The sequence below is a fragment of the Scyliorhinus canicula genome, chromosome 5 (genome assembly GCF_902713615.1).
Source record: "Scyliorhinus canicula chromosome 5, sScyCan1.1, whole genome shotgun sequence".
NCBI classification, from domain to species: Eukaryota; Metazoa; Chordata; class Chondrichthyes; order Carcharhiniformes; family Scyliorhinidae; genus Scyliorhinus; species Scyliorhinus canicula.
In genome coordinates this window covers 189,334,175-189,622,532 of record NC_052150.1, presented here as the reverse complement: position 1 = coordinate 189,622,532, position 288,358 = coordinate 189,334,175, and the positions used below count along the sequence as shown (strand labels likewise).

General features: G+C 46.6%; 1 protein-coding gene across 3 annotated transcripts; it reads left to right on the top strand.

The window, feature by feature from the left end:
- The first annotated feature begins 132,431 nt into the window (after positions 1-132,431).
- Positions 132,432-263,092, top strand: LOC119966494 (integrin beta-1-like). Of its 3 annotated transcripts, XM_038798273.1 has the most exons (17): positions 132,517-132,724; positions 186,378-186,447; positions 189,045-189,130; positions 193,655-193,868; positions 203,938-204,108; positions 204,201-204,439; positions 204,856-205,014; positions 205,202-205,297; positions 206,773-206,862; positions 206,969-207,106; positions 222,947-223,149; positions 229,819-230,057; positions 235,323-235,545; positions 246,102-246,328; positions 247,575-247,741; positions 249,764-249,845; positions 261,881-263,092. In XM_038798273.1, exons 2-16 carry the CDS (start codon positions 186,378-186,380, stop codon positions 249,839-249,841), a joined length of 2,400 nt encoding a protein of 799 aa, XP_038654201.1. In that variant the 5' UTR covers positions 132,517-132,724; the 3' UTR covers positions 249,842-249,845; positions 261,881-263,092. The 3 variants fall into 3 exon arrangements, with proteins under 3 accessions (XP_038654202.1, XP_038654201.1, XP_038654203.1); XM_038798274.1 differs by lacking the exon at positions 261,881-263,092 and having other exon boundaries at positions 132,432-132,523; positions 249,764-249,841; XM_038798275.1 differs by lacking the exon at positions 249,764-249,845.
- The last annotated feature ends 25,266 nt before the right edge of the window (positions 263,093-288,358 follow it).

The window sequence follows — 288,358 nt, the reverse complement described above, 5'->3', positions numbered from 1 at the left end:
CAGGCCTTCCGTGTTGGCCCAAGCTGGCGGCGCCCAGGATCCGCACGTGGCATCCGGGCCCAAGATGGCGCGCCCGTGGGAACCTCGTGGCAGCTGGGGGCAGTGTCAGCGGCGTCTGCGGCCGGTCGGGGCAGCTGGGAGCGGGGTCGAGGACCGTGGGGCCGTTGCGGGGGCCGGAGGCGAGCCGGAGAGGTTGGTGCGCGCTGGCCCTAGGGGGCCCGGGGGGGGGCGATCCGCGGTCTCTGCGCGGAACAGCAGCGACCGACTTGGTCTGGCAGACCACCGCTAGTGGCCCTGCTTCCCACAGCTCTTGCACAGAGCAGAGCGGGCCGGGCAGCGCGGGCGGGGGTGCATGGAGCGATCACAAAAATAGCAACGGGCCCCGCTAGTTTGTCGGAGCGACCCGCAGCGCAGGCCTGGGGGTGGTCGGGGTCCACGGAGGACGGGGGTGGCGCGTGGCCATGAAGTCCAGGGGTTTGCCGCGCGGCAGGGGGCGTATGCGCGGGCGTTAAGGTCAGCAACCTCCGGGGAGGTTGCAAGAGTCCGTGCCTCAGCTAGGCTGAGGGTGTTCTTTTCCAGCAATCGTTGGTGGATAGAAGGGGACTGCATGCCAGCAACGTAAGCGTCTCTAATTAAAAGTACCATGAGCTCAGTTGTCGAAACTTGGAGACATGGGCACGTCCTCCCTAGAGCTGTGAGGGCCTGGTAAAACACGTCGAGTGACTCACCAGGGAACTGTTGTCTGGTCGTCAGGAGATGCCGTGCGTATACTTCATTGACCGGCCAGAGAAAGTGTCCTTTGAGAATCTCCATGGCCGCATCATAATCGCTTTCGTCCTCAATCATTGAGTATACCGCTGTGCCCATGCATGAGTGGAGGATGTGGAGTTTCTGCTCCTTGGTGGGCTTGCCGGCTGCAGTTGTCAGGTACCTGTTGAAACACGCCTGCCAGTGTTTAAAGATTGAAAATTTAAAAAATTAAAATTGCTTATTGTCACGAGTAGGCTTCAAATGAAGTTACTGTGAAAAGCCCCTAGTCACCACATTCCGGCGCGTGTTCGGGGAGGCTGTTATGGGAATTGAACCATGCTGCTGGCCTGCTTGGTCTGCTTTCAAAGCCAGCGATTTAGCCCTGTGCTAAACAGCCCCTGTTGCAGACGTATTTGAAGCATGCGGGCTGGTGCGGATGCAGTCAGGCTTAATGCGTAGCTCCATTCCAAAATTCTAGCTGATTAAATTAATGTACCATCAATTGGACTCGAGACATGATTAAGATCCAAACTGTGGCTTTAATCAGCTAGTTGTTAGCCCGGTGGTCGACTACAGAGAAAGGCCGACCGCCGGGAACTCTGGGTACTTATACCCCGCCTCGGAGGTGGGGTCTACTTGCCTCTCGACCAATTGGTAAGCAGTCACATGACTAGTCCCAGCCAATCGGACGAGAGGCACATGACCAGCCAGAGCCAATGGGAAACCCATGCTCTGCACCAATGGCAGTGCTCACATTCATACCACCACATGCATTTACCATTTTCCTGTTTTTAGTAATTAATAAACTCACTGTCTTTAACTCAAGAAAACCTAGTTAAATTGGCTCCTTTTAAAACCTAACTATTGGTCTGGGAGAAAGGTAACTGCGGAAAGGGATCCTTTTTAGATTCAATTGCATTGCAACCGACAGAGGGTTGAATAAACAGGGAGCCAGTTAATCCCTCCTCACCCAGGGTTGTAATAACCTGGGGCATTCCAGCTGGATGGTGACAAATTGAGGCGTCTCGCCCAGATAAACAACTTAAAGGAACCTCACCTAGGGTGGATGGTAACACTCCATACAGGCAATTACCAAACAAGGGCATCAAGTAGGCCCTGTACTTGAGCAGTGTTCACGTGTTTATGCTTACACTAGCGCAGAAACACTCAATTACCTTTGGTTGAAGGCCACAATCCCAAGCACTGAATTTCAGACCTAGCATAAGGTGATTAGTGGTTTTTTGGGGGACAACATGTTGCAGTTAGCACTGCTGCCTCACAGCGCTAGGGACCCGGGTTCAATTCTGGCCTTGGGTGACTGTCTGTGTGGAGTCTGCATGCCCCCCCCCCCCCCCCCCCCCCCGTGTCCTCCAGGTGCTCCAGTTTCAGTCCAAAGATGTGCAGGTTAGGGGGGATTGGCCATGCTAAATTGTCCCTTACTATCCAAGTGGTGTTCTGAGGTTATGTGGGTAGGGCGGGGAATTGGGCTGAGGTAGGATGCTCTTTCAGAGGGTCGGTGCCTCGATGAGCCGAATGGCCTCCTTCTCACTGTAGGAATTCTGCGATGATTCTAAATCAATAACATGTATGGCACATGTGTGTTATGCATTTGATAAGAAAATCCCATCAGAACTCCACAAGCACCAAAGCCTAAATATAGTTTTGTTATGTCTTTGTTTTGGATAGACTAGACAAGAATGCTCATCTACTGAACTAGATTGTCAAGTTCATGTTTTCCTATGTTCCACATAAACTGATAGCTCAAATTGTAGCCATAGGTCAGATACTACTGTTTCAACCTGTACGACACATATTCCTGCAAGTGCCATAGGATCTACGTCTATCAGAGCTCCAGGCTCCTAGCAACAACAGACTTCATTATATGCACTGCTCTTTTTTAGAACTTCAGTACCAATGAGGAGCACTGAAGATTGTTGGAGCAACTAATACTTGTATTTATGTAGCACCTTGAGTGTAATAAAATGCCCCATGACACCCACAGGAGAATTATAAAACAAAATATAACACAGAGCAGAGCCATGTAAGACAATATTCGGTCAGATGACAAGAAGCTTGGTCAAAGAGGTAGGTTTTAAGGTCTTAAAGGCAAAAAGCAAGGGAGAGAAATGGTAAGATCTGAGGAGGAAATTTGAGAGCTCAAAGCCGAAGCAGTTACCAATGGTCGGGCAATTAAAATCAAGGATGCTCAAGAGGCCAGAACTAGTTGAGCATAGATAGCCAAGTGTCACTCAGCTACATAAATTGTTTACTGCAGGTACATTACTCAGTAAATTGGTAGAGAACATTTGAAGATAGTCTACTGCCTAATCTGTCCAGTTATGTGTCCTGGATCTGCCCTATATCTTATGGGGGCTAGGCAGCTGGTTTGTGGGGCAGACCAAGACCGGCAGCATGGGTTCAATTCCCATACCGGCTGACGTTACTTTGCCCCTCGCCTGGGGTGTGGTGATCCTCAGGTTAAACCACCACCAGTCGGCTCTCCCCCTCAAAAAGCAGCCTATAGTCATCTGGGACTGTGACGACTTTACCTAAGGCTTATGGTTTTAGGGTTAGGAAGCCAATAAAATGGAGAGGCTAATTTATTATCAATGAAACCATGATCTGGTTGATTAACAAAATTAACTCCAAAATCCTTTATGTCATATTCCTCCATGTTCAGCTTTCCATTCTCTGGCAGTCTCACAATGGCGGCAGCCATGTTGGGACCAGCAATGTCACTGGGGTTGGGAATGATGGTGGAGATAAGGGTAAAGCCAGCTTCAGTGACTATTGGGAAGATGACAGCATTGGAATAAGCAGAGGTTGTAAATAGCGGGTGAGGCAGAAAAGCACAGGAGTACATCAGGGCAGCAAGACAGGGTAGCTGTTTGACCACAAGTCTGCAACAGAACATTACTGCAAGTATAGCAACAAATGTCAGATTGGGATATTGGGCGGGATCCTCTCGTCTGCCAGCCACGTGTTTCTTGGCTGGACGCCGATTGATGGCGGCGGGATTCTATCTTCCCGCCACTTGTCAATGGGATTTCCCATTGTAACCATCCCAGATGGAGTTCAATCCAGGCAAATGCGAGGTGATGCATTTTGGAAGATCTAACTCAAGAGCGAGTTTAGTTCATATCTACCCCACAAATATAACATCTTTATGGTATTCAATACATTGCAATGGTGAAACAGGAAACAAGATGCCAATCTCGCCAATACAATGAGAGTGGCACAGCTCAGAAAGCATCTTTTGTGTATTGGTATTTAACCTCGCAACTGCCCCTTGCCTGAAGTTGATGAGCCATTTATGTAGCGAACACCACTGGCTCTATTGTTATTATGAAGAAATAATATTTGGGCTATTTTCTTATGAATCAACCAAGATAGAGGAGGTGGTGTGGAACTGTCAGTATTCTCTGCTCTCCTAGCTGTTGATTGACCTACAGTTTACAAAGTGAAAGCAAATTAAATTTGTATGATCCTTACCAAATGGAAGTATTGTAAAATCTCCTTTTCTCTTTCTCCTCAATTTTTGTAGTGCTTGAACATTAGCCAGATTGGCTCTCAGCGTTGGCCCAGCTAGAATGTGTGATGGATCTGTCAGCGGCGGCACTCATTGAAGGAACCACATTTTTCCTAGACCTGGACACCAATTCCAAGACAATAAGCAATTTAAACATTATGTACAAGAACATTTCCAGCCTCCCCAGTGACCAATGAGCTGTAAAATGTATCCAGTTTTCCTACATCTGTCTCCACTTCACTTGTAAAATATTGGATGCATTCCATCTGGTGCAAGTGCCTTATGAATGTATAGTGCAGCATTTAGACTTGAAATCATCACATGATGGATTACTGCTATTTCCTCCATGATCGCAAACGCATTCCTCACCACTGCAGTTTCCAGATTGGAAAACATTGATGGCATTTCAGCAAGTCTGCTTTATTACTTTGGGTGTCTGTGTGCGCGCCATTTATTACAAAATAGGTGCCTCACAAATTCAACCCTTGTGGTTGCTGGCAGATCTGGGTAAAACGTGTAGACATTGTACACAGAATATTTCCCTAATGTATCCTCTGGTTTTCTTCAGCACCTCACTAGCATGGTCGTGCAGCCTGCCAAAGAGAAGGAAATGTAACATTATTTCAAATCACAAAAGACAAAAGGAGCCACTCTTTGAATATGTTCTCCATGCAGTTGTGAAATTTGACCACTTGATGGTGTGTACCATGATCTGGTAAGGATTCCTTTTCTTTATAAATTTAGAGTACCCAATTATTTTTTTTCCAATTAAGGGGCAATTTAGAGTGGCCATTCACCTATCCTTTTGGGTTATGGGGGTGAAACCCACGCAGGCACGGGGAGAATGTGCAAACTCCACACAGGCAGTGACCCGGGGCCACGATCGAACCTGGGTTCCTGGCGCCGTGAGGCAGCAGTGCTAACTACTGCGCCACCGTGCCACCCCAGGTCAGTTTTCCTACTTTAATGTTTAGCCGGAATGCCAGCAACCATTTGTTCGCCATATCTAAAGCCACACAGTAAAATCTTAATGGAAAAGGATGTAAGGATGCAAGACTTCTTAAATGCCTTTTTGAGTTATCCTTGTTGCATAATCTCCAGTGTGCAGAGTCAAGTTAAAGTGTGCAGTTTCATAAAATGTAGTCACTCTTCTACTCATAGAAGTACTCATAGAATTTACAGTGAAGAAGGAGGCCATTCAGCCCATCGAGTCTGCACTGGCTCTTGGAAAGAGCAGCCTACCCAAGCCCACACCATCTATCCCCATACTCCAGCAACCCCACTCAACCAACACTAAGGGCAATTTTGGACACTAAGGGCAATTTAGCATAGCCAGTCCACCTAACCCGCACATCTTTGGACTGTGGGAGGAAACTGGAGCACCGGAGGAAACCCACGCAGACACGGGGAGAACGTGCAGACTCCGCACAGACAGTGACCCAGCCGGGAATCGAACCTGGGACCCTGGAGCTGTGAAGCAATTGTGCTAACCACTATGCTACCGTGCTGCCCTGACGCAGGAAACAAGACAGCCAGTTTGTGCACAAGATTCCAGAAAGGCAATGTGATAATGACCAGATAATTTGCTTTTGTGATGTTAATTCAGGGATAAATATTGGCCAGGACACCAGGGATAACTCCCTACTCTTCTTCAAAATAGTGCCAGGGGGTCTTTTGCATCCACTCGAGTAGACAATTGAGCCTCGGTTTAGCAAGTTGTCTGAAAGTCATCGCCTCCAAAGGTGAAGCACTCCCTCAGTACAGCACTCAAACATCAGCTTTGACTTTTGTGCTCAAGCCCTGGAGTGGCACTTGAACCTGAAGATTCAGAAACAGGAGTGTTACCAACGAAGGATAATTATAAAGATAACTTGGGAAATGACCTAGATGCACCGTGTTTTCCTTCCTTCTATATCATGTTATCATTATTTCTTTTTCAATTTTCCTTTTTGATCCCAATTGTTTTTTTATCGTCTCATCTTTTAAATGCCAAATGTTGCAGTCCCAACCCCTTAAGTTTTTCTTTGCTTTATTGATGGTTTATTTGCTTAATTTAACTACTTAAGCCTAACTTTTAATATGTACCCTCTATTTCCATATTTTACGAGCTAAACCCATGCTGCATTGCTCAGAAACAAACTGAACAGGATTATAACAATGGGCCTGAAGTTATAATCAGACATCAATGTAAATGTTCAATATGTGAGGCACTCATTTTACACGTCTATTTTAAATTTATTTATTTTTTTTAATAAATTTAGATTACCCAATTATTTTTTTCCAATTAAGGGGCAATTTAGCATGGCCAATCCACCTACTCTGCACATTTTTGGATTGTGGGGGCGAAACCCACGCAGACACGGGGAGAATATGCAAACTCCCCACGGACAGTGACCCAGAGCCGGGATCGAACCTGGGACCTCAGCGCCGTGAGGCGGTTGTGCTAACCACTAGGCCACCATACTGCCCTTATTTTAAATTTATTAAGTTCAGTTCCTGTTTTATGGTGCCCCATTTTACATTCTTTCACTTTAAGGTTGGTCATTTAATTCAGCTTGTGTTGTTATTTTAAATCATGAGTTTCATTTTAAAGTTGTTTCGCGCTGGTCTGACATAGGGCCATGTGACCTGATCAGCTCCATTTTGAAGGGGCCTTTCTCTCGCTCCCTGACCCTTCCTCTTGCTGCCGACCATCTGACCCAGGGCCTCTCCGGGTATCCTACCCACCCTCTCGCTGCTGACCCTTCAGTGCACGGCACTTTCTGCAAGTCTTAGCTGCCCCTCCTGCCTCTGGCCACTTATCCCCAGAGCCCTTGCTCACTGAAAGGGTTCAGGAGAGGGTAGGGGCGAGCGGGAGAATCAGAGAGCAGCATGTTCAGTGAAAGGAAGGATAGGCAAGAGAGAGGGTCAGGTAGTGGCAGATATCGAAATCCCAGAGGGTGGGGCAGCGAGAGGGTGTTTGGAGAGCGGGAGAGGCCACGGGTTGGAGGTTCGGGAGTAAGAGGCTGGTTTAGGGAGTGGGAAAGGACACGAGCTAGAGGGCGGGAAGTGAGAGGGAAGTCCAGGCAGTGGCAGAAGCCACAAACCAGATGCAAAGGAGTGAGAGGGAGGCTCAGAGAGAGGAAGATGTGATGAACAAGGGGTTTGGAAAGCAGAACTTGCAGCAAGCGGGGCATAAGTCGCAAGTTAGAATATTTCCTTTCTATTGTTAAATTTATTGTATTTAAAAAAGTTATTTAATTTGCCACTGTAGAAACATAGCCATGTAAAATATTTCAACATATAGGGCAAAATGTTTTAATGTATTTTTCATGAAGAGAAAGATCCTCCATTACCTAACTACTGGTTGTGGTGAATGTGTAGCCACTATAAATTCACACTGTACATTACTGTGTCCCTCTGGGCTCCATCTGTGAGCCATTGCGCAGCTCTGCCCACAGGGGGAGATGAGGAGCATGTACAGGGCTCCGCCCTTGATTCCGCCCCCAGCAGGAAGTATAAGTGCTGCGGTCCTCAGTTCAGTTTAGTTGCAGGCAGGCTCAGTTGTAAGCCGATTAAAGCCACAGTTTACTTCAACTCGTGTCTCTGAATGAATTGATGGTCGCATCAATTTAATCGACTTAAAAACTACGATGGAATCAGCCCTCAAACCTGACCGACTGGAACTCGATCCACAGGCTGCAGAAGCAAAATAAATTTTTTTGCATTGGCTTCGGTGCTTCAAGGCCTAGCTGGCTGCGTCGACTACCTCCTCTGTTACAGAAGGACAGAAACTCAGTCTTCTCCACGCACAGGTGAGCCATCATATTTCAACTCAACTTGATTTAACTGACTCTTATACTGAGGCCCTGGCGATACGCGACCGCCTGTACGTGCGGCCCGTGAAGTCTACGCGCGGCACATCTTTACAACTCGCCGCCAGCGCCCTGCAGACTCGCTAGAAGACTACCTACGCGACCTTAAAGCTCTAGCACGAGAATGTAACTTCCAGTCCGTGACAGCCTCCCAGCACATGGAACTCACTGTCCGAGACGTGTATGTTGTAGGGATCCAATCCAATTATGTGCGGCAGCGTCTTCTCGAGAAAGGGGCCCAGGACCTGGAGGGCACGGTAAAACTAGCGACCTCGTTAGAGGTCGCTTTCCAAAGTTTAAATGCGTTCCCGGCCGATCACGCGACCCCATCGTGGACCCCCGACCAGAGACTGCCCCAGGCCGGCGCCGCGCAGCAACCCGCCCACCATGGAGGGCTATCATGCCACTTTTGCAGCCAGCCCCAACACTCCCGGCAGCACTGCCCGGCCCACATTGCGACCTGCAGCAGCTGCGGGCGGAAAGGGCACTTTGTTAAGGTTTGCCTGGCCAAAACTAAAAACACTAACTCGAACCCTAACCCGAACACTCGCTCCTCCAACTCACAGGCTCGCAGACCCCGCAATGTGGCAGCGTGTCTGCCGCCTCCGCCTCCGCACAAAATGTGCGACTCATGGGGACCACCATCTTGGCAATCCTCCCCATGCGGCCGGCCATGTGCGATTCATGGGGGCCGCCATCTTCCTCGCCGCCCACCACGTGCGATCAACGGGGGCCGCGATCCTGGCCATCACCCGATATGCCACTCGACGACTACGACCTCCGCAGACAATCATTACGGGGCCGCTCCAGCACCGCCGACCACGCCACCGACTACCCGCAGCTCAATGCAGTCACATTCAACCGGTCGTGGTCAAAGCACCTCAAGAGCTCCATGATGTCCGTCCAAATCAACGTATACGAGACACCGTGCCTCTTCGACTCCGGGAGCACCGAGAGCTTCGTTCACTCAGATCTGGTAAGGCGCTGCTCGCTCCCGATATTTCCGACACAGCAAACTATCTCCCTCGCCTCGGGGTCGCACTCCGTTCAGATACAAGGGCGCACTATTGCGACATTAACAATAGAGGGCGCCAACTACACCAACTTCCAACTGTATGTACTCCCAGACCTCTGCGCACCCCTCCTCCTAGGACTGGATTTCCAGTGCAACCTCAGGAGCCTAACACTCAGCTTCGGCGGACCCCTTCCCCCACTCACTATATGCAGTCTAGCAACTCTGAAAATCGACCCCCCTCCTCTCTTCGTTAATCTCACCGCAAAGTGCAAACCAGTGGCCACCCGCAGCAGGAGGTACAGCCTGCAGGACAGGGTGTTTATTAAATCCGAAGTCCGGCGTCTCTTACGTGAAGGAGTCATAGAGGTCAGTAATAGCCCCTGGAGAGCACAGGTGGTGGTCGTCAAGACCGGGGAAAAGTTCCGGATGGTTGTTGATTTCAGCCAGACCATTAACTGGTTCACGCACCTCGATGCGTATCCCCTCCCCCAGATTGCGGACATGGTAAACCAGATTGCACAGTACCGCGTGTTCTCCACGGTGGATCTGAAGTCTGCATACCACCAGCTCCCAATCCGCCCGGAGGACCGCCACTACACGGCGCTCGAGGCAGACGGCCGCCTCTTCCATTTCCTCTGGGTTCCAATTTGCCGTCACGAACAGGGTTTCGGTGTTCCAACGAGCAATGGACCGAATGGTGGACCAGTACGGGCTGCAGGGCACTTTCCCGTACTTGGATAACGTCACCATCTGCGGCCATGACCAGCAGGACCACGACGCAAACCTCCACCGATTTCTCCAAACCGCCCGAAAACTCAACCTCACCTATAATAAGGAGAAATGCGTTTTCCGCACAACCAGACTAGCCATCCTCGGCTACGTCGTGGAAAACGGGGTCCTAGGACCCGACCCTAACCGTATACAACTCCATCTCCCTCACTGTTCCAGTGCCCTCACGAGGTGCCTCAGATTTTTCTCATACCTCGCCCAGTCGGTCTCCCAGTATGCGGACAAAACCCGCCCACTATTTAAGGCTACACTCTTCCCACTGTCAGCTGAGGCTCGCCAGGCCTTCAACCGCATCAAGGCGGACATCGCCAAAGCCGCCATGCGGGCGGTAGGTGAATCCGTCCCATTCCAGATGGAGAGCGACGCCTCAGAGGTCGCTCTCGCTGCCACTCTGAACCAGGCAGGTAGGCCAGTAGCATTCGTTTCCCGAACCCTCTCCGCTTCAGCACTTCGACACTCCTCAGTCGAAAAGAAGTTCAAGCCTTTGTGGAAGCCGTACGACACTGGATGCACTACCTCGCTGGTCGGAGGTTTACCCTCATCACCGACCAGAGATCGGTTGCCTTTATGTTTGATAACTCGCAGCGGGGCAAAATCAAGAATGACAAAATCTTGCGGTGGAGGATCAAACTCTCCACCTATAATTATGATATCATATACTGTCCTGGGAAGTTCAACGAGCCCCCAGATGCCCTGTCCCGCGGCACATGCGCCAGTGTGCAAGACGACCGACTACAGGCTATCCACAATGACCTCTGCCACCCGGGGGTCACCCGGCTCACCCATTACATCAAGGCCCGCAATCTGCCTTTCCCCACCGAGGAGGTTAAAGCTGTCACCAGGAATTGCCCGATCTGCGCGGAGTGCAAACCGCACTTCTATAGTCCAGACAAGGCCCACCTGCTAAAGGCATCCCAGCCCTTTAAACGACTGAGTATTGATTTCAAAGGGCCCCTCCCCTTGACCAACCCTAACATCTACTTTCTCAATATTATAGATAAATTCTCCCGCTTCCCGTTTGCCATCCCATGCCCCGATATGACCTCCCATACAGTCATCAGAGCCCTGCACAGTGTCTTCACCCTGTTCGGTTTCCCCAGCTGCGTCCACAGTGACAGGGGTTTGTCCTTCATGAGCGACGAACTGCGGCATTTCCTGCTCGGCAGGGGCATCACCTCGAGCAGGACTATCAGCTATAACCCCAGGGGGAACGAGCAGGTGGAGAGGGAGAACGCGACGGTCTGGAAGACCGTCCTACTGACCCTACGGTCCAGGAATCTCCCACTGGCAGGAAGTCCTCCCCGACGCGCTCCATGCAATGAGGTCCCTCCTTTATACGGCCACAAATCAGACTCCTCACGATCGATTATTTGTCTTCCCTACGGGAACTACCACGGGGGCCTCGCTTCCATCCTGGTTGAGGACACCGGGCCCTGTCCTCCTTTGGAAGCACATCTGGACACATAAAACAGACCCCCCCGGTAGAGAGGGTCCTGCTCCTGCACTCAAACCCCCACTACGCGTTTGTCGAACACCCCGATGGCCGACAGGACACCATTTCCCTCCGGGACCTGGCACCTGCAGGATCTACTACCACTACCACTACCACTACCGCCGAGGTACCCCCCGCACTACACCCCACCCAACCTCCCACGCCCTGCACCCTTGCACCTACTTGTTTCCCGCACCCCCTTCCACCCGTCACACCGGTCTGCAGGTACGAAGCTCTGGAAGAAACACCCCCGGAGTCCGCCCTCGGATTTGCACCGAACATCTGTCCACAGCCATCCAAAGCAGCTGCAACTCCAGTGCTCCGTCGGTCTCAACACACAATTCGCGTGCCGGACCGACTGAACTTATAGGCCCGTCACCCCCGCCGGACTTGATCTTTTTAACAGGGGGTGAATGTGCGGTGAATGTGTAACCCACTATAAATTCTCATTGTACATTACTGTGTCCCTGTGGGCTCCACCTGTGAGCCGTTGCGTGGCTCTGCCCACAGGGGGAGATGAGGAGCATGTACAGGGCTCCGCCCTTGGCTCCGCCCCCAGCAGGAAGTATAAGTGCTGCGGTCCTACGAGTCCGCCCTCAGTTCAGTTTAGTCGCAGGCAGGCTCAGTTGTAAGCCGATTAAAGCCACAGTTTACTTCAACCCGTGTCTCTGAATGAATTGATGGTCGCATCACTGGTTTTAATGGGAAAATCTGATTTGTATAAAGTTGTTTAAGTTAAAGTTGTGCTTTTCAGAAACGCAACAGCTTTAAGCTAGGACTTACTGTAAGTCACTAAATGCTTAATTAATTCGTAAATGACATCAATGGGGTCTTCAGGGATTTTTATGAGGAACTGTATCAGTCCGAGCCCCCGCAGGAGGAGGGAGGAATGGGCCCCTTTCTGGATCAACTGAGGTTCCCGAAAGTGGAGGAAGGGCTGGTGGTGGTTTGGGGGCTCCAATTGGGCTGGAGGAGCTGGCCAAAGGGATTGGGAGCATGCAGGGGGGAAGGCACTGGGGACAGATGGTTTCCCGGCCGAATTTTACAACAAGTATGTGGATTTGCTGGGCCCATTGTTGGTTAGGACCTTCAATGAGGCAAGGGAGGGTGGGGCTTTGCCCCCGACGATGTCCAGGGAACTTATTTCCCTGATCCTGAAGCGGGTCAAGGACCCCCTGCAGTGTGGGTCTTACAGGCCGATTTCGCTGTTAAATGTGGATGCTAAGGTGCTGGCGAAGGTCTTAGCCTCAAGAATTGAGAATTGTGTACCGCAGGTCATTCACGAAGCCAGACGGGGTTCGTGAAGGGGAGGCAATTGAATGCGAATATGCAGAGGCTCCTGAACGTCATTGTGATGCCGGCAAGTGAGGGGGAGGTGGAGATAGTGGCGGCGATGGACGCCGAGCAGGCCTTTGATCGGGTAGAGTGGGGGTACTTGTGGGAGGTGCTGAAGAGGTTCAGGTTTGGGGAGGGATTCATCAGGTGGATCAGGTTGTTGTATGAGGCCCCGGTGGCGCGTGTAGCCACGAACAAGAGGAGGTCTGAGTACTTTCGGCTGTATCGAGGGACGAGGCAGGGGTGTCCCCTGTCCCCCCTGCTCTTTGCACTGGCAATTGAACCCTTGGCTATGGCACTGAGGGAGTCGAAGAACTGGAGGGGGCTGGTGCGGGGCGGGGAGGAGCACAGGGTATCGCTCTGTGCAGACGACCTGCTACTTTATGTCGCGGACCCGGTGGGGGGGATGCCGGAGGTAATGAGGATCCTCAGGGAGTTCGGGTAATTTTCAGGGTATAAGCTCAACATGGGGGAAGAGCGAGCTGTTCGTGGTTCACCCAGGGTGCCAGGAGAGGGGGATTGGTGAGCTGCCACTAAAAAGGGCGGAGAGGAGCTTTAGATATTTAGGGGTCAAGGTGGCCAGGAGCTGGGGGGCCCTGCATAGACTTAATTTCACGAGGCTGGTGGAGCAGATGGAGGAGGAGTTGAAGAGGTGGGATGCGCTACCGCTGTCCTTGGTGAGTAGTGTGCAGTCAGTGAAGATGACGGTGCTCCTGAGGTTTTTGTTTCTGTTCCAGTGCCTCCCCATTTTTATCCCGAAGGCATTTTTTAGACGGGTCAATAGGAGCATAACGGGGTTTGTATGGGCACGTGGGACTCCGAAGGTGAGAAGAGTATTCCTGGAGAGGAGCAGGGATGGGGGTGGGGGTGGGGGGGGGGGGGGCTGGCACTGCCCAATCTCTGTGGATACTACTGGGCCGCTAATATGACGATGGTGTGCAAGTGGGTGCTGGAGGGGGAGGGGGAGGCATGGAAGAGGCTGGCAACGGCGTCTTGTGATGGTATGAGTCTGGAGGCGCTGGCAACGGCGCCGCTGCCGCTCCCTCCAACGAGGTATGCCAACAGCCCGGTGGTGGCAACTACCCTCAAAATCTGGGGGCAGTGGAGGCGGCACAGGGGGGAGTTGGGGGCCTCGGTGTGGACCCCGATACGGGAACACCATCAGTTTGTCCCAGGGAGGATAGATGGGGGGTTTGAGGGGTGGCACAGGGCAGAGATAAGGAGGTTGGGGGACCTATTCGTGAATGGGAAGTTTGCGAGTCTGGGTGAGCTGGAGGAAAGGTACGGGCTCCCCCTGGGGAACGCCTTTCGGTACCTACAGGTAAGGGTGTTAGGCATCAAGTGGTGGGATTTCTGCTGCTGCCGCCACGCACGGTAAAGGACAGGGTGCTCTCAGGGGTGTGGGTTGGAGAGGGGAAGATTTCGGCAATATACTAGGTGATGCAGGAGGCGGAGGAGGCCTCGGTGGAGGAGCTGAAAGCTAGGGGAGGTGATCGAGCAGGGGACTTGGGCAGATGCCCAAGGGAGAGTCAACTCTTCCTCTTTGTGTGCGAGGCTCAGCCTCATACAGTTCAAGGTGTTGCATCCCTGGTAGCCCGGCGGAGGATTCTTCTTCAGTGGAGGGATGCGAGGCCCCCAAACGTTGAGGCCTGGATCAATGACATGGCAGGGTTTATCAAATTGGAAAGGGTGAAATGTGCTTTGAGGGGGTCGGTACAGGGGTTTTTCAAGCGGTGGCAACCGTTCCTAGACTTCCTGACAGAACGGTAGACAACAATCAGTGGCAGCAGCAACCCGGGGGGGGGGGGGGGGGGGGGGGGTTTAAATTAATTCATAAATGAAATAACCAACTTAATTAATTACAGAAAGATAACTTGGAGTATTTTACAGTGAGAAAATAGGGAAGTGAAGAAATTTGGAAATTCAAGTACACAAATCATTAAACATTAATAGAGAGAAACAAAAAATAATCACAAAACCTAATGTAATGTTGGCGTTATCTCAATAAGACTGGAATACAAAGAGAGGAAGCTATGTAGCAGTTGTAGAGACCTTGGTTCAGACCCCATCTAGAGTACGATGTGCAGTTCTGAGCACTCACCTCACGAAGGCTACATTAGCCTTTGAGCTCGTGCAGTGCAGGTAACCCAGAATGATACTGGATTTTAGATACTCAGATTCCGAGAATAGGTTGCTTAGACGTAGTTTGTATTCTCTTGCGTATAGCAGATTGAGGGAATAATCAGAACTTTAAAAGGATTTACTATTTAGTTATGGATAAACTATTCTCTCTGGTGGGCAATCAAGGACAAGGGAACATAAGGCCGGATTTTTCCCTCCTACACTTTCCTGGAATTGAGTTGGCAATAGGAAAAATGAGGCCCATGGGGGTCAGAATTTCAAACCTAGCCATCCATTCCTGAGACGCACCATTATCCTCTAGTCAGGAAATGTGGCAGGCCCCGACACCCCACACATGTATCCTGTAAAATCAGGGTCACCATGATAAAGGTCTTGGGAAAATTTACATTTCTTACCCCGTTATTCTCATCACAGTTGGAGAGATTTGAAAGCCTTTGGGTTGTGCATCGGTAAGTTGGTTTGGGAACCTTGGGGAAGCCTGTTGAGTCACAACCTTTTGACAGATAAGTTTAAAATGTCTTTCCAATCCCTCCTCATATCCTCCATGTCACCTCATATTGCCGTGCCCCTTCATGACTCCTCATATCCCCTATATGCCTATGCATCCTCCATACACAGTCTTCCAGTATTCACTATGTAAAGAACTAACGAGCAATTGGCGAGTCTGGCAAGTCTTTGAAATGTTCTGGAAAGAGACAAAATAAGCAAAGAGGATTTGAAAATCTCCTTTGAGAAAACTTCTCATCTTACAACTGGTAAAAGTGTCAATCAACCCCCGCCATTCATAGTATCAATGCATAACATTTTAATCCTCTCAACATCTTTTAATGTTGTCCAATAAACATATAGGCATTGAAAAACTATCACAGAAATAATAACTTATTACAACTACATAAAGCTGATAATCAAACGAAGCTAATACTGCCCTTCAAGCTGGATCAACATTGCGTAGAGAACTGAGACAAGTAGCCATATTTGGAGCTCAGTCGAGCACTCATAGTTAGACTATCTGACAACTGTACCAACTTTGAACAGAAGGCAAGGGTAAGGGAGATGAGGGATGAAGATTAAGGGGCCTAACAACCATTTGTACAATAGTCCTCAATAACGGGGCACGATTGGTCAATGATCCAGCAAACCAAGGCAGGCCTTCTAACCAGACAGCCTAGCCACCCTCACACCTCCATTTTTGCCTCAGGCACCTGAGAAATCCATCCCACCGTCAATTCATGGAGACCAAAATCTTACGGTGAGTCCTCTGACTTTTAGAGATCATGAAAGCAACATCGGGAAATGACACAACTCATGGTGCTGACTCTGAGGGGAAAATCTGGCCTGTAATCCAAAAATTACAGCCAGGTCATTCGGGAGCACCTTTCCACACAACGGATGTTGAAAATCAATAGAATTTGTTCGATCGATATGGAGGAAAGCTAAATAAATAGAGTTGGGGTGCAGAACAACCATTGTCTAATTGAATAGTACAACAGGCTCAAGGGAGTGAATAGCTTGCTCCTGATCTTCGTCTGTTAATTAGTTGTTTTGTTTACTTAATGTGAAATTTGGGCAAATCAGCATGAGCCAATCGGTATGTTTCATATCCATTTCCTATACTGGACGTGCATCGGATTTAAACTTCTAATCGCGTAGTTGGACTCCATTTTCATATTCTCTGCGTCCTTGTTCCGTTCATTCCCCCTTTCAACATACCATATTAGGAAATATTCATGGCTTTATTTTAAGAGTGTTCTACATCTACTCCACTTTGACTCAAACTAATTAAAACTATTCATAAGCAGTTTAATTTGTTTCCTCCATCCACTCTCAATTTTCCCAATAGATACCCTATTTGCTTAAATCAGTATTATAGTCACCTTCAGCTCAGAGATCAATAGTAATCATCATTCTTAAGCCTTCAGGAGTTCACAGAGAAACAGGATTTTCATGTCTTACAAAAGCATGAGCACGCACAAATTAAAGTTGTTCTTTTTCATACAAAGCTTGTTACTTCCTGTACTAGACCCAGGATTAGAATTTTCCATATCTTTCACTCCGTTTCCTGCTAACGTTATTCCTCATCAATGTTTTTCCTTTTCATATTTCCCTGTGTCACATAGTGAGTCACAAGGAAAAAGTCTCAAGTCTTGTATTATTTTCTCCTCTGGCGTTTTGTTTCCTCGTCCGTTGAAAAATCCATTCTCATGTCCCACTTTAATGAAATTTGAATTGCACTAATTACCGTGTGATAATAATCAATTACTTTGTTATATTGCTGGAGAGAAGGCATGAATTAATCAGGCTAAAAGCATTCTATTTAAGAACACACACCGCATGTGTTATTTGAAATGTCATTTGGTTTGGTTGATAAAAGATGTTTTGCTAAGATTTGGTGTTCAGGCTATCGGAGGCAGAGGCACTTCATTTAAACATTTTCAAATTCTCATCTTCATATTTAAATCTCTTCATGGCTTCAACCCTCTGCCTTGCTGTGACCTCCTCCACCTGTACAATCCTATGGTTGTCCTGTGAGGAAAGATTGAGGAGACTGAGCCTGTATTCTCTCGATTTTAGAAGTAAGAGAAGTGATCTCACTGAAGCCTCTCTTACAGGCCTCGACAGGGTAGATTGAGGATGGATGTTTCCGCTAGGTGAGGGAGGGGTCTAGAGCCAGAGGACGCAGTCTTAGAATAAGAGGCAGGCCATTTAGAATTGAGATGAGGAGAAATTTCTTCAGTCAGAGAGTGATGAATCCTTGGCAATCTATACCCCAGAGACTGTAGAGGCTCAGTCACTTAGCATGTTCAAAGCAACATCGATAGATTTCTAGATACCAATGACAATAAAGGATATGAGGGATAGGGCTGGAAGATGGTTTTGAGATACAAGATCAGGCATGATCTAGTCAAATGACGGAGCAGGCTCGAGGGGCCAAACAGCCTACTCTTGTTCCTATTTCCTATGTTCCTATCCCTTCCACCTGAACTCTCTACCGAATTTCGACCGCTCGTGTAATACTTTCCCACATTGGTGGCTGTGCTTTCAGATCCTTATGAAGGGATAGATAAGCACTTGTACATGAAAAATATTGAAGAGGCCATGACAAGAGCAAGGTTGGAGTAAGGTTTAACAGTAATCCTCTGAAATTTCCTCAATAAATCCCATTGCCTCCCCGCTCTACTCTTCCTAAGATCCACTACTTCAATCTAGATTCTGGAGAGCATTGGAATTGTTGACAAAGAAATGGATAAGAATTTCAGTGGAAGGGCTGAGATAGGAATGGAAATGGTCAAGACTGAGGAGGTGGAATCAAGCAGCATTGATGATTGGGTTTTGAGTTCAAAATTATTGTATCAAATCTGCTGACAGTAAATATTGAGTAACTTGGGAGAAGAGTGTATTGCACAGCATTACTGTTAAACCTTACCCCGACCTTGCTCTTGTCCTGGCCTCTTCAATATGTTTCATGTACATGTGCTTATCTGATCCCTTCTTTATCTGCACCAATAACTTGCGATAATGTCTTCCATATCTGAATAACCCTCAGGGTTAAAAATTACTTCCGACCTCTGCTCTACCTGTAATGCACATCAGGCCAGCTGTGCTCCCATTCAAAAGTACAGCAGGCTCGAGTGGCTGAATGGCTGACTCTTTCTCCTAATTCATATGTTCATACATCAATGTAATTGCTAAAACAAGTGACTAGAAGAAAGCGTGCACCACGTTGCCAGGCATGACGAAGGTACTAAATGTAGCAGTTCACCATTTGAACAATAGATGGAGCCTCAGGGGTTATTTTCTTCTCAAAGACTATTTTCAAGCTAGCTTTCTCTGGAATCTTTCGATGGATAGATTCCTCGATATTAAAGGGATCATGGGATGGGGAGATAGTGCGGGGAGAATGGCGTTACGTTAGATGATTGACCACAGTCTAGTTGAAAGACAGGGGGCTCGAGGAGCCAAATGACCTATTTTTGATGTCCCTACATTTTTCCGCCTATTCATAACATCTTGTTAAAAACCACACTGGAGTTATTAGAATCATAGAGCAAAAGTCTTTTCAAATGTGATTTGAAGGGAACAGGCGATATTGGAAAAGAAAAGCAGGAAAAAGTACATTTAAATAAAACATAAAATTAGAAAATCTTACATTTCTAAACGCGCAGAGAGCTTTGCAATATGGAGGTCAAATCAGTGGGTGCAAAGCAGCAGGGATTAGCAAAAAAAAGTAGAGGATTAAAATGGAAGAATTGAAGGCATTGTTGCAGAAAAGCATTTTTGAGGAGGGTGTTGAAAGGAAGGAGGAGGCATTGTTATGGCAAAACGGAAAGGAGCTCCAGAGGGCTGCAGCATAATGGCCTAATGAGCAGCTAACTGTGGATTATACAGCGGACAAGGTCAGAGGATTGGCTGGTGCATGCTTGAACATAATAGAAGAGATCATGAAGCTAAGTCTTCTCTTTCCAAGAGCCGGTGCAGACTCGATGGGCCAAATGGCCTCCTTCTGCACTGTAAATTCTATGATTAAGTCAAGTTGAGGCCATGGAAGAATCTATAATGCCTATCACTGGAAGTGTGGCTGTAAGCAAATCTCTCTTTGGATTGGATTGGATTGGATTGGATTTGTTTATTGTCACGTGTACCGAGGTACAGTGAAAAGTATTTTTCTGCGAGCAGCTCAACAGATCATTAAGTACGTGGGATGAAGACTTCCGGTGGCGTGGGCGCGCAGGGCGGCCGCTGCTCGAAGAGCTCCCGAAGCCGGCGAAGAACCTCACGTGGGTGTCGGGCGGTGGGGGCTGAGGCGCTGGGCCCACCGCGGCGTCGGGGCCAGAGCAGTGGGGGCGGAGCTACGAGGAGGCCGAGGAGGCAGGCCCGAGTCCAAGGCACAATGTAAGTGGGGTGTCCCACATCGGATGGCTCCCACCTAGGAGGAAGAAAGAAGGCTGAAGCCTGGTCCCAGGCATGGATGAATGCAGAGGAGAAAGAAAGGAGATTTGAAGATTTAAGGAAGTTTGGTGAAGGGTTTTTTTTTCTCTTCCCCTTTTTTTTCAAAAGTAAAAAGAATAATTCAGATTGATGAAGGACAGGAGGGTGGAGGGGGGAGAGGAGAAGAGAAAGAAAGTAAAAAACAATAAGCTGCTAAAGGATGCGAAAAACGGCGTCGAAGAAAGGAGGAAACGCGGGTTCGCCGCTGAAGGAGAAGACGAATAAAAGTGTTGACAGGATGGCGGAAGCCGAAGTGCAAAGTGGGGCCGCACTACTTACGGTGGAGAAGGTGACCGAGATGATGGCGGTGGAGCTGGAAAAACAGTTTGCGAGGCACATGGAGGCCTTGAGGAAGGAGACGGCGGTCGTATTGAAGTCACTGGTGGAGGAGGCAATCGCCCCGGTGGAGGTGGAATAGGCATTGGCCGAGGTGAGAGAGCAGGGCGAGAAGATGAAGGGAGTGGAGGAAGCCGTGTCACGACACAGCGACCAGGTCACTTCGATGGGGGATAAGCTGCGGAGGGTTGTGGAGGTTAACAGAGGACTCCGAGCAAAACTTGAAGACTTGGAAAACCGCTCAAGGCGGCGCACTTTGAGAATTGTGGGCTTGCCCGAAGGGACAGAAGGCCCAAGGCCAACACAATACTTTGCTATGACGTTGGCGGAGCTGATGGGGGATGGTGAGTGTGGCGCTAACAATTGTACACAAAGACTCGAGTGAAGTACAAGATAGGCTTTATTGCGGTGAGATGCTGTTCCTCCGGCGGCAGCTGTAGAATAGTATCTCAGTGAAGCTAGCGCATATTTATACACAAGCTCCCTGTGGGCGGAGCTAGCCGGCAGGGGATTATCGGAGAAACCTGTATTACAGGCACGGTCATACATCCCCCTACTGCAAGCACACATATCTACAGTGGTTGTATCACCACAGTGAGAACCCCTCCTGGTACGAGCTCATCGGTTATTAAGGCCGAAGCCCAAAGTGAACGAGCCGCCGAGATCTGCTTCCATAAGTTTTGCATGAAGGAGAAGGTATTAAACTGGGCGACGCAGAAGCGGGAGGTGCTATGGGATGTTACTGCTGTTCGGATCTACCAGGACTTGACGGTGGAGTTGGCAAAAAGACGAGCGGTGTTTGCCCGAGTGAAGGCAACGTTGTCCAAGAAGGGTGTGCGATTTGGTATGGTGTAGCCAGCGAGGTTGAGGGTAACGTATAACGGCTAAGACTTTTATTTTGAGACAGCGGAAGCGGCTGAGGAGTTCATGAAGGCAGAAGGTTTGGGACCGACGTGAAGAGCGGAACTGGAAGAGAGACTGTGGACTGTGTTTGAACAGTTGGAAAATGATGAATGTTATATCTTTCTTTTTACGGATTTGTATTGTAATTTACTTCTCTTTGCATTATTACAGAGTTCAAGTTAATGGTGGGTTGATTGGCGTTCTGTGTTGCGACGGTCAAATGTTATGTTAGTGAATTGTCGGGATTGGATTGTTGGGTTTGTTTTGTTTCTTTCTCTGGGACTGGGTGGAAGGGGATGATATGTCTTGGCGGGGGAGCCACCCGCACTAACTAGCTAAAGTCAGATAGTGAACGGAGGTGAGGGGAGAGGAGGGCTGCGGACGTTGGAGCCTGGATAGCAGGCTTCAATGGGCCTACGAGGCGAACGAGAGGGGGGGACGGAATGGATGTTGGGGGATGTTGTTTCAGGGGGAAATGTAGGGGGGTTCTCGGGAGGGGGGGGAAGGGGTTCGATGTTAACTATGGACAGGGGCCGGTCAGCTTATGGGGCAGGGCCCGAGGGTATGATGATGGTGGATAAGAAAGGTGAGGGGTGTGCGAGACCCCCAGTTAGGATAGTCACGTGGAACGTGAGAGGGCTAGGAGGTCCGGTCAAGAGGTCAAGGGTGCTTGCGCATCTTAAAAGTTTGAAAATCGATGTGGCAATGCTGCAGGGGACTCACTTGAGGGTGAAGGACCAGGTGAGACTTAAAAAGGGCTGGGTTAGTCAGGTGTTTCACTCTGGATTTGATGGAAGGGCTCGAGGGGTAGCAGTGTTGTTCAGCAAAAGGGTACGCTTCCAGATGGAGTAGGTAGTGGCAGATCAGGGGGGTAGATATGTGATTGTGGCAGGGGCGCTGGAGGGGAGGTTAGTGGCGCTGGTAAGTGTATACGGTCCCAATTGGGATGATGTGGGATTCGCGAAGAAGGTGTTTGGGGCCATTCCTGACTTGGACACACACAAGCTGATTCTGGGGGGGGGGACTGGAGAAGCCAAGGTTGGACAGATCACGGCTGCGCTCGCTGGTCATCAGGGGGGGCGAAGGCGCTGGCTGGGCTAATGGTGGAAATGGGAGGGGTGGACCCTTGGCGGTTCCTGCCCCCAAGGGAACGGGAGTACTCGTTTTTCTCAGGAGTCCATAAGGTATACTCGGGGATCGACTTTTTTGTGGTGGGAAAGGCTTTGCTGGCTGGAGTCAAGGGGTCGGAATACTCGGCACTTGCTGTGTCAGATCACGCTCCACATTGTGTGGATATGGTACTGGAGAAGGGGATAGCGCAGAGGCCGGGATGGAAACTGGATGTGGGGCTTTGGGGAACCAAATGTTCTGTGAGAAAATTGAAAAGGTAATTAAGGAATATGTAAGATTCAACTGTACGGGTGAGGTGTCAAAGGCAGTTGTCTGGGAGGCTCTAAAGGCAGTGGTGAGGGGTGAGGTAATTTTGTTCAAGGTCAGGGTTGACAAAGAGGAGATGTTGGAGCGGCAGAGGGTAATAGATGAGATGTTGGAGGCAGATAGGAGTTATGCAGAGGATGGGGACCCAGCGAAGCTGGAAAAGAGGAAGGAACTACAGGCGAGCTTCGACCGACTATCCACCAGGAAGGCGGTGCGCCAACTGAGACAAGCAAGGGGTGCAACTTATGAACATGGAGATAAGGTGGGCGTATGTTAGCAGGTCAGCTCCGGATGGGGGCAGCGGCAAGGGAAATTCTTCAGGTAAGGGATAGAGCCGGGAAGTTGGTGGTGGCTCCGGAGCTGATTAACAAGATTTTTGAGGAGTTTTACGAGAGGTTGTACAGGTCAGAGCCACCCATGAGATGCTGGAATTTCTAGATGGGTTGGAGTACCCCAGGCTAGGGGAGGGGGACAGGGCTACATTAGAAGGAGCAATACTGGAGCAGGAGTACGGTAGCTGGAGCACGGTAGCATGGTGGTTAGCATAAATGCTTCACAGCTCCAGGGTCCCAGGTTCGATTGCCGGCTGGGTCACTGTCTGTGTGGAGTCTGCACGTCCTCCCCCTGTGTGCGTGGGTTTCCTCCGGGTGCTCCGGTTTCCTCCCACAGTCCAAAGATGTGCGGGTTAGGTGGATTGGCCATGATAAATTGCCCGTAGTGTCCTAAAAAGTAAGGTTAAGGGCGGGGGTTGTTGGGTTACGGGTATAGAGTGGATACGTGGGTTTGAGTAGGGTGATCATTGCTCGGCACAACATCGAGGGCCGAAGGGCCTGTTCTGTGCTGTACTGTTCTATGTTCTAGATGCGATTGGAGGATGCAGTCGGGGGAGGTGGCAGGGCCGGATGGGTTTCCGGTGGAATATTATAAAAAATTTAAGGATACGTTGGCAGCCCTGATGGTGGGAATGTTTGAAGAGGCGATAGGGAAGGGAGTGCTGCCGCAAACCTTGGGGCAGGCATCGATTTCACTGTTGCTTAAAATGGATAAGGGTCCAATGGAGTGTGGGTCGTATAGGCCCATATCACTTCTGAATGTGGACGCATTCGGGTGCTCCGGTTTCCTCCCACAGTCCAAAGATGTGCGGGTTAGGTGGATTGGCCATGATAAATTGCCCGTAGTGTCCTAAAATGTAAGGTTAAGGGGGGGTTGTTGGGTTACAGGTATAGGGTGGATACGTAGGTTTGAGTAGGGTGATCATTGTTTGGCACAACATCGAGGGCCGAAGGGCCTGTTCTGTGCTGTACTGTTCTATGTTCTGTGTTGCGGGGGGGGGGGGGAGGGCATGTGGTGAATGTGTAACCACTATAATTCACATTGTACATTACTGTGTCCCTGTGGGCTCCATCTGTGAGCCATTGCGCGGCTCTTCCCACAGGGGGAGATGAGGAGCTTGTACAGGGCTCCGCCCTCGGCTCCGCCCCCAGCAGAAAGTATAAGTGCTGCGGTCCTGCGAGTCCGCCTTCAGTTCAGCATAGTCGCAGGCAGGCTCAGTTGTAAGCCGATTAAAGCCACAGTTTACTCCAACTCGTGTCTCTGGATGAATTGATGGTCGCATCAATTTAATCCACTTAAAAAACTATTATGGAATCAGCCCTCAAACCTGACCGACTGGAACTCGATCCACAGGCTGCAGAGGCAAAGGAAATTTTTTTGCATTAGCTTCGGTGCTTCAAGGCCTACCTGGCTGCGTCGACGACCTCCTCTGTTACAGATGAACAGAAACTAAGTCTTCTCCACGCACGGGTGAGCCATCGTATTTCTACTCAACTTAATGAAGCTGACTCTTACACCGAGGCCCTCGCGATGCTCGACCGCCTGTACGTGCGGCCCGTGAACGAAGTCTACGCGCGACACCTCTTCACAACTCGTCGCCAGCGCCCTGGGGAGTCGCTACTATCTATGCGAACAAAGCTCTAGCACGCGACTGTAACTTCCAGGCCGTGACAGCCTCTCAGCACATGGAACTCGCCATCCGAGACGTGTACCTTGCGGGGGTCTGATCAAATTATGTGCGGCAGCGTCTTCTGGAGAAAGGGGCCCAGGACGTGGAGGACATGATAAAAGGTCGCTTTCCAAAGCCTAAAGTGTTCCCGGCCGATCACGTGACCCCATCGTGGACCCCCGACCAAAGGCTGCCCCAGGCCTGCGCCGTGCGGCCACCCACCCACCACGGAAGACTATCGTACTATTTTTGCGGCCAGCCTCAACACCCCCGACAGCGATGCCCGGCCCGCAATGTGACCTGCAGCAGCTGTGGGCGAAAAGGACACTTCGCTAAGGTCTGCCTGGCGAAATCCAAAAACTCAAACCCCAACTCGAACACTCGCTCCTCCGACTCTCAGGCTCGCAGACCCCGTAACGTGGCAGCGTGTCTGCCGACTCCACCTCTGCACAACATGTGCGACTCACGGGGACCGCCATCTTAGCCATCCTCCCCCACGCAGCCGGCCACGTGCGATCCATGGGGGCCGCCATCTTGGACGCCATCTTCCTCGCTGCCTGCCACGTGCGATCAACGGGGGCCGCTATCTTGGACGCCATCTTCCTCGCCGCCTGCCACGTGCGATCCATGGGGGCGGACATCTTGGACATCATCTTCCTCGCTGCCCGCCACGTGCGATCAACAGGGGCCGCCATCTTGGTCGTCACCCGCTGCCCAACTCGAACAGTAATCGCGGGGCCACTCCAGCACCGCCGACCACGCCGTTTACCCTCAACTCAGCGCCATCACCTTGGACCAGTTGCAGCCCAAGCACCTCAAAAGCTCCATGATGGCCGTCCGGATCAACGGCCACGAGACACCGTGCCTCTTCGACTCCGGGAGCACCGAGAGCTTCGTTCACCCGGACCTTGTAAGGTGCTGTTCGCTCCCGGTATTCCCAACGCGGCAAACAATCTCTCTACCCTCGAGGTCGCACTCAGTCCAAATACAAGGGCGCACCGCAGCAACTCTGACGATACAAGGCGCCAATTATACGAATTTCAAATTGTTCGTGCTCCCAGATCTCTGTGCCCCACTACTCCTAGGATTGGATTTCCAGTGTAACGTCAGGAGCCTCACAGCTTCGGCGGGCCCCTGCTCCCACTCACTATATGCAGCCTAGCAACCCTGAAAGTCAACCGCCCCTCACTCTTCGCTAACCTCACCGCCAACTACAAGCCAGTGGCCACTCGTAGCAGGAGGTATAGTCTGCAGGACAGGGTGTTCATCAGATCTGAAGTCCGGCGCCTGTTGCGTGAAGGAGTCATAGAGGCCAGTAACAGCCCCTGGAGAGCTCAGGTGGTGGTCGTCAAAACCGGGGAATAGTTCCGGATGGTGGTTGATTACAGCCAAACCATTAACTGGTTCACGCACCTTGATGCGTATCCCCTCCCCCGGATTGCGGACATGGTAAACCAGATCGCACAGTACCGCGTGTTCTCCACGGTGGATCTGAAGTCCGCATATCTTCAGCTCACATTCCGGCACCTGTTCGGGGAGGCTGGTACGGGAATTGAACTGTGCTGCTGGCCTGCCTTGGTCTGCTTTAAAAGCCAGCTATTTAGCCCTGCGTTAAACCAGCCCCTCTACCTTGTGCCAGCTCCTGGAACCGGACTTGCCGTCAAGGACAACATCACAACAACATGGAAATAGAAATGAAAGTGATCACCAGGCTAAATTTTCTCAACTCTTTGTCTTTCGGATCACCAGTAGTAGGTGTGATTCAGTTGGTATCACAAGTGGTACATAGAACATAGAACATAGAAAAATACAGCACAGAACAGGCCCTTTGGCCCACGATGTTGTGCCGAACTTTTGTCCTAGATTAAGAACAAATTCATCTACACTCCATTATTCTACCCTAATCCATGTACCTATCCAATAGCCGCTTGAAGGTCCCTAATGTTTCCGACTCAACTATTTCCACAGGCAGTGCATTCCATGCCCCCACTACTCTCTGGGTAAATAACCTACCTCTGACATCCCCCCTATATCTTCCACCATTCACCTTAAATCTATGTCCCCTTGTAATGGTTTGTTCCACCCGGGGAAAAAGTCTCTGACTGTCTACTCTATCTATTCGCAAGTAGTTTCACAGAAGAAACAGCTGAGCTCTTTTCCTTCACAGTGGTGAACAATAAATTCAGTACTGTTGCAGAGAGCTGATGAGGCAGTGGAATTAATGCCACCTCCTCATCAGCTCTCTGTTGCCAACCAATTCTATTTTGTCTATAAGCAGTACCCTCTCTATTATCGACAGTGTTCGCACACCTCTCACAAACAGATTGTAATACGACCACTGGTAAAATATATTGAGCGGGATTCTCCTTTGGTCGACGGCGAAATTGGGAACGGCGATCGGGCGGGGAATGGCTCCCGACGCCGAAATTGCAGCAGACGCCGGATCGTGATGCTTCGTCTCCTCAAAAACAGCGGAATTGCGACGCACACTGCGGGTAGTTACAACCCCGTTTGCATCTCATTAGCGGGCTCACCCATGATGCTGCACCTCTGATGGGCCGAATTCCCGACGGCACGGTCCATGAGGTTCTCAACAATTGTGAACCTGATGTTGTGGCTCTGAGAGAGAGAGAGAATGCGTACGGATAGTGTCCAGCACCGCCATACTTTGCTGACAGTCATGCCACTGGCCGGGGGGGCTTCTACCAGGGCTGGGTGGGGGGGGTGGGAGGGGGAGAGAGCAGTGGGGGGTGGCCAGGAGTTGGGCTGTGGGGTCGGGGTGGGCGGGTACTCAACACCATTACCGCAAAAGGCAAGGCAGCCATGCAGTTGTGCATGCTGCTGACAGCCTGCTATACGCCTAGTGCCCTGGGTCGTATACGTGACCCCCCTCGGGTGGCTCCTGGGTGCCCTATGGCCCCAGCTGACCCATCGGCTGTTTGGGCAGACCGGGGGAGTGTTTAGTCTAAGCGCGGCTGCAGCTTGTCAGCCCTGCCTGTGTCCATCACGGACCCGCCGATTCCCGCACCGTTTCTCGTATGTTCTACTGGTGTTCCACTGCCTGGCACTTCAGTTGAACCATGGAAACTGCCTACAATGACACACATTTCCAAATCACAATATAATTGAACAAAGCTTTGGCTTGTTAAAACATTTCTGACTGTTGAATCATTTTGGTCGTTCCTCCCATTAACAGGCACAGCAAATTGTAGTCTGTGGTTTGCTGCTTCATGACAGAATCCACAATTTTACCCAGAGCAGTTTGCATCATCCCACGTAATGAGGTAAATGACTTGCTTGCTGGTTGATGGTTATGAAGTATACTCATCTTTTTCATCACTCGTTCCAAGGAATCATCAAGTGACTGACCAGGCTTCAGTTTATGTTGTTCCTTTATAAAGCAACCAGCTCATTTCATTCAATGGCTCTCAATGAAGCATCGGGACCTTGCTTACTTTCCTCAGGGACTATTCAGTACAAATATGAAGAAGGACTTGAAAAATTGGGATAGTTATCCTTCAGAAAATAGATTATAGCTTAGAAGGGTTTAAAATTGTGGAAGAATGACAGAGGGCAACAGATATAAAATCAAATGTAACTGAGGGCAAAAGAAACTTCCTTATAGAGACATGTGAGGCTGTGAAACTCACTCCCAGTGTGAGTGATTGAAGTCGGGACTATGTGCCATCCATGATTCAATTGGATAGGTAGGTGAAAGATTTGAAGCTATCAAAACAGGATGGGTATTTTTTAAATAAAAACATAAATCTAATTCAATATATTCCCTTGCATGGATGATAAACATTGGCATGAATAGACTATTCCATGTTGCAACTTCAGTACAATTCTGCGTACAATGTTTGGGTTTACATGACAGAGCGGGAATCTGCTTCCTGTGATGCAGTAAGGGGAGCATAATGATCCCACAGCACTAATTTGCTTCACACGAGCTTGTGGCTTTCCTGTAATAGAGATGCATATTGTTGTCGCAATGGCAGCACATGGTATGAAGTACTGCTTTGAATCTGATGAAAGTGAAATCCATGGTAAGCGTGCATGATTACCATTACATAAACCAGAAGTGTTTTAATCACTTCAGCATCCCACAGGTCCTGTACAGCCTCTCAGCTTATCTCTGCCACACAGCGATACCTGTCAAAGGCCAAATTCTTTTGCAACAGGAATCCAATCAATGCCATGGATAAGATTGGTAACTGAAATCATGAAGACATTTCTGGAATTATACCCCAGACCTCCAAACCCCTGCCAACCTACTTTAACACATTCCAATTTCTGGTCAGGGTTTCCTGATGCTGTGGCGGCAATCCAAGCGGCGAAAGCCAGGAATTTGACAGTGGAAGTTTATATGTCACTCGGCACCCGCCACATCAGGGGGAGAGCCTACCCCAACAAGTAAAAAGGTCAATTCAAGTGGCGATGAATAATCCGTATTTTAAAGGTACGTCACTGTTGATTGTCAATCCATTAATCCTCCTCTTACCCTTTCTGAGTGTGGTATCAGCCATCACACCAGCAACAAAGCATAGTGTGTATGTTCAGCAGCCAATAACTATCATTCATCAAGGCAGGATTTACTGATTGCATGTCTATTTTTCTAAGTTTCCTTTAATTAATGAAAGCAATGTCTCAATCTATTAATATGACTGAAGTCAGCACTTCCTCGAAATTAGTTATACTTACATCCTGCACCTTTCCCCCTCTGTCGCTCAGTTGATAATATCCTTATTGCCATTCAAAAAAATTCTAATAGACAATGGGAAAAATGTAGAAGTTTGCCAAGAATAGTCGAACGATACAGCACAGAAGGAGGCCACTCGGCCCACAGTGCGTTTGTCAGCTCTTTGAAAAACAGTCCGTGGCATCCCCCTTCTCCCAAGCTCATAACAATTTGCTGTGTTAAAAACAAATCCCCCCCCCCCCCCCCCCCCCCCCCCCCCCCCCCCTCGCTCCTCTGGTTCTTTAGTTCATTATTTCACTTGCGTTCTCTGTGTACTGCCCTTCCCGCCATTGAAAGTGATCTGTCCTTGGTCTGGATTGTTTCCTCTCCAAAGCCTGGATTTTACACTCCCCACGCCCTCGGCAGCAGTCGGTTGGGGGGGGGGGGGGGGGGGGGCTTGTAAAACCCAACCTGTGGTCTTCCTACCTCCTAGCCAAATACCCTGATGTGGATTAACGTAATGAAGATTTGGGCAACATTTGCACCCTTGGGCCAGTTGAGGCCATTAGGTGACACACTTCCACTGCTATTTTATCTGTGACAGGGGGAGGTCCACACCATGTGGGCAACCAGCAGCTGGTGCGGGCAATGGCAGGGGAGTGGGGGAGGAGGAGAATGTCCTTTGGAGTCCCCTGTGCCCATTTGTGGCCCACCCACCCCAAGATCATACTTCCCTCTTTACCCTCACCACACAACCAAACTCAAATACCCCCCCTACTAACACCAGCCTGACCCTTTCTCAAAACCCTTTATCATTTTGAACACCTCTATTAGATGATAAATATTACTTTGGACTAATTGATTTTATGACATATTGGAAGTTAAGACAAAATGCAGCCTTTAGGTTAAACAAGATCAGACATTGAGGACTAGGTCCCAGGGAGGACTGTGATGATGGTGCAGTGTACGAAGGAGGGAAGGTTGAACAGGGTTGAGTGAGAGCAGGGAGGTACTGGAGATATAGAGGCCTGGGGATGCGGGGGTGAGGCAGGGGTGGGGCAAGTATAAAGATAGACTGATGGATCACCAAAAGAGGCTGGTGGGGAGGAGGAGGAAGATAGAAGTGAAAGGTGAGAAGGAGGGGGTTAAGATATAGCAGGATCAGAGCCCAGAGGGTGAGAATGGAGATGTTGGAATTTAGGAGGCGAAGGGAAGAAGGTAGAACAAAGTCAGAACATTTCAAAGAGCATCAGAGTGGAAGGGGCAGGATGAAGGGAATGTCACAGAGAAGTTGGGGAGAGACCTGAAGAAGGGGAGGTGGAGGAGAAGAAGTAAAGAGAAGGCAAGTGCAGTGGCAGAGAAGGGAAGGAAAGTGCAGTGGCAGAGAAGGATAGGGCAGTGGTAGAGAAGAGAAGGATAGGGCAGTGGCAGAGAAGGGAAGGAAAGTGCAGTGGCAGAGAAGGGAAGGAAAGTGCAGTGGCAGAGAAGGGAAGGAAAGTGCAGTGGCAGAGAAGGGAAGGAAAGTGCAGTGGCAGAGAAGGATAGGGCAGTGGCAGAGAAGGGAAGGAAAGTGCAGTGGCAGAGAAGGGAAGGAAAGTGCAGTGGCAGAGAAGGGAAGGAAAGTGCAGTGGCAGAGAAGGATAGGGCAGTGGCAGAGAAGGGAAGGATAGGGCAGTGGCAGAGAAGGGAAGGAAAGTGCAGTGGCAGAGAAGGGAAGGATAGGGCAGTGGCAGAGAAGAGAAGGATAGGGCAGTGGCAGAGAAGGATAGGACAGTGGCAGAGAAGGGAAGGATAGGGCAGGGGCAGAGAAGGGAAGGATAGGGCAGTGGCAGAGAAGGAAAGGGCAGTGGCAGAGAAGGGAAGGAAAGGGCAGTGGCAGAGAAGGGAAGGAAAGTGCAGTGGCAGAGAAGGATAGGGCAGTGGCAGAGAAGGGAAGGAAAGGGCAGTGGCAGAGAAGGGAAGGATAGGGCAGTGGCAGAGAAGGAAAGGGCAGTGGCAGAGAAGGGAAGGAAAGGGCAGTGGCAGAGAAGGGAAGGAAAGTGCAGTGGCAGAGAAGGATAGGGCAGTGGCAGAGAAGGGAAGGAAAGTGCAGTGGCAGAGAAGGGAAGGAAAGGGCAGTGGTAGAGAAGAGAAGGAAAGGGCAGTGGCAGAGAAGGATAGGGCAGTGGCAGAGAAGGGAAGGATAGGGCAGTGGCAGAGAAGGGACGGAAAGTGCAGTGGCAGAGAAGGGAAGGAAAGTGCAGTGACAGAGAACGGAAGGATAGGGCAGTGGCAGAGAAGGGAAGGATAGGGCAGTGGCAGAGAAGGGAAGGATAGGGCAGTGGCAGAGAAGGGAAGGATAGGGCAGTGGCAGAGAAGGGACGGAAAGTGCAGTGGCAGAGAAGGGAAGGAAAGGGCAGTGGCAGAGAAGGGAAGGATAGGGCAGTGGCAGAGAAGGGAAGGATAGGGCAGTGGCAGAGAAGGGAAGGATAGGGCAGTGGCAGAGAAGGGAAGGATAGGGCAGTGGCAGAGAAGGGAAGGATAGGGCAGTGGCAGAGAAGGGACGGAAAGTGCAGTGGCAGAGAAGGGAAGGAAAGGGCAGTGGCAGAGAAGGGAAGGATAGTGCAGTGGCAGAGAAGGAAAGTGCATTGGCAGAGAAGGGAAGGATAGGGCAGTGGCAGAGAAGAGAAGGATAGGGCAGTGGCAGAGAAGGATAGGACAGTGGCAGAGAAGGGAAGGATAGGGCAGTGGCAGAGAAGGGAAGGATAGGGCAGTGGCAGAGAAGGAAAGGGCAGTGGCAGAGAAGGGAAGGAAAGGGCAGTGGCAGAGAAGGGAAGGAAAGTGCAGTGGCAGAGAAGGATAGGGCAGTGGCAGAGAAGGGAAGGAAAGGGCAGTGGCAGAGAAGGGAAGGATAGGGCAGTGGCAGAGAAGGAAAGGGCAGTGGCAGAGAAGGGAAGGAAAGGGCAGTGGCAGAGAAGGGAAGGAAAGTGCAGTGGCAGAGAAGGATAGGGCAGTGGCAGAGAAGGGAAGGAAAGTGCAGTGGCAGAGAAGGGAAGGAAAGGGCAGTGGTAGAGAAGAGAAGGAAAGGGCAGTGGCAGAGAAGGATAGGGCAGTGGCAGAGAAGGGAAGGATAGGGCAATGGCAGAGAAGGGACGGAAAGTGCAGTGGCAGAGAAGGGAAGGAAAGTGCAGTGACAGAGAACGGAAGGATAGGGCAGTGGCAGAGAAGGGAAGGATAGGGCAGTGGCAGAGAAGGGAAGGATAGGGCAGTGGCAGAGAAAGGACGGAAAGTGCAGTGGCAGAGAAGGGAAGGAAAGGGCACTGGCAGAGAAGGGAAGGAAAGGGCAGTGGTAGAGAAGAGAAGGAAAGGGCAGTGGCAGAGAAGGATAGGGCAGTGGCAGAGAAGGGAAGGAAAGGGCAGTGGCAGAGAAGGGAAGGAAAGGGCAGTGGCAGAGAAGGATAGGGCAGTGGCAGAGAAGGGAAGGAAAGGGCAGTGGCAGAGAAGGGAAGGAAAGGGCAGTGGCAGAGAAGGGAAGGAAAGTGCAGTGGCAGAGAAGGATAGGGCAGTGGCAGGGAAGGGCAGGAAAGTGCAGTGGCAGAGAAGGGAAGGAAAGTGCAGTGGCAGAGAAGGGAAGGAAAGTGCAGTGGCAGAGAAGGGAAGGAAAGGGCAGTGGTAGAGAAGAGAAGGAAAGGGCAGTGGCAGAGAAGGATAGGGCAGTGGCAGAAGGGAAGGAAAGGGCAGTGGCAGAGAAGGGAAGGAAAGGGCAGTGGCAGAGAAGGATAGGGCAGTGGCAGAGAAGGGAAGGATAGGCAGTGGCAGAGAAGGGAAGGAAAGGGCAGTGGCAGAGAAGGGAAGGAAAGGGCAGTGGTAGAGAAGAGAAGGAAAGTGCAGTGGCAGAGAAGGGAAGGAAAGGGCAGTGGCAGAGAAGGGAAGGAAATGGGGGAAAGGAGAGAAGCGCAAAGTGGGAGAGGGGAAAGATGAGGAAGACTTTGCAATACTCTTTATTTTCAGGACATTGCAAAAGGCTTTCCAGCCAGTAATATTTTTGGAGTGCAATCACTAATGTGATGCAGGAAATGGTGAGCATAAATTTGTGCACAGCAAGCTCCCCCAAACAGCAAGAGATACATTAAGGTTGATTGTTTTTTAATGATCTTGGATAAAGGATAAATATTGGCCAGGACACTGGGGATAACTCTCCTGTTTTTCTTTGCATAGTGTCATGGGATATTTTACATGGAACTAAGAGGGCAGACATTAACTTTCATCTGAAAGATTGATTTATTCTCTTTTCATCTTTCTTTTCTACATTGTTGTTGCAGAGAGGAGGCTGAGGGGGAATCTGGGGACACGATGGTGGAGGCGGGATGGAGGGTCAGGCTATTGCCAGAGTGATCTGTGTTCTGTATGAAGGCTTGAAAACCAGGAGTCAAATCACATTGACAGATTTTTTATTAGATAGCACTCATGAGTAATGCAAGAAGTGGCACATCTATCCACTTATCATTCAGGAGAATCAGAAAGGGCTTGGAGCTTATCAGTTGGGATTGTTCTGAATGCTGAATTAATCTAAGTGGTTTTCATTATGTGTTTATACTTTTCTTGAAACACACCCTAATCCTTGTTTGCAACAGTCACTCATACTGACTCAGCAAATGGTCACATGACTGGTTTTGGCATGACAGTGAGAGGGATTAGGGGACCCACTGGGCATACTGTGGACATATTTTTTATTAGATTAGGGCAGCACGGTAGCACTGTGGATAGCACAATTGCTTCACAGCTCCAGGGTCCCAGGTTCGATTCCAGCTTGGGTCACTGTCTGTGCGGAGTCTGCACATCCTCCCCGTGTGTGCGTGGGTTTCCTCTGGGTGCTCCGGTTTCCTCCCACAGTCCAAAGATGTGCAGGTTAGGTGGATTGGCCATGATAAATTGCTCTTAGTGTCCAAAATTGCCCTTAGTGTTGGGTGGGGTTACTGGGTTATGGGGATAGGGTGGAGGTGTTGACCTTGGGTAGGGTGCTCTTTCCAGGAGCCGGTGCAGACTCGATGGGCCAAATGGCCTCCTTCTGCACTGTAAATTCTATGATAATCTATGATATGTGACTGCTAATCCTTCAGCATCAAAGCCATGGAGCTCCCTACCTACACTGACTTCAGTGGTTCAAGAGGGAAGCCTACAACCTTCTCAAGGGTGACTTGGGATGGGCACTAAATGTTGGCGTTGCCAGCTAAACTCACATCCCACTGTATTACACTATATATTAACTGTCCTTATTCCCATTTATCTCATCTTCTCATGTTCTGATTTTTTATAATACTCTGAACACAAACCTTTTGTTTCTAGGGCCTTGGTGAGGCCACACCTTGTGTATTATGTGCAATTTTGGTCTCTAGTTTGAGGAAGGACATTCTTGCTATTGATGGTGTCCAGTGAAGGTTCATCAGGTTAATTCCTAGGATGACAGGATTGACATATGAAGAAAGACTGGATCGACTGGGCTTGTACAAACTGAAGTTTAGAAGAATGAGAGGGGATCTCAAAGAAACATAAAATCCTGATGGGACTGGACAGGCTAGACGCGGGAAGAATGTTTGCGATGTTGGGTATGTCCAGAACTAGGGGGGAGGGGTGGCAGCCTAAGAATAAGGGGTAAGCCATTCAGGGCTGAGATGAGGAAGAACTTGTTCTCTCAGAGAGTTGTGAACTTGTGGGAGTCTCTACCACAGAAAGTTGTTGGTGCCAGTTTGTTTGATATATTCAAGAGGGAGCTGGACGTGGCCCTTGCAGCTGAAGGGATCAAGGGGTATGGAGAGAAAGCGGGAGTGGGATACTGAATTTGCATGATCGGCCATTTCATATTGAATGGTGGTGCAAGCTCAAAGGGCCGAAGGGCCGAATGGCCTATTACTGCACCTATTTTCTATGTTTCTTTGTTTCACATTAAATGCTAACGAGCCCAGTTTAGTAGTCATGGAGGAGTCCGGAAAGGAGAGTAAAAAAAATGGTATATTTCCAAAAGGAAAGTATTTACAGCTTTCATCCCAGCCGGGGCTACTCTGCAGCTTGGCTCCTACCTGGGCCGGCTTTCATGGTACTGAATTAACTAGCCCACTGATGGGCCTCCACTCCTCAGCGGGGGGAGCTCGTAATCCACAAGGCTCATGGGGAGGTTAATCAGGTCATCCCCATGGGTATTGTGGGCATTATAACACCCATCATGCTTTATACTTATGCCAACACATTTAGCCAGTCATGCTACATTATCGTATAGATTGTAGGGAAATCAGACAGTAACAAAAAAAAGTAATTAACTATTTTTTATCTGTAAGCACTGATTGCATTGCTGCTTTGAGCAATGAATAAGCAAAATACTAAGACAAGGGGACCACTCAAGAATGAAGAGGAAAATCTGATTGTGAAGGGTAAAATATGAAATAAATATTTTGCATTAGTTGTTACAAATAATCTTAGAAATGAGGTGTTGATGTACTAGATATGAAACAATAACTAGTAAAAGAATTGGTTCTGAAAAAAACTCACCAGAATTCAAGGTGGAAAGATCACAGGATCCTGAAGGCGTGAACAATACTCTTGGGTAACGACAGAACAGCATCTAATATCAGGTGTGGACAAATTCTTCAAATCCATTCTTCAAAATATATTGGAGTTACAAGGGATATTCAAGGAAAGCCAGAAACAATTTATTACGGGCAAGTTGTGGCTTTGACAAATCTGTTCGAGTTTCTACTGATTAAATGACTGATTGGACAGATATAGAGGATGCAGCATGTGCAATGATTGTGAATTTTGAGAAGCTGTTCAATAAAGGATGTGGCAACTTACGGTCACGTTTGGGAAAAATATTGTAAATACTTATCAGCCGCTGCAAAGGCTTTACGGCATTTACCCCAAACATTAGCCCGCATGTTAACATAAACAAATGACAAATTGGAATCAGGAATTACCCATAGTCACCATTGACACACACAGTCCCCCTCCCCCAAACCTCCCACCCACCCCCCAACTAATGTTCGATATTATCCAGTTCTTGAAAGTGCGTAATGAATAATGCCCATGAATTGTAGAACCCCTGCCTCCTTCCCCTCAGTTCAAACTTAACCTTCTCAAGAGTCAAGAATTCCAATAGGTCTCCCAGCCACGCCAGGGCAAAGGGTGGAGAGGTTGCTACTAATGCTCTTTAATGAAGGAAACCTGCCATTCTTACCTGGTCTGGGATACATGTGACCCCAGACCCACGGCAATGTGATTGACTCTTAACTACCCTCTGAAGCTAACCAAGAAAGCCATTCAATTCAAGGGCAGTTAGGAATGAAAAATGAAAATGAAAATCGCTTATTGTCACGAGTAGGCTTCAATAAAGTTACTGTGAAAAGCCCCTAGTCGCCACATTCCGGCGCCTGTCCGGGGAGGCTGGTACGGGAATCAAACCGTGCTGCTGGCCTGCTTGGTCTGCTTTAAAAGCCAGTGATTTAGCCCAGTGAGCTAAACCCAAATCAGGCCCACGCATTGAGAGCCTAATGTAAAAGTAATGCTGACTGACCAGGATTGCCAAGGCTCGGGTAAACCAGCAGCTAAAATGGAGAAGGGAGCAGCCAGCTCCAATGGCCAAATGCTTCCTATAGCACTGCTTGTCATCCAGGAGGAGTGCCCACCCCAGACCCTCAAATGTTCCGCCAATCGTGGCTTCTCCTCGCTGTTGCTACTGGCCACCACACCTCCCCACCATACCTCCACTGACTGCTCTAGAAGGCCAAGAGCAGTACGATTATAACATCTTTCACAATGTCCGGGTGGCCCAAATCACTTTACAGCCAATGATGTGTAGTCACCTACATTTATAGGAAAATGCGGCTGTCACAGCTCAGGTTGAAAGAACACACTTGACATCACAGATTTAACTGCAAGAACAACATCACTTAATCTGCCATACTGACTAACTCCCTGACATGTGCTATCTTATCTTCAATCCTTTGGTCAGGTGATTCCATATGCAGTAGCGTTCTTAAGGTAACTTATCAGAGTACTGAATAGTATCTAATACTCAGGTGCACGCACACCCGTGCACACACCTATCATCATCATATCCCTCTCCTATATATATGTATATAATCACTTATTGTCACAAATAGGCTTCAATGAAGTTACAGTGAAAAGCCCTAGTCGCCATGTTCTAGTGCCTGTTCGGGGAGGCTGATACGGGAATTGAACCCACACTGCTGGCATTGTTCTGAATTACAAGCCAGCTGTTTAGCCCATTGCGCTAAACCAGCCCCTATTAGGCCAAAAACATGTCCATGGTCTTCCTGCTTGCCATATGCATTAGACTCGATTCCTTTCTTAACACACTGCAATACAGTTTGCAAACAACTGAACAAATCATTATTTCCTGAAAGCAGAGTAAACGTATTCCTTGAATTATGGATATGAACATAGAACATACAGTGCAGAAGGAGGCCATTCGGCCCATTGACCCACTTAAGCCCTTACTTCCATCCTATACCCGTAACCCAAAAAAGCCTCCTAACCTTTTTAGTCACTAAGGGCAATTTATCATGGCCAATCCACCTAACCTGCACATCTTTGGACTGTGGGAGGAAACCGGAGCACCCGGAGGAAACCCACGCACACACGGGGAGAACGTGCAGACTCCGCCCAGACAGGGACCCAGTGGGGAATTGAACCTGGGGCCCTGGTGTTGTGAAGCCACAGTGCTAGCCATTTGTGCTACCATGCTGCCCAGTTAGTTATCAGGTTAGTTGAGTGCAAAACAGGCCAATCCGCTGGATTCTCTGGTTCCCCAGTCAGATATTTCTTGGCAACACGCTGATCACTGGTGGCGGGATTTTCTCTTCCTGCCGCTTGTTAATGGGATTTCCCTTTGTAGTTACCCAACGCCGGGAAACCCATAGGCGGGGTGCGCTGTAGGCAGGAATAGGGAATCCACATGGCAGAGAATTCCAGCCTCTTGGTTCTGGTCAGTATTTCACTCCCTGAACTGATATTTCTCTTTCACTATTTAACTGCGGCATCCCTTGTGACAATCATTGCTATGTAATTTGATGCTCCTCAATGATCTACTCCAACTGCTTTCTCAGGTACTTGCCAAGTACTCACAAACTGGAACTTCTAAATCACAAGAGCAGGGTTGTGTTTTGAACATAATCACAATGCATCAAACTGCAGAGCACATGCTCTGTGTCACAATTTGATGTTTTTCAACTTAAAATCATTGTTTTAAATCACAAACTATTATTGCTCCAAATTGATTTCCACTTAATGTTCCGTTGCTAAATCACACAATCTTAATTTAAAAAAAATAAATTTAGAGTACGCAATTTTTTTTACCCAATTAAGGGGCAATTTAGCGTGGTCAATCCACCGAGCCTGCACATCTTTGGGTTGTGGGGGCAAAACCCCTGCAAACATGGGGGAATGTGCAAACTCCACACGGACAGTGACCCAGAGCCGGGATCGAACCTGGGTCCTCAGCTCAAAATCTTCATATTGCTTTGGTAATCCCTACCCACACCATGGTCTGCCTGCTGTCACAGGGCTAGGAAATGTTGTTGTCCCTTCTGGAACGGATATTTTCCCTTCTGGATAGATCGCAGTCTTCCTGGTTGTGGTAGTCACCACTGTTGTATATGTCACATATGAGGTGTATTACGGTAAGGCTCCTGTACTAGAGGTATGGGGGTAGATCTCTGCCTGCTGGCTCCACCCAGTAGGCGGAGTATAAATGTGTGTGCTCACCGAGCTGCAGCCATTTCGGCAGCAGCTGCGGGAGGCTACACATCTCTGCTTAATAAAGCCTCAATTACACTCTACTCTCGTCTCATCGTAATTGATAGTGCATCACTGGTATCAGCACCGCTGGCTTGGTCCGATGGGCTGAGTTCCCGACGGCATGGTTCACTTTCCGGCGTGACGGCTACTGAGGGAGAGAGTACGGAAAGTGTCCAACATCGCCAAAGGGTGCTGGGGGGATTTCAGCCAGGGCTGGTGGGAGTTGTGGGGGATGGCCAGGAGGAGGTCTGTGGGGTCAGGGTGGACAGACATGGAGCACCATTGCCGCAGCCGACAAGGCAGCCATGCAGCTGAGCACACCACTAAAGCCCACTTTAACTTGGTGCCACAGGACACATAGGTGTCCCCCCAGGGCACCGCCCAGGTGCCCTCTGGCCCCAGCCGACCCATCAGCTTTATGGTGCACTCCACCACAACCAGTGCCATTTTCTGGCTGGGATAAGTATGTGTAGGTAGTGTAATGTGTAAGTTGTGGCTGCAGCTTGTCAGCCTCCCGAGTGTCGATCACGGACCCGGCATATCCCGTTCCATTTTTCAGTGGAATCGAGTGGGTTCCCCAAGGCGCCAGTGCTAGCCCCTCAACGGTAAAGGAATCGGTCCAGGTGCCACGCTGGATTTTTTGGGGAGCGGAGCATCGGGGGAGGGCCTTCAGATGATGTCCTGAGGCCGCCCCAACAGCGTGCAGCGTATTCACAGATGATGTCATTTTGGAGGGGGTGGAGCATCCAAAAACAGGCGCTGGCCCTGATTTTGGCATCAAAAGGGTTCACCGAATACGATTTTGGTGTCAGCAAGCGGAGAATCCCGTTCTTCATCTGAGCAGGGAGGCGAGCGGGTGGTGAAGGTTAAGGAGAAATGAGAAGCAGAGTTGGGAATGGAGATCATTGGGGAGTATGGAGTGAGGCACTGCGAAGGGTAAACGGGACCTCCTCTTGTGCAAGGATGAGCCTGATACAGTTCAAGGTGGTTCACAGGGTGCATTTGACTCAGGTGAGAATGCGTGGGTTCTTTCAGGGGGCAGCAGATGAGTGTGAGAGGTGTGGGCAGGGGCCAGCGAATCTCACGCTCATTTTTTGGGGTTGCAAATAATTGGGAAGATTCTAGGCCGGGGTGTTCGCGGTCTTAGCCAGGATAGTGGAGGAGGAGGTGGACCTGGACCCTTTGGTGGGGATATTTGGGGTCTCAGAGAAGCTGGAGCTCATGGAGAGGTGGAAGGCCGATGCCGTGGCCTTCGCCTCTCTGATTGCATGGCGGCGAATTTTGCTGAAGTGGCGGTTGGCATCGCCACCGGGGGTAGCGACTTGGTTGGGTGACCTATATGACTTCCTGTGATTAGAGAAGATAAAGTATGTGTTAAGGGGCTCTTCAGGGGGGGTTGAGGAAAGGTGACCGTGTTTGAGGGGCTGTTCGTCTCGGGGGAGGGTGGGTGAAAAAGGGGAAAAATCTGTACAGACTGTATAGTTGATTGTTGGGATGCATGTTTCCCGGGGTGTTTGTTCACTGTAACTTGTTTGATACATATTTTTAATAAAATACATTTTTTTAAAAACAGTGTGCAGCTTGGCGCAAAATTTTTTATCCATCTTATTTGGACCCTCCCATCTCAGCAGTTCTTCATCGCCCATCATCATATCAGGCTCCCTGTCAATGGTCTGCATAAAGATTTGCAGCATCCTTTTCCTCACCAACGTGATCTCGAATTTCCCGATCAACATTGATGTCCATCAGCTCTGGCATCTTGGTGCCTATATTGCTTCGAAATGTCATGAAGCCCGTTGATATTATCTGCGAGGGTATCCCAACTTGGAACACTGGTTCATGTGGGGCGTATAGCTTTGTTTTGAAATGGTGTGAGAACTCAAGTGAAACCCCAGTGAGAATAAATAGACCAGTCATTATGTATCAATTATTAAAGATTATTTACCAAATGAAAGAAACAATAAATACACATGAACAGGACCTCTCTACCAAAGACAATTAAGTATATTAGCATTTAAACACACATACAGTGTGGGCAGCACGGTAGCATAGTGGTTAGCATCAATGCTTCACAGCTCCAGGGTCCCAGGTTCGGTTCCCGGCTGGGTCACTGTCTGTGCGGAGTCTGCACGTCCTCCCCGTGTGTGCGTGGGTTTCCTCCGGGTGCTCTGGTTTCCTCCCACAGCCCAAAGATGTGTGGGTTAGGTGGATTGGCCATGCTAAATTGCCCATAGTGTCCTAAAAAGTAAGGTTAAGGGGGAGTTGTTGGGTTACGGGTATAGGGTGGATACGTGAGTTTGAGTAGGGTGATCATTGCTCGGCACAACATCGAGGGCTGAAGGGCCTGTTCTGTGCTGTACTGTTCTAAATCTAAATCTACAGTTTATGTAGAACATATTCCTTGTTTCAAAATATATCTACGGTCCTTGTACTTCTTAAAACTTCCCGTTTCCCAAACAACATCCAAACTAAATACATTTTAAGTAAAAAAACAGCTTATAGATATTATCCAATACAGGGAGGATAATCAAGTCTGGGAAACATATTGTCCTGGTCCAGCAAAGATATTTAAACAGCCTTTACAAAGGTTTTCTGCACTGCCTTAGCTCTAGGACTTAGACGCTATTAGATGTCAATCTTGACCTCCAGGCTGCTAACTAAAAACTGGCTTGTCTGCTTCTGAGGCTGCTAGACGTCAACTGGCCTGCCTTCCTTCTAGGGGTCCTGATAATTATACCTTTGTTCCCCTATGATTGGTTCCCCTATGATTGGGCCTTCTGGAGTATGTGGCTGTATGCCCCTCTCAAATTCCTTGACTTTAGACATTAGAATGTGTATACCTGTTGCTGGACAGGTCGCATCCCAATACGTCTTGTTAAATTCATGTAACCGTTGTTACTTGGCAAATCCATGCCACAAATAGCAGCTCAGCTGGGCTCCTTCCCATTGTGGTGTGTGGAATTGCTCTAGACATGGTCATATATATGACAGAAACGTCTCATTCCAATCTTTGCGCTCAGTCCACGTAATCCTCATCAGTTTCTCTAAAGATTGGTTTTATCATTCCATTTCCCATAAGACCATAAGTCATAGGAACAGCATTAGGCCACTCGGCCCATCGAGTCTGCTCCGCCATTCAATCATGGCTGATATTTTTCTTATCCCCATTCTCCTGCCTTCTCCCCATAAACCCTGATCCATTTATTAATCAAAAACCTATCTATCTCTGTATTAAATACACTCAGTGATTTGGCCTCCACAGCCTTCTGCGGCAAAGAGTGTCACACATTCACCACTGTCTGTCTGAAGAAATTCCTCCTCATCTCTGTTTTAAAGGATCGTCCCTTTAGTCTGAAATGGTGTCCTCTACTTTTAGTTTTTCCTACAAGTGGAAACATCCTCTCCAGGTCCACTCTATCCAGGCCTCGGAGTATCCTCTAAGTTTCAATAAGATTCCCCCCTCATCCTTCTAAACTCCAACGAATACAGACCAGAGTCCTCCACCGTTCCTCATACGACAAGCTGGTAATTCCAAGGATCATTCTTGTGAACTTCCTTTCCAAGGCCAGCACATCCTTCCTTAGATACGAGGCCCAAAACTGCTCACAATACTCCAAATGGGGTCTGACCCGAGCCTTAACAGCCTCAGAAGCATATCCACGGCCTTGTATTCTAGCCCTCTTGACATGAATGCTAACATTGAATTTTCCTTCTTAACTGCCGACTGAACCTCCACGTTAACCTGAAGAGAATCATGAACAATGACTCCCAAGCCCTTCTTTACTGCCGACTGAACCTCCACGTTAACCTTAAGAGAATCATGAACAAGGACTCCAAAGTCCCTTTGTGCTTCTGATTTCTGAAGCATTTCCCCATTTACAAAATATTCTATGCCTAAATTCCTCCTTCAAAAGTGCATAACCTCACACTTTTCCACATTGTAGTTCATTTCCCACTTCACTGCCCACTCTCCTAGCCTGTCCAAATCCTTCTGCAGCCCCCTTGCTTCCTCAATACTACCTGTACCTCGACAGATCTTTGTATCATCTGAAAACTTAGCAACAGTGCCTTCAGTTCCTTCTTCCAGATCATTAATGTATATTGTGAAAAGTTGTGGTCCCAGCACAGACCTCAGAGGCACACCACTAGTCACCGGCTGCCACCCTGAAAAAGACCACTCTCACTCTCTGTCTTCTGCCACTCTCTGTCTTCTGCCAGTCAGCCTATCCTCTATCCATGCCAGGATCTTACCCTTAACACCATGGGCCCTTAACTTATTTCAGAATCTCCTACGCGGCACCTCGTCAAAGGCCTTCTGGGAATCTAAATAAATCACATTCACTGGTTCTCCTTTGTCTAACTTCCTTGTTACCTCCTCAAAGAACTCTAACAGATTTGACAGGCATGACCTCCCTTTGACAAAGCCGTGCTGACTCAATCCTATTTTACCATGCACTTCCAAGTGCTCCGCGATCTCACCTTTAATAACGGATTCTAAAATCTTACCAATGACCGAAGTCAGGCTAACCGGCCTATAATTTCCTGTCTTCTGCCTCCCTCCCTTCTTAAACAGTGGTGTTACATTGGCCACTTACCAGTCCTCTGGGGCCCTTCCTGCCTCCAGTCATTCCTGAAAAATCACCACCAATGCCTCACAATCTCCTCAGTTATCTTTTTTAGAACCCTGGGGTTTAGTCCATCCGATCCAGGTGATTTATCCACCTTCAGAACTTTCAGTTTCCCCAGAACCTTCTCCTTAGTGATGGCTACTGCATTCACCTCCCCACGGAAGCCCTTCCACCAGGTTCACATTTTTCAAAAGGAGTACTAATTGCCACCAGCGTGACCACTTGCTGGGGAGGCCGGTGAATGAAAGGAGTCCGTTTGATGATGGATGGCTCTCGTTAATTGGATGGAAATGGGGCTTAAGTGCTGATAATGAAGGCACCACGGTAGCGCAGTGGTTAGCACTCTGCCTCACGGCACCGAGGTCCCAGGTTTGATCCTGGCTCTGGGTCACTGTCCGTGTGGAGTTTGCACATTCTCCCCATGCGTGGGTTTCGCTCCCACAACCCATAGATCTGCAGGGTAGGTGGATTGCCAACATTAAATTGCCCCTTAATTGGAAAAAATGAATTGGGTACTGTAAATTTATTTTTAAAAATTAAAAATAATTAAGCGCTGATAATTCGTTTCTCGCCACGATACGGCGAGATTCCTAATTCACCCATGGGAGCTGGCCGGTTGCATCACTAGCTGTTCCCGTTTTTTGGCCTCTCCCGCTATTCACCAGCCTCATTACGCTTGAGCGCGAGTCGGAAGGCCGGAAGATCACACCCAGAGTGTCTGATAGACATTGACTGGCAAATATTTCAGTCACCGCAGGGACTATTTCCTCTGCTGTAGTAGACTTCACCACAACAGTAATGGCTGTACTGGTTAATCACCACTAATATGCACTCTCCTGATGGAAGTGGGCCTAAGAAGTCTGCTGCTACATCCTCTCATGGTTTCGCTGGTAACAATATGTGCGCATTGAAGAGGGCTATTTGGGCAGCCAGTGTAATATAGATATATTTCACTGAAACCAGTTTAAAAACTTTAGTTCCTTGATACTGGGAGAAGGTACAGAGTTACACAGTTAAAAACTAACTGCTGAGTATAATAATACAAGGACACAATTTGTCCCTGAGGAGATCAGTTTCCGGGTGTGGAGTTTGCAGGTGTTAGGTATCAAGGTTTGTTGCTCAATATGGGACACAGTATAATTTGTTGTGGTTCCAATCTAGCTGCTGATAATAGTGCGGAGGATAAATGGATGGCATACAGGAACCATTAAAAACGGCAGGAGGGAAGTGATTGACTGCTACACACTAGGGGCGAGATTCTCCCAAAACGGGAGAAATCGTAAAGCTGGCGTAAAACCCGGGCGGGTTTTACGGCAGCGCGCCCCTTCCCGACGGGGGACCGATTCTGGTCCCCGGTCGGGGCTAGCAGCCCGACGCCGTAGGCTCCGGCAAGACGGGCTTAATGAAAATCGTTAAGCCCGCTTGCCGGAGTTAGCGCCGGCTGACGCGTCATATGACGTCAGCCGCGCATGCGCAGTTTGGAAGACTCAAACCCGCGCATGCGCGGGTGACGTCATCGCGTTTTGCGCGAAACCCGCGCATGCGCGGGCCGGGTTGCCCCTCAGCCGCCCCGCGAAAGGATACTGCGGGGCGGCGGAAGGACAAGTAGTGCGCGGGCATCGGGCCCGCTGCCCGCGATCGGTGCCCACCGATCGCGGGCCCATGGCACCCTTGGCACGGCCGTGGTACGGCCGTGCCAATCGGTGCCATGGTTATTAATAGCGAGTTTGTGACGCCGTTTTTAAGAACGGCAAGACCAGGTGTGTTTGCCGTTCGTAAAAACGGCGGAAAGGGCTGGGACTTCGGCCCATCTAACAGCTGAGAATCGCTGCCGGCCGTAAAAAAACGGCGGCAGCGATTCGGGTCGGGACTTCGGCGGGGAGGGGGGAGAATAGCGGGAGGGCGGCAAAAATGTCGGGAAGGCCCTCCCGCTATTCTCCCACCCGTCGTGGGGTTCGGAGAATTTCGCCCTAGATATCAGACCACCAATACCACTAATTGCAAACCAACATACATGCCTTTGTAATGATTGGATCGTTTAATTAAGTATGCAAGCCCTTAATGTGAATGGTTAATTATTCTCATATATTGGACACCATGTAACCTCAATCATGTATGGGTTCAACGACAAGGAAAATTAGTATGGGTCAACGACAAGGAAATTCAGGCGAAAAGTTAAAAGGAAATATAACTTAGGAAAGGTTACTGATCGAGGTGCTAAGATTCAAAACAGAGGTATAAAAGCCAACATAAGTGTACTTTACCTGAATGCACGTAGTATTCTAAATAAGGTAAATGAGTTGATGGCGCAAATCATCGTGAATGACTATGATTTAGTGGCTATTACAGAAACATGGTTAAAGGATGGTCATGACTGGGAGTTAAATATCCGAGGGTATCAAACTATTTGGAAGGACAGAGTGGATGGTAAGGGAGGTGGTGTTGCTCTGTTATTTAAGGATGACATCCGGACAATAGTAAGGGATGACATCGGTGCTATGGAGAATAAGGTTGAATCCATTTGGGTGGAAATCAGGAATAGTAAGGTGAAAAAGTCACTGATAGGAGTAGTCTATAGGCCACCAAATAGTAACATTATGGTGGGGCAGGCAATAAACAAAGAAATAACTAATGCATGTAGAAATGGTACAGCAGTTATCATGGGGGATTTTAATCTACATGTTGATTGGTTTAACCAGGTTGGTCAAGGCTGCCTTGAGGAGTTTATAGAATGTATCCTTGATAGTTTCCTAGAACAGTATGTAATGGCACCTACGAGGGAACAAGTGGTCCTAGATATTGTCCTGAGTAATGAGACAGGATTGATTAATAATCTCATAGTTAGGGATCCTCTCAGAAGGAGCGATCACAATATGGTGGAATTTAAAATACAGATGGAGGGTGAGAAGGTAAAATCAAACACTAGTGTTTTGTGCTTAAACAAAGGAGATTACAATGGGATGAGAGAAGAGCTAGCTAAGGTAGACTGGGAGCAAAGACTTTATGGTGAAACAGTTGAGGAACAGTGGAGAACCTTCCAAGCGATTTTTCACAGTGCTCAGCAAAACTTTATACCAACAAAAAGGAAGAACGGTAGAAAGAGCGAAAATCGACCGTGGATATCTAAGGAAATAAGGGAGAGTATCAAATTGAAGGAAAAAGCATACAAAGTGGCAAAGATTAGTGGGAGACTAGAGGACTGGGAAATCTTTAGGGGGCAACAGAATGCTACTAAAAAAGCTATAAAGAAGAGTAAGATAGATTATGAGAGTAAACTTGTTCAGAATATAAAAACAGATAGTAAAAGTTTCTACAAATATATAAAACAAAAAAGAGTGGCTAAGGTAAATATTGATCCTTTAGAGGATGAGAAGGGAAACTTAATAATGGGAGATGAGGAAATGGATGAGGAGCTGAACAGGTTATTTGGGTCGGTCTTCACAGTGGAAGACACAAATAAACATGCCAGTGACTGATAGAAATGAGGCTATGACAGGTGAGGACCTTGAGAGGATTGTTATCACTAAGGAGGTAGTGATGGGCAAGCTAATGGGGCTAAAGGTAGACAAGTCTCCTGGCCCTGATGGAATGCATCCCAGGGTGCTAAAAGAGATGGCTAGGGAAATTGCAAATACACTAGTGATAATTTACCAAAATTCACCAGACTCTGGAGTGGTCCCGGCGGATTCGAAATTAGCAAACGTGACACCACTGTTTAGAAAAGGAGGTAGGCAGAAAGCAGTAATTATAGGCCAGTGAGCTTAACTGCGATAGTAGAGAAGATGCTGGAATCTATCATCAAGGAAGAAATAGCGAGGCATTTGGATGGAAATTGTCCCATTGCGCAGACGCAGCATGGGTTCATAAAGGGCAGGTTGTGCCTAACTAATGTAAGACTACTTGTAACACTAACATTACCAGTGCGGTAGATAATGGGGAGCCAATGGATGTGGTATATCTGGATTTCCAGAAAGCCTTTGACAAGGTGCCACACAAAAGGTTGCTGCATAAGATAAAGATGCATGCCATTAAGGGTAAAGTAGCAGCATGGATAGAGGATTGGTTAATTAATAGAAAGCAAAGAGTGGGGATTGATGGGTGTTTCTCTAGTTGGCAATCAGTAGCTAGTGGTGTCCCTTGGGGATCTGTGTTGGGCCCACAATTGTTCACAATTTACATAGATGATTTGGAGTTGGGGACCAAGGGCAATGTGTCCAAGTTTGCAGACGACACTAAGATGAGTGGGAAAGCAAAAAGTGCAGAGGATACTGGAAGTCTGCAGATTTGGATAGGTTGTGAATGGGCTAGGGTCTGGCAGATGGAATACAATGTTGACAAATGTGAGGTTATCCATTTTGGTAGGAATAACAGCAAAATGAATTATTATTTAAATGGCAAAATATTAAAACATGCTGCTGTGCAGAGAGACCTGGGTGTGCTAGTGTATGAGTTGCAAAAAGTTGGTTTACAGGTGCAACAGGTGATTAAGAAGGCAAATGGAATTTTGTCCTTCATTGCTAGAGGGATGGAATTTAATACTAGGGAGGTTATGTTGCAATTGTATAAGGTGTTAGTGAGGCCACACCTGGAGTATTGTGTTCAGTTTTGGTCTCCTTACCTGAGAAAGGACGTACTGACGCTGGAGGGTGTGCAGAGGAGATTCACGAGGTTAATCCCAGAGCTGAAGGGGTTGAATTACGAGGAGAGGTTGAGTAGGCTGGGACTGTACTCGTTGGAACTTCGAAGGATATGGGGGGATCTTATAGAAACATATAAAATTATGAAGGGAATGATAGGATAGATGCGGGCAGGTTGTTTCCACTGGCGGGTGAAAGCAGAACTAGGAGGCATAGCCTCAAAATAAGGGGAAGTAGACTTAGGACTGAGTTTAGGAGGAATCTCTTCACCCAAAGGGTTGTGCATCTCTGGAATTCCTTGCCCAGTGAAGCAGTTGAGGCTCCTTCATTAAATGTTTTTAAGATAAGGATAGATAGTTTTTGAAGAATAAAGGGATTAAGGGTTATGGTGTTCGGGCCGGAAAGTGGTGCTGAGTCCACAAAAGATAAGCCATGATCTCATTGAATGGCGGAGCAGGCTCAAGGGGCCAGATGGCCTACTTCTGCTCCTAATTCTTATGTTCTTATGTTCTATCAATACTCTTGATTGGACATAGATAAAAAGTAACAAATGATTGGTACATGTTAGCACAGTGGGTAACACTGTTGCTTCACAGCACCAGGGACCCAAGTTCGATTCCCACCTTGGGGCACTGCCTGTGGGGAGTCTGCACGTTCTCCCTGTTTCTGTGTGGGTTTCCTCCGGGTGCTCTGTTTTCATAGAACATAGAACAATACAGCACAGTACAGGCCCTTCGGCCCACGATGTTGTGCCGACCATTTATCCTAATCTAAGGTCAACCTAACCTACACCCCTTCAATTTACTGCTGTCCATGTGCCTGTCCAAGAGTCGCTTAAATGTCCCCAATGACTCTGACTCCACCACGTCCGCTGGCAGTGCATTCCACGTACCCACCACTTCCTGTATAAAGAACCTACCCTTTATATCTCCCCTATACCTTCCTCCAATCACCTTAAAACAATGTCCCCTCATGACAGCCATTTCCGCCCTGGGGAAAAGTCTCTGGCTATCTACTCTACCCATGCCACCTTGTACACCTCCATCAAGTCACCTCTCTTCCTTCTTCGCTCCAGTGAGAAAATCCCTAGCTCCCTCAATCTTTCTTCATAAGACATGCCCTCCAGTCCAGGCAGCATCCTGGTAAATCTCCTCTGTACCCTCTCCAAAGCATCCACATCCTTCCTACACTGAGGCGACCAGAACTGGACACAATATTCCACGTGTGATCTAACTAGGGTTTTATAAAGCTGCAGCAAAACCCCCCGGCTCTTAACTCAATTCCCCTGTTAATGAAAGGCAACACAGCATATGCCTTCTTAACAACTCTATCGAACTGGATGGCAACTATGTATGTGGACCACAAGATCCCTCTGTTCCTCCACACTTCCAAGAATCCTGCCTTTAACCCTATATTCAGCATTCAAATCCGACTTTCCAAAATGAATCACTTCATATTTATCAGAGGTTGAACTCTCAACTGCCACTTCTCAGCCCAGCTCTGCATCCTGTCAATGTCCTGTTGTAACCTGCAACAACCCTCAACACTATCTACAACTCCCCCAACTTTCGTGTCATCGGCAAACTTACTAACCCACCCTTCCACTTCATCATCCAAGTCATTTATAAAAACCACAAAGAGCAGAGGTCCCAGAACAGATCCCTGCGGGACACTACTGGTCACCAACCTCCAGGTGGAATACTTTCCATCCACAACCACTCGCTGTCTTCTTTCGGCCAGCCAATTCTGTATCCGGACAGCCAAATTTCCCTCTATCCCATGCCTCCTAACTTTCTGAATGAGCCTACCATGGGGAACCTTATCAAATGCCTTACTGAAATCCATATACACCACATCCACTGCCCGACCTTCATCAATGTGTCTTGTCACATCCTCAAAGAATTCAATGAGGCTTGTGAGGCATGCCCTGCCCCTCACAAAACCATACTGACTATCTTTAATCAGACTATGTTTTTCTAAATAATCATAAATCCTATCTCTCAGAATCCTTTCCAATATTTTACTCACCACAGACATAAGACTGACTGGTCTGTAATTCCTAGGGATTTCCCTATTCCCTTTCTTGAACAGGGGAACAACATTCGCCTCCCTCCAATCATCCGGTACTACTCCAGTGGAGAGTGAGGACACAAAGATCATCGCCAACGGTGCAGCAATCTCCTCCCTCGCTTCCCATAGTAACCTTGGGTATATCCCATCAGGCCCAGGGGACTTATCTATCCTGATGCTTTTCAAAATTTCCAGCACATCCTCCTTCTTAATATCGACCTGTTTGAGTCTATTAACCTGGCTCACATTGTTCTCATGAGCAACAAGTTCTCTGTCTCTAGTGAATACGGAAGCACAATTTAATTTGGGCCTCCCCCATCTCCTCAGATTCTAGGCACAAGTTCCCTCCACTATCCCTGATCAGCCCTACTCCCACTCTGATCATCCTCTTATTTCTCACATAAGTGTAGAACGCCTTGGGGTTTTCCCTATCCTTCCCATCAGGGCTTTTTCTTGCCCCCTTCTTGCTCTCCCAAGTCAATTTTTGAGTTCCTTCCTGGCTCCCTTGTAACCCTCTAGAGCCGTGCCAGGCCCTTGCTTCCTCAACCTTACGTAAGCTTCCTTCTACCTTTTAAATAGAAGCTTCACTTCTCTTGTCATCCAAGGCTCCTTCACCTTACCATTCCTTCCTCGTCTCAGTGGGATAAAGCTATGTAGCACTCGCAGCACGTGCTCCTTAAACAATCCCCACATTACTGTTGTGCATTTCCCCAAGAACAATTGTCCCCACTTTATGCTCCTCAGCTCCTGTCTAATAGCAGTATAATTTCCCCTCCCCCAATTAAATACCTTCCCATACTGTCTGTTCCTATCCCTCTTCATGACTATGGTAAAGGTCAGGGAGTTATGGTCACTGTCACCGAAATGCTCTCCCACCAAAATATCTGACACCTGGCCTGGTTCGTTGCCGAGCACCAAGTCCAATATGGCCTTCCCCCTAGTCGGCCTATCTACATATTGAGTCAGGAATCCTTCCCGTGCACACCTGACAAAATCTGCTCCATCCAAACCATTTGCAGTAAGGAGATTCCAGTCAATATTAGGGAGAAGTCACCCATGATAACAACTTGTTACTTCTGCACCTTTCCAAGATCTGCCGCCCAATCTGTTTCTCCAGCTCTCTGCTGCTATTGGGGGAATCTATAGAATACTCCCAATAAAGTGACAGCTCCTTTCTTGTTTCTGACTTCCGCCCATATTGACTCAGTAGACAAACCCTCCTCAACTAACTCCTTTTCTGCAGCTGTGGTGCACTCCCTAATTAATAATGCCACTCCCCCTCCTCATCTTTTACCTCCCTCCCTATTCTTCTGAAAACATCTAAACCCCGGAACATCTATCGACCATGCCTGCCCATGTGAAATCCATGTCTCCGGCCACAACATCGTAGTTCCAAGTACTGATCCATACTCTAAGTTCATCTCCCTTATTTCTGACACTCCTTGCATTGAAACAGACACACTTTAACCCATTCCACTGAGTGCAACTTTGCCCTATCAATTGTCTATCCTTCCTCACAGACTTGCTGCATACTATTTCTGCATGTTCAACAGCGACCCTATCCTCTGATCCATAGCTCTGGTTCCTTCCACAAGTCCCAAAGATGTGCTTGTTAGGACATTCTGAATTCTCCCTCAGTGTACCCGGACAGACAGCAGAGTGTGACAACTCGGGGATTTTCGCAGTAACTTCATTGCAGTGTTAATGTAAGTCTACTTGTAACACTAATAAAGAATATTATTACATTCTAATTTCTTGTAATTGAATCTTGAAGTATAACTGTCTGTACTATCATGTAATCTGGGTTTCTCTGGTGTCCCACTTGGAATGCCAGAGGCCCTCACTATAACTTGAATAAACTGGATCCTTTACTCCAAGAGTCTTCGTCTAGTTTCTCATTTGCATGAGTGAAGTACTCCAAAGTCAAATAGCTGTACTTTTCTCCTCAGTAAGCATTGATTCTGGTGGTTGTGGTCTGCTGACAATCTGATACCCATAACATGTTTTGACAAACTGCTTTCTCCATCCCAGGTCACCTTACTATGGGCCATAGGTTTTACTTACATAGAACATACAGTGCATAAGGAGGCCATTCAGCCCATCAAGTCTGCACCGACCCACTTAAGCCCTCACTTCCACCATATCCCCGTAACCCAATAACCCCTCCTAAAGTTTTTGGACACTAAGGGCAATTTAGCATGGCCAATCCAGCTAACCTGCACGTCTTTGGACTGTGGGAGGAAACCGGAGCACCCGGAGGAAACCCACGGAGACATAGATACATAGAATTTTAGATACATAGAATTTTACGGTGCAGAAGGAGTCCATTCGGCCCATCGAGTCTGAACCGGCTCTTGGAAAGAGCACCCTACCCCCTACCCAAGGTCAACACCTCCACCCTATCCCCATAACTCAGCATAACTCAGTAACCCCACCCAACACTAAGGGCAATTTTGGACACTAAGGGCAATTTCTCATGGCCAATCCACCTAACCCGCACATCTTTGGACTGTGGGAGGAAACCGGAGCACCCGGAGGAAACCCACGCACACACGGGGAGGATGTGCAGACTCCACACAGACAGTGACCCAAGCCGGAATTGAACCTGGGACCCTGGAGCTGTGAAGCGATTGTGCAATCCACAATGCTACCGTGCTGCCCACATGGGGAGAACGTGCAGACTCCGCACAGACAGTGACCCAGCAGGGAATCAAACCTGGGACCCTGGCGTTGTGAAGCCACAGTGCTATCCACTTGTGCTACCGTGCTGCCCTTGGTACCAACTACTCCCAATGACCCTCGTGAGCTAGCATCATCAGTCTAGGCCTAGGTTTCTATGATACGACCAATCTGCTGCCTCTGAGAATACACTTCCCAATGGTACACGAGTCATACAGCAAAGTACACCTTGAATAGACAATTCTTCCAGTTTCCAGCTTGGATTCTTTCTTACGTTATCCAATTCTGGATTTGTGTCTGACTCCCTTTCAGCTTCTCTAGTTGTCATTGCTTTGGGTGTCGCATGAACTGCCACAAACCACATTTACAATTCAGCTTCCTTTTCTGCTGAGGACCCATCTGTTTGATCCTCCCTCAGTAGCCGTGACAACAATTAGTGAAGTTCATCTTTCTTCCAGAAATGTGAACCACTTTGTACTTGTCCTCCTGACATCTCAAAAAACAACATTTGATTCCGTCACATGATTTGGATCTGGGAAAATAAATCATTTTGAATGGCTTGTGATCCACCACAAATTCAAATTCAGTGCAAAACCAAATATGCATGAAACCTTTCATCTGCCCTTCCAATACTAGGGTCTCTTTCTCAGTCTGAGAATATTTCCTCTCAACACCCGTCAGAGACATGCTGACATTCTTGGGCCTTCTGTATGCACTTGCACAAGCATTGTTCCTGATTCTACTGGACTAGCATCTGTGATGACTTTCATTGGTGCATTTAGATCATTGTACCCCAGGGTTTGAACACTTGTCAAGATGTCTTTCAAAGTGGGGTGGAGATCGGGGGAGTTGGGAGGGGGCTGGCCTGGGGGGAGTCAAAGAAGAGGGGGGTAGGCCTGGTGGGAGTCGGGGAAGAGTGGGGGGGCTGGCCTGGGGAGGGGGGGTCGGGGAAGGGTGGGACTGGCCTGATGGGAGTCGGGGAAAAAGGGGGGGCTGGCCCGGGGAGAGTCAGAGAAGAGAGGGGGGCTGGCCTGGGATGGGGGGGGAGGGGGAGGGGAGTCGGGGAAGGGGGTGCTGACCTGGGGTGAGTCGGGAGGAATGGGGCTGGCCTGGGGGCAGGGAGGGCTGACAACTGCAGATATCTTTCAAAGTTTTGAAGGCAGATTTCTGCTCTTCATCAAATTTGAACCATTCATTTTTTTTGGTCAATGGATCAGCCAGGGTCGTGAAGTTTGAGATACACCTCACACAATAGTTCACAAGTTCCAGAAAAAAAAACTTTGCTGGCATTTTGTGGTTCACTGCCTTGTTGCTGTTTCTATCTTTTTTTTTTATAAATTTAGATTACCCAATTATTTTTTCCAATTAAGGGGCAATTTACCGTTGTTGGTCATTCTGGGTGAGTGTGCTTAACACTCAATTTGGCTCTGTTTCTTTTCTAAGCTCTGGAGTCACCAGTTGTCGTTAAGACACCGCCACAAGCTTCAAGGTGAAGTTCAAAGCAATAAAACCATACACCAATTAGTAAGTCCAAACAACTGAGTTTATTATAATACAATTATAATAACTACCCATGCACACGCTAAAAGGATTAAACTTACTCCTACCGCTAAATAAACTAATACTTATCTCGAAGGAACTGCTGGGTCAGGGAACAAGGCCTCTTGCTCTGCTCTGGTCTGCAGACTTCAGGTTGGTATAAGTTAAAAGGGGCCAGGAGTGCCTATCTCTGGTAGCGATCGTTGTGAGGCACTTACTTGTTGGCGGCTGCTGTTCGAACCCTCTTCTCTCTCTCGTTCAAGATCTTCTTGGCAAAAGCTGGTCCACGGAGGAGTGTTGGGCAAAGAGAGAGAAGGGCTGGAGGGCTGGATCAGAAGACTGAACCATGTGTGGGACCTGTCTTTTATAGGTCCCAGAGGATCCGCGCCCCTTTGGGCGGACTCCCTTACCTGCTTGGAATCGATTGGGTCTCTTCCCAATTGATATGTTTGAACCCCCCAATCATGGGGCAGTTCCTCAGTCACTGGGGCGGTTCTTGGGACTTATTGTTTTGGGCTTCTCTGGCACCGAAAGTCTGGCCTTCCATTCAATGTATCGATCTGTGTTTAACTTGTTTCCATTGTATCTGGGGATCGCCCGGTATCGCCTCATTAGTATGTTAACTGGTTTCTTTTCACAGTGCTGTCTGGTTTCTGCAGCAGTCAAAACTGGTTTCTGCAGCCGTCCCAATATACAAGCGCTTTGCAAGCTGCTTGCCTTACAACATGTCCATTTTCCCTGCATTCCTTGCAATCTTCCATTTTGTGTTGGGCAGTGGCCACCCCAGGTGGTTACACCGTGGTCAATCCACCTACTCTGCACATTTTTGGGTTGTCGGGGTGAAACCCACGCAGACACGGGGAGAATGTGCAAACTCCACACGGACAGTGACCCAGAGCCGGGATCGAACCTGGGACCTCAGCGCCGTGAGGCAGCTGTGCTAACCACTAGGCCACTGTGCTGCCCTTTGCTGTTTCTATCTTGTACTTTATTGTATTGATTAAGCTGCTTGTGAGTTTATGCCCATGAACATTATTTCTGCCACTCCCAGCAACCGCTGGTCTACATTTACCGTAAGTCCTACTGACTGTGATTCAGCCAATACTAATCTCAGCCTTTCATTCTGCTCCTCTCTATTGGGTTCAAGAAAAATGGTGCCATCTGGGATATTGGATGTACCTTGTATCACCTTGTGAATTTTGGTAAATCTATGGTGCCTCACTGATGCCAAACAGTATTCTCTTGTGTCGGTAAAGTCCACAAAGTGGCAAAAGTTGTCACTTTCCTTAAATCGGGGTGAGCTCTAGTCAGTAGTATCCCTACAAGTCTAATTTGCACAATGCCTTACCTCTTGCCAACTCTTGAAAGACTGTCCACAGTGGGAATGGATTGATGTTCTCTCACTACCATTTAATTCACTTGTCGCATCTCAGAGCGTGATTTCCCATTTTATTTAGACACAGTCACAACAGGGCTCACCCACAGTGTTGGTCCTTCAACGGGCGCTCTGATGCCTTGGTTCACCAGTTACTTAATCTTTGTTCTGACTTTCCCCCTCAGTCTGAAAAGTGTTCTGTGTACAGACTGGTCTACTGGCTTTATGTTCTCCTCAATGGTTAAATTCAGTTGGTGGCTGTGTAACTTCCTAATTCCTTGAAGCACTAATCTGAACTCTTGTCTAAGCTTCGCACAGGATTTCACAGAATTCACTTTCAATCCAATGTGTGGTGCCCCCTCGTCTCGGGCAGTTTCTCTGCTCAGAATTGGCCCACCATGTTCCCCAATAACTACAAATTCGGCCTCTCCATTCTCACATCTGCAAAGAAGCAGTTTGAAGTGGGGTCTTATATGTGTAAGGGTAGATTTTGTGACACATTTGAGATGTGCGCTCAATTCTCTTTGTCTTCAGTTCTTCCCACAGTGCCCCGTCGATGATATTCCTTCACTGCCTGAATTTACAATAAAACTCACTTCAACACCCAACATTCACTGGAACTTTCACATGGTCGCTGCCGTGAACTGAAAACCCATGCATGATATTCGTGTCCTCACTCTCTGCATCTTCAACTCGCCTCACAGTTGTGCTACTTTACGTAGATCTTGCTTCCATTTGTTCAGCTTGGTTTCTGCACTTCTTGGCAAAATGGTATTTCCCCCCACATTTTCTGCATAGGATCTTTCCCATGGTGCCCCAAGTTGCCACGTCTGGAACACACCCTCTCAGATGTCTGGGGCGTATTCTCCGACGCCCTTTTTCGGGCGGGGGCCAGATTCCGGCCACACCGGTCGGGGGGCGATGGCAGCGGCCCCCCGCCGCCGATTCTCCGGGCCCCGATGGGCCGAGCGGCCATCCACTTTTGGCCAGTCCCTCCAGTGTGGGTTACGCATGGTCCCACATGGAGGGACCTGGCAGGTAAGTCGGCGTGGGCGGTCCTCGGGGAGGAGCGGGGGTATCCGACCCCAGAGGGGGCTCCCATGGTGGCCTGGCCCGCGATCGGGACCAACCGAACTGCGGGCGAGCTTGTTCCGTGGGGGCGCTTCTTCCTTCTGCGTCGGCCCCTGTTGGGCCGTTGCCGGCCCAATTGCCGGCGCGGAGCACCATCACCTCAAAGTCAGCTACCATACCAACATTCTGGAAATCCTTCTTACTTGCTGTTCAAAATCCCGCAATTTCTGACCTCATTATGTCCTAAAGCACTTCACGATTTGTGCAGTATCGGTCAAAAATCAAGTAATTGTAGCATTAACTGCAGATATGATGTGGAGATGCCGGCGTTGGACTGGGGTGAGCACAGTAAGAAGTCTTACAGCACCAGGTTAAAGTCCAACAGGTTTGATTCAAACACGAGCTTTCGGAGCACTGCTCCTTCCTCAGGTGAATCTGAGGAAGGAGCTGCGCTCCGAAAGCTCGTGTTTGAATCAAACCTGTTGGACTTTAACCTGGTGTTGTAAGACTTCTAACTGCAGATAGTATAAGGAGTAGGGGTAGGGTATTTGATCCCTCGTGCCTGCTCCACCATTCAACTAAAATCATATTGCTCTATATTTGCTAGTCAGTTTTAGATAAGGGAAATGCAGTTTGGTCCAACTGGGTGGTTGTTCACATGGAAGTCGGTACCTAACTGTAACACGTTGTGACTCATCTTTCCTTTTCCTGTTTTTGTTATTGACACAAGGCAGACCCGACATGTGTCAGCAAGCCCAGCCTTCAACTGCACTGCTGCCCAGCTCAGCAGGCTGACTCTTTGCTGACGTACAGAATGCTTTAAACACTATACGATCTTGGGTTAACTTTGTAGCAGTTACTGTACACATCAGAAACCTGGTCATTTCCTGAGCCAACATACAGCACTCCTTAAGGAGAAATGCTTATCCGATGAATTCCAGATGAGTGGGAAAACTGAGGCATATATTTCACTTCAGATTACTGAGTCACAGCTTGGAGTGCTGCCAACGTGCTGTAGAATTACGTGTACTGGCAAGTACGTGTGACTAATACACAAAGGCTCTCTTCTGCTCACCAGCTTCTGCTCACAACCTACTGAGGTTTAAGGCAAGGGGTGGGATCTGTAGGCCCCTCGAGCAGTTTCTGGCACATTTGCTCGTAGAATGTGCCCATCCCTGAGATAAAATAGATGCTGCTGTTCAGTTTGGATAACTCAAATAATGTCATGATGTGTTCAAATATGCAAACATATCTCTCCCCCCCTCCCCCCCCCCCCCCTCCCCCCGCGCGTTTTGTGATTTGGACACTAAGGCAAGAGCTGCTACTGTATTGCTGCGAACGTTTCAATAGGTCAAACTGGCAGCAGAGTTATAGAACACTGGAGGTCACGGCTTGTTCTCCAACTACAGGATACAGATATAGAGAGTTAGATAAAATACAGGAACCTACAGAATAGACACATTCTTGCCGTTAAGATTTGAAACAAATTAAACACAGTGCTGGAACAGTGATAAAATGTTTGGAGCTGGATATTTCGGTGGTGTACAGGAGACGGACCGAAACTGAGCGGTCCACAATCTCCCACCCCCACCAATCTCAACTCATCACATCAAGCATCGACGGCCAATAAGAGGCTTTCCGGCGGGAAGGTGGCTTACTGGTGGAGGTGCAAAGAGAGGACCTGCCACCCATCGGGACTGTAAGCAGGGAGATCATGTGGCAGAGGGCTAATGCCATGAACAGGAAATCAGTCATGGCTGCCGGTTAAAGGCCCCGGGCTCTCTGAACGCCTCTTTAAAAATATTGAAGGTTCAAAAATTGAGTTTCAAAGCCGATAGAGGCTTCACCAACAAGATCTGTTGCTACATTCAGCCATTGTCTCAGTGACCGGTCTTTTGTCCGCACTGCCCTCCCACCCCCGCCATTGTGCTGTCTTGTCTTGCCCGCCATAAAACACTGTCAAACAGTTTCACATATGGCACCCGAAAAATACAGCAGGCAACGCAAAATTGCAGGCGATAGTGTCTGCAACAAGTTCTACATCTTGTTAATTCGTCATCTCAAAAACCAGATGGATTTTTACAACAATCAGAAATGGCTTTATGGTCGGTATAAATTAAACCAGTTTGCAATTCCAGATTTATTAATGGAATTTCAATTCTGCCAGCTGCTGCAATTGCCCTTGAACTGAGTGGCTTGCTAGTCCATTTCGGAGGGCATTTAAAAGTCAACCACATTGCTGTGGGTTAGGTGTCACCTGGAGACCAGACCAGGTAAAGATGGCAGATTTCCTTCCCTCAAAGACTAATGGACTAGATGGGCTTTTACTACAATCGAAAATGGTTTTCATGGATGTGGTAGTGACCAATACTATTATATGTATTACGGTAAGACACATATACTAGAGGTACATGGGTAAAGCCCTGCCTGCTGGCCCCGCCCAGTAGGCAGCGTATAAATGTGTGTGCTCACCGGTGCTGCAGCCAATCTGGTAGCAGCTACAGGAGGCACAACATCTTTGCTCAATAAAGCCTCGATTATTCCACCATTCTCGTCTTTGTGGTAATCGATAGTGCATCAATGGATATCATTAGACTTTTAATTCTAGATTTTTTATTGAATTCCAATTTCACCATCTGGCATGGTGGGATTCGAATCTAGGTCCCTGGAGAATTACCCCGGGTCTCTGGATTACTAGCCCAGTGACAATATCACTACTCCACTGCAATTGAAAGCAAGTCTCAGTAATGGTCACCATCAAACCATCCATTGTTGTAAAAACCCATCTGGTCACTTAGGGATGGAGATATGCCATCCTTACCTGGTTGGTCTACATCTGACTCCAGACCCACAGCAATGTGGTTGACAATGAACTGCTCTCATGGACAATTAGCAATTGGCTAGAAATGCTGCCCTTGCCACATCCCATGAGTAAATTATTAAAAATGGGTTATTAGAATGGCTGATCAAAATCGCAATCAAGATGAGGTTTGAAGGTGGTCTTACAGGAGAAGTGGGGGGGGGGGGGGGCAATTGAAAAGTTTAGGAAAAGAATTCCAGAAAGTGGGAACTAGGCAAAGGTACCGATAGTAGGACCAGGGGTGAGAGGGGTGAGGAGAAGCCAGACTACGCTGCAATGGGGCTGAATGATAGATCATTAATCTAGAGAGTGATTAAGACGCTCAAGGATTTAAACACAACAATGAGAAATTTCAATGAGAAATGTAGGGAGACTGGAGGCATTGGGCTGGATTTTCCGATTCTGCGGCTATGTCCGCAGGATCCGTCTGGTCTTCTACCCGGTGGGGGGCTAGCAGCCGGCTTTACCTGCTGATACAGACGCAGAATGGCCGGGTCCAGGGCCACGCATGCGCACGGCGGCGACGCACAGCGACCGCGCCATACATCATGGCACCGGCAGCGCGCGGACCCGGCCTGCCTAAACCTGCCCCCTTATAACCCGCCTTGCTACCCCCAGACCACCCCCTATCAGTCTCCCCAGATCCCGCTGAAGCCCCCCCTGCCAGCGGAATGGTTCCCCCTACCCCGACTGTGACGGCGCTGGACGCAGTCCACAGCCGCCACGCGAGGTTCTCAAAGGTTGTAAGGACACGAGTCCCACACTGTCGGGAACTCAGCCCATTGGGGGTGGAGCTTTGGGGAGGGCCTCGGGTGACGTGTCCAGTGTAAAAATGGTTTCGCCGGCCGATAGCCGAACGCAATTACGGCGTTGGCGAATGGAGAATCCAGCCCCCTGTCTCAGATCATTTAAATGACTCAAAGCAGCCATGGTCCAGGCCTGTCACAAGCAGGGCCAGTTTCAAGCAATGGGTGGCACAGTGGTTAGCACTGCTGCTGCCTCACAGCACCAGGAACCTGGGTTCAATTCCAACTTGGGTCACTGTCTGTGTGGAGTCTGCACGTTCTCACCGCGCCTGCATGTGTTTCCTCCGGGTGCTCCAGTTTCCTCCCATAAATCCCGAAAAACGTGCTTGTTAGGTAATTTGGACATTCTGAAATCTCCCTCAGTTACCCGAACAGGCGCCGCAGTGTGGCGACTTGGGGATTTTCACAGTAACTTCATTGCATTGTTTTCTTTTCTTTTTTTAAATTTAGAGTACCCAATTATTTTTTCTCCAATTAAGGGGCAATTTAGCGTGGCCAATCCACCTAACCTACATATCTTTGGGTTGTGGAGGTGAAACCCATGCAGACATGGGGGGAATGTGCAACCTCCACAAGGACAGTGACCCAGGGCCAGGATTCGAACCCAGGTCATCAGCGCCATGAGGCATCAGTGCTAACCACTGTGCTACGTGCCGCCCTTACTTCATTGCATTGTTAATGCAACCCTCACAAAGACAAAGCTAGCCGCCTGTTGGCACACCAACTGAGAACTGAGAAAGCATGCAGCCACCAGAGAAATTGCACAAATCAGGGATCCCAGAGGCACATTAGAAACAGAACCAGAAAAGATCAACAAAACCTTTGAAGCCTTCTACCAAGGGCTGTACACCTCAGAGCCCCCAACAGGGGAGTCCGGGATGAAACAGTTCCTTGATGGACTGGACATGCCAGTCATGCGGGAGGGCAGAAAACAGGCTTGGAAGCACCACTAGCACTGGGAGAGATCATGGACAGCATAAGCTCCATGCAGGCGGGGTAGCCACCGGGACTGGATGGATCCCGGCGGAATTCTACAAAGAATTTGCAATAGCACTGGTCCCACACCTGCGGGAGATGTTCACAGACTCGCTGGCTAGGGGTACACTGTCACCCGCGCTAGCACAGGCTTCAATCTTGCTGATACCTAAGAAAGATAAGACCCATAGGATGGTGGGTCATACAGACCCATCTCACTGCTGAACGCAGACGCCAAAATCCTAGCCAAAAGGCAAGAAGACTGAGTACCAGAGGTGGTCGCAGAGGACCTTTGTCAAAGTTATACAACTAACCTCGAACATCAGGCGCCTGCTGAACGTGATAATGACCCCTTCCGGGGAGAGAACGCCAGAGGTGGTCGTCTCCCTATTCGCAGAAAAGGCCTTTAACAGGATCGAATGGAAGTACCTGATAGAGGAACTGGAGCGGTTTGGGCTTGGAATAGGGTTTACCTCCTGGGTAAAGCTCCTATACAACGCTCCCATGGTGAGCCTATGGACAAACAACACCAACACCCGATACTTCCAGCTGCACAGGGGCACCAGACAAGGATGCCCACTGTTCCCGCTGCTGTTCGCTCTAGCGATCGAGTCACTAGCAATCGCGCTCAGAACAGCAAAAAGCTGGAGGGGGATCCGAAGGGGCGGCAGAGAGCACAGAGTCTCACTCCATGCAGCTGACCTGCTCCTCTACATCTCGGACCCACAGAGCAGCATGGACGGAATCATAGCGCTCCTGAAAGAGTTTGGAGCCTTCTCGGGCTACAAACTCAATATGAGCAAAAGCGAGATCTTCCCAGTACACCCGCAAGGGGGGGGGGGCAGCACTAACGGGACTGCCGTTTAAACAAGCCCGACACAAATTCCGCTACCTGGGAATGCAAATAGCCCATGACTAGAAAGAGATCCACAAATGGAACCTCACCAGTCTGACAAAGGAAGTCAAAAAGGACCTGCAAAGATGGAGCACACTCCCACTCTCCCTCGCTGGGAGAGTCCAGACGATCAAAAGGAACGTGCTGCCCAGGTACCTCGTCCTATTCAGATCCATCCCGATCTACATCCCCAAGGCCTTTTTCAAAGCATTAGACAAACTAATCATGGCGTTCGTTTGGGTGGGGGGTGGGGGGGGGGGGGTGGGGGGGGGGGGGATGCTAGGATCACGAAGACGGTCCTACAAAATCCGGGGGGGGGGGGGGGGGGGGGGGGGGCTAGTCCTTCCAAACCTACAATTCTACCACTGGGCGGTGTCAGCCGAGCGAGTAAGGGGATGGATCCAGGAGCCAGAGGCCGAGTGGATACGCGCGGTGGAGGCCTCCTGCGTGGGGACCTCCCTCCGGGCCCTCGCCATGGAAGCACTCCCATCCCCACCCAAAAAACACTCCAGCAGCCGGTGGTGACAGCCACCCTCCAATCCTGGAACCAACTACGGCAGCAATTTGGCCTGAACAAAATGTCAGACAAAGTCCCCATCTACAACAACCATAGGTTCACACCAGCGCTGACTGACACCACCTTTAAAAAGTGGGGACAGGACGGAAGGAAACTAACAGTCAGGGACCTATACACGGACGGCTGGATCGCAACACTGGACGAACTGACAGAGAAATTCCAGCTAGCCAGGGGGAACGAGCTGAGGTACCTGCAGCTCAAACTTCCTACGAAAGGAGACAAGGACGTACCCACAACCGCCTCGACAGACACTACTGGAAGAGTTACTGGAGGCAAACATCTTAGATAAAGGGAACTGTAGCAACTGGTAGAAAGGGCCGACACCATACTGGACGCAACAAGAAAGAAATGGGAGGAGGATCTGGGGATCGAGATAGGGTGGGGACTCTGGAGCGAAGCACTGCATAGGGTCAACTCCACCTCCACGTGCGCAAAGCTCAGCCTGACGCAACTAAAAGTGGTACATAGAGCCCACTTAACAAGAACTCAAATGAGTAGGTTCTTCCCGGAGGTGGAGGGCAGATGTGAGCGGTGCCAAGGAGGCCCGGCCAACCACGCCCACATGTTCTGGTCTTGCCCCAGACCTGATGGGTATTGGACAGCTTTCTTTGAGGCAATGTCCAAAGTGGTGGGGATGAGGGTGGAGCCGTGCCCGAAAGTGGCATTCTTCGGGGTATCAGACCAGCCACATCTATTAAGGGAGAGGAGGGCGGAAGCCCTTGCCTTTGCCTCCCTGATCGCCCGCCGTAGAATCCTGTTCGGCTGGCGGTCAGCAGCACCACCCAAAGTTGCAGACTGGCTGTCTGACCTCTCAGAAGTTCTCCGAATTAAGAAAATCAAATTCGCCATCCGAGGGTTGGACGACAGCTTCCACAGAACGTGGGAGCCATTCACCCAATTGTTCCAGCACCTGTTTGCGGCCAACGAACAAGCAGAAGAATAGTCAAGTAGCCAAGAATCAGGGGAAAGTAGCCAAGGTGTGAGATGGAGAGGAAGACCCGGGGGTGGGGGGGACACAGCTATAGAAGGGAACCAAAGAGGGAGGGGGGCGGAGGCGAGGGAATGATAGCCGGAAGGAGAGCGCGGTAAATGACTACAAACTCGGCAAATACAGTAACAGAGAGCAAGAAAACCCGGGTGGAAGACAGGACGAACGGCCGAAGCGGAGGTGAATTGCGACGATAACGGCAGCGAAAACCGTCCGGGAGCAGCAAGTAACAACACCAACACCAGATCCATTCTGGTATTGCCCTTTCTGTATGGGACATAACTAATGTAATTGTTTCTCCGCCACCCAAATGTATATGTACCTCCCCAGTTCTCTCCCCCCACCCCCCCCCTCCCCGCCCCCAACCCCCCCACCACAAACATGTATCTACTTATTTGTTAAATGGAATATTGTAGACTATACTCATTGGAATTTAGAAGAATGAGGAGGGATCTGATAGAAACATACAAAATTATGAAAGAAATAGATAGGATAGAAGCAGGGAGGTTGTTTCCACTGGTAGGTGAAACGAGCATAGCTTCAATAATAAGGGGGAGCAGATTTAGGACTGATTGAGGAGGAACTTCTTCACCCAAAGGGTTGTGAATCTGTGGAATTCCCTGTCCAGTGATGCAGTTGAGGCTACCTCGTTAAATGTTTTTAAGGCAAAGGTAGATAGAGTTTTGAACAGAAAAGGAATAAAAGGTTATGGTGTTCGGGCGGGTAAGTGGAGCTGAGTCCACAAAAAGATCAGCCATGATTTTATTGAATGGCGGAGCAGGCTCGAGGGGCCAGATGGCTTACTCCTACTCCTGGTTCTTATGTTCTTGTTGAGGGAGCATTGCCTGGTATCTAACCCCGTGCTGTATATCTCCTGGGAGTGTTTGATGGGGCCAGTGTAGAGGGAGTTTTACTCAGAATCTAACCTCATGCTGTACGTGTGGGAGTGTTTGATGGGTGCAGTGTAGAGGGAGCATTACTCAGTATCTAACCTTATGCTGTACGTGTGGGAGTGTTTGATTGGTCCAGTGTAGAGGGAGGATTGCCTGGTATCTAACCCAGTGCTGTATATATCCTGGGAGTGTTTGATGGGGCCAGTGTAGAGGGAGTTTTACTTTCTATATAGCCCAGTACAGTGCCAGCACTGGGAATGTTTGATGGGGATAGTGTAGAAGGAGATCTACTCAGTATCTGACCCCACAGTTTACCTGTCCTGGGAGTGTTTGATGTGGACAGTGTAGAGGGAGCATTATTCTCTATGTAACCCCGTGCTGTACATGTCCTGTGCGTGTTCATGGACAGTGTATAGGGACCGTTACCCTGTATCTAACACCAGGCCATACCATGGGAGGCACGATGGCACAATGGTTAATACTGCTGCCTCACAGACCCGGGTTCAATTGGGTCACTGTCTGTGTGGAGTTTGCACGTTCTCCCCGTGTCTTCATGGGTTTCCTCCGGGTGCTCCGGTTTCCTCCCACAGTCCCAAGATGTTCAGGTGTGGTGAATTGTCCATGCTAAAAGATTGCCCCTTAGTGTCAAAAAGATGTGCAGGTTGAGGGGGGGGGGGGGGGGTGCAGGTTGAGGGGGGGGGGGGGGGATGTGCAGGTTGAGGGGGGGGGATGTGCAGGTTGGGGGGGGGGACGTGATTATGGGGATAGGGAGGGGAGTGCCTAGGAAGGACCCTCTTTCAGAGGGTCGGTGCCGATACAATAGGTCGAATAGCCTCCTTCTGCACTGCAGAAACAATAAATGACATGATTCAACCTGGCCAGCTGCAGGGAAACCGAGGAAAAGAAATTCTGAGAAGTTCCTCCCATTAAGCTCCAGCGTTTCTAGATTTCCCGGTCGCTGATAGATTCCCTCCGCCCCCAACTCCCTGTCAGCTGGCCTATAGGTTTTGAAAGCTGTAATCCTTACCAGGCTAGTTGCAACATGCAAAGGCCAACCTAAAAAGGCAACACAAAATAAGATGATCCAGTAAATGGTGCAATCCTTGCTCATCTGATGTGTTAAGTGGTATCATAATGCTTTAATTATAATAACTGCTTTTCACCCTCCTAGATGTTTACAGCTTAGTTCTGATTAAACACATACACAGCACTGAACATATAATTCACTGCTTTTGGTATGCGTCATGTTTAATAAATAATACATTGAATTTCAAACCATGTGAGCTGTGAGCACTCCAGGCAGGCATGAATTAGACCACTCATATCATTTGTAATTCATCTCATTTTTCAGAACTTTCTACTGTTTTAAGTGATTCTTTTTAATGTATAATGATGCACTTCACTGCTCGGAAGAAATGGCTCACAGTGACACTAGAAATGTTACTCCCCCTCGGAGACCAATGATCTGGTGGGAGATCAGTTTATTGGTCCCACTGTTCACATCGGAAGCTCCATTAGATGACAGGTAGAAGAGAAGAGGAAGCAAAGATGAGAAAATAACATGGAGTGTGAACTGATAGATCTATTATTATGAAGCACTTTGAGAGGTTAGTAATGAGACACATCAACTCTAATCTTCCAGAATGCCTTGATCCACTGCAATTTGCATCTTGCCACAACCAGTCCACAGCAGATGCTATCTCCATGGCCCTACACTCATCCCTGGAGCATCTCGACAACAAGGATTCCTATGTCAGACTCCTATTATTGACTACAGCTCCATCTTCAACACCATAATCACAGCCAAGCTCAGTTCCAAACTCCAAAACCTCGGGCTTGGCTCCTCCCTCTGCAAATCACCATAATTCACCCATACCCACCATCACAGCTTCCAAAGTCAGATCGGCCTTCCTGAAAGTGAACCCTCGGAAGAGGACGGGCCCGGACGGGATCCCTGGTCGTGCACTCAGAGCCTGCGTGGACCAGCTGGCAGAGATGTTCGCGGACATCTTTAACCTGTCCCTACTCCACTCCGAGGTCCCCACCTGCTTCAAGAAGACCACCATCATACTGGTGCCAAAGAAGAACCAGGCAACGTGCCTCAATGACTACCGTCCGGTAGCCCTGACTTCAGTTGTAATGAAGTGCTTCGAGAGATTGATCATGAAGTGCATCACCTCCATACTCCCAGAATGCCTTGATCCACTGCAATTCCCATACCGTTGCAACCGGTCCACATCAGACGCCATTTCCCTGGCCCTACACTCATCCCTAGAGCATCTCGAAAACAAGGGCTCCTACATCAGACTCCTATTTATTGACAACAGTTCCACCTTCAACACCATAATCCCAGCCAAGCTCATATCAAAGCTCCAAAACCTCGGACTTGGCTCTCCACTCTGCAACTGGATCCTCGATTTTCTGACCGACAGACCACAATCAGTAAGAATGAACAACAACACCTCCTCCACAATAGTCCTCAATACTGGGGCCCCGCAAGGCTGCGTACTTAGCCCCCTACTCTATTCCCTGTACACACACAACTGCATGGCAAAACTTGGTTCCAGCTCCATCTGCAAGTTTGCTGACAATACGACTACAGTGGGCTGGATCTTGAATAACGATGAGTCAGAATACAGGAGGGAGATAGAGAACCTAGTGGAGTGGTGTAATGACAACAATCTCTCCCTCAATGCCAGCAAAACTAAAGCGCTGGTCGTTGACTTCAGGAAGCAAAGTACTGTACACACTCCTGTCAGCATTACAGGGAGAACGTGCAGACTCTACACCGACAGTGGCCCAAACCGGGAATTGAACCTGGGACCCTCGAGCTGTGAAGCAACAGTGCACCCACTGTGCTACTGTGCTGCCCATAACAGCACTTAACTCTGCTTGAAGTGATCCATGAGCTGTCAATCAGTGCTTGATGTTTATAAGCATTTTGGTTAGTTTCACAGCTGACCACTTCAAAGTTACTCAACCCTGAATGCAACATAGCTGACAGATGGGGGTGTGTGAAAGCTGTCAATAACAGTCTAGTAAAATCAATATCAAGGAGACACCAATGAATGGCTTGCCGATCAAAGATTTGGGAGGGTTCAACCCCAGCTGACTGGTTTTCTCTTTCCAAGATTTGATAGGTGCTGCTTCCTCTGCCTGAGCCAGCAGGTGTATTGTCCAGGTGAGTGTTAAAGCAGTGCTTTTTTTCCACTGTTTCTGTCTAGATGGCTCTCTAGCTTACTGACAGGGGTCTCTCTTCTGGGAGGGTCTATAGAGGGGTCTCTTTATTTAGGGGGTTTCATGTGGGGGTCTCATGTTTCTTTAATTAGGGGTTATATCGGAGGCCTTTTTATTTAGAGGGTCTGTGGACTGGGGGGGGGGGGGGGTTTTCAGAACAAAGAAAATTACAGCAGTGGAACAGGCCCTTCGGCCGCCCAAACCTGCACTGACCATGCAGCCCATCTGAACAGGGCAACGGAGCTCACTCAGGAATACGCCAGCTACTCAAAGGAACAAACGAGCAAAGAAAGAATCCAGGTAAACCGAGCGATACAGACAGCCATTCGGGTAGGACTCTCTGGGACACACCATTGGTGGGACATGTTCTTTCCAGGGTCAGCAGAGAACCGATTGACCAATGGGTGTGAGGTGTTTAGAATGAGAATGACCATTGGCATGGGCGTAGTACTGGCATGGGCAACCATGTGCTGTCAGCAATGCGAAAGGGACAAAGTTAACACCCCTGTACCCACTCCAGTGGCATCCCTCCATACCTGAGAAGGGGAAATATTAGTAGCTGATAATTACAGCAGGATTGTTTAGGACACTTTCCGTGATCTGGAAGGCCGGCCACCCGAAAGATCTGTCGTCAACGTAAACCAGAAGGCAGGAGAGCATTCACAAGGACCGGCGGTGAAATGTTTAGTAATAAGAAATATATGAAAAATCAAATAATATGTTAGTAGCGTTCTTGGGTGTGTCTAAAAGCCATCAGGGGGGAGTGTAGTAGGGAAAATGGAGTCTCAGAGGTACACTTCGGGCAGCAAATAAAGACCTGCCTGGAAAGGGTTAAACCGACAGGAGCAATGTATGTGAAACTGTGTATCGGCGTCACCTCTTGTACTATTTGAATAACTCATGTTAAATCACTTTGAATCACTCTGTATCGATCACCTTGTACACCTTCAATACCTTCAGTTATCTGTTCCATCACTCACTGAAAAATCTCTGATGCTGAGATAATTCCAAATGGCATCCTGTTGAAACAGGATCTACCAAATAGTATATTGAACGTACACAACTTCTTGCTGATGTCTTCCAACTGCATATGCCAAAATTGTCTGGAGGCATCCAGTTTGGAGAATAATTTAGCATTCACCATCTCACTGGTGATTTCTTCTCTCTTGAGTATAGGATAGTGCTCGCTATTAATATTTTTATTAAGATCTTTAGGACCGATGCATATCCTTAATTCCCTGGAAGGTTTTTTTACACATACCTTGGAACTGACCCAGTCAGTCGGTTCTGTAATTTTAGATATGCCTAGATTTTGCATCCTTGCAATTCAAGTTTCAATCTCTCCCGAAGCGGTGCAGGAACTCTTCTCGGCTGGTGTACCACTGGTTTGACATCTGGTTCTAACTGAATTTTATACTGGTAAGGGAGAGTACCAATGCCTCCGAAGACGTGCGGCATGCGATCTAGAATTCCTTGTATGTCATCTTGAATAGGTGCATGAGATGAACTCGCACTATAAATCCTCTGAATTAGGTGTAGATCCTTACAGGCTTGCACACATAAGAGCAAAGGTTTGTTTGAATCAACAATCTCAAATCTTAGAGATATAGCAGTGTCGTGATTGGTAACCAACAAATAGTAAGATCCCCCCCTGAGGTGATGGCATTGCCATTGTAGTCGCGCAATTGACAAGCTGATTTCTTGATCTGAGGAGTTTGCTTCAGCTGCGAAAGGCCATGCCTATTGAGCAAGCTTGCAGAAGCTCCTGTGTCAAGTTTAAAATTAATTTGAGAATCATTAACTTGAAGTACTGTGTTCCATTCCGAATCTGTGTTGATAGATCATAGATCATAGAATTTACAGTGCAGAAGGAGGCCATTCGGCCCATCGAGTCTGCACCGGCTCCTGGAAAGAGCACCCTACCCAAGGTTAACATATCCACTCTATCCCCATAACCCAGTAACCCCACCCAACACTAAGGGCAATTTTGAACTAAGGGCAATTTATCACGTCCAATCCACCTAACTTGCACATCTTTGGACCGTAGGAGGAAACCGGAGCACCCGAAGGAAACCCACGCACACACGGGGAGGATGTGCAGACTCCGCACAGACAGTGACCCAAGACAGAATCGAACCTGGGACCCTGGAGCTGTGAAGCCATTGTGCTATCCACAATGCTACCGTGAACTACCTCAAGAGGAGATCAGACATCTGTGGTTGTATCACTTTTCTCAATGCTGCCTACAAAGAATGAGTCTTCTGAAGAATAAGCATCAAAATCATTGGAAACATTTTCTTTTTGAAAAGCTTCTTCCTTTGTGTCCACACTTCTAACGTTCATTTGCTGTGAATTTAAATTTGAAGATTGAAATTTAAGAGTGGATCTGTATTGTGCAGCAAAGTGATTGTGTTTGCCACATTGTGAGCAAATCATTCCTTATGCTGGACATTTTTTTTTAGCGGCTGGGTGTGTCTACAGCGTCCACACGTCATGGCGTTCACATCGTCAAGCATACAGCTGCTTCATGCGTACGCAGATCAGTCTTCTTCCGTCTCACATCTTTTTGAAAAGTGTACATGTGTAGGCTTAGAACACGCATGCGCAAGATGGCTGCTGTCCAAAACGCACATCTTTCTGAGCTGCAACACAGCCCTAACGCATTCTACCTCGAGGTTCGTTTTCCCGCCCTTTTCTCACAGAAGAATTTCATTATATTGACTTTTGGATAATTGATGCATTCGGCACATTTTGATTGCGTTTTCAAGCTGGAGATCTTTCTGTCTCAGCAAACGTTCCCTGTGCTTATCATCAATTATTCCAAATACAATTTAATCTTTGATCACTGAATCAGTTAAAATGGAGAAATTATATGTTTAAGCTAAGGGTTTGAGATCAGTCTCGAAGCAATCAATCGATTCCCCATTATTTTGCATTCTTCTTTTGAAGACAAAACGCTCAAAAGTTTCATTAATCTGGATCTTGCAGTGAAGATTGAACTTTGCTATAACTACATCATACTTAGTCTTATCTTGATCCGCAGCAAATTGAAATGAGTTCTACAGTTGTATGGAATGTGGACCAGCCATCAGTAGGAATAGAGTTAATTTACGATCATTACTCGCATCATTTAAATCTGAAGCTAACACATATAACTGAAACTGCTGCCTGAACACTCGCCAGTTAACATCAAGTTTACCAGTGATCCGGAGTTGTCATGGAGCGTGACCTTTCTTCATAAGTCTTTGATGTCCCGCAGTAACAGGTCTGTTCTTCAAAATTCGAGTTGCGCGTTAGTTTTCCTGACTAAATCCTTACTAAACTAACTAGCTTCAGCAGTCACCTGGTACCATGTTATATTACCATTCTTGGTAATATGTGGTGGCCTGAGGAAGGAGCAGTGCTCCGAAAGCTAGTGTTTGAAACTTGGACTTTAACCTGGTGTTGTTACACTTCTTACTGTGCTCACCCCAGTCCAACGCCGGCATCTCCACATCCTGACTATATACATATCATTACACTCCCAACATCCAATCTTCAAGCTTGTTCCTAAGAACCCCCGGCATCCACCAGCACAACCCCTTAATGCCTAGGTGTGTTGCCCACACATGCCACCTTCTATAGACCCCCTGATCCATCAAGCGTGCGGCTAACAATTCCCTCTCTTTGTCCCCAGGAGATGTTGGACCATAATAAGAGGGAAAGGGTGAAGACCTTCTGGGGAATTAAGGATATGCATCGATCGTAAAGATCTTAATAAAAATATTAAGAGCGAGCACTATCCTATACCCAAGAGAGAAGAAATCACCAGTGAGATGGTGAATGCTCAATATTTTTCCAAACTGGATGGCTCCAGAGGATTTTGGCAAATGCAGTTGGAAGACACCAGTAAGAAGTTGTGCGGGATGACGGAGATCCGAGTCTCACCCACTAGGAGGAAAGGGCACTGGAAATATTGGGGTTACCCAAAGAAAGAGCAGTGAATGACAGGATGGTCAGCCTGCCCCAGAGAAGGGAGGACGATTGTCCTTTCATCTCAACCACCTGTCTCAAATGAGTTGTTGATGTCCAACAAAATTGTTCCATTTCACTGACCACATGTCCATTGTCTTGCAGGATCACCATCTGATGAGGCGGGGCCATCCGGAGACGTACCAACCCCCCCCCCCCCCCCAAGAGACCACCTCAGAGGCGAGCTCCAAGGAGGCCACCATCGACGCATCGCAGCTATCACCTACACCTTCCACCAGCACAGAGACTCACACCGTGGTGGGCGACATTAGTGGACAGGCTTCGGGGGCACAATCTGGTGAGGACCACACATCTGGTGATGCACATCAGGGGGAGGTAGGAACATTCCAAAGCAGACATCAGTCAGAGGCATGGATCCAGGACACACCTGGGTCCCAGCCAGATGTCGAGCCTCTAGATAAGGTTCTCCGTTGATGCAGATGATAGGTCACAGCCATGCCAATCAGGAGGGGGTGTCAGCAACATTTCAATGACTGCAAGTCTGATTAGAGGAACCCCAAAGCCTTCAGGTGCAGGAGACGGTGCTGACATTGCGTAGCACTGAGGCCAACACTGCTAGGGTGGCGACCGCAGTGGAAAACCTGGAGCACCATGCCCGCACCTTGAGTAGTGTTGGCATGGCAACGCCTGTGACAGCGGTACGTTGGTCAGGGTCCTCCGCTCGCAGACCCTTCAGAGGATGACGCCTAGAGCATCAAAGGCCACAAGGCACGGAAATCAGCAGGCTGCCTCCATCTCTGATGTGCATCCTGGGGACACAAATAGACATAGCTCTAGACCACGGAGGATCAAGAAGAGTGAGGATAACCGAGAGGGCACTGGTGAGGTCACTATCCATTGCAGGGAGATGAAAAGCCTCTTACTGTAATCTTCACAGTAGACCTTCCCGCACCACCACCCCCTGTTCCCCCATTCCCCCTTCCCTTGCCCCCGCCAACCCCCTTGGCACAGTGGTCCAAGATTCTGTCATGAGGGTGGGTGTGAGCACACTGCCAGCTGAAAGACAGGAGTCAGACTTCATCAGAACGTGAGGAGCACCAGAGCTTTCCTCACAGTGAGTGACTTTTATAGGGAACCCCTGAAAGTGCAATACAGGCCCAACACCCCGGAGTGGTTACGCAGCCCCTTGGAGGGGGGGGGACAGGGTAGTCGGGGAGAGGGTAATGTGTTGGGAGGGATAAGGGGGGTTTTGAGCTGATGGATGTCTCAGGAGAATCTGGAGACGATGCGATGAGGGCTTTCCTGGTCCTCCTTGCATGTCGGACCCTTGCCGCTGCCTGTCCTCCATCCTCCAGCTCCTCCTCGGGCTCGTCCCCCAGTCCCTCCTCCTCAGACGAGGCTGTGTGCTCCGTCTCCTCGTCCAGCCTGTTGCCCCGCTGCTGTGCCAGGTTTTGGAGGGCACAGCAGACCAATTAAATAAGGGAAACTACATAGGCATGAGGGAGGAGCTGGTCAGAGTTGATTGGAAAAGGGGTAAAATGGAAGGAGTTTTTGGGGGTTATTCAGGAGGCACGAGAGGAATTCATCCCAAGGAGGAGGAAACATGATAAGGGGATACTGATGAGGGAAGTCAAGGACAGCATAAAAACAAAAGAAAAAGAACACAAAGTGGTGAGGATTAGTGCGAAGCCATAGGATTGGGAAGCCTTTAAAAGCGAGAAGAGGACAACTAAAAAAGTGGAGGGGGAAGATGAAATATGAGTGCAAGCTAGCTAGTAATATAAAGGAAGGTAGGAAGAGTTTTTTCAAGATATAAAAGGTAAGAGAGAGGCAAAAATAGAAATTGGACCACTGGAAAATATGGCTGGAGAAGTAATAATCGAAAACAAAGAAATGACAGACGAACTGAACAGTGACTTTACATCAGTCCTCGCGGTGGATGACACCAGTGGGATTCCAGAGTTCCAGGAGAACCAGGGAGCAGAGTTAAGTGTAGTCACCATCACTAAGGAGAATGTTCTGGGGAAACTGAAAGGTCTGAAGGTGGATCAATGACCTGGACCGGATGGACTATACCCCAGGGTCTAAAAGAGATAGCTGAGGAGATTGTGGAGGCATTGGTGATGATCTTTCAGGAATCACTGGAGGCAGGAAGGGTCCCAGAGGACTGGAAAGTGGCTAATGTAAAACCCCTGTTTAAGAAGGGAGGGAGCAGAAGACAGAAAATAATAGGCCGGTAAGCCTGACTTTGGTCATTGGTCAGATTTTAGAGTCCATTATTAAAGATGCGATCGCAGAGTACTTGGAAGTGCATGGTAAAATACGACTGAGTCAGCACAGCTTTGTCAAAGGGAGGTCGAGTCTGACAAATCTGTTAGAGTTCTTTGAGGAGGTAACAAGGAAGTTAGACAAAGGCGAGCCAGTGGATGTGATTTATTTAGATTTCCAGAAGGCCTTTGAAAAGCTGCCGCATAGGAGACTGTTAAATAAGTTAAAAGCCCATGGTGTTAGGGGTAAGATCCTGGCATGGATAGAGGATTGGCTGACTGGCAGAAGGCAGAGAGTGGGAATAAAGGGGTCTTTTTCAGGATGGCAGCCGGTGACTAGTGATGTGCCTCAGGGATTGGTGTTGGGACCACATTTCACAATTGACAATTATAATCTGAAAGAAGGAACTGTTGCTAAATTTGCAGATGATCCAAAGATCTGTAGAGGGACAGGTAGTATTGAGGAAGCAAAGGGGGGCAGCAGAAGGACTGGGACAGGCCAGGAGAGTGAGCAATGAAGTGGCAGATGGAATACAATGTGGAAAAATGTGAGGCTATGCACTTTGGAAGGAGGAATTTAGACATAGGCTATTTTCTAAATGGGGAAATGCTTAAGAAATCAGAAGCACAAAGGGACTTGGTTAGTTCACGATTCTCTTAAAGTTAACGTGCATGTTTGGTCGGCAGTTAGGAAGGTAAATGCACTGTTAGCATTCATGTCGAGAGGGCTAGAATACAAGACCAGGGATGTACTTCTGAGACTATATAAGGCTCTGGTCAGACCCCCTTTGGAGTATTGTGAGAAGTTCTGGGCCTCGTATCTAAAGAAGGATGTGCTGGCTTTGGAAAGGGTCCAGAGGAGGTTCACAAGAATGATCCCTGGAATGAAGAGCTTGTCATATGAGGAACGGTTGAGGACTCTCGGTTTGAACCCATTGGAGTTTAGAAGGATGAGGGGGGGGGGATCTTATTGAAACTTACAGGGTACTGCAAGGTTATTGATTTGATTTATTATTGTCACATGTATTAGTATATAGTGAATATTGTTGTTTCTTGCATGCTATACAAATAATGCATATCATACATAGGGAAGGAAGGAGAGACTGCAGAATATAATGTTACAGTCATGGAACGAGAGTATAAGATAGAATTAGAGGCTATGCTGGGCCCAGCTTGCAAAAGTCGCCTCGCTCCGGCGCCATCTTGGATCTGTATGAGGTCTGGATAGAGTGGACGTGGAGAGGAAGTTTCCACTTGTAGGAAAAACCAGAAGCAGAGGACACAATCTCAAACTAAAGGGACGATCCTTTAAAACAGAGATGAGGAGGAATTTCTTCAGCCAGAGGGTGGCGAATCTGTGGAACTCTTTGCTGCAGAAAGCTGTGGAGGCCAAATCACTGAGTGTCTTTAAGACAGAGATAGAAAGGTTCTTGATTAATAAGGGGATCAGAGATTATGAGAAGCCAGGAGAATGGGGATGAGATAAATATCAGCCAAGATTGAATGGTGGAGCAGACTCGATGGGCCAAGCGGCCTAATTCTGCTCCTTGTCTTATGGGTCTCTGCCGCAGTCTCAGGCCTCAGTACCTTAGCAGGTATCGCTTGTTCCCCACAAGCCAACCCATCAACTTGGGGTGGTGCTCGAAGACACTGGAGATCTCAGAGTGCCCCAGGATGTAGCTACCATGTACACTCCCAGGAAAGACTGCACAGATGTGCATGATCCTCAGGCGATGGTTGCACATAATCCGAACATTCAGAGAGTGGAACCTCTTTCTGTTAGTATAGGGCATTCCAGTGACTCGGCGCTTGCTGGGTGACATGGATGCCATCGCTGGCCCCTGGAACCAGGGGCATTCCAGCGATGGTGGCAAATCCTGTAGCCCGGGGATTGGTGGGCTTGGTCCTGGTCGAAGGGGATATAGTTGGATGCCTGGGCATACTGAGCATCTGTCACCTCCCGGATGCATCTGTGGACTGAAGATTGTAAAATGCCACATAGGTCCTCTTTCGAGCCCTGGAATGATCCAGTGGCATAGACATTTAGTGCTGCAGTTACCTTCATGACCACTGGGAGCAGATGTCCTCCTCCTCCATGGGGTGCCGCGCCCGTGACGATACAGCACAGGTGCCACACTGTCTCTCTGTTGAGATGCAGTCCTCTGCAGCATATACTGTCCACCAACTCATTGAAGGATCAACAACTCCTGTACACACCAACATTTCACTGGCGTCCCCTTCTGGCACCCTCCTCAGCCTGTGTGCGGCTGGGGGCCCCGCATATGTGATGCTGCCTCCAGCCTGCATTGGTCTTACTGCCTTCTTCAGATTCTGCCCGCCTCGGCAGCAATAAGTATAACAAGGCAGCTTCCACGGGATCAACTCCAGCAAACATTTTTATATCTGGAAGGAATTGGAAAAGAAAGACTGACAATCAGTTAGGTCTTTTTTGTGAGTGCCACGAAGAATCCAGCACGAGTTTTCAGGATACAAAGGAATAACATTTATTTACAATAACATGTATATACAACAGCAGAAGCAACTTCCCTTGCTGCTCACTCCTCTCTCTCTGGTTCCAAACTGGCCAGCTCTATTTATGCAGGCAATCTGCTAATGATTTCTCCGCCCCCCTCATTGGGGAAGCTCATACTCCCATAGGATTGTGGGATTGTCATTAGTCCCCAGCCAATGGTAAGCAGGCAGGTTATAACATCCCTCCCCCCCCAAAGTCCAAGGAATCCACCAAAGACCCTGGCGAAGGAGGGCGTCGGACTCGTTTTGCCGCAGGCCGGACACCATTTGCACGAGGCGCTGGATCGGGCGGCGTGTAACGCGATGGAGACCGACGCTTCCGTGACGAACGGTGTAACGGTTGTACGTCCACGGCCCGTCGGCCCGAGGATTCCCCCTCTGAGGTGTCTTGTGTCTCCATCTCGGAGTCAGAGTCTGCTGCCTCCGTCACCTCGGTGTCTTTATCTCCACGCGGTTCTGTCACGACCTGCGCAGGCTTTGAGTGAGGCACCAGAGGAAGATTGTGAGGAATACTTTCCATTGTGTCTGGTCTCTGCGGCTGTAGGAATGAGCTCCTGGGGCGGGCAATCTTTGGCAGGGATAGTCTTCTGGACCGAACATGGTCTACATGTTTGCGCTGGAGACGGCCCTAGGCTTGTACCTGGTAAGAGATAGGGCCCGTTTGGCGAAAGATTACACCAGGGACCCACTGGGCACCACCAGCAAAATTCCGAACGAACACTGGGTCACCGGGCGTAAACTGCCGAATCGGCCGATGCCGAGAAAAACCAGGTCCCTGCCGTTCTTGTGTGCGGCGTACTTTCGCGCCAATGTCCGGGAAAACCATGCTAAGGCGGGTGCGAAGTCTCCGGCCCATTAGGAATTCTGCGGGAGCTACCCCAGTCACCGCATGGGGGGTGGTCCTATATGAAAACAAAAACCGAGCCAGTCTCGTGTCCATCGACCCGGAAGACTGCTTCTTTAGGCCTCGTTTGAATGTCTGCACTCCCGCCAACCCATTTGAAGCCGGGTGGTAAGGGGCAGTGCGGATATGGCGTATGCCGTTCATCTTCATGAACCTCGAAAACTCCTCACTTGTGAACGGAGTGCCATTGTCCGTGACCAGTACCTCGGGGAGGCCATGCGTACTGAAAGACAAACGCATCTTCTCGATTGTTGCGCAGGACGTTGTGCCTACCATCTTATGCACCTCTAGCCATTTAGACTGAGCGTCGATTAATAGCAGGAACATGGATCCTTGAAAAGGGCCGGCGAAATCCGCATGCAAGGGCGCCCAAGGCCGCCCTGGCCATTCCCAGTGATGTAGGGGCGCGGCCGGCGGAAGCTTCTGATGCTCCTGGCAAATGGAGCAGTTTTGGGCCACCTTCTCAATGTTGGTGTTGAGGTCTGGCCACCAGACGTAACTCCGGGCAACATTTTCATTTTGGTCACACCTGGATGCCCATTGTGCACGTCTCACAGTATCCGCTCCTGTCCTTTTTCCGGGACAATCACACGCGTCCCCCACAAAAGGATGCCGTCTTCCACACTAAAGTCTGACAGCTTGGAGGAAAATGCCCGCAACTCGCCTGGGAGCTGTCTATGCTGCCCTCCATACAGGACTATGTGCCGAACCTTTGACAGGACTGGCTCCGTCTGGGTCCACTCACAGATCTGTGATGCCGTGACAGGCAAGGTGTCCATAAAATTTAGGGTTGCAACCACCTCACCGGTCGTGGGGGTTGACATGGGGCCGGTCGATAAAGGCAATCGGCTCAGTGCGTCGGCATTCCCTATCTGGGTTCCTGGTTTGTGCTCCAGAGAATACTCGTTTGCAGCGAGCAACAAAGCCCAGCGCTGGATCCGTGCGGAAGCAATGGGCGGATTTGGCTTATCCTCTCTGAAAAGTCCCAGCAAAGGCTTATGATCAGTCACGATAGTGAAGTGGCAGCCATATACGTACTGGTGGAAACGTTTCACAGCAAAGACCACTGCCAGGCCCTCCTTCTCGATCTGCGTGTACTTTTTCCCGCTGCAGTCAGTGTGCGGGAGGCGAAAGCTATCGGCCGCTCGGCCCCGTTCTCCATCTTGTGGGACAGGACGGCCCCAATACCATACGGGGATGCATCACATGTGATGAGCAAAGGCTTTTCAGGATCATAGTGGGTTAGTAACCCAGACGACGACAATTGTTGTTTTACCCGCCGGAAAGCGGTTTCTTGAGGCTGACCCCAAACCCAGGTGTGATTCTTCTTTAGCAGAAGGTGCAATGGGGCCAGAGTAGTTGCCAGATTGGGGAGGAACTTTCCGTAATAGTTTACGAGGCCGAGAAACGAACGAAGACGCGAAGAGTCAGTCGGGGCGGGGGCCTGTTGAATCGCGCGCACCTTCTCTGCGACGGGGTGCATACCTTCGCGGTCCACCCGATAACCCAGGTAGACTACTTCCTTCGCCTGAAAAATGCACTTTGTGCGACGTAAACGGACTCCAGCCTCCGAAAAGCGTCTAAGGACAGCCTCCAAATTTTCTAAATGTTCCTGCTCCGACGTCCCTGTGATCAAAACGTCATCTAAGTAGACAGCAACACGCGGTAAACCTCTCAAAATGCCCTCCATAACGCATTGAAAAATACCTCAGGCAGAGGATACCCCAAAGGGCAAACGTGTATATTCATACAGGCCCCGGTGTGTATTAATCGTTACATATGGCCGGGAGGCAGGGTCCAGCTCCAACTGTAGGTAGGCATGACTCATATCTAATTTTGTGAACGAGAGTCCGCCTGCAAGCTTCGCGTAGAGATCCTCTATGCGAGGCATTGGGTATCGGTCGAGTCGGGAAGCCGTATTCACTGAAAGTTTATAGTCGCCACACAAGTGAACTGTGGCATCTGGCTTCATTACAGGTACAATTGGTGCTGCCCAGTCAGCGAAACAGACGGGCCTGATGATACCCAAAGTCTCCAAATGAGTGAGCTCTCCTTCTACCTTCTCGAGCGAGGCATAAGGCACCAGGCGCGCCCGGAAATAGCGCGGCGTGGCTCCTGGTTCGACTTGGATACGGGCTACGGCCCCTTTTATTTTCCCCAAACCGGCTGGAATACATCTGGGTATCATCCTAGCACCTCGGTCAACCCTCCAGAAACTGTTTGGAGGATGTGCTGCCACTGGAACCGCAAATGGCACAACCAGCCCCGACCCACCAGGCTGGGCCCATGGCCACGCACCACGATAAGTGGGGAACATCCCTCCTGGCGTCCATAAACAACAGGGGTCATCGTAGTTCCTGCAATTTCCAAAGGTTCTCCCGTGTAAGTGGCCAACCTGGCCTGTGTGTCGGTTAATGTAAGGGTCGGTATACCCTGCTTGATGTGGTCGAATGTCCTCTGGGCGATCACGGAGACCGCTGCGCCAGTGTCCATCTCCATCTCAAGCGGGTGACCATTGACCCGTACTGTCACTTTAATGGGGGCCACACAGGGAGCTGCCACACAATGCAGCTGCAGGCAGTCGTCCTCCGTCTCCACGTCCTCGGGAGTAGTCACCGCAGGTTCATCCAAATGAAAGGTACGGCCCCTGGGCTGGCCCCAGTTTCGGTCAGAAAGGCGGCGCCTCTGGCGCCCCCAGGACTGGCGTCCGCGACGAGGTCGGCGCCTACAATTCTGACAGGGACATGGCTCCTCATCCATTGGTTCTGGAGAAGGCTCCCTTCGGGGAGGAATGACTGACGGCCAATGGCATCGATCCGGACGTTGCCTTGCCCAAGGTACCGCAGGGGTACAGGGGGACGCTTTCGGATGGAAGGGGTTGCGTCCCAAGGCGTGCACCTCCATTCCCTGTAGCTCCTGCACTCCTCGTTCTGCGCTCTCTCGGGACAATACTATTTGAATGGCCTGTTGAAAAGTCAATGTTTGCTCGGCTAACAACTTTCTCTGGGTGGCCGCATTGTTAACACCGCAAACCAAACGGTCGCGTAACATTTCTGACAAGGTCTCCCCATAGTCACAGTACTCCGCAATCCTGCGTAGCCTGGATAGAAACTCGGCAAGGGATTCTCCTGGGGTCCTCTCAGTGGTATTAAACCGGTAACGTTGGGCTATCGTGGATGGGGTGGGTTAAAATGTTGCCCCACTAAGTTCACAAGTTCATCAAACGTTTTGGTGTCCGGCGCAGCTGGGTACGTAAGGCTCCTAATCACCCCAAACGTATGCGGGCCGCAGGCGGTGAGCAATATGACCACCTGGCGCTCGTTTTCGGTGATGTTGTTTGCCCAGAAATAGTAACGTATCCGTTGTGCGTACTGGTTCCAGCTTTCCAGCGCAGCATCAAAGACATCCAAACATCCATACAGAGGCATGGTGTAATAGAAAACAACTTCCAAACTGTGTCCAACAAAAATCCAGGGAGGTGGCTTCAGCAGTGTAGACAGCTATTCACTTTAACCCTCGTCGCCAGTTTTGTGAGGGCCACGAAGAATCCAGCACGAGTTTTCAGGATACAAAGGAATAACATTTAGTTACAATAACATATACAACAGCAGCAACAACTTCCTTTGCTGCCAACGCCTCTCTGTCTGGTTCCAAACTGGCCAGCTCTATTTATGCAGGGAGTCTGCTAATGATTTCTCCTGCCCCCTCATTGGGGAAGCTCATACTCCCACAGGATTGTGGGATTGTCATTAGTCCCCAGCCAATGGTAAGCAGGCAGGTTATAAGTCTTCCAACCCGGGGCCCTCATATCTCCCAAGCCTCCCCCACCTTTATCGCGACTGTCCTGCCTTCACTCAGGATTCTATCCAACAAGCCAGTTGCGCCAGCAAACCTCGCTCTGCACATTCACTCCCATCCAGATCAGGAACCCCGAGACCCCAGGCATCTGCCAGCAACATTAGGGAGACCGTGGTCATCTGCCCTCTGCTCATCCACACACTTAACCTTGGGCCGTCAGAGGATCTCCAGGGCTGAAGCCCTGCTCTTTGGTGCTTGATTGTTGACAGCTGCCTTTATGGTGCTGACACTCCTGGAGTTCAAGCACACTGTTCAGGCAACAAAGCTTGCAGGACATGCAGTGCACTAATCATTTTCTGAAACATGGAACCTGTGCCTTCGAGGAAGCATTTGAGAGTTGAGGAGCATCAAGTGCTTTCCCAACTAACAAGGCTAATTCTTCATTTGAAATAGCCTTCAGCTGTGAAGCTAGAGACTGCTCACAGTCAAAGGGGGTGAAAATGACTTTCTGTGACTTCAAGGAAAGAAGTTTTAGCAAGGCTCGGTCCTGGAAGAGTTTGGGAGGACAGACAGGCTGCAGATGTGGTTGCCCTTGATATGGGTCTCCACAATATTTAAAGATTACATTAAGGTCTCATAGATGCGAAGCAAGCTGGGGGAATTTCAAAAAACACGAGTCTCAATTTGGGCCTCTCCCATGATTCACGCGGCGCACCCGAATTGGCTCCAAGCTCACACGGTGGGAAAATCACCCCCATACTGAGTTCTTCACACAGAAAAGCACGTCTTGCTTTGTACTGTACCAGGATTTGTAAACAAACAAAATAAATTTAAAAGCATTATTGAGTTAATGTTGGATGCCCAACTATTATCAAACTGGATAGAAAAGAATAGATTTTCCTGTTATTTCCTGCCCAACGGGAGAGAACCTGTGGGAACAGCATCTGCCTGATCTGTAATCCACTATCCCTTCAAATATTTCCAGAAGCAAATATTTTTATAAATTAAAACAAACAGTGGATGGAACCTTGCCCATTGATTGTGGATATCATGTTCTGAGGTAGGATTTCATTTTACAAGGATGGGCATTGCTTTGACCAATCTGAAACACAGTGATAAAAGCAAATTACTGCGGATACTGGAATCTAAAACAAAAACTGAAAATACGAGACAATCTCAACAGGTCTGTGGAGAGAGAAGGAAGCCAACGTTTCAAGTTGGGGAGGGTTTAAACTAAAATGGCAGGGGGATAGGAACCTATGTAAGGATTCAGAGCAGGAGTAATCAAGAACAAGAGTAAAAGACAGAAAGGAGAATAAGAAAAGTGATAGGCAGAGAAATCAAGGGCCTGTATCAGATAATGACACTGCAATTGTATAGGGCATTGGTGAGGCCACACCTGGAGTATTTTGTGCAGTTTTGGTGTCCTTATCTGAGGAAGGATGTTCTTGCTATGGAGGGAGTGCAGCAAAGGTTTACCAGGCTGATTCTTGGGATGGCGGGACTGTCATATGAGGAAAGACTAAATTGGTTAGGATTATATTCATTGGAGTTCAGAAGATTGAGAGGGGATTTCATAGAAACTTATAAAATTCTAACAAGATTAGACAGGGCAGATTCAGAAAGAATGGGCGAAACTCTCCGACCCCCACGACGGGTGGGAGAATAGCGGGAGGGCCTTCCCGACATTTTTGCCGCCCTCCCGCTATTCTCCCCCCCCCCCGCCGAAGTCCCGACCCGAATCGCTGCCGCCGTTTTTTTACGGCCGGCAGCGATTCTCAGCTGTTAGATGGGCCGAAGTCCCAGCCCTTTACGCCGTTTTTACGAACGGCAAACACACCTGGTCTTGCCGTTCGTAAAAACGGCGTGACTAACTCGCTATTAATAACCATGGCACCGATTGGCACGGCAGTACCACGGCCGTGCCAAGGGTGCCATGGGCCCGCGATCGGTGGGCACCGATCACGGGCAGCGGGCCCGATGCCCGCGCACTACTTGTCCTTCCGCCGCCCCGCAGTATCCATTCGCGGAGCGGCTGAGGGGCAACCCGACCCGCGCATGCGCGGGTTTCGCGCAAAAACGCGATGACATCACCCGCGCATGCGCGGGTTGGAGTCTTCCAAACTGCGCATGCGCAGCTGACGTTATATGACGCGTCAGCCGGCGCTAACTCCGGCAAGCGGGCTTAACGATTTTCGTTAAGCCCGTCTTGCCGGAGCCTACGGCGTCGGGCTGCTAGCCCCGACCGGGGACCAGAATCGGTCCCCGGTCGGGAAGGGGCTCGCTGCCGTAAAACCCGCCCGGGTTTTACGCCAGCTTTACGATTTCTCCCGTTTTGGGAGAATCTTGCCCAATGTTCCCAATGGTGGGTGAGTCCAGAACTAGGGGTCATAGTTTGAGGACTGAGGTGAGGAGAAATTTCTTCACCCAGAGTGTGGTGAATCTGTGGAAAATCAGAAAATACAGAAAGTAGTTGAGGCCAAAACGTTGTGTAATTTCAAGAAGAAATTAGATATAGCTCTTGGGGCTAAAGGGATCAAGGGGTATGGGGGGGGGGGGGGGGGGAGGCAGGATCAGGGTATTGAACTTGATGATCAGCCATGATCATGATGAATGGTGGAGCTGGCCCGAAGGGTCTAATCGCTTCTAATTGTTTTAAAAAATAAATCAATAAAGAATACAAATCTCGGGCGAAATTCTCCGACCCCCAGCAGGGTCGGAGAATTGCCTGGGGCCGCCGAAAATCCGGCCCCTGCCGTGGCAGAGATTCTCCGCCATCCGGGAAGTGGCGGCGGCGGAATCTCGCCACTCCGATCGGCGAGGCCCCTGCGGTGATTCTCCGGCCCGGATGGGCCAAAGTCCCGCCGCTGGGAGGCCTCTCCCGCCGCCGAGGTTTGAACCACCTCTGGAACGGCGGGATCAGCGGCGCCAGCGGGCCCCCAGGGTCCTGGGGGGGCGGGGGGCGATCGAACCCCGGGGGGTGCCCCCACGGTGGCCAGGCCCGCGATCGGGGCCCCCCCGCTCAGACTCCGGGCCAGTGCCCTGGGTGCACTATTTCTCTTCCGCGGCCGCCACGGCCTCCGCCATGGCAGAAGCGGAAGAGAAACCCACATCGCACATGCGCCGGTGGTGACGTCAGTGGTAGCTGGCCGCTGACGTCACCGCCGGCGCATGCGCCGACCGGCGAAAGCCTTTCTGCCAGCCCCGCTGCCGGGGGCGCCGGTTTTTTGCGCCAGTCTTCTGGTGCCAACCGCTCCGACGCGGGGCTGGCCCCCAAAGGTGGGGAGAATTCCCCACCTTTGGGGAGGCCCGACCCCTGAGTGGTTGGCGCCACTCCCCTACGCCGGGACCCTCCAGCACGCCGGGTAGGGGAGAATCCAGCCCCAGGAGAGCACTTTGTTTCTTGGATGGGGCCATAAAATTCTCCTGCAGAAATTAGATGATAAGGTGATGGGAGGCATTTCATAGAATCCCTGCAGTGCAGAAGGAGGCCATTTGGCCCATTGAATCTTCAATGGCCCTCCAATAGAGAGCCCCACCTAGGTCCATTCCCCCGCCCACTTCGCCCCATCCCCAAAACCTAACCTGCACATCCCTGGGCACTAAGGGGCAATTTCATCATGCCCAATCCACCTAACACGCACACCTTTGGACACTAACGGGAAATTTTTAGCATGGCCAATCCATCTAACCCACAAATCCTTGGACTGTGCGTGGAAACTGGAGCACCTGGACGAAACCACACAGACACGGAGAGAATGTACAAACTCCGCACACAGTTACCAGGTGTCGGAATTGAACCTAGTTTCCTGGCGCTGTGAGGCAGCAGTGCTAACCACTGTGCCACCGTGCTGCCAGAAAATTCTGCAGGATCCCAAGAAAAACCTCCCGAAGAAAATTCAAGATGGCGGCCACCTTGTGTACCTGGGAGTTGTTACGAGCAGGTAAGAAGGGATGAACTGGCTCCACTGTATCAACCAACTTGGTTCGGTTTTTAAAATTCATTTATTCACGGGATGTGGTCATCACTCACTAAACCAGCATTTTTTACCCATCCTCAATGACCCTTGAAAATTTGGTTTTAGATTTCCTTTTCACAAGGATATCCTTTAACCAATCAGATTTCCTTGAGCTGAAGAAAGAGCAAATTTATTAATCACTGCACCAGTGAAAAATAATAAAACACAGCATCCAGCATGTCGACCCTCAGGCTGTCTTCAGGCCCACACACACAGACATCAGAGATAAAAGGAGTTCAGTCCAATTAAAAAAAGGGTAAAAGAATATGTTATTAAGGGTTCTTCGATTGTCCTTGAGGTGTGGATTTTATATGCTGCGGTCAGAGGCAGACTTTCAATGAAATGCGCAGTGCTCAGTGCTGGAGACTTACACCAGTTCAGACATGGATCTCCTGAATCTGGTGTGAAGTTTCTGAACTTTAATTGAGTAAAGGTGCAAAGTTTTCATCAGGCGAGGAGACAGCGCTGGCCAGTGGCTGTCGAGGGGAGCAGTGGGGTGACCCTCAATTTCCAGGCCAGAGCTGAGGAGGGAGGGAGGGACGCAGGCCAAACAACCAACCAACCAACCAGCCAGCCAGTCAACCAATAGAACAGAGGCCACCAGGCCAGATAGCCAGCAGCCAGGCTGCCAACCAAGATAATACACGGTCGTTGAGGCTCAAGGCCTGTCCACCTGAGCGAGAGCTGAGAAATTAGCAGAGCAGCAGTCGGGAGGTGCGAAGAAGGCCAGGCAAACACCGGCTTCATGTCTCAGGGAATCGACAGCAGTGGCCAGCGATAGCCAGCAACTCAACCAGGCAGCCCTGAGAATGAGAGGGCTGGACTAGGCAACAAACAGGCCGGGTGGCAAGGGCAAGAGAGTGCAGGGGCCAGGCCAGATAACCAGCCACAGCAGCCAGGCAGCCAACCAGGAGCACACGCAGTCATCAAGTGTCGAGACACGAGACCTGGCCATCCATGCAGGAGCTGAGAGATGAGAAGAGCAGCAATCGGGAGATGCAAAGAAGGCCAGGCAACAGCCCCAGGGAATCGGGGAGTAGCGGCCAACGGGAGTGGGGCAATTCAACCAGAGCCAAAGGCCAGCCAGGCCGCAGCACTGAGAGTGAGAGGGCTGGTAGCATGAAACTCGCCGTCGAGGGCAAGAGAGAGCAGAAGCCAGGCATGGTCATCGCGTTCGAAGCCCAGCCACCCATACAAAGTCATTGTTGATGGGGCTCTATGGCATTGGGAGCAGAGCTCAATGTAATTTGGACAGGGCTCAATGTCATTGGAGCAGGGCACAATATCATTTGGGATGGGGCTCGACATCACTGGGGGTGGGCCGCCATGTCAAAGAGGGAGAGCGCAGGCCTCCCAAAAGTGTAAGTCCTCTTCTGGCTGTGGCCAGTTCACAATTCAGGTTAGCTGGGGTCTGGGATGCAGTCATTTGTAGATGAGGCACAGTTGCACAGTAGTTAGCACTGTTGCTTCACAACACCAAGGACCCAGGTTCGCTTCCCAGCTTGGATCACTGTCTGTGTGGAGTCTGCACGTTCCCAGCGTGTCAGTGTGAATTTCCTCCGGGTGCTCCTGTTTCCTCCCACAAGTCCCAAAATACGTGCTGTTAGGTGAATTGGACATTCTGAATTCTCCCTCTGTGTACCCGAACAGGCGCCGGAATGTGGCGACTAGGGGCTTTTCACAGTAACTTCATTGCAGTGTTAATGTAAGCCAACTTGTGACACTAATAATGATTATTATTATTATGTTGTGATTCTTACAAGATCTCAGTTCACTGATACATTCCTGGAAAAAGTTGACTTTTTCCTGGGTGAAACACTGGCTTTTTCAAAGAGAGAGAGGGGAAGAGAGTGTAGCTCTTCAGCCTGTAAACTTTTCTGACACTACTTATGTCCCTTGCAATCTCTCCCTGCAGTTGCTGCATCCTCAACTTGAAATACTCCATGCATTGTGACGTTCCAAAGGGCTTTGGTGGGTCTGTCTGTCTGTGGCAACCATTGTTACAATATTCGGCACTTTGCATTTTAATGTTTCTTCCTTAGACAGCCACGAGTTTCAATAGGTGCCTGAATTATAGGAATTGTCTCTCTCTTCACAGAGTTTGAATTTGTAAGTCCACATCAGAACCTTCCGGAAGCTGGTCACTGAGAATATTGGATGGCAAGTGACTTATGGCAGCCATCCTTAGCCAGTGTAATTTATTGTCTTCAGAAAGTCCATTTTAAACTCTTCAGTATGTTTTTGGTCAACTGGTAAAATTACAGGTTGGTATCACTCACGCACAAGTCACCACACTGTGACAAAGTTGCTCTCCAGCTTTGTATTCCTTATGGATTAAAAAAAAATAAAGCTCACTAATTGGTGTGATTTCAAATTCCAAATTGGTCAAATTGTAAAACTAAATTCTGCCTTAGAACATATTATCCGCGTGCGGAGGAGGCCTCCTGCATGGGAACCTCCCTCCGGGCCCTCGCCACGACAGCACTCCCATCCCCACCCAAAAAACACTCCAGCAGCCCAGTGGTGACAGCCACCCTCCAATCCTGGAACCAACTGCGGCAGCAACTTGGCCTGACCAAAATGTCGAACAGGGCTCCCATCTGCAACAACCATAGGTTCAAACCAGCACTGACCGACGCCACCTTCAAAAGGTGGAGGCAGGACGGGGGGACACTGACAGTCAGGGACCTATACACGGACGACAAGATCGCAACACTGGACGAACTGACAGAGAAATTTCAGCTAGCTGGGGGGGAACGAGCTACGGTACCTGCAGCTCAAAAACTTCCTACGAAAGGAGACAAGGACGTACCCACAACCGCCACGACAGACACTACTGGAAGACCTACTGGACGCAAGTATCCTAGAGAAAGGGAACTGTAGTGACATGTATGACCGACTGGTAGAAAGGGACGACACCGTACTGGACGCAACAAGGAGGAAATGGGAGGACGACCTGGGGATGGAGATAGGGTGGGGACTCTGGAGCGAAGCACTGCATAGGGTCAACTCCACCTCCACGTGCGCAAGGCTCAGCCTGACGCAACTAAAAGTGGTACATAGAGCCCACTTAACAAGAACCCGTATGAGTAGGTTCTTCCCGGAGGTGGAAGACAGATGTGAACGGTGCCAAAGAGGCCCGGCCAACCACGCCCACATGTTCTGGTCTTGCCCCAGACTCGTGGAGTACTGGACAGCCTTCTTCGAGGTTATGTCCAAAGTGGTGGGAGTGAGGGTGGAGCCATGCCCGATAGTGGCGGTCTTCGGGGTTTCAGAACAGCCAGATCTATTCCTGGGGAGGAGGGCGGACGCCCTTGCCTTTGCCTCCCTGATCGCCCGCCGTAGAATCCTGTTTGGCTGGCGGTCAGCAGCACCGCCCAGAGCTGCGGACTGGCTGTCCGACCTCTCGGAATCTCTCCAAATGGAGAAAATCAAATTTGCCATCCGAGGGTCGAACGACGGCTTCCACAGAACGTGGGAGCCATTCATGCAACTGTTCCGGGACCTATTTGTGGCCAATGTACAAGAGGAAGAATAGTCGGGGGAAGGTAGCGGGAGGGGGGGGGGGGCTACAGGTCCGTTACGGGGGTTCGATGGCTAGCTAAGGCCCAAAACCAAACTAAATAAACATGTTGAGGGGGGGGGGGGGGGGAGGGGGGGCGCAGTTACTACTACGAAGATGCTTACCTGTAAATATGTATGTTAATTTTTGCGTGTTTGTTTTTTTTTTTTGTTTTTTTTTTTCTCTCTCCTAACAATTTGTAATTTGTTCAATATAAAATATGAAAACTGAATAAAAACATTTATAAAAAAAAAAGAACATATTATCCATCATCAATGGACAAGGTTCCAACCAATATTTACAGAGGAACATATTAACAGGAGTAGGCCATTCAGCCCCTGGAGCCTGCCCCACCATTCAATGAAATTATGGCTGATCTGTGACCTAACTCCATAAGCCAACCTTTGGCACATAACCCTGAAACCTTTGCTTAACAAAAATCTATCCATTTCAGATTAAAAATGAACAACTGATCCAGCTTCAACTGCTGTTTGTGGGACAGAGTTCCAAACCCCCATCGCCCTTTGAGTGAACAGTTTCGCCCTAATTTTTAGACTATGCCCCTAGTTTTAGAACCTCCAACCAGTGTAAATAGTTTCTTCATCTATCCTGTCTTTCCCTGTTAATATCTTGGATATTTCTATCAGATCACCCCTTAAATTCTAAATTTTAGTGAAAACAGGTCTAATTTGAGTCCGAAGAGAAAATGCTGGAAAATCTCAGCAGGTCTGACAGCATCTGTAGGGAGAGAAAAGAACGAACGTTTCGAGTCCAGATGACCCTTTGTCAAAGCTCTGACTTGACAAACGGTCATCTGGCCTTGAAACGTTAGCTCTTTGGTTTCAGATTCCAGCATTTGCAGTCATTTGCTTTTATCTAATTTGAGTCATCTCTCCTCGTAACTCAACCCTTATAATCCAGGTATCATTTTAGTAAACCTATGTTGCCCTCCCTCCAAGGCCAAAATATCCTTCCTAAAGTGTGGTGCCCAGAACTGCTCACAGTACTCCAAGCGGGGTCTAACCACGGTTTTGTACAGCTGCAGCATAATATAGCGATGGACCAGGAAGACAAGGCAACCCCACGGAAAATCAGTAGGAGAGCACCAGTACCATATGCCTTGGCCAGCCACAAGCTACCCTGGAAAATGTCTTTCTAGATCAACTATTGGTGAATGAAGCAATCAAAACAGTATGGAGAAGCTGTCAATTCAGAGTGTGGCATCCTTCCCCATTCATTTAAGGACTGGCATTGTGCAGAACAGATCATAGCACATTGAATCGTAAAGATAGAACCTATAAACCTCTGTTTAAATGTGCTCTACTATATAAACCTGGGCTCTCCTTATTTCTTAACAGGTAACTCACAAAAAATGCACTTTACTCCCTCATGAGGCATGCATGCCAATCCTGACATTCTAAAATAGTAGAACCTTTTTCTGCTTTTAGTTATCTATGATAAAAGATTAAATTCTTTTCTCTAGAAAATAGGGCATTGGTCACTTGCTTAGACAAATATTTGTCTTATCTTGCTCATGTCCCTAGTGGTAATCTTGCATTAGTGAGCAGAATATCTGAGACCAACAGCTTTTGTGGTTTCTTCCAATGTTATTTTGAATGCAAACAAAGATTGCTTATCGAGAAAATGTCTAAATTGAGGAGTGTTTCAGTTTGCATTTTCGCATGTACGGGCAGCACGGTAGCATTGTGGATAGCACAATCGCTTCACAGCTCCAGGGTCCCAGGTTCGATTCCGGCTTGGGTTACTGTCTGTGCGGAGTCTGCACATCCTCCCCGTGTGTGCGTGGGTTTCCTCCGGGTGCTCCGGTTTCCTCCCACAGTCCAAAGATGTACAGGTTAGGTGGATTGGCCATGATAAATTGCCCTTAGTGTCCAAAATTGCCCTTAGTGTTGGGTGGGGTTACTGGGTTATGGGGATAGGGTGGAGGTGTTGACCTTGGGTAGGGTGCTCTTTCCAGGAGCCGGTGCAGACCCGATGGGCCGAATGGCCTCCTTCTGCACTGTAAATTCTATGATAATCTATGTCCAGAGACATGGAGAGCATATCCGGGCTACTGAGCTCCTGATGATTGATGGCTCTCTCTGTTAATCAGAACAAGCCCTTTTCCTCTTCATTGGCCCTAAATTACAAACAAATCTTCTATTTTAAGATACAAGCTTATTGGTCAGAACCTTGTGCGCTCGCTGTTGCTGAGCTTGAAGTTGGGATGGTGGTGTACTATTGAATCATAGAAAAGTTACAGCACAGAACGAGGCCATTCAGGCCCATCTTGTCCATGCCAGCCCAAGGACACAGAGGTGTCCTTTCTAATCCCACCTTCCCGCACCCAATCCGTAGCCCTATAGCTTAGACCACTTAAGGTGCAGATCCAGGTACTTTTTAAAGGGGTTTAGGGTCTCTGCCTCCACCACCAACTCAGACAGAGAATTCCAGACACCCACTACCCTCTGCATAAAAAGGTTCTTCCTCACGTCCTCTTTACACCTTCTGCCACTTATCTTGAATCTATATCCCCTGGTTCTAGAATTCTCCACCAGGGGAAACAATTTTATCCTGTCCACTCTATCTCTTCCCCTCATAATTTTGTGCACCTCAATTAAGTCATGTTCAATTATGTTCCAAGGAAAATAACCCCAACCTATCCAATCTCTCCTCATAGCCACCCTTTTCTAGCCCTGGCAACATTCTTGTAAACCTCCTCTGCACTATCTCCAAAGCAGTTACGTCTTTCCTATAATGTGATGACCAAAACTGCGCACAGTATTCTAGTTGTGGCCTTACCAATGTTTTATACAATTCTAACATTATATACTTACTTTTATATTCTATACCCCAACCAATGAAGGAGACCATTCCATATGCTTTCTTAACAACCTTGTCTATCTGAACTGCTGCTTTTCGGGACCTGTGTATCTGTTCGCCAAGATCTCTCACTTCAACTAACCCCTTTAGTATATTCTTATTTATTGTGTACTCCCTACAACTGTTTGACCTCCCTAATGCATGACCTCACACTTCTGGGTTAAGTCCCATCTGCAACTTTATCGCCCACTCCACCAATCCATCTATATTGTTTTGGAGATTATAGCTATCCTCTACACTGTCCATCACTTGGCCAATCTTTGAGCCATCTGCAAATTTCCCAATAATGCTCCCCACGTTCACATACAAATCGTTAATACATAACACAAACAGTAAGGGTCCCAACAAGGGAAATTGCAGATGCACTAGTGATAATTTACCGAAATTCACTAGACTCTGGGGTGGTCCCGGTGGATTGGAAATTAGCAAACGTGACGCCACTGTTTAAAAAAGGAGGTAGGCAGAAAGCAGGAAATTATAGGCCAGTGAGTTTAACTTCGGTAATAGGGAAGATGCTGGAATCTATCATCAAGGAAGAAATTGCGAGGCATCTGGATAGAAATTGTCCCATCGGGCAGACGCAGCATGGGTTCGTTAAAGGCAGGTCATGCCTAACTAATTTAGTGGAATTTTTTGAGGACATTACCAGTGCAGTAGATAACGGGGAGCCGATGGATGTGGTATATATGGATTTCCAGAAAGCCTTTGACAAGGTGCCACACAAAAGGTTGCTGCATAAGATAAAGATGCATGGCATTAAGGGTAAAGTAGTAGCATGGATAGAGGATTGGTTAATTAATAGAAAGCAAAGAGTTGGGATAAATGGGTGTTTCTCTGGTTGGCAATCAGTAGCTAGTGGTGTCCCTCAGGGATCCGTGTTGGGCCCACAATTGTTCACAATTTACATTGATGATTTGGAGTTGGGGACCAAGGGCAATGTGTCCAAGTTTGCAGATGACACTAAAATGAGTGGTAAAGCGAAAAGTGCAGAGGATACTGGAAGTCTGCAGAGGGATTTGGATAGGTTAAGTGAATGGGCTAGGGTCTGGCAGATGGAATACAATGTTGACAAATGTGAGGTTATCCATTTTGGTAGGAATAACAGCAAACGGGATTATTATTTAAACGATAAAATATTAAAGCATGCCGCTGTTCAGAGAGACTTGGGTGTGCTAGTGCATGAGTCACAGAAGGTTGGTTTACAAGTGCAACAGGTGATTAAGAAGGCAAATGGAATTTTGTCCTTCATTGCTAGAGGGATGGAGTTTAAGACTAGGGAGGTTATGTTGCAATTGTATAAGGTGTTAGTGCGGCCACACCTGGAGTATTGTGTTCAGTTTTGGTCTCCTTACTTGAGAAAGGACGTACTGGCACTGGAGGGTGTGCAGAGGAGATTCACTAGGTTAATCCCAGAGCTGAAGGGGTTGGATTATGAGGAGAGGTTGAGTAGACTGGGACTGTACTCGTTGGAATTTAGAAGGATGAGGGGGGATCTTATAGAAACATTAAAAATTATGAAGGGAATAGATAGGATAGATGCGGGCAGGTTGTTTCCACTGGCGGGTGACAGCAGAACTAGGGGGCATAGCCTCAAAATAAGGGGAAGTAGATTTAGGACTGAGTTTAGGAGGAACTTCTTCAACCAAAGGGTTGTGAATCTATGGAATTCCTTGCCCAGTGAAGCAGTTGAGGCTCCTTCATTACATGTTTTTAAGGTAAAGATAGATAGTTTTTTGAAGAATAAAGGGATTAAGGGTTATGGTGTTCGGGCCGGAAAGTGGAGCTGAGTCCACAAAAGATCAGCCATGATCTAATTGAATGGCGGAGCAGGCTCGAGGGGCCAGATGGCCTACTCCTGCTCCTAGTTCTTATAACACTGAGCCGCGTGTTACACCACTTGAAACAACTTTCCAATTGAAAGGTCAGCCATCAACCATTAACCTTTCTTTCCTGTTACTAAGCCAACTTTTTATCCAGTTTGCCACATTGCCCTGTATACCATGGGCTTTCACTTTCCTGACAAAATCTGCCATGTGGGACTTTGTCAAATTCCTTACTGAAGTCCACGTACAGCACATCCACTACACTACCTTCATCAACCCTTCTTATCACTTCCTCAAATAATTTTATCAAGTTAGTGAGGCAAGACCTTTCTTTAACAAATCCATGCTGACTATCCCTGGCCAGTCCATGCCTTTCTATGTGACAGTTAATCCGATCTCTCAGGATTGATTCTACTAATTGGCTCACTGCTGATGTAAGACTAACAGGCCTATAATTGTTTAGCATTTCCTTTGATCCCTTTTGAAAAATGGTGCCACGTTTGCATTTCTCCAGTCCTTCGGTACCTCCCCTTAGTCTTAACCAGGATCCCTGTCACCTTATGAGTGGCACAGCAGCACAGTGGTTAGCACCATTGCTTCACACCACCAGGGTCCCAGGTTTGATTCCCAGCTTGGGTCACTGTCTGTGAGGAGTCTGCACGTTCCCCCGTGTCTGCTTTTCCTCCAAGTGCTCCAGTTTCCTCCCACAAATCCCAAAAGCAATGCTGTTACGTGAATGGGACAATCTGAATTCACCCTCAGTGCTCTTGAACAGGTGCCGAAGTGTGGCGACGAGGTAATTTTCACAGTAACTTCATTGCAGTGTTAATATAAGCCTACTTGTGACACGAAAAAAATTTATTATTATTATTCCCACACCCCTCCAGAATTAAGTTCTGGACAGGAAGGCCCATGTTTGACCTTCTAGCCCTGCTGCCAATTAATAACCACTCAAGAGCCTCATCCTGCCATAGTAGGTATTAATCTAACTGCAGCCTTGTCTGCCACCATGCAGCATGCCTGATTGGTAAAATGGTGTAGCCAGCTTGTTATCTCTAGAGATGGGGTGTCCCTTGATCAAAGGCCTCAAGGAACTGGACATCAGGAAAGTGGGGCCCACTTGAGAGCCGACTGCCTGCCTTTACTGCCAATCCTCATGCACCACTCTTCCTGTAACCTCTACCCTGCAAAACTTCCCCCATTATTTACATGTGGCCTGGGTCTCTCCATGATCCTGGGGCTCCAGTGCCTGTCACTCAGCCTCCCCAGTGGCACTGATTGGCTGGCAGCTCTCAACAGCAGAGACTTCCGCCCCCAGGGTCATGATTACAAGGAAGGTCTTTAGCTGGCCTTACCATTGCCTGATTAGCATGTGGTCGGCGGGTCTTCCCAAAAAGGCAGTGCTGGTCTCGCTTCACCTTCCAAGATGGCGCCGGAGTGTGGCGGCTCACTTTTTCATAGGTACCCATTATGTATTAAGTCAGGGATTTAAAGACAAGTATTAATTGACAATGGCGATTGTGGTGGTGGCGGGGAGGGGGGGGGGGGGGGGGGGTGAGGGAGGGAGAGGGAAAATGGGGAGTGGCAAGGGCAAGTTCATGTGAGGGCCCAAATGGATGGAGAGGGCAAGGAGAAATGACATATGAAGACCCCCTCCCAATGTTTTCAGATTCCAGGACCAGTCTCAATGTAGATGTGTCAATGCCTCAGATAATAAATCTCATAAAACCTCTGACTCACTGTGAGCAAAGCCATGGAATTTACCATCACAGTCGAGATGTCACAGTTTGTACAAAACAAAATCATTTCTAAAGTTCTGTATGCAAAACAAATAAATCCCCCTGCCTTTACTGACCTTCACACAACCTTGGGAGGTCTAAAAACACTCCGAGAGCTGTTCAGCTGCCAATCTATGGGAATCTGGAAATTATAATTAACCTCTCATTAACCTTAAGACCTTTTTAAAATAAGGGGTCGGCAGCAAATACCTAAGCACTGGCCTTAAAGGAACAAACCAGGCTTTAAGCTAAACACAACAGTCCTCTAGACCAAGAGTGCTCATGGGAAACACAAATGGAAATCAACTATTAAATAATTAAAGCCCATGTATGAAAGAACGTGAAATAGCCAGAAGCTTAAAATAACAGACATCAGGCAGCATGACAAGATATGTTAGAATACCAATGCGCTGTGTCACACAATTGCAGGATGTGGGTGCAATCTTTGACTTCTTTCAACTTACCCAACTAATTTATATTTCCATGAGGGTGGGGGTTCGGGGAGATCAATTGCAGAGTTTTTCTCAACAGTTCAGTCAGGATTTGTCTGAGGTCGTGGTGCAGGTCACCCGTGAAACCTTTCAACTGCAGAAACAAATGTGGTCTGGAGAGTACAAAGGGAAAATAGAACGAATGTACTCAGGCCAGGCGACAGCAAAGGGGTAATAGCAATATTCATTTCCACAACACCAACTGATCTGTCAGAACCACAACATAATTAGCTCTTGCCAGGTCACAGAAATAAATACTTTAAAACGGATCTTTCCTTAAAGATGGCCATTGTTATTCTATCACATGACATCAGGGGCGAGGGTTCTCCCTTCTGGGGACCAAGTTCCCACGCTGGCAGGAAAACAGACGCCAACCACTCCGCCGTCAACAGCCCCCAAAAGTGAGGAATTCTCTGAACTTTCGGGGGCTAGGTGGACACCGGAGGGGTTGGCGCCACTCCAGCCAGCGGCGAAGGGCCGGCGCAAGGTCACGCATGCGCGGAACGGCCGCCGTGATCTCACGCATGCGTGGACCGGCCAGTGTATTTCAGCGCATGCGCGGGAGTACTGTTCTCCGCGCCAGACCCCGGGCAGTATGGTGGAGCCCTACAGGGGCCCGGCACGGAAGGAAAGAAGTCCCCCCACGGAACAAACCCTCCCGCAGATCGGTAGGTGCCGACCGCGGGCCAGGCCACCGTGGGGGATCCCCCGGGTCGGATCCCCCCGCGGCTCCCCAAGGATCGCCACCGCACACTTACCTGCCAGGTCCCGTCATGCGTGAGGTGAGTAATTCACGCCGGCGGGCCTGGCCAAAACTGGATGGCCACTCGGCCCATCAGGGCCCGGTGAATCGCTGGGGGAGCCGCTGTTAACGGCCCCTTACTGGTGTGGCGGGAATCCCGCCGCCGCCCGAAAAACGGTGCTGGAGAATAGGGCAGCCGGCGGCGGGGCGGGATTCGCGCCTCACCCCGGGGATTCTCCGACCTGGCCGGGGGGGGTTGGAAAATCCCGGCCTAGGTATCAGTCATGAGGATCGTCCCTGTGCTTTATCCAGGAATTGCACATGTCACTGTTTAAAAATAAGGGGTCGCCCATTTAAAATGGAAATTAAGTGACGTTCTTTCACTCAGAAGGTCGTGAGTCTTTGGAACTCTCTTCCTGAAAAGGTGGTGGAAGGCAGGGGTGGATAGATTCTTGCGAAGCAAGGGGGTGATAAATTATCAGGGATAGGAGGGATGCAGATTATTAAATGGCGGAGCAGGTTCGAGGGGCTGAATGGCCTACTCCCGCTCCATATTCATGTTTCTCATGCACCTTGGTTAGCAATCCTGCATCCATTCCTTCAACTCATGTATCAGCCCATCAGGTGGAATGTTTATTTGTTAAAATTTAGGTATAAAGTAGGTAAAGTAAAGTTGCCATAGTCCCACCCAGATGACCATAGGCTGCTTTCCCCTTTGAGGGAGAGAGCTGACTGGTGGTGGTTTAACCCGACGATCACCACACCTCAGGCGAGGGGCAAGGTTGAGAAGGTGGGGCCTTCATGAACAACCTCAGCTGGTACTGGAATTGAACCCGTGCAGTTGGCCTTCCTCTGCATCACGAACCAGCTGTTCCAGCTCCAGCTAAACCACCCCCAAAAGCTAGGTATACCCTAGCATGGGACTTTCCAATGTCAAGCTGGAGCAGGGTGGCTGCACTGTCACCTTTTTCTGTACATTCGTACGACACTTTATCAAACACTCAAGGAGGCTGGACAAGTAGGATCAGCTCACTCTTTGTGTCCCAATCGCCACTTACTAGGTCAGAGAACTTTAAAAATGCAATACGCAGCACAGCTACAGCACGTGAAATGCATTATCTCTTCAGTCTTACCATGTACTCTGAAAAACATAAATTCACTATAAACTCTAACCTCACCGTGATATATGATAGAACAGCCTGGAGGGTTTCTATGTCACGAGTAAAAAAATAAGAATCATAGAATTTATAGTACAGAAGGAGGCTATTTGGCTCATCAAGTCTGCACCGGCCCGCTTCCGGTGGCAGCGATGACGTAGGAAGCCGCACATTTGGGCGCTCCCGTTTCAAACGGACTTTTCGGCTCTTTTTGGAGCCCAAAACGGAAATTTTTCGACGTCTCCCGGTGGGAGAAGGTGTGCTGGTCGACTTTCCCCGCAGTTCATGACTCAAACTCCTAGTGGAAAGGGGGAAAAAACGGCAGCTGCTCCCCAGAAAAAACGGGGGAAGGAATCCAAGATGGCGGCCGGCGGAGCTCCAGAGGAGTGGAAGCAGTGGGCCCTGGAGCAACAAGCTGCTCTCCTGCGCTGTTTTGCAGACTTCAAGGCTGAGGTACTGAGCTCTCTGCAGGAAACAAACAAAAGGCTCTTGGAGATACAGACGACTCAGGGTGCTGCCATCAAGGAGCGGCAGACGCAGGCCACTGAATGAGAGGAAGAGGCCGAGATCCTCGTGAGTAAGGTGGAGGGACATGAGGCGCTCCACAAGAAGTGGCAGGACCGCTTAGAGGAGCTTGATCACCGCATGAGGCGGAAAAATCTGCGGATCTTGGGCCTTGCGGAGGGGCTGGAGGGGTCGGACCTGACAACCTACGTGGCTGCGATGCTGAACTCGCTAGTGGGGGCCGGGTCTTTCCATCTGCCCTTGGAGCTGGAGGGAGCACACAGTGTACTGGCCAGGAGGCCTAAGGAGAATGAACCCCCGCGTGCGGTGCTGGTGAGGTTCCACCGGTTCAGTGATCGGGAGTGTGTGCTGCGCTGAGCCAAGAGGGTGAAGAGGAGCAACTGGGAGAATGGGGTAGTACGGATCTACCAGGATTGGAGTGCGGAGGTGGCTAAGCGGCGGTCCGGGTTTAATCGGACGAAAGAGGTGCTTTACAAGAAGAAGATTAAGTTCGGACTGTTGCAGTCTGCGCGCCTGAGGGTAACTTATTCGGACCGGCATTATTATTTTGATTCCCCGGAGGAGGCGTGGGCCTTCGTACGGACGGAGAAACTGGACTTGAACTAGGGGTTGGGGGTTGCGGGGTCGGTTGTAATACTTTATTGCTGGTTTTTGCTGTTGCTGTGTTCTCTTTTTCTGTACTTTTACAATTTTGATATAGTTATTTATGGGGGTGTTGTTCTGTTATGTTTTTTGCTGTGGGGCATTGTTTGAGTTTTGTATCTTGCGGGGAGGGTTGGGGGGGTTTGTTGTATTCTATGTCGGGTTGGGGGTATGGAGTGGGGCTGGTATTTGGGAGCTGCGTCAGAAGGGTGTGGTGGGGCAGTGCGAAAGCGCGGGCTTTCCTCTGGTTTCCCGCGTTGCGGGGCTGGGAGGAGGAGACGATGATTGGGGGAGGCAGGGCCTTAACTGGTTCTTCCCCGCACTGGAGTGGTGCCTGGAGGAGGGATAGGATGGGGGATGATCCCACTTTGGGAGGGGTCGGGTTATTGGCGGGAGTTTCCGGGGTCAGCAGAAGTTAGCTGATCCACGGAAGTACAATGGAGGATGGTTCGCGACTAGGAGGGTTCCTAGCCTGAGAGGGGGGGGGGGGAGGGGAATACCGGGTTGGTGGGGGCCGGGGGGACAGAGGTGAGGTGTTGTCGCCGTGGGGACAGGGTCGGGCAGGGGGTGCTGGCCTGGGGCGGGCAGTCGACGGGCTATGGCTAGTCGACGGGGGAGGGGGGCGTGACGCTCTCTGATCCGGTTGGTCACCTGGAATGCGAGAGGATTGAATGGGCCGGTGAAGCGGTCGAGGTTCCTTGCTCATCTGAGGGGGCTAAAGGCAGATGTGGCAATGCTTCAGGAGACCCACCTGAAGGTGGCGGACCAGGTCCGTCTGAGGAAGGGATGGGTGGGGCAGGTTTCCCACTCTGGGTTGGATGTGAAGAACCGGGGAGTGGCGATTCTGGTGGGGAAAAATGTGTCGTTTGAGGCATCGGAGGTGGTGGCGGATAAGGGGGGTAGGTATGTTATGGTTAGGGGCAGGCTACAAGGAGACACGGTGGTACTGGCTAGTGTGTATGCCCGAAATTGGGACGATGCGGGCTTTATGAGGCGTATGTTGGGACGGGTCCCGGATCTGGAGGCAGGAGGTCTGATCATGGGGGGGGGACTTCAATACGGTGTTGGATCCTTCACTGGATCGGTCCAGCTCAAGGACGGGTAGATGGCCGGCGGCGGCCAAGGTACTGAGAGGGCTTATGGACCAGATGGGAGGGGTGGATCCATGGAGGTTTGTGAGGCCGAGGGCACGGGAGTACTCTTTTTTCTCCCACGTACATAGGGTCTACTCTCGGATAGACTTCTTCGTGGTGAGTAGGGGACTGATTCTGAGAGTGGAGGAGGCCGAGTATTCGGCCATTGCAATCTCCGACCATGCTCCGCATTGGATGGAATTGGAGATGGGGGAGGTGCGGGACCAGCGCCCGTTGTGGCGGTTGGATGCGGGGTTGTTGGCGGAGGAGGAAGTGTGCAGGAGGGTCCGGGCAAGTTCACCTCGAGGTGAATGATACGGGGGATGTTCAGGTGGGGGTGGTCTGGGAAGCCCTGAAGGCAGTGATTCGCGGGGAGCTGATATCCATCCGGGCACACAGGGAGAGGAGCGAGAGGAGTGAGAGGGATAGACTGGTGGGAAAGATGCTGGAGGTAGACAGGAGGTATGCAGAGGCACCAGAGGAGGGACTGTTGGGGGAGAGACACAGCCTACAGGCTAAATTTGATTTGCTGACCACTAGAAAGGCAGAGGCACAGTGGAGGAAGGCACAAGGGGCAGTGTACGAACATGGTGAAAAGGCGAGTAGGATGCTGGCTCATCAGCTCCGCAAGCGGGATGCGGCTAGGGAAATTGCTGGAGTGAGAGACAAGAGTGGGAATGTGGTGCGGAAGGGGGTAGAGGTGAATGAGGTCTTCAAGGACTTTTACTGGGAACTGTACCGGTCGGAGCCAACGGGGGAGAGGAGGGGAATGGAGAGGTTCCTCGACGAGCTTTCTTTCACGAAGGTGCAGGAGGAGCAGGTGGAGGGGTAGGGTGCGCCGATTGAGCTGGAGGAGCTGGTTAAGGGGATCGGGCAGATGCAGTCAGGGAAGGCACCGGGGCCGGATGGGTTCCCGGTGGAATTCTATAAAAAGTTTGTGGACCTAGTGGGCCCCTTGCTGGTGCAGACACTTAACGAAGCGTGGAAGGGGGGACTTTGCCCCTGACGATGTCGCGGGCGCTGATCTCGTTAATCTTAAAGAGGGACAAGGACCCCCAGCAGTGCGGTTCATACAGGCCCATATCTCTCCTCAACGTAGATGCCAAGGTGCTGGCAAAAATCCTGGCCACCAGGATAGAGGACTGTGTGCCAGGGGTTGTACACGAGGACCAGACAGGTTTTGTTAAGGGAAGTCAGCTGAACACGAATGTGCGGAGATTGCTGAATGTCATCATGATGCCGGCGATTGAGGGGGAGGCAGAGATAGTGGTGGCGCTGGATGCGGAGAAGGCCTTTGATAGAGTGGAGTGGGGGTACCTATGGGAGGTGTTGGGGAGGTTTGGATTTGGAGAAGGGTTTATTAGACGGGTAAGGCTGCTATATGAGGCCCCGATGGCGTGCGTGGCCACGAATGGGAGGAGGTCGGAGTACTTCCGGCTTTACCGAGGGACCAGGCAGGGTTGCCCCCTGTCCCTCTTGTTGTTTGCACTGGCAATCGAGCCGCTGGCGATGGCGTTGAGGGATTCAGAGAGGTGGAGAGGTTTAGTGCTAGGTGGGGAGGAACATAGGGTGTCGTTGTATGTCGATGACCTGTTACTGTATGTGGTGGACCCGGTGGGAGGGATGCCGGGGGTGATGGAGCTGCTAGCTGAGTTTGGGACCTTTTCAGGTTATAAACTAAATTTAGGCAAGAGTGAGGTGTTTGTGGTGCACCCCGGAGACCAGGAGGAAGGAATTGGTAGGCTCCCGCTTAGGCGGGCAGGGGAGAGTTTTAGGTACCTGGGGGTGCAGGTGGCCAGGGACTGGGGGACTCTTCACAAACATAATTTCACCAGACTTGTAGATCAAATGGAGGAGGAGTTCAAGAGGTGGGACATGTTGTCATTGTCGTTGGCGGGGAGGGTGCAGTCCGTCAAAATGACGGTGCTTCCGAGGTTCTTGTTCCTCTTTCAGTGCCTGCCCATCTTTATCCCCAGGGCCTTCTTTAGGAGAGTGACTAGCAGTATCTTAAGCTTTATGTGGGCACATGGGACTCCGAGAGTGAAGAGGGTTTTCCTGGAGCGAGGGAGGAATAGAGGCGGGCTGGCGCTGCCCAACCTTTTGGGGTACTATTGGGCGGTCAATGTGTCAATGGTGCGTAAATGGGTGATGGAGGGGGGAGGGGCGGCATGTAAAAGAATGGAGATGGCGTCATGTAGAGGCACGAGCCTGGGTGCCATGGTAACGGCGCCACTGCCGCTCTCCCCTAAGAGGTTTACCACGAGCCCGGTGGTGGCGGCGACCCTAAGAATCTGGGGACAGTGAAGACGGCATAGGGGGGAAACAGGGGGCTCGATGGAGGGTCCACTGGGTGGCAATCATCGGTTCATCCCGGGGAACAAGGATGGGGGATTTAGGGGGTGGCAAAGGGTGGGCATCAGTAAATTGAGGGACCTGTTTATTGGCGGGAGGTTTGCGGGCCTGGGGGAACTGGAAGATAAATTTGGGCTTCCCCAAGGGAACATGTTCAGATACTTGCAGGTAAAGGCGTTTGCTAGGCGACAGGTAGAGGGATTCCCTTTGCTGCCCTCACGGGGGACGATGGACAGAGTGCTTTCGGGGGTGTGGGTCGGAGAGGGGAAGGTGTCTGACATCTAAAAGGTAATGCAGGAGGTGGAAGAGTCGTCAGTGGAGGAGCTGAAGGCTAAATGGGAGTGGGAACTTGGGGAGCAGATAGAGGACGGGACTTGGGCGAATGCCTTGGAGAGAGTCAACTCTTCCATTTCATGTGCGAGGCTTAGCCTCATCCAATTTAAGGTGCTGCACCGGGCCCACATGTCCGGGACTAGGATGAGTAGGTTTTTTGGGGGTGAGGACAGGTGCACCAGGTGTTCGGGGAGTCCAGCGAATCATGCCCATATGTTCTGGGCATGTCCGGCACTGGAAGAATTCTGGAAGGGGGTGGCGGGGACGGTGTCGATGGTGGTTGGATCCGGGGTCAAACCAGGGTGGGGACTCGCGATTTTTGGAGTTGCGGTGGAGCCAGGAGTGCAGGAGGCGAAAGAGGCCGGTGTCCTGGCCTTTGCGTCCCTAGTAGCCCGGCGGAGGATCTTGCTACAGTGGAAGGATGCGAGGCCCCCAAGTGTGGACACCTGGGTCAATGACATGGCGGGATTTATAAAGTTGGAAAGGGTTAAATTTGCCCTGAGAGGATCAATACAAGGGTTCTATAAACGGTGGCAGCCTTTTCTGGACTTCCTGGCTCAAAGATAGGTATCTTGGTCAATAGCAGCAGCAACCCCGGGGGGGGGGGGGGGGGGGGGGGGGGGGCCTGGCTCAAAGGTAGGTGTCTTGGACAATAGCAGCGGGGGGGGGGGGGGGGGGGGGGTGTTCCTAACTATAGTTTCTATATTGTTTTTTGCTACGGTTGTGTAACTTAACAATGGGTTAACTTAAGTTGTTGTATATGTTGGGTTGTTCATTGAGGAGGGGCAAAGGTTTATGATTGTTGTTATTACTGTTATCGTTGGTATTTTAGTATGGTTTGATGTTGTTCTGTAAATTGAAACATTTTCAATTAAAAAAAATTTTTTTTTTAAAGTCTGCTCCAGCCCTTGGAAAGGGCACCCTACTTCAGCCCACACCTACTAACCCCGTAAACCAGTAACCCCGCTTTACCTTTTTCAACACCAAGGGCAATTTAACATGGTCAATCCACCTAACCTGCACATCTTTGGACTGTGGGAGGAAACCGGAGCACCCGGAGGAAATGCACACAGACACGGGGAGACAGTGCAGACTCCACACAGACAGTGACCCAAGCCGGGAATCGAACCGGGAACCCTGGAGCTGTGAAGCAACAGTGCTAAGCACTACGCTATTGTGCCGCCCCCAAAGGAAACTAGTAGATATCAGAATGTGTATATATTTAAATCAGTTGGATAATCACAAATCATTTATAATATAATCAATGATAATTAAAGATGAGAATTGTTTTTTTTTATCCATTAGCAACGGCGGAAGTTCCAAAAGACATTCAGTTTTCAAACGGGTTAATTTGCTGGGTTTCATTTTGATGATTGCTGTTAAACTTCATGTTTGACATTCATGTTCAACTTTCAACAAAAGCCCATGCAAATTAATATTCAATTCAAATAACTCAACAGTAGTGGCATTCAAGAACAAAGTTCTTTCATCACGTGTTGGAATCTGCAGATACTTCAAAATGCTTCTGTATTTTGTTGCTCTGAGCCAAGATGAGACTACAGATTAATTGAAGGAGTGACTGCCAGCCACAAAACACATCCACTGTCACCAAGAAAGCTTTCCACTGCCATGGTGATCCCGTCTTAGTTTTATTGTTCACAAAAAAAGAAACAACACCACCATTGCTATCCTAAATTCTTAGGTTTACCAAGTCCTTCTTGTCACTATGTTTAAATATGCAATTCCACTTGTGCAATGAATTAAGTGGTGCTGATTTCGAAATCCCACTTAAATGAACAATCTACTGCGCAAACTAATGTATCGCATTGAAAACGTATTTAAAATCCTCTAAAGACACTTGAAGGTGCTTAGTGACAAATAGAGAATGCTTAGACTCCTTCACATGCACGGGAGCTGGTTCCACAGCACTAGGAGGTTCAAGCACTCTTCTGAAATTAAAGGTTGTTTTTTTCCAAATGAGGAGCTTTTTCCTGAATTGTCTGATTTCACTGTAACGCTTACTAGGCTTCTGGTCAATTACATCCAGCAGTGATCAGTTCAACAATTATAATATACCCACCGGCCTCAGAAACCAGTTGAAGTCGTGTGCAGTTTATTTCTGAAGAGCAGCGACGGTACATTAGAATCTCTGTATTAAATTTCTAAGCTTATATCAAGGGGCGAAGGAAAAAGTAATTCTGATTTGCTGCCAATGTAAATTGCCCATGTGATTGAAATGCTCCCAATTTAGCCGTTTATAATCTGGTAGCAAAGAGAAATAACTGCATTTATATAGAACCTTTCACAAGCTCAACATGTCCCAAAGCATTTAATGAAATACCTTCTGATTCAAGGGAAAGTGCTAACACTCTCCTGATTCAGTAAAGGGCAATGGAAACTGCGCAACTCTGGGGATTCAGGAGCGGATTACCTAAATAATGAAAGTACCCATTAATGTCATGGTGTTTGTCAGATCAAGGGTTAATGTGAGACTGCAGAAACATTACTGCCTATGGCATGATGTAGAGAGTCACATGATAGTAGACTGTGTATCGTAGAGTCTGGAAGGAGCAAGCACGGAGACAGCACCCATGCTTGGCTCTATCTCGAATATGTTTGTAATTATGGGTTACCAATAAATAGTTTATGTTTAACTATACAAGTCTCCAGACGATTTAGTGAGACACCAGATAATGTTACAATATTGCAGCAGTGAAGGATGCAACTTCAATAACCCAGAAAGGCCGGAGAAGGAACCCAGATTCTCAAAGCATAAAAACCAAAACAAAACTGAAGCTTGGTCCGAGAGAAGTGCACCTACATTGAAGACACGTTGAAACAGAGGAAATAGGGGCAGGAGTAGGCCAGTGGAATTTCTTTTAAAACTAATTAAATACTAATTAAATAAAATAAGGATGGAGGGCCAGCTGATGTGTTGTTCCTGCAAGATGTGGGAACTGGGTGGACCCCATTGTGGTTCCCAGTGTAGCCATCTGAGATGGCCACCTACAAAGAATGATGGGAATTATGGCCAGGTTTGGGACACAGACAAGCTGCAGGTTGTATCTTTGCAAACGGCAGCCCAGAAGTATGCAGGAATTCACACCTGCAAATGGGCCATTCAAGGCGATTAAAATAACAATGGGACCTTCAGGTCCATCGCATCATCTTCTAGACTAGACAGCACTGAGGTCCTGCTCGGAGCCCTCCCAGGATTGGCCACTGATACCCACCCCAAAAGTGATGTGGCAGCCCCTGAATGGATGTGACCAATCAGAGGGTGGAGCCCTGAGGAATTGATTGACAGTGATCCAGAAACTGCTCACAAAAGGGCGGGGGAAACCCAAGCCAGTTAAAAGACAATGCAGCCATGATTTCAGTCTCCCTTGACCCCGACCTACACCTAAAACCAAGTGTAGCATTATGACCAGAAGACAAGTTCAAGACCACTTCACAGAGCCACTTCTTCCACCCAGCCACGCAAGATCCGGACAAATGTCTTGTCCATCTGCATAGAGCCGGTTGCCCTGAAGTTAAGTATAGGTTACTGTAGGTGTTCGGTGTTGTTTAACTTGTAGTGTTTGGTGTTGCATGTCGAAGTAATCCTTATGTGTAAATAAACCATCTTTGAACTTGAACTAACTAACTGGTTGTTTGGTCCTTTGATTGATATCCGGTAAAGCCTTCTGGTGGTATCATTTGATACCTGGCGACTCTGAAAAACAATATTATCATTAATAACTGTCATATCTAGTTAATTTGGCAACATTATTGGTGCCAATTGGTGGGATAGTATTCCACTCATTAAAAAGATCAACATTATTGGTGACTCCGGTGCCGATTGGCAACACCAGTGACCACATCTGTAGTGGGTGTTGGTTGCTCGAGGAACTCCAGCTCAGAATTGGTGAGCTGGGTTCTGAGCTTTGGACACTGCGACACATCAGTGAGGAGGAAAGGACACTGTGTTTCAGGGGACAGTCACATGCCCCTTAGACTAACAACCTTGAAGTTGGCCCGGGTCAGGGACAGGAAAGTGTGACTATGAGTCAGGGAGTTAGAGGGATCCAGTCGGGTTGCAGGAGCCTCCGTCCTTTTCCTTGTCCAACAAGTTTGAGATTCTTGCTCATTGCATGGACGAGAGCGAGGCTTGTAGGAAGGATAAGAAAACTGACCACGGCACAGTCGTACAGGAAGCCATTCAAGTGGGGGGGAGAGAAAAGAAATGTAGTCATAATTGGGAAAGTATAGTTCGGAGAATCGACACTGTTCTCTGTGACCAGGATCAAGAGTCCCAGAAGTTGTGTTGCCTACCTGGTGCCAGGGTTCGGGATACCTAATCTGGGCTGCGGAGAAACTTGGAGTGGACGGTAAAGATCCAGTTGTCATAGTCCATGTAAGTACAAACAACATAGGTAGAGCAAGGATAGAGATTCTGTGGAAGGGATATGAGCAGCTAGGAGCTAAATTAAAAAGCAGAACCAAAAAGGTAATAATCTCCGGATTACTACCTGAGCCAGGAGCTAATTGGCACAGGGGCAATGTGATTAGGGAGGTAAAGGGGTGGCTTAAATATTGCTGTGGGGAAAATGAGTTTGAATTCATGGGACATTGGCACCAGTACTGGGGAAGGAAGGACCTGTTCCAATGGGATGGTCTTCATCTGAAACATGCTGGGATCAGAGTCCTGGCGACTCACATGTAGCATGACTCACGGTAGCATGGTGGTTAGCATAAATGCTTCACAGCTCCAGGGTCCCAGGTTCGATTCCCGGCTGGGTCACTGTCTGTGTGGAGTCTGCACGTCCTCCCCGTGTGTGCGTGGGTTTCCTCCGGGTGCTCCGGTTTCCTCCCACAGTCCAAAGATGTGCGGGTTAGGTGGATTGGCCATGCTAAATTGCCCGTAGTGTAAGGTTAATGGGGGGATTGTTGGGTTACGGGTATAGGGTGGATACGTGGGCTTGAGTAGGGTGATCATTGCACGGCACAACATCGAGGGCCGAAGGGCCTGTTCTGTGCTGTACTGTTCTATGTTCTATAACTAGGGCTGTAGATAGGACTTTAAACTGAATGCAGGAGGAGGGTTCAGTTGCAGGGAAGAAAATTGAAAACCAAAATTAAAGGAGGAGGTAGAAGTACAGGTTAGCAATGTGGCACTTGGTTACCAGAAAGGAAGGGTGAGGGACAGAACGGGTGAATGCCTTTTTGCAACAAGGAATTATTAAAGAGCAGGGAAATTTGACAATAGAAAACATTTAAAAGATTTGTATTTAAATGCACAAAACATTCAGAATAAAATTAATTTGTTAACCGTGCAAATAGAGTCAAAAGGGTATAATTTGATGGTGATTACTGTGACATGGTTACAAGGAGACCAGGTCTGGGAATTTAATATCCAAGGGTACTTAGTATTTTGAAAAGATTGACTAAAAGGAAAAAAAGGTCGTATGGCTTTGTTGGTGAAGAAAGGGATCAGTGCTGTATTGAGAAATTATATACAAGCACTGGAGATCAAGAAATGGAATCAGTCTGGGTAGAAATAAGAAACAGTCAGGGGAAGAAATTCCTGATAGGAGTAATAATTATAATCTTTATTAGTGTCATGAGTAGGCTTATCAGCCTGCACTGATGTTATTGTGAAAATCCCCTAATCGCCACATTCCGGCGCCTGTTCGGGTACACTGAGGGAGAATTCAAAATGTCCAATTCATCTAACAAGCACATCTTTCAGGACTTGTGGGAGGAAATCGGAGCATTTGGAGGAAACCCTGCTGACATGGGGAGAATGTGCAAATTCCGCACAGACAGTGACCCAAGCCGGGAATCAAACCTGGGCCCCTGTCGCTGTGAAGAGACAGGATAAATGGGTCTTTTTCTGGGTGGCAGGATGTAACCGGTGAGGTGCCACGACGTTCAATCCTTGGACGCCAACTATTTACAATCAATATTAACGACTTGGGTACAGTGATAGAAGAACTAAGTGTGGGGGGGTAGGGTCGGGGCTGATTTGTGGGGTGGAGGGGGGGGCTTGGATAGTCTCTACCACTGTGGCCCTGGCTTGGTGGACCTTGCAGTGGGCCAAGGGGGAAACGGTTGCCCCCCTTGGCCCACCACAAGCTCCACCACGTCAGGTTCAGGGATATCACCCACATGATGCCCTGCTGCGGGGCCTGGTAAATCACTAGAGGGCGGGACATAGGGCCCGCTAAATAGGTGCAAATGGGTCATTATGACCCAAATGCATTTATTTCCGTGCTGCCACAGGCGTGCAGCATGGAGCTCGTTTACACGTCAGTGAGGGCCGGAGCATGGCATTCGGGTCGGCACCCACCGCCGATCCTGATTTTGCCCGACGCCTGATTCTCCGTCCCATCAGGGAACACATTCTGGGCGTTCGAGGGACAGAGAATCCAGCCCACAGCATCCCATTCTGATCACAAACAGGTCCTATTAGTACACCATGAATACTAAGGTTGTACAATTATTTACAGGGTACCACTGTCCATTTGGAGTTTGCACATACTCCCCGTGTCTGCGTGGGTCTCACCCCCACAACCTAAAGATGTGCAGGTTAAGTGGATTAGCCATACTAAATTGCCCTTAAATGGGTGCAAGTGGCTCAGGCTAAACGCCATTACATATCTGAGAGAATATGTAAGGCTGACCCAAACTTTGTAACACATTTCGTGTTGGGATATAACCAGAGTCAGAGCACATATATGATGTGACACCAAATGTAATCCAATCTAATCCAATGTTTTTTTAATAAATTTAGCGTATCCAATTAATTTGTTCCAATTCAGGGGCAATTTAGCGTGGCCAATCCACCTACTCTGCACATCTTTGGGTTGTGGGGGGGTGAAACCCACGCAGACACGGGGAGAATGTGCAAACTCCACACGGACAGTGACCCAGGGTCGGGATCGAACCTGGGACCTCAGCGCCGTGAGGCAGCAATGCTAACCACTGCGCCACCGTGTTGCCTCATCTAATCCAATGTTAAACTCATATTCATCACCTCAACCAACTTAATTTTAAACTATGAGTTAGCAATATCTTTCGGTTCCACAGAATAAAATTCAATTGTTTTGCTATTATAATGAATAAGCTACCATTTAATGCTACATAAAGCACACTGACTTTCAAAATACACAAACATTATGGGTACCAGGACATTGACATTATATTAGCAACATGCATTCAATAATATATTTTGCAGTACTGCTAATTTATGGACCTTTCGGTATGTGGTGCAGGTCTGGCCCATTCCTCACTCCTGCACAATGGCGATTACTGGAGCCACCTCCTGCTTTATCCAGAGGTTGAAATGGACCATGTTCGCATGGGCATGAGGTACAAATCTCCAGAGAAAGGGGGGAAAAACGTGACCCTCATAACCTTTGTGAGTGGCTGCATCAAGTTGTGCTTAGACTCCTTGTGCATAAACACCAAGCGTCACTGTGTGCTGAGGTTTACCCTTCCCCAGGGTTGCAAAGCATGGGCCTGTCTCAGAAGTCTGAGAACACGCACGAACAGACTCAAAAACAGCTTCTTCCCCACTGTCACCAGACTCCTAAATGACCCTCTTATTTACTGACCTCATTAACACTACACCCTGTATGCTTCAACCGATGCCAATGCTTATGTAGTTACATTGTATATCTTGTGTTGCCCTATTATGTATTCTCATGTATTTTCTTGAATTTTGTTTAATTCCCTTTTCTAATGATCTGTTGAGCTGCTTGCAGAAAAATACTTTTCACTGTACCTCGGTACACGTGACAATAAACAAATCCAATCCAATCCAATTCAATCCTATCCACGATGCCGTGCAAAGCTCCAAGTGATTCGACCGTGCCGTACCACCTATCCTGCGTGTTAAAGAATGGGTTAATAAACATTCCAATTAGATGACTCATTGATCCAGTAATTCACATTGATATGTAAAGAGGCTACAGGTGCCCTTTGGGGCATGTGATGCGATGATAGAGTTTGGTGCAGAGTGTCTTCAAGGAAAAATAAAGGTGTTTGGGAAAAGGCACAGATCTCTTGACTCTTTACTCAACAGCAGCCAGAGGCTAACAGTGCGTGTGAAGGTTTATGCAGAAAAACACCTTTGCCACCGTCCATTAGACAGTGGTCTCTACGAAACATCCTGGAGGCCCTGAATAAAGTATATTGTTGAGTAGGAAATTATGGACCTCTTGGTTAAAAACAAAATACACAATAGATTTCTCAGATAAAATTATAGAGTGTAATGGCACCATTCTCCTTTTCAGATCAGTTGCAAACAATTTAAATGCTCATTACAAAATTAACAAATTGGAATTAACAACGATTCCAATGGATCTGCCTAATGCAAATTTAACAGCTGGTGACCAAATCACACAGTAGATAATATTTCAAAGTTGCAAATGTATGATAATACATCCGTCACTAGTTGTGGGAGAAATATCATTGGATATTTCAATTCATTCTTTTTCAGAAATATCGCTGGTCTTATTCATACAAAGTCATAAGATTAGTTACCACTTACCACTAAAAAGTAAAGTCGCCATAGTCCCAAATGACCGTAGGCTGCTTTCCCCTTTTGAAGGGGGAGGGGAGAGCTGACTGGTGGTGATTTAACCTGAGGATCACCACACCTCAGGCGAGGGGCAAGGTTGAGAAGGCGGGGCCTTCATGAACAACCTCAATCGGTACGGGAGTTGAACTCGTGCTGTTGACCTTGCTCTGTAACATAAACCAGCTGTCTAGCCAAATGAGCTAAATCGGCCCCAACTAATTCCCTACCGATCATGAAGACAATGTGGTTCTTATCGTTAAATCGCACCCTGGCATATACCCCTCTTCCTCTGGCATTTTCTCCTCCTTTGAGCACCTGATTTTCTCCCATCCCTCACACCTCTCAGGTAAAAACCTCATTCTCTGCTGCCCTTCCAAGTAAGAGTCGTGGAATTATAAAGATTTTCTCACTGCTTTCCCCCCTCAGCAACTGAGGAGAGACGGTGATGTAGTGGGAACATCACTGGACTTGTAATCCAGAGGCTCCGGAATGCTCTGCTTTTTAACCGTCAACACCCCAGTATCCCAGCAGTCCCCTTTTATGTTCTTTGGAGCAAATCAAATAACTAAATAAATCAATTAACTAAAGAACCCCCCCCTTAAAGGGACACAGTCAATGACACAAAAATATCAAAGGCTACTCCCCTCTACACCGGATGGCCAAACTTCAGGAGCATGGAACTGAAATGCAGCCACAAATTGAGGAGCAGCCATTTCAGATAACTAAACAGAGGCCACAATCTCTGACAATCTACATAAAGGTGGAACACGAACTCCCTTTGGCCACAGAGAACACATGTGACCTGGGAGTCTGAGAACCACCTTAGCCTATGGCACTGCTGCGTCTAACACCGTCCATGCCAAATCCCCGATGGAAAACAGAAGGACTCCCACATAGAGAGGCTCCCAAAAGGGACCCTCGCCACCTCCAGAGAGCAGGGTGGAACACCACAGCATGGCGAGGAATGGAAGGTGTGCAGCAGCAGCCCATCCACGAAACCTCTCTATGCAGAGTAAAATGGCACTGAGGGAATTTCTGCAACATCGCTCCAATTGTGAGCATGGGTCGCCAAGTGAGTCCTCTTTTATACTCTTTCAATAAAGTCAATAAATTAAACAGAAATGACAGGGGTAACAGCCCCGGTGGGGCACTGCACCTAAAATAAAACAGCAAAAGGAAACTTACTTAATTTGGGGGTGCTGTTGCACCACAGTCCCTATGGCATCCACCGGTCATGAAAGGCCTGAAGCGTGACGATGGACACCGCATGATCCCACTTCAAGGCCACCCCACCATAAGTGTAGCCACAATAGGAACACCACTGCAATGTCCAGGTGGCTCTGGCACATGTCTGCCTGTGAGAGGGCAGCCCTGTCCTGAGCCTCGACCATTGCTTGTGCAGAATACCCCAGGCCTGGACATGCTGATCCATAACCCGACCCTTGTCCTCAAAGTCTCCACCCTGGACACCACGCGTGCAATGTTGGCCTGTATGGCATGCATGGCCGGCACCACTTCCTGCTCCTGCCTGTGGTTAGACTCCTCCACTTGCACCTGCAGGTGCTGGATGTTTGTTGACAACCCCTCATAAGGCCCGTAGCTCTGCAACTGCAACTCCACAATTGTTGGGACTGTCCGTTCCAGAAGCCCGAAACCTGTCTGGAAAGCAGCTAGTTCCTGGGGTCGGCCTAACCTCCCGCCGTCCGCCCCCTCGAGAGTTCCTACCTCCACCTGATGTCCCGGAGCATCTGTGTGGTGCGCACCAGGAGCCTCTTCATTAAAGTGCCCAACCGAGATGAGTATCTCTGGGATGGTGGAGGGTATTGGAAATAGCTGTGACAGGAAATCGCTGTCAACATTGGACTCGAGTTCTGGGTTGTTCTGGGTTTTGGGCATATGAGTCATCTCCATGTCGGTGTTCTTTGCTGCTCAAATCCCGGGGTTCTGGCTGTGGCTGGGGGCGGGGGTAACCAGATGAACCCGCCCCATCACCAGCGGGTCCTGCAAGACACACGGAACAGAAAACACAGTTTTAGACAGTCCAACACATGCAGCCTAGGGGGTGGGTAGCTGGTGGCTTCAGTGGCCAGGGCACCCTGCCATGGCGGGAATGGGTGCCGGCATGTCATGCAGGGTGCAGGTCTTCTACTGCACACCTGGTGGGGGGTGTTACGGGTGTGTCGGACGGGGGTTGGTGCCAGGGGCACAGTGCTGCCTACTCAGCCTGGCCACCTTGAGGAATTTGAGCAGTGTTTTATGGCACTGCAGGCTGGTCCGGATGGTGTTTCTGGTGGCGTTGACCGTCTCTGCCACCTGCACCCAGGCAGTGGCTGGCAGCCACCTTTCCAGGCCAGGGTACAGAGTGGCCCGCCTCTCCTCCACTGCACTCAGGAGGGCCTCAAGCTTGGTGTCGATGAATCGTGGGCCTGCGCATGTTCCTGCCATCTTGTTGGCTGGGATAGTCTGTGTGGGGAGTGTGGTGTGTATATGTGGCTGCAGCTTGTCAGCCTCCTGAGTGCCAATCCCAATCCCAAATCCCAATCCTGCACCGTTTTTCATTGGAATCGACTGTGTTCCACGTGGTGCCAGTGCTAGCCCCTTAACAGTCACGGAATCGATCCAGGTGCAGAGCCAGTTTTGCTGTCGTGGAAGTCCACGAATCCTGTCCCGGCGTCAAAAATTAGTCGCAGGAACGGAGAGTCTCGCCTCATAACTTTGGATTGATAAAGTCCTCAGGGTGTCAGACAAACGACGATCTCCTTTACCTTCTCAGTCAGAGCTACTTTCACGAGGATATGCGGGTGAGGTGTTTTCACCATCTGTGGTGAATGTAATATAGATGTATATATGTTAATTCACACTGTCTTTGTAAGCGCAGTAGCGCTATCCTACCACTAGGGGAGTCGCGCTGGGAGCACTCAGGAACTTGTACTGGGCTCCACCCTTGGCTCCGCCCACGACTCCTCCCTCTAGTGCAGCTGTATAAATACCCTTGTCCAGAGTCAGCCTGAGTTCACTACGAGTTCATCGACAGGTAACAGGCTGGCTCTGAAGTAAGTCGATTAAAGCCTAGATTCACATCGTAAACACGTGTCTGGTGAATTGATGGTTCCATCACCATCCAAGGCTTTCAATGCTGTCTTCCAAACGTGGAATATGAAATGTGTCCCTCGGGGCTGTGGCATTCCCGCACCTGTAGTCCACACACAGTTTCTGGGTTCCATCCAGTTTAGGCACCATTATGATAGGGGAGCTCTAATAACTGGAACTCAATTCAATAAGGTCGGTAATGAGCAAATACTCAATTGCCTTCTGTACCTGCAATAACTTAGCTGAATTTAACCTGATGGATATTGTTTGATTGGAACCACATCACCCACATCTCTGGCATGCATTGCTAACCCTAGGTTATTCCCACCAATAGATCATAGGACTGCAGTAACTCTGTCACTTTGCTCTGGCTCTTATCTGGGAGATGGCTTAACTATTGGTTTAAATGTTCCAGCGCTTTCTCATTGTCCAAATGAATTATGGGGAAGTCACTGTCAGAACTTGACCCCTTATCTTTCCTCTGCTTCATTACTAATAAGACCTCTTAGTTGTTCTGATTTGTTTTAACCCATGGCCTTTTTAACATGTTCACTTGACACACTCTGTGTGATTTCTGTCAATTTGGGTTGCATTACAGATTGTTTTCCTCACTCACTTTCCTTTCAATGTACCACGGCCCATTGAATCTAACTTTCAGGGGTGCGCCTGATACAGTTAACAACACAAGCACTCTCTCTTCAGTTATAAAACTCTTTAAGTCCCGGCCTTTGCATCAGCCCTGGCTTTTAAACCCTACTGGGTTGTCTTTAAATGTCTTAACTTTGAGTCACGCTGTTGTAATTCAAGCAACCTTTTTGAATGGAATAAATTTGCCTCGTTCTCTGTCTCTGTCTCATTGTTATTCAGCTGGCTAAAAATTGGGGCAGCACGGTGCTGCAGTGGTTACCACTGCTGCCCCATGGCGCCGAGGCCCCAGGTTCAATCCTGCTGTGGGTCACCGTCTTTGTGGAGTTTGCACATTCTCCCCGTGTTTGTGTGAGTTTCACTCCCACAACCCAAAGATGTGCAGGGTAGGTGGATTGGCCACGCTAAATTGCCCCTTAATTGGAAAAAATTACATTTTTTTAAAAATTGGATCAGATAACCTGAATCAGATCTCACTAGCCTCACCCTGGGCTCACAACACCACCCTCTTTTGTCCTAGTTTATGAGCCTCTGATTGCCCTCTCTTGAACCTTCCCAAGTTCTAACTTTCTCCAATTTAAAATTGGGCCTAAAGAAAGGCTTTGGTCTGCAATCCATCTCACAGTCGTCCGCAAGCTCGGTGGCTTGTCCAGCAGATCTAACTCCCTGCTACTCAACGTGAATTCTAATCATGGTCAGTAATGAATCTTTAAATTTCTCCAACAGAATTCTCTCTCTGAGGCTTCACAGGTTTCTCCTATTTTCAAGGCCTTTACCCACTTACCAAAATGCCTTTGCTTAAACCTTTTGAATTCACGGTAAGTCTGTTCAGATTATTTTCTTGCAGCTCTAAATATCTGTCTGTAAGCTTCCGGTACGAGTTCATGTGCGCCTAATACAGCTTTCTTCACTGTCTCATAGTCTACAGATGTTTCCTCTGATAAGGACAGATGGACTTTACTAGCCCTACACAGCAGTCGCGCCTGTAAGAGTAGATTCCATCAATCTTGTGGCAATCCCATCTATTTAGCTATTTTCTCAAAATCACAAAAAAAAATCTTGGCATCTCTCACATCAAATTCTGGGAGAACTTGTCCATATCTCAATGTCTCCCCAATAGGTTCCTGTCTAGAACCACCTTCCTCCACCATTTGCTCCAACTGGGGCAGGTTTAGCTCACTGGGCTAAATCGCTGGCTTTTAAAGCAGACCAAGCAGCCCAGCAGCATGGTTTGATTCCCTTACCAGCCTCCCCGGACAGGCGCCGGAATGTGGCGACTAGGGGCTTTTCACAGTAACTTCATTGAAGCCTACTCGTGACAATAAGTGATTTTCATTTCATTCAACTTTCAGTTGCTGCTGCCTGTGTGCGAAGTTGGAAGTCTCTCTCTCTCTTTCCGGCGATACGGCTTTCTCCATTTCCCTTTAAACTCCCCTTTCTCATTCCCGTTCAAATGATCTCTCCCCCTCTTTTTCCTGCATCATTAACTTCTTCATTTTGATGTCTCTTTGTAATTGAAGCTTTGCGAATTCAAAATCCTCACTTCTGGAAGTTTGGGGTCCAGCGTACCCCCTGGTATATGTGTTGCTGGGCTTTCAATTATTTCAGTCTTCTTAGCTCCTGCAGATAAGTCTACTTCCAATTTATCTGCCAATTAGATCAATTTGGTTTTAGGCACACTTTTCCAACTTACTATGGTTACATTGTCATCATCCAGATAAGATCGAGCTAGATCAAGTGGCATTTCCTTCAGCTTTCTGACTTAATATAACACGTTCTTACTTCATTCCACTTGTTTCTCACTCTTGTTATGTTCAAAGGTCAAAAATTCCCTACGCCCAAGGAAATAAGCCTTTTTAAGACCCTGGACATGAGCCCCAAATTTTCTGTCCTGTAATTTGCAAAGGTATTCCAACTTGGAACACTGGTTTGTGGGGGTGAATAGTTTTATTTTGTTTTGGTGTTCGGAGACAACTGAAACTCCAGTGAAAATAAACATCCCAGTTGTCGTGTAACAATTACTAAAGACTATTTGTTAAAGTTTTTTTTAAATTTAGAGTACCTAATTCTTTTTTTGCCCGACTATTTGTTAAAATAAATAATAGACAAATACACACAAACAAGACCCCTTTACTTGCGCAGTTAAGATATTTGAATTACTAAACACACAGTTTATCAAGAACATACCCCTTGTTTCCAAAAAATCCACAATATCTGAACTCTGTAATACTCCCTGTGTTACCCAAACATCTAAATTTCCTGGTCCACAGAAGATATTTTAAAACTGCTGCTAAAAAGGTTTTCTGCATGGTTTTGCCGATAAGCCATAGAAGCTTGTTTGCTGTAAACTTGGCATTCAGACTTGGTGGCTGGAAAATGGCCTGTCTGCTTTCTGAGACTGCTAGATGTTAACTGCCTCCCTTCATTCTGAGGAACTAGTCAATTATGTTCTGGTCAATACCTCCCAGACAGTGCAAGGATGAGCCTGATACACTTTAAGATGGTGCACAGGGTGCATATGACTCGGGCGAGAATGAGTGGGTTATTTCAGGGGGTAGCAGATGAGTGTGAGAGGTATGGGCGCAGGCCAGTGATTCACGCGCACATGTTTTGGTGTTGTGAAAAATTGGGAAGATTCTGGGCCAGAGTGTTCGCAGTCTTAGCCAGGATAGTGGAGGAGGAGGTGGATCTTTGGTGGCGATATTTGGGGTCTCAGAGAAGCCGGAGCTCATGGAGAGGGGGAAGGCCGATGTCTTGGCCTTCGCCTCTCTGATTGCACAGCAGCCAATTTTGCTGGAGTGGCGGTCGGCATCGCCATCGGGGGTAGTGGCTTGGTTGGGTGACCTGTGTGACTTCCTACAATTAGAGAAGATAAAGTATGAGTTAAGGGGCTCTTCAGGGGGGGTTGAGGAAAGGTGGGAATGTTTGTGATTGTTTTTTCGGGGCTGTTCATCGTGGGGGATGGGGGGTGAAAAAGGGGAAAAATCTGGACAGACTGTATAGTTGATTGTTGGGAAGTATGTTTCCCGGGGTGTTTGTTCGCTGTAACCTGTTTTGATACATGTTTGTAATGAAATACACTTTTTTTAAAAATACCTCCCAAACAAGTATAATAGCTAACGCCACTATTTTGTTTAGAGTATTTTGATTGGATTTTTAAGTTTTTTACAGATATCGCAACAAAACAAAGAAACAAATAGTTCTCAGTGTAAACCAGATACAGTACAGAACAAGAATCATTGCAAACATAGGAACAGAAAAGACAGGATGAGAATTTTAAAAAAAATTTAGAGTACCCAATTATATTTTCCAATTAAGGGGCAATTTAACGTGGCCAATCCACCTAACCTGCACATCTTTGGGTTGTAGGGGCGAATCCCATGCAGCCACGGGGAGAATGCGCAAACTTCTCATAGACAGTGACCCAGGGCCGGGATTCGAACCCAGGTCCTCAGCGCCGTAGGCAGTAATGCTAACCACTGTGCCACCATGCTGCCCTCGACAGGATGAGATTTGAACAGTCTCCCCAATATGTTCCTTCCACAGATATAAGACAAGCTCTACCTATGCAGGATATTGTCAACAACATAAAGATCTTCTTCTAACGAATAAGATTGTCCACCTAAGACACTCCATGTTACTGGTCATGGGTTCTATCGGTCCCTGCATTGCTGATGAATCCGATCCCAGAGTCTCATCTTCAACAGGACATATGGCAAGTGTTTCCAAAGTGGGATTGGTCCTTGGAGTCTAGATCACTGGTATTCCGTCCTTAGGCTCCTTTTTCCAGCCCTCCTCTTGCCGTCAGGTGTCCTCGAAGAATTGTGATCCTCAATAAGGAGGTTCCTCCAAGTAGGTCTCTTCTGAGCAAGGGTCTCTCAGGTGTTGACATCTATGTTGCAGTTCTTGAGGTAAGCCTTCAGGGTGTCTTTGAAAGGCCCCCTTTGTCCAGTTCTTGTTTGGGAGCCTTCTTTGAGATCGGCGAAGAAGATTTGATTTGGCAGTCGGGACTCTGACATCCTAGGCACATGGCGCTTGCGGACTAGATACGATGGATCTTCACAACAATGTCAGCCGTAGATGAGAGGTGGTTCCCCAGGTAGGGGAAATGTTCCACACTTGATAAGGTTTCTCCTTTGATCTTGATGGAGGGAGAGACCGAATCTTGCCTTTGTGAGGTTTGGTAAAGGATATAGTCAACAACATAAAGATACATCACACCCAGAGAACATGCACCAGCAGGTTCAAAAACAGTTTCTTCCCCGCTGTTACCAGACTCCTCAATGACCCTGTTATGGACTGACTGATCTCTCCACGCATATTCTCTACTGAGTAATACTATACCCCATATGCTTCTCCCAATGTCTGTGTTTATTGTGTATTTATCGTATGTCCTATGTTTTTTTCATGTATGGAACACTGTCTGGACTGTTCGTAGAACAATACGTTTCACTATACCTCGGTACAACTGACAATAAACAAATCTAAATCAAATCCAAATCCAACAACCAGGACCACCCAGGAAAAAAGCCAATGCCACCATCGAATGAGCACTCAAAGTGGACCCACTCCTAAACAATCAGAACACAGAGACCCAGCCATTCACCACATATTTCAAAGCTAAACATCACCTCAAGCAGCACAGGGAAAAGGCAAAGTGTAAAGTGAGAGACACAATGGAAGATTCACCTCCGGGTTCTCTCAAAGAGGAAAAAATAGGAAAGAGCAAGAACCATCAGAACGCCCAGACCCCCAACTTCTCGAGTAACTGCTCAACACACACCAACAAAGTGGAGAGATAGTTGTTCAAACAACAAGGGGACATCACATCTACCCCAGGGAAATGAAGACAGGGTATCTACTAGGTACAGTACCCATCGTAAAATCTCCACACACTCGGGTGCCAAGCCTAGTCTCCCAGGTTCCCCCCACAGTTGACCTCAAGGCAGGATACCCCCAATCCACAGGAAGAACAGGAGACAGACCACGGCTCCATGCCTGGCCTAGTCCAGCATCATCCTTAAGAGAAACTCAGAAGAACACAACCCCAAAGTGACACACTGCTGAGCCGACACCTACCCAATCCCAACTAGGGCAAGGCACTACTCCACAAGAAAAGAAATGATAAACACTCGGGCCCGAGCCAAGAGGAGGCCCCGGCCTAGAGGAAGAACCATTAAGACACCCATAAAATGGAATTCTGGGATGGAGGGCCAGTCCTCCCTCCCAACACCAATTAGCCCCACTCATCCCACCAGGCCAAGCCAGGACCAAGACCAGCACCATGCTCACCCTATTGAGAAGAAAAAAGAACCCTCTGAGGGTGGGTTGACACCCAAACCAGATCACAAAAACCACCACTGTACAAAGGACCCTCTAGGCCACCCTCATCCCCCATCACAACGACCATCTCCACTACAGCCCATTCCAATAACGGAACAGACACTCTATTAGTTCCAATAGTATCAAAAATAGTTAAAGAGAGAGACCCGCATTCGGAAAACAAAACTTGACACAGAGGAAGCATCAAACCCAATCCTCCTCAAGATAACAAAACCAAAGGTGGCATGTGGTGCAGTAGATAGCACTGGGACTACAGCCCTGAGGACCTGGGTTTGAATCCTGGCTCTGGGTCACTGTCCGTGTGGAGTTTGCACATTCTCCCCGTGTCTGTGTGGGTTTCACCCCCACAACCCAAAGATGTGCAGGTTAGGTGGATTGGCCACGCTAAATTGCCCCTTAATCGGAAAACAAAGAATAACTGGATGCTCTAAATTTATTTTTTAAAATAACAAGACCAAGAAGGATAAAAGCACGGATTCTCAAAACCAAAAGGAAAGGAAAAAGAAAAACCCAACCCCAACCTTCCACCCTGCTCCCCATCCCAGCTCTGCTCATTTTCCTTTTAAATAGAACAGAGGGGAGACAACAGGACAACAAGGAACTCTTGCCACTACAAGGATTATCAGACATTACAAGGCATAATTACATTTAGGATTTAAATTGTGCAGAAATCCCACTCTCTATATTCGACTCAAACTTGATATAAACTTGCTAAATCAGGATTACCAACTGTACTATGTCCAGGATAACAACTGAAATGCAGGGTGGTCCTCAGGTTAATGCCTTCTTCACAGATGCACAATGAAAGCAGAGGCCAAGGATCAAACACGTCAGTGAGCAGTCTTCAGGACCTTTCAAGGATGGCAACGATCGAAGCATGAGTCACTGATACTTCCACCATGCCATTTCGGCAACACCCAGGCGGCCTACAGCCTAGGCCTCGGACGGGGGAGATGGCTCAACCGGTTTGGCCACCTCCAACCCCTCACGGCAAACATCAGGACAAATCGGGAGGGCAAACAGATCCTAGGCCCCGAGGACAGGACATGTTGTGCTCCATTGGATCTGATACACCCAGCCTCCAAATCCCGATTCCTGAAACATGGCAGCCAATTCTCGAATCCACTCAGAAACTCTTCGGGTTGCCTCTCTCTCTCTCCCAAAACCATCAGGATCAAGCCATGCAGCAGGAACTCAACAGTGAAGAGGCAGGATTCCACCTAGGGCAGTGTGCTCTCCATTGCAAGAAACTCCCCATGCGCCTCTATTGCCTCCAAAGAATTAACCCCGATTCTTTGAATTGAGCCCTGATGGCCTGTAACGCTGAGCTGAGATTTTCAGCCAGAGCAATGTCTTCATAGGCAGCCATCACCCGTCGATGCACACAGCGCTGCCTAGGCAGGAACCCACTCAATAGCAACTACGCCAGTGAATGTAGGGCCCCACCCTAGCCGCTATAAACAAACGAGGACAAGCACTTTATGTTGGCTCTTTCATGCGGAGACACCGACCAAACACTTCTCGTGGCGTGACACAAGCTATGTAAACCAAGAAAAGACAAATCAAAATGTGAACTAGGGGACTTCCAGTGGCTCTGATGGAGCAGTAAGCCACACATTTGGGAGCTCCCGTTTTAAAGAGATTTTTCGGCTCTTTTGAGAGCCCAAAACGGAAATTTTTCGACGTCTCCCGGTGGGGGAAGGTGTGCTGAACGACTTTCCCTGCAGTCCATGCCTCGAACTCGGAGTGGAAAGGGGGAAAAAACAGCAGCAGCTCCTCAGAAAAAATGGGGGAAGGGATCCAAGATGGCCACCGACAGAGCTCCAGAGGAATGGAGACTCTGGGCCCAGAAACAACAAACTGATCTCCTGCGCTGCTTTAAAGAATTCAAGGATGAAGTACTGAGCTCTCTGCAGGAAACGAACAGAAGGCTGTCAGAGATTCAGTCCACCCAGGGTGCTGCCATCAAGAAGTTGCAGACGCAGGCCATTGAACGAGAGGAGGAGGCCGTGGTCCTCGTGAGTAAGGTGGAGGGGCACGAAGCACTCAACAAGAAGTGGCAGGAACGCTTCGAGGAGCTGGATCACCGCATGAGGCGGAAAAACCTGCGGATCTTGGGCCTTGCGGAGGGGCTAGAGGGATCGGACCTGACAGCCTATGTGGCTGTAATGCTGAATTCGCTAGTGGGGGCCGGGTCTCTCCATCTGCCCTTGGAGCTGGAGGGAGCGCACAGGGTGCTGGCCAGGAGGCCCAAGGAAGATGAACCCCCGCGTGCGGTGCTGGTGAGGTTCCACCGGTTCAGTGATCGGGACTGCGTGCTGCGCTGGGCCAAGAAGGTGAAGAGCAGCAATTGGGAGAATGGGATAGTGCGGATCTACCAGGACTGGAGTGCGGAGGTGGCTAAGCGGCGGTCTGGATTTAATCGGACGAAAGAGGTGCTTTATAGAAAAAAGATAAAGTTCGGAATGTTGCAGCCCACGCGCCTGTGGGTAACTTATTTGGACCGGCACCATTATTTCGATTCCCTGGAGGAGGCGTGAGCCTTCGTGCGGACGGAGAAACTGGACTTGAACTAGAGATTGGGGGTTGCGAGGTCGGCTGTAAGATATTAGTGCTGGATTCTGCTGTTGCTGTGTTCTCTTTTTCTTCTGTTTTTTTCTTCTTGTTTTAGAACTTTTGCAATTTTGATATGGTTATTTACGGAGGGGTTGTTCTGCTATGTTTTTGTTTTTGTGCTGTGGGGCATTGTTTGGGCTGTGTATCTTGAGGGGAGGGTCGGGGGGGTATGTTGTATTCTATGCCGGAGTGGGGGTATGGAGTGGGGCTGGTATTTGGGAGCTGTGTCAGAAAGGTGTGGTGGGGCAGGGCAAAAGCGCGGGCTTTCCTCTGGTTTCCCGCGCTGCGGGGCTGGGGGGTGGAGACGGTGACAGGGGAGGCGAGGCCTTAACTGGTTCTTCCCCGCGCTGGAGCGGTGCCAGGAGGAGGGATAGATTGGGGGATGATCCCACTTCGGGAGGGGTCGGGCTATTGGCGGGAGTTTCCGGGGTCAGCAGAAGTTAGCTGACCCACGGAAGTACAATGGAGGACGGTTCGAGGCTGGGAGGGTTCCTAGCCTGGGGGGGAAGGGAGGGGGGGAAAGGGGAATACCGGGTTGCTGCTGGTAGGGTCAAGAAGGAGCTGGTGGGGGCTGGGGAGACAGAGGTGAGGGGTTGTCGCTATGGGGACGGGGTCGAGTAGGGGGTGCTGGCCTGGGGCGGGCAGTCGACGGGCTATGGCTAGCCGACGGGGGAGGGGGGCGGGACGCCCTCTGATCCGGTTGGTCACCTGGAATGTGAGAGGGTTGAATGGGCCGGTGAAGCGGTCGAGGGTACTGGCTCACCTGAAGGGGCTAAAGGCGGATGTGGCAATGCTTCAGGAGACCCACCTGAGGGTGGCGGACCAGGTCCGCCTGAGGAAGGGATGGGTGGGGCAGGTTTTCCACTCTGGGTTGGATGTGAGGAACCGGGGAGTGGCGATTCTGGTGGGGAAAAATGTGTTGTTTGAGGCATCGGAGGTGGTGGCGGATAAGGGGGGTAGGTATGTGATGGTTAGGGGCAGGCTACAAGAAGAGAAGGTGGTACTGGCTAGTGTGTATGCCCCAAATTGGGACGATGCGGGCTTTATGAGGCATATGTTGGGACGGATCCCGGATCTGGAGGCGGGAGGTCTGATCATAGGGGGGGACTTTAACACGGTGTTGGATCCTTCACTGGATCGGTCCAGCTCTAGGACGGGTAGGAGGCCGGCGGCGGCCAAGGTACTGAGAGGGTTTATGGATCAGATGGGTGGAGTGGATCCATGGAGGTTTGTGAGGCCGAGGGCACGTGAGTACTCTTTCTTCTCCCACGTACATAGGGTCTACTCTCGGATAGATTTCTTCGTGGTGAGTAGGGGACTGATTCCGAGAGTGGAGGAGGCCGAGTATTCGGCCATTGCAATCTCCGACCACGCTCCGCATTGGATAGAGTTGGAGATGGGGTAGGTACGAGACCAACGTCCGTTGTGGCGGTTGGATGTGGGGTTGTTGGCGGAGGAGGAGGTGTGTAGGAGGGTCCGGTCAAGTATTGAGGGGTACCTTGAGGTGAATGATACGGGGGAGGTTCAGGTGGGGATGGTCTGGGAAGCCCTGAAGGCAGTAATTCGTGGGGAGCTGATATCCATCCGGGCACACAGGGAGAGGAGCGAGAGGAGTGAGAGGGATAGACTGGTGGGAAAGATGCTGGAGGTGGACAGGAGGTATGCAGAGGCACCAGAGGAGGGACTGTTGGGGGAGAGGCGCAGCCTGCAGGCTAAATTTGATTTGCTGACCACTAGAAAGGCGGAGGCACAGTGGAGGAAGGCACAAGGGGCAGTGTACGAACATGGTGAAAAGGCGAGTAGGATGCTGGCTCATCAGCTCCGTAAGCGGGATGCGGCTAAGGAGATTGCTGGAGTGAGAGACAAGAGTGGGAATGTGGTGCGGAAGGGGGTAGAGGTGAATGAGGTCTTCAAGGACTTTTACGGGGAACTGTACCGGTCGGAGCCAACGGGGAGAGGAGGGGAATGGAGAGGTTCCTTGACAGGCTTTCTTTCCCGAGGGTGCAGGAGGAGAAGGTGGAGGGGCTGGGTGCGCCGATTGAGCTGGAGGAGCTAGTTAAGGGGATCGGGCAGATGCAGTCAGGGAAGGCACCGGGGCCGGATGGGTTCCCGGTGGAATTTTATAATAAGTTTGTGGACCTAGTGGGCCCCTTGCTGGTGCGGACACTCAACGAAGCGTGGGAAGGGGGGACTTTGCCCCCGACGATGTCACGGGCGCTGATCTCGTTAATTTTAAAGAAGGACAAGGACCCCCAGCAGTGTGGTTCATACAGGCCCATATCTCTCCTCAACGTGGAGGCTAAGGTGCTGGCAAAAATCCTGGCCACCAGGATAGAGGACTGTGTGCCAGGGGTTGTGCATGAGGACCAGACAGGTTTTGTGAAGGGAAGGCAGCTGAACACGAATGTGCGGAGATTGCTGAATGTCATTATGATGCCGGCGATTGAGGGGGAGGCAGAGATAGTGGTGGCGCTGGATGCGGAGAAGGCCTTCGATAGAGTGGAGTGGGGGTACCTATGGGAGGTGTTGGGGAGGTTTGGATTTGGTGAAGGGTTCATTAGATGGGTAAGGCTGCTATATGAGGCCCCAATGGCGTGCGTGGCCACGAATAGGAGGAGGTCGGAGTACTTCCGGCTTTACTGAGGGACCAGGCAGGGTTGCCCCTTGTCCCCCTTGTTGTTTGCACTGGCAATCGAGCGCTGGCGATGGCATTGAGAGATTCAGAGAGGTGGAGAGGCTTGGTGCGAGGTGGAGAGGAACATAGGGTGTCGTTGTATGCCGACGACCTGTTGCTGTATGTGGCGGACCCGGTGGGAGGGATGCCGGGAGTGATGGAGTTACTAGCCGAGTTTGGGACCTTCTCAGGTTATAAATTAAACTTAGGCAAGAGCGAGGTGTTTGTGGTGCACCCTGGAGACCAGGAGGAAGGAATTGGTAGGCTCCCGCTTAGGCGGGCAGGGGAGAGCTTTAGGTACCTGGGGTGCAAGTGGCCAGGGACTGGGGGACTCTTCACAAGCATAACTTTACCAGACTGGTAGATCAGATGGAGGAGGAGTTCAGGAGGTGGGACATGCTGCCATTGTCGTTGGCGGGGAGGGTGCAGTCCGTCAAAATGACAGTGCTTCCGAGGTTCTTGTTCCTTTTTCAGTGCCTGCCCATATTTATCCCCAGGGCCTTCTTTAGGAGAGTGACCGGCAGTATTCTGAGCTTTGTGTGGGCACATGGGACTCCGAGAGTGAGGAGGGTGTTCCTGGAGCGAGGAAGGGATAGAGGCGGGCTGGCGCTGCCCAACCTTCTGGGGTACTATTGGGCAGCCAATGTGTCAATGGTGCATAAATGGGTGATGGAGGGGGGAGGGGCGGCGTGGAAAAGAATGGAGATGGCGTCATGTAGAGGTACGAGCCTGGGTGCCATGGTAACGGCACCGTTGCCGCTCTCCCCTAAGAGGTTTACCACGAGCCCGGTGGTGGCGGCGACCCTAAGAATCTGGGGACAGTGGAGACGGCATCGGGGGGAAACAGGGGGCTCGATGGAGGCTCCACTGGGTGGCAACCATCGGTTCATCCCAGGGAACACGGATGGGGGATTCAGGGGGTGGCAAAGGGCGGGCATCAGCAAATTGAGGGACCTGTTTATTGGCGGGAGGTTTGCGGGCCTGGGGGAACTGGAAGACAAATTTGGCCTTCCCCAGGGGAACATGTTCAGATACCTGCAGGTAAAGGCGTTTGCTAGGCGACAGGTAGAGGGATTCCCTTTGCTGCCCTCGCAGGGGACGATGGACAGAGTGCTTTCGGGGGTGTGGGTAGGAGAGGGGAAGGTGTCTGACATCTATAAGGTAATGCAGGAGGTGGAGGAGTCGTCAGTGGAGGAGCTGAAGGCTAAATGGGAGGAGGAACTCGGGGAGCAGATAGAGGACGGGACTTGGGCGGAGGCCTTGGAGAGAGTCAACTCTTCCTCCTGATGTGCGAGGCTTAGTCTCATCCAATTTAAGGTGCTGCACCGGGCCCACATGTCCGGGACTAGGATGAGTAGGTTCTTCGGGGGTGAGGACAGGTGCACCAGATGTTCGGGGAGTCCTGCGAACCACGCCCTGCCCACGTTCTGGGCATGCCCAGCACTGGAAGAGTTCTGGAAGGGGGTGGCGGGGACGGTGTCGAGGGTGGTTGGATCCAGGGCCAAACCAGGGTGGGGACTCACGATTTTTGGAGTTGCGGTAGAGCCGGGAGTGCAGGAGGCGAAAGAGGCCGGTGTCCTGGCCTTTGCGTCCCTAGTAGCCCGTCGAAGGATTCTGTTACAATGGAAGGATGCAAGGCCCCCAAGCGTGGAGACCTGGATCAGTGACATGGCGGGATTTATAAAATTGGAAAAGGTCAAATTTGCCCTGAGAGGATCAATACAAGGGTTCTATAAACGATGGCAGCCTTTTCTGGACTTCCTCGCTCAGAGATAGGTAACTGGGTCAATAGCAGCAGCAACCCGGGGGGAAGGGGGGGGGTGCATTATTGTAGTGTTTATTCTGTAACTTTATAGTGTGTTCATTTGCGTTGTTGTTAAAATGCTGGGTTGTTCATGGGGATGGGGCGTATGTATATGATTGTTAATATTATTGTTATTTTCGGTATTTTACTGAGGTGTGTCAATGTTGTATAAAATCAAAATTTCTCAATAAAAATTATTTTAAAAAAAAAATGTGAACTAGGATGAAAAGACGGATTAAAATATGAATAGAGCCGGAGCTTGTGGAAATGCAGCCGCTCCCTTCTCACATCACGTTACCCCCCTTCATGGCGCGATTTGAAGAACAGAGAAGTTCTTCCCCAGTATATTGGTCAGCATTTATCCCTTAACCATCATCACTTACAATTTTGCCTCTTATCGCAATGCTGTTTCTGAGACTTTGCTGTGCTCAATTTGACTGCAGTGTTTCCTGCTGATATGACAGTGAACTTACTTCAAAGGCTTTTCACTTTAGAACATTTTGAGGATATGAAAGACATTTTCATGTCTGTTTAGCAGGGGGCTGTTTAGCACAACGCTAAATTGCTGGCTTTGAAAGCAGACCAAGCAGGCCAGCAGCACGGTTCGATTCCTGTAACAGCCTCCCTGAACAGGCGCCGGAATGTGGCGACTAGGGGCTTTTCACAGTAACTTCATTTGAAGCCTACTCGTGACAATAAGCAATTTTCATTTCATTTCATTATGTGAATGCAAGTTCTCTCTTTCTAAATGAGTGAATGTTTGTAACCTATTGAATGCACAAACACATGAGACTGGTGGGGCAGAAAATAACAACTGATCCATCAAAGTCAAGCCATTGCATTCTAACATTTCAATAGTGCTCACTACAAAGCAATCAAAAATAGAGTGGGCATACTGGTGGGAGAAATTATGTTGTTTGAGGAGTAAAAAGTGAAGTAAGGGGGAGGTAAGGGGTGGTTTTAGTGTTGGAGAAATACACCCAAGGAAGCTTGCAAAATGCAATAGACCACTCTAATTCAGAGCAATTTAGTTTTCATGTTTAAAAGTCCAATGTTACCACTTGGTATTGCCAAGATCTTGAGAATGCAGCACTCTGAAAGTGGCAATTGGCTACACAATTGAAGGATTTGGATTATAAATTCAATTGTAGGTTGACAATACCATTGTGCAACTAAGGATGTGAGTAGAAAAAGCGCCAAGGATGAAGGACTCATATAATGAGTCAGAGTGTTTTTCATTCAAAAGTAGGTTCATGCATGCATTAAAGATGCAGTTGGGACTCTTTTAATCAACACTGGTCTCTACATAAGCGAAACTGGTACGTCTAAGACTTTGAAAATGAAACAACAGTTCAGGAATGCTGCTTCTTTGTACCTGTAGCTCTGCATCTCTGCAATTCCTCTAGAACAGTGCATTAGTAACATTTTGAATGCAGGGAGTGTTCTGGCTAATGTGCAGTTGGTTATTTGTATCGGCATGTGGGAAGAATCTCACAGGTCTAACCTTAGAGGCTCCATTAATGAGCAAAGCTGAATGGCCATCTACCAATGCCTCTGCAGAGTACTGCAACAGACATACTCATGTCTCATATTCCCCAGTGAAATTGGTCAAACAGAATTTTAGCCTTCTATAGAACCTTTGGTTACGATTAATTTGGTTAGGTACTCTACCGATGATCTTCAAGGCTTTTGTTCCTTGTTGCCATTATTTTAGCGGTCATTGCCAAATGTTCTCTGCACTTGTCTTGTAAATGGCATGTGGAGAAGATCATGTCCATTGTGGATCTAGCAGCCCAAAATTCACACTGTGCGTTGGATATACTCTGTTGCATCAAGGAGAGGTGACTTTACTGGATTGTGCATGTTCACAGGATAGAAGCAGTCGGAGAGCAAAGGATTTTCATTATGGCAGGATAGCCAGAGCTACGCAACAATAAGATTCTGAAAGTTTCACTTCTAGGCTGCTTGCAAATGTGACATGAGGACCATAAACATTGATTGTGAGACACATGTTGGTGACAGAGGAAAATGGCGGCATCATCTGTCGGCCAGCTTGTGCCACAATGATGATCGGTGGTGTCGGGATATGCAGATACGCACATAATGAGATACAAACAGGCAGCTAATGAATACAGAGAACAGGACATAACCAATCAGCAGGCAGAACACTCGGGGATGGTTTCCCACGATAAAAGACACAAGGCACTCACGCTCTGCCTCTTTCCACTGGTAACATCTGCAGTGTGAGTCAGGGTGTACATATCATATAACTCCTACAGCACGTGGCTAAGGGCTAGTCTGGTTCAGTCAGACAGATTAAACACACTAGGTTAGCAGAGAATCGAACTCACAGAGGATTGAGCTAACTGTGTGACAGGTTCAATAAATTATATTGAACTAACTTCATGGTGTGGAGTATCTCTCAGGTAAAGCTGCATCCTGTTGCAGCCCGTGTTATCTTACTGTGCTTAACACGACAGGTGGCTATAGTGGCTTGGCAACAGGCATCAACACCAGAATCAACAGCCCACAACGATAACCACTTCATGTGAGGCATTTGTGGCAGAACCTGTCTCTCACAGATTACTCTCTGCAGCCATCAACCAAAGTGCACCATATGAGGCTCCCTCATTCCCAAAGAATCGGATTTGCGGCATGTCCATTATCTTACACAGATGGATGTCAATGACGGATAACCAGCATTAGCATGAGTACTAATTATGAAAATAGGGTTGTCGGCACATGGGTGGCATGGTGGCTAGAACTGCTGTATCACAACGGTAGGGACCAGGGTTTGATTCTGTCCTTGGGTGACTTGTGTGGAGTTTTCACGTTCTTGCATGGGTTTCCTCCAGGTGCTCCAGTTTCCTCCCACAGTATAAAAATGTGCAGGTTAGGTGGATTGGCCATGCTAAATTGCTCAGTGTCCATAGATGTGCAGGTTAGGTGGGGTTACGGGGATAGGGCGGGGAATGGGCCCAGGTAGGGTGCTCTTTCAGAAGGTCGGTGCAGATTCAATGGGCTGAATGGACTCTTTCTGCACTGTAGGGGTTCTATGGAACACTGGTATGGCATATTTTTTCTTCATCGTATGACGTATGCACTGGTTGCATGTTTGTGGCTTTGGTTGCCTAATGTGCTCATCATGGTGGTGCGCTGCTTTCCCACATTAATTAGAAAGTGAACTGACTCTTCATTAGCTGATTGAATGATTCTCGACTGTCAGTCAGCCTTTTTCCAATCTCCAGTATTCATGTAATTATGCTTCTTCAACAGCATCTCCTAAGTCCACAACCTCCACCATCTAGAGCAGATGGGAACAGCTGTTAGTTTCAAGTTCAGCTTCAAGTCACACAGGATGCTGACTTGAAAATATATCGCCATGGTCGTCGGGCCAAAATTCTGGAACTTCTTATCTCACAGCATTGTGGAAATACCTTCACCACATGGACTGCAGCGATTCAAGATGGGCATTAAATGTTGGCCTTGCCAGCGACATCCATGTCCCGAGAATGAACTCAAAATGAAACAACCACAATTATTTGAAATGAAATAATGATTTTTCTCCCTTCCAGTATCTAGAAGCCATGATGTAGAGATGCCGGCGTTGGACTGGGGTGAGCACAGTAAGAAGTCTTACAACACCAGGTTAAAGTCCAACAGGTTTGTTTCAAACACGAGCTTTCAGAGCACTGCTCCTTCCTCAGGTGAATGGAGAGGTATGTTCCAGAAACATTTATATAGACAAAGTCAGAGATGCCGGACAATGCTTGGAATGCGAGCATTAGCAGGTAATCAAATCGTTACAGATCCACATGTCGCATTACATTCACCCCCCACCATCTGGCCGGGACTTGCAAAATCCTACCAACTGTCCTGCCTTGAGACAATTCACACCTCTTTAACCTGGGATTATCCCTCTCTCTGGATCTGTAACAATTTGATTACCTGCTAATGCTCGCATTCCAAGCATTGTCTGGCATCTCTGACTTTGTCTATATAAATGTTTCTGGAACATACCTCTCCATTCACCTGAGGAAGGAGCTGCGCTCCAAAAGCTCATGTTTGAAACAAACCTGTTGGACTTTAACCTGGTGTTGTAAGACTTCTTACAGTATCTAGAAGGGTAATCTTTGACGGTCTGAACAAGCCAGCAAAATGTTAAGGGTGTTGGCAGTCCCAGATGCCAGCCAAAGCGAAGACCCCCAAACCAAAGTGGTCTGTTTGGTCTCAGGAGAGCCACCACCATCACCAATGACATCACCCTTCACTCAGCACCACGCCCACGCAGTGACGTCTTCAGTCTGGAACGTTTCCGGGGGCTGGGGCAGCAGCGCCGCTCGGCCGGGCTCGGAACCAGTCGGCAGCGTCGCTCGGCCGGGCTCGGAACCAGTCGGCAGCGTCGCTCGGCCGGGCTCGGAACCGTCGGACAGAGCGTGGAACCAGTCGGCAGCGTCGCTCGGCCGGGCTCGGAACCATTCGGCGGCATTCGGGGCGGAGTCGGCGACCGGAGTGAGTGAGTGAAGCGAGTGAGAGAGAAGGGAGCCGCCGCCACCGCTGGACGGAGCGACGTCCCGAAGAAGAGAAACGGAGTCTGAGTTAGAGGTGGGGAAATCGGGTTGGGTGGGGAGAAGATTTTGAAAAAAAGAAAGAGAAGACAAAGCGCCGTTTGAAGAGAGTGCGTTAACGAGGAGGAGGGGGGATAGTCTGTGCTGATAACAACCGCCGCTTCTGAGAGGGCCGGGGGCCAGAGGAAATCTCAACGGCTGTAAATATCTTTCGCCTTGATCGACTTTTGTTTTGAAGGTAAGCGGGCCGGCCTGGGGTAAGAAAAGCCCCTCGGGTGTCTGGCCGCTCTTCATCGTCTCTTGTCTGGGAGAGAGGTATCCGCAGAAAGATTATTTTTCTTTCTCTATCTCCTGCCGCAAAAAGGGCAGGAATGTGGGACATGTCCTATTTTTGGGTGGGGAACATGCAGCCAGTTTAAATATATATCTTTTCACATATATATTACACGCGCACAGGAAAGGCGGGGGAGGGTGGTGAAGCTCCTAATCTACTCTAAATGTGGAGACGACTGTTTTCGTGGACCCTTTTTAGTACCAGAATTCGGGCATTTCTTAATCGGCCCGATTGAGCCTTTTCCCCACCCCCCTTCAACTAAAACTTTTAGTCCCTTATCTTTTATCCCTCCTTTCAATTCTCTACCTTTTTATCTTCAGATTACATATAACCTTGAATGTTCTTCGTGACAGTTAAACAGCTAAAGAGTTTGTTCTAGAGAATGCTCCACGCCTCTTTTTCTTAGTGGCCTTAGGGCGTGTATTTTGTCTTTTGTCTAAAAGTCGTGGAAGATGACTGCCTTTTTTTTATTAGTGGTCGCAGTTTTAAGTGGTTGAAGAAAAGATCCAACTTTTAACAGTTTTAGGGACATTTACCTCACTTTTTTTTCAATACTTATAAGATTGTGAGGCATCCTGTCCTGTAGGTATGTTAAAGCTGTTTTTTTTTTAAGGCTTTGGACTCTAATGCAAGTGATGGACCGTGACCTATTCTGTTTGTATCTCACATTCGCATATGCACAAATAAGGAAATAGGTTTCAGCAGACAAGAGGTGTTGAAGCATATTAGCCATTCCATTTGTTAATGTACCAATTTCAGTCTAGGGAAAGAAAGATTACCTATCGATCAGTTTTCAGCATTTACTTTGTCATTTTTCGCAATGAATCTGACAACTATTAAAGAGTCTTCGTTACTGATGACTTTCTGCCCACAAACCAAAGTTGATCTTTTGTTAGGACTTAGAAACTCAAGAGAATATGCCTAAAAGTTTATTAAAACTTAGTTTAATAATTATTTTACACATCCTCTGTTGTTTATGCTGTTTCATTGTCAATTACTATAACTTACCTAGTGCCTTGTTGACTGAAGGTTGATAATATTGAAGTTATAGAAAAAGTGCTGAGTTTTCCATTCAATTTGTTGATCTTGGCTGGAGTTCCTGGAAGGACACTACTGCTGACCCTGTGTTAGAAAAGACAAAAGGAGCTAGGTTTTGCACTAGTCAGTGATTTCCCCAGATGCGATAGTTGGGCTTGGGTATGATTTTTTTTTTTGATGAACCTTCTACTGAAACTCACTACCTTGCCTTGTATAAGAGCAGTGGCTGTTGGGGGCAAGGTGCCAGAACGGATCCTGTGAAACTGGCATTCTGTCACAAGTCAATAGTTTTCTGGAGAGGAGAAAATTGGGGAATGAATTTGGCTTGTCTTCAAGGTGACAGTATGATGTTGTCTTAGTGAATTATTATGAAACTTATCTTTGTTAGCAGAATGCAGAACTAAAGTTCAATGAGTCCCACACCCTTTTAAACATTTACAACAGAAAATTAACTATGTTCTAGTCATATGGCAGCTGTTCTTTTTTTCCAACTAAGGGGCAATTTAGGATGGCAAATTCACATACTCTGCACATCTTTGGGTTGTGGGGCTAAGACTCGCGCAGACACGGGGAGAATGTGCAAACTCCACCCGGACAGTAACCCGGGACCTGGATCGAACCTGGGTCCTTGGCGCTGTGAGGCAGCAATGCAAACCACTGTGCCACCGTGCCGCCCCTTGTGACAGCTGTTCACAATGCTTGCCATCAGTCAGTTTTTTGTGTGCTTGTTTTCACATTTATATCTTGTAGCACCAAGTACCTTGTTCAGTAATGTGCCAAATAAATATTTTAAAGATATTTCTGTAAAATAAAGTCAAAGTTTAACCAATGTAAAAAGTACAAACCCCAATGTAGAGTTGATAAAGTTAATGGAATGTTTATTGTACCAAACGTTGTTGCCGTTTCCATCTTTGCCAAGCATCATTTGTCTGAGTTAGTGGGTTACCCCCTGACACATGGGCCAACCCCAATGTAGAGTTGATAAAGTTAATGGAATGTTTATTGTACCAAAAGTTGATGCTGTTTTCACCTTTGCCAAACATCATTTGTCTGGGTTAGTGGGTTGCCCCCTGACAGGTGGGCCAATGTACCATTGCCTAGATTTGCTGGGAAGCATGTTTTGTGTCTAATATTCAGTCTTTCAGATAAGATGTTAAACTGAGATCCCATCTGACCCTTTAGGCAGGGGAAAATAAATCTTCCATGGTATGATTCAAAGATGAGCAGGGCATTCTTCTGGTGTTCTGCCTAATATTTATCCTTCAACTAACATTAATTGGAAAAAAGATTTAACTAGTGATTTGACACATCACTGCAGGTCCCCACTTTAAATCATTTCCTACTTAGCTTTGAATAACTTTTAGGAGGCCCTGAGGGCATAATTGCAAGTTGTTTTTTGGCAATTTTCAGATTCATGCCACAACATGTTAGAGTTGCAAGCAAAAGGCATTCATAAATTGCTTTTCATGTCCTTGAGTATTCCAGAGTCTTTGCCAACTAAATGTTTTTAATGTGTTTTGTAAGCAGAAGTGGTAGCCAGTTTGCATACACCAATATCACAAGCATCAATTGAGAAGGAGGAGGTGTTACAAAGACTGTCTTTACTTAATATAGATAAGGTACGAGGACGAGATGAGATTCATCCTAGGGTACAAAAACAGAAAATACTGGACAATCTCAGGTCTGACAGCATCTGGAGAGAAAAAGGAGCTAATGTCTGGATGACTCCTTGTCAAAGCAAGGATATTCATCCTAGGATATTGAGGGAAGTGAGAGTGAAATTGCAGAGATACTAGTGATGATCTTCTTGTCTTCCTGAGACACTGGTGACCCAGAGGACTGGAGAATTGCAAATGTTACACCCTTGTTCAAAAAGGGGTGCAAAGATAAAGCTGGAAACTACAGATCAGTCAGTTTGACTTCAGTGTTAAAGGAACGTCTGGAAGTTATAGTTTGGGACAAAATCAATAGTCACTTAGATAAGTGCAGGATAATTAAGGAAAGCCAACAAAGATTCATTAAGGGAAAATAATGTTTAGCTAATTTTCAGGCTTTTTGTATGAGGTGGTAAGAGAGAAAGTTGATAAGGACAACATTGTTGATGTGGTTATACGGATTTTCAAAAGACAGTGCCACAGAACAGACTTGTGCAAGAGCAGAATTCTAGCTCATTGAATAACGAGGACGGTAGTCACTTGGATAAGGAATTGGCTGAGTGACAGGAAATAGAAAGCAGTGATAAATGGTGATTATTCATGTTGGCGGAAGGTTTTTGATAGAATTCCCCAGGGGTCATGGTTGGGACCCTTGATCTTCCTGACATATATTATTGACCTAGACTGGGGTGTTCAGGCATGATTTCAAAATTTGCAGATGATTTGAAGATTGGAAGCATTGTCAACTCTGTTGAGGATAGTACTGAACTTCAAAAGGACATAGACATGTTGGTGGATTGGGCACACAAGTGGCTGATTGAGGTCAATGCAGAGAAGTGAGATGATTCATTTCGAGAGGAAGAATATTGAGAGACAGTATAAAATAAAGGGAAAACTCTAAAGGAGGTGCAGGACAGAGGGACCCCGGTGTATGTGAAGATATGTAATTGAAGATGGCAGGGCATGATGAGAGAGTAGTGAATAAAGCATATAGAATCTTAGGCTTTATTAATAGGACAGTAAGAAGTCTTACAACACCAGGTTAAAGTCCAACAGGTTTGTTTCAAACACGAGCTTTCGGAGCACGGCTCCTTCTTCAGGTGAATGGCTGAATTCACCTGAAGAAGGAGCCGTGCTCCGAAAGCTCGTGTTTGAAACAAACCTGTTGGACTTTAACCTGGTGTTGTAAGACTTCTTACTGTGCTCACCCCAGTCCAACGCCGGCATCTCCACATCATTTATTAATAGGGGCATTGAGTAGAGAGGAGATTCACAAGAATGATTCCAGACATAGAACTGAGGCTATGAGGATAGATTGGAGAGGTTGGGATTGTTTTCCTTGGAGAAAAGAAGGCCGTGAGGAGACTTGATAGAAGTATTCAAGATCCTGAGGGTTAGGAACATGGTAAAATAATGAGAAACTGTTCCCACTTGAGAGCATCCAAGAACTAGAGGGCACATTCAAAATCGTTGGTAAAAGGAGTAAAAGTGATGTGAGGAAAATGAAATTCACCCAGAGGGTGGTTGGGGTCTGGAGTAGACTTCTGAGAGGGTGGTGGAGGCAGGTTCAATCAAGATATTTAAAGGGAATTGGATTGTTATCTGAAAAGAAAGAATATGCAAGGTTATGGGGATAAGGCAGAGAAGTGGGAATAGACAGAATGCTCTTTTTAGAGAGGCAGTGCAAACTCGATAGGCTGAATGGCTTCCTTCTGCACTGGTAAATGACCGTTGGCCTGGTGTTGATTTGAGGACCAAATGTTGGCTGGATTAACTTTGGTTATCTGGTGTTTTTTGAGTACCTTAAGAACTTTACTGGCATTCGGGCTGTGGTTTAATATTGCAACTAAAAGCCTTTGATTCTGCAGCCCTCCTTTAATGCAACAATGATGTGTCAGCCTGGTTTATGTCCTTGGGTCTCTTGAGTGAGATTTCAACCTATGACCACCTGACTCAAATGTCGGTTTGTCAAGGCTTTAATGTTGTGTATCAATACCGATTAGCTTTCCCAGCTCCACACTGGGAAAATTACAGCTATTTGCTAACTGCTACCGCATCCACCCGGTTCTCAATTCTGCTATCCTGTAGTCCGTGGTCTCTTGAGTTTGTGCCCCACTAAATTGATTTGGATTGAATTGGATTTGTTTATTGTTGCGTGTACTGAGGTACTTTTTTTCCTACAAGCAGCTCAACGGATCATTAAGTACATGGGACGTTCTCTGTTCTTTCTGACTTTAATCCGGATGTCCTCTGCTTCATCTGGACAGAACAATCAATTATTATCCCCATCACATTGGAATTCTTTATCTAAACATTTCAGCTCTTTTTCAGACCTTTTAAAGACCACAGCAACAACTATCCTCAAACAAACTATTGGTCGTTTGTCTACTTTGTTATTAAGATGTGAGTGACGTGCACAAGGCAGCATTTATTGTCCATTCTTAGTCCATTCTCAGCATCGGCTAGAGAGGAAAACTGCAGGGGATGGGCACAATGGAAATGTCGAGCATGTTCAAGGAACAGCTACTGCGTGTCCTTGATAAGTATGTACCTGTTAGGCAGGGAGGAAGTGGTCGAGCGAGGGAACCATGGGTTACTAAAGCAGTTGAAACACTTGTCAAGAGGAAGAAGGAGGCTTATGTAAAGATGAGACGTGATGGTTCAGTTAGGGCGCTTGAGAGTTACAAGTTAGCTAGGAAGGCTCTAAAGAGAGAGCTAAGAAAAGCCAGGCGAGGACATGAGAAGTCTTTGGCAGGTAGGATCAAGGATAACCCTAAAGCTTTCTAAAGATATGTCAGGAATAAAAGAATGACGAAGGTAAGAGTAGGGCCAGTCAAGGACAGTAGTGGGAAGTTGTGTGTGGAGTCCGAGGAGAGGTGCTAAATGAGTATTTTTCGTATGTATTCACACAGGAAAAAGACAAAGTTGTCGAGGAGAATACTGAGATACAGGCTACTAGATTAGAAGGGCTTGAGGTTCATAAGGAGGAGGTGTTAGCGATTCTGGAAAGTGTGAAAATAGATAAGTCCCCTAGGCCGGATGGGATTTATCCTAGGATTCTCTGGGAAGCTAGGGAGGAGATTGCTGAGCCTTTGGCTTTGATCTTTAAGTCATCTTTGTCTACAGGAATAGTGCCGGAAGACTGGAGGATAGCAAATGTTGTCCCCTTGTTTAAGAAGGGGAATAGAGATAACCCCAGTAACTATAGACCAGTGAGCCTTACTTCTGTTGTGGGAAAAGTCTTGGAAAGGTTTATAAGAGATAGGATGTATAATCATCTGGAAAGGAATAATTTGATTACAGAAAGTCAACAAGGTTTTGTGAAGGGTAGGTCGTGCCTCACAAACCTCATTGAGTTCTTCGAGAAGGTGACCAAATAGGTGGATTGCAGAAAATACAGAGGCATGGGATTCCGGGTGATTTAGCAGTTTGGATCAGAAATTGGCTTGCTGATAGAAGACAAAGGGTGGTGGTTGATGGGAAATGTTCTAACTGGTGTCCAGTTACTAGTGGTGTACCATAAGGATCTGTTTTGGGGTCGCTGCTGTTTGTCATTTTTATAAATGACCTGGAGGAGGGGGTAGAAGGATGGGTGAGTAAATTTGCAGATGACACTAAGGTCGGTGGAGTTGTGGACAGTGCAGAAGGATGTTGCAAGTTACAGAGGGACATAGATAAGCTGCAGAGCTGGGCTGACAGGTGGCAAATGGAGTTTAATGCAGAAAAGTGTGAGGTGATTCATTTTGGAAGGAATAACTGGAAGACAGAGTACTGGGCTAATGGTAAGATTCTTGGTAGTGTGGACGAGCAGAGAGATCTCAGTGTCCATGTCCATAGATCCCTGAAAGTTGCCACCCAGGTTGAAAGGGTTGTTAAGAAGGCCTACGGTGTGTTAGCTTTTATTGGTAGAGGAATTGAGTTTTGGAGCCATGAGGTCATGTTGCAGTTGTACAAAACTCTGGTGCGGCCACATTTGGAGTATTGCGTGCAGTTCTGGTCGCCACATTATAGGAAGGATGTGGAAGCATTGGAAAGGGTACAGAGGAGATTTACAAGGATGTTGCCTGGTATGGAGGGAAGATCTTATGAGGGAAGGCTGAAGGACTTGAGGCTGTTTTCGTTAGAGAGAAGAAGGTTAAGAGGTGATTTAATTGAGGCATACAAGATGATCAGAGGATTAGATAGGTTGGACATTTAGAGCCTTTTTCCTCGGATGGTGATGTCCAGCACGAGGGGACATAGCTTTAAATTGAGGGGAGATAGATATAGGACAGATGTCAGAGGTAGGTTCTTTACTCAGAGAGTAGTAAGGGTGTGGAATGCCCTGCCTGCAACAGTAGTGGACTCGCCAACACTAAACGCATTCAAATGGTCATTGGATAGGCATATGGACGATAAGGGAATAGTGCAGAGGGACTTTAGAGGGGTTTCACAGGACAACGCAACATTGAGGGCCAAAGGGCCTGTACTGCGCTGTAATGTTCTATGTTCTAGTCTCTCTGAGGAGTGGTGAAGGGCCTTTCCTTCAACTGTTGCAGTTTTTGGGTTTTTCCTGCTTGTGTTGGGTAGGAAATTCAAGCTACAGCACAACATGAAAGAACAATGATGAGGAAAAGGAAGATTGTGCAACTTGGTTGTTATTGTGTGCTGTTAGTTTATTTTACTTAATCTTTCTGACCATAAAACTCACACAAATACTTTAAGGACATTTTTTAAAAGTAACATGAATGCCATAGAGTGGAAAGCCTGAGGATCAATTCAGGGCACATGGAATTGATTTTGGCATCAGTAGAAACTCTTCAACCAACGTTCGGAGCACCCTGTCAGCATCAATGAGCGCCTCCTGACCCTCCATCTACAACTTTCCAAGAACCAGCAGGTACGAGTGCCTACGCCGCCAACCCTTGATGCCGTTGATGAGTTCAAAGAAGGCTTCTACTCCACCTTGGACACCATAGTCTCCAACATTCCGAGGGAAAATAAGATCATCCTCCTTGGGGACTTCGGTGTCAGGGTTGGAATGGACCCCAAATCTGGAAAGGAACCACCAGAAAGGAAAGAGTTGGGAATTACAACTCGAACGGGGTTCTCCTACTCGTCAAATGCTCGGAACAGCTTCCTCGTCTAACACACTGTTCCGATAAAAAGACAAGTTCTCCTGGAGACATGCACATTCAAAGCACTGCAACATGATCAACTTCGTCATCGTCCGATCCCAAGACCAAAAGGTCAAAGCGTTGACCAGTGCAGATGACTACTGCACAGACCACTGGCTCATCTGCTCCTCTATCCATAAAATTCCACCAGAAGCAGCGGAAAATGAAGAAACAGTTCATAAAAAAGATCCAACATTGAGCAGCTTCAAGAGCCACGCATGCTTGTGAACATCCAACAATATCTTCTGCAAAATCTCCCAAGTGTCCATTCAAAGGAAGTTGTGAAAAGGAGTGTGGGGTTAGTAGAATGGAGCTATAGACAGCCATCATCTCAAGCTAAGAAGAAACCATTGGCTACAAGACCAGGGAACACCAAGACTGGTTCAATGAGAACAACCACACCATCCAAGACCTCATCGAGAAGAAGATGAAAGCTCTTTGTGCCTGGCAAAGGCAAACAACATAACCAGCAAGGCAAAGAGAGCTCATTAACCAAGGTGGATGTGCAAATGACATAACCAGCAAGGGAAAGAGGAGAGCCCAATAACCATGGCGGAGGTTAGAAAAAGAACAAGGGAAATCACAACCATTGGTGGACTGAGAAAGCTAAGGAGGTGCAACCCTCGCTGAGAAGCATGACACCCGGGGCTGCTTCAGTGCCAAAGACAATATATGGACCGAATACCCTTGGCCTCAGCTTGATGTGGGGTAAGGATGGAACTCTTGAGAGACAGAGAAAAGATCGACCTTCGATGAAATTCCTAAACTGTGAAATATACATGAGGATATGTTTGAGGAAATTCCCCATAAAGACTATCTTGAACTCTCACCAAACATGGATGAAGTCACAGTCACCATGAAACACATGAAGAATGGACAATCTGGGACAGAGAAGAAATTTCCCCAGGAATGCCATCATCGCCATCATTTTCAAGAGAGGAAACAAGCATACTGTGGGAACTATCGAGGGATCTCCAAGGCATTTAACAGAGTCAATTGGAAAGTGCTATGGAAGACCCTTTCAAAGGCTGGCTGCATCAAGATCCTCTGATTCCTCTGTAAAAAGATGCCGGCGACAGTCCTCACTGGAAATAAGACAGAAAGTTTGTCAAGACTGGAGTCCAGCAGGTATGCGTTATCTTCTCGCCCATTTTCCATCTTAATCGGCATCATCCTTCACCTTGTCAAGAGCAAGCTTCCCAGTGGAGTGGACATCATTCTACAGGATGGACAGAAAAACCTTTCAACCTCAACCGGTTGAAATCCAAGAAACAATTGACACTGACATCCCTTGTGGAACTTCAGTATGCGGTCGCCATCTTAACTGTCTCTCAAATCTTCTTTGTCCAGCTCAAGGCAGACTTCAGAACAAGAGGACAAAGGAATGTTTCAAAGACACCCTGAAGGCTTACCTCAAGAAATGTGACATTGAAACTTTGGAGACTCTTGCTCAGAAGAGTCATGTGCTGTATTTTTCTATGTTCTATGTACTTGGAGGCGCCTCCTGATTGAAGGGACACAATTCTTAAAGGACACCCAACAGCAAGAGGAGGTCTGGAAAAGGAGCCTGAGAAACAAATACTAGTGATCTGGAATCCGAGGACCAATTCTACTTCCCAGAAACACCCAAGTGTGTGGTTGAAGATACAGCTCTAGGATTGTATTCATGAGCCATACAAGGACCCATAAAGCCCATGGCTAGTAACAGTGTTTCTTAGATGGACAATCATACTCGTTAGCAAGTGATCACGGAAGAGAAGGAAAGTCAACATGTAAAATTCTACTTTTGAGTAGAGTAATGGAGTATTTCAAATGCATCCAACTTTTGAGTAAAACCAGTTCATTGCACTCCAACTTGAGCAGTAATGCTGCATTAAAACGTGTTTTTTTAAGAGTAGCCAATTATTTTTCTTTTCCAATTAAGGGGCAATTTAGCATGGCCAATCCACCTAACCAGCACATCTTTTGGGTTGTGAGGGCGAAACCCACGCAGACATGGGGAGAATGTGCAAACTCCACACGGACAGTGACCCAGGGCCAGGATTCGAACCCGAGTCCTCAGTGGCGCAGCCCCAGTGCTAACCACTGTGCTGCATGCCACCCTCGGAATGCTACTTCTGCGATACAATACTCTGCTGCAGAAATGTAAATTTCAGTGATTACACTATAATATCTGTAGTTGCGATTTTTGTTTTCCTATCATGCAAGGATCTTTCCTCAACATCCATGACCAGGGATTTGATGTCACAAGTTGCAATTTACACCACAAGTGTGTTGGCATTGCTCTGAAATCAGCTGAGCAATTGTAAAATGAGAAGCCACTCAACACTGTAAAATGAACATCGAGAAAGGTGAATGAGTTACATATAAACGTGAGTTATTGTAGTACTTCAGATGTGTTATCCCGTCTTATGCGGTCTTGCCAAAATATTGATTAACGTTTTCCTGTGTGTGTCGTTAACATTCAGTTTAACCTGAGGATTTGTTACTTTATTCTCATTTCACACAAACATTGTTCATCATTGCCACATGGGCTCTTAGGCTCTCTGAAGCACTGAAATAAGTGAGCTTTGCTTTGGCCTTTAATTTTGAATTTTATTTTTGCTTTGTCACTTTCTATTTCTGCTTGCCCAAGTTTTTCTATTTCTGCTTGCCTAAGTAAATAAGTTCAACCATGTTTTTTTTCTGTTAACTTCTTACCATTGTAGTCGTTGTTACTTTTAATTGCTGTTGAGTGAATGAGTTATCCATCACTTTTTTAAAAAACTTCATGTACTGAATGTAGATTTACCCTGCAATCCTACCTCAGTGTAGTTTTCCTTCTCCCATTTCAATAATGATCAAAGTGGATGGTTTAGAGCTATCAGAAATCATTGTGTCAAACTCCTCTGATACTCCATAATTTGCATACCTTGAATTCTTATCTGTGGATTACATAAGAACTAGGAGCAGGAGTAGGCCATCTGGCCCCTCGAGCCTGCTCCGCCATTCAGTGAGATCATGGCTGATCTTTTGTGGTCTCAGCTCCACTTTCCGGCCCGAACACCATAACCCTTGATCCCTTTATTCGTCAAAAAACTATCTATCTTTACCTTAAAAACATGTAATGAAGGAGCCTCAACTGCTTCACTGGGCAAAGAATTCCATAGATTCACAACCCTTTGGGTGAAGAAGTTCCTCCTAAACTCAGTCCTAAATCTACTTCCCCTTATTTTGAGGCTATGTCCCCTAGTTCTGCTTTCACCCGCCAGTGGAAACAACCTGCCCGCATCTATCTTATCTATTCCCTTCATAATTTTAAATGTCTCTATAAGATCCCCCCTCATCCTTCTAAATTCCAACGAGTACAGTCCCAGTCTACTCAACCTCTCCTCATAATCCAACCCCTTCAGCTCTGGGATTAACCTAGTGAATCTCCTCTGCACACCCTCCAGTGCCAGTACGTCCTTTCTCGAGTAAGGAGACCAAAACTGAACACAATACTCCAGGTGTGGCCTCACTAACACCTTATACAATTGCAACATAACCTCCCTAGTCTTAAACTCCATCCCTCTAGCAATGAAGGACAAAATTCCATTTGCCTTCTTAATCACCTGTTGCACCTGTAAACCAACCTTCTGTGACTCATGCACTAGCACACCCAAGTCTCTCTGCACAGCGGCATGCGTTAATATTTTATCGTTTAAATAATAATCCCGTTTGCTGTTATTCCTACCAAAATGGATAACCTCACATTTGTCAACATTGTATTCCATCTGCCAGACCCTAGCCCATTCACTGAACCTATCCAAATCCCTCTGCAGACTTCCAGTATCCTCTGCACTTTTCGCTTTACCACTCATCTTAGTGTCATCTCCAAAAATTGGACACATTGCCCATGGTCCCCAACTCCAAATCATCTATGTAAATTGTGAACAATTGTGGGCCCAACACGGATCCCTGAGGGACATCACTAGCTACTGATTGCCAACCAGAGAAACACCCATTAATCCCCACTCTTTGCTTTCTATTAATTAACCAATCCTCTATCCATGCTACTACTTTACCCTTAATGCCATGCATCTTTATCTTATGCAGCAACCTTTTGTGTGGCACCTTGTCAAAGGCTTTCTGGAAATCCAGATATACCACATCCATCGGCTCCCCGTTATCTACTGCACTGGTAATGTCCTCAAAAAATTCCACTAAATTAGTTAGGCATGACCTGCCCTTAATGAACCCATGCTGCGTCTGCCCAATGGGACAATTTCTATCCAGATGCCTCGCTATTTCTTCCTTGATGATAGATTCCAGCATCTTCCCTACTACCGAAGTTAAGCTCACTGGTCTATAATTTCCTGCTTTCTGCCTACCTCCTTTTTTAAACAGTGGTGTCACGTTTACTAATTTCCAATCCACCGGGACCACCTCAGAGTCTAGTGAATTTCGGTAAATTATCACTAGTGCATCTGCAATTTCCCTAGCCATCTCGTTTAGCACTCTGGGATGCATTCCATCAGGGCCAGGAGACTTGTCTACCTTTGCACTGTTTTACTAAAGGGATTTTTGATTAATTTTATTGGAAGTTTTTTTTAATGTTTAGCACCAAGGGAGACCTGTCCTTTTGTTAGTCTGGTAGGTCTCCTGCAGTAGATTCAAGTGTCTTGAGATTGTCACCTTTCTTCTATTTTTGATGGTTCAAAACTAGTATGGTAGGGGGGTGGGAACCAGAATGTTAGTTTAGAAGGTGTAATAACTGAAGGGGAATAGAGAACCAAAATAAAAGAACAACATCACCCTCCAGGCAGAGCAAAAAAGGTGACAAGTGTGAAAAGGGAGGTGGTCAATGCACTTTAGGGTGTTATACTTAAATGCGAGCAGTATACGGAACAAGGTCAATGAGATCGTTGCGCGCGTTGAAATTGGCCGGTACGATGTTGTGGGCATCGCATAGATGTGGCTGCAAGGGGATCAGGGCTGGGATCTAAATATACAAGGATATGTGTTCTATCGAAAGGACAGGCAGATGGGCAAAGGGGGTGGGGTTGCATTGTTTTTTTTTTATAAATTTAGATTACCCAATTATTTTTTCCAATTAAGGGGCAAGTTAGTGTGGCCAATCCACCTACTCTGCACATTTTTGGGTTGTGGGGGCGAAACCCACGCAGACACGGGGAGAATGTGCAAACTCCACACGGACAGTGACCCAGAGCCGGGATCGAACCTGGGACCTCAGCGCCGTGAGGCGGTTGTGCTAACCACTAGGCCACCGTGCTGCCCTGGGGTTGCATTGTTAATAAGGCATGAAGTTAGATTGATAGCAATGAGCGATATAGGATCAGAAGGCATAGAATCTCTGGGTAGAGTTGAGGAATCTCAAAGGTAAAAAGACTGATGGGAGTTATGTATAGGCCCCCTAGCAGAGTCAGAATGTGGGATAGAAAATAAATCAGGAGATGGAAAAGGCATGTAAAAAAAGGCAATATTGCAATAATTATGGGGGACTTCAATATGCAGGTGGACTGGGAAAATCAGGTTGGTATTGGATCCCAAGAAAAGGAATTTGTGGAATGTTTAAGAGATGTATTTTTGGAGAAGCTTGTGACAGAGCCTACTAGGAACAGGCAATTCTGAATTTGGTGATGTGTAATGAGGCAGACTTGATTAGGGAACTTAAGGTGAAGAAACCTGTAGGGAGCAGTGACCACAATATGATAGAATTTACCCTGCAGTTTGAGAGGGAGAAGCTGCAATCCGATGTAATGGTATTACAATTAAATAAGGGTAACTACAAAAACATGAAGGAGGAGCTGGCCAGAGTTGATTAGAAAAGGAGTCTCGCAGGGTAGACAGTGAAACAGCAATGGCAGGGGTTTTGGGGGTTATTAGGGAGGCACAACAGAAATTCATCCCAAGGCGGAGGAAACATGCTAAGGGGAGAACAACGCATCCATGTCTGACGAAAGATGTCAAGGACAATGTCAAGGACAGCATACAAGCTAAAGAAAAAGCATACAAAGTGGCGAGGATTAGTGGGAAGCCAGAGGATTGGGAAGCCTTTAAAAGTGAGCGGAGGACAACTAAAAAAGCAATAAGGGAGAGAAGATGAAGTACGAGTGCAAGCAAGCTAGTAATATAAAGATTTTTTCATTATATAAAAGGTAAAGGTGAGGCAAAAATAGACATTGGACCACTGGAAAATATCTGGATAAGTAATAATAGGAAACAAAGAAATGGCAGAGGAACTGAATACTTACTTTGCACCCGGCTTCACGGAAGACACCAGTGGGATGCCAGAGCTCTGGGAATACCAGAGGGCAGAGGTGAGTGTAGTGACCATTACTAAGGAGAAGGTTCTGGGGAAATTGAAATGGTATGAAGGTGGATAAATCACCTGGAACAGATGGACTACTCCCCAGGGTTCAAAAAGAAATGGCTCAGGAGATTGTGGAGGCATTAGTGGTGATCTTTCAGGAATCACTGGAGGCAGGAAGGGTCCCAGAGGACTGGAAAGTGGCTAATGTAAAACCCCTGTTTAAGAAGGGAGGGAGGCAGAAGACAGAAAATTATAAGCCCGTTAGCCTGACTTCGGTCATTTGTCAGATTTTAGAGGCCATTATTAATGAGGAGATCGCAGTACTTGGGAGGTGCATGATAAAATAGGACTGAGTCAGCACGGCTTCGTTAAGGGGAGGTCGTGTCTGACAAATCTGTTAAAAGTTCTTTGAGAAAGTAACAAGGAAGTTAGACAAAGGAGAACCAGTGGACGTACTTTATTTCAATTTCCAGAAGTCCTTTAACAAGGTGCTGCATAGGAGACTATTAATAAGGTAAGAGCCCATGGTGTTAAGGGCAAGATCCTGGCATGGATCGAGGATTGGCTGACTGGAAATCACCTGGAACAGATGGACTACTCCCCAGGGTTCGAAAAGAGATGGCTCAAGAGATTGTGGAGGCATTAGTGGTGATCTTTCAGGAATCGCTGGAGGCAGGAAGGGTCCCAGAGGACTGGAAAGTGGCTAATGTAACACCCCTGTTTAAGAAGGGAGGGAGGCAGAGCATGGGGATAAAGGGGTCTTTTTCAGGATGGCAGCCGGTGACACGTGGTGTACCTCAAGGGTCGGTGCTGGAACCACAACTTTTCACAATATACATTAATGATCTGGAGGAAGGAACTGAAGGCACTGTTGCTAAGTTTGCAGATGATACAAAGATCTGTCGAGGGGCAGGTAGTATTGAGGAAGCAGGTGGGCTGCAGAAGGACTTGGATAGGAGAGTAGGCAAAGAAGTGGCAGATAGACTACAATGTGGAAAAGTGTGAGGTTATGCACTTTGGAAGGAGAAATGGGTGCATAGACTATTTTCTAAATGGGAAGATGCTTAGGAAATCAGAAGCACTTGGGAGTCCTTGTTCATGATTCTCTTAAGGTTAATGTGCATGTTCAGTCGGCAGTTAGGAAGGCAAATGCAATGTTAGCATTCATGTTGAGAGGGCTAGAATACAAGACCAGGGATGTACTTCTGAGGCTGTACAAGGCTCTGGTCAGACCCCATTTGGTGTATTGTGAGCAACTTGGGCCCCATATCTAAGGAAGGATGTGCTGGCTTGGAAAGGGTCCAGAGGAGGTTCACAAGATGATCCCTAGAGTGAAGAGCTTGTCGTATGAGAAACGGGTGAGGACTCTGGGTCTGTACTCGTTGGAGTTTAGAAGGATGAGGAGGGATCTTATTGAAACTTACAGGATACTGTGGGGCCTGGATAGAGTGGACATGGAGACGATGTTCCACTTGTAGGGACAAACTAGAAGCAGAGGACAACATCTCAGACTAAAGGTACGATCCTTTAAAACAGATGAGGAGGAATTTCTTCAGCCAGAGAGTGGTGAAGGCCAAATCACTGAGTGTTTTAAAGACAGAGATAGATGGGTTTTTGATCAATAAGGGGATCAGGGATTACGGGGAGAAGGCAGGAGAATGGGGATGAGAAAAATATCAGCCATGATTGAATTGGGGAGCAGACTCGATGGGCCGAGTGGCCTAATTCTGCTCTTGCGTCCTATGGTCTAAGATGGACAGAATTCAAAGCTCTCTGTATTTCACCATGTAGAAAATACTGTTCTCAACAGCCACAGTTCTAGATCAAAATTGTTATCATTATTTATAACTCTGAAACTTCTGCTTTTCATGCAGGACAAATACCTGTGGACCACAAGAACCACAATGTGATTCAACCCAGTCTGGCTGCAATAAAATAGGTGGCATGATATGCTCGTTCACTGCTAACCTATCTATTCTTCCTCACACCGCATTTCCTGCAAGGACTCTTCCGTTATCTCAGTTTCTCCTCTGCCACATCTATTCGGAGAATGGAACCTTTCATACTAGCACTTCCGATATGTCTCGCCTTATCCCTCAACTGTGTCCATTCTATTTTGATGTGTTTTTGCTCATAATTCTTTCCCACGCACCCAGATCTATCGTCTTCTTTCACCGCATTCTGTGGACCATCTCTTCCACTTCCAGGATGCTGTCGTCACAACACACCTTCCCCTCCTCAGTTCTCTCCTCTTTCCTATTTCACCTTTTCCAAGCAAGTTGGAGATGCAGGTCCTATCATTTTACCTCCTTCCTTCTCAATATCTAAGTAATACCACACAGGATGTAATATTTCCCTTTCATCTGTTAGGTAAAGAACAACTGAACATTATTTTTTTCTATAACTACAGTGCAGCCTCGTGGCTGCAAATCATCTTCCAGGATTGAACTGATACAGAAATCTGCTTTTGCTAGGGTGATCCCTAGACGGGCCATGTGATCCTCTCGGCAGATCGCCCCATAAAAGGGACAAACACTCCATGGGAGAAAAGCAATTTAGTTGTGTACTCAATTTAGAATCCTGTATTTGCTATTTACTGCGCAGCAAGGCCACATTTATTGCCTATCATGGGTCATCATTTACATTTGTAATTACAGATTTTTAAAAATTGAATTCAAATTTTGCCATCTGCTGTGGTGGAACCTAGACCCCCGGAGCAGTATCCTGGGACTCAGGATTACTAGTCCTGTGACAATGCCACCGCCTCCCATTGGGTGTCTGTTTTTAAAAAAATCTTTCATGGGATGTGGGTGTTGCTGGCGCGGCCAGCATTTGTTATCCATCCCTAATTGCCTTTGAACTGAGTGGCTTGCTAGACCGTTTCAGAGGGCTATTAATAGTCATATTGCTGTAGATTGGAGTCCTGTTTAGGCCAGATTGGGTGAGGATGGCAGATTGGTTGGGTTGATTGATCTGTTTCTGTGTCCACTATGCTTGTAGTTTGACTTGTGCTGAGACACTGCCCAGAGGGGTGTAGAGTTTGTAGCACTTGAAGAAATTGTGTTCATCCTAAACTGAATGTTGAGCCAGAAGCCTGTCAACACAATCAGTGGAAGGGTTGAAAAAGATAGTAAGATAGAACTGAAAGTTGTCGGTGTATATGTGGATTTTGTCAGTGGTTACAGGTAGTTGAGGATAGACTCTGGAGGTAACAATGCAGAAGTGATCACTGCCGATGCTGCATCTAAAGCGAGATAGTTAAGAATAGAACCAAGTGAGAGCAGTCCCATTGAGTTAGATAGTGGAGGAGAGGCTTTTGAAGGAGGTTGTTAGGTTAATCGTGTCAAAAGTAGGAGGAGTAATGCACCTTGATCATAGCCGCAGCCATACTGGATGCCAATTGAGATTATCCAATTTTTATCCAGAGAAATTGAAAATTGTTGAAAAATCATTTGCTAAATTATCAATTTGGCTCAATGGCAGGATTCCTAACTTTTGATTCTGAAATTTATGGGTTCAAGCCCACTTTCAGAGCCTTGAGCATGTCGAGAGTGCTGCACTGTTGGCCTGTTTTGGATGAGATATTAAACAAAGATATAGATTACCCTGCACATGAATGTTAAAGATCCCATTGTTCCTTTTTAAAGAAGTGGAGAATTCAGTGTCCAGGTCAACATTTTTTCATCAGTCAGTATCATCCAAAATCAAATTAATTCGTCATTTTCCGCTGGATGTTATGGGACCTTGCTATTCAGTGCATTCCTACAATGTAATAATGATTTTTTTTAATGAATTCACGGGACATGGGCATTTCTGGCTAGGACAGAATTTTTTGCCCAATCTCCAATGACCCTTGAGAAGGTGGTTGTGAGCTGCTTTCTCTTACTTCTGCAGTCCATGTGGTGTAGGTACAACCACAGTGCTGTTTGGGAAGGAGTTCCAGGATTTGGAGCCAGTGACGGTGAAGGAATGGTGATATATTTCAAAGTCATGATGGTGTGTGGCTTGGAGGGAAGTTTGCAGGTGGTAGTGTTCCCATCCATCTGCTGCTCTTGTACTTCTAGGTGGTAGAGGTCATTGATTAGGAAGGTGTTGTGGAAGAAGCCTTGGTGATTTGCTGCAATGCATCTTATAGATGGTATGCACTGCTGCCGTCGTGCATCAGTGGTGGAGGGAGTGAATATTTATGGTGGTGAATTGGGGCCATCAAGGCAAGTGGGAGAGTAGTCCATCACGCTGCTGACTTGTGCCTTGATGGTGAACACACATCAGGTCTCCCCCAGGATGTTGATAGTGTGGGATTCAGTGATGATAATACCATTGTTATCAAGGGGCGACTATTAGATTCTCTCATTGGAGTTGATCATTGTCTGGCACTTGTATGGCACAAATGTTACGTGCCACTGGTCAACCCATTGCACTTTAAAAGCAGTTTATTTCACCATACAGGTATTTCGGATGGCCTGAGGATGTGAAAGGCACTTTGCAGGAACATAGGATCAACCCCTGAGCTTGTTGCTGTTTATTTAGTTCCTGATGCAGCATTGTTTTACCTTCTCTTGATCCATATTCCTTAAAAACCATGCCTAATTTTTAAAAATCTGGCAGTCTTGGTTGTGATTATTTAATGTGATCCAACATTCAGCACCTTTTTTTTTTTATTCGTTCATTGGATTTGGGTGTCACTGGCTTGGCCAGCCTTTTTTGCCCTAGGGAGGGAGGAAATTCCTGATCTCCACTAGCCTTTGTGCAAGGCAAAAACTGATTGTTGTTTCAACCCTGAATGTCCTAGCTCTAAATGCAAGTTCTATATTTCCTCTTCGCTTCACCACCACACAATTCTTTTCTGTTGTATGGAAAGAGCCCCATATATTTTTCCCTTTACAGAGTAAGTTGTTGCTAGCAGCTCTAGCTGGAAGACTAGGTACAAAGTTTCACTCACTAACCACTTTTGGCCCTCATATAGATTCTCTGCTGTCATTGGACTTGAGCTTTATTAATGTTCTTTAGATTTTCAATGTTTTAAATCACCTGGAATGTTTAAAGTGTGCAGTCATTGGTGATATTTCACCCAACACACCTCGAGGATGAGTAATATGAACTTGCTGGTACTTAAAAGAATTTCTGCTTGATTGAAAATAGTCCATGCTTAATTAGTTTTAGGCGTACTAAAAATATAAACTTGTCTGGAACTGTTATAGGATCAAAGAATGGTTACAGCACAGATAAAGACCATTTGGCCCGTCATGTCTGTGCTGGCTCTGCGAGAGCATTTCGCCTCGTGCCAACCCTCTCCCTTTCTCCGTCCGTAACCCTGCAAATCTTCTCCCTTCAGATAAGGATCCAATTCTCCTTTGAGAGCCACAAACTCAGGGCGGCACGGTGGCATAGTGGTTAGCACTGCTTTCTAAGGCGCTGAAGACCTGGGTTCGATCCCGGCCCTGGTTCACACTGTGTGGAGTTTGCACATTCTCCATGTCTACGTGGGTTTCACTCCCATAACCCAAAGATGTGCAGTTTATGTAGATTGACCACACTAAAGCCCCTTAATTGGAAAAAAATTATTGGGTACTCTAAATTATAAAAAAAAGAGCCACATTCTCAGGGCAGTGTATTCCAGATGTTAACTACTAAATGTCCTTTTTTTTTAAGTGTTCCCTCATGTCATTATGTACCCATATTTGGAAAATCACATTCTAATGAAGCAGAGTCAGCATGGCTTCATGAAAGGGAAATAGTGTCTGACTAATTTATTGGATATGGAGACTTCTTACTAATTTATTAGAGTTTTTTGAGGAACGTTCAACCAGAGTGGATAGAGGGGAACCAGAAGTTTGGACTTCGAGAAGGCGTTTGACTCAAAAGGTTAAGTCATAAGATAACAGCCCATGGTGTTGAAGGCATGGACAGAGAATTGACTAATGGACAGGAAAGAGCGAGTGAGATAAGGGGTTCTTTTTCAGGTTGGTGACCTGTAACCAGTGCACAGAGATCAGTGCTAGGACCGCAACGGTTTACAATATATTAATAATTTGGAAGAAGGAAGCGGATATATTGTGGCTAAATTTGCAGATGACACGAAAAGGTGGAAAGGCAAGTTGAGAGGGATGCAAACTGTTTGCAAAGAGATTAGGTTAATTAAATGGGCTACAAGTTGTGAAATAGGGTATAATGTGGGAAAATATGAAGTTCATTTTGGAATGGAGAACAAAAGAACAGATTATTATTTCGATGGAGAAAATTTGCAGAAAGCTGCAACACAAAGGAACTTGGGAGTACTTGTACACAAAACACAGAAAGCCAGCACACAGATGCAGCAGGTAATCAGGAAGGCTAATGTAATGTTGGCCCTTTGGGGGTTGGTATAGGAGTGGTATAAGTACTGGTAAGACCACATCCGGAGTACTATGAACAGGGGAGGTGGTGATGTAATGGTATTGTCACTGGACTGGTAAACCAGAAACCTCGGCTAATGCTCTGGGGACCTGGGTTTGAATCCCACAACTGCAGATGGTAAAATTTGAATTCAATAAATATCTGGAATTAAAAGTCTAATGGTGACCATGAAACCATTGCCATAAAAAACACTAATGCCCTTTTGGGAAGGAAATCTGCTGTCCTGGCCTACGTATTGCTCCAGATCCACAGCGATGTGGTTGACTTTTAACTTCCCCCTCAAGGACTAGCCATGGGATATAAATGCTGGCCAGCCAATGATGCCCATGTCCCATGAAAGAATATTTAAAAAAAAAAAAAAAAGTTTTGGTCCCCTTATTTAAGGATATTATTTCATTGGAGGCGGTTCGGAGAATGTTCACCAGGATGATCCCGGTATGGAGTGATTGTCTTATAAGCGCAGGTTAAACAGGTTGGGACTCTACTCATTGGAATTTAGAAGAATGAGAGAGAGCGCATTGAAACATAGAGGATTCTTAAGGGGCTTGACAGGGTAAATGCTGAGAGGATGTTTCCACTCATGGGAGAGTCTAGGACCAGAGGGCATATCTCAATAAACGGGAGATAGACAGGAAATTATAGGCCGGTTAGCCTGACTTTGGTCATTGGTAAGATTTTAGAATCCCTTATTAAAGACGAGATCGCGGAGTACTTGGAAGTGTACTTTTAAGGATGAGATTTCTAAATTCTTGGAAGAGCAGGGTCGGATTCGAACAAGTCAACATGGATTTAGTAAGGGGAGGTCGTGCCTGACGAACCTGTTAGAATTCTTTGAGGAGGTGACAAGTAGGTTAGACCAGGGAAACCCAGTGGATGTGGTCTATCTGGATTTCCAAAAGGCCTTTGATAAGGTGCCACACAGGAGGCTGCTGAGTAAGGTGAGGGCCCATGGTGTTCGAGGTGAGCTACTGGCATGGGTTGAGGATTGGCTGTCTGACAGAAGGCAGAGAGTTGGGATAAAAGGTTCTTTTTCTGAATGGCAGCCGGTGACCAGCGGTGTCCCACAGGGTTCAGTGTTGGGGCCGCAGCTGTTCACCGTATATATTAATGATCTGGATGAAGGGACTGGGGGCATTCTAGCGAAGTTTGCCGATGATACGAAGTTAGGTGGTCAGGCAGGTAGTGCTGAGGAAGCGGGGAGGCTGCAGAAGGATCTAGACAGTTTGGGAGAGTGGTGCAGGAAATGGCTGATGCAATTCAACGTGAGAAAATGTGAGGTCTTGCACTTTGGAAAAAAGAATCCAAGCATAGACTACTTTCTAAACGGTGAGAAAATTCATAATGCCAAAGTACAAAGGGATCTGGGAGTGCTAGTCGAGGATTCCCTAAAGGTAAACATGCAGGTTGAATCTGTGATTAAGAAAGCGAATGCAATGTTGTCATTTATCTCAAGAGGGTTGGAATATAAAAGCAGCGATGTGCTACTGAGCCTTTATAAGGCTCTGGTTAGGCCCCATTTGGAGTACTGTGTCCAGTTTTGGGCCCCACATCTCAGGAAGGACATACTGGCACTGGAGCGTGTCGAGCGGAGATTCACACGGATGATCCCTGGAATGGCGGGTCTAACATATGATGAACGGCTGAGGATCCTGGGATTGTATTCATTGGAGTTTAGAAGGTTAAGGGGAGATCTAATAGAAACTTACAAGATAATACATGGCTTAGAAAGGGTGGACGCAAAGAAACTGTTTCCGTTAGGCGAGGAGACGAGGACCCGTGGGCACAGCCTTAGAATTAGAGGGGGTAAATTCAGAACAGAAATGCGGAGACATTTCTTCAGCCAGAGAGTGGTGGGCCTGTGGAATTCATTGCCGCGGAGTGCAGTGGAGGCCGGGACGCTAAATGGCTTCAAGGCAGAGATAGATAAATTCTTGATGTCGCGAGGAATTAAGGGCTACGGGGAGAATGCTGGTAGGTGGAGTTGAAATGCCCATCAGCCATGATTGAATGGCGGAGTGGACTCGATGGGCCGAATGGCCTTACTTCCACTCCTATGTCTTATGGTCTTAAGTGCATAATAAAATAGGACTGAGTCAGCATGGCTTCGTCAAGGGGTGGTCATGTCTGACAAATCTGTTAGAGCTCTTTGAGGAGGTAACAAGGAAATTAGACAAAGGAGAACCAGTGGACATGACTTATTTAGATTTCCAGAAGGCCTTTGACAAGGTGCCTCAAAGGAGACTGTTAAATAAGGTAAGAGCCCATGGTGTTGAGGGTAAGATCCTGGCATGGATCGAGGATTGGCTGACTGGCCGAAGGCAGAGAGTGAGGATGAAGGGGTCTTTTTCTGGATGGCAGCTGGTGACAAGTGTACATCAGGGGTCGGGGCTGGGACCGCAACTTTTCACAATATACATTAATGATCTGGAGGAAGGAACTGAAGGCACTGTTGCTAAGTTTGCAGATGATACAAAGATCTGCAGAGGGGCAGGTAGTATTGAGGAAGCTGGTGGGCTGCAGAAGGATTTGGACAGGCAAGGAGAGTGGGCAAAGAAGTGGCAGATAGACTACAATGTGGAAAAGAGTGAGGTTGTGCACTTTGGAAGGAGAAATGGAGGCATAGACTATTTTCTAAATGGGAAGTTTCTTCGGAAATCAGAAGCACAAATGGACTTGGGAGTCCTTGTTCACGATTCTCTTAAGGTTAACGCGCAGGTTCAGTTGGCAGATAGGAAGGCAAATGCAATGTTTGTATTCATCTCGCCACTGATGTACTTCTGAGGCTATATGAAGCTCTGGTCAGACCCCATTTCGAGTATTGTGAGCAGTTTTGGGCCCCGTATCTAATGAAGGATGTGCTGGCCTTGGAAAGGGTCCAGAGGAGGTTCATAAGAATGATCACAGGAATGAACTGCTTGTTGTATGTTGAAAGGTTGAGGACTCTGGGCCTGTACCCGTTGGAGTTTAAAAGGATGAGGGGCGATCTTATTGAAACTTACAGGATACTGCGTGGCCTGGATAGAGTGGATGTGGAGCGGATGTTTCAACTTGTAGGAAAATTAGAAGCATAGGACACAATCTCAGACTAAAGGGACGATCCTTTAAAACACAGATAAGGAGCAATTTCCTGAGCCAGTGGGTGGTGAATGTGTGGAACTCTTTGCTGCAGAAGGCTGTGGAGGCCAAATAACTGAGTGTCTTTAAGACAGATGGATAGGTGTTTGATCAATAAGGGGATATTAGGTTATGGGGAGAAGGCAGGAGAATGGGGATGAGAAAAATATCAGCCATGCTTGAATGGCTGACCAGACTCGATGGGCCGAGTGGCCTAATTCTGCTCCTATGTCTTATGGTCTAATAAAGGGGTGCCCATTTAAGACTGATGAGAAGGAAGTTCTTCTCTGAGGGTTGTGAGTCTTTGGAACTCCTTGCCAGAGAGAGTTGTGTGGGCAGAGTCCTTGTGTATTTCTAAGGCTCAGAGAGATAGATTCTACAGTCGAGGGTTACGAGGAAAGGGCAGGAAAGGGGACGTGAGGAGCGTCAGATCGACCATGATCCTGTTGAATGGGCGGAAAGGCTCGAGGGGCTGAACGGCCTACTCCTGTTCCTATTTCTTATAGTCTTATGTCACCATGTCACTTTTACCAGTCACCTTGAATTGGTGTCCTGTTTGGTTCTTATTGCTTCCACCAATCAAAACAGTTTTCCTTTATCAACTCTATCCAGACCCATCATGAATTAGAACACTTCTGTCAAATCGTTTCTCAACCTTCTCTTCAAGGGAAACAGTCCCAGCTTCTCCAGTCGATCCACTTAACTGAAATCCCTCATCTCTGGAACCATTCATGTGTTTCTTTACTGCACCCAGAACTAGGTTCTGTGAACATGAAATAAGTTATTTAGTTCTCCTATCCGTGTCTTCTAGGCGCTCTGAAGTAGGTGATGACTTTGTAGTTTCTTTTGAAGTGGACATACAGCTTGAAAAATGGCCTGCTTCTGAGTTAATAGTGTGAAAATTTCTGTAAGGGGTGTTAACTGCAGAACCCTATTAACTGAACTGGGTGTCCGCTAAGGGTCAGAACTTTCAGAAAAAAATCCTTTAAAAATGAATTTTGCCATATTCTATAATGTATTTCATGTTATTTAAAATAGTCCAGTGCAGTTATATCTGGTCCATTTACTTTTGCTTGTTCAACAAGATGTGGCTTGTGCAGTTATTTTTATTAAAGTGGTAACAATGATGGTTGCACTTGATGCATACGTTATCTTGACATTGGGAGTTTAATTTTAAAATATATATTTTTATTAAAGATTTTTTATTGGAAACACAATAATATGAAACCTTTAATATGAGTCTTATACCGGAAAATGGCCACCAATGCACATGGCCCCAGATGGTGCTAAAGAAAGAGACCCAGAAGCTCGACAACGTGGGACAAGACCAGAACATGCGTGTGATTAGCCAGCCCCTGAAAGCAACGCTCACAGCTATCCTCCACCCCACAGAAAAAAGATTAGTCTCCGCCTTTGTCAAATGAGCCCTGTAATAACCATTATTAATATCACAAGTAGGCTTACATTCACACTGCAGGGACATTACTGTGAAAATCCCATCGTCGCTCCGGCGCCTTTTCAGGTACACGGAGGGAGAATTTAGAATGTACAATTCACCTAAAAAGCACGCCTTTCAGGACTTGAGTCTCAGAACACGCAGACGCCACACAGATAGTGACGCAAGCCAGGAATCAAATCTGGGACCCTGGTGCTGTGAAGCAACAGTGCTAACCACTATGTTGACCCTTGTGCACCACCCTGTACTGGATCAGACTAAGCTGAGCGCAAGAGTTAATAGTGTAAAGCAGGCATTATCAGCTGAGCTGTCCATTTTAAACACCTCCCCATTTTTGCTGCAATTGGCTTCAATGGAATTCAGAAAAGGTTTAAAATAGACGTCCGATTTGTTTGTTCATTTTACACGGTCACCGAAAAACAAAATTACTCCCCCACCTACCAATGGCTGTACTCAAAACTATAAGGGTACTCCAGATCGACAGCATTGAAACCCTGTGAGTTTTATCCGTTTTTCCCCAAAGTTGGGGGCCTCACGGTAGCATGGTGGTTAGCATCAATGCTTCACAGCTCCAGGGTCCCAGGTTCGATTCCCGGCTGGGTCACTGTCTGTGTGGAGTCTGCACGTCCTCCCCGTGTGTGCGTGGGTTTCCTCCGGGTGCTCCGGTTTCCTCCCACAGTCCAAAGATGTGCGTGTTAGGTGGATTGGCCATGCTAAATTGCCCGTAGTGTAAGGTTAATGGGGGGATTGTTGGGTTACGGGTATACGGGTTACGTGGGTTTAAGTAGGGTGATCATTGCTCGGCACAACATTGAGGGCCGAAGGGCCTGTTCTGTGCTGTACTGTTCTATGTTCTATGTTCTAAGAGGGCATGGAGTTGGCCCTGTAAAGAGCCTCATCCTATACCACATCATCCAGAGTAGAACCTAGTTCACCCAGTCATTTCGCTGTTACCTCACCTTGTGGAGTGGATTCCACTGACCAGATCTGGTTGCAAATACCCGAGATACCCCATCCCACCTGTTCTGGCCAAAGACCTGATTCTATTCTGAATAAGATAATCTGAAAATACCTAAACAGATTGGATCTAGGGTCGTGAAATCTTTCCGACAGCTTCTTAAACCGTCTCTTCACAAATAAGTCCCCAAATTGCCTCCCATTTCAGCTAAATGTTGGCTCTAAACCCGCAGGCAAAAAGAGATGATTTCTGCAGCTAGGGACCAGAAAAGCCATGGAGCTAAATTTAAAATGCTTTCTAAACTGCTTCCAGACTCTCTGGGTGGACACTGCCACTGGGTTAGAAGAAAATCTTGCCGGAGAAAACTTCAACGATACAGTTACTAAGGCGCCGCGGCTGGAACCCTTACAGGAACTTGCCTCTTTGCCCCAATGGAACTTGGATCACTAAACCACCACAATACCATTTCAATATTACCTGCCCAATAATAAAATAATCAGTTGGGTAAAGCTAAACCTCCTGACTGTCTACCCCTCGGAGGAGCCGCTCTATGGGTCCTTGGGGTCTTATACGCCCAAATGAAAGAGGACACTAATTTGTTAATTCTGATGAAGGACCTTGGGTGGAAAATGGGGGAAAAGAAATAAAAACATCTCGGGAGCTTATTCATCGTAATAGCCTGGTCCCTGCCCACCAAGGATGGAGGTAGGTTATCCCACTTCAGTAAGTCAGATTTGACCCTACTAACCAGACTAGTATAATTTAATTTATGAAGCGAGGCCCAATGGTGAGCCACCCGGACACCCAGGTAACGAAAACTGGATCTGGCAAGGCAACAGGTAACATTCCAAGTTGAGCCCCCTCCCTTGGGATTAACCAGAAAGCATTCACTGTTAACCAAATTCAACTTATACCCAAAAAAGGAGCCAAAACTTCTAAGTAGTTTCATTATCTCATCCAAAGCAATACTGGGTCTGAATTATAAAGATGCGCAAATCATCTGTGTACAAGGACACCCTATGCTACATCCCTCCCCGATTTATTCCCCTCCGCCCGTTGGAAGACCTCAGCGCTATGGCTAGCGGTTCTTTTGCTAAAGCAAATGCCTAGTGCCCTTACTCAGCGGGAAGTAGCTCGAGTTCACCACCTCTGTATACAGCCCCACTAACAGTTCTGGCTCTATACAATTAACTAACCCAGGATATAAACTTTTACCCAAATACAAACCTTCCAAGAATCTCCGAGGTATCCCCACTCCACCCTATCGTCCAGGGAAACAATCACCTGCGGTTCGGGCACCGACAAGTGGGAGAGAACGACCATTTAATAGCCGACCTTTGACAGAGCCTGTCAGTGCTCTGAGATCACATCTGGGAGGCAAGACTCCAACTGCAGTGCCAGCACCTTTTGTGAGTAGCTCCGCATCCGCATTTAAAAGCGAAATAGGTCGATACAACCCTCATTACGTAGGGTCCTTGCCGTTCAGGATCAGGGAAATGGAGGCCTGCGCTGGTGTAACGGGTAACAAACACCGGGGCAAGGTGTCATTAAACATGTTAAAATTAGAGGGATCAATTGTTCCACAAGCTACTTGTAAAACTCAATGGGGAAGCCATCGGGCTTTACCCGACTGCATCATCCTGATGCTATTCCTCATCTCCTCTAGGCCCAATGGGGGTTCCAACTCTTCCTGCCGCTCCACCTTCGCAGTCCTTTCTATGTAGACTTTGTATTAAATGATCCTCCTGCTCCCACCCTAAACAACCACCTGAAGGGCTTCCCACAAATTGAGGGTGAGAAACTCCGTTTTATTAAATTTAATATATTCCCCAATGACGGTGGACATGCGATCGCAAAATCTTTTGTCTGCTAACAGTGCCATATCCAATCTCCATGGTGGGTGTTGAGATGTACCAGACTACAAGCGTCAAATCCACCCCTTCCACAACCGTGCCTGATTTCTGACCCACAAATGAGTCTCTTGCAGAAGCAAGATATCAGCATTTAAACTTTTAAGGTGAGCAAATACCCTCGACCTATTCATTGGGCCTTTCAACCCCCTGACATATCAGATGATCAAATGAATTGGGGCCTGCCACCTTCCCTCGATCCGGAGTCAGTCATTTCTACCAAGAGGGATTATCCAACAGCTACATAGAAAGTACAGCAACCATTTCCACCCAAGATGGCCACCAAACCCACTAACAAGACTCAACAAAGTAAAATCTGCAATCGTCGTCGGCAAACAACCCTTTCTGCCCCCACCCTCAAGTAATACCACCCAAATGTACATACAAAAACAGTAAGACAAACAAAAACACTAAAACCTACTTCTAATAAACTTAATTCCAAACAAAACAAAAATACTAAGCTCATTATTTTAAGCAAAACCAATATGATGAGCTTCAATCACCCCATCATACCGCTAACAGAAAAAGGACCCAAAGTATAAAAACCCTTAAAACATAGCACCCCAACAGGGAACAATGTATTTTCATAACCGTTATAATCAATAGAATTAAAACCCCCCCACCCAAATACAACTTGTTAAACATTGAATCCACACAGAAACATGGAAATGCCAACAGGAAAAAGGAACCCCAACAATTCCCCATTTCCACATGCCCATCTTCAACATCCAAACAGCCTAAATAAAACAATCGATCCGCATCCAGCCCTTTATAACAGAAGAATCCGCCTCCTCTGGCACATCAAAGATCTTTCCCCTCAAAAAGTCATTCTTAACCGTGATTGGTACACCACCTAAATCAGACTCTACTTTTATACAGGGCGGCTTTTGACTTGTTGAATGCTGCCCGCTTCTTGACCAGCTCCGCTCCGACATCCCGGTAGAACCTGGCGGCGTGGCTTTACCTTTGTAATCTCTGGAAATCCTACAACACGGATATTTTGACAACTGGAACGATTCTCCAGGTCATTCAATTTGACCTTCAGTGCTTTATTCGCCTCCGCTTCCAGAGAGGCAGTCTGGTCGCTGTGCCACAAAAGGGTCGCCTCCATCCATTGCACCGCAGTGCCATGCTTTTTAACGTTTCATTGGTCTTCTCCAACGTCAACCGAATGGGAACCAGGGGCTCTTCTATTGACTTGCAGAGGTCCCCGACACTACCTGCCTTTGCTTTTCAAATTCCACTGCCAAGATGCCAGCATCTCAGCTATTTAGTGGAGTGGCCAGTGTCACATAATCTGCCTCCCGCCATTTTCTCCACCAATGAGCCCCAAGTCTCTGATTCAGTCAAAAAATTATTGCTACCTGGTTTCTTTCCCCTGGTGTTCCTGGGCATATCCCAGATCTAGACACCTTAATGCCTTTACTAAGTGGGGTTTTGCACAGAAATACTCCCGAGAAACTGAGCGAAAAGGACTTAAACAAAAGTACTCTAGCGGGAGCCATTTTGTGTTCCCCATACACATAACCACTCTGTAATTTTTTCTGAATATTCTAATATGCTTGGGGAAGAAAAGCAATATTCTTCCAAAATTGTGATTGGGTCATACTTGGTTTTCTTTTTGTTTCCAGCTGAGAGAAAATGTAAAAGGATGGAATCTATAAGGGAAATGGTTTTAATGCTCAACTACTGCATTCACCTTTTGTAAACAGCTTGAGGATCTGTAATGATCTCATTTTAAAGTGGAAAGTTGTAATCACAGTTATTTAAGTGAACTATGGCATTCCAAAGGAAAAGGCTAATTGCATCGCCTCTTACTGTTTGGAAATTCTTGCTCAAGATGAGTGTGAATCTGGCCTCCAATTCCCAGTCTGCCATTTGTGTGAGAAAACTTAATTGACATTGAGAAGTAAAAGCAACCTACCATATACTGCAGGAAGGAATGGGAGTGTCACAATTTTGACCCATTGCTATAAAAACAGTGAAGTTGGAAATTGCTGGTTTCTTGACAAACAAATTTCCCAAGTCCACCACAAACAAAATGATCATACTTAAAATATGCCTGTTGAAGAATGTCAGCAGGCTAATTTGTCAAGTGAATAAAAGAGCATGATTTCAATTCTCAGCTGATATACAATATACAAATATTGAGTATCGGGAAATGAAATTCTCTCTCACTCCTGTCATCCTCTGCGCCCTTATAAAAAAAAAAATTCACAGGAGGCTTAGATTTCTAAATTAATACAAACTATGATGCTTTTATTTTGTCCAATAATCTTTATTAGTGTCACAAGCAGGCTTGCATTAACACTGCAGTGAAGTTACTGTGAAAATCCCCTAGTCGCCACACTCCGGTGCCTGTTCGGGTACACAAACGGAGAATTCAGAATGTCCAATCCATCTAAGAAGCATGTCTTTCAGGACTTGTGAGAGGAAACCGGAGCACCCAGAGGGCACCCAGAGGAAACCCACGTGGACACGGGGTGAATGTGCAAAAGTCGGATAACCTCCCCCGGTCCTTGGCGGGCCGGGACCAGTCTGCCATCGAGATGAATTTGCTATGTCTCCCCAGCTTTCTCTCCAAGTCCTTTTTTGTCAAAATTAATAAATTAGTGTCCTCTTTTATTTGGACGGGGATCATACCAAGGATCCGTAAGGCCTTCCTCCAGAGAGAAAGGCAATCAGGAGCCTTTGCTTTACCTAATTCATTATTTTACTATTCGGCAGCCAATATTGAGACGGTACTGGTGTGGTTTATTGATCCGGGTTCTGCATGGGGGCAAATGGAGGTGAGTTCCTGTAAGGGTTCCAGCCTTGATGCATTAGTAACTGCATCGCTGCCATTCCCTCTGGCAAGATTTTCCTTGAATCCAGCAAAATTTTCCTTGAATTGGTAGTGGTGTCCACTGAGCAGTTCAGACAGCAATTTAAACTTGCTGGCCCCTTTTTGCAATAATCACCTATTTTTGCCAGTGGGCCTAGATTCGATGTTTAGGTCATGGGAGGGGAAGTTTTGTGGAGGGAAGGTTTGCCAGCTTTAAGGAGCTTTCAGAGAAATTTCAACTCTCTGATTTCAATCTGTTTACTTTAAGATTCGCGATTTTTCTCACAAGGTGAAATGAGAGGGTGAGTTGGGTTCCAGTCTGGATGGTGAGATATGGAGCAAAGCATACCCAAAGGTTTTGGCTGTGAAAGTGGAAATAGGCAGATATAGTTACTGATAGAATGTTGAGCTCACCCTTAATTCAGCCGAAACAAGGTGGGGCAGTGGGGGGAGAAGTCTGGAGATAAGGATGTGGTGTTAATGGGTGCTGAAACTTGTCTGACCAATGTACAATTGAAGGAAATGTGACTCATCGATGCCTTGATGTCAGACGGGCAAGCCTGATAAGAGAGGTGACAATTCTTTTTTTCTAAGTCCTATTTGTAAGTTTATTTTATAATTGGAAAATTGATTGGGGAAAGCAAACTACTTACAGCTGCAGCAAAAAATTATATTTTGTCTTTTAATTTTGATTTGTCTATCGCCTTGAAAGCTAATTGAAGGACCACTGTAGTTTCATCAAGGAACCTGTACAGCCGAGAAAAGAGTGTCCCAAAAAAATTGTGCGAGTGATTGCAATAACATAATTACATTAAATTTATTGTACATTTTTAAATTATTGTCGGCCAGAATAGAGATAACATACAACATTATTTTTGGAAGTTCAAAATAAATTGATTTTTCTATCTAAATCCACATTGGTAGAAGATGTATCCAATAAATTTTCTGCTGAAAGTTTCTCTCGTCACAGTGCCGTTTGGCACTGATTTCCACAAGCTTGACGAGACGTTAACGCCACTTGTTATCATAAGAACATAAGAACTAGGAGCAGGAGTAGGCCATCTGGCCCCTCGAGCCTGCTCCGCCATTCAATGAGATCATGGCTGATCTTTTGTGGACTCAGCTTCACTTTCCGGCCCGAACACCATAACCCTTAATCCCTTTATTCTTCAAAAAACTATCTATCTTTACCTTAAAAACATTTAATGAAGGAGCCTCAACTGCTTCACTGGGCAAGGAATTCCATAGATTCACAACCCTTTGGGTGAAGAAGTTCCTCCTAAACTCAGTCCTAAATCTACTTCCCCTTATTTTAAGGCTATGTCCCCTAGTTCTGCTTTCACCCGCCAGTGGAAACAACCTACCTGCATCTATCCTATCTATTCCCTTCATAATTTTAAAATATTTCTATAAGATCCCCCCTCATGCTTCTAAATTCCAACGAGTAAAGTCCCAGTCTACTCAACCTCTCCTCATAATCCAACCCCTTCAGCTCTGGGATTAACCTAGTGAATCTCCTCTACACACCCTCCAGTGCCAGTATGTCCTTTCTCAAGTAAGGAGACCAAAACTGAACACCATACTCCAGGTGTGGCCTCACTAACACCGTATACAATTGCAACATAACCTCCCTAGTCTTAAACTTGATCCCTCTAGCAATGAAGGACAAAATTCAATTTGCCGCCTTAATCACCTGTTGCACCTGTAAACCAACTTTCTGTGACACATGCACTAGCACACCCAGGTCTCTCTGCACAGCGGCATGTTTTAATATTTTATCGTTTAAATAATAATCCTGTTTGCTGTTATTCCTACCAAAATGGACTATTTACTTGACATCAGTTACTGGACTAGTAATCCAGAGGCCTGTAGTAATAATTCAGAAACATTAGTTCAAATCCCACCATTAATTTAATTAAATAAGTTAGTAATGGTGACCATGTGAATACTGGATCATTGAATAAATCGATCAAGTTCAGTGTTGCCCTTCAGGGAAAACAACTTACCGTTCAGCCAACATTCCAAATGCCTCCATCATCATCATCATGCCTGGATATGTTCTTTTCCACTAGCAGGACAGACCCACCTGAGCCTACTCTGAGGTTTATTTCACCAACTACAAGACTAAAGTTAAGGCTACAACAAAATACTCACCACTTGCTTGGACAAGTACAGCTCTCACAACACTCAAACTTGACATCATCCAGGGCAAAGTAGCCTGTTTGGCATCCCATCTGTTGCACTAACCCTCTCCTCTCCACCAGTGACACCATGATTTCAGTGTTGTAGTATTTAGAAGATACACTGACTGCAGCAACCCGCCAAGGTTTCTTTGCTAGCATCTCTCAAACCAACATGCTGATCCACCCTAGGAGAACTGGGACAGCAGGCACATGGGAACCACTATCAACTCCACTGCATGTTACACATCATCTGTCTTGAAAATATCACTGTTCGGTCCAAAGTCTGGAACTCCTTCTGCACTGAGCATATCGACACTACGCAGACTGCAATGGTTCAAGGAATAGTGCTGATGAAATGCCTTCAAGGAAAATTGGGGTTGGGCAATAAATGCTGACCTTATCAGAAGCACCCACATCCTGTGAATGAATGAAAAATAAATATTGAGCGATAATTTCTTCCTGCTAAACATTGAAACTTCTTAAGCCATTGTCCTCAACTCCTGCTATCAATTTTGTCAAACGTTTTCCCCTTTCCTGACCATTTTAACAAACTCAACAAGACTGCTTACACCTGTCTACCTTCAAGTTATAACATCACGCCTTGACAGTGTGCTTAGTGAAACTCAGCAGTGCATTTCTTACTGCTGGTCATGGTTTATACCTATGGTTTCCTGGCCACGTCCATTCTGTACCTGTTGGAAACTTAAGCTCATTGTATCCTGCACCAAGTCCTGTTCGTCCATCACTCTTGTCCTTGCTGATCTGCATTTCCTTCTGGTTCCACAGCACCTGGAATTTTAAAACACTTCATTCTTGTGCTTCAATCCATACTGGTCTCACTCCTCCTGACCTCTGTAAATATCATATGCCCCACAATCCTTCCTGCTGCTAACTATTTTAGGTTGACTCCTGTGCATCATTCACCCTTTGTTTGCACTACCATTGGCATCTATGCCTTCATCTGTCTTGTGTTCCACAATCTGAGATTGCCTAATTTAAATATTTTCCACCTCTGCCCTGTCTACCCCTCACCCATTGTTCCTATTTCCTTGAATATCTTAAAAATTCACATTGAGATCGGCGGCATGGTGGAGCAGTAGTTAGCACTGCTGCTTCACAGTGCCGAGGACCCGGCTCTGGTTCTCTGTGTCTGTGCGCTCACCCCTCACAACCCAAAGATGTCCAGCATAGGTGGATTGGTGACGCTAAATTGCCCCTTAATTGGAAAAAAGTAATTGGGTACTCTAAATTTATTTTTATAAAATTCACATTGAGGGTGCCCTCCATCGTGTTGTCTGCCACTACCACCATGCTAAATGGGATAGACTTCAAACAGATAGACTTGCAACTCAAGACTGGGTATCCATGAGGCGCTGTGTGTCATGAGCAGCAGCAGCAGCAGAATTGTACTCAGCCACAATCTGCAACCTTATGGCCCAGCATATCTCCAACTCTACCATTTCCACCAAGCCAAGGGATCAACCCTGGTTCAATGAGGAGTGCAGGAGAGCATGCCAGGAACAACATCAGGCATACTGAAAAATGGAAGTGTCGACCTGGTGAAGCTACAACACAGGATTACTTGTGTGCCAAACAGCATACGCAGAAGTAATAGACGGAGCTAAATGATTCCACAATACGTCAGATCTAAGCTCTGTAGTCCTGCCATATCCAGCCGTGAATGGTTGTGGACAATTAAACAACTCACTGGAGGAGGGGACTCATCAAATATCACCATCCTCCATGATGGAGGAGCCCAGCAGATATGTGCAAAGAGAAGGCTGCGGCAATCACAACAATCTTCAGACATAAGTGCCGATTGGATGACCCATCTCGGTCTCCTCCGAGGTCCACAGCATCACAAATATCCGTCTTCAGCCAATACGATTCACTCCATGTGATATCAAGAAACTGCTGAATGCACTGGATACTGCAACGGCTATAGGCACTGACAATATCCTGGCAATAGTACTGAAGACCTGTGTTCCAGAACCTGCTGCACCCGGAGCCAAGATGTTCCAGTACAACTACAATGCTGGCATTTATCCACCAATGTGGAAAATTGCCCAGGTGTGTCCTGTACACAAGAAACAGGACAAATCCAACCCAACCAATTACAACCCTATCAGTCTACTCTCCGTTAGCAAAGTGATGGAAGGAGTCATCAACAGTGCCATCAAGCGGCACTTACTCAGCAATAACCTGCTCATGGATGCTTAATTTGGGTTCCGCCAGGGTCACTCGGCTCTTGTCCTCATAGAGCCTTGGTTCAAACATGGACAAATGAGCTGAATGCCAGAGGTGAGGTGAGAGTGACTGCCCTTGACATCAAGGCATCATTTGACCGAATATGGCATCAAAGAGCCCAAGCTAAACGAGAGTCAATATGAATCCAGGGAAAACTCATTGATTGGCGTTATACATGGCACAAAAGAAGATGGCTGTGTTGGTTGGAGGTCAATTGTCTCAGCTCCAGGACATTACTGCAGGAGCTCCTCAGGGTAGAGTCCTAGGCGCAACCATATTCAGCTGCTTCATCAGTGATCTCCCTTGCATCATGAGGTCAGAAGTGGGGATGTTTGCAGATGAATGCACAATGTTGGGCACCATTCACAACTCCTCAGATAATGAAGCAGTCCATGTTCAAATGCAGCAAGACCTGGACAATATCCAGGTTTGGGCTGATGAGTGACAAGTTGTATTTGCATCATTCAAGTGCCAGGCAATGACCATCTCCTACAAGAGAGGATCTAACCACAGTCCCTTGACATTCAATAGCATTGCCATTACTGAATCTTCCACAATCAACATCTTGGGGTTTACCATTGATCAGAAACTGAACTGGACTAGCCACATGAATACTGGGGCAGGTCAAAAGATAGGAATTCTACGACGAGTACCTCGCCTCCTGGACCCCCCCCACAAAAGCTGTCCATCATCTACAAGGCACAAGTCAGGAGTGTAATGGACTCATCCACATGCTTGGATGAGTGCAGCTCCAGAAACACTAAAGAAGCTTGACACCATCCAGGACAAAGCAGTCTGCTTGATTGCTCCCACTTCCCCAAACATTCAATCCCTCCACCACTGACAAACAGTGGCAGCCGCGTACCATCTACAAGATGCAGTAACTCACCAAGGTTCCTGACACAGCACCTTCCAAACCTACGACCGATATAATCTAGAAGGACAAGAGCAGCAGATACCTAAGAACACCACCACATGGAGGTCCCCCTCCAAGTCACTCACCACCCTGATTGGAAATATATCGCTGTTCCTTCACTGTCGCTGGGGCAACATCCTGAACTCCCTCCCTAACAGCACAGTGGGTGTACCTACACCTCAAGAACTGCAATGGTTCAAAAAGGTAGCTCACCATCATCTTCTGAAGGGCAACTAGGGATGGGCAATAAATGCTGACCTAACCAGCGACGCCCACATCCTGTAAATGAATAAAACAAATTATTGTTTTGTTTCAACTGAAAACATAACACACAGAATTTTTCTACATTGAATATGCTGTATGCTGATGAGATGTCAGTATAATTTGTGGTTGAAAGAATGAACTATAAATTAATGACATTGATTATTATTCCCATGAATTTATTTTCGTTTAGAAATTATTTTTATTCTTGAAGGAGATTTGGGCTACATTAATTGCCCACCTCATGTTGGCTTGAGAAGTTGACGGTGGGTCTCCTTGAACTGTTGCAGTCCATATAATAGAGAATTCTGAAATTGTGACCCAATGGCGACAAAGGAATGGCATTACATGTTGAAGTCAGAATAGCTTTGTGACTTGGAGGGGGACCTAAAGGTGATGGTAATAAAAAAAAGAAAGTAGTGGAAATGCTCTGCAGGTCTGGCAGCATCTGTAGAGAAAGAAAAAGTTACCGTTGTGAGGGAAGGTCATTAACCTGAAACATTATCTGTTTTTTTCTCCACAGACACAGCCAGATTTGTTTCCAGTATTTTTTGTTTTTATTTCCTATTTCCAGCACCTACAATATTTTGCTCCTCACGGTGATGGTGTTTCTACTGTATTTTTGCTGTGTTCCTCTTGGTGATAGTATTTATTGGGGGTGTGGGGGGGGGGGGGGGGGGGATGCTGAAGGGTGCGTTACTGCAGGAAATTCTGCAGTTCTACATGTTTTAGCCAAGGTTTGCCAGTGATGGATGGGGTAAATATTGAATCCAGTGACAGGAGTGCTGATCAAACAACCTTCTCTCGGCGGACCTAGATGCTGTTGAGCTTGAGCGCATTGACAGAATTGGTCTAGGCGGTGGCCAATATTTCATAAGGCTGGACTTCCGGTGGCGGCTATGAAGGAGTAAGTCGCACATTTGCTGGCTCCTGCTCTGGTTAGACTTTTGGACCTTTCCCCCTGACTTTTTTCTGGTTTTAAACTGTAACTTCGAGGGCTGAGGCAATTGGGCACCGTTTCCACGTTTCGGTGTATGGAGAAAAGAACCAGAAGTGCACGAAAAGGCAGAAATAAAAGGATCCCTGGTGTGTCGGCCCAGTGATCAACGGAGCAGTTGATGCAGGTCATCCAGGACGGCTTTGCCAAGCAGAAACGGGACTGACTGGACCCGATAAGAGTCGATTGATCGGCTGGAGCACAGATTGGACGCCCAGGATCGGGCGATCCAGAAGGTTGAGAAGGCACTGGCTGTGCAGGAGGAGCATCAAACTGTGGTGGAGGTGGGGATGTTGAGGGACCAGCAGAAAAAGCTTCTGGAGAAGGTGGAGGACCTAGAGAATTGGTCTCGTCGGCAGAACTTAAGAATTGTCAGGCTCCTGGAGGGGTCTGAGGGAGCTGATGCTGGGGCATACATAGCAGGTATGTTTGAGAAGCTGCTGGGGGAGGGCACATTCTCCCGACCCTTGGAGGTGGACAGTGCGTACAGAGTGCTTGCGAGGAAGCTGCGAACGGGGGGACCCGATAAGGAATGTATTCTTCAGTGGGCCAGGCAAATGCGGAACTGTAAGTGGGACAACAGTATCCTGCGGGTTTACCAGGACCTGAGTGTACAGGTGGCCAGGAAAAGGGCAGGCTTCAACCAAATTAAGTCAATTTTTTTCAAGAAACCGGTGAAATTTGGACTGCTGTATCCGGCCCGTCTCTGGGTCACGTTTGAGGACCTGCATCATTATTTTGAGTTGCCCGAAGACATGCTGGACTTCGTGAAAAGAAAAGGATCAGCGGTGGACTGAAAACTTTAGAACTTTGATGCAACTTTTTGGCTTATTTGTTGTTTTTTCTCTTTGTTTTTGAGTTCTGTTTAAGAAGGGGGAAAAAGATTTTCGTTTTCTTTTTGATGAATGTTGGCAATGCCTTTTGCTTTTGTGGGATGGAGACATACTTGTTTGGATTTCGGTGTTTTTCTTTCGGTTGGGTGATTGTGTGGGGATCATTAGATGAGGGAATTTGTTTATATGAGCAGTGGGGTGGGGGTGAGGAAACAATAGGTGGGAGACTATCTGGCACCGGGGGTGGGGGCCACCAAGCTAGCTGGGTGAGCTAGCTCATGGAAGCACAGTGGGGGATGTGCATATGTTTAGTTTATTGTATGGGTTAGGTTTCAGAGTGGTGTTGCTGGGGGGGGGGGGGGGGTAGTTGTTCTGCTGACAAGGGAGGGACTTCTGTTGAGGGACAGAGAGGTGGTCGGTGGCGGGGGCTGCCGGGGGGCGGACCTGAGGGGGTGCAGCGCATGGGCTGGAGGCGGGCCCAAGAAAGGGGATGGCTGTTTGGCAGAGGAGGGGGGGCACTGTGCCCCCAACTAGGCTGATTACTTTGAATGTTCGAGGGTTAAATGGGATGGTTAAGAGGGCACATGTGTTCACGCACCTGAGGGGACTGAAGGCGGACATGGTAATGTTGTAGGAGCCGCACCTTAGAGTAACGGACCAGATCAGATTAAGGAACGGCTGGATCTGTCAGGTCTTTGACTCAGGGCTGGACACAAAGACTAGAGGGGTTGCGATCTTGATTAATAAGCGGGTGATATTTGAGGTGGGCAGAATAGTTTTGGATGTGGGAGGCCGATATATTATGGTTAGTGGTAAGCTGGAGGGGATGAAGGTAGTGCTGGTTAATGTGTATGCGGCAAATTGGGATGACGTGGAACTCATAAAGAGGATGTTGGGGAAGATACCGGAACCTAGATTCGCACAAGCTGGTCATGGGAGGGGACTTTAATACAGTTATCGACCCCAGCCTGGATCGGTCATGCTCAAAAACGGGCAGGGTGCCAACAATGGCAAAGGAACTGAAAGGGTTCATGGAGCAGATGAGGTGGGTGGATCCATGGAGATTTAGGCAGCCGAGGGTGAAGGCGTTCTCCTTCAGCTCTCACGTACATAAGGTATACTCTCTGATCGATTTCTTTATTTTGGGTAAGGCCTTGCTGGCAGGGGTGGTGGACACTGGGTACTCGGCGATTACAATCTCAGACCATGCTCCACACTGGGTTGCTGCAGGTTAGTAAAGATAGCAATCAGCGCCCGCAATGGAGGTTAGATATAGGACTGTTGGCAGATGAAGCGGTGTGCGAGAGGCTGAGGAAATGCATTCAAAATTACCTGCAGGTAAATGATACAGGGAAAGTCTCAGCAGCGGTCTTCTGGGAATCGCCGAAGGCAGTGGTGAGAGGAGAACTGATCTTGATCCGGGCTCACAGGGACAGGACGGACAGTGCAGAGACGGACCAACTGGTAAAAGAGGTTCTACAATCGACAGGAGGTATGTGGAGACTCCAGAGATGGAACTTGTAAAGGAACGACGGAGGCTACAGGCGGAGTTCGGCTTGTTAACCACAGAAAGGCAAGGGGGGCGATCTACGAGCATGATGAGAAGGCCAGCAGGATGCTTGCACAGCAGCTCAGAAAGAGGGCAGCAGCGAGGGAAATAAGGAAAGTTATTGACAGGGATGGAAACTTGGTTGGGGATTCGGGAAGGGGCTGGTTTAGCACACTGGGCTAAATCGCTGTCTTTTAAAGGAGACCGAGGCAGGCCAGCAGCACGGTTCAATTCCCGTACCAGCCTCCCCGAACAGGCGCCGGAATGAAGCCTACTCGTGACAATAAGCGACTTTCATTACATTTTCATTTTATCAGGCGTTTAAGGATTTCTACAGCAGGCTGCACAGGTCGGAAACTCCTACGCACTGGAGGGGATGAGGCACTTCCTGCAGGGGCTGACTTTCCCAAAGGTGGGCAGGGAGCTGGTACAAGGACTGGGGGCCCCGATCGGGTTGGAAGAGATAGTGGAGGGCTTGAAGGCCATGTAGTCGGATAAGGCCCTGGGACCGGACGGATACCCAGTGGAGTTCTATAAAAGGTTCTCTGGGATATTGGGACTGGTGCTGATAAAGGTGTTTAATGAGGCAAGGGAAAAAGGGGTTCTGCCCCAGAGGATGTCACAGGCCACAATTTCACTTATCCTGAAACAGGACAGGGACCCGGAGCTGTGTGGGTCCTACAGGCCGATATCCCTGTTGAATGTAGACGCCAAACTGTTGGCCAAAATTCTGTCCTCCAGGATTGAGGATTGTGTACCGGATGTTATTGTGGGTCCTACAGGCCGATATCCCTGTTGAATGTAGACGCCAAATTGCTGCCCAAAATTCTGTCCTCCAGGATTGAGGATTGTGTACCGGATGTTATTGTGGAGGATCAGAGGGGGTTCGTTAAGTGCAGGCAGCTGGTGGCCAATGTAAGAAGGCTGTTAAATGTGATCATGATGCCCCCGGAAAGTAGGGAGGTGGAGGTCGTGGTCGCAATGGATGCGGAAAAAGCTTTTGACCGGGTTGAATGGGATTATTTATGTGAAGTTCTGGGGTGATTCTGATTTGGGAGAGGCTTTATTGACTAGGTCAGGTTGCTGTACCAGGCTCCTGTGGCAAGTGTATGGACAAACAGGACGACTTTGGATTATTTTAGACTGCACCGGGGGACGAGACAAGGATGCCCCTTCTCCCCACTGCTGTTTGCGCTAGCTATCGAGCCTCTGGCAATTGCTCTGAGAGCCTCAAGGGGCTGGAATGGGCTTGTCCGGGAAGGGGGGTGTGGTGGAGCACAGAGTCTCGCTTTATGCGAATGACCTGCTCCTGTATGTTTCAGATCCAATTGAGGGGATGGAAGAAATCATGGGAGTTTTAGAGGAATTTGGCCAGTTCTTGGGGAATAAGCTTAATATGGGGAAGAGCGAGATGTTTGCAGTCCAGGTGAGGGGACAGGAGAGGCGACTGGAGGAACTGCCGTTTTGGTAGATCAGATGAAAGATGGTTTCCGGAGATAGGATGCGCTCCCATTGTCTCTAGCTGGGAGAGTCCAAACGGAGAAAATGACACTCCTCCCGAGATTCCTGTTTGTATTTCAATGTCTCCCCATCTTTATTCCGCGGTCCTTTTTTAAGAGGGTCAACAAAGTTATTGCAGGCTTCGTGTGGGTGGGGGGGGGCAAGTTCCCGCGAGTGAGGAGGGAAATGCTTGAGCGGAGTCGAGGAGAGGGCGGGCTGGCGCTGCCGAATTTTAGCACCTATTACTTGGCAGTTGACATAGCCATGATTAGGAAGTGATTTGAGGGGGGGGGGGGGGGGGGGGGGGGGGGCGGCATCGGTGCGTATGGAGGCAGCTTCATGCAAGGGCACCAGTTTGGGGGCGCTGGTAACTGCGCCTCTGCCGTTCCTGCCAGCATGGTACTCCACCAGCCCCGTGGTGGTGGCGGCCCTGAGAGTCTGGGGGCAATGGAGGAGACATGTGGGAGCAGTGGGAGTATCGGTCTGGTCCCCAATCTGCGATAATTACTGGCTTGCCCCGGGAAGTATGGATGGGGGGGTTCCGAACATGGCAGAGAGAGGGGATTGAGAGGGGGACTTGTTTATAGAGGGAAGCTTTCTGAGTATGAAGGCATTGGAAGAGAAGTTTGCGTTGGTGAGGGAAACAAATTTAGATCTCTGCAGGTGTGGAACTTACTGCGTAGACAGGCATCAATCAACCTTCCCATTCCTGCCGCTAAGGGGGATTCAGGACAGGGTAGTTTCCAGAGGGTGGGTAGGAGAGGGGAGCATCTCTGACATTTAAAAGGAACTTATGGGATCAGAGGAGACGCAGTCAGAGGCGCTGAAGCGCAAGTGGGAGGAGGAGACGCAGACAGAGGAGCTGAAGCGCAAGTGGGAGGAGGAGACGCAGACAGAGGAGCTGAAGCGCAAGTGGGAGGAGGAGACGCAGACAGAGGAGCTGAAGCGCAAGTGGGAAGAGAAGACGCAGACAGAGGAGCTGAAGCGCAAGTGGGAGGAGGAGTTGGGAGGAGAGATAGAGGCGGGCCTTTGGGTGGATGCGTTGAGTAGAGTCAACACGACCGCGACATGCCAGGCTCAGCCTGATACAATTCAAGGTCGTTCATCGGGCCCACATGACAGTGGCCCGGATGAGCAGATTCTTTGGGGTGGAAGACAGATGTGCAAAATGTGTGGGAGGACCAGCGAACCATGTCCACATGTTCTGGGCATGTCCAAAGCTTAGGGGATTTTGGCAGGGGTTTGCTGATATCATGTCCACGGTGTTAAAAACAAGGGTGGCACTGAGTCCAGAGGTGGCGATTTTCAGGGTGTCGCAAGACCCGGGAAACCAGGAGGAGAAAGAGGCAGGCGTTCTGGCCTTCACTTCCCTTGTAGCCCGGAGACGGATGCAATTAGTTTGGAGGGACTCAAAGCCGCCGAAGTCAGAGACCTGGCTATCGGACATGGCTAGCTTTCTCTGTTCGGAGTAAATCAAGTTCGCCGTGAGAGGGTCACTGTTAGGGTTCGTCCGGAGGTGGCAACCATTCATCGACTTCTTTGTAAAAAATTAATCGTCAGCAGAGGGGTGGGGGTAGGGGGAGGGGTTAGGTTAGCGTAGATTAGGGGGTTAATTAATGGTGGGACCTGTTAGGGAGGAAGGTGGTATTTGCACTATGTTTATAGTCTCATGTACATTGTTTATATTTTTGCTTTACAATACCAAAAAATAACTCCATAAAATGTTTATTAAAAAAAATATTTCATAAGACTACTGACTTGATTCTTGTATATGGCAGTGAGACTTTGAAGAGTCATGAGGTGAGCCACAGAGCTCTTTGCTGTTTTGGGCAGTGTTGATGTGGCTGGTTCCGTTCACTTCTGGTCAATAATAATCCCAGGACAATGGTGGTTCGGCAATGTGACAAAGACAGTTAGTGAAAGTCAAAAGAAGGTCCTGTGAAAGGTATGTTTTTATGTAGCATTTGCAGTTAAAACATTTATAATTAATTACAGATCTCCATTATTAAATATTTATGTGATCAATTATTATTGTGATACTGGCACCAAAAACTTAGTGGAAGATCATGCGGCATACATGAGGTTTTTAATAGTCTTCTGTTTCAGTCTTGATCGTATCTTTTGGAATTCTCATTTCCCCTTTTCAGTGCCAGTTTCCTGGCAGGATATTTTTAACTTTTGGTTCTGTCCCCTTTGGACTGTAGCTTCTTAATCTTTTTTAACTTGTAGAAGAACATTTTTACACTCCATCCCAAGTTCTCTTCTTTTCCTTAAAACTTTGTAGTGTATAATTTATTGGTTGCATGATTTACATGTTTTTATTGTTTGGGCTTAAAGAGACAATTTGTTGTCAAACTGCATCCACTTGCTTAAACAATGCTTAAAATACTCAGGTCAGGCAGCATCTGTGGAATGAAACATTTAACGTTTCATGTTGAGATGACTTCATTGAAACATGACCTTCATTTACATAGTACCTTTAATATAGTAAAATATTGCGAGGCATTTTGCAACAGTGTTATCTCTCAAAATTTGACAATGAGGCTTCAATGCCTCTATATCCTTTTTATAAGATGAAGACTAGAAGAGCTATTCACAGTGCTCCTTAAGAGTGGTCTAACCAAGATTCAACACAGGGTTAACACAACTTCTCTGCATTTTCATTTAATCCCTGTAGAAGCCAACCGTGGTGCTTGACTTGCTTTTTATGGTTTTACTTGCCTGTATTGCTACTTTGTGATTTGTGAATATGACCCCACTGCCCTTGCCCCATTTAGAGTCTTATTATTCATTCAAACATAATTTTGGCGTTGGGGAAACACTGAATTGAAGCATGGTAAGTCCTACTGAAGAGATTGCCACCTCAGATTCGGATAGTGAGCCAGGCTGGTTGACTAGTTTTCAATAATGTCCTGGAGTAATGCAGATTTGCGCTGCTCTGATATCATTTAAGTGGAGGATTGGTTTGGTTTATTTCCATCACCATATGAGCCATCTTCAAGCCATCTCAACACAGAGGGGACCCTGATTATTTTTCTCTTTCATTCTCCTTCCGTTGAAGAGAATAGTAGGTCATTGCCTAAGCCCTAAACATTTTCCTTTGCTCACTCAGAGAATTGTACACAAGTACTTGACCCATCCAGTTCATGTTGTTACAAAGGTCTGCTAGATGGAATATGGATGTGATTTCATGTACAATAAACATAGTGAATTTTGTTTATTTTAAAAAAGAAAGGCACTTTTGATAAACAAAGAACACGGATTTGAAGTAACTGTATAGCGACGCAAAGTCTACATCGACCCAAGAGAGATACTGGTACCTCTGGCAGTGTGAATAGCTGCTTCCTAGCTCATCAAGATGGAGGATGGACCATTCAGGAGTTATTGGCTTGGACTTTTTTTTAAAATCACCTTGAGTGTGGAACAAGGTAGCAATGTGGGGCATGAGCTAGCCCTCTATATTCTTTGGATTATGTAACTGACAGGGGGAGAAGTCACGTCTACGACCTTTAGTGGATGCTGGAATTGGGCAAAGAACATACAGACTCATATGGAGCAGGATATCTCCTCTGCAACATTTTCATCCAAGTCTGAACCTTATTTTGCTGATGAAAATGTCCATATCGCATGGCAAACAGAGATTCTATTAAATGACTAAAAAGTAACTACGTGAGTTTTAAATAAAATAGTCTTGGCACAATCAGAATCATTATTGAGTTTACATTTTTATCTGCATCTTACTTGGCCATCTTCAAAATCTAATACTCTTAAGGTTGTGTTCTTTTCTGTATGTTTGCATGCCCATTTGTACTTTTTTAGTATTTTTACCTGAGTGAGTTTTAGTACAAAAACATGAATCCCTTACTTAACTAGAGATTATCTGTCTGGATTATTTCTTACAGTACGCACGCAGTCAAGTCCATATTCAATTGGCAGTGTCACGTCTTTTTTAAAATTCAAACCTCAACTGGAAAGAACTGAGGAGTGGGAAAAGCGAGGAGTCAGTTCACTTGTCCTCACCTGGTCGTGACAATGTCCATGTTTAGCCTCTATGGCAGCAATAGCCCCAATCCCACATATCTTTCCCCAGATCCTTTTGTTCTCTTGAACCAGCAATGGAACATAATCTTGTGTGCTGAAAAGGTCTCTGATTGAATCACTATCTCTGGTAGTTTATTTGAGCAGTTTCAATTCTTGCAATTAATTGTGTATCTATGCCCACTGCTACCTTTTGCCACATAAATGATATGTGTAAACAGTCCCATGTTATGAGTGCAATTGTATGTCCAGTAATGGTGATACTTATTTCTAATACTGCTTTTTGTAGTATTCATGAAACGGATATGCTACAAGATGATTTGGTGGCTATGAATTTGCGAACATGGGCACCCTTAAGGAGCTTCGTCCGAAAATCCTTCATAAATATGCATTCTTGGAAGGATTGAACACTTCGCCTAAACAGTTTTGAACTGTGATGACTGTTTGGGCAAGGAAGCTGATTAATGTGGGTGGGAACAGCAAGCCTGAGTCTTGACCTTGTATGGCAACATTGTTATGCATTGGCCAAAATCGTTTTCTGAAAGTTATGTTTTTGGCAAAGTGTTTGAAGTATTCAGAAATGTTTAATTAGTGCCTCATTCCACTTATAAGGGTGTGGTTTAGAAAAATGCTTCAGTGAGCTGGGCAGCAATGTTTGATCAAACCCAGAGATTCATGCCACTTCCCAAGGAATGCAGGTTGTGTTCATTGTTTTGCCTGTAAATTGCTACTGTTACAGAACTTTTGAACTAGCACAGAATGTACTAGCAGTAGCAACCATACTGTAGTTGGTACTAGACTGAAATGTACATACTGATGCACCTTAAAAGCCCACCATGGTAGTTTGAAATGTCCTTTTAAGCAACAAACCTGCTGTCTGGCCTGTGTCTTCAGCAATTATCACTAACTCTGTCCTCTGAAGTGGCCTAGCAAACTGCAAGTTGTACCAAACAGTGCAGGAGTTCAGGAAAAAGGCTCGCCACCTTGGGGAAAACTAAGGATGAGCAATAAATATAGACCTTCCCAGCAATACCCACATTCTGACTTTAAAAAAAAAAGCAGTTCCTTCACTAAAATTTAGAAGTGTTCAAAATTTTCTTCTCATCACATTGGTCAGCATCATCTCATTTAGTGATTGCTAATGCATGCTTTTTATTTAACAGATTTTTAAAAGAAAGTGGAGTACGTTTGAAGATAGAATCGGATTGTCTTTTTAATAGATTTTGTGTTTTGACTTGTCGCAAATTAAATCTGCATGTTTTGGGAAGACGTTGATAATGTGCAGCAGAACGTGTCTTCACTTTAATCGGTGCCTGTTTCTGGGCAGGAACCTTGATTCTTGAGTTCAATGTCTGGAAAATCAGCTATTGACGCACTACAGCGAAAATGAGCAGATAAGGAACTTCTGGTATAGTATTGACACATTTGAGACCAGTGAACGCGTAAGTTAGTTTTCTTTATTCATTCATGGGATGTGGGCTTTGCTGGCTGGGCCAGCATTTATTGTCCATCCCTAACTTCCCTTGAACTGAGTGGCTTGCCAGGCCATTTCAAAGGGTATTTGAGAGTCTATCAGATTGCTGTGAAGCAGTTGGGTTTTTACAACAATGAGCGATAATTTTATGGTCGTCATCTTATCAAATTATTTTCACCATCTGCCGTGGTGGGATTTGAATCCAGATCCCAGGCTTTGGATTACTAGTCCAGTGACAGTACCACTACACCAATCACCTCCCGTGTACTGTGCATAAAATGGCTGCCATATATTTGCCTACATTAGTGATTTTATTTACGTAGTCTATATTAGAACATGAGATAAAGTGAAGTGCTCTATAAATACAAAAATTTTCATTGCTGAAGAATATGAGGTAGATTTAAATGTGTAACGACTACTGCTTACTGGAAGCTTTTAGCTGATGAGTTTGTCAGACTGTTTTTTCAAATTAAACGGAAATACAGAAGACCAAGGATATTGGAATAATTTTTTCGAAGAACATTCTGCAATGGCTTTCTATTAGAAAGTCGAAAGAAACCCACTTAGGAAATTAGGTTGCCTGTTCCTTAAAAAAAGTAACCAATCGGAAATATGTTGTCTGCTTAATTTGGCACTCTTGTCATTAAATTGTAGCAGCTCACCAAATTTATTAAAATAGCACCTCTGCAACCTCCACTGCCAGGCAGGTTGAGAGCAGCAAATTCATGATAACACTATCACCGCCAAGTTATAACGTCCTCCCACTGGCATATATTACGTTTGCTTTATTGTCACTGGATCCACATTCTGGAATTCCCTGCCAACGCCAAAGTTGGAGTTCCATCACCACAAAGACTGCAGCAGTTCAAGACTGAAGAGCACTGCAGGGCAACTGAAGTGGATAATAAATGCAATCTTTCCAGCATCTCTAATTTGATTTAGACTTCAAACGAAAAAGCAAAACTAAACTTAATGGCGGCATTTACCATTTTGGGTGTCTCTCCTTTTTAGTAAAAAAAAAATCACCTTGAAAGTATATTGCAACTAACTCAATTTTGATTAAATCTCTGGACGTTTCTTGTACAAAATGTGTCAATGGATAAGGTTCTCTTCCCCACCACCCTAAACATATCAAATTTAAAATCATTTTCCCCATCTGGAAATATTTCCATAATCTGTTTATTTCTAATATTCACCAAGCCTATGTCCTCCCAATCTCTCCATCCTACTATTACACCTTGTGTATCTTATTCCATTGTAATCGAGCATTCTGCCGTCTATGTCCCATATTAAAATTAATACTGCAAATGCTGCAGTAACAAAAAATTGAAAACGTGGGAAAACAGATCTGGCAGCATCTGTGAAGAGAGAAAATGATTCTACTCCATATGACTCCGCTTCTGAAGAGTCATATGGACTCAAATCATTAACGCTTCTTTCTCTCCACAGATGCTGCAAGACCTGCTCCAGCATTTTCTGATCTGGTGTCCTCTGAAGGCAGCCTTAGTCTGTGGAGGCATTCTCACCTTTGAGTCAGGGTGCAAGTACAAATTCCGAGAGTAGCGCGCATGTTCTTTTTTTTAAATAAATTTAGATTACCCAATTATTTTTTCCAATTAGGGGGCAATTTAGTGTGGCCAATCCATCTACCCTGCACATCTTTGGGTTGTGGGGGTGTGACCCACGCAGACACGGGGAGAATGTGCAAACTCCACACGGACAGTGAACCAGAGCCGGGATCGAACCTGGGACCTCAGCGCCGTGAGGCAGCTGTGCTAACCACTGTGCCACCGTGCTGCCCAACGCGCATGTTCTGAGGTGATATTTCAGTGCAATATTGAGTGAGGGAATGCCCTTCTACTGAGACATTAAGACAAGGCTCCTATGCCCATCAGATGACATAAGAGAGCCCTCAGCACTATTTAGAGGAAGTGTGGAGGAGCTCTCTGTTTTTCTGTTTAATAGTTTGTCTCGTTATCACTAAAACAGAATATCTAGTCATTATAATTTTTTTGTGGGACCTTGCAATGCACAAATTGACTGCTACGATTTCCTACATTACAAAAGAATACATTACATTATATTCTTTTCATGGAATTTGGGCTTCACTGACTATGCCAGCATTTGTTGCCCATCCCTAATTGACCTTGTGTAGGTAGTGGGAAGACGCTGCCTTGAACTGCTGCAGTCTGTAGGTACACCTACTGTGCTATTACAAAGGGAGTTCCAGACATCATGGTGGCGCAGTGGTTAGCACTGCTGCCTCACTGTGCTGAGAACCCAGATTCAATCCCAGCCCCGGGTAACTGTGGACTTTGCACATTCTCCCGGTGTCTGCGTTGGTCTCACCCCCACAACCCAAAGATGTGCTGGGTAGGTGGATTGGTCACATTAAATTGCCTGTTAATTGGAAAAATTAAAAAAACTTTGATAAAAAGAAAGGGAATTCTAGGTCTTTGACCCAGTGGCAGTGAAGGAGCAGCGATTAGAGTTCCAAGTCTGATGGGTGTACAGCACTTTGGAATGATGTCTGGTTATGAAAGGTGCTACATTATGTGCAAGCACTTGCTTTCGTGCTGAGGTACTATTCTCCCCTCCTTTTAAGTTCATTCTTAAAATGCCTTTGTATAAGCCTCATGTCCATTTTCCGCTCATCCGTGTGGCATTTTTCCTACATTAGAGATGCTGTATGAATAAAAGTTGTTACCTGTGGTAATTTCCTATTTCTGTTGTGCAGTTCAAATCAGTTTGAGCGGGATTTCTATGCCCTCCCTCAAGGTGTATTTCATGGTGGAGGGAAGCAGCCTGCCATTGGCCAGCTGCGGGACCCCCTGCCACCGGAAACCCTGGATGGGATTTGCCATCGGCGTGACTGGTAGATCCCACTGGCGAGTACAGAATCATAGAATTTACAGTGCAGAAGGAGACCATGCAGCCCATCGGGTCTGCACCGGCCCTTGGAAAGAGCACCCCACTCAAACCCATACCTCCACCCTATCCCTGTAACCCAGTAACCACACTAACCTTTTTGGACACTAAGGGGCAATTTAGCATGGCCAATCCAACTAACCTGCACATCTTTGAACTGTGGGAGGAACCCAGAGCACCTGGAGGAAACCCACGCAGACACGGGAAGAACGGGACTCGAACCTGGGACCCTGGAGCTGTGAGGCAACTTTGCGAACCACTGTACTACCGTGCTACCCATTGTACTGCAAGAAACATCCAGCCACTGTGTTTTACTTAAAATTGTGCACACAAAATTTCGACGTCCAATTGCACTCAGTTCTATCTGTAATGTTGTTACCAAATGTTGCTTATTTAATTCCGATCTTGAATTAAAGATAAAATTGACCACATGCTGTAAATATTTTTGAAACTGTGACTGCATTGCTTCCAAATTGTTAAAATTGCTTTTGCAGCTGTACCCTAATGCCAGACGTCACATCAGTTTTTTTTTGTAAATTAGAGTACCCAATTAATTTTTTCCAATTAAAGGGTGTGGCCAATGCACTTATCCTGCACATCTTTGGGTTGTGGTGGCGAAACCCACGTAAACACAGGGAGAATGTGCAAGCTCCACACGGACAGTGACCCAGGGCTGAACCTGGGACCTCGGCGCCGTGAGGCAGCTGTGCTAACCGTTGCGCCACCTGCTGCCCTAGAGCTCACAACTTTCGATTCTATAAATCGGGAGTTTTCAACTGGTTGGGTGGAGGGGGAAAGTGATTACTTGGTCCAGAAGAAGGTTTCTGAGGGGTCTGCCAACACAATTAGTACAAACTTTTGTTTCATCCATCATCTCAGTACACCATTCTGCTAAAAACAATAATCTTTGCCTGAATCGCACGTCTGGGCTTGATGTGCCCAGTCTGGATGTTTATTCAGTCCGTTGGCTTTGTGTTACCTGTCCAACGAGTGCAGCTATTACAGATAGGATCAGGTCAGGGGATGTAATTATTCTTCGGACATGCGCGGCGATCTGATGCAGAATGGTGTATGCTAGGTGCAAAACCAGGAGTACATTAAAGTTACCATCCAGCAGCATCAAAAAGTAACCGGTTTCCTCAATTCGTTGATTAAGGAGCAGCAGCTAGTGAATATAAAATCACCGACAGAATCAGTTTCTTAGCACCCACTCCAGCGGCTGCTAGTATTGCTTAGAGTATAGGTCTGGTTCTGACCATTGCCTGTGTTTGTCTCTAACCTGACTCTGGTGGAAAAACGAAATGTCATCTAATTTCCAGTTATCGATTAAAGGGAGTGGCGTCAGTTGTGTTTTAAGTCATCTGTGCTAAATAAACTTTGTGTGTATAAGAGGTAATTGTGCATATTCAAATATATAACACTAAATACCAAAAGCATTGAGATTTATGCATGATCTTAAAATCTTATCCTGTTGACTGCACCTCCTCTGAAAATTCCCTAGTAGAAGACTATGGAGCGGAACCTTGCCAAGTGCCACTGATGCATTATCTCAATGTTGTTCCCTGAATTATCTGCTACCTTGTTGATCAACCCCTAAACAGAAGTGCCGCCAATCCACTAAATGTTATCTACATTGAGGAACATTTATTAATTATGTAACACTAGCATCTCCAACATTGCATAAAGGATTTTTTAAAACCTCATCGTCTTTTGGTAGGACTTGCAAACTGTCAATCACTTCTCACCAAGAGTTTCCAATATATCTCAATGCAGCACTCCCTCAGTCCTACACTGGAAATCATCGCCTAGTTGTATTAAGTAAAACAAACAGCAAATGCATATGTTTTAAGATATAGCTAATTTTTGTGCAGGAAAGATACCTGTGTTCTTATGTGGTCTGTAGTATTTATATAACATTGGAAGGGGGCCTGGAGCAAAAAAATGAAGTATCCTTCCTGTAAATGATTTAATAGCTAGTTCTGATCAGATGCTTCCTATGTAGGCAAACAGGAACTATCTTGATGAGGTTGTTAACTGGCAATAAATTGCAAAGAGAAAATGTGGGAATATTCTGCATGTACATTTAAAAAGATGTTTTTTTAAGTGCTTTGTGTTCTTGTTTATATGTTTTTGAAATGAAAATCAACATTAAACACACACACCAATGGAAATGCAATCAATTCATTCTTGAAGGTTAAAAACTTTGACTATAATTTACACACACATTTTTGAAGTTCTTTTGTTCTTGGCAGGGACACCTAGCTAATAATATGGAATCCCAACCAGAGATTGCTAACTAGTCAAATGACCATCAAAACGGGTGGCTCAGTGTTTAGTAATGCTGCCTCACGGCGCCAAAGACCTGGGTTCGATCCCGGCCCCAGGTCACTGTCTGTGTGGAGTTTGCACATTCTCCCCGTGTCTGCGTGGGTCTCACCCCTACAACCAAAGATGTGCAGGGTAGGTGGATTGGCCACACTAAATTGCCCCTTAATTGGTTTAAAAAAAAAATAATTTAGATGCACTCTAAATTAAAAAAACAATATGACCACCAATGCAAGGTCCAATCCAATAAGAACTTTTGGTAATGCATCTCTTTGAGGAGAAGTGTTATGCGGGTCACATCCAATTTCTGTGGGGCGTAGGTCCACAATATAAAATTATTTGGAACTAATTGGCTGAGGTCAGGAAGATGATGGGTCTAAATTAAAAAAGGATCATGATGCAAAAAAGAGGTGATCTGAGTAACTTTGAGACAGAATGAATGGAGTTTGGAATTTGCAATTCCATACATGACCGACCCAGCAGTAGGCAATGGATGGAATAGTTACTGTAGGTTTGCATGTTGTCCATCACTCCATATAATTATGTAAGTGAATATTCAAGTACAAGAGTACTTGATAAACGTACCCTAAGAGTGGTGTGCTTTTAAGAAATATTCACAGATCTTCTGCATGATGCCGATCCTGATTTGGAGGTTTTCAAAGCACTTTATTGCAAGTAATGTTACCTGGAACACTGGTCTATCAACATTGTGGTGGGCATTAAGATCTGGAAGTGCTGAAATGAATTTTTGGATGTAGTATGGAGTGAGTGGAGGGAATGGGGTTCCAGGCTTGCTTACACTGTGTTCTCGATTCCAGGAACATTGCAGAATGAGAAACTGGGAATTAGGAGTATTGGAGATGATTCTGAGATCAGGGAACACACAGTTCTAGAGATTTATGAACAGATAAATCTGGGAATAACTGGACAGACTTTACAGAAAAGTGATCATTTCAAAAAATGTTCTTGATTCAGTTCACAGAATTGTGCAGAATGAGGCCATTTAGCCCGTCTTGCCTGCATTGGCTGTCCGAATTAGCATTGTGCCTTTGTGCCGTTCTTTGTGCCGTTTCCCACATTGTTCTATTCAAGTAATCTTCTCATTCCCTCTTTAATTGCCTCGATTGAACTTGCCTCCACCAGACTTTTAGTCAGTGCATTCCAAATCCAAACCACTCACTGCGTAGAAAAAGTTCTTTCTCGCATCGCTTTTGCTTCTTTTAAAAAATCGCTAAATCTGTGCTCCTTCGTGTTTTGATCCTTTTAGGAGTGGAAACAGTTTTTCCCGATCTACTCTATCAGGCCTCCTGATTCCTCAATATGTTATTGTTTACATGAAGAAATGCCATTGTAAGATCTTTTTGTAGACTTTGAATATTGGATGTTAATGTAAAGCATAGCCAAAAAAGGTGACAATTGTTTATGAACTGGAAGTGCTTGACATAAGCAATATTTTGAATATATATAAGACTCTGTATTCATTACTTTTTTTTAAAACTTTCAGATGGATTTGAAGTACATCCTTTGTACTGGACTGATATGCTGCTGTATGTGGTATGGGCTTGCTCAATCAGGTAACAACTGACCAATGTAAAATATCACTTAGCACTCGATATTCATACTCGTTGAGAATATTCCCCATAAATGCCACTGTGTTTCTGATAGCTCAAGTAGTTCTTCAAGATCACCACTTGAACTCACTCACTTCGGTGTTCAATTGCTTTTTGTCCATCTGCAAGGAAACTATGCATCTTCCTCTTCCTCATCAGTATGCTGCTTTTGGCAATGTTATATGCAGACATGAGTCACCTTCATGTGTATGGTGGTAACACCTAGCTCTAGTTTTTTTAACTTTACTATTGGACCTGTGCTGTCAAACTTCTAAACTTTGACAAAGAGTCATCCAGACTCAAAACGTTAGCTCCCTTCTCTCCACAGATACTGTCAGATCTACTGTGATTGTCCAGTATTTTCTGTTTCAGGTTCCAGCATCCGCAGTAATATTACTGTCAAACTTCTAGTCTGATATCCAGTAGTAGATGGGCTGCAGCATTCTCCATCTAAATATTAAGAAGACTGAAGCCATTGTCTTCAAACCCCCATCAGAAACTCTGTACTCCAGTTTCCATCATTGCCCTCGTCTATTGTCTTGGACTAAACCAAACTATTTGTAATCCTGACATTCTAATTTACCCTGAGCTGAACTTCTAAACTCGTTGTCTTGATCATAACGGGGAGGCGGTGGCATAGTGGTATTGTCACTGGACTAATATATCAGAGACCCAGAGTAGTTCTCTGGGGACCCAGGTTCAAATCCCGCCACTTCAAATGGTGAAATTTGAATTCAATAAAATTTGGAATTAAAATCCAATGATGACCATGAAACCATTGTCAATTGTCATAAAAACCCATCTGGTTCCCTAATGCTGTCCTTACCTGGTCTACAAGTGACTCCAGACCCAAAGCAATGTGGTTGACTCTTAACTGCACCCTCAAGGACAATTAGGAATGGGCAATTTCACATTGTGTTACTCGCAGCATCGGATCTGTTTTGTAGCATACATTTTATCCAACATCACTGCAAAATGGTGAGATTGCTAGCAAAAAGAACATTGTTTAGAGACAGTATGGTTAAATTAATCTATTCCATTGGTGATATTTTATGTACAAACAGACGAATTTGGAGCATTCACCTCTGAGCCTGCTCTGTCACCTAATAAGATCCTGGCTAATCTGATTGATGTGCTGTCTGCAGGGTGTTTGGAGACTGGGGTCTTCGCAGCGATTTGTAGGAGGATCTGGGAGGTTGATAAGGTGTCCATGGAGGGCATTAAGGCTACGTGGGAAGAGGAGTTAGGGGCGACTTTGGAGAAGTGATTGTGGTGCGAGGTGCTGTAAAGGGTGAATGCCTAGACCTCGTGTGCCAGGCTGGAGTTGATACAGCTGAAGGTGGTGTACAAGGCGCACCTAACTAAGTCGAGGATGAGGGGGTAGAGGACATCTGAGCAGTGTGGGAGGGGCACTGCTAATCATGTGCATATGTTCTGGTCCTGTCCGAAGTTGGAAAGGTTCTGGAGGTCAATTTTCAGCACCATCTCTGTAATTTTGTACGTGGATGTGGAGTCTGGTCCCCTGGAGGCCATAATTGGGATGTCGGACCAGCCAGAGATTCAGACGCAGGGGCAGATGTTTTAGACTTTGCCTCGCTAATTGCTTGCAGACGGATCCTTTTGGGGTGGAGGTCAGCTTTTCCACCCTGTGCCTCAGCCTGGCGGGGGACCTATTGGAGTTCTTAGCCCTGGAGAAGGTGAAATTTGCCCAAGGAGAGGCGAGTGATGGGTTCCACAAGATTTGGGGTTTGTTCATCCTGCATTTTGGAGAATTGGTTACCTATGACTGTTGTGGGGGGGTTCTTATTGGGGGGTTATATGTTCGGTGTGTTTTTCTTCTTTGTAAAATGTTGAAAATTGGACTAAAAATAATTTTCCCAAAAAAATCTGATTGTGGCCTGCACTCCACATTCCCATCTATCCCTGTACCCTTTGTTAGATTTGTTAGTTAAGAACTCATATCGTGGTCGTATAAAGATTCAATGATCCTGATACGAACATCCGCACCTTCTCTCATAAACAATGCCTTATACTATGTATCGGTTGGTTGATTTTTTCCTGCATGGTGCCCAATGCCCTAGCATCTTTGCTGTAATGAAGGGTGAACTGATTAAAGTGTTTAAAACAACAACAAAAAGTTGTGAAGGGGGAAAATTTGTCCATCTACTATGAGAATTTAGAACAAGGAAGCAGAATATTAAAAAGCTGTGGAGGGTTTTAAAAGAAAAGTTTAACAAGGTGAGAGATATGAATACTAGTAAAGAATAAGGGCAAAGAATGAAAAAAAAACAGCTGCCATGGCTAGCAAATTGAAATATGCTGAATGGGTCATTGACCTACTTCGGTTCCAGTGTTGGTAATATTTAACTTGCCTAGTTTAATTCAAGACTGTCTATAATTTTGACAGTATGTAAAATAAATCTAGTATAAATGACTTCTTTCAAGGTCTTCTGAAATGCTTTCATACTGCTTTTAGAGTACATTTAATACTACCTAATGCCTATGAATGTAAATGACTGGACATATTTGCAATAATCTTAATTTGCCTTTTTGTTTTGCAGATCCCAGTGAATGTTTAAAAGCCAATGCAAAATCATGTGCAGAATGCATACAAGCTGGTAGAAATTGTGGATGGTGCACCAAAAGTGTAAGCTTGCAGTTATCAAAGTAAAAAATGTTCCAGCTGCTGCCATTGTCTTAACTAACCCAACAATAAGCGATTTTCATTTCATTTCATTTCAAACCTAGAGAGCTTTGCATAATGAATAAACTTATGGCATGTGTGAATGAACCGTGCGTTGGAAGTAGTCGAGAGTGAATTGAGCCTGAAAGGTATTGGCAATATTAATAGTTGAATGCTATTCTGACAATCTTTGCTCAAGTATTATACCAAAGTGATTAACCCCTTTCAAATAAATATGTTTTTTTAAATAGTAGCTGTAATGTTTTGCACACTTGTCAATCTGTGATTAATGAAATTGAAATACCACCGTAAGAAACAGTTTAACCTAATTTCTGAATATTTTAACCATTTAATTATGCTCATCTATTCAATCATAACTAGGGATTGTGAAAGATTGTATGACATTGATTTGTTTTAAAGAAAATTGCAGAAAGGGGTTAAATGAAAGTAGCAGGATTGGAAATGGATGGAAGAGAAGTAAGCGAGACAGTGGGTGTTGAGTGAAGTTGGGTATTAAACAGCAATCGTAAGTGATTTGGCCAAAGTGGACTCGGAGCAGACACTTTTAGGTAAATCTATGACAGAACAGTGGGACGCATTCAAAAAGGAAATAGGGAGAGTGCAGCGCCAACATGTTCCAATAAGAAAAAGGGTGGGATCAACAAAACCAGTGAACCCTGGATATCGAGGGATATGCAGCATTGGATCAAAAGAAAAAGGGAGGCTTTTGGCAAATATAGACGGCTCGAAACAGCAGAAGCCCTAGAGGCGTATAGATTGTGCAAAGGGTACTGAAAAGGAATTAGGAGAGTAAAAAGGAGACATGAAAGGATAGTGTCAGGTAAAACAAAAGAAACATCCTAAGTTGTTTTACAAGTACGTTAAGAATAAAATGATAACAAGGCAAAGAGTAGGGCCCATTAAGGACCACAGTAATGATTTCTGTATGGAGCCAGAGGATGTAGGTAGGGTTCTAAATGTATACTTTGTGTCAGTGTTCATTCTTGAGAACACTGTGGGTATATAAATCAGGGAGAAGGACTGTAATGAAATTGAAGAGATTAACAAGACAGAGAGGTGGTTGTGAGTGGTCTGGCAGGCTTAAATGTCGATAAATCTCCAGGGCCAGATGAATAGAATCATGGAATTTACAGTGCAGAAGAAGGCCATTCAGCCAATTGAGTCTGCACTGGCCCTTGGAAAGAGACCCTACTTGAGTCCACCCTATTCCCGTAACCCAGTAATCATACCTAATTTTTTGGATACTAAGGGGCAATTTAGCATGGCCAATGCACCTAACCTGCACATCTTTGGACTTTGAGAGGAAACTGGAGCACCCGAGGAAACCCAAAATGCAAACTCCACACAGTCAGCCGAGGCTGGAATTGAACCAGCAGCAGTGCTAACCACTTTGCCACCGTGCTATCCTACACCCCAGGCTATTGAATGAGGCAAGAGAGGAAATGGGGGCGTTGGCAATAATTTTCTATTCCTCTCTGACCACATGAGAGATGCCGGAGGGCTGGAGAATAGCCAATGTGGCACTATTATTTGAGATGGGAGATGGGGATAAACCAGTAAACTAAAGGCCAGTCAGTCTAACCACAGAGTGAGATAGCTATTGGAAGAAATTCTAAGAGACACAATTAATCTGCATTTGGGGAGGCAGGAATTAATCAACAACAGTCAGCATGGTTTTGTTAAGTCGAGGTCATGTCTGGCCAAGTTGATTGAATTTTCAGAAGAGGTGACCAGGTGTGTAGATGAGGGAAATGCATTTGATATAGTCTGCTTGGATTCAGCAAGGCTTTTGATAAGGTTCCATGTGGGAGACTGATAGCGAAGGAAAAGAGCTCATGGGATCGAAGGAAATTTGGCAAATTGGCTGAGTGGCAGGAAGCAGCGGGTGGTGATTGAGGGGTGTTTTTCTGACTGGAAGCCTGTGTCCAGTGGGGTCCCGCAGGGATCAGTTTTGGGGCCATTGCAGTTTGTGGTTTGTATAAATGATTTAGATATGAAAATTGGTGGAGTGGTAAATAGTGAGGAGCATAGCCTTCGATTATAGGAGGATATAAACGGGCTCATCAGGTGGGCTGATCAGTGGTAAATGGAATTCAATCCAGGTAAGTATGAGGTGATGCACTTGGGCAGGACAAACAAGGCAAGGGAATACATGATAAACTGGAAAGCACCGAGGATCAAAGAGACCTTGGTGTGCATGTATACCGGTCCCTTAAGGTAGCAGAGCAGGTGGATACAGTGGTTAAGAAGGCATACGATAAGACTTCCGGTAGTGGTCAGGGATTGAGTGGTCGCACATTTGGTGGCTCCCGCTCGAGGTGGAATTTCTTAGTCCTTTCCCACCCAATTTAGGAGGTGTTTGCTGGGGTGCGGTGCATGAGCATTGAAGAATTGCAGTACTCCATTGGTGGAGCCAATTTATGGCTTATCAGACGAGTGTAACAAGTAAGAGGCAGCAACTTGACACGGACCCGTAGCGGTTGTACTTCTCGCATGTGCACCGGGTATGCTCCGGATTGATTTCTTTCAGTTAGTCAAGGCATTGTTGTGTTGGTGGTGGTTGGTTCGGAGAATTCAGTAACCCCACTCTGATCACATGGAGCACGGGGTGGACTTGCGGGTGGTACAGTGGGAGGCTCAGCGGCCGCAGTGAAGGTTGGATGTGGGGTTACTAATGGATAAGGAGGTCTGTGAGAGGGTGAGGGTGGCCATCCATTACATGGCACTGAATAATACCAGGGACATTTCTGCCTCCACGCTGTGGGAGGCGCTGAAAGCAGTGGTAAGGGGAGAATTTATAATGATTCAGCCGCGCAGGGAGAGAGCGGAGTGGGCTGAGTGACTGAAGTTGGTGGAGAACATTCTGACGGTGGGACAGAGATATTTGGTGGTGCCTGAAAAGGCGCTACTAAAGGAGAGGCAGAGGCTTCAGATGGTTTAGGCTGGTGTCCACTGACGCAGACACGATGGGCAGAAGGGCCTTTCTATGCTGTATGACTGAGGACAAAAGGCAAAGCTGGGTCTTGAAACCCCCCAAATAGTAAAAAGTACAAATTTGAAAGAGAGATGCAGAAACAGGTGATTAGGAATTAATGGAAAACTGAGAGCAAAATATGGAACTTTTCAGTAAAGACATGGGCTCAAAAGTGGAGGTGGCATGTGGAAGAGGAGGAGCTTGTATCTTTCTGTTTGAGACCTGGCTATGTTTTCCCTACATTATAATAGTGACTAGACTTCATAACTACTTAATTACCTGTGATGCACTTTGAGACATGTTGAGGTAATAAAATATCCTGTCAGGTCTTGAAGAGAATATTGCAAGGTTAGGACGGGTAATTTGTTTAATATGGTTAGTCTATGCCTCCTTTCCCTTCCATCAGAGATCCTGATCATGAAAATAGTTTTTTTTCTTAATAGACCAGATTTTTCAACTTTAAGCAGAAAATTGAGCCAAAATAATTTCAACTTTCAAATCGTGAACGTAGAATGTGCCCTGCACAAATGTTTAATTTGCTGAAGTTTGAAAGGTGCCACATTGTCAAGTAGATAAATGTTTTTCCAATTTCATGACAAATAATTGCCCTTATGGAACATATGCACATTGCATTTGTTTATGCTAATAGTGTACTCAGGGCAACAAAAACATTTCTCTAAGAGGAGCAAACTGCCTGTGATCAAACCAGAATGCTTATGTGTGAATATTCAGTCACGCGATTTCCCAAGGCCTAATGTTGCACTGGAGGGCAGATATCCAACATTTCACCAAGTAGTCACAGTCTGCCACCTCCCCACAAACGTGTGCAATTGACAATTGCCAGTAATCAAAATTATTTCTAATGCCTGGACATTAATCAGAAGATCAAATTCATATTGTCTTTCAAGGGGCCACTCTAATTATCGGGTAGGGTAACTTTTTTGGGTTCATGCTAGTTTACATATCAAACCCCATGCTTCAGACACCAGTTAGAGCAGAAAACCTGTGACTTCTGGGCTGCTGCGACAGGAAGTCAAGCAAAATCCAAATTGAAATGCTTAATGTTGAGAGACTAGGTGATGGATACAGGGGAGAATAGCTGAGGTGCTAAAGTGGTTGGGCATCACAATCGAACAGAATCTCAGCTGTGACTTGCTCAGATTTACAATGAAAAATGAAATGAAAATGAAATGAAAAAAATGAAAATCGCTTAGTGTCATGAGTAGGCTTCAATGAAGTTACTGTGAAAAGCCCCTAGTCGCCACATTCCGGCGCCAGTTCGGGGAGGCTGGTATGGGAATCGAACCGTGCTGCTGGCCTGCTTGGTCTGCTTTAAAAGCCAGCGATTTAGCCCAGTGATCTAAACCAGCCCCAGGGTCAGTCTTGATAAGAAAAGTCTATGTAGGTAGGTCCAAATGAAGAAGTAAAAAATGTGGTTTGTTCTGGTCTTAATCTACATCCCAAGCATTTGAACTTGCCTTTGTTTTTTGTAGGGATTCTTGCAACAGGGAGAGCCAAACTCTGCACGGTGCGATGACATAGAATCATTAATCACGAGAGGATGTGAAAAAGATATTGAAAATCCCAAAGGTTCACAACAAATAGATGCTAATAAACAACTTACTGGCCGTACAAGTGGTGAAAAGGTAGAGCTGAAAGACATTACACAGATTCGACCACAGAAGCTAACCCTGAAATTGCGATCAGGTATTTCTTTGGTTTTGTTACTTGGTGTAGGGTAGAATCTGATTTTAGTTTTGTATGCACTGCTGCAAATACTCCTGAACCCTTCAAATTTATGCCAAAAATAAATTGTGACAAAGTGAAATGGTTGGGTACCAAGCTTCATTGGGTGTTCAGAATTGATTTTGCACCATCATCAAATCCATCGCCATCGAGCAGTCAGTAGCACTGCATTGTGCGGACCCAGCCATAGGACTATTGACATGTAAACTGCCTGTTCTCTGAATGGCATACTCGAGTATATTGTAGGCAATTGATTAACATCTCAACAGCACCATTACTATAAGTTATTTTTTCTATCTCAAAACTGTCCACATTTTGCTCAGCACCTTGATATTCAAAACACCTGTACTATGCTACTTTTAGGCAGTAGCTTCTAGCTACAATTTCCTAGTTTTTCTGCTGTGCGAGGATCCCTCCTACTTTAATTTTCTTTTTCTTTCATTGTTCCTCAGGATCAATAGTAGATTCAGGAAACCTACTGCAATTTTTATGTAACTCTGTAATCTGAAGTAACCCAAATGTTCATATTTTCTTAATTTAAGATTTTTTAGGCTTGTACGCTATTAAGGTGACAGTAGAAAGCTCATTGGCTGGACAGCTGGTTTGTGATGCAGAGAGATGCCAACAGCGCGGGGTTCAATTCCCATACCAGCTGAGGTTATTTATCACTGCACTGTAAATTCTATGATCTATGATCAAGGTCCCACTTTCTCAAACTTCAGTAGTGTAGTGACCTTCAGGTTAAATCACCACCAGTCAATTCCCAAAAGGGAAAGTCCTGTGGGACTGTGGCGTCATTTACATTTTACAGAATATATAACCTTTAAAAGAGAAATGGATAAATATTTGAAACGTAAAAATGGGAATGGACAAAATTATTAGCTTCTGTAAATAGCAGGTATATTGTGTGTTCGTGCCTGTACAAGCATATGTAAAGTTTGTATGATTCAATGCCAAAGAGAAGGAATTTAACCATTGATGTTATCAAAGAACGGTTACAGCATAGTCGGAGGACATTCTGCTCATCATGCCTGTAGCAATTATCTGAAAAAAAATAACTCAACTAGTCTCATTCCCTGTTTACCCTGTAGCCCTGCAAATGTTTTCATTTCAGATTATCCAAATTTTCTTTTGAAGTTCTTCTTTTGAAGGTCTCGAGTTAATCTGCCTCCACTGCACATGTTCAAGCAGTGCATTCCAGGTCCTAACCACTCACCGTGTTTTGAAAAACAAATAGTAATTTTGTTGTTACTTCTCTCACTTTAAATCAGTGTCCTCTGGTTCTTGATACTTCCACCAATGGGAACAGTCTGTCCCTCTCTTTTCTGTTCTGACCTCTCGTAATTTTTAACGCCACTATCAAATCTTCTCGTAATATTTTCTGCAAGGAGAACAGCTCCAGCTTCAACTAATTGAAGTTTCTTATCTCCGCAACATTTGTGAATCTTTTTTGAACCCTCTCTATTGCTTTCACATCCTTCTTAAAGCATGGGGCTCAGAACAATACTCCAGTTGAGACTGCACCAATGTTTTATACGGGTATATCATAACTTCCTTGCTTTTGTACTCCATATCCCCATTTATAACCCCAGGAATGCTTTATGAATCACTTTCTCAACTTAATCCTACCAGCTTCAATGAAATGAGCTCATGGACTCCAGGTCCCTCTGCCCCTGCATTCTATTAAAATTGAATCCTTGTTTTACCACCAAAATGAATCACTTGACAGCTCTTTACATTAAATGTCATCTGCCGTTATCCGTCCATTCCTCCAGCCCCGTCTATGTCCTTTTGACGTTTAACACTATCCTACTCACAGTTCACAATACTTCTAAGTTTCGTGTTATCTGCAAAGTTGATCATTAATAGATATCAAGACAATCAGGGGTCCTCATAACAACAACCTTTCCACCAGGGTGAAAAACTACTGTTCGCCACTACTTTGTTTATGACCAGTTCTCTGTTTGCGATATGAATATCTGGCTATCTTGTACCTTTAAATTCTTTAGATTATGTTTATCAACCAGCCTGTTCAGTATCTATACAGTAAACAGATTATCTTGCAATCCACTGTTGGTAGAAAATATGGTAATGGGACTTCCTGCAAGGTCAAGCTATTCATTATTCTATTAATCTCTGATATTTGAGTATACATATGTTAGATCAGTTTGATTTATGAGGACTCCGGTGGCAGTGATGTGCTGAGCGGACGCACATCGGGTGGCTCTCCTCCCAATGGGACCCAAAATAGCGAATTTCCTAGGATTTTTAGCTCAAAAAGCCACCCGTAACTCCTCTAGACCCAGAAGGTATTAAAAGCGAAGAAGTAGGAGAGAAGATGCTGCCAAACGGTGTCTCAAAGGGCTGACGAGAAGGCAGAAGCGGCAGAAAGGGGTGAGCAATGAGCGTACGGACCAGTGGACCAACAAGGCAAGGCGGAGGACCTGGTGAACCAAGAGAGGGAGTGACCGGCGACCTGAACGGTGGGGCAAGAGCAGGCAGCGATGCCTCACACCAGACAAGGGGGTGGATGGAAGACATTCCTAAAAAAGGAACTGGCCGCCATGAGGGAGGTGATTAAAATGGAGTTCCAGGTGGTGGTGAAAGGGTGGCGACGGAAGCAATGGCTGCCCTCCAGCGCATGATAGACGGCCTGGGAAGGATGGTGGAAGCCCAGGAAAAGACTATCCTGGACCTGGAAAAGGCATCACTGACCAGAGTGGCAGGATTATGGCTCTGGAGAATGAAGTGAGGAGGTTGGTGACGGCCCAAGAGAACTTGAAGGGGAAGGTCAAGGACCAGGAAAACGGGTTCTCTTGTCATCCAAGAGATGGGTGAGGGGTGGGGGGTGGGGTGGGGGGTGGGGGGGGGGTGGGTGGGGGGGGGGTGGAGAAGAGGACAAGGAGGGGGGGGGGTGGAGAAGAGGACAAGGAGGGGGGGGGGACTCACAGAATGGAAAAGGTGCAGAAAGACAGGAAAGGGTTGGCAGTGAGACAGGCACAGGCCTCAGCGTGCATAGAAGAGACCAAGGAGCCAAGATAGCGATGCAAGCAGCTGCTTTGGAGGGCACCTGGGCAAAGCGAGACCCCAGAGTGCAGGGGCGCATCCACGTGGCTTACGCACAGTCGGCGACCATGTTAGTTTCCCCCTGGACAAAGGGAAACCCCAGAGCACTGGGGACCGACCTCATGGTGAGAGCGGTCTTGCGCGGCCATTTTGGTAGGCACCCTAGCAAAGGGAAACCCTGGAGTGCAGGAGGGCGTCCACCAGGTAAGTATTATTAATCCCACAGGACTGGGGGTCAGAAACCTCCAACCAGGATTGTTACCTGAAATGTAAGGGGACTTAACGGCCCAGTGAAAAGATCCAGAGTCTTCGCCCACCTGAGAAGCCTGAAGGCTGACATTTTCTTTTGTTTTTTTAAAAATTTAGAGTACCCAATTCATTTTTTCCAATTTGGGGGCAATTTAGTATAGCCAATCCACCTAGCCTGCACAACTTTGGGTTGTGGGGGCGAAACCCACGCAAACACGGGGAGAATGTGCAAACTATACACATACAGTGACCCAGAACCGGGATCGAACCTGGGACCTCGGCGGCGTGAGGCAACAGGGCTAACCCACTGCGCCACCGTGCTGCCCCAAGGCTGACATAATCTACCTACAGGAGACGCACCTGAGGGAGAAGGAGAGACTAGTAATGGCGGGCTGGGTGAGACAGACCATACATGCTATGGGACGAGGGGCAGGGAAGTAGCCAAATTGATCAGCAAGAGGGTGAGATTTTTAAAATATAAATTTAAAGTAGACAATTATTTTTCTTTTCCAATTCAGGGGCAATTTAGCATGGCCAATCCACCTAACCAGCACATCTTTGGGTTGTGGGGCGAAACCCACGCAGACATGGGTAGAATGTGCAAACTCCACATAGACAGTGACTCAGGGCTGGGATTCGAACCCAGGTCCTCAGCGCTGCAGTCCCAGTGCTAATCACTGCACCACATGCCACCCAAGAGGACGAGATTTATGGAGACTAGGATGGTTACGGGCCTGGGAAGACAGTATGTCATGGTCAGTGATGTCCTGGAAGGGGCACCGGTAGTACTGGTGAACGTGTACGCTCCCAACTGGGATGACACAGAATTTATAAAAAAGACCATGGTGGAAATCCCCAATATTGGCACACACCAACTGATTATGGGGGGTGACTTTAACTGTGTACAGGACCCTCTGACCGGCCGATCAAACTCCAGAACGGGGAAAAAGATAGGCATGGCTAATGGAACTGGAAGCATTTATGGAGCAGATGGGGGTGGTGGATCAGTGGAGATTTCTACACCCGGGAGAAAAACAATTCTCGTTCTTCTCACAGGTGCACAAGGCATGCACCCGTATCGACTTCTTTGCAGTGGGGAATAATCCGCGATAGTCTTTTCCGACCATGCTCCACACTATGTGGATGTGAGGTTGGAGACGAGCCGTGTCCAGCACCCCACATGGAGCTGGACATACTCCAGGACGAACAGGCCTTCTGGCAGAAAACATCACAGGTCATAGGCGACTACGGGAGAAACAACTGGAACAGAGATGTTTCGCCCTTCACGTTCAGGGAGGCACTGAAGGCGATGATCAGAGGGGAGATGATAGCCTACATGGCACGTAGAGACAGGGAAGAGAGGGCAGCCAGGCAACAACTGATCAACTCCATCTTGGAGATCGACAAAAAGTACTTTGAGGCCCCAACCGTGGGGCTGATGGCGGAGTGCAAAAAGCTACGAATGGACTTTAACCTGTAAAGCAGTATACCAACACCGCCAGACATGGGGGATCTTTTACAAATATGGAGAGAAGGCTGACCGCCTACTGACTCACCAGCTGAGAAATCATGGAGAGCATCAGCTCCATTCAGGCAAGGACTTCTATTAAAAATTTGCACCGGCCCTGGCCCCGGCCCCACACCTAAGGTGTGGAGATGCCGGCATTGGACTGGGGTGATCACAGTAAGAAGTCTTACACCAGGTTAAAGTTCAACAGGTTTGTTTCAAACACTAGTTTTCCTCAGGTGAATGAAGAGGTATGTTCCAGAAACACATCTCTAGACAAATTCAAAGATGTCAGACAATGCTTAGCATGGCGAGCATTTGCAGGTAATTAAATCTTTACAGATCCAGAGATAGGGGTAACACCAGGTTAAAGAGGTGTGAATTGTCTAAAGCCAGGACAGTTGGTAGGATTTCACAAGCCCGGGCCCGATGGTGGGGAATGAATGTAATGCGACATGAATGCCAGGTCCCGATTGAGGCCGCACTCGTGTGCGGAACTTGGCTATAAGTTTCTGCTCAGCGATTCTGCGTTGTCGCACGTCCTGAAGGCCGCCTTGGAGAACGTTTACCCGGAGATTGGAGGCTGAATGCCCTTGACTGCTGAAGTGTTCCCCAACTTGAAGGGAACATTCCCTGCCTGGGTGAGACTCGTATACAACGCTCTCAAGGCGAACGTTCAAACTAATACCACAGGCTCTGAATACTTCCAGCTACAAAGAGGCACAAGGCAGGGATGCCCACTGCCCCGCTCCTGTTTGCACAAGCAATCGAACCCCTGGTGATAGCCTTGCGGGACACAAAGCTAGAAGGGCATCCAAAGAGAGCACAAGAGTTTCACTCTATGGGGATGATCTGCTCTTGTATGTCTCAAAGCCACAGGAAAGACTGAAAGCAATCATGTGGATCCTGAAAGAGTTCGGAATCTTCTCGGGTTACAAATTCGACCAGGGCAGTTCAAAGTGGTGTACAGTGCGTACCTGACCACAACCCAAATGAGCAGGTTCTTCCTGAAACTTGAGGATAAATGTGAACGGTGCAAGAGCAGCCCGGCCAACCACACCCACATGTTCTGGGCTTGTCCCAAGCTAGTTGGGTTCTGGACAGCCTTCTCAGAGGCAATGTCCAAGGATGTGAGGGTGAAGCCATGCTCAACTGTGGCAATCTTCAGGGTATCTCAGCAGCCTGAGTTACACATGGGAAAGAGGGCCAACGCCCTAGCTTTCACTTCCCTCATTGCATTGCTCTGCTGACGATCAGCAGCACCACCCACAGCTGCAGATTGGCTAGCAGACCTGTTGAAATTTCTCCACCTGGAGAAGATAAAATATGCCATCCGAGGGTCGGAGGAAGGCTTCCTTACTGCATGGAGGCAATAATAAACAAAAACAAACGGCATTGTATGTAACTTTCAAAATGCCAATAAAAAGATTTTTTAAAAAGATCTGTTTGATTTATAGGCTTGAGGAGCCTTGAATTTCTTAAAAATTCAAAACACATCGCTTTGCTAGCCCAAGTTTTAGCACATAGGATCAATTTCTTTGGAATGGGACACGGATGTTATTAGATCACATTCATTATTTTTTGTCATTTTTATTGTTTATCGTTTTAGTAAATCAGTACTAAAATTTATTTGTCCCCTTCCTTTGCAAGGAAAAAAGAACTTGTTTTTAATCACATATATCACTTCATATGCTCCTAGGCTCCAACACACTTGCAGCCAGTTAATTAATTTTGAAGTTATTTTATAATCTGTGCAGCAATCAATTTATATACTGCAAGGTCCCATAAACAACAAGGATGATAAATGATCAATTTAGTAATGATGATTAAGAGAGGGAGAACATGATGAAAACTTACCATTATTCTCTTTGAAGAGTGAGGACTTAATTTAATGTCTGACCAAAATGGTGTCCTCAATGCTGCTTCAAAGCATCACCGTGCTGTGCATAGACTAGTTTTTAGTTTAGGACGAAGAGTTGGCCACAGGAAATGAATGGAATGTTGACATTTATAGCAAAAGGAATAGAGTATAAAGATAAGAGAAGTATTATTACAACTGAACAAAGCATTGGAGAGACTGCACCTGGAGTATTGTGCACAGTTTTTGTCCCCTTATTTGAGGAAAGACGTAGTTGCATTGGAGGCAGTTCAGAGGAGGTTCATTAGATTGATTCCAGAGATGTAATTCTCTCTTTGTAAGAGTTTGTCTTATGAAGAGAGTTTGGCCTATACTCTAAAGAGTTTAAAAGAATGAGGGGAGAACAAATTGAGGTATATAAAATGATAAAAGGTATGGATAAAGTACATGTGGAGCAGATGCTTCCCCTTGTGGGATATTCTCGAACGAGAGGTCATAGTGTCAGGATAAGGGGTAGAAAATTTCAAACAGAGATGAGAAGAAACTACTTCTCCCAAAGGGTCGTGAATCTGGAATTCGCTACCCCAGAGTGGATGCTGGGACAGTGAGTAAATTTAAGGAAGAGTTAGACATTTTTAATTAGTGAAGGGTTACAGAGAATGAGCAACACATTGGAGTTGAGGCCATGAGATTAGCCATGATTGTATTGAATGGTGGAGCAGGTTCGAGAAGCTAAATTGCCTACTCCTACTCCTCCTAGTTCTTGTGATCTAAGAAAGAACTATTCTGTCTAATCCCACCTTCCAGCTCTTGGTCTATAGCACTATCAGTAACAGCACCGCAAGCATAAATCTGGTGTTCTTGATTAATATGGGGATTTCTTGATTAATAAAGGGATCAGGGTTATGGGGAGCAGGCAGGAAAATGGGGATGAGGAACATATGAGCCATGATCGATTGGCGGAGCAGAATCAAAGAACAAAACAGCAACGGCACAGGTCCTTCAGCCTTCCAAGCCTGTGCCGACCAAGGTACCTGCCTAAACTAAAACCGTATGCACTTACGGGAGTCCGTATCCTTCCATTCCCACCCTATTCATATATTTGTCTAGATGCGCCTTAAATGCCGCTATCGTACCTGCTCTCACCACCTTCCCAGGCAATGCAATCCAGATATTTACCACCCTCTGTGTTTTAAAAAAAAAACGTGCCTCGTATATCTGTTCTAAATTTTACCCCATGCACTTTAAACGTATGTCCCCTAGTACTTTACTCTCCTACCCCAGGAAAGAGCATTCTGTCCATGCCACTCAGATTCTTGTCGACCTCTAGCAGGTCGCCTCTCAATCAGCGTCGTTCCAGTGAGAACAGACTGAGTTTATCTAACCTCTCCTCATAGCTAATGCCCTCCATACCAGGGAACATTCTAGTAAACCGCTTCTATACCCCTTCTGGTAGTGTGGCCTAACTAAGGTCCTGTACAGCTGCAACATGACTTGTCCATTTTTATATTCAATTCCCTGACCGATGAAGGCCAGCATGTCATATGCCTTCTTGACCACCTTATCCACATGCATTGCCACTTTCAGTGATCGATGGACATGCACACCAAGATCTCTCTGCCTACCAGTACTCGCAAGAGTTTTACTATTTATTGTGTAATTCCTACATGCATTGGACCTTCCAAAGTCCATTACCTCACACTTATCTGGATTAAACGTCATCTGCCATTTCTCTGCCCAAGACTCCAACCTATCTATGTCCTGCCTTATGCTCTGACAATCCTCAACACTATCTGCCACTCCACCAATTTTTTGTGTCGTCTGCGAACTTACTAATCAGACCAGCTACATTTTCTTCCAAATCATTTATATACACTACAAACAACAAAGGCCCAGAATTGATCCCTGTGGAACGCCGCTAGTCACAGCCTTCCATTCACAAGTTTTTTAATAGCAACAAAATCATAATTCCACGTACTAATCCAAGCTCTAAAGTTCATCTGTTTTACCTGAAAAACTCCTCGCATTGAAACTAATGCACTTCTTCCCACCAGCCCCACTGCGTTGACCAACCACTCCCTGCCTGCCCTTCCTCTTAATTTTACTGGCCGTAGTCTATAGCTCTCCCTCAGTTATTTCTCCCCCTGACCTACTGCTCTGGTTTTCACTCCCCTGCCATACTGGGCAGTTCAATCTGTTTCTCTGCCTTCCACTTTTCTCCTTACTAACTTTTGTTTCTGTCCCCTCTTTACTACCCTCTGACTTCCTGCATTGGTTCCCATCCCCCTGCCACATTAGTTTAAACACTCCCCAACAGCGCTAGCAAACAACCCCCCTAAGGCATTGATTCCATCCTGCCCAGGTGTAGACCATCCGATTTATAATGGTCCCACCTCCCCCAGAACCTGTTCCAATGCCTCTGAATCCCTCCCTCCTGCACCATCTCTCAAGCCACGCATTCATCCTGTCATTCCTCATCTGACCAGCACGTGGCACTGGTGGCAATCCCGAGATTACTACCTTTTGAGGTCCTACTTTTTAGTTTATTTCTTAAATCCCTAAATTCAGCATGTATCGATAGGTCAAATGGCTTCATTTTGCTCCTATATCTCTTATAATCTTAACTCTTCACCAGATACCACCCATATTACTACTCTAATTGCTCTGTTTCGCTGGTAGGTGCTGTTGAGTTTCACCGTTTTTCATTTTTTGTGGATTGCCACTTAGTCTTGGTGCCGTCTTAGTAGAATTGTAGAATTCTTACAGTGCAGAAGGAGGCCATTTGGCCCATCAAGTATGCACTGGCCCTCCGAAAGAGCAATTTTAGCATGGCCAGCCCGCCCAAACCTGCACATCTTTGGACTGTGGGAGGAAACTTTGGAGCACCCGGAAGAAACCCGTGCAGATACTGGGAGAGAGTGTAGAGTCCACACAGGTAGCCACCCGAGGCCTGAATTGAACCCGGGTTCTTGGTTCTGTGAGGCAGCAATGCTAATCATTGTGCCACAGTGCCGTGCTTACTTTGGTGCCCATGTCTGATCTAAGAATAAAGATAGAATTCAAAATTAGGCTTTGTGTGTACGGCATTGTAACGATTAAAATTACTTCAAGCATCAATGCAAGGATGCAAATATCTTGGATATGTCATTACCCTGTGTGAATTCTTTCTTCTGTGGACTGTTTTCATAGAACGAAGAAAGTAGTATTTGTAATATTCAATTATTCACAATTCACACAATATAAAGCTTGTGTGCTATTAGGAGGCCCGAGAGAAATTTTCCTGAACAATATAAAGCTTGTGGATTACATTTCATATGTCCATTTCTAACACTGGATTTTACTTTTCCCAGGAGAGCCGCAAACCTTCCCACTGTATTTTAAGAGAGCTGAAGACTATCCCATTGATCTCTATTATCTTATGGACCTCTCTTTTTCTATGAAGGATGATTTGGAAAATGTGAAGAAGTTGGGAACAGCTTTGCAAATTGAAATGGGGAAGATAACTTCTGATTTCAGAATTGGTAAAAATAATCTTTTATTTATCTTCATTTTCTCGTGCCTTGCATTTAACAGAGATAGCACTTCATCTTGTGAAAAACCTGTTCTTATTTAGGATTTGGCTCTTTTGTGGATAAGACTGTAATGCCTTACATCAGCACAACCCCAGCCAAAAGGAAAAATCCTTGTACAAATGGTGAAGTATGTACAAGCCCGTTCAGCTACAAAAATGTCCTATCATTGACCAATGATGGATCAAAATTCAATGAACTTGTAAGCAACCAAACTATTTCTGGAAACCTGGACTCTCCAGAAGGTGGTTTTGACGCCATAATGCAGGTGGCTGTCTGTGGGGTAAGTGATAATTATATTCAATTAGTATTTTGAATGATCCCAATATTCTGTGTCCCTTTGCTTACTTCATTATTCCAAAGATTGTATTCAATTGTTCTGATCTATTTTCACTCGTTAGTTTATTTCTTCTAGTTGTTTCATTTCTAGTTGTTTCATAATTGTAACTTTCATTCATATATCATCTACGCAATTAATGTTATTATGCATTTTGACCTCCTCTTGACTCTGTTTTCTATACTTGAAAGCTTAAGCTTTTCCACTATATCTTCACCATGCTGTCCTTTAGTTTAGCGTGCTCCTGTTACTTTCTTATGGGCTCTTTGTTTCGATCACGTTGCTTTTTCCGAAGCAAATCTATTCTGAACAGCATTATGTAAGTCATTTGGGACATCACTTAATAATTTTGTCTCTCATAGGAAAGAATTGGCTGGAGAAATGTCACTCGATTGCTCGTGTTCTCTACAGATGCAGGATTTCACTTTGCTGGAGATGGTAAACTCGGTGGCATTGTTCTACCAAATGATGGGAATTGCCATCTCAATGTGGAGGGTCTCTACACCATGAGTGATCATTTTGTAAGTTTGGCATTTAATCTTGGCAGTATGGGACTTGGAGTGTTATTTAGCTTTAACATAGTTATTTCGTTTTCACTAGTTATTGAGTTTTTGCTAGTTATTCAGCCTGCCTTTAGAATAATTTGTGCAAAATATTTAATGTTCTGCCAGTGTCAAATTACTTGTACTTCCGAAATTATGTCAACAGGATTACCCATCCATTGCTCATTTGGTACAGAAACTTAGTGAAAATAATATTCAGCCTATCTTTGCTGTCACAGAAGAGTTCAAGGGTGTGTACAAGGTAAGTGCTTCCAATTACGTTGAAATTTCAGCTATATTCTGTATTCATCTTCTATAATCGGAGGTGCAAAAAAGCAGTCTGAAACTAAAATTTGGCAAAGTCATATTCAGTAAGTACATAGCAATGGCAGACAGCCATTATGCCCCTCAGTTTAATCTGTGCCTCCACCTGATTTCCATGTCTTTGCTCTATATCCTTTGGCACACTTGCCTAACAAAACGCTATGGGTGTTGATCTTCAAAATTCGGTTGACCTTGCATCAGCAGCTTTTTGAAGGCAAGAGAGTTACAGATTCCCACTACATTTTGTGTAAAGACATGGTTCCTTTTTTAACTACAAAATTATCTGACTCTAATTTTAAAATATCAACTTCTGGATTTCCCACAGATGAATTTATTTCTCTATATCTACCTTACTGAATCCTTTAAGCACTCTAAATACTTCTTTAGATCATCACACAACTTTGTACACTAAAGGGCATACAAATCAAATTTTTGAAAGTTCCCGTCACATTTTAATCCATTTAAATCTGTACTGCAACCCCTCCAAGATCGATGTACCATTTCCTAAAGTTATGTATCTACTGTGAGTTCATAACTTCTTTACTACTGCCCTGGAATTAAGCTAGATTGCCTGCTCATCTGCTGGAATATGGCTTGATGCAAAATGCATTATGACATAGTCTACTCATTGAAAACCTTTGGCAAACTGTTACGATTCCAGTTCAGTAGATTGTAACTTTTATTTTTGTTTTGTGTCGTGGATGAACACGGGCCTGCCAATTAGCTTTTATCAAAGTAATAAAACATTTATTAAGCAAGAAAATATTAACAGTAATCCACCTACTCCTTAAACCCAACTATACCTTTACAGTTATAATAATAACCTTTTATTGCCACAGATTTGTAAGGATAACGCAAGTTACAATTTACCCTGTACTCGATTGTTCTTAATAAGTGCACAGTCCATGTAAACCAATAAGCAAAATGTTGCCAAACTCAACAGATTTTTCAAACCAAGTGACAGGTGCCACCCAAAGCAACTGCTGTGGATTCTTTCATCCAACCACCAGATGCTTGTCACACTGAGCCAACTGGTCTCACAAGGGTTATCAATCACTATTCTTGAAGGATACACTTTGGAATCTTCTCCCAAGCAACACTTTTTCTCGGATGCCTTCACCAAAGATCCACATCCAGGATTTCACCCTCTTATGTTGTTTTACCCTGGATCACCACTTGCATTCAAGCTTCCATGCAATCTCTTGGGCATCCAGCCATGTTAACAGAACACTGCTGTTTTACAGACTGTATTAAAGTCCCCAACCTTAGGATTACTTCTGATGTCTGGCTTCTCACTAGCCGACCTCTCAAGGTCTGCACTTTGCAGCTCTGTCTTTAACTGGAAACATTTTGTAACTTGACAATTAGCTGCACCATTTCATAACTTTTTAATATTGTTGCTCTTTATAATAGGCACTCCATGATCTCATTCCAAAATCTGAAGTGGGTGTTTTGTCATCAAACTCCAGTAATGTAATCAAGCTCATTCTTGATGCGTATCACGTAAGTACTGACCATAAAATTAACAAAGTTAACCCTTGCAACAAAATGCATTTACCGCTACCACTCTAATACTACAAAAACAATGATAGCAACACTTTTTTAACAGGCGTTGTCTTCTGAGGTTATCCTGGAGAATAGCAAATTGCCAGAAGGAGTTTCAATAAATTATACAACCTTTTGTAAAAACAACAGTTCGCCAGAGGAAGGTGGCAGGAAGTGTTCAGGCATTCAAATTGGTGATGAGGTAAGATATAATTTCTGAACAGTTTCTGAAATGGCTTTGATCAATGGTGGTTCAGATGAAACTTGCTGTGGGACAGAACATGAAAGCCAGGAAGATGACTCATTGGGTGAAATTCTTCCAAAAATGACGGTGTCATTTTAGGCGAGACAATCGGTGTGAATTCTGGACCTGCATGTTTGTATGTCAGCATACACATTCTTTCTCCTGAAACCTTTAAATGCTTTTGGGCTACCTGCCAAGTTCCCATACCAGCCTCCCCGAACAGGCGCCGGAATGTGGCGACTAGGGGTTTTTCACAGTAACTTCATTTGAAGCTACTTGTGACAATAAGCGATTTTCATTTCATATCATTTTTTCATTTCATTTTTTCCTGTGAGTCTTTCCAAAAACATGAATACATAATCCAACATTGAGAATTTGTCTTCTTGCTTTGGATACTTCTCTTTCATCAACTTTAATAGACCCCGTACCTCATGGCTATAGACCAATTCAGACTAAACTCAGTATATTCGTTCAGAAAACCTCTGATGACAAATAGTAAAAAAAATCCAATCCCTTGTCTCAATCTCTTGGATATTCATGGCTGTAGGGCCTAATCATTGTTTTGAGAGTCTGATGATATCTCTCCAACGCTCCCTAAGTTTGTGGGTTATAGGTGGTCGACGTTAGCTTCTTGATACTTAAACTGTAAATGATGCCTTGGAAATTTCAATCACAAGTTAGGACCTTGGTCAGATTGTACTTCTAAGGGTAGGCCATAGCGTGTGAAGTCCTGCGTCAGATTTTCCACTACTACTTTAGCTATAGTTGTTCTTAAAGGTTTAGCATCCGGAAATCGGGAAGTCATATTCATGACCATAAGAATGTACTGATGCCCTGCCTTCATTTTCGGCAGTTGTCCTACACGGTCTACCAATACCGGATGAAATGGTTCTTCAAACACTGGTACGGGTATCAATGATGCTGGTCTAATCACATGGTGTGGTTTATCTATTACCTGACAGATATGAGAGATTATACAGAATTACACTACATCCAGAAATAATGCTTGTTGACTGATGCCTGAGTTTTCTGAATTCCCACATGCCTTGCCATTGATACCTGGTGCAGCCCACAATATTTTCCTACAATATTTGGGCGGATGACTATCTGGTGAACAACCGTCCATTCCTCATCCACAGCTTTATGAGGATGTCTCCACTTCCTCATCAGTACTCCGTTTTTAATTTAATAGCACACTGAAAATCCCCTCAACCTCAACTCTGGTGAAAGCTGACTGTACTAATCAGTGTGACTCTGGGGCTGCCCTCCTGGGCCTCAAATAATGAAGTCCTACCAAACACTTCCTCAGACTTGTCCTCATCCTTCTGACGAATATAGAAATTATATCTGTTGCAATAATGTTTTTAAAAGCATGGTTAACGGTATACATTTGTTGCAGTGATATTGTTAAGGAGCCTAGGTTAAGGTACCCAGACTGTTTGTCCTGGACTAGTGCGTGGTCAATTCCAGCCCTACTTGACCCGGAGTCGCAACCAGGTTAAATTAGGTTTGATTTAAAATACCCGAGGTCTCTGGCTGCACCTAATAAACAAGTCATCCGGTTTGTAACTTAACACAGGTAATCTTTTATTATGTACAGTATTATAAATAAACACAGAAAATGTAACTGAATATTTAACCTCCCCTTCCTAACTACCATTCACTCTCTATAAATCTAGAGACAAACACGCACACACACAAAACACAGATGGGAAAAGGTGGTGGAAAGATAAAGGAAATATAGTTAAAATAAATGGATAAAGACCTTTGATGCACTGGGATGATTTCTGGTTGGTGTCTCTCTGAAGTTCAGCTTTCATTTTAGTGGTACTTCCTTCTAGGCTTGAGATGGTTTTCTCTGACAAGGTTCTCTAGACTCTGCATCATTCCCAGTTCACAGCAAAAGATATTCCAGGCACACTGTGTTCAGAATGATAAAGCAGTTCTTTCACTTCAGTAAGCAAGAGAGAGAGAGCGTTCTTTCACTCCAAGGTCTAAATGCTTCTGCCCAGTTCTCTCAGGAAGCATCACGCAGGAACTAATGACTGACCATTGTCAGGCAGAACACCATCCCTTGCCAACCCACTGGTTGCCAGCCAACAGATCAGTCCGTCTTCCTCTAAACCTGACTATTAAGATCCTCTTGCTGCCAAGAAGTCTGACTATTTTGGGCACTTGGTTCTTTGGAATGGTAGACAGCAACAATTTGGAGTACAGTATGTATTAAAGAGGCATAGGGATTGTAATACCATAACAGATGGCCCTGAAAGCTGCTCAAGCTTTTCTTTTGGTGGAGGACCTGTCTTTGGTTTATTTATAATTGCTTCAAAAATGCATGTTAATTGAATTGGCAAATGAAGTAAAAGTAGAGGTGCCGGTTAAAGATAAGAAGGCAGACTTCCGGTGGTGGCCATGGAGGGGTAGGTCTCCCATTCAATAGCTCCCGCCTGTAATGGACTTTTGGACCTTTTTCCCCTTATTTTTCTTGGAATTTTGGGATAAAGCGGCAAACTATGCTACAGTAAGGAGGATTCCCTCTCTGGTGTATGGAGAATTGGACCAGAAGTGGCCGTGTGAAAGGACTCAGTCCTGGTAGCGAAAGCAAGCGGAGCTGGTACCGCGGGACAGCATGGCGGAGGGCAAGGGCTGAGGAGAGACGGCTCAGTGGTCGACAGAGCAGCTGGTGAAGTTTTTTGAGGATTGCTTCGCCAAGCTGAAAAAGGATACGCTGGACCCGATCAAGGCTTCGATCGATCAAGTAGTCTTGAATCAGGAGATCCAGGGGAAAGCGATACAGGAGATTGAACAAATGTTATCTGACCAGGAGGACTATATAACCCTGCTGGAGAATAAGGTTGAGGTGCTGGACGACCGCCAGAAGAGGATGCAAGAGAAGCTGGAGGACCTGGAGAATAGGTCCAGGAGGCAGAACCTCCGAATTGTTGGCCTCCCTGAAGGCAGCAAAGGATCGGATGCGAGGGCATATGTGACGGACATGCTGGAGAAGTTGATGGGGGCTGGGGCGTTCCTTCGGCCCCTGGAGATGGATGGTGCGCATAGAGCCCTCACGAGGAAGCCCAGGGCGAACGACCCGCCAAGGGCCATGGTGGTACGTTTTCACCGGTTTACAGATAAGGAACACGTCCTGCGGTGGGCCAAGAAAGAACGGAGCAGCAAATGGGAGAACTGTGAGTTGCGTATTTATCAGGACCTGGGAGCAGAGCTGGCCACGAGACGGACTGGTTTCAGTCGAGCAAAGGCGACCCTCTTCAAGAAGTGGGTGAAGTACGGGATGCTGTACCCAGCGTGGCTGTGGGTTACGCAAGAGGAACGAGACTTTTATTTTGAGACGCCGGACGATGTATGGGCATTCATTAAAGAAAAGAAGCTGGAGACGATTTAAAGGACACTTAAGTTGCGGAGACGTTTTGTGGCGGAGGCTCGTAATACTGTACTGGTTTTTCAAAAGAAAAGCGATTTCATGTTGTTCTGGGTGAAATTATGGGCTGTGCCGATGGTTGTAAGGTGCTTTGCCCTGCAGGGATTTGATGTTGGGGGGGGGTCTTCAAGCTTTTTTTTGGGAGACTGGACTTTGCCCTAAGGGACTGTCTCTTCGCTGGTTTCTGTTAATTGCATCTTTTTGGTTGATGTTTTCGCTGCTGTTTACTTGGGATTGTGATGCTCGTAATAGGTTTATTTATGTGGGGGGAGAGGTTCGAACAATAGGGAGACAGACTGGGGGTGGGGGTTATCGGGGTCAGCATGGTATAGCTGACTCTCGGAAGCGCAGTGGGGGGTGAGCAAGTGTTAAACTGGTGATGGCCTTGGGGATGAGGTTTCTGGTGCTGTTGGAGGGGAGGGAGAGACTGCTTTGCTGACAGGGGAGGAACTATTGTGGGGGAATAAATGGGAGATCGGGAGCGGCTGCTGCTCATTTGGGGGGGGGGGGGGGTGGAACGTGAGAGGACTGAATGGGCCAGTTAAGAGGGCTTGCATGCTTGCACATCTAAGGGAACTGAAGAAGACAGACGTGGCTATGCTGCAGGAGACACACCTTAAGATCATAGATCAGACGAGATTGAGAAAGGGTTGGGTTAGCCAGGTGTTCCACTCGGGGCTGGACTCAAAGACCAGGGGGGGGTAGCAATTTGATCAGTAAACGAGTGGCATTCGAGGCTGGGAGAATCGTGTCAGATAAGGGGGGTAGGTACATAATGGTGAGTGGAAGGTTGGAGGGTGCACGAGTGGTGCTCGTTAACATATATGTTCCAAATTGGGACGATGTGGAGTTGATGAGGCGGATGCTAGGTAAGATCCCAGACTTAGAGTCGCATAACCTGATCATGGGGGGGGGGGGGGGACTTTAACACGGTCATTAATCCGGAATTGGATTGGTCAATATCTAGGACAGGGAGGGGGCCGGCTGTATAGCACAGATGGGAGGTATAGACCCATGGAGGTTTATACGGCCATGGGCGAAGGAGTTTTCTTTTTTTACTCATGTCCATAAGGTTTACTCTCGTATTGACTTTTTTGTTCCGAGCAGGGTGCGCTGCCGGACCTCTGCAACTACTACTAGGTGGCTAACATCGCCATGATTCGGAAGTGGGTAATGGGGAAGGGATCGGCATGGGAGCAGCTGGAGGCGGCGTCTTGTAAAGGTACCAGTCTGGGGGCATTGGTAACGGCACCTCTGCTGTTCTCGCCGGCCTGGTACTCCACAAGTCCGGTGGTCGTGGTGGCTCTGAGGATCTGGGGGCAATGGAGGGGCCATAAGAAGGTGGAAGGTGCGTCAGTCTGGACCCATTTATTAGAACCACAGGTTTGCACCGGGCAGGCCAGACGGTGGGTTCCAGAGATGGCAGAGGGCAGGAATTAGAAGGATGGGGGAAATATTTATCGACGGGAGCTTTCCCAGCTTGGAGGTGCTGGAGGATAAATTTAAACCGCTGCCAGGGAATGGTTTTAGATATTTGCAAGTCCAAGACTTCCTGAGAAAGCAGGTGCCGGCCTTTCCGCTGCTGCCGTCACAGCGGATGCAGGATAGAGTAGAGGCCCCGTGAGGGGCCTCACGGTAGCAATCGGGGCCTCACGGTAGCATGGTGGTTAGCATCAATGCTTCACAGCTCCAGGGTCCCAGGTTCGATTCCCTGCTGGGTCACTATCTGTGTGGAGTCTGCACGTCCTCCCCGTGTGTGCGTGGGTTTCCTCCGGGTGCTCCGGTTTCCTCCCACAGTCCAAAGATGTGCGGGTTAGGTGGATTGGCCATGCTAAATTGCCCGTAGTGTAAGGTTAATGGGGGGATTGTTGGGTTACGGGTATACGGGTTACGTGGGTTTAAGTAGGGTGATCATTGCTCGGCACAACATCGAGGGTCGAAGGGCCTGTTCTGTGCTGTACTGTTCTATGTTCTAGTGTCCGGTACCTGAGTGTGGGAGGGGAAAGTGTCGGATATCTACCAGGAGCTGTTGGAAGTGGAGGAAACCTCGGTGCAGAAACTTGAGGGCAAGTGGGAGGATGAGCTAGGTGGAGAGTTTGAGGCAGGTCTATGGGTGGACGCCGTAAGCAGGTGGACGCCCTAAGCAGGGTCAATTCCTCCCCCATGTGCCAGGCTTGGCTTAATACAATTTAAGGTGGTCCACCGGGCACATATGACGGTGAGGATGAGCAAGTTTTTCGGGGTAGAAGGTAGATGTGTGAGGTACAAGGGAAGCCCAGCAAACCATGTCCACACGTTCTGGACATGCCTGAAACTCGGAGGGTTTTGGCAGGGGTTTGTGAAGGCAATATCCACGGTGCTAGGAACCCGGGTGGCGCCGAGTCCAGAGGTAGCGATCTATGGAGTGTCAGAAGATCTGGGAGTTCAGTGAGTGAACGAGGCCGATGTCCTGGCCTTTGCCTCTCTAGTAGCCTGGAGAGGGATCCTTTTAAGGTGGAGGGACTCAAAGCCCCCCGAGTGTAGAGACCTGGGTTAGTGACATGGCTGGGTTTCTCAGGCTTGAGAAGATAAAGTTTGCCTTAAGAGGGTCAATGTTGGGGTTCTCTTGTTGATGACAGCCGTTCAGCGATTTTCTCGGGGAAAATTAAAATGTTAGCAGAAGCAGTATTCTGGGGAAGGGGAGGGTGCAGGCGGATAGGTGTTAGATGGTTGTGGTGTGTGAAGATTGGGTCGGGTGGAGAAATGTTCAGTTTACATTGTCAATGTCATTGTTATTGTTTTTGGTATTATAAAAATTTGCAAATATTTTAATAAAAATATTTTTAAAAAAGCTAAGAAGGCATATGTGATGTACTAGTGCTTGGATCTGATCGAAACACAGGAGAGCCCACATGCAAGTAATCCAGGTAGTGTAGATCAGAAGCATCTTCTGGTGAGGAAGCTGATCTGGAGAGAACTTGGTTGAAGTGCGTGCATGAGGAAATTCTTTTAAATGGACATGCTAGAAAGAGAGGTGGAGAAGCGGGAAAAAGATGAGTTCCAAAGAACATTTGAAATGAGGAAACGTGATGTGGAAATGGAAGATTAGCAAAGGAAGAAAGGGGAAAGGAGAGGGGGTAATAACTTTAAAAGGGTGAAGTTAAAGGCAAAAGTCAAGAGAGAGGAGGAGCCCTTCCCAGTCCAAATCCTGGTGGGCATATGTTTAAATATGTATAGGCCCTACCAACATTTGAGGAAAAGGATGCAGAGGTATTCTTTGTGGCATTTGAGAAAATAGCAACTCAAATGGAGCGGCCAAAGGAAAAGTGGACATCAACCATGCAAACTAAACTGAAGGCGTGGGCGTAGGAAATGTATTCTTCCCTGTCGGATGGGGTGTCTGGGGATTACAACAAGGGAAAAAGATTATTCTGGATGCATATGAATTAGTTCCGGAGGAATATAGACAAAGGTTTTGGAATTTAAGGAAACAGTTAAGGGGCATGTTAAATTTGAACAATTTTAATAGGTGGGTAGGGGCATTGGGAGTTTATTTTCCGTTCGTGGGATTGTGGGCGGCGCATGAGGGGCGAACAATTATTGTCCATCTCTGAAGGCATTTAAGAGTCCACTACATTACTGTGGATCTGGAGTCACATGTGGGCAGACTAGGAAAGGACGACAGATTTCCTTCCCTAAAGGACATCAGTGAACCAGATGGGTTTTTACTTTTTTTTTAAATTTGGTGTACCCAATTAAATTTTTCCAATTGAGGAGCAATTTAGCGTGGTCAGTCCACCTACCCTGCACATCTTTCGGTTGTGGGGACGAAACCCATGCAAACACGGGAGAATGTGCAAACTCCACACGGACACAGACCCAGACCCGGGATCGAACCTAGGACGTTGGTGCCGTGAGGCAGCAGTGCTAACCACTGTGCCGCCTATATGTTTTTTTTACAACAATTGATAATGGTTTCATGGTTATCACTGGACTTTTAACACCAAAATTTTTTTTAATTGAATTCAAATTTCAACATCTGCCATGGCGGGATTTGAACCCGAGTCCCTGTATTGCTAGACAATACCACCACGCCTTTCCCTCCCCATAAACTACCTATGGGGATCTAAGAGAAATCATTCTCTTGGAAGAATTTAACACTTCACTAAGTTCTGTGATTAAAAACTCATGTTAAACAACGCGCGCGCGAGTTCGGGCGGGGGGGGATATTTGGTTAAGAGGGAATATTTTGTAATATTTTATAGTTAGTTGGGGTAAATATCTTCATGTAAAAAATTCTTTCAATAAAAATTATTTAAAAAAAAAAAACTCATGTTAAAGACCAAAGAGTTATACTGTTGGACAAGCAGCAAAATTGGCTCATCATTGAGCTCATCCATAAATTTAAGCCTTTGTCCCATAATTTGTCAAAGAATAGGAATTGGGAGCGTGAAAGGAAGGCAGGTAGCCAAGGTAAGGAATGCATAGCTGGGGATGTTCCAAGATCCCCCCTGCCCCTCCTCCGACCAGGAAGGAAGGTAGTTATGGTGGAGTTGAGCTTTGAAGGCCTAATTGCAATAAATTGGGACACATTCGTTCAGCATATTGGAAGTTGCAAGGAAAGCCCATAGGACTTGTTGGGATTCATAAGAAGGATTCTGAAAAAGCAACAAAAGTGAAGAATACGACAGGGCAGACTGTAGCTCGAGGTAGGACTAGGACACCAGGTAAGCACTGCTATGGGAGCAGGTTGGCGAAAGAGATAGGTGAGAGATATGTCAGGGTTTTTGTCCAAAAGGAAGTTCACCCCAATTTCATTCAATGATGTAGCCAAACCCATAACTTTTAAAGGGTGCAGGCAGTATGCAAACTCTCTCACTGGAGAGAGATTTGGTTTCGCCTCAGAGAGTTCCATGAAAGCTAAGGTGTTGGTGAATGGGATAAGTGGAGTTTCTAGCCTAGTTCCATTGTATAGGATACAATTGGAGTGTGAGTTATTATCAGGTCCAGTAATTGTCAGAGTGATTGAGAAGTTACCAGAAGATGGAGTAGATTGCTTTTAGGGAATGTTTGGCAGGAGTGAAGATCGTAGCTTCTCCCTTAGTCCAAGGGAAGATAAGGATGTGGCGGCCCTGGCGACCTACTGCTCCCCAGACCTGGAATAGCTGATTGTGGAGTGTGCTCATACTATCTTCCACGTGAGTTCACTTCAGCCATTATCACAGGCGGTCTACATTCTACCCCAGCAGAAGTGAGGAAGGCACTGGACGAAGTGTACACAGTTATAAACAACTACGAAACAGAAAACCTGGAGGCCCTGTTCATCATGGCCAGGGACTTCAACAAGGCCAAGCTCAGGAGTGTGCTACCAAAATTCCACCAGCACATCTCCTCCTGTCCCACCAGGGACGACAACACTTGACCACTGCTACTCAAAAATCAAGGCACCTACCGTTCCATCCCCCGACCGCACTTTGGAAAATCTGACCATAAGACGGTGCTCCTTCTCCCGGCATACAAGCAGAAACTCAAGTGGGAGAATCCAGCTGAGAAGTTTGTGCAGTGCTGGTCCAAGGAAACAGAAGAGCTCCTACATGACTGCAGTCATTTCACTGGTCCATATTTAAGAACTCAGCGACCAACTTAAATGGGTATGCCACCACCATCTCAGACTTCATCAGCAAATCCACCCTATCCCCGTAACCCAATAACCCCTCCTAACCTTTTTTGGCACTAAGGGCAATTTATCATGGCCAACCCACCTAACCTGCACATCTTTGGACTGTGGGAGGAAACTGGAGCACCCGGGGGAAACCCATGCAGACACGGGGAGAACATGCAGACTCCGCGCATACAGTGACCCAGTGGGGAATCGAACCTGGGACCCTGGCGCTGTGAAGCCACAGTTCTATCCACTTGTGTTATCGTGCTGCCCACAAATTCAGTTTCAAATTCCTAGAGGTACATATCTCCAAAAATTTCTCCTTGTTCACCCACGTTGACGCTATCACCAAGAAAGCACAACAGCGCCTATACCTCCGCAGGAAACTAAGGAAATTGGGTAGGTCCATATTAACCCTTACCAACTTTTACAGATGCACCATAGAAATCATCCTGTCTGGCTGCACTACAGCCTGATGGCGACTGCTCAGCCCAAGACCGCAACTCGTGAACACAGCCCAGTCCATAACACGAACCTACCTCCCACCCATTGATTCCATCTGCACCTTCCACTGCCGGGGAAAGCAGGCAGCATAATCAAAGACCCCTCCCACGGCTTACTCACTCTTCCAGTGTCTTCCATCAGGCTGGAGATACAAAAGTCTGAGAACATGCACGAGCAGACTGATAAACAGTTTCTTTCCCGCTGTTACTAGACTCCTAAACGACCCTCTAATGGGTACTGACCAAATTAACACTACACCCTGTATGCTTCACCCAATGCCGGTGTTTATGTAGTTACATTGTGTACCTTGTGTTGCCCTATTATGTGTTTTCTTTTATTTAATTTTCATGTACTTAATGATCTGCTGAGCTGCTCACAGAAAAATACTTTTCACTGTACCTTGGTACACGTGACAATAAACAAAATCCAAATCCAAGGAGACAGAAGAGTTACAACAAATAATCATAGCATGAAACTCAAAAAGCCAAAGATGTCTCATGTAATGGAGGCTATAGGTTTTGTGATGGGTGAGAGGAGCTACTAATCTTAGAGTGAAATGCACCAAAGATTTGAACCATGTCACTCATGTAGGACATCCTGTATCATCTACTACAAGAGTCGCCATACTGTTGAGGCAGAGGTGCAGTGGTTAGCACTGCTGCCGCATGCCGCTGAGGATGCGATTTCGATCCTGGCTCCATGACATTGTCTGTGTGGAGTTTGCACGTTCTCCCTTTGCCTGTGCGGGTTTCACCCCCACAACCCAAAGATGTGCAGGGAGATGGATTGGCCACGCTAAATTGCCCCTTAATTGGAAACAAATAATTGGGTACTCTAAATTAAAAAGAAAAATACTATTGAAGCAGAAATCAGAACGCAGGTGTAATTTACCACACCCATTATTGGGAATTCTATACAGATCCAATTGAATGATTGAACTATCAGTTGTGTGGAATATACAAATGAACTGGAGAAATTGACATTCTGCAGAGAAGTAGAAACTGTCTGATGTTTGAGGGTGGGGAGAAAGACTTGGCAATGGGCAAACCCAAAGAGAGAACACAACTGTTGGAACAAGGTGGCATTTCAGGAGAATTATCCAATAAATATAAGCAGAAGGAAGAAATAAGAAACATAGAAGTAGAGTTTGTTGTAACAACAACAAAACTAATGTGTCAGTTCTCTGAAAACATGCAAAGCGTGAGAAGGGAGAGGTCATTATCAAATGCTGTTAGAAGGGAATGATAGATTCACCTTGGAAGAAACTCCGGAATGTATAAACTAAATGAATTGCGAAAGTAGAGCAATGGACTAAATGATTGTGATGCTCTGCAACAAGAGAAAGCTATTCTGACAGAATCAAAAACTGCAGTGGTTGATGAAGAACTCTGATGTGTTCCATGAGATATAAGAGCAGAATTAGGCCATTTGGTCCGTAAGTCTGCTCCACCATTCGATCATGTCAGTCGGCTGGAAATCAAGGTTGGAATTCTGATGGAGCAATGTCTGCACGTGACAAATGGACTAAGAGTGAAATGTGCGCATAGTGAAAATGAGAATCAGAAGCCAAGAAGAACATCTTAAACATTGCATACAAACAAATCTGCTCCCAATTCAGTGGGAATGCAAGTTTGGAAATAAAGCTCAATTGGAACAAATTAATAATAATCGCTTATTGTCACAAGTAGGCTTCAATGAAGTTACTGTGAAAAGCCCCGTCTGAAAATTCTGAAGCAGGTTGAATAATAATCTTCATTAGTGTCACAAGTAGGCTTACATTAACACTGTAATGAAGTTACTGTGAAAACCCCCTAGTCACCACACTACAGCACCTGTTCAGGTGCACTGAGGGAGAATTCAGAATGCCCAATTCACCTGGCAAGCATGTCTTTCAGGACATTTTGGAGGAAACCAGAGCACCCAGCGGAAACTCACGCAGACACTGGAGAATGTGCAGACTCCGCAAGACAGTGACCCAAGCTGGGAATTGAACCTGTGTCCCTGGAACTGTGAAGCAACAGTGCTAACCACTGTGCTGCCGTGCCACCAAATGTGAAGAGTTTGATCGCTGCAGAGAACCTTTAACAAATGTGGTCCACTTAAAATTGTCAATTCATCTACGGGTATTTCAAATCAATGTCAAGATAAAGGAAAAGAGTTTAAAAAAAAACAACTGCAGGAATTGGAGCTGGAACTGGCTCAGACCAAACTGCAACTGGCTGAGGCGGAGTGCAAAATACAGCTGGAGGAGATAGCCGGTGCATTAAATCAAGAACTGCTTCAGGTCCAAGCGCAAGAGTTTAGACCATGGAAGTGAAAGAACGTTCTCGCTCTCTGTCTCGCTGTTGTTTAGTGAAGTTGAGAACTGCTTTATTCTGAAAGCAGGGAGTGCCCAACACATCCTTTGCTGTGAACTTGGAATGCTGCTGTGTCTGCAGAGAAAAGAAACAACCTTGCCAGAGAAAATAATCTCCAACCTAAAAGGAAGAAGTATCAAAACGAAAGCTGAACTTCAGAAAGACACAACTAGAAATCATCCACAGTGCATCAAAGATATTTATCCTTTTATTGTTTTCCTCCCCCCCCCCCCCCCCCCCCCCCCAAAACAAGAGGTGTGTGTGTTCTTATGGGAGAGGGTTTAGAGAACCCCAAAGTGTATCATGGATTTCCCCTGACCCACAACTTTTAATAGATTGTGGTATGGCGAGCATACGGCCCACTCCACAGGTGTGGTACAGCAGAAACGGAAAAGATTTTTTAAAAGCAAAACAATGTTTGTTCTATGAACTCAAGTTAACCTTTTTAAAACATAAAACACAGTGAACTTCTTAGCAACCATTAATTCAAATACAACCCCCAAAGAATACAACACTTGAGTAATAATTAAGCTGTCCTTTTAACATCCAGAAGACTTAAAAAACCTTCAAAACAGAAACACATCAGGTTAAAGTCACTACTGTTAATGAGTTTAAATCACCAGGATTGATTTACAGTTCCTAGATTACAGAGAGATTAATACACCTTCTGGCTGTGACTTGTTATCCAACTCTGAAAACAAAACTAAAACACACACTGCAGCCTGCTTAAAAACGAAAGTTAAAAGCTGACAGACAGCCTAGCTCCACCCACTCTGATATCACTGCAGTGGTAAACACCCATTTCTTAAAGTTACTCTCACATTTATATACCCCCATTTACAAACACCCATTTCTTAAAGATTCTCTCACATGACAGTGAGAAGGTAGGAGCGGGTGGAGGCCTTTAGGCCCATCGAGCCTGCTCCGCCATTCATCACAATCATGGCTGATCATCCAACTCAATAGCCTAAATCTGCTTTCTCCCCATCGCCTTTGATGTATCCAGCCGCCTCTTGAATATATTCAATGTTTTAGCATCAACTACTTCCTGTGGTAATGAATTCCACATGTTCACCACTCTTTGGGTGAAGAAATGTCTTATATATGTCCATACAGGGAAAGGGATATTAGATACTCAGTTAATTATAATACTGTAGACAGTAAAAGATTACTTGTGTTAAAGTTAAAAACTTGATGATTGCAGTTTTTTTGGGCTCAGACAAAGACCTCTGGTATTTTAAATAAAATCTTATTTTACCTGTGTTGCAACTCCGGGTCTAGTGGAGCTGGAATTGACTGCGCACTAGCCCAGAGTGTCTTTCTGTCCACAATAACATTGTCAGTTCCCACCTATCTCTGGCCTTCTATGGGTGTTGGAGGCAGGTACTCTTGCAACATTTAAGAAGCACCTGTCTGACCACTTAAATCACCAAGGCATAGCAGGCTATGGACCAAGTGCTGGTAAATGGGATTAGTATAGGTTGGTACTTGATGCTCAGCATAGACATGGTGGGCTGAAGAGCCTGTTTCTGTGCTGTATGACACTGACTCCCACATCTGGAAAAATGACACAATTGTTTTCTATTCCTTAACCAATTCTGTATCCTCCTGTTACTAAGCCTTTTTATCTCATAGGGCTACATTAAAATTGCTGCCTAATATGTGGTACTTTATCAGATCCTTTTTGAAAGTCCATATACACAACAACAACTCCATTTCCCCATCTACCTTCTGTTGCCCCATCAAAAACTCAAGTTAGTCAAAAACAATTTGTCCTTCAATTTGTTTTAGTCCTTGCTTGTTCAAGTGGCTGTAATTTTCTGTCGGGTGACTTCTGCTGAAAGCTTCCCTGCTTGTAATTCCCAGGTTTCTCCTTCTCCCTTTCATTTGAACAAGGGTGTATTGCTTGCAAAACCCAGTCCTTTGACACACCCTATATCTGAGGATTACAAGACTGTGGTCAGCACTGCCACAGTTTCTGTTCTTGTTTCCCTCAGCATGTGTTTCGTTCAGACAACTTAACTACTTTTAACTGCTAGACTTCCTAGTTCCTTTCTGTTTTAAAATGTCTCATCCAATATCCTGGCAACCTTGGTTTGCTTTGGTGAAATTGTTTTTCTAAACACCGATGCAAAGCATTTGTTTAGTTCCTCATCCATGCATTTTTTTCTCCAAAAATAATTCTCCATTTTGGTCGCCAATTGGTCGCATGGCTTCAGTGATACAGCTCTCTTACTATTAATATGTTTCTGAAAGACATTTGAATTCCCTTTTGTTAGCTGCGAATCTATCCTCAGATTGTCTCTTTGCCCCATTTATTTCCTTTGCACCGTCTCCACGTTTTTTAATATTTGGCCGTATTCTCCTCTTGTTTTTTCAAGCTGACATCTGTCATATGCCCCCTTTATCTGTTCCATCTGTTGTCTCACTCCTTTGACATCCAGGAACTTTGGCTGCCCCTTTTTTCCCTCAAGAAGGAATATACCTAATCAGTTCATGAACCATCTCCTCTCTGAAGGCCAGCTACTGCTCTGTTACATTGCTGCCTTCCTGTTCTTGAGGACAATTTGTCTGGTCATATTACCCCTCAAATTGTTGAAATTATCTCTCCCTGAGTTAAGTCTTTTTAGTTGCAAAGCCAGCTATAGAATCCCTACAGTGCAGAACGAGTCCATTCAACACGTCGGGTCTGCATCGGCCCTCTGAAAAAGCACCCTACCTAGGCCCAATCCTCCACCCTAACCCTGTAACACGACCTAGGGACAATTTAGCATGGCCAGTCCACCTAACCACATCTTTGGACTGTGGGAAGAAACTGGAGCACCCGGAGGAAACCCACCCAGACACGGGAAGAATGTGCAAACTCCACAAGACAGTCATCTGAGGTCTGTATCAAACTTGGATCTTTGGCGCTATGAGGCAGCCGTGCTAACCACTGTGCCACATGTCGCAAGAACATTGGGATGACAATCTTCCTTGCAGGTTGTAAAGTATTCTCTGTTGGATGTAGAGGTCCTGTGTTCAATAAATTTGACCAGTTTCTATCTAGCTCCATTTGATTTAGGCACAAAAGTGCCCCTAATTTGCCAGGAAATCAATATCTTGGTTAAAAGGCCATAGGATAGCTGGTATGGAAAAATAGCTTTCTTGAAGTTGGGACTGTTCAGTTAAGGGAGCTTTATTCTGCATCTCGCTCTACTCTGCATCTGACTGCTATATCTTACCTTAAAAATTTGATGCTATAAATAGATGTTTTCTACAGCTGACGCTACTCGATCTACAAAATATGGAAATTTCATAAGGAGCACATTGGTTGAAAAATATTCATGCTAAAATCCTTTCAAATTTGTGGTCGTTTATGAAAAATGTACACATTTGATAGTGATGTAATTCCTCCTTTCCAAATAGATTGTGGGTTAGTAGTTTGTGGATCTAGTTTAGTAGAACAATTGTACATGGTAGAAATGCTGAACACAGCTTTGTAACAATACAGAAATAAAATGAAGTTTTGATTCAATGTAAACTACTGTACTTGTTTTGTCCTTTGAAGTTATCTACTTTTTCTCATCCATCCTGGCTCTTAGAACTGTTCAAACGCTAACGAGAAAATGCAAGAACATACTGCAATGATTAGTCATTGTGCTCTTCCTCTTCTCTTCCCTGCTACCATTCACCCCCTCCACCAAGTCCAATAACCTCTAATGGCACCTCGGCTACATAATGAAATCAAGCAATCTTCATGTCTGAAGCTCATGCAAACTGATATATTTTTCATTGAAGCAATGTGCAATAATACTTGAATTGGAAGTATCTTAGCATGAAACTAAACTTGCTTTATATGCATCTGTATATTTTAGGTGAGCTTCAACATAAGTGTCACAGCAAAGAAATGCCCAAATAAAGGGGAGAAAGCAACTATTCAAATCAAACCTCTGGGATTTAATGAGAAAGTAGAAGTTAATCTGGAGTTTGTTTGTGAATGTGAGTGTCATAAGATGGGAATTCCGAACAGCCCAGACTGTCACCAGGGTAATGGAACATTTGAATGTGGAGCTTGCAGGTAGGTGATCAGCTTGTTCAAGAATCAATTGTTGAGTGTGTATGCTTACTACAAGTACAGCAATGAATAAAAACACAGTAAAATGGATATCTTTAATGTATCAATTGTCCTCTTTGTTATTTAACTGCTACAACGTAGGATTCAAAATGTTGTGATTTCTCAGCATAATTTGCTGTTTTCAAAATGGGAAATTAATGGTTCTTGTGGCAGCTTGTTTTCTTTCAATTAGCCATAGAATCCCTACAGTGCAGAAGGAGGCCATTCAGTCTATCGAGTCTGCACCGACCCTCCGAAAGAGCACCTATTCTTGGCCCCCTCCTTCCTTTTCCCTATAACCCCACCTAACCTGCACATCTTGAAACACTAAGGGACAATTTAGCATCTTCAATCCACCTAACCTGCACATCTTTGGACTGTGGCAGGAAACCGGAGCATCTGGAGGAAACCCATGCAGACATGGGGGGGAACGTTCAGACTTAGTCCCTGACGCTGTGAAGCAGGAAGCAGCTGTCCACCAGTAGGCACAGTATTTATATGGGCAGTCAAATTCAGTTTCTGGCCAATGTTAACCCCCCCCCCCCCCCCCCCCCCCCCCCCCACTCCGGTAACACCATCCTACCAACTAACCCCTGCTCTAGTCTAACTGCCAGAACACCCCCCCAAACCTGGCTTCCATTGGCTAGCCCACCCAGCTAGCCTGGTGGCTCCCCGCGTCGGCGCCAGCGCATCCCTCATCCACTGTTCCCTGGCTCCCCTTCCCCCTGGCCCATCCATACCACTTCCCCAAACCAGCCCTGCTTAAACACACACTCTATGCAAGTCAAAGACATCCCCACAATAGTTCAATTTAGATCAAACAGATAGAGATAAGTACCAGGCACTCTCAGCCCTTCCTCCCCTCACACAATAAGATTGCAAAAAATTCTCCCGAAACCCCCATCATAACCACACCTTTTTAACTATTTTATTTTTTGTTTTGCCCCTACCAAACCTCCAACCAAACAAGAAACCCCAAAAAGGAAACATTTGGGGAAACCACGAAAAAGAACAAGAAAAACATATCGCAACCAAAATACATCAACCTAAAAAAGTCGCAAAAACGAAAAGAACGGACCCAAGCATTCGGGCATCTCTCAAAGCGAGAGAGAAACAGAATAGACTTAAGTTCTACCATGAGTCCAAGAGTCCTCTCAGAGCCAGCCCTTGCTTCTTAACAAAGTCCGTCGCCTTCTCGGGTTCCTCAAAATAGTGGTGCTGGCTCTCATACGTAACCCACAGTTGCGCCGGAAAAAGCAGCCCGAATTTCACCTTGTTCTCGTACAAAATCTCCTTTACCTGCCTGTAGCCTCCCCTCCTCCTGGCCACCTCAGTGCTCAGGCTTACTAAACATGCAGGGTGCTATTGTCCCAGGTACAGCTTTGTGTGCTCTTGGCCCATTGCAGAACCCGTTCCTTGTCCAGGTACCTGTGGAACCGGACCACCATCACTCGTGCGGGACCCCCTCGTCGTGGCTGCCTCACCTGCACTCTGTGTGCCCTGTCCACCACTGGCGGGCGAGGGACACCTCGATCCCCAGCAGCTTCTGAAACACCCTCCAAATACGCGGCGGCATCCAGCCCCTCCTCTCCCTCCGGGTGCCAACAATTCTTACGTTCTGCCGGCGGGATCTGTTGTCCAGGTCCTCCAGCCTTTCCAGGAGCATTTTTCGCTGACCCCTCAGCCGCCGAATCTCCACGTCCGCCACTGTTTGAAAGTCTGCCTGCTCCTCCACCGTCTTCTCCAGCTTCTGGAGCTTCTCAGCCTGATCATCCAGCCTTTCTTCCAATCGGTACATTGATTTCTGGAGCGGCTCCAAATTATCGCGCTTCAGAGCTAAAAAGCCCTCCTGCATGGCCTGCAGCAGCTGCTCCATTTTAGGCTGGGCTGTCGGTGCCTTGCTCTGGACATCGGCCATATTGGTCTCTCTCACAGCCTCCACCGTGCCCTTGTTTGACCACTTCTGCTATTTACGGTCCCTCCAGCTTCTTAATTCCATACAACTCTGTATGGGTTCAGTGCCTGAGTGCTATTGCTTTCCAGTTCCACGCTCAAAAGCGCAAAGAAGTCCGGGGGGGGGGGGGGGGGGGGGGGGGGGGGGGGGGGGGGAACAGGTCCAAAAGTCCAACCGAAACGGGAGCCACCAAATGTCCGACCTACTCCCTCATAGTTGCCACCGGAAGTGGTGATAGATTCTTGTTGGAGATGGTTACTGCCTTGCACATGTATGCCATGAATGTTGCTTGCAACTTGTCAATCCAAACCTGGATATTGTTCAGGTCTTGCAACATTGGAACATTGACTACTTCAGTATCTCAGGAGTCGCAAATGATAGTGACATTGTGCAATCACCAGTGAACATACCTGTTTCCGACCTTGTAATGGAAGGAAGGTCACAATGACCTTCCTTCCAGCCCTGGGTGGAGTTTGAACATTCTCCCCATGTCTGCGTGGATTTCCTCTAGGTGCCCCGGTATTCAAAGTATTGTATTGCATCTTTGACTTTGTCTATAGATATTAATATATATATGTTTCTGGAACCCACCTCTTCATTCACCTGAGGAAGGAGCAGTGCTCTGAGAGCTAGTGATTCGAAATAAACCTGTTGGACTTTAATCTGGTGTCGTAAGACTTCTTACTGTCCTCCTCTGGAGTGTGTTATCCATGTGTTAAACAAGGCTGTAATGAGATCAGGAGTTGCGTGGCCCTGACAGAACCAAACTGAACATCTATGAGCAGGTTATTTCTAAGCAAGTGCCGCTTGTTAGCACTGTTGAAAACCCTTTCCATCACTTACTGATGAAATGGAGTGGACTGATGGGGTGATATATTGGCATGGTTGGATTTATCCTGCTTTATATGTTACAGGATGAGCAACTTTTCACGTTGTTAGTTAGATGTCACTGTTGTAGCTACACTGGAACAGCTAGGCTGGGGCGCAGCAAGTTTGAAGCACAGGCCCTCATTGCTTTTGCCAGAATATTGTCATGGTCCACTGTCTTTGCAATGCAGTTCCTTTGGCCATTTCTTGATATCACATGGAATGGATCAAATTGACTGAAGACATGCATTTATAATATTGGGGAGCTCTGGTAGAGGCACTCTGCACTTCTGGCTGATGGTTGTTGTAAATGCTTTATCCTTATACTTTGGACTGATGTGCTGGGCGTGTTCTTCATTGAGGATGGGGATATTTGTGGAGCCGTCTCCTCTAATGAGTTGTTTAATTGTCCACAACCATTCACAATTTGATGTGACAGACTGCAGAGCTTAGATCCAATCCATGGGTTGTCGAATTGCTTGGCTTTTGTCTAGCGCTTGCTGCTTATACTGTTCGGCATGCAAGTAGTCATAGAAGCATAGAAAATAGGAGCAGGAGAAGGCCATTCGGACCTTCAAAGCTGCTCTGCCATTCACTATGATCATGGCTGATTGTCCAACAGTAGCCTGTTCCTACCCACTATTCTTCTCCCAGCCCCACCCCCAATATCCTTTGATCCCTGTCACCCCAAGAGCTGTATCTAACTCCTTCGTGAAAACTGCTTCCTGTGGTAGAGAATTCCACAGGTACACCACTCTGGGTGAAGAAATATCTCCTCACGTCAGTCCTAAATAGTCGACCCCATATCCTCAGACTGTGACCCCTGATTATGGATTTCCCCACCATCTCGAACATCCATCCTGCATCTACCCTGTCTAGTCGTGTTAGAATTGTATAGATTTCTGAATTCCCCACCCTCGTCCCCCCCTTATTCTTTTGAACACCAGCAAATATCCTAACCAACTCGACTTCTCCTCTTATGTCAATCCTGCCATCCCAGGAATCAGCCTGATAAACCTTTGCTGCACTCCCTCTATAGCAAGATCATCCTTCCTCAGATAAGGAGCCCAAAACCACACACAATATTCCAGGTGTGGAGCGATACGGTAATGCAGTTAGAACATAGAACAGTACAGCACAGAACAGGCCCTTCGGCCCTCAATGTTGTGCCGAGCCATGATCACCCTACTCAAACCCACGTATCCACCCTATACCCGTAACCCAACAACCCCCCCCTTAACCTTACTTTTATTAGGACACTACGGGCAATTTAGCATGGCCAATCCACCTAACCCGCACATCTTTGGACTGTGGGAGGAAACCGGAGCACCCGGAGGAAACCCACGCACACAGGAGGAGGACGTGCAGACTCCACACAGACAGTGACCCAGCCGGGAATCGAACCTGGGACCCTGGAGCTGTGAAGCATTTATGCTAACAACCATGCTACCCTGCTACCCTGCAGTCCATGGTAATTTGGGACTCTGGTGACTTTACTTACGTACGAAAACCTCAAAGAAATTCTGGCGGTCTGAGCTATTACTTTCCTCAGTTGTTAGCACTGCTGCCTCATGGGGCCAAGGACCCGGGTTCAATCCAGGCTCCGGGTCACTGTCCGTGTGGAGTTTTCACATTGTCTCCGTGTCTGCGTGGGTCTCGCCCCCCCACAACCCAAAGATGTGCAGGGTAAGTGGATTGGCCATGCTAAATTGCCCCATCATTGGAAAAAAAATTGGGTACTCTAAATTTATTTTTTTTAAATGAAAAGATATCCCAGGTATGATCTCACCAAGGCCCTGTATAATTGCAGAGAGACATCCCTGCTCCTGTACTCAAATAAGACCCTAAAACCACAACCTAAAATCAACGGTTGGTTTAGCTCAGTTGGCTGGACAGCTGGTTTGTGATGCAGAGCGAATACAGGAGCACAAGTTCAATTCCCGTACCAGCTGAGGTTAATCATGAAGGACCTGGCTTCTCAACCTTGTCCCTCGCCTGAGGTGTGGTGATCCTCGGGTTAAATCACCACCAGTCATTTCTCCCCCTCAAAGGGGAAAGCAGTCCATGGTAATTTGGGACTCTGGTGACTTTACTTACGTACGAAAACCTCAAAGAAATTCTGGCGGTCTGAGCTATTACTTTCCTCTGTCACAACCGCTATTGTCACTCTTCACCAACTCCTCCGCCCCTGTAAAACAACAGCATCTCCTGGGAGCTGTAGAGTTGCTGTCCTCTCTCTCCATTCAGTTCCCTACACTCCACCATGCAGAGATAGTTTGTGTGCATTTACCAACCAGCACCCTCTTTCATGGCCTGGGGTTGATAATGCTTGAGGTCCAAACTGGTCCAATTAACTCAATATTGTCAGTGTAAAACATTGTTTTATAATCTCCCAGAAGGCTTTCTTTGGCCATTGGGCAATAAATGTTGATTCCAGTAGCCTCCTAAACATACAGGAGGGTTGACGGCCCAAATCTGGAGGGGAAACGAGTCAATAATTTGGGTGATACTGCTCTTCAGAAAGATGAAGGATCACAATTGGAACACTTCTTAAAGAGCATCATCAGTAAGCGGAGTGAGGGGAGATTTCAGCCTGAGTGAAACAGACCATGTGATTATATTGGGAATTTTGTTCATAGTGGAAATTCAACTGGTAAATTCAAGTTCAATTTTAGAGTACGAATCAGATTCTGACCTAGCCTTGAGTAAGTAGCCTAATTAAACTGCCTTAGTGGCAGTTAACTGTCATTTGCCTGAAAGCTCTTTGCATGTCTCAGTAAGGAGTTGATATTTGTAGCAGATAGCTAAGCTAGAAAAAAAATAGAAGAGTGAGAGCCAACTTGATTGAAACATTCAAGATCCTACATGGTCTTGACAAGGTGGATGTGGAAAGGATGTTTCCTCTTATGAGAACATTTAGAACTCGGTGTCATGCTGGGGTCACCAATTAAAACAGATGAGGCAGTTTTTCTTCACCAATGGACTACTTGTACGTATTAAACTGTTTCTCTTCTGCTTAACATAGAAAATCTTCCTTTCAGCGAAGATACAGGAATTTGGACTGTTAGGAAATGGAGTAATTTTAAAGTTCTACGTTATTTCTAATTATCATTTGGCATGGTAATCCTTCATAGTTTATGATGCAAATGCACAAAACTTTTCTGTTCAGCTATATTGTTAATACTGCATTATCTTAATTTTGGAACAGTAGAGTGATGTCCTGTAGTTAAATCTGGCATACACTGGCATTTGGGCCTTTATGCCAATACCCTGCAAAATGCTGAGCCTGAACTGTACCCAAGGAACCCAGTGCATCCCACTGTGGGTGGCCTGCACGAACAGATAAGCTAGGGGTAGCACGAATTTGAAATTATTCGAATAGTTACCTCCTTTGCCTTGTGTCTTCCTAGCAGCTGTTCCTCTTCAAATTGCCAGAAAACTGTCCAACTTATTGTATGAGCCCCATAAATTCCAGCCCTACTGCATCATGAACGGAGTAACTGTTAACTTATTAAATGAGCTGGCAATGCATTGTCCAGTATGATCAGCCTTTTCCTGTGCAGGCACGTAGAAATACTGAGTAGCACCAGTATTGCAAAAGGTTTGTATTATTGACCTTCAGATTGTTGAGCTAAATTGGGAAAGTTGGCTATTTTGCCAGTGCCAAAAATAAGAACATTGTGCAACTGTAGCCCTCATGTTTTATACAATGGGATGAGGTGAAGAAAAAACTACTTTTTCTGCTGTTTAAATCAATTGGTACTGTATTTTTCAGTCCCCTAACGTGGAAATATGAAATGCTTCATTTTCAGATGTAACGACAGACGTATCGGTCGATATTGTGAATGCAGCACTGATGAAGTAAATAGTGAGGATATGGATTTTTCATGTCGAAAAGATAATGCATCTAGTACCTGTAATGACAATGGCGATTGTATCTGTGGGGAATGTGTCTGCAAAAAGAGGGAAAATCCTAATGAAATAATCTCGGGTGAATATTGCGAATGTGATAACTTCAATTGTGACCGATCCAATGGAGTGATTTGTGGAGGCAAGTATGCAGCAGTGAATTTATATTTCCATATGCTGGTTTACTGGTTTTCATATTTCTTTGCAACTTACTTGACATTACCCTTCTATAATGGCCCATTTTCAAAATTTTCACAACACCTACATTACATTTCCCTAAGGTGAAGAATTTCAGTAGCTTTAAAGTATCATGATATATTTAAATGCATGTTTCTCATAATTTTTTTTCACTTCCAGTTCATCTGGCCGTTACTCAGTTCTTTTTTTTGAAAATCTTTTTATTGGCTTTTCTCATATTTACAAACAGTTGTTGCTTATGAACTTAGAACGTACGCGCAAAAAGAGGACATTCGGCCCATCGAGTCTGCACCGACCCACTTAAACCCTCACCCTAGCCCCGTAACCCAATAACCCCTCCTAACCATTTTTTTGGGGTCACTAAGGGCAATTTAACATGGCTAATCCATCTATCCTGCACGTCTTTGGACTGTGGGAGGAAACCAGAGCACCTCGAGGAAACCCACGCAGACACTGGGAGAACGGGACTCGAACCTGGGACCCTGGAGCTGTGAAGCAACTTTGCTAACCACTGTGCTACCGTGCTGCCCATTGTACTGCAAGAAAAGCCGCCTGATGTTCGCTGTGAGCTGCCTACCCTTGACAAAGCCCGTTTGGTCCTCTTGGATTGGATTTGTTTATTGTCACGTGTACCGAGGTACAGTGAAAAGTATTTTTCTGCAAGCAGCTCAACAGATCATTCAGTACATGGGAAGAAAAGGGAATTAAACAGAATTCAAGAAAATACAAGAAAATACATGAGAATACATAATAGGGCGACACAATATATACAATGTAACTACATAAGCATTGGCATCGGATGAAGCATACATGGGTGTAGTGTTAATGAGGTCAGTCCATAAGAGGGTCATTTAGGAGTCTGGTGACAGTGGGGAAGAAGCTGTTTTTGAGTCTGTTCGTGCGTGTTCTCAGACTTCTGAATCTCCTGCCTGATGGAAGAAGTTGGAAAAGTGAGTAAGCCGGGTGGGAGGGATCCTTGATTATGCTGCCTGCTTTCCCCCGGCAGCGGGAGGTGTAGATGGAATCAATGGATGGGAGGCAGGTTCGTGTGATGGACTGGGCGGTATTCACGACTCTCTGAAGTTCCTTGCGGTCCTGGGCCGAGCAGTTGCCATACCAGGCTGTGATGCAGCCCGATAGGATGCTCTTTATAGTGCATCTGTAAAAGTGCATCTCTATAGTGCATCTGCGACCACTTCTGGTATGCAGCCCTCCAGCCTTTTGGCCAGGATCTTTGCGAGTATTTTCGCATCCACGTTCAGTAGTGAAATGGGTCTGTATGATCCACATTCCATCAGGTCTTTATTTTTTTGAGATATTAGTTAGATTGTGACTTGCGTTGGCGGCAGGGTGCCCCCTGCCAGCGAGTCCGCGAACATGTCCCTTGGGTGTGGGGCCAGGACTGGTGTGAATTTTTTTGTAGATGTCCACCGGGAGCCCATCAGGTCCCGATGCCTTCCCCGCCTGCATGGAGCTGATGCTTTCCATGATTTCTCCCAGGTCTGTTAGTGCTTCCAGCTCCCCCCGTCTTTCTTTCCCCCACCACTGACCGTTCCAGTCTGTCTAGGAGCTGTTTCATTTCCGCATCCCCGCCTGGGGGGGCTCGGAGGTGTACAGTCCCCTGTAGAAGATCTTGAATGCCCGATTGACCTCCTTTGGCTCTGTTACCAGTCTGCATTTTCTATCCTTAACCTACACTATTTCCCTTGTGGCTGCCTGCTTTCTCAATAGGCAGCCAGCCTTGTCTCCATGTTCGTAGAAGGTCCCCCGTGTCTGGCGGAGTTGGTACACTGCTTTTCTAGTGGATAGCAGGTTAAAGTCCATTTGCAGCTTTTTCCTCTCCGCCAGCAGCCCTACGGTCGGAGCCTCGCAGTACTTTCTATCGACTTCCAGAATGGAGTCCACTAGCTGTTGCCTGGCCACACCCTCTTCCCTATTTCTACTTGCCTTGGAAGCTATGATCTCTCCTCTGATCACGGCCTTCAGTGTTACTAACGTAATCGCCTATGGCCTGTGATATTTCTTGGCAGAAAGCCTCATCAGCCAGGAGATCAGTGTCCAGCCTCCATGTGGGCGCTGGGCCCGGCCTGTCTCCAACCTCGCATCCATATAATGTGGAGCGTGGTCAGAGATAGCGATCGTGGAGTAGTCCGTTCCCGTGATCCCTGGAAGCACCGATTTCCCCACTGCAAAGATGTCGATATGGGTGTATACCTTGTGCATCTGCGAAAAGAAAGAGAACTCTTTTCTCACGGGTGCAGGAACCTCCATTGGTCCACTGCCCCCATCTGTTCCATGAAGGCCCCTAGTTCCCTAGCTATGGCAGAATTTTCCCCCGTTCTGGGGTTTGATCGGTCGGTCAGTGGGTCCAGCACACAGTTAAAGCCCCCCCCCCCCCCAATAATCAGTCGGTGTGTGTCAAGGGCGGGGATTTTCGCCATGGTCTTCTTTATGAATTCTGAGTCGTCCCAATTGGGACTGTACACATTCACCAGTACAACAGGTGCCCCTTCCAGGACACCGCTGACCATGACGTACCGTTCCCCTGGGTCCGTAACTGTCTTGGTTTCCGTAAACCTCATCCTCTTGCTAATTAATATTGCTACCCGCCTAGCCCTTGTCCCATAGCATGAGTGGTACGTCTGTCCCACCCAGCCCTTCCTTACCAGATCCTTCTCCCTCAGATGCGTCTCTTGTAGGTAGATTATGTCTGCTTTTAGCCTTCTTAGGTCAGCGAATCCTCTGGATCTTTTCACTGGACTGTTGAGTCCCCTTACGTTCCAGGTAACAATCCTGGTGGGGGGTTTCTGACCCCCCCCCCCCCTCCCCCCCCCCCCCAGGTCCTGTGGGATCACCCATACATACCTGGTGGACGCACCCCTGCACTCCGGGGTTTCCCTTTGCTAGGCGGCTGTCCAAAATGGCCAGCGTCACCGCTCTCACCATGGTGTCGGCGCTCGGGGGGCACCCAATGTGGCCACCAGCTGTGTGTACGCCACACGGGTGCGCCCCTGTGTTCCTGAGTCTCCTTCTGCCCTGATGCCCTCTCGAGTGGCTGTTTGCGGCACCCTATTGGTTCCTCGCCCTGCTCCCTGTCCACCGAGGCCTATGTCTGTACTGCCTCACTATCTTGGTTTGCTTCTCTTTTGTCTGCGTTCTCCCCAGACTCCTCTTCTCCCAGCCCCTGTCCCGTTGTCCTCTCCCTGCATTCTCCACACCCCTACACCTCGCTCTCCTCCTTGTGCCAGGCGCTCCCCCTCCCCTTAGAGGTGTGCCGAGGCCCTCCTTCCTTCCTGCCCTCCCGTGCTGGCCCTCCTCGTTAGTACGGTGGCCCTCCTCCCAGTATTCGCCCAGTTCTGGCCCTGTTTAACCTTTCTTCTACTGGCCCTTGTGTCGCCCTCCTGTTTGCTTTTCTCACCTCAATTCCATCTACATTGAGGGAGGAGACAAGCTCTGCAACGAGACAGCACAGTCCTGCGCAATAACACACATGTGCCCAGTTCATGAGTCCATTGTCCTTGTTTGCGGTCTGTCCTCTGCTCTTTGTTCTGGTTTTCCCTTCCTTTTCTGTCCCCATGTCTTTCATTGTGGTTGTGTGTGCTCCTCCCCCAGCTTGTTCGCTCTCAACGAACTCATCAGCCGCCACTGGGGTGTTAAAAACAGCTCTTTTCCCCTCAAATGTTACCCAGAGCTTGGTTGGATATAACATCCCAAATTTAATCTTGCTTTTGTGCAGTGCTGATTTTGTCTTGTTGAATTCAGCCCTTTTTTTTGGGCCAGGTCCGCCCCAATGTCCTGATACACCCTTATGGTTCCTTACCCTAGGGTTGCTCTCACTTCCTCTGCTCCTCTGCTCTCGCTGGGTCTGCCTCCTGCTTCGGGTTTCCTTTTGTTCTTGTTGGTGGGGTGGGGTGTCCTTTCCTTTCCTTTCCTTTCTCTCTTTCCTTATTTATTTATTTACTTTTATTTTCCCCCCTTTTCCTTTCCTTTTTTCCTCCCCTTTCCTTGTCACTTCTCAGGAGGGTTTGGGAGAGAGGTTTCCTGGTGCAGACCGGAGTCCCTCTTTGTCTCGCCGCTCATCACGTGGTCACCACTGGTCCGTTGGGATGGGATATCTCTCTCTCTCTCTCTCTCTCTCCTGGTCGTTGGTTCCGCTCCCGAGCGCTTGTGTCTGTGGCTTCACGGTCTGGGCTGCTGCTTTTCTGTCGCCCATGCTGTGCGCGGGGGGGTCAACTCTCCTCGGCCACTTCCGAGTCTCCGTCTCCGGTTCCTCCCGCACCTTTTTGACGTTACTCAGTTCTGTTGTGGCTTGTTATTGTTTGAACTCATAATTTGACACTTGGATGTGTTGAACTTCAGCTGCATCCAACTGCAACTTGGAAAGAAAGCCTAGAGCTTTTTTTTAAAGAAATTTTGAGTACCCAATTCATTTTTTCCAACTAAAGGGCAATTTAGCGTGGCCAATCCACCAACCCTGCACATCTTTGGGTTGTGGAGGCAAAACACAGAAACACGGGGAGCATGTGCAAACTCCACACGGATAGTGACCCAGAGCCGGGATGGAACCTGGGGCCTTGGCGCCGTGAGGCAGCAGTGCTAACCACTGCACCACCGTGCTGCCCCGAGAGCTTCTTTAACCTTGTGCTTTTAAGTATTTCCAGTACCATTCTTCCAATTTAGGGAATTATTTCTGCACCCTCTATTAATTAGAAACTTAACATAATTTTGTTTTAAATTTGAAGGTTTTAAATCTCTATTAAGCACTTGAAAATGGACTTCAAAAGCCATTACTTGTAAAAATATGAAACAGCAGGGAAGCCTGTTTTTAAACTCTACTAAGCCCAAGTCTTTGCATCTTCTTTTAGTTGAAGTTCAAACCTAGGAATGTGACCATGTTTCTCTGTCACTCTCTTGCGCAATTTTATATATTAAATATCCCAATACATTGCAGAAAGGAATATTAAGACCCAAGTTTGTAACCATAATTTCCCCAAGGCAAATTCACAATATCTGCTCTTTCTCCCAATTCTCTTAACCCAGCAGGCAACTACTGCATTTCCCATAGAAGTGCACCTTAACCAACTCAACCGGGTATTTAATATTGCTCTGTTCCAAAAGTATGTCAACATGGCCGAGGTGAGGAGGAGGTCTGTAAAGCAAATGTTTGGAGATAAATTTTAAAACTTTTCTGAATTGTGATCTTTTACAGGAAATGGTATTTGTAAGTGCCGCGTGTGTGAATGTTACCCCGGCTTTTCTGGCAATGCCTGTGATTGCTCCTTGGATAATTCGACGTGTATTTCAAAGAATGGGCAGATGTGTAATGGGAGAGGTACATGTGACTGTGGTCGCTGCAAATGCACTGAACCCAAATTCCAAGGATCTGCCTGTGAAATGTGTCCAACCTGTCCTGGAGTCTGTATAGAACACAAGTAAGTATTTAAGTGATTGAAAGATATATAATCCAGTTTTACATAACTTTTGTGAACAATAATGCTTAATTCCCTCACCTATATTACGTTTAAAATCTGGGGGGGAAACTAGCAATAAATATCACGACAGACATGTATTCTACAAGTATGTTAAAAGAGAGCAGCTAAATTAAGCGCTGGTTCCTTAAGAGATGAGACTAGGGAAACCAGGAAATGACATACACTTTAGACAAGCATTTTCTATCTGAGTTCACAGTAGAATACACAAAATGCAGCCTATTAACAACAGAAAGGCAAGAGGTGGGGAAGAAAAGGGAGGGAACTCCTGTGGTCGAGTGGTTAGGATTTGACACTCGCCACCGCAACCAGGCTTTGATTCCCAGCCAGGGTATGAAATTTTCTTCAGCCATGACCTTAATTGAATAGTAGAGCAGGCTTGAGGGGCCTCAAGAATCAGTACTATGATCTCAGCTACTTATAATCTATATTAACGACTTGGATGAAGAGACCAGATTAATGTATCTAAGTTTGCTAGGATACTCGTGCTCCTATTTCTTACGATCTTGAGTGCTGACAAACTAACGGGACTAAAGGCTGAGACGTGCCCGGGACCTGATGGCATCTTTCCTCGGGTCTTAAAGAAAGTGGTTGCAAAGATAATGGATGCATTGGTTGTAATCTCCTGAATTTGGCTGGATTCTGAAAGTACTCCAGCACCCTGGAAGACCACAAAAGTATCATCTCTATTCAAGAAAGTAGAGGGACAGAAAGCAGAAGTTAGAAGCCAGTTAACCGAGTGCCTTTCATTGAGGACTGCAGCCCTCGGTCAAATCCAACCTGGCACCGCACTGTAGGAGAGTATTTAAATGAGGATTTTTTTTTTGGAAGAAGAAAAATATTAAGAGGCAGCTCCCTGTAAATGGCTGGCTGGCTTTGTGGGGTCGAGATGCTGGGGGTGGGGGAGAGGAGCTGATTGACAATCCACAGGCAATGCATTCCTCCCGAAAATGCTTTGGTTTCCTTGGCGACGGTTGCTGGAAGTCAGCCCCCCCCCCCCCCCCCCCCCCCCCCCATCTCCACCCTGCACACTATACAGTGCATGCGTATCATGTGATCCTTTGCACGGTCTCGCATCGAGGTGCCTGTATTGGGATTTTTTTTAATCGCATCGAGGGTCGACTACAGTACACAATCATCTGCATACCTCATCAAAGACCTGTACAGCATTGGAAATTGTATGATGTGATGTGACGCAATTTTAAAATGGTTGCTCTTTGCATTTGGTTCTACAATGCTCTCTGGGAGTCCAGATTCCATCCTTAATAATTTAAAAGCATATAGGTAATTTAAACTGTGCTGCATTGTTCCCTGTGCAGTATTATAGAATTTTTCATAATTAGATTTACTGAATGTTTGAAACTTAATTTGAAAACACCCACTCATGATGTACATCTATGTATCAGTGTTAAATTTGCATTTTTCATTCCTGTTTTAGATTTGCATTTCAGATTAGTAGCCCCATTTTTTCTTTGACATGAAAATACCAATTTTACTGCGAGAATACTGATTTTTGGTATCTGGAATATTGATTTATGCTGGGAACGGTTGGCAGCTCTGCCTACTAGTTACATCCTCAAAAAACTCTAATCTATTTGTATTACCAAGGGGGAGTGAGTTCCCCATGGTAGGCTCTTCAGAAAGTCGAGGGGCACGGGATACAGGGAAATTTGGCTGTCTGGATACAGAATTGGCTGGCCGAAAGGAGACAGCGAGTGATTGTGAATGTAAAATATTCCGCCTGGAGGTCGGTGACCAGTGGTGTCCCACCGGGATCTGTTCTGCGACCTGTTGTTTGTGGTTTTTATAAATGACTTAGATGAGGAAGTGAAAGGGTGGGTTAGTAAGTTTGCCGATGACACAAAGGTTGAGTTGTTGATAGTCCGCGAGGTTTTGCTGCAGCTTTATAAAATCCTGCTTAGACCACACTTGGAATTTTGTATCCAGTTCTGGTCGCGTCATTATAGGAAGGATGTGGATGCTTGGAGAGGATGCAGAGGAGATTTACCAGGATGCTGCCTGTACTGGAGGGCATGTCTTATGAAGAAAGTTTGAGGGAGCTAGGGCTTTTCTCACCGGAGCGAAGAAGGAAAACAGGTGACATATTAGAGGTGTACAAGATGATGAGAGGCATGGGTAGAGTTGCTAGCCAGAGACTTTACCCCAGGACGTAGATGGCCGTCATGAGGGGACATAATTTTACAGTGATTGGAGGAAAGTATAGGGGAGATTTGAGGTAGGTTCTTTACACAGAGAGTGGTGGGTGCATGGAATGCACTGCCAGCAGAGGTGGTGGAGTCAGAGTCATTAGAGACATTTAAGCGACTGTTGGACAGGCACATGGACAACAGTAAATTGAAGGGCAATAGATTAGGTTGATCTTAGATTCGGATAAATGGTCAGCGCAACATTGTGGGCCGAAGGATCTGTACTGTGCTGTACTGTTCTATGTATATTGCCTCCCTGGTGCCAGGGTCAAGAATGTCGCTGAACACAGGACATCCTGAAGGGGGTGGGTGAACAACCAGAGGTCGTAGTACACATAGATAAGAACAAACGAACAAAGAAAAGTACAGCACAGGAACAAGCCCTTTGGCTCTCCAAGCCTGTGTCGACCATGCTGCCCGTCTAAACTAAAATCTTCTACACTTCCTGGGTCCATATCCCTCTATTCCCATCCTATTCATGTATTTGTCAAGATGTCACTATCGTCCCTGCTTCCACCACCTCCTAAGGCAGAGAGTTCCAGGCACCCACTACCCTCTGTGTAAAAAAAACACTTGCCTTGTACATCTCCTCTAAACTTTGCCCCTCGCACCTTAAACCTATTCAACTTTTCATCATAGCTAATGCCCTCCATACCAGGTAGCATCCTGGTAAATCTCTTCTGCACCCTCTCTAAAGCCTCCACATCCTTCTGGTAGTGTGGCAACCAGAATTGAACACTATACTCCAACTGTGGCCTAACTAAGGATCTGTACAGCTGCAACATGACTTGCCAATGGGCTAAACAGCTTGTAATGCAGAATAAGGCCAGCAGCACGGTTCAATTCCCGTACCGGCCTCCCCGAGCAGGCGCCAGAATGTGGCGACTAGGGGCTTTTCACAGTAACTTCATTTGAAGCCTACTTGTGACAATTTTTTTTCATTATACTCAATGCCCCGGCCAATGAAGGCAAGCATGCCATATGCCTTCTTGACTACCTTCTCCACCTGTGTTGCCCCTTTCAGTGACCTGTGGACCTGTACACCTAGATCACTCTGACTGTCAATACTCTTGTGGGTTCTACCATTCACTGTATATTCCCTACCTGCATTAGACCTTCCAAAATGCATTACCTCACGTTTGTCCAGATTAAACTCCATCTGCCATCTCTCTGCCCAAGTCTCTAAACGATCTAAATCCTGCTGTATCCTCTGACAGTCCTCATCGCTATCCACAATTCCACCAACATTTGTGTCGACTGAAAACTTACTAATCAGACCAGTTACATTTTCCTCCAAATCATTTATATATACTACGAACAGCAAAGGTCCCAGCACTAATCCCTGCGGAACACCACTAGTCACAGCCCTCCAATTAGAAAAGCATCCTTCCATTGCTACTCTCTGCCTTCTATGACCTAGCCAGTTCTGTATCCATCTTGCCAGCTCATCCTTGATCCTGTGTGCCTTCCCCTTTTGTACCAGTCGACCATGAGGGACCTTGTCAAAGGCCTTACTGAAGTCCATATAGACAACATCCACTGCCCTACCTGCATCAATCATCTTTGTGACCTCTTCGAAAAACTCTATCAAGTTAGTGAGACACGACCTCCCCTGAAACAAAACCATGCTGCCTCTTGCTAATACGCCCATTTGCTTCCAACTGGGAGTAGATCCTGTCCTGAAGAATTCTCTCCAGTAATTTCCCTACCACTGACGTAAGGCTCACCGGCCTGTAGTTCCCTGGATTATCTTTGCTACCCTTCTTAAACAAAGGAACAACATTTGCTATTCTCCAGTCCTCCGTGACATCACCTGAAGACAGTGAGGATCCAAAGATTTCCGTCAAGGCCTCTGCAATTTCCTCTCTAGCCTCTTTCAGTATTCTGGGGTAGATCCCATCAGGCCCTGGGGACTTATCTACCTTAATATTTTTCAAGATGCCCAACACCTCGTCTTTTTGGATCTCAATGTGACCCAGGCTATCTACACACCCTTCTCCAGACTAAGCATCCACCAATTCCTTCTCTTTGGTGAATTCTGATGCAAAGTATTCATTTAGTACCTCGCCCATTTCCTCTGGCTCCACACATAGATTCCCTTGCCTATCCTTCAGTGGGCCAACTCTTTCCCTGCCTACCCTCTTGCTTTTTATGTAAGTGTAGAAAGCCTTGGGATTTTCCTTAACCCTATTTGCCAATGACCTTTCATGACCCCTTCTAGCCCTCCTGACCCCTTGCTTAAGTTCCTTCCTATGTTCCTTATATTCCACACAGGCTTCGTCTGTTCCCAGTCTTCTAGCCCTGACAAATGCCTCCTTTTTCTTTTTGACAAGGCCAACAACATCTCTCATTATCCATGGTTCCCGAAATTAGCTGTATTTATCCTTCTTCCGCACAGGAACATGCCGGTCCTGAATTTCTTTCAACTGGCATTTGAAAGCCTCCCACATGTCCGATGTCGATTTACCCTCAAACATCCGCACCCAATCTAGGTTCTTCAGCTCCCGCCTAATATTGTTATAATTAGCCTTCCCCCAATTTAGCACATTCATCCTAGGACCACTCTTATCCTTGTCCACCAACACTTTAAAACTTACTGAATTGTGGTCACTGTTCCCGAAATGCTCCCCGACTGAAACTTCTACCACCTGGCCGGGCTCATTCCCCAATACCAGGTCCAGTACAGCCCCTTCCCTAGATGGACTATCTACATATGGTTTTAAGAAGCCCTCCTGGATGCTCCTTACCAACTCTGCCCCGTCTAAGCCCCTAGCACTAAGTGAGCCCCAGTCAATATTGGGGAAGTTGAGTCTCCCATCACAATAACCCTGTTGTTTTTACTTGTTTCCAAAATCTGACTACCTATCTGCTACTCTATCTCCCGCTGGCTGTTGGGAGGTCTGTAGTAAACCCCCAACATTGTGACTACACCCTTCTTATTCCTGATCTCTACCCATATAACCATGCTGCCCTCTGAGGCATCCTCCCGTAGTACAGCTGTGATATTCTCCCTAACCAGTAGCGCAACTCTGCCACCCCTTTTACATCCCCCTCTATCCCGCCTGAAACATCTAAATCCTGGAACGTTTAGATGCCAATCCTGTCCTTCCCTCAACCAGGTCTCTGTAATGGCAACAACATCATCGTTCCAAGTACGAATCCAAGCTCTTAAGTTCATCTGCCTTACCTGTAATACTTCTTGCATTAAAACATATGCACTTCAGGCCGCCAGCCCCGCTGTTTTCAGCAACATCTCCCTGTCTGCTCTTCCTCAGAGCCACACTGGCCCTATTCTCTAGTTCTCCCTCAATGCTTTCACCTTCTGACCTATTGCTCCGGTACCCACCCCCCTGCCATACTAATTTAAACCCTCCCGTGTAACACTAGCAAACCTCGCAGCTAGGATATTTATGCCTCTCCAGTTTGGATGCAACCCGTCCTTCTTATACAGGCATTTGAAACCTGCCCCGGAAGAGCTCCCAGTGGTCCAGATAACGGAAACCCTCCCTCCTACTGTTTAGCCACGTGTTTAGCTGCTTTATTTTCCTATTTCTAGTCTCACTGGCATGTGGCACAGGATGTAATTCCGAGATTACAACCCTTGAGGTCCTGTCTTTAACTTTCTGCCTAGCTCCCTGAACTCCTGCTGCAGGACCTCATTCCCCTTCCTGCCTATGTTGTTAGTACCAATATGTACAACGGCCTCTGCCTTTTTGCCCTCCCCCTTCAGGATTCCCGCTACCCGTTCGAAGACATCCTGGACCCTGGCACCAGGGAGGCAACATACCATCCTGGAGTTTCTTTAACGTCCACAGAAGCGCCTATCTGTGCTCCTGACTATAAAGTCCCCTATGACTATTGTTCTTCTGCGCTTTGACCCTCCCTTCTGAACATCAGAGCCAGCCGTGGTGCCACTGCTCTGACTATGATGCTTTCCGCCACCTGCATGCTCCTAAGTGCATCCAACTGCTGCTCCAACAGAACCATAAGGTTTGTGAGGAGCTCCAGTTGGGTGCACTGTCTGCAGATGAAGCCATCCGGGACGCTGGAAGCCTCCCAGACCTGCCACATCTCACAGTCAGAGCACTGCACCCCTCTAATTGACATTGCGTCAATTAACTAGTAAATTAAACTTAATTTTTTTTTAAAAGTTACTATTAACTATTTGTTTCCTAGCACTAGATTTCTACTATAAATGTGAAAGCTAAATACAGTACTCTCCGATCTCTGGCTTAGATACCCCTCTAAATTATAATTATGTTTAATTAGTTTAACAATGCTTATTTTTTAAATTTAGTGTAGATTCCCAACCAGCCAATCAGGTCACAGCTTTACTGTGATGTCACTTCAGTTTTCCCCTCCACACAATTTGAAAAGGTAATAAAAATAAAAATCACTTACCTTCCCAGGTTCTCAGATGCTCTCTGGTTCTCTCCCTGCAGATTAAAAGTTACAGGCCGGAAGAAAGAACAAAACGGTAGCGAAAAAGCACCTTCCCCCACTCTGCACCAAATTACCTCACTGCATCAAATTACCAAGTTCCAATTCCCACACTGTATGTGTCTCACTCAGGCTGTGTCTCCTTGACATGCGCAAAGCTTCAAAGATACTAACAACATAGACAGGAAGAGTGATGAGGAGGCCCTGCCGAAGGAGTTCAGGAAGTTAAGGCAGTAAGCTAAAAAGGCAGGACCGCTACGGTTGTAATCTCAGGGGTACTACCTGTGCCACGTGCCAGTGAGGCTGGAAATAGGAGGATAATGCAGCTAAATATGTGGCTAAACTGGTGGTGTAGGAGGGAGGTGTTCAGATTTCTGAACCACTGGGATCATTCCAAGGCAGGTGTGATCTGTTCAAGAAGGACGGGTTCCATCTAAACTGGAGGGGCACCGATATCCTGGCTGAGAGGTTTTCTAAAGTCACTCGGGAGGATTTAAACTAGTATGGCGGGGAGTTGGAACCAGAGCATTAACTTAGAAGATGTAATAACTGAAGGGGAAATAGAGAACAAAAATAAGAGAACAACATCACCCTGTCTGCTCAAATGCAGTGGTTTGAGGTGTACTTGTTTCAACGCCAGAAGTATAGCAGGTAAGGCAGATGAATCTGGAGCATTTATTAGTACTTGGAATTATAATGATGTGGCTATCACAGAAGCAGACTGCTGGAGGACACCTCTGAGGGCTCATACAATGAGGCAATCTGGGTAGAACTCAGGAACAGGAAGGGGGGCAATCACAATGTTGGGTGTTTATTGCAGGCTCCCCAACTGCCAGCGAGAGATAGAGGAGCATATAGATAGAGAGATTTTGGATAGATGCAAAAGTAACAGGATTTTTTATGGTCAAGTATTTTAATTTCCCTGATATTGACTGGGACTCACTTGGTGCTAGGGGCTTGGATGGGGCAGAGTTTGTAAGGTGATTCCAGGAAGGCTTCTTGATGCAATATGTGGATAGTCTAACTAGGGAAGGGGCAATACTGGACCTGGTTTTGGGGAATGAGTCGAGAGAGGCAGTTGAGGTTTCAGTAGGGGAAAATTTTGGGTGTAGTGACCACAATTCCATAATTTTTGGGGTTCTTTTGGATAGGGATGAGGGTAACCCTCGCGTTGAGGTATTAAGCTGGGGAAAGGCAAATTACGATAACATTAGACAGGAATTGAAGAATTTGGATTGGGTGCGGCTGTTTGAGGGTAAATCAACATCAGACATGTGGGAGTCTTTCAAGCAACAGGTGATTAGGATTTAGGAAAGTCACGTTCCTGAGAGAATGAAGGATAAGTATGGGAAGTTTGGATAAAGAGGGATATTGTGAACCTCATCAAAAAGAAAAAGGAGGCTTTTGTACGGTCTAGAAGGGTGGGGACAGTCGAACCCTTGAGTATAAAGAAAATAGGACGGTACTCAAGTGGGAAATTAGGAGGGCTAGGATGGATCATGAAAAGTCCTTGGCAAGTAGGATTAAGGAGAATCCCAAAGCTTTTTATTCATATGTAAAAAGCAAGAGGGTGTCCAGGGAAAGGACTTAAGGACAGTGGGGGGAAATGTGTGTTGAGTCAGAGGAAATGGTTGAGGTACTAAATGAATACTTTACATCAGTGTTCACCAAAGAAAAGGACTTTGTCGAAGATGATTCTTGGGTAGGTGTGTGGACAGTCTGGGTCATGTTAACATCGAAAAGGAGGTGGTATTGGGTCCTTTAAACGATATTACGGTAGATAAGTCCCCTGAGCTGGATGGACTTTACCCCCAGAATACAGAGGGGAGCAAGGGAGGAAATTGCTGGGTCCTTAACTGACATCTTTGTGTCCTCATTGGGGACAGGTGATAGAACATAGAACAGTACAGCACAGAACAGGCCCTTCGGCCCTCGATGCTGTGCCGAGCAATGATCACCCCACTCAAACCCACGTAACCTGTATACCCGCAACCCAACAATCCCCCCATTAACCTTACACTACGGGCAATTTAGCATGGCCAATCCACCTAACCCGCACATCTTTGGACTGTGGGAGGAAACCGGAGCACCCGGAGGAAACCCACGCACACACAGGGAGGACGTGCAGACTCCACACAGACAGTGACCCAGCCGGGAATCGAACCTGGGACCCTGGAGCTGTGAAGCATTGATGCTAACCACCATGCTACCGTGAGGTCCTTAAAACTTACCTCCTTGACCAAGCTTTGGTTAACTGACCCAGTCTCTCCTTATGTGACTTGATGTTATAGTCAGAATTTAACACACAACCTTTCGGCCCATCTATTCCGTCTGCATCAACCACAAGCACGTATATTCAAATCCCCCTTTCCAGCACTTTGTCCCTAGCTTGTTTACTATGGTATTTGATGTGTTCGTCTAAATGCTTCGTAAATGTTGAAGGTTCCAGCATCTACCATCCTTTTGAGGAACAGACTCCACATTCCCACCACCCTCTGGGTGAAAATGTTTTTCCTCAAACCCCCTCTAAATCTATGTCCCTAGTTATTGACCCCTTTAATAAGGGGGAAGGTTCCGTGGGGGCCTCACGGTAGCATGGTGGTTAGCATCAATGCTTCACAGCTCCAGGGTCCCAGGTTCGATTCCCGGCTGGGTCACTGTCTGTGTGGAGTCTGCACGTCCTCCCCGTGTGTGCGTGGGTTTCCTCCGGGTGCTCCGGTTTCCTCCCACAGTCCAAAGATGTGCGGGTTAGGTGGATTGGTCATGCTAAATTGCCCGTAGTGTAAGGTTAATGGGGGGATTGTTGGGTTACGGGTATACGGGTTACGTGGGTTTAAGTAGGGTGATCATTGCTCGGCACAACATTGAGGGCCGAAGGGCCTGTTCTGTGCTGTACTGTTCTATGTTCTATGTTCCTTCCTATCTATGTCCTTCATAATTCTGTGTACCTCAATCAGGTCCCCCATCAGCCTTCTCTGCACCAAGGAAAACAACCACAGCCTAACCAGCCTCTTGTCGTAGCTGAAATGCTCCAGTCCAGCCAACATCCTGGTGATCCTCCTCTGCACTCTTTCTAGTGCAATCACATCCTTTCTATAGTGTGGTGATCAGAACTGCACACAGTACTCTAGCTGTGCGCTAATGAGTATTTTATGCAGCTCATATTTTTCTTTAAATTGCTTCTGTGAAGTGTCTAGGGAAGTTTTATTATGCTAAAGGCAAATAGAATTTAAAATGTGGGTATTGCATTCTGCCCCAAAGAAGATCATTTCTTTCATTAGATCAAAGCTGTGAGATCTTGAAACCGAAGTCATTTTAATTTCTATGAAATAGAGTCCACCAAATTTATTTTTTAAAACACATGCAAAGGAAAATAATAGTTATTCTCATCTATTTTGTTCTTATTAGTGTGCTCATTTTCATGCTGTAATTAATGTAGTTTGAAACGTAAAGTTTATGAAAGCGTTTTAGTATTCAAATTATACATACACTGTGGAAAGTGCCGGCAATCTTGTGATGTGTGGGGGGAAAAACTTTTTCACGCAGTGATTCGAATCTGGAATGCAATGTCTGGAAGTGTGGTGCAGGCAGATTTAATTGTGGCATTCAAGAAGGCATTAGATGGTTACTTGGATAGAAACAATGTACAGGAGTCTGGAGAAAGACAGGAGAATGGCGCTAATGGTACAAACACGAATGGGCCAAATGGCCTCCTCCTGTAATAATTCTGTGATTCTGTACATTTTATGTAAACTGCTTTATCCAAATTATTCAGTCTATATTTGAATCTTCAAAGTGCCATTGTTGGAACGTTTGTGCAGACTAACATTTTCAATACTGTGTCCTTTATAGGGATTGTGTACAGTGTAAAGCCTTTCAAAAAGGACCCAAAAAAGAAACCTGTGATCAGTGTGACTTTGAGGTAAAGCTGGTGAAAAAGCAGGCTGAGTTGCCACAACCAGGCGAAGTTCCATCAATTGCTCATTGTAAGGAGAAGGATGAGGATGACTGTTGGTTCTACTTTTCCTATTCCGTTAATGACCAGAATGTTCCAGAAGTTCATGTTACTGAAAACCCAGGTGAGAGTGGTGTGTTTGAAGCAGTGATGAGCCAAATTTCCCCCCAGCAGATACTGAACTGTTAAGTTGTGGTTCAATGTAGTGCTACATATTTTAAATTGGAAAAAAAATGCAAGAAACACACTGACGGTCATTCATCTTCTGAAAACAAAGCAAGTGTTTTACTTCCATTGGAATTGGGAAAGAAAGGCACAGTCCCTGTTCAGACTAGCCAGAACAAAAGAGGAAGGAGACAAATGTAGCCTGCATCAATCATTTTAGATCATTAGAAGAGTTGATAGCTGTTGACCACTTCTTAATCACGAGAGATATTTTGCCATTGTAAACACTTGAGAGCTAACAGTCCAGCTATGAAATGCTACTGGCAATAAAATAGGTGAGCAAAATAGCACGAGCAATTGTAAGAAACTGACAGCAAAGGACTTGTCAAATTTAATTTTTTTTTTAAATGAAACTTCTAGTCAAATAAAAATTTCAGTTGTTCGAAGCATACTACAGGTGAGTCAGCATATATAAGTACAAAAGACCTTTTGGTTGGATTTCTTGCACCAGAACAGATATGCCAAGAAAACAGTTGCTGCCATAGCTTCTAATGAAGAGGTAACGTTCTCTTGAGGAACTGTACTATGTGGAGAAAAATGTGAAAGGAATGTAGAATATCAGTTGGTGTAGGTATAAGTTTAAAATGAAGGATATTTTTAATGACTAAATTTCATACATTTCAAGGTCCTCATTCTTGTAAAAACTGGTCTGCTTCAATGTGGAACATGAATATACATTAACTGTTTGTATAATGCAAGCCAGGTTATAATCTTGCCAGAAGGGAATAGAATATTTAACGGCTCTGTGTAAGATGAGTTGCATGTCTAATCAATCTAATGTACCCTTAAGGCCGACATTAGCCCATATGTTATATCCGTTTGATTACATTCCCCAGGGATGTGAAATATTTTAAGAATGTGAACTAAATAATTCAAATGAAAACAATCAAAACATAACAGCTGGTAGAGTTGCTATGACCTTCATGCATTTTGACGGGTTCCATATTTCTCCATGCATCTAATTTAGTTGGTGGTGCTAACAACACAATGATGGGAGGGCTCTGATCTGATTCTGAAGAATAGTTATAATGGAGATTATCCCAAAGCCCATTAAAATCTAAAGTGGATTTTATTTAGTTATACGAAAGAATTCTGTATTCAAAGGAAATTTTTTTTGAAATGTAATTTTTAATATTTTCTTCTAGAATGTCCGCAAGCGCCTGACATAATTCCAATTGTAGCTGGTGTGGTTGCTGGTATTGTCTTGATAGGCCTTGCCTTGTTGCTGATATGGAAATTGCTGATGATCATTCATGACAGGAGGGAATTTGCAAAATTTGAAAAGGAGAAAATGAATGCCAAATGGGATACAGTAAGTATATTCATATTTAGAAAGAAAATAATCAAAAAAACAATTCAGTCATAGGCTGAACAAAATAACAAAGAATCCTATCCATGAAATTGAGCTTTTACCTTTTGTTACATAAGATTATGGTCTTGGAACCAGATTTTCAGATCCCATTGTTCAAAATGTAAATGACACCTTGTATGTTGCACCGAGCTAGTAGTAATGTGCTATCAGAAATATGTCATGTGGCAACAGGTCTGATTAAAAATGCCATGATATTTTCTGTTACTAATAAAAGTGAGGTTAGAATGTGTTAGGTGTTTGTCCAAAGAGAATACTATATGAATTAACAGCCATGAAATAATTCTTACAACACTAGTCGAGAGGGGAGATATATGATTTTTTTTCTCTATGGTTAGCTGTGTTCTGACATGCTGGAAGTGTCATTCCATTTTGGATCTCTTAATTTTTTTAAATTTAAAGTACCCCAATTCTTTATTTTCCAATTAAGGGGCAATTTAGCATGGCCAATCCACCTACCCTGCACATCTTTGGGTTGCGGTGCAAACTCCACACAGTGACACGGGGCCAGGATCGAACCCAGGTCCTTGGCGCCTTGAGGCAGCAGTGCCAGGGCCAGGATTGAACCCGAGTCCTCAGCGCCTTGAGGCAGCAGTGCTAACCACTGTGCCACCGAGCCGCCCTTGGATCTCTTGAATAAAGATATTGCAAGGACCCACATGGTAGACTGTTGTTTGCAACCTCGAATGTACGCTCCTTTCCACATTTGCCTAAATCCAAAAAGTGTTGCCAGAGTACTGGCTAGAAATCACACTACTCACCTCCCATAAGGTTGTAAAAGACAGTACTGGAATTTTAACAAATTAAAACCATGCCAACTTCCTTAATAGAGAACTAGTATGGTTCTTCTTCTAACAAGGAGTACTCTTCCCTTTGAATCATTGATCTATCACAGTTATTGGGAGTAGGGTGGAAGAATCCTAGACCCAGGTGATTGGGCTACCATTGCACGTTTCCATTAGAGAGCAAGGGTGGATAGTTATTAACACCATTGACCTTCCTGGTTCCAGTATTGGAGCTTGCCATTGAAGGTTGATTTTGAGCTTTGATTGCCAGTGTGTCACCTTGCAGCTATGTCAACCCCTTTTTCTCCCACTGTCAGTCTTTCTGAATAACTTGAAGTTAATGGAGGTGTCAGTAAAAGTAATGGAATAGATCATCCAAAACAACAACTATCAAGTATTTCACCGAGTTTTGTGGGGCATTTTTCAAGTGAGCCCTGCCTTTCCTTTCTCCTCCTCCCTTTTCCCTGTCATACAGAATTCTGAACTCAGCAGCATGAAGGTGAAGTTGTTTGGAAGTACAATGGTTGAATTTATCCTTTATATTCTCATTGTCCAAATTTTTCAATATAATTAGGTGATGTTGACCATTTGGGGCTGAATTTCCTCTCCATGATTATCAAATATGGCAGATTTGGGCAAGAACTGAGCAATGAGGCTATTTCTTTCTCCGTTATAGTTTGCTTCTAACTTGGCACTACCACAAATGAACATTAATTCTGTGAAAGTAAGGTCTTGGAATTGTTTGGTCTTATTTTAAAGCACACAATTCACAATTTGAGCAAAGAGTTGACTGTCAGAGCAAAAAGGAGCTTGTATCCTTTAGTGTAAAAGAATTACTGAAACAATCGTCTAAGCTTAGTAAATCTGTCTCTTCAAAGCCTTTAGACATTCCATCATTCACTTGCCATCATGAATCTCCTCTACATTCTGGACCAAAGCAAATCTCTACCGATGCCAACACCAAGGCAGTGATCTGTTTTTTAAAACAGCTGGTGCACATTGTGTCCTCAAACGCTCATGGTTGACTTCACTGAAACACTTCACACACTCGTGTTCCAATTATCAATGTGATCTGTTTAAAATTTCAGGTTGTGAGACAGATACCAGGCACAAGTTCAGATCTAGACTAGTTCTTTTAATTATTGTTAATTCTTCTTGTTTATATTTCTTCTCTCTGTAGCATGGAAATCCTATTTACAAGAGTCCTATAAACAAATTCAAGAATCCAAATTACGGGCGCAAAGTTGCTTCTCTCTAAATCTGTTTGTATTATCTTCTCTTCTTGCATGTTTTTCTCATCTTTACTCTTCTGCTTGTGCCTATTTAACAAGTTGCAGCAACTGAAGACTTGCCCTTTAAACAGCTTCAAATCTTTATAAGGGAAAATATGTAATTTACTGTACTTAGTATTTTCAGTTGGTGCTGTGCATTTGACATATTTAATTACATCAATCATGTGGAGAAGGGTCAAATGTATTAATCAACAATGTAGGGAAATCTCAACAAATTTCACCCTGATGCATACCCAATATAGGAACAAGTAACACGCTTACTTTATATTTTGTTGGAAATGGCGAGTTTTCATTCAAAATCCTTGTGTAAGAGCATGGGCAGTGTCCATTACTAACTCTGAGCTTTTGTATGGCTTTTGAACAAAAATTCATAGCTCAAGCTTTTTTAGTAATTAGTCCTTTTGGTGATGTCTTTTTTTGATATTTTATAATATAACTAGAGTATGTTATTTACTACAATGTGTGACAATTAGTGAATTCCAAATCTCACAGGATATCTGCAATAACAGGACTCCTTTGCTGATAAACAAAAAATAATTGGTCTTCATGTGGACTTAGCCCATTCTAGAACAGAAGGCCAGTCATGTACACCATCCAAAATCCAGTGATTCTATTTTAATATGAGACATGTAACATTAAAATTAGAATGTGCTATGTTGTGTAGTGTTCGGGCCGGAAAGTGGAGCTGAGTCCACAAAAGATCAGCCATGATCTCATTGAATGGCGGAGCAGGCTCGAGGGGCCAGATGGCCTACTCCTGCTCCTAGTTCTTATGTTCTTATAACATATTACAATAGTGAGTAGGAAGGTTTCTTTGAGCCCCTGCTCAAGAGATCAGAGTACAAGTCATTCTGGATTTTTCTCTGATAAAGGGAGATGAGATATGAAAAAAAATTTGCACTCTACCCTACAGCAGGTTATTGCTTTCCAAGCAGCCATCTTGAGTGCAATATCGCTGGACTCGGGAACTTGCTATACCTTAGGGACATTTGACTTGGACAAAACTGAACAAGGAGTGGACAGGGATATTTTTAATTCCTTCAAAGTCCAAGATTGAAAGTTTTAACTTCTATTCTCATAGAATAGAATCTCTACAGTGCAGAAGGAGGTCATTCAGCCCATCGAGTCTACAGCAACACTCTGAAAAGGCAACCTACCTAGGTCCACACCCCCACCCTATTCCTGTAACCCCATAACCCCGCCTAACCTTTTGGACACTAAGGGACAATTTAAAATGACCAATCCACCTAACCTACGCATCTTTGGACTGTGGGAAGAAACCAGAATACCCGGAGGAAACCTGCACAGGGAGAATGTGCAAACTCCACAAAGTCACCCAAGGTTGGAATTGAATCCAGGTCGCTGGCGCTGTGAGGCAGCAGTGCTTGCCACCGTCTGCCCATCTATTTAAAGATGCAACTTACACCAGAATTGGTAGTGGTATGAGTTTTGGTGTTGGCATAGTATTCAATGAGCAGTTTGAGAGTGGGACTGCAATCTTTCAGTGTGCCTGTGCCTAATTGTTAATGTAAATTCTGTGTGCTGCTAGAAATGCCCCAATTATCACATGTACCGAGTTGCCATGAGAAAGTTGTGGGTCTTGGGTTGCTGCAGTCCCTATAGTGATGATGCTTCAACAATAGTGTTAGGTAATTCTTGGATGTGGACCCAGTGACAATGGACGAATGGCAACATGTCGAGGTCTGGATGTTTTGTGACTTGGTGCTGATGCACCTGTGTCATTGCTGTTCTTCCTCTTTGGCAAACTAAGTCACGGGAGAGGAGGTAATTACTGATTTGCTGCAAACGCTACATGAAAGTAACTTGTACGTCATGAATTTAATTTTAATTAATCTACACAGCACTATTTTTAAGAATGTGGAATCATATAACTTTTAAGGACTGTACTACCATTTAAATAGGTCTCTTTGCATTCATTATAGCAAAAAAATGCTTTCAGTTTTTCAATGTACAAGATTCCAATCACACATTTTCAAAAATCTCATTATTTGTAACTGTCCAATCCTGTCTTCCCACTTCCTCTCTCCACCCAATAAATTAGTACTTGTTGCTGGAGAAAATAGGATATAATAATTTTAACTCTGATCCTTTTCCAGGAAAGACTGACTGCAGACGTATGTGCTTTCAATTTAAGATTTTAAGATTTTCTTCATTACCAGCGTTCGCCTTATTCTGAACCTCCTCCATCCTCATCTCTAGGGGTAGTGTATTGTAGATGGTTAGAGAACTGGTTGGCAGACAGGAAACAAAGAGTAGGAATTAATGGATCTTTTAAAAATTGGCAGGCAGTGACTAGTGAGGTACCAGTGCTAGGACCCCAGGTATTCACAATATATTGATGATTTAGAAAAAAAATAATATCTCCAAATTTGCAAATTACACCAAGTTGGGTGGGAGGGTGAGCTTGAGGAGGATACATAACTCCTTCAGTGTGATTTGGACAAGTTGAGTGAGTGGACAAATGAATGGCAGATGCAGTATAATTTGGTAGCAAAAACAAGAAGGCAGACTATTATCTGAATGGCCAAACATTATGAGAGGGGAATGTGAAATGTGACCTGGGTGTCCTCGTACACCAATCACTGAAGGTAAGCATGCAGGTACAGCAGGTGGTAAAGAAGGCACATGTTATGATGGCCTTCATTGAGAGATAATTTGAGTACAGGAGACGGGATGTCTTGCTGCAATTATACAGGCCTTGGTGAGGTCACACCTGGAAAATTGTGTACAGTTTTGGTCTCCTTACCTGAGGAAAGATGCTCTTGCTATAGAGAGAGCGTAGGGAAGGTTTACCTGACTGATTCCTGGGATGGGAGGACTGGTGTATGAGGAGAGATTGAATTGGTTAGGATTGGATTCGCAGAGCAGCACGGTGGCGCAAGTGGTTAGCACAGTTGCCTCACGGCGCCGAGGTCCCAGGTTCGATCCCAGCTCTGGGTCAAGGTCCGTGTGGAGTTTGCACATTCGCCCCGTGTTTGCGTGGGTTTCGCCCCAACAACCCAAAAGATGTGCAGGATAGGTGGATTGGCCACGCTAAATTGCCCCTTAATTGGAAAAAAAATGAATTGGATACTCTAAATTTATATTCAAAAAAAGGATTGGATTCGCTGGAGTTCAGAAGAATGAGGGGGGAAACCTCCTAGAAACCTATAAAATACTGACAGGGTAGATGCAGGAGAAAGTTCCTGATGGTGGGTGTATCCAGAACCAGGGGTCACAGTCTGAGGATATGGGGTTTAGGACAGAGATGAGGAGAAATGTTTTCTCCCAGAGAGTGGTGGGCCTGTGGAACTCGTTACCAGAGGAAGTAGTTGAAGCCAAAATATTGATGTTTTCACGAGCAGTTTGATTTGGCACTTGAGGTGAAGGGGACTGGGGGGAAGCAGGATTAGGCTATTGAATTAGATGATCAACCATATAATGTATGGCGGAGCAGACTCGAAGGGTCGAATGGTCTCCTCTTATTTCCTATGTTTCTATGAGTGAATAAAGCTTTTGGACCTTTGCTCCCAAGATAGAGACCATCTGCTCATCTAGCTCCAGTGCTAACTTTTCTTTAAATTAAAGCTCCCTTAGATCCACCTTCTCAACCCCATTCTTTCTTTTCTCTTGACCTTTCACCTTGTCCTCACCTTATTCATGATTGTTGACGTTGTAAATAGTACCATTGTCCTATTATAGTCTCTTTCCATATGAAACGCCCTTCATCACCCCATTTTCAAAAAGCCCCTCCAACCTCTGTCTTCACAAACGTAACATAGCAAGCAGCAACTGTACTACATCATTTGGTCCTTCAAACCTGCACTCCCATTCAATGATGTCATGGCTGATCTGATTGTGGCCTTAATTCCACTTGCCTGCCTGCCTATAATCCTTTGACTTCACTGTAAATCCAAAATCCATCCAACTCAACTTGAATGTATTCAATGACCTAGTTTCCACTGTTTTTAAGGGAAGAGCCTTCCCCAGATTAATGGACCTCCTGAATAAATTCCTATTCATCTTCAATGTTAGCTATTATTTTGAAACTGTGCACCCGTGTTCTAAATTCCTCAAGGTGAAGTATCCTCTCATTATGTTAAGAACATAAGAACATAAGAAGTAGGAGTAAGCTCCCATCTTCTTTTAAATCACTCTTCTGAAGTCCATGAAGATGTTACCATCTGTCCTTCAGCTTCCTCTTTGAATTGCTCCAATCAGTTTTCTGTCCTTCCATAACACTGAAGTGACCCTAATGACATTTTCTGTGACCGTGTGACCATGGTATATTCTATTTTCATTCTCTTCGACTTGCAGCCTTCAAAATGGTTAATTATTTCATCCCCTTCAACATCTTACCTCTGGTGTCCAGCTCAGTTGGACTACCCTTGCTTGGTCCCACTGTTTTCTATCAAACTGTAGCCAAAACAGCCCCAGCAATTACTTTTCAGCCTTGCATCCAGATTCTACCAAGACCCTATCCTCAATCCCCGTCTCCCCATCTGCAAGTTATTCCTTGGCATCATAACATGCAGAAATGGGAAAAAGGTTCTTAATGCAGGGTTAGGTCTAGAATGCATTGCCTGAATGTATGGTAGAGGTAAGCTCAATTAAACCATTCAAAAGGAAACTAAATTGATATCTGAGAAGGGAAGAATATTCAGGGTTGTATGGAGAAGGCAAGGAAATGGCACTAACCGAATTGTTCATTCAGAATGCTGGTGCAGACAATGGGCCAAATGGTGGAATCTTGAAACTGTAACAATTCTGAGATAGAAACTTTCACAAGTGCATATTGACACCTTGCTCAGCCTCCGCAGTGGCAGGCTGCTTGTTCGACATCCTGTCTGAGGTCAGCTATAATTTCCCCTTCTAAACATTTGGAATATCAAAACTCCTTGCCTTCATCCTGAACTTCAACTCCAAAACCTCATCAACCACTCCATTCACTTTACCAGCCACTATTCTTAGCTGATCCAGACAATTTGCAGTTTCAGCATTCTGTTGTACTGTGAATTGAGCGCCCACCTCCATATTTTCTCTGTTACAAAGATTGCTGACTTCAACCTTTGCCTCTATCAGTCCATCTAAAACCTTATTGCATACTCTTGTCACTTCCTCATTAGACTGTTTCCTCGCTTTACTGACTGACTTTGCATCCTCCACAAGTTTCAACTCATTCAAAACTCAGTTGAAGTATTCACATTTATTTAGTGCCTTTTGTTACCTCTGGGCATCACAAAATGTCTTGCAGCAGATTAAGTACTTATGAAGTGTAGTTTACTCCTATCTTGAACAAGGCCCTTTTTACCCATTACACCTGCGCGCACTAATGTATGTTGGATTCTAGTCACCAATGTCTCCGATTTTAAAATTTACAATCTTTATAGCCTCTCCTTTCTCTACCTCTTAACCTCTCACATCCTCACCTCGAATGCTGTATTTCTCTGACTCGATGCCTCCTCTCACCTTGCCCCTCACCCACAATTGGTCGTTGTGCAACTTGGGCCGATGCTTTAGCATTCCCTTCGTACAGCTCTCTGCATCCCTCTTTTCCTTTGATTCCCCTTACATTTCTCTGATTGAACTTTTGGTCACCGCTCTTAATGGCTGGGCAATTGTTTTTTGTAATTTTACCTCTTCGAAATAATTCTCTATTAATAGTGTGGTGTAGATGCAAACTGGTAGCATATACTATCAGTACAAACTGTCTGTACTAATCATCATATCTCCTAATACTTTATGAACCTGGGATGTTGAGATCCTGCATTTAATTCCTGGCTCGAACTTGCTTTTAAAATGTATGACTTTACATAGAAAGCTAACTCTTTTTTTGTGAAATAAAGTTAATTCAGTTGTGTGAAATAATCAAACTTTGCATGTAATTTTGTTTAAATTTGTATCGTGTGTGTATATTTTGGTTTTGAAATGTTACTTTTAAAAATTGCATTACTTCAGGAAGGCATAATTTGTATCTCTGGAAATCTGTTTGGAATCTAATTTATCTGAAATCAATGTAACATGATGGCTGAATTGCCAAGACGTTTATTTCCTCATCCTAGCAAGTCTTGGAAGCCACACAATAGAAACTCTCTTCTGCCAGTTATGGGGGGTGGGGATGGTGTGAGAAGGTGGCAGTTGGTCAACAAAATAATTTCCTTCTCTGATCCAGAATATTAATTCTGCTTAAATTGGTGGTCCTGCAGGCATCATATGAATGGAATTGATGTGCCTGATACCCCCAGAGTACCAGTATATGATTCTACCATTCCAAAAAATACCAGTCAGTCTGCTCTAAATAGGAGTATATGTGACATCCAAGAAATTGAGAATGTCTGCTCCCGTTTATATCAATACTTAACACTGTCTGATTTCCAGTCTGAAATTTTTGAGGGACTTGAGGAAATTGAATTCTACTTCCTTCTCTCCAAACTATCTGGTTTACTTTAAAGCTAATTGAATTTTAGACTTTTATAATGTTTGGGCATCCAAGTGTAAAAAGTCAGTGTTCACTTGGAGGGGACAGGAGCAATCAAGTGGGATGAACTATAACTGATTATCAATCATAGTTTTATCACATGGATGGAAGGTTGAGAGGCAATATGGAATCAATGGTACAGAAGGAAGCTATTCAGCCCATTATGTCTTTTTATAAGAGCTGCTCTTTCCCCTTAACTCGACAATAATATTAATTCCCATGTATGGGAGGCATTGGTAAAGTGGTAATGTTACCAGAGACCCAGACTAGTGCTCTGGGGACACTGGTTTAAATTCTAAATCCCATGACAGCTGGTGGAATTTAATTCAAATTTTAAAAATCTGGAAATGAGTGCTAGTCTCAGTAATCATTGATTACTGGTTTAATCATTGATTTATCACCTTGTTTACAAATGTCATTTTGGGAAGGAAATCTGCCATTACCTGGTCAGGAATATATCTGATTACACACAGCAATGTGGTTGACTCTTAACCCCCTGAAATGTCCTAGCCCACCACTTGGTTACACCAAACCTGGACGGCACGGTAGCACAATGCACTGTTGCTTCACAGCTCCAGGGTTCCAGGTTTGATTCCCGGCTTGGGTCACTGTCTGTGCGGACTCTGCACATTCTCCCCCTGTCTGCGTGGGTTTCCTCTGGATGCGCCGGTTTCCTCCCACAGTCCAAAGATGTGCAGGTTAGGTGGATTGGCCATGCTAAACTGCCCTTAGTGTCCAAAAAAAAAGGTTAGATGTGGTTATAGAATCGTAGAATTTACAGTGCAAAAGGAGGCCATTCGTACCAATCGAGTCTGCACCGGCCCTTGGAAAGAGTTACAGGGATAGGGTGGGGGTGTGGTCTTAGGTAGGGTGATCTTTCCATGGGTGGTGCAGAGTCGATGGGTCGAATGGCCTCCTGCACTGTAAATTCTGTGTAAATTTTGTTACAGGTACCAGATTGCAACAGTCCATCCTCACCACCTTATGGGCAATTAGGGATGGGTAACAAATGCCTTGCTAGTGATGTCTGCATCACATGATAAGGTGGAAACAAAACAAACAATAATAAAGGACGTGGGACAATGAAGAACTCTCTTCTCGGGCAGTCTGGAGCAAAATGGCCTAATCTCTCAGCAGTTCAATCCAAGAACTCATCTTCATGCAAAGGATTATAAGAGAAATTCACTGCCCCAAACGACACTCGATAGAAAGGCATTTGTTAGTCAAGTCAGGAAATTGGGAGGAACTCTATGCGGCTGCTGCATTCAAAACAGACATTTTTTAAAAGCTGAAAGACCTTTTTTCTTCATGCATTGCTGGAAAAATGTTGACGCAAAACACTCAGTAGTATACAAGACAGACTAAATGTCTTTTGGATGCTTGAAGAAATCTTTTTTTCCCCATAATGATTATGCTATCTTGCTGGTTTCCCAGTTATTGAAATTTGAGCCTTTTCCCTACCAAATCTTCCACAGATCTGTAGGTCTAGGGTATTAAAAGAACTTTTGTGCTGACATTTCTTCAATTTAGATTTTGAGAGATTGATGTTTCAGTTAATTCTTTCATCCTTCCACAGTGAAATCAAATGTTCTCCTCTCACAATGGGTAGCATGGTGGTTAGCATAAATGCTTCACAGCTCCAGGGTCCCAGGTTCGATTCCCGCCTGGGTCACTGTCTGTGCGGAGTCTGCACGTCCTTTCCGTGTGTGCGTGGGTTTCCTCCGCGTGCTCCGGTTTCCTCCCACAGTCCAAAGATGTGCGGGTTAGGTGGATTGGCCATGCTAAATTGCCCGTAGTGTCCTAAAAGTAAGGTTAAGGGGGGGGTTGTTGCGTTACGGGTATAGGGTGGAATCGTGGGTTTGAGTAGGGTGATCATTGCTCGGCACAACATCGAGGGCCGAAGGGCCTGTTCTGTGTTGTACTGTTCTATGACTATGTTCTATAAACCTTGAATGTAGTGTAAATGTTAATCAATGCAAGTCTCAGCAGAATAAACGATGGGGTAGTGTTGAAGTGGAAATCGCTCATCTTGGGAAGACCCTCCGGATCGAGGGTGACTCATTTCCATTCTGCTTTAATTGTTTCCGAGATGGCTATAACATGCCATAGGTTTGTAGGGAGATGTGGGGAAAGGAATAATCCTTTGCATAAAGATGAGTTCTTGGATTGAACTGCTGAGAGATTAGGTCATTTTGTTCCAGACTGCCCGAGAACAGGGTTCTTCATTATCCTACATCCTTTATTATTGTTTGGTTTTTGCACTGAGTGCTGAATTTGGTGCATTTGAGTGCCATAGTGAGAGTTTGGTGACTGAGGGAGAATAAGGGTTCATTTTTATCTAAAGTATAGTCTTTCTTTTATTTAGTTAATTAACTTAAAAGTTGCTGTTTGGTTTAGAAGAAGGTGAATTTTCAATCAGCTTTAAACAAAGGTTCTACTTATAGGTACTTGCAGCTGGAGCTTGTTAATTAGTTAATTGGATTAGGCCTGTTTCAGAGGCTAGATTCACAGTATAAAAGGGATCCAGCTACAGTGCAGACTTTGTTTCCACAGACTTTGTTTGCATTGAGTGCTGAACTTGGGTGTATTTGAGTGCTATAGTGAGAGTTTGGTGACTGAGGCAGTTAGGTGAGGAGGGAGCAAGGTGCTCCTTTCATTTCATTTCCGCAAAGAGCGAGAAGGGAGCCAGGAGTTTACAGAGAGTGCAGCTGACTAGAAGCAGAGTCGGAGGGCAGAGGTCCAGTTGGTCCACAGGGCAGCTATATTCTGTAAGGTAAGAGGGGATGGAGGCTAGGGCAGTTACATGCTCCTCCTGTAGGATGTGGGTGGTGAGGGATACCACTGGTGTTCCCGCTGACTATACCTGTGGGAAGTGCACCCAACTCCAGCTCCTCAGTGACCGTGTTAGGGAACTGGAGCTGGATGAACTTTGGATCATCCGGGAGGCAGAGGGGGTTAGAGAGAAGAGTTACAGGGAGGTAGCCACACCCAAGGTACAGGACAAGAGTAGCTGGGTTACAGTCAGGGGAAAGAAAACAAACAGGCAGACAGTGCAGGAATCCCAACAACCGTAACCCAACAACCCCCCCTTAACCTTACATTTTAGGACACTACAGGCAATTTAGCATGGCCAATCCACCTAACCCGCACATCTTTGGACTGTGGGAGGAAACCGGAGCACCCGGAGGAAACCCACGCACACACGGGGAGGACGTGCAGACTCCGCACAGACAGTGACCCAGCCGGGAATCGAACCTGGGACCCTGGAGCTGTGAAGCATTTATGCTAACCACCATGCTACCATGCTGCCCATTGGATATATCCAAGGATTCTATGGGTAACGAGATGAAATTGCAGAGCAATTATCTTTTCGTCCTCACTGTCAACAGGGGTGGTACCAGGGGATTGGAGAGTGGTGAATGTCGTGCCCCGTTCAAAAAAGGGAATAGGGATAACCCTGGGAATTACAGGCCAGTTAGTCTTACTTCGGTGGTGGGCAAAGTAATAGAAAGGGTACTGAGGGATAGGATTTCTGAGCATCTGGAAAGACACTGCTTGATTAGGAATAGTCAGCACGGATTTGTGAGGGGTAGGTCTTGCCTTACAAGTCTTATTGAATTTTTTGAGGAGGTGACCAAGCACATGGATGAAGATAAAGCAGTGGATTTAATGTACATGGCATTTGATAAGGTTCCCCATGGTAGGTTTGTGTAGAAAGTAAGGAGGCATGGGATAGTGGGGAATTTGGCCAGTTGGATAACGAACTGGCTAACCGATAGAAGACAGAGAGTGGTGGTGGTTGGCAAATATTCAGCCTGGAGCCCAGTTACCAGTGGCGTACCGCAAAGATCAGTTCTGGGGCCTCTGCTGTTTATGATTTTCATTAATGACTTGGATGAGGGAGTTGAAGGGTGGGTCAGTAAACTTTCAGACGATAAGAAAATTGGAGGAGTTGTGGATAGTGAGGAGGGCTGTTGTCGGCTGCAAAGAGACATAGATAGGATGCAGAGCTCGGCTGAGAAGTGGCAGATGGAGTTTAACCCTGGCAAGTGTGAGGTTGTCCATTTTGGAAGGACAAATAGGAATGCGGAATACAGGGTTAATGGTAGGGTACTTGGCAATGTGGAGGAGCAGAGAGATCGTGGTGTCTATGTTCATAGATCTTTGAAAGTTGCCAATCAAGTGGATAGAGCTGTGAAGAAGACCTATGGTGTGCTGGCGTTCATTTGCAGAGGGATTGAATTTAAGAGCCGTGAGGTGATGATGCAGCTATACAAAACCTTGGTGCGGCCACATTTGGCGACTGTGTGCAGTTCTGGTCGCCTCATTTTAGGAAGGATGTGGAAGCTTTGGAAAAGATGCAAAGGAGATTTACCAGGATGTTGCCTGGAATGGAGAGTAGGTCTTATGAGGAAGGGTTGAGAGTGCTAGGCCTTTTCTCATTAGAACGGAGAAGGATGAGGGGCGACTTGATAGAGGTTTATAAGATGATCAGGGGGGATAGAGTAGACAGTCAGAGAATTTTTCCCTGGGTGGAACAAACCATTACAAGGGGACATAAATTTAAGGTGAATGGTGGAAGATATTGGGGGGAATTTCAGAGGTAGGTTCTTTACCCAGAGAGTAGTGGGGGCATAGAATGCACTGCCTGTAGAATTGTTGAGTCGGAAACATTAGGGACCTTCAAGCGGCTATTGAATAGGTACATGGATTAAGGTAGAATAATGGAGTGTAGATTAATTTGTTCTTAAGGGCAGCACGGTAACATTGTGGATAGCACAATTGCTTCACAGCTCCAGGGTCCCAGGTTCGATTCCAGCTTGGGTCACTGTCTGTGCGGAGTCTGCACATCCTCCCCGTCTGTGTGTGGGTTTCCTCCGGGTGCTCCGGTTTCCTCCCACAGTCCAAAGATGTGCAGGTTAGGTGGATTGGCCATGATAAATTGCTCTTGGTGTCCAAAATTGCCCTTAGTGTTGGGTGAGGTTACTAGGTTATGGGGAGAGGGTGGAGGTGTTGACCTTGGGTAGGGTGCTCTTTCCAAGAGCCGGTGCAGACTCGATGGGCTGAATGGCCTCCTTCTGCACTGTAAATTCTATGATCTATGATTAATCTAGGACAAAGGTTCGGCACGACATCGTGGGCCAAAGGGCCTGTTCTGAGCTGTATTTTTCTATGTTCTATGAATATTATTAGTGCTTGCCGAAACCATTTTAATTTCATTAACTCAAACTCCCAAATTTCTCCTTTGCGAAGCCAGAAGGATTTTATGCCAGAAGGATAATCATGCAATGTATTTCTGTCTGTAAATTGATGAAATTCCCCTGTGATTCACTGCAAGATGATACAAATACAATGTTTTGTTGTTTATCTGGTAAAGTAATGATACAATACGACTCTTTCATTAAAGACTATGTGGAGCATTCAATATATCAGTAAATCTTTTAAATGAAATGGGGCACTTGTCACATTTAGCTTGTTTTGTTACATTTCAAAATCCAAAATTAATTTTTGACGTTTTTCCTCGCAGGGTGAAAATCCAATCTACAAGAGTGCTGTGACGACTATTGTCAACCCAAAGTATGAGGGAAAATGATGGATTCTATGCAATTTTTGTGGGTGTTCCTTTTTATTTTATTAAAACTATGGATAATGGGGTTTGGGGGTTATTTTTTGGGTTTTTTTTTTGTAGTCACAAAATAGCTTTGGATCACATTGCAGTGATTTACTAACCAATAATGTAAGTTTTTCTATGCAGATTTTGAAATGTGTACATTGTGTAAAGAAAGATTGGTTGCTTTTTTTTAAAGTTTTAATTTGAGGAGGGTGGGAAGCCAGCTTTAGAATGGAATATGATTGTTTCGGTGATATACAGCTTAGTTTTTATTTTAATATTTTCTCTCGGATTTTGGCTTTCCAAAGTTCTTATGTAAATTGTCTCAAAGTATTTTAAACCAGGCAAAACACTTGAAAATGGCATAAGCATCACCCTCATTAAATGTGCCAAAGAGAATGATTTGGATTCATTTCTACAGTCAGTTACACACAACTTGTGAGATTTCTGTAGATGTCCAAAATAAATCTCTATTTTTTGGTAATCATGAAAAACAGTGCATTTGTCTGGCTGTCATACTGCGACTTATAAAACACACCTGCATTCTCTGTGCAGTCTGTTGAGCACCCTTCTGACTCGGGCAATTCAGCAAAAATACAGGCTGTTTATTTTTGAAGCATTATACTGTTGTGTTAAACGTGTAGCAGAAAATATATTTGGCATTATGCATACACTACGCTGCCAAATGTGGACAACTTTATTTAAAATTGTAAATGGCTTTGCCAAATCATGACAGATCAAACTTAGTTTTTTTGAAATAAGATGCAAGCCTTTGTTGGTATGTAATTTTGCAGACTTTTAATGTAAGTATTTTTCTGCAACCACTAGTCTTCTATTTTTTTTATCAGCACACATGGCCATCACTTCCATTTCTAAGCAGGTTCTCTTAGATCTGTCCAAAAACTCAAAAGGCCTTTATGGTTAGTAGCTATTAGTACTAATAAGGTGCAAGCAAATGGAACTTCAATACATATGAAACACAGCTGTTCGCTTTCATTCTGTCCCATGTTGTGACCTACTTCACTTCCATCACGTTCTTGATTTAAAGTGCCTTTTATTTTAAGTGTTTTCACTATTTCAATACACTTTAATTGAGTTATTTATTAAATAAATGACTTTATAAAAATATTGATGCTTGTCTAAGTATTTTGCCATATTTATTTTGTTTCTTCAGTTTGCTGTTGTATGTAAATGTATGTGTTATTAAAATGGGTCAGGGAACATTTGAGCTTTTGTCGAAGAAATTGATCATTTTCCTGCTTGAGAGGAAACAGCTATTTCAAGTATAATTGGTTTTTCAAACCTCCTTCCATGGCTCATGTTTCCGTTTTTAAAAAAATAATTTTTATTCAAATTTTCACAAAATATCAATAACAGAAAACACTAAGAACAGAAAGAACAACCCCCCCCCCCCCCCCAATGTATACAAAAAAGATGAGATAAATTAACACCCGTCATTAGCAATGAACAAATATACACGTCCCTTCAGCCCAAAACAAAGAGACCTCTTTCTCCCCTGTATCAGCCCAAGCCTCACACAAGAAGAGGAGGAGTTCACCCTTCCTAGGGCGTCCGCCCACGTCCCCTCCTCAATCTCCTCACCCAGCCCCTCCTCCCATTTACCCTTCAGCTCCTCCACCGAGGCCTCATCTACCTCCTGCATCACTTGGTACGATGCCGAGATCCTCCCCTCTCCAACCCACACCCCCGAGAGCACCCTGTCCTGGACCCCACGCGGCGGCAGCAGAGGGAACTCCACCACCTGCCGCCTGACAAACGCCCTTACCTGCATGTACCTAAAGGTGTTCCCCGGGAGGGAGCCCAAACTTTCCTTCCAGCTCACCCAGGCTTGCAAACTTCCTGTCTACAAACGGGTCCCTCAACCTCCTAACACCTGCCCTGTGCCAACTCAGGAACCCGCCATCAATTCTCCCCGGGACAAACCGGTGGTTCCCCCATATCGGGGACCCCATCGTGGCTCACGTTTCCATTGCCCACCCCTGAGCATATGTGAACATAGCAAAAAGTGTGGATTGTGCAAATTAGGAGCAGGAGAAGATCATTCGACCATTGAGCCTGCTCTGCTATTTGATAAGATCATGGCTGATCTGATTGTGGCCTCTACTTTCCTGTCTGCTTTGACTCCCTTGTCAGTCTATATAACTTAGTCTTAAATATTGAATGACCCTGCCTCCACTGCTCTCTGGGAAAGACAAGGTCACAGACTGAGGAGTCTGAGAGAAAAATATCTCCCATGTTAATTAGGAGACCTGTTATTTTTTAAACTGTACCCCTTTATTTTGGTCTTTCTCACAAGGGAATGCGACCTTTCGGCATCCACTCTGAAGACCCCTTTTAATATATTTTCACAAAATCACCTCTCATTCATCTAAACTCCAGTGGATACAAGCTCAATTTATAGAATCTCTACAGTGCAGAAAGAGGCCATTTGGCATATCAAATCTGCACCGACCCTTGGAAAGAGCACCCTAGCTAGGCTCCCGAGCCTATCCCAGTAACCCCACCTAACCTTTTGGACACTCGGGGGCAATTTAACAAGGCCAATCTACCTAACCTGCACGTCTTTGGACTGGGGGAGGAAATCGGAGCACCTGGAGGAAACCCATACAGACACTGGGAGTCACCCGAGGCTGGAATTGAACCTGGGTCCCTGGCTGTATGAGGCAGCAGTGCTAACCACCATGCCGCCCTGTCCAACTTTTTCACAGAAGACAATCGAGGAATCTCCAGGGAGTGGAGCCAGAGGAGTAGAGATTTGGAGCTGTCAGTATAAAAACCTTACCTCAGGGATTCACAGCTTAGTCTCCAGGCAGTGGACCCAGAGGGTTGGAGTATCAGAGCTGTAAGTACAAAACCCTTACCTCGGATTTCTGCTGAAAAAAAAGCATTGATGTCACAAGAATGCTGTGACCTTATTGGCAGGTAGGGAATTTGCACTAAACTTTTTTTTTTAAATGAAAAATGAATTAATTAACTAAGTAGAGATGGCTGGACAGGCGATGTGCTGTAGCTGCATGATGTTGGAGCGAGTAGATCCCATTGAGAGCTGCAGTGACCACATCTGTAGCAAGTGTTTTCAGCTCAAGGAATTTCAGCTCCAGAGTTTTTTTTAAATTTAAGAGTACCCAATTATCTTTTCCAATTAAGGGGCAATTTAGCGTGGCCAATCCACCTATCCTGCACATCTTTTGGGTTGTGGGGGTGAAACCCACGCAGAAACGGGGAGAATGTGCAAACTCCTCACGGACAGTGACCCAGAGCCGGGATCGAACCTGGGTCCTCAGCGCCGCAGGCAGCAATGTTAACCACTGTGCCACCGTGCTGCCCTTCAGCTCAGAATTGATGAGTCTGAGCTTCGAACACGTGGCAAATCCAGGAAGGGGAAGAGTTACCTAAACACTTTGTTTCAGAAGGCAGTCACTCCCTGTAGATTAAGTACCTCAAATTCAGCCAATGGTCAGGGACAGCAGGATGTGACTGCGAGTGAGGCAGGTCAATGGATCCTAAAGTCAGAAATGGAGGAGCCCACAGCTCTTGACCTTGTCCAAAAGGTGTGAAGTACTTGCTCCCTGTGTGGATAAGGCCAAGGACTGTAGGGAGGATGAGCTAGTTGAAATGAAATTAAAATCACTTATTGTCACAAGTAGGCTTCAAATGTACTGTGAAAAGCCCCTGGTCGCCACATTCCGGCGCCTGTTTGGGGAGGCTGGTACAGGAATTGAACCGTGCTGCTGGCCTGCCTTGGTCTGCTTTCAAAGCCAGCGATTTAGCCCCTGTTGACCACTGGATCAAGGTATGGGCGGTTCAAGCAAGGGGGAAGCAAAAAGACAAGTGGTAGGGAATTCTGTAATTAGGAGAACTGATAGCATCCTTTGTAAGCAAGTCTGAGTGTCCCACATGGTATGTTGCCTATCTGGTGCCAGGGTGAGGGATTGGGGGACACCTCTAACCAGCTTGAAAGGCTATTGGAGGGGGAAGATCCAGTTGTTGTGCTCGATGTTGAGACATACAATATAGGCAAGACTAGGAAAGAGGACCTATTTGGTGAATATCAGGAACTAGGAGCAAAATTAAAGAACTGGTGCTCAAGGGTTATAATCGCTGGATTATACTCCAATCCTTTCAAAACCGCCTATATTCCCCCTGACTGGGGCTTTGACTCGTATAGCTTCCTATAAAAGTCCTCGAATACCCATTCACCCTCACTGGGTCCAGTACCACCCTTCCCATTCCATCCTTCACCCCTCCAATCTCACTCGCCGCCTCCTTCTTCTTACGTTGGTGGGCTAGCATCCCATTCGTCTTCCACCCCACCCCCTCTACTCATGCTGGTCCTCCGTAACTACTGTACTGCCTTCTCTGTAGACACCAGCCCCAACTCCATCTGGAGCCTCTGCCTCTCCTTCAACAATCCTGCCTCCGGGGCCTCCAAATACCTCCTGTCCATTCTCAAAATCTCATCCACCAGTCTTGCCATCTCCGTTCGTACCTCATTTTTCCTGTGTGCCCAGATCGAAATGACCCTCCCCACCGCTCCAATCACTGCCTTGAGTGCCTCCCATAGCAAGGTGGCTGTAACCTCCTCTGTTTTATTAAGTTACACATACCCCCAGATAGCAGCCCTCACCTGCTCACACACTCCCTAATCCGCTAACAACCCCACGTCCAGCCTCCACTACGAGCGCTGGGCCCCCCACCCACACTGGTCCGTTCGCAAATACACTCATGGTGATTGTGGTTTCAGGCCACGCGCTGCAGAGTACCCTGAATCAACCCCAGCCCGCCAGCAACGTCTTGTCCACCACAAAGAAATTAATCTCGGAGTACACCCGGTGCTCATGAGAAAAGTACAAAAACTCCTTCACCATCGGCTTCGCAAACCTCCATGGGTCCATCCACCCCCCCCCCCCCCCCCCCCCCCCCAAAATGTGCTTCATAAACCCTTTCAGCTCTTTTGCCACTGCGGACACCCTCCCCGACCTTGGGTTTTACTGGTTTAAGTCTGGCTCAATTACTGTCTTAAAATCTCATCTCCCCACGTGCCCCCGTTCTCCCCCCCCCCCCCCCCAACCATGATCAACTGATGCACATCCAGATCTGGGATCTTCCCGGCAGCTGGCTCTTAAACTCTCAGTTTGGGGCATAGACATTCACCAAAACCACGGCATCCCCTCCAGCTTCCATCTCATCACCACGAACATCCCCCCCTGAACCTGCTACAATGTTCCCCTCCTCAAATGGCACCCGCTTGTTTACCAGCACCGCCACACCCTCATCTTCATGTCCAGTCCTGATTGGTAGACCTGCCCCTACCCATCCTTTCCTCAACCTTGCCTGATCCTTAATCTTTAAATGCTTCTCTTGTAACAAAACCACGTCCGCCTTCAAACTCCTCAGATGCGCAAACACACATGACCGTGTGACTGGCCCATTCAGTCCCCTCACATTCCACGTGACCAGCCTGGTTTTGGGGGGCAAGCCCCCCCCCCCCCCCCCCCCCCCAATCAGCCATATCCCTGTTTAGGCCAGCCCGTGTCACATGACCCTCCAGGCCCACACTCTATGCCCACTACCTTCACTCTTTTTCTTGCTGCGCTACAACAGCCGCACATTTGTCAGCAGCGCCCCCCCCAAACAAAAGAACAACTCCATCCCCCGCCGCTGCTCCAAACCCCCCACTGCACTCCCGTACCTAGCTAGCCTGGCAGCCCCTGCTCAAGGCTTCTAAGCCTCCTATCCCCCCCGTTTGCACTCCCCTATCGAGCAAAGAAACCGAAAAAAGGTGCTTTCACCCTCGATGTTCCCCAAGCGCCCTGCCACCAAGCCCCACAAAACATCTCAAAGGAGAAATGTTCACCAACAACCATCAAAAGCGAAGAGAAGAAAAACCAACATCTCCTCACACCTCCTCTAAAGTTCAGCGTGCTCCTTCTCCTGACAGTCCATTGTCCCTCAAAAATAGCATTGCCTCCCCTGCCGTTCCAAAATAATGTTCTTGGTATCGGTTGTGGAAAGTCACCCGGAGGGGGGCTGGGTACAACATTCCAAACTTCACCCCCTTCTTAAAGAGGGCAGCCTTGACCTGGTTAAACTCAGCCCACATCTTTGCCAGTTTTGCGCCCAGACCCTGGTACACCCGCAGCTTGTTCCCTTCCCAGGTATCACCACCTCATTTACCTCTGCCATCTCAATCTTTTCCTTCTGGAAATGGTGCAGGTGCAGCTTCACCACCATCACCCTCAGCGGCTCAGCCGCCTGCGGCCTCCTTATCAGCACCCTGGGCTGGTCAAAGGTCCCCTCCCCCATTAACTTTTCCAGTATCTTTGCCACATACATGTCGGCGTCTGCTCCCTCGATGCCTTCAGGCATCCTCATGAACCGCAGGTTTTGTCTCCTGGAGCGGTTCACCAAGTGCTCCACCTTTTCCTTCAACGCTTTTGGGTCTCCCGCATCACACCCATCTCGGCACCAATGAGGTGAGCTGCTCCTTGTGCTCCCCCACCGTCGTCTCCACTCCAAATCGCCTGAACCTGGGGCTCCATCCTCTGTTCCATGTGGTCAATTTCTGCTTTCAGTGGCTCTACCGCCCTGGCTAGGTCCTCCAGGGCTTCCCTCCTCTGCTGACAGCATGTCTTGTCGACCACTGGGCAGGCAAGGCAGCCCTTTACCCTCTGCCATCTTACCTGGGCCGCACAAAGATTCTCCTGCTCCAACAGCTCCTTTCTTGACGCACTTCTAGCCCATGGATCCATCCACCAACCACAACAGTGGAGTCTCGCTTTCTTCAATCGTTCCTGCAATTTTTTGCATCCAAACATCCACCCTACGAACGGGGAAACATAGAACATGGAACATTACAGCGCAGTACAGGCCCTTCGGCCCACGATGTTGCGCCGTCCTGCGAAACCCCTCCAAAGTCCCTCTACACTATTCCCTTATCGTCCATATACCTATCCAATGACCATTTGAATGCCCTTAGTGTTGGCGAGTCCACTACTGTTGCAGGCAGGGCATTCCATGCCCTTGCTATCTGAGTAAAGAACCTACCTCTGACATCTGTCCTATATCTATCTCCCCTCAATTTAAAGCTATGTCCCCTCGTGCTGGACATCACCATCCGAGGAAAAAGGCTCTCACTGTCCACCCTATCTAATCCTCTGATCATCTTGTATGCCTCAATTAAGTCACCTCTTAACCTTCTTCTCTCTAATGAAAACAGCCTCAAGTCCTTCAGCCTTTCCTCCTATGATCTTCCCTCCATACCAGGCAACATTCTTGTAAATCTCCTCTGTACCCTTTCCAATACTTCCACATCCTTCCTATAATGTGGCGACCAGAACTGCACACAATACTCCAAATGCGGCCGCACCAGAGTTTTGTACAACTGCAACATGACCTCATGGCTCTGAAAATTCCTCTACCAATAAAAGCTAACACACTGTACGCCTTCTTAACAACCCTCTGAACCTGGGTGGCAACTTTCAGGGATCTATGGACATGGACACCGAGATCTCTCTGCTCGTCCACACTACCAAGAATCTTACCATTAGCCCAGTACTCTGCCTTTCTGTTATTCCTTCCAAAATGAATCACCTCACACTTTTCTGCATTAAACTCCATTTGCCACCTGTCAGCCCAGCTCTGCAGGTTATCTATGTCCCTCTGTAAGGGTCTGAAAAATCCACTTGATTCACTGGCCCCCGCCCACACCTCTAACACTCATTTGCTACCCCCCTGGAACAGTGTTGGACTTAATTCTGGGGAATGAAGGCGGACAGGTGGTTGATGTGATGGGGAGCATTTTGGTGATAGTGATCACAACATGGTACAATTTAAGTTTGTTATGGACCAAGAAATTGACAAGTTGCAAGAAACGTTTGTGGATTGGAGGAGAGCAGAGTTGAGCAAAATAAGACAGGATCTGGCAACGGTAGACTAAAAAGAGTTACTTATGGAGAAATCTACAGAAGAGCCATGGAGGACATTCAAAAAGGAAATAGGGAGGGTACAGGCCCAACATGTGCCCTCCAGGGTAATAGGAAGGAGTAACAAGCCCAGAGAACCACGGCAGACCAGAGACATATGATAAGAAGTAAAAGAGGCTTTTAGCAAATACAAGGGGAGCAAATCAGCAGAGACAGGAGTGACAGTAGTGGAGTACAGAAAATGCAGGGTGGAGTTTAAGAAAGCAATTAGGAGTAAAGAAAGTATATGAGAAAGCTCTGGCTGGTAAAAATAGGGAAAATCCGAAGATATTCTCGAAGTATATCAATGGAAAGTGGCTAACCAGGGAAAGAGAAGGAAGCAACAGGGAAATCTGGGTGAAGCCAGAGAACATTGGTAGGATGTTGAACGAATAGGGGATTTTCGCAGTAACGTCAATGCAGTGTTAATGTAAGCCTACTTGTGTCAATAATAATAAAGATTATTATTACTTCATATCTGTCTTCACTCGAGAATGAGGAGGTAGATATAGAACTCTGGGAGAGAGACAGGAACATAGGAATTAGGAGCAGAAATGGGCAGTTCAGCCCTTCGAGCCTGTTCCACCATTCAATTAGATCATGGCTGTCCTCATCCTGTCTCAAATCCACCTCTCCACTAGTTCCCCATATTCCTTTAACCTGTTGTTTAAAATCAGAAATGAGGTTCTTGAGCAAATTGTCATAGGGAGTGACAAGGTATTGGAAGTGTTGGCAGGCTTAACAGTGGACAAATCCCCTGGTCCAGATGGATTGTGTCCCATGTCGCTTTTGGAGAGAGGGAGGAGATTGCAGGGGCTCTGTCCCAAATTTTTAATTCCTCACTGGCCTCGGGGGAGTGGCCAGAGATCTGGAGACCAGCTATTATGGGCCAGGATTTAAAGAACCCCAAAGTGTATCATGGAGTTCACCTGACCCACAACTTGTAATAGATTGTGGTATGGGGAGCACACGGCCCACTCTACAGGTGTGGTACAGCAGAAATGGAAAAGTAATTTTTAAAGCAAAACAATGTTTATTCTATGAAATCAAGTTAACCTTTTTAAAACATAGTGAACATCTTAGCAACCATCAATTCAAATACAACCCCCAAAGGATACAACACTAAGTAATCCTTAATAACTTCCCAAACAACATCCAGAAGACAGAAGAAACACCTTTTAACAGAAGCACATTAGATTTACATTCACTACTGTGAACATTTATAATTCTGAATTCACCAAATGATCAAGAGATAGTCTTTTCATGGCAGAGAGATCAACAGTGCGCCTGCTCTGTCTGGCTTCAGCTCCAACACTGAAAACAAAACTAAAACATACCCTGCAGCAAACAGCCAAAAACGAAAGTAAAAAGCTGACAGACAGCCCTGCTCCACCCACACTCTGACATCACTGCTGTAATATGAACAGCCAAACATTTCTTCAAGCGACATTCTCAAGGCACCAAGAAAAAAAACATCAATTTTCACCTTTCCACTATCCTTTAAGAAACGCACACAGTAAATATACTTTGCATATCAAAAAACAACATGCAAACAGGTACAATAATGTAGTCCATTTGTTTTTCTTCCTCCTCCAACTGAAATCCTTCCTGATTAACAGTCTCTTTGAACAAGAAGGTCTGCACGATCCGTCCATTTCTCTAAGCCTCGGCATTTAAAGTCAGATACTTTAGTTCAATCTGATCGCAGAGTCCCTTGTAATTCTCCAACACAGGAGCATTGGTTATCACAGCTTTCAGGCTGTCAAATGCTTGTTGACACTCCGCTGTCCACTGGAATTTTCGACGTTTCTTCAACAAGTCCATCAGTGGAGCAGTCACTCTCCAAAACATTTGCACAAATGTTCGAACAAATCCACTCGTACCAAGAAATCGTATTATTTCCCTTTGTCTGGAGGGTATCGCAAACTCCTCAAGGAAACCAGCAGAGGGCAGCAGAGCAGAGCTACTGATCAGCTGTTCTGGGGAAATTTGCATGCGTGCAGTGCGGTCAGCCTAAGTTGAAGGTGAACCTGCGAAGAAGACCCAAGGAGTTTGAGTAAAGGCAAGCAACCAGCAGAGGGCAGCAGAGCAGAGCTACTGATCAGCTGTTCTGGGGAAATTTGCATACGTGCAGTGCGGTCAGCCTAAGTTGAAGGTGAACCTGCGAAGAAGACCCAAGGAGTTTGAGTAAAGGCAAGCAACCAGCAGAGGGCAGCAGAGCAGAGCTACTGATCAGCTGTTCTGGGGAAATTTGCATACGTGCAGTGAGGTCAGCCTAAGTTGAAGGTGGTTTGTGGAGGGGCTGTTGGCAAGTGACAGTTAAACCCGAAACACTTTGTGAGTGTTTCCCACCCTACCTCCTCCTCTAACCAACCCCCCCACCCCACGGTGGTTGGGAAGCGGGAGCAGGGGCCTGTCGTGAAGGTGAGTGAGTGCCTTTAAATTTGCTTACCTTTCAGCGGGATCAGGGTTTGAGATAATATCAGGTAAGCTCTTCCTTTCTTTTTCTTTTTCTTGTTTTTTTTTTAATCTAGAGGGGATGTCAGGGAAGGCAGTACAATGCTCCTCCTGCAGAATGTTTGAGGTGAGGGACGCCGTCAGTGTCCCTGCTGATTTCATCTGTGGGAAGTGCACCCAACTCCAGCTCCTCAAAAACCGTGTTAGGGACCTGGAGCTTGAGCTGGATGAACTTCGGATCATTCGGGAGGCAGAGGGGGTCATTGATAGGAGCTTCAGGGAAGTAGTTACACCAAAGACTGGAGATAGATGGGTAACTGTAAGAGGGACTGGGAAGAAGCAGTCAGTGCAGGGACCCCCTGCGGTCGTTCCCCTGAGTAACAAGTATACCGTTTTGGATACTTGTGGGGGGGACGACTTACCAGGGGTAAGCCATGGGGTACGGGCCTCTGGCACGGAGTCTGTCCCTGTTGCTCAGAAGGGAAGGGGGGAAAGGAGTAGAACATTAGTAATTGGGGACTCAATAGTCAGGGGCACAGATAGGAGATTTTGTGGGAGCGAGAGAGACTCACGTTTGGTATGTTGCCTCCCAGGTGCAAGGGTACGTGATGTCTCGGATCGTGTTTTCCGGGTCCTTAAGGGGGAGGGGGAGCAGCCCCAAGTCGTAGTCCACATTGGCACTAACGACATAGGTAGGAAAGGGGACAAGGATGTCAGGCAGGCCTTTAGGGAGCTAGGATGGAAGCTCAGAGCGAGAACAAACAGAGTTGTTATCTCTGGGTTGTTGCCCGTGCCACGTGATAGTGAGATGAGGAATAGGGAGAGAGAGCAATTAAACACGTGGCTACAGGGATGGTGCAGGCGGGAGGGATTCAGATTTCTGGATAACTGGGGCTCTTTCTGGGGAAGGTGGGACCTCTATAGACAGGATGGTCTACATCTGAACCTGAGGGGCACCAATATCCTGGGGGGGAGATTTGTTAGTACTCTTTGGGGGGGTTTAAACTAATTCAGCAGGGGCATGGGAACCTGGATTGTAGTTTTGGGGTGCGAGAGATTGAGAGTAGAGAGGTCAGGAGCACAGTTTTGACTTCGCAGGAGGGCGGCAGTGTTCAGGTCTGTGGTTTGAAGTGTGTCTATTTCAATGCCAGGAGTATACGAAATAAGGTAGGGGAACTGGCAGCATGGGTTGGTACCTGGGACTTCGATGTTGTGGCCATTTCAGAGACATGGATAGAGCAGGGACAGGAATGGTTGTTGCAGGTTCCGGGGTTTAGGTGCTTTAGTAAGGTCAGAGAAGGGGGCAAAAGAGGGGGAGGTGTGGCGCTGCTAGTCAAGGACAGTATTACGGTGGTAGAAAGGATACAAGATGGGGACTCTTCTTCCGAGGTAGTATGGGCTGAGGTTAGAAACAGGAAAGGAGAGGTCACCCTGTTGGGAGTTTTCTATAGGCCACCTAATAGTTCTAGAGATGTAGAGGAAAGGATGGCGAAGATGATTCTGGAAAAGAGCGAAAGTAACAGGGTAGTTGTTATGGGAGACTTTAACTTTCCTAATATTGACTGGAAAAGATATAGTTCGAGTACATTGGATGGGTCGTTCTTTGTACAATGTGTGCAGGAGGGTTTTCTGACACAATATGTTGACAGGCCAACAAGAGGTGAGGCCACTTTGGATTTGGTTTTGGGTAATGAACCAGGCCAGGTGTTAGATCTGGAGGTAGGTGAACACTTTGGAGACAGTGACCACAATTCGGTGACCTTTACGTTAGTGATGGAAAGGGATAAGTATACCCCGCAGAGCAAGAGTTATAGCTGGGGGAAGGGCAATTATGATGCCATTAGACATGACTTAGGATGTGTTGGTTGGAGAAGTAGGCTGCAAGGGTTGGGCACACTGGATATGTGGAGCTTGTTCAAGGAACAGCTATTGCATGTTCTTGATAAGTACGTACCAGTCAGGCAGGGAGGAAGGGGTCGAGCGAGGGAACCGTGGTTTACCAAAGAAGTGGAATCTCTTGTTAAGAGGAAGAAGGAGGCCGATGTGAAGATGAGGCGTGAAGTTTCAGTTGGGGCGCTTGATAGTTACAAGGAAGCGAGGAAGGATCTAAAGAGAGAGCTGAGACGAGCAAGGAGGGGACATGAGAAGTCTTTGGCAGGTAGGATCAAGGAAAACCCAAAAGCTTTCTATAGGTATGTCAGGAATAAAAGAATGACTAGGGTAAGAGTAGGGCCAGTCAAGGACAGTGGTGGGAAGTTGTGTGTGGAGGCTGAGGAGATAAGCGAGATACTAAATGAATACTTTTCGTCAGTATTCACTCAAGAAAAAGATAATATTGTGGAGGAGAATGCTGAGACCCAGGCTATTAGAATAGATGGCATTGAGGTGCATAGGGAAGAAGTGTTGGCAATTCTGGACAAGGTGAAAATAGATAAGTCCCCGGGGCCGGATGGGATTTATCCTAGGATTCTCTGGGAAGCCAGGGAAGAGATTGCTGAGCCTTTGGCTTTGATTTTTAGGTCATCATTGGCTACAGGAATAGTGCCAGAGGACTGGAGGATAGCAAATGTGGTCCCTTTGTTCAAGAAGGGGAGTAGAGATAACCCCGGTAACTATAGGCCGGTGAGCCTAACGTCTGTGGTGGGTAAAGTCTTGGAGAGGATTATAAAAGATACGATTTATAATCATCTAGATAGGAATAATATGATTAGGGATAGTCAGCATGGTTTTGTGAAGGGTAGGTCATGCCTCACAAACCTTATCGAGTTCTTTGAGAAGGTGACTGAACAGGTAGACGAGGGTAGAGCAGTTGATGTGGTGTATATGGATTTCAGTAAAGCGTTTGATAAGGTTCCCCACGGTCGGCTATTGCAGAAAATACGGAGGCTGGGGATTGAGGGTGATTTAGAGATGTGGATCAGAAATTGGCTAGTTGAAAGAAGACAGAGAGTGGTAGTTGATGGGAAATGTTCAGAATGGAGTTCAGTTACGAGTGGCGTACCACAAGGATCTGTTCTGGGGCCGTTGCTGTTTGTCATTTTTATAAATGACCTAGAGGAGGGCGCAGAAGGATGGGTGAGTAAATTTGCAGACGACACTAAAGTCGGTGGAGTTGTAGACAGTGCGGAAGGATGTTGCAGGTTACAGAGGGACATAGATAAGCTGCAGAGCTGGGCTGAGAGGTGGCAAATGGAGTTTAATGTGGAGAAGTGTGAGGTGATTCACTTTGGAAAGAATAACAGGAATGCGGAATATTTGGCTAATGGTAAAATTCTTGGTAGTGTGGATGAGCAGAGGGATCTCGGTGTCCATGTACATAGATCCCTGAAAGTTGCCACCCAGGTTGATAGGGTTGTGAAGAAGGCCTATGGTGTGTTGGCCTTTATTGGTAGAGGGATTGAGTTCCGGAGCCATGAGGTCATGATGCAGCTGTACCAAACTCTGGTACGGCCGCATTTGGAGTATTGCGTACAGTTCTGGTCGCCTCATTATAGGAAGGACGTGGAAGCTTTGGAACGGGTGCAGAGGAGATTTACCAGGATGTTGCCTGGTATGGAGGGAAAATCTTATGAGGAAAGGCTGATGGACTTGAGGTTGTTTTCGTTAGAGAGAAGAAGGTTAAGAGGTGACTTAATAGAGGCATACAAAATGATCAGAGGGTTAGATAGGGTGGACAGCGATAGCCTTCTCCCGCGGATGGAGGTGGCTAGCACGAGGGGACATAGCCTTAAATTGAGGGGTAATAGATATAGGACAGAGGTCAGAGGTGGGTTTTTTACGCAAAGAGTGGTGAGGCCGTGGAATGCCCTACCTGCAACAGTAGTGAACTCGCCAACATTGAGGGCATTTAAAAATTTATTGGATAAGCATATGGATGATAAGGGCATAGTGTAGGTTAGATGGCCTTTAGTTTTTTTTTCCATGTCGGTGCAACATCGAGGGCCGAAGGGCCTGTACTGCGCTGTATCGTTCTATGAAAGTGACTTGAGCCTTTCCGAATTCATCTTTGGCTAGGTTTATCACCAAGCCTGCCTCCTGAAGTCGATCGAATAACTCGATAAGATGTTTCAAATGTTCTGTCCATGTCTGCCTGAAAATTACGAGATCGTCAATGTATACCGCACAATTGGGTAATCCGAAAACAACTTTGTTCGTTAACCGTTGAAATGTGGCTGGTGCGTTTTTCATGCCAAATGGCATAACTTTGAATTGGTATATACCATCTGGAGTCACAAAAGCTGAAATCTCCTTTGCCCTTTCGGATAAAGGTACCTGCCAGTAACCTTTAAGTAAATCCAGTTTGGAAATAAAAGGTGATCGTCCCACTTTCTCGGTGCAATCCTACAAACGTGGGATAGGATAAGAGTATGTTCTTGTAACTGCATTAACCTTTCTATAGTCCACACACAACCGTTGGGTACCGTCTGGTTTTGGTACCATCACAATGGGTGAGCTCCATTGGCTGCAACCCACTTCAATTATGCTATTTTTAAGCATACTCTCAATCTCTTTGGTAACCTGGGCCAATTTTACAGGGTTATGTCTGTATGGAAGTTGTTTGATTGGATCAGCATTTCCCACATCTACATCATGTATAGCCATTTTAGTACTTCCCAATTTATCTCTACGAACTTGCCCACGTGATATCAATAACTCTTTTGGGTCAGTCCGTTTTTCCTCTGGAAGGTAACTCAACAATTTATCCCAATTTTTAAGAACATACTCATTTTCCAATTTAATTTGAGGAATGTCAAATTCAGTCATCTGGATTTGGTTCATCACTTTGAGTTAGAATCATTAAAACCTCCTTTTTCTCTCCGTTCCTTTCAGAGTACCTTTTAAGCATATTCACATGACACACTTGATGAGTCTTCCTTCTATCTGCTGTTTTTACCACATAATTGACCTCACTTAATTTCCTTTCAATCTGATGAAGTCCACAAAGCCTTGCTTTTAAAGGTTCACCGACCACTGGTAACAACACTAAAACTTTATCTCCACAGGCAAAACTACGAACGTTGGATTTCTTGTCTGCTACTCGTTTCATCACATTTTGTGCAACTTTTAAATGTTGTCTCGTCAATTCGCCTGCTCTATTTAATCATTCCCTAAAATTTGGCACGTAATCCAATAATATAATTTCTGATTTCTCACTCACCAATTTTTCCTTAATCAATTTAAGTGGTCCTTTTACCTCATGACCAAAAATTAGTTCAAAAGGACTAAATTTGGTTGACTCATTTGGTGCATCCCTAGTTGCAAACAGTACGAATGGAATTCCTTTATCCCAATCCTCTGGATAATCGTGACAATAAGCCCTCAACGTTGTCTTTAATATCTGATGCCACCTTTCTAACGCTCCCTGCGATTCTGGGATGGTATGCAGTTGATTTAAATTGTTTTATTCCTAAGCTATCCATAAATTCTTTGAATAACCTTAAGTTAAAATTCGATCCTTGATCCGATTGTATTTCTGTGGGTAGTCCATATCTAGTAAAGAATTTAAGTAACTCCTCCACAATCTTTTTAGCTGTAATATTACATACTGGAATGGCCTCTGGAAACATAGTAGACACATCCGTTATAGTCAAAAGATATTGATTCCCAATTTCTGTTTTAGGAACCGGTCCTACGCAATCGATTAGGACCCTTGTAAAAGGTTCCTCAAATGCTGGAATGGGTATTAAGGGCACTGGTTTTATCACTGCTTGAGGTTTCCCTATCACTTGATATGTGTGGCATGATTGACAAGATTTAACTACATCTTTATGTAGTCCAGGCCAATAAAAATGTTTCTAGATTTTAGCTTGAGTTTTCCTTATTCCCAAATGACCTCCCACTGGTACCTCATGTGCAACTCGCAACACCTCCTTTCTATACCCTACCGGCAATACTACTTGATGAACTTCTACCCACTTTTCATCCGCCTGCTTATGTAAAGGTCTCCGTTTTCTCATCAAGACATCACTTTTACGGTAATAACACTCAGATTCCTCTTCCATTTATGCTTTCTGATGCATCCGTTTTATTTCTATATCTTTCAGTTGTAACTCCGCCAATTTTCCTGAACTAAGAATATCCGCCTCAACCTCCACCTGTCCTTGTTCTTGTTCAACCATCTGATCAACAATTGTTTCTTTTTTTTTAAATATAATTTTTATTGGAATTTTTTACAGAAAATATAAAACATAACGACAAACAATGAAATGCAACAAAATAACCCATAATAACTGTGACACCCCCGACCATATGTATCCCATCCCCCCCCACCCCCCAACCCCAATGAACAACAAAAGAACTTAAAAATAAATTAAAATTAAATAAACAAACATAGTCTTTGTCCGCCCCCCCCCCCCTTTTCCCTCCCCCTTCCCCCCCCTCCCCCCCGGATTGCTGCTGCTACTGTCCCTGTACCCTATCGTTGAGCCAGAAAGTCGAGAAAAGGTTGCCACCGCCTAAAGAACCCTTGTACCGACCCTCTCAGGGCGAATTTGACCTTCTCGAGCTTAATGAAACCCGCCATGTCATTGATCCAGGTCTCCACGCTTGGGGGCCTCGCATCCTTCCATTGTAGCAAGATCCTTCGCCGGGCTACTAGGGACGCAAAGGCTAGCACACCGGCCTCTTCAACAATTGTTTCTGACAATTGCACTTCAACGTCATCTTCACTCTTTGATTTCTCCTCTTGTCTTAACCTGTGACTTTGCGACCTTGTTGCTACACAATCCGGAAAAATCCCTGGATATTCGTCCTTCAACACTTCAGTTATCTGATTTTGCACTGGCTTATCAACCACAGTAGGCATCACTCCCACCTGCGATCCAGCTATGTCATTACCAAAGATAAACTGTATTCCTGGACAAGATAGTTTCTCTATTACTCCTTCTACCACTTTCACCTCCTTCGCTTCACTTGGGCTTTCCTTTATCACTTCAACAAACCCCACTGCCTTAACCTGTTTAACCACATCAGCCTTCCCAGTGCTTTTCTTCAACCTCCAACACTGTGACTTTACATGGCCTTGTTTACTACAGTGAAAAGATTTGAAACTTTTCATTTCTTTTCCACCCTCCTGGATTTCATTTTTAATTTGAGGTACACTCTCCTTATTATCTCCCATCAGATCATCTTTGCCTCTACCACTTGAGTATTTCTCATGTCCCAGTTTCTATCCCTCCCAGGCTGAAACTGATGTCGGAAACCAAGCTTTGATTTATGAACTAATTCATAATCATCTGCCATTTCTGCTGCTAACCTCGCAGTTTTAACCCTCTGCTTTTCCACATGAGTTCTCACTACATCAGGAATTGAACTTTTAAACTCCTCCAAAAGTATAATTTCTCTGAGAGCTTCATATGTTTGGTCTATTTTCAAAGCCCTTCTCCACCTATCAAAATTACTCTGTTTGAGCCTTTCAAACTCCATGTATGTTTAACCAAATTCTTTCTTTAAATTTCTAAACCTTTGTCTGTAGGCTTCAGGCATTGGGCTAAATGGCTGGCTTTTAAAGCAGACCAAGGCAGGCCAGCAGCATGGTTCAATTCCCGTACCAGCCTCCCTGAACAGGCGCTGGAATGTGGCGACTGGGGGCTTTTCACAATAACTTCATTGAAGCCTACTCGTGACAATAAGCGATTTTCTTTTCATTTCATTTTTCACTAGTTCATAAGCACCTAAGATGGATTTTTTCACCTCCTCATACGTCCCAGATACGTCCTCCGGTAGTGATGCAAGCACTTCACTAGCCCTAACTACCAGCTTTGTTCGAATCAGTAATACCCACATGTCCTGTGGCCATTTCATTTGTTTAGCTACCTTCTCAAATCAAATGGAAAAGGCTTCTACCTCCTTCTCATCAAACCTTGGCAATGCTTGGACATATTTAAATAGATCCCCACCAAGCCTTCGACTATGACGCTCTTTCTCACTATCCTCATCACTATCATCCAACAGTACGTTTCTGCTTTTAGTCTCTGTCCGTAAGATACTCCGTGTGACCATCTCCACCCCCAAAGACTTCTGAGCCTCTGAAAGAGTCATTGTCCACAACACACTCCCTACTTAAACTGAAACATCACACTTGAAAAGCAGTCACAATATGCTCACCCCCCATTGTCTTTAAGTTCACAAAGCCAATCCAATAGATAAACTTTTATCCCGGATGAGCCCCCAATTTGTTATGGCCAGGGTTTAGAGAACCCAAAAGTGTATCATGGAGTTCACCTGACCCACAACTTTTAATAGATTGTGGTATGGGGAGCACACGGCCCACTCTACAGGTGTGGTACAGCAGAAATGGAAAAGTATTTTTTAAAGCAAAACAATATTTATTCTATGAACTCAAGTTAACCTTTTTAAAATATAGTGAACATCTTGGCAACCATCTATTCAAATACAACCCCCAGAGAATACAGCGCTAAGTAATCCTTAATAACTTCCCAGACAACATCCAGAAGACAGAAGAAACACCTTTTCCCAGAAGCACATTAGGTTTACATTCACGACTGAGAACATTTATAATTCTGAACTCACCAAATGATCAAGAGATAGTCTTTTCATGGCAGAGAGATCAACAGTGCACCTGCTCTGTCTGGCTTCAGCCCTAACACTGAAAACAAAACTAAAACACACCCTGCAGCAAACAGCCTAAAACGAAAGTAAAATGCTGACAGACAGCCCAGCTCCACCCACTCTCTGACATCACTGTTGTAATATGAGCAGCCAAACATTTCTTAAAGCGACATTCTCATGACACCTCCCTCCAAGAAAAAAAAATAAACCATAAATTTTCACCTTTCCACTATCTTTTAAGAAATGCACACAGTAAATATACTTTTCATATCAAAAAACAACACGCAAACAGGTACAATAATATAGTCCTTTTTTTCTTCTTCCTCTCATGACACAGCTAATGTGGTCCCACTATTTAAGAAAGGTTGCAGAGATAATCCAGGGAACTACAGAGCAGTAAGTCTCACAATAGTGGCAGGGAAACTATTTTTAAAATTCTGAAGGAGAGAATCTATCTGCACTTGGAGAGGCAAGGTTTGATCAGGAATAGTCAGCGTGGTTTTGTCAGAGGGAGGTCATGCCTAACAAATTTGATTGCATTTTTTGATCATGTGGCCAGGTGTGTAGATGAGGGTAGTGAAGTTGATGTCGTTTACAGGGATTTAAACAAAGTCTTTGACAAGGTCCACGTGGGAGACTTTTTTTTTTAAAAGGCAAATGTACATAAGATACAGGGTAAATTGATACGGTGGATTCAAAATTGGCTGAGCTGTAGGAGACGGAGGCTGATGACCGACGGCTGCTTTAGTGACTGGAAGCCAGTGTCCTGTGGCATAGCACAGGGATCTGTGCTATGTCCCCTATGTGGATGACACGGATTGTTAACAGTGCGGTTGAGTGGCTTGGGTTACAGGAAGATATAGACAGGATGGTCAAATGGGCAGAAAAGTGGCAGACGGAATTTAACCATGGAAGGTGTGACGTGTTACACTTTGAAGGAGTAATGTGGCAAGGAAATAATCAATGAATGGCCTGACACTAGAAAGTTCTGAGGAACAAAGAGACCTTGGAGTGTTTGTCATTAGATCTCTGAAGGCAGAAGAGCAGATTTGTAGGGTGGTGAAAAAGGCATTTCTCAATCGAGGCATAGATTACAAAAGCAGGGAGGTCCTGTTGGAGTTATATAGAACTTTGGTGAGGCCACAGCTGGAGTACTGTGTGCCGTTCTGGTCGCCACATCATAGGAAAGATGTGATTGCACTGGAGCGGGTGCAAAGGCGTTTCCTAGGATCTTGTCTGTGATGGAATATTTAGGTTATGAAGAGAGGTTGGATAAGATGGGTTGTTTTTCCTGGAGCAGAGAAGACTTAGGGGTGACCTTATCGAGGTGTACAAGATTGAGGGGCATGGACACGGTGGATAGGAAGCAGCTGTTCCCACTAGTTGAAGGGTCAGTTACAAGGGGACACGAGGTCAAGGTGAGGGGCAGGAGGTTTAGGGAGATTTGAGAAAAAAAAATATTTACCCAGAGTGTGGTGACGGCCTTGAATGTTATTCAAGGCTATGGGCCAAGTGCTGGCAAATGGGATTACGCAGGACAGGTGTTTTTCATGCATCGGTGCAGACTCGATGGGCCGAAGGGCCTCTTCTGCGCTGTTATTCTGTTTTTAACTTGCCGGAAGTTCCCAAAAAATTAATTGTCAATAGATGACAGGGAATTAATACAATTAACTTAAGTACAGCATCACTCATTAGGAAATTAATGGAACTGGAGACTACCGGTGTGCATCATGGACTGAGTGATCACACAGAGGCAGCTCCTGCCAAAGGTTGCAGAAAAGAGCTCTTTTTTGGGCAGCATGGGTTGGAATTTCGATGAAAAGGCGTGGGTGAATGTTCAAGGAGTATTTTCCCCCAGGAATAGGATGTTTCTTGGTTATCAGACCCTCAGAAACAGTGCAAGATTTGTCTGAAGCAGCAGCAAACAAAAGCCTCTGCAAGCAGGCAAGCGGGGGAAGGGCCAGCTTATAGGTCTCAAGCTGACCTGAGGGCCTTTATGAAAGCTGAATTCTAGCAGCAGAGGGAAGAACGGTGAAAAGATCTCACCAAGGCCATTGAAGAAGCGGAGACGGACTTCCGGTAGCGGTGATGCGGAGCTAAGCCGCACGTTCAGTGGCTCCCACTATTTTCGGACTTTGGGGCTCTTTTAAGGGCTTGTAGTGGTGCTGTTTGGACTTTTCCCCGTGTGGGAACACTCCTTCTCAGATTCTCCACCGGTGGATGGCCTGGACTAGGAGTGGAGCGGTCAGAAAATTGGCTTTGCAGCACCGCAGCTCCCGCTACTTAAGGACTTTTGGGCCGATTTGAGGGCCCCAAACGGCGCTGTCTCGACGAATCCCAGTGGGGGAAGGTGTCTAGAGGAGCATTCCCCATAATTTATGGTGCTCACCCAGAGTGGGGCAAAGGAAAAAGCTGCAGCAGCTCCCCAAGAAAAGCGGGGGAAGAAGGACAAAATGGCGGCCGGCGGAACACCCGAGGACTGGTGGAAGTGGGCGCAGGAGCAGCAAGCCGCTCTTCTGCGCTGTTTTGCGGAGCTGAAGGCTGAGTTGCTGGACTCCCTGAATGCGACTACCAACAAGCTGCTTGGGGCTCAGGCAGCCCAGGAGGTGTCCATTAAGGAGTTGCAGCAGCAGGCCGCTGAGCGGGAGGAGGAGGCCGTGGTCCTCGTGGGGAAAGTGGAGTTGCACGAGACACTTCACAAAAAGTGGCAAGACTGCTTGGAGGAGCTGGACATTCGCACGAGGCGAAAGAATTTGAGGATCCTGGGCCTGGCGGAGGGGCTGGAGGGGTCGGATCTCCCGTCGTACGTGACCACGATGTTGAGCTCGTTGATGGGAGCGGGGTCCTTCCATTTGCCCCTGGAGCTTGAGGGAGCTCACAGAGTGATGGCCAGGAGGCCTAAGGCAAATGAGCCCCCGAGGGCGGTGCTGGTGCGGTTTCATCGATTCAGTGACCGGGAGTGTGTGCTGCGCTGGGCCAAGAAAGAGAGGAGCAGTAAATGGGAGAATTCGGTAGTGCGAATCTACCAGGACTGGAGTGCGGAGGTGGCAAAGCGGCGGGCCGGGTTCAACCGGACGAAGGCGGTGCTGCATGCCAAGCAGGTCAGATTTGGAATGCTGCAGCCTGCGCGTCTGTGGGTGACATATAAGGACCGGCACCACTACTTCGAGTCCCCGGAGGAGGCGTGGGCCTTTGTACAGGCGGAGAAGCTGGACTCGAATTAGGGTCTGGGGACACACTATGGCCGTTGCTGTTTTCGCTGTTGCTGTTCTTCAATTTTGACACATGTTTTTTTTATGCTGGTTTTCTTTTTGCTCTGTTTCCGGGTGGGTTTGTCTGTTGGGTATGGGTGTGGGGTATGTGGGGAACGTTGGGGGTATGTGCTTTATATGTTCTCTTCTGTACGGGGCTGGGGGTTGGGGTGAAACTGGATTTTGAGGAGCTGCGTCAGAAGGGTGGGGTGTGGCAGTGTGAAAGCGCGGGCTTTCCTCTGGTTGTCCGCGCTGCGGGGCAGGGGGGGCGGAGCTGGAGGTGGGGGCGTGGCCTCTACTGGTTTTCTTTCCCGCGCTGAAGCGGTGCCAAGGATGTGTGGCAAGAGGGGAATGACCCCATGCCGGGAGGAGATGAGTTTTGGCAGGAGCTGCCGGGTCAGCAGAAGTCAGCTGACTCATGTAAGTACCATGGAGGGTGCGTCGCGGCTAGGAGGGGTCCTAGCCTGGGGGGGTGGGGGTGGATACCGGGTTGCTGCTAGAATGGCCAGGAAGGAGCTGGTATGGGCCGGGGGGGTGGAGGAGAGGCGTTATCGCCATGGGGAACGGGTCAGGCAGGGCGAGCTGGCCTGGGCCGAGCAGTCGATAAGCTGTGGCTAGCTGGCGGGGGAGAGGGGCAGGTTGCCCTCTGATCCGGCTGATTACCTGGAACGTGAGGGGGCTGAATGGGCTGGTTAAGAGAACTAGGATATTTTCTCATCTGAAGGGGCTGAAGGCGGACGTGGCTATGCTCCAGGAGACCCACTTGAAGGTGGCGGACCAGGTTCGTCTGAGGAAGGGGTGGGTGGGGCAGGTTTTTCACTCAGGATTGGACGCGAAGAACTGGGGGGTGGCGATCGTGGTGGGGAAGTGGGTGGCGTTCGAGGCGGCTGAGGTGGTGTCGGACAAGGAGGGCAGATATATTATGGTGAAGGGTAGGCTGCAGGGAGAGAAGGTGGTGCTGGTTAATGTATATGCCCCGAATTGGGATGATGCTGGCTTCATGAGGCGCTTGTTGGGCCGCATTCCGGACCTGGAGGCAGGGAGCCTGATCATGGGGGGAGACTTTAACACAGTGCTGGATCCCCCACTGGACCGGTCCAGTTCAAGGACGGGTAGGAGACCGGCGGCGGCCAAAGTGCTGAGGGGGTTTATGGACCAGATGGGAGGGGTGGATCCCTGGAGGTTTGGGAGGCCGAGAGCGCGGGAGTATTCCTTTTTCTCTCATGTCCATAGGGTTTATTCCCGGATAGACTTTTTCATCCTGAGCAGGGGATTGATCCCGAAGGTGCAGGATGCAGAATATTCGGCCATAGCGATTTCAGACCATGCCCCGCACTGGGTTGATCTGGAGATGGGGGAGGCGCGGGACCAGCGCCCGCTCTGGCGCCTGGATGTGGGGATGCTGGCTGGTGAGGAGGTGTGTAGGAGGGTCCGGGGAAGTATTGAGGGGTATCTTGATACCAACGACACGGGGGAGGTCCGGGTGGGGATGGTCTGGGAGGCTCTGAAAGCAGTGATCCGGGGGGAGCTGATCTCCATCCGGGCCCATAGGGAAAGGAGGGAGAGGAAGGAGAGGGAGAGACTGGTGGGAGAGCTCCTGGATGTGGACAGGAGATACGCGGAGGCACCGGAGGAGGGGTTGCTGGGGGAACGGCGTAGTTTGCAGGCCAAATTTGACTTGTGGACCACCAGAAAGGCGGAGACACAGTGGAGGAGGGCGCAGGGCGCGGTATATGAGTATGCAGAGAAGGCGAGCAGGATGTTGGCGCATCAGCTCCGCAGGCGAGATGCGGCTAGGGAAATTGGTAGAGTGACGGATAGGGGTGGGAATGTAGTGCAGAAGGGGACAGTAGTAAATGGGGTCTTTAGGGACTTCTGCGAGGAACTGTACCGGTCAGAACCTCCGATGGGGAGAGGGGGAATGGAGAGCTTCATGAACAGGCTATGGTTCCCAAGGGTTCAAGAGGAGCTGGTAGAGGGGCTGGGGGCGCTGATAGAGTTGGAGGAGCTAGTCAGGGGGATTGGACAAATGCAGTCAGGTAAGGCGCCGGGGCCGGACGGGTTCCCGGTGGAATTTTATAAAAAGTATGCGGATCTGGTGGGCCCCCTGTTAGTGCGAGCCTTCAATGAGGCATGGGAGGGGGGGGGGGCTTTGCCCCCGACGATGTCGCGGGCACTGATCTCTCTGATCCTGAAGCGGGATAAGGACCCCTTAGCAGTGTGGATCATACAGGCCTATCTCGCTCCTCAATGTTGACGCTAAGTTGCTGCCGAAGATCCTGGCCACCAGGATAGAGGACTGTGTGCCAGGGGTGATACACGAGGATCAGACAGGATTTGTCAAGGGACGGCAGCTCAACACGAATGTGCGGAGACTGCTAAATGTTATTATGATGCCGGCAGTGGAGGGGGAGGCGGAGATAGTGGTGGCGCTGGATGCGGAGAAAGCGTTTGATAGAGTTGAGTGGGGGTACCTGTGGGACGTGCTGGAGCGGTTCGGATTCGGAGAGGGATTCATCAAATGGGTGAGGCTGCTCTACGCGGCTCCGATGGCAAGTGTAGTTACCAATGGAAGGAGATCGGAGTACTTTAGGCTCTACCGTGGGACCAGGCAGGGGTGCACCCTGTCCCCCTTGCTCTTTGCACTGGCGATTGAACCTTTGGCTATGGCGTTGAGGGAGTCAGGGAGATGGGGGGGTCTGGTGCGGGGTGGGGAGGAACATCGTGTATCGCTGTATGCGGACGACCTGCTGTTGTATGTGGCGGATCCAGAAGGGGGAATGCCGGGGGTGATGGAGCTGTTAGCGGAATTTGGGGGCTTCTCGGGCTATAAGTTAAATTCAGGCAAGAGCGAGGTATTTGTAGTACACCCGGGTGATCAGGAGGAGGGAATTGGGAGACTCCCATTTAAGAGGGCAGTGAAGAGTTTCAGATACCTGGGGGTGCAGGTGGCCAGGAGTTGGGGGACTCTCCATAAGCTTAATTTTACCAGGCTGGTGGAACAGATGGAGGAGGAATTTAAAAGGTGGGACATGGTGCCGCTATCGTTGGCGGGTAGAGTGCAGTCCGTCAAAATGACGGTTCTCACAAGGTTCTTGTTCCTTTTTCAGTGTTTGCCCATCTTCATCCCTAGGGCCTTTTTTAGAAGGGTGACTAGCAGCATCATGAGCTTTGTTTGGGCGCATGGGACCCTGAGGGTGAAGAGGGTCTTCTTGGAGCGGGGTAGAGATGGGGGGGGCTGGCGTTACCCAATCTCTCGGGGTATTATTGGGCGGCCAATGTGTCGATGGTGCGCAAGTGGGTAATGGAGGGGGAGGGGCCAGCATGGAAACGGATGGAGAGGGCGTCCTGTGGAGATACAAGCCTGGGGGCCCTGGTAACGGCGCCGTGGCCGCTCCCTCCTACGAGGTATACCACGAGTCCGGTGGTGGCGGCTACCCTCAAGATTTGGGGGCAGTGGAGGCGACATAGGGGAGAAGTGGGGGGTTCAATGGAGGCTCCGTTAAGGGGGAACCATAGGTTCGTCCCGGGGAACATTGATGGGGGATTTCAGGGTTGGCACAGAGCGGGCATCAGACAGCTGAGGGACCTGTTTATTGATGGGAGGTTTGTGAGCCTGGGGGAGTTGGAGGAGAAATTTGGGCTCCCCCCGGGGAACATGTTCAGGTATCTGCAGGTAAAGGCATTTGCTAGGCGGCAGGTGGAGGGATTCCCCTCGCTTCCCGCGAGGGGGGTGAGCGACAGGGTGCTTTCGGGGGTCTGGGTCGGAGAGGGGAAGATATCTGATATCTACAAGGTTATGCAGGAGACGGAGGAGGCGTCAGTAGAGGAGCTGAAAGCTAAGTGGGAGGGGGAACTGGGGGAACAGATCAAAGACAGAACATGGGCTGATGCCCTGGAGAGGGTTAATTCTTCCTCCTCGTGTGCGCGGCTTAGCCCCATCCAATTCAAGGTGCTGCACCGGGCCCACATGACTGGGACGAGGATGAGTAGGTTCTTTGGGGGTGAAGACAGGTGTGTCAGGTGCTCGGGGAGTCCAGCGAACCATGCCCATATGTTTTGGGCATGCCCGGCACTGGAGGAGTTCTGGAAGGGGGTGGCGAGGACGGTGTCGAGGGTGGTGGGATCCA

Coding starts and splice junctions, on each gene's coding strand:
- LOC119966494 (XM_038798273.1), top strand. CDS start 186,378: ATGGATTTGAAGTACATCCTTTGTACTGGACTGATATGCTGCTGTATG. Junction 205,298..206,772: donor AGTTCAAGGGTGTGTACAAG/GTAAGTGCTTCC, acceptor TCTTTATAATAG/GCACTCCATGATCTCATTCC. Junction 207,107..222,946: donor GCATTCAAATTGGTGATGAG/GTAAGATATAAT, acceptor TGTATATTTTAG/GTGAGCTTCAACATAAGTGT.